We start from the raw sequence: 243,793 nt of genomic DNA, 5'->3' as shown, positions 1-243,793 counted from the left end.
ACAATCTGAGGGAAAAGAGGTCAGTGCCCCGACTGGTCAGGTACTACATGTTTTAAAAATTCTTACAACACACACCGGTTGAAAATCACTGGTGTAGATACTAGTCCTTGGCCACAGCAAACAAACATTTTTTTCTCTCACGTAGGCCTAAACCGCTGCACAAGCTCTGACAAGCAAAACCTGACCTGTGATCCACAGGACCCCGCCCTGAGCCCAGGGGTGGAAGGCCAGCTGGCTGTGCGCAGCCGCAGCACAGCTGTCGTTGGCGTGGCGCATATTGCTTACGCAACACGCCGGCGGCGGCGGCTTCTCTGCCGGGCGACTGTGCGTCACAGGTTTTCAGCCGCTAGGCTCCTGGAGACGGTGACTACTGTGGGCCTCAGGTCTGACCTCTCGCCCTCTGGGAGCCAGGTCGGCTGCGCGATGAGGCGCAGCAAGGCCGACGTGGAGCGGTATATCGCTTCGGTGCAGGGCTTCGCCCCGTCGCCCCGAGAGGTGAGTGCGTCCTGGAGTGTCGGGTGGCTTCCGCCTAGGCCTGGCCCGGATCTCGCGTGGCGCCCGCCTCATGGCTCCCCGCGGCCGCCGCTCCCTGGCGAGTTCTGGTGAAGAGCCGGTCAGCTCAAGCGGCCTGGTGTGCGGACTGGGGTTCAGGGGCTCCAAGGGGACGGGAGGAGGGGGGGAGACCTCTGCGGGAGGCCATTAGTGCGAGCTCTTCCTCTGGTCCCTTCCCGACTGTCCTCACGAGTGGGCCTATCCTGTCCCTGGGTTCCTCCTCCTTGGGCTTGGGCGTCTGCCATATCAGGTGGTGTTCTTTTCGGCGCCCGGACAGTTATCCTTCGCGGCGGAGGTGGCGCCTCCTAGGCTTGGAGGTGGCTGGAACCCAGCGGGGTTTGATACAGTTCCGGGGTGGGCTTTTTTGCTTCTGTGACGGGTCCGTAGTAGGCGTCTTGATGACCTGAAGCAGGGGCAGCCACGTTTGCAACTGTCTTGACTGACCGCGCAAAAGACAGTGGGAGTCCCCACTCTGTTTTGGGGCGGGTTTTACTCTCCTCCCCTCCTAGCACTGTTGGTAAACTAACTTGCTTTTTTACTTTTTAAAAATTGAAACAATCTTGGGTATTCTAAATTTCTTACAGGGCGTTGTTGTTATGCTGTGCCTTAAAAATTTTAACCTTTTGAACCACATGTTCTTAGGGCATTTTTCCCCTATACATTTTGTATTTAACGTGGCTTTGGTGATTGCGTGTGTCTGAGGAAAAAGTAATTAAGAGTGGCTGCAACAGGGTCTTGAGTCGGTTTGCTTGTGGTTGAATCAGCCGTGCTGTTTATAAGCTGTGAGACCTAAGGCAAGTTAAACTTAATAAGATTGAGTTTGGGTATTGGTAGGAACATAAAGGACAATCCATGTTAAAGGTTTAGGGCAACACTTGGCACATAGTAAGCACTAAATAGATGTTGATGTTAAAAAGACAGTGATTCTGACCCGTTGTGGTCAAGGGCCTATGAGAGTAAAGCTAAATGATGAAGTACAAAAAACAAACCCAAAACAAACATCAAAACTCAAGGACGATCAGCAACATAATTGTATCTTTTATCATATACTAGGCATACACTGTCTTCTTTTGTGCTCCCAACAACCCTGGAAAGGTTAAAGATATTTTTGTCCAAGATCAATAGGTGGCTCAGCAGGATTTGGGTAGGGGTTTGATTTATTTTTTTTTTAAGGAATAGTGGAGTAGGCTACAGCCTATTCCTGTTATATGCAGACTGTAATTTCAAATTGCTGGTGTAGTCATGAATACAAATACGGTAACTGGATCTAAAACAGGACCTTAATAAGGTTTTTCTGAATCCCTTCAGTTGATAACAACTTTTTCTTCTTTTAATGCAAGTTTAGAGCCTTCTGTGAAGTTGTTACTGGGGACTCTGGCTTCCAAAAATTAAGAACCACTGGTCTAGACATAAATTAGATTGTTCTTTGAACTAACTACTAGCTTTTCCATAAACTAAAGAAGGTTGGGGGCAAAATTTTAAGGATTGCTTATTGTGGCCATCTCTCTTTTACATTTAAAGAGTGTTATTTTAACCAGGCATTTTTCTTCAAACAAGGATAAATTAGGTTAGAATCTGGGGATTTCAGTGGAATATTGATTAGCAAGTAAGTAACTTTGAAACTTGTGAATGTATTTCGTAAACTTTTGTCTAAGTAAAGTGACAAAAAAAGGGAGGTGGTGGAGGCTGCAATGACAGACGCTGTGAAGAGTAGAAAGAGATTAGTATTGGGTTGGCCAAGAAGTCTGTTTATTTCTTTTCCATAAAATTTTTCATTTTCACCAATAACATTGTTGACTTGGATATTTTAGCTATCTCCTGATACTGGCTTCTAGTGGGTAGAGGCCAGGGATGCTGCTGAACATCTAACAATTCTCTTGTATTTTTTTAATTTTTGTTTTTCTGGATGGCTTCTACTGAGTTTTCCTGTTTCTGCCTGGTTGGCTTCCCAGTCCAGACTCCTGATTTCTACTCGTCAGGCAATTTGACAGCTCTTATTTGTTTGTTCTACTGTTTTCATCTATACTTCATACTTCTGAATAAAACACATGTATACTTTTATTTCTTGATCATCTTTTCTCCATTTTAGATGCTTTCTACTCTGTTCCTCCAGACCTCTGTCCACAGATATTTTTATTTTCTTTCTTGTTCTACCAGTTCTGTTACAGTAATTTTTAGTTAAATGAATATATAGTGCATTTGAGTTACCTTTATGGGGTAGTTTTATTTTTTTCTGGAGTTCATAATTATTTATTGGTTTGTTTAGTTTTCTGTGATGTGTTACTAGTTCTTTACCCAAACTCAATTTAAACTCTCAAGTGTGATCAAACAATTCACATCATTAATTTCAAATTAAAAACTTTTTTTTTTTTTTTAAAGAATCTTCCTTCTGGAGCATTCTTGTTTTACTGTTCTAACCTGGAGTGGTTTCTGTTTCTGTTTGCTACATAGCTGTGATCTTGGGAGTTTCCTTGATCATTTTGAGAAATCCTTTTCACTTTTCTGTGTTAGACTTTCACTTTCTTGTAACTCTTATTCTCTTGACTTACTTCCTCTGTTGCGGTGTAGCACAATCTCCAGTTTGCTTTGAGAAGGAATGTGTGAGTTTTTTTTTTTTAAACATAGTATGCCTGAAAAATGTCTCTGTCTAATTTAATTGATAGTTTGGTTATCAAATTCTAGGATTGAAATAATTGTTTCTTCATTTCTGAGAGCAGCACTTAATTTTTTGATCATTTGTACTGTTGTTAGATGTCTGATGTGATCCTTGTTTTTGATAGCTTATAGGTTTTCTGAAAGATTCTTTTGAATTGGCAAACTTATTTCCTTCAAATCTGGGGCATAGTTGTGAGGCCCTAACCACCCCCCCCAATCTCTCTCTCTTTTTTTTTCTGTCATCATGATGCATGTTTTTAGTTTAAATTTTTTTATTTTTCAATTACAGTTTACATTCAATATTATTCTGTATTAGTTTCAGATGTACAGCATAGTGGTTAGAAAATGAGGTACTTTACAGAGTGTTTCCTCTGATGCTTCAAGTACTCACCTGTCCCCATACATGGTTGTGATATTGATGACATGCTCTATGCTGTAATCTACATCTCTGACTATTCTCTAACTACCAATTTGTACTTAATCCTTCACCTTTTCCACCCAGCTCTCCACTTCTTCCCTCACTCTGACAACTGTCAGTCTCTTATTTATGAGTCTATTTTCTTTAAAGTTCTTTAGATTCCATATATAAATGAAAGCATAAGTTGGTTCTGGTTTAATTCTCTACATTTTTCTCTCTTATTTGTGTCTTCTGTTTGTTCTATCTTATCTTCCAGGGTATAGGGATTGGGGAAGATCACCATTCAGTATCTAGACTTTGCTTATCCTTTGTAAGCCCTGCCCTCACCTTTGTTGGGTCTTCACAAGTTTGAAATTTACCAGTTTATACTGAGAACAAGCTCATTTACTTCAGCTTTTTGCCTGGGGGTGTAGGAAAGGTGGGAGAGTCAGTTGTGGCATCTTTCAAGGTCTGAACATTTCTACAGTGTTTTTATAGCCACACATCAATTCTTGATACTTAGCAGCTTAAATGACTTCACGTATTTGCTCCGGTGTCATAAAGTGTCATGGAAAGGAGCATCACAAATAGTCCACCTATGTATGTATCTTTACACAAGGCGCTTCTTCACTTCCTTTGTGAAATGAGCACATTGAAGACAGAAGATTATCAAATTTACTTCAAATTTTGTGGCTCTATACTTTAGTCTTTAATAACTGTTGTTTATCTTAAGATAATCCTCTTTAATGAGATAGTTGGAAGCAAAATAGGTTAATGGAGTTGATTTTTCTTTTATGTGTTAACATTGTATTGTGAGAATCTATTCATTTTAAAAAGAAGGAAGAAAGCTCTGTTCCTTTTAGTGCCATCTTGACTGTTATGTATTATTGTCATAAACTTCCTCATATCTTTTAAAATTATGAGTTCAGCCCTGGCTGGTGTGGCTCAGTGGATTGAGCACTGTCTGTGAACCAAAGGGTCACTGGTTCAATTCCCAGTCAGGGCACATGCCTGGGTTGTGAGCCAGGTCCTCAGTGAGGGCTATGTGAGAGGCAGTGATACATTGATGTTTCTCTCCCTCCCTTCCCCTCTCTCTAAAAATGAATAAAATCTTTAAAAATATGATGTGAGAAAATTAAAAAAAATAAAACTATGAGTTCATGTGCAGGGTGGGCAGGGGTGGGGAACTCTGTACTCAATTTTGGTATATGCCTTTGCTTTTAAAAAGTATTCCTGATTTTCTTGACCTGTTTTTGCAGGTATTAAGAATACTGAATGAAATTTAAGATTGCTTATAGTTCTTTAGTTTTAGAATATACCTTGTTAAGGAGGATGTAGTGTCAGTACTGGCATACTAAGATCACTTGGAATAATTTTCTGAGTGTATGTCACTATTTTGACATAAAATTAGAATATATTTTTAACAGCTCTGTTGAGGTAGAATTCACCTACTATACAGTTCACCCATGTAAAGTGTACAGTTTAATGAGTTTTGGTGTTACTTTATTGACGTTTTAAATTATGATAAAATATGTATAACACAATTTGCCATTTTAACCACTTTTAAGTATACAATTCAGTTGTATTAATTACAATCATAATGTCCTTTAACCATTACCACTATCTGCATAGCTAAGTTTTGGGGGGAGTCCAAAGTTATGTAAGGATTTTTGCTTGCATGGGAGGTCAGCACTCTACCCCTCAGAGTCAACTGTCTTTATAAAACTTTTATCACCCAAACAGAAACTTTGTTACAATTAACCAATAACTTCCATGTTCCCTTTCCTCCCATAGCCCCTGGTTACCCCTAATCTACTTTCTTTCTCTATAAACTTGCCTATTTTAGATATTTCACATAAGTGGGAACATACAACATTTGTCCTTTTGTTTCTAGCTTATTTCATTTAGCATGTTTTAAAGATCCATCCATATTGTGGCATGTATCAGAAATTCATTCCTTTGTTATGACTGAGTAATAATTCATTGTATGTATATACTACATTTTGTTTATCTATTCAAGGATATTTGGATTGTTTCACCTTTTAGCTGTTACGAATATTGCTGCCGTGAACACAGGTATACAAATACCTGTTTGAGACATTGTTTTCAGTTCCTTTTGGGTGTATATCATAGTGTACAATAATGAGATTACATTCTATGTTTAGCTTTTGAGGAATGACCAAACTTTTTCACAGTGTTTACACCATTTTACTTCCCAGTGATGTAAGAGAGTTCCAGTTTTTCTATATACTTGATGAGACTTTCTTCTTTAAAAAAGTTTTATTGTAGCCCATCTAATAGGTGTGAAGTGGTTCCTCATGGTAGTTTTGATTTACATTTTCTTAATTACTAATGATATTGAGCATCTTTTCCTGGCTTGTTGGCTATATCCATATCTTCCTTAGGGAAATATCCATTCAGGATCTTTACCTCAGTTTTTAATTGAATATTTGTGTTTTTGTTGTTGAGTTGTAGAAATTCTTTTTTTAAAAAAAGATTTATTTACTTTTAGAGAGAAGGGAAGGGAGGGAAAAAGAGAGGGAGAGAAACATCAGTGCAAGAAAGAAACACAGTTGGTTGCCTCTTGCAGGCATCTCAATCTGGGATGAACCCACAACCCAGGCATGTGTCACAACTTTTGGCTTTGCAGGAGGATGCCCAACCCACTGAGCCATACCAGTCACGGAGAGTTGTAGAAATTCTTTATTTATTTTAAGATACGATTTCCTGCCCTGACTGGTGTGGCTCAGTGGATTGGGTGCCATTCCACACACCTGAAAGGCCACAGGTTCTATTTCTGGTTGGGTACATCCCTGGGTTGTGGGCAAGGTCTCCTGTTGATATACATGTGAGAGGTAACTGATTGATGTCTCACACATCAATGTTTCTTTCCCTCTCTTTCTCCCTCCCTTCCCCTCTCTCTAAAAAAATAAAATCTTTTTAAAAGTAGGTAAGATTTTCAGATATTTTTCTCATTTTGTAGGTTGTCTTTTTACTTTATAATGTCATTTGATTCACAGTAGTTTTTAATTTAGACGAATTCTATTTTATCTCTTTTTTTCCTTTGGTTTCTTGCACTTTTGGTGCCATGTCTCAGAATACACTGCCAAATCCAAGGTCATGAAGACTTCCCCTTATGTTTTCTTCTAAAAACTATGATTTTTGGGTTTTATATTTGTTGTTGATTAATTTTCAGTGGTATATGTTGTAAAGAAGGCGTCTGATTTTATTTTTCTGTATTTGCAAAGAGGGTATTGTTTTCCCATTGAATGGATTTGGCACCCTTGTCAGGAATCAGTTGACCATAGATTTAGGAGTTTATTTCTGAACTCTCAGTTCTCTTTCATTGATCTACCTGTCTGTTCTTTAAAAAAAAAATTTATTGATTGATTTTAGAAAGAGAGAAGAGAGAGAGACAGATAGACAGACATTGATTTATTGTTCCACTTACTTATGTGTTCATTGATTGATTCTTGTATGTGCCCTGACTGGGGATCAAACCCACCACCTTAGCATATTGGGATGATGCTATAATCAGTTGAGCTACCTGGCCAAGGCTATATGTCTTTTCTTACCACAGTTTTGATTGCTGTAGCTTAGTAGTAAGTATTGAAATTGGGAAATAGTGAGTCCTCTGATTTTTTTTTTTAAGAGTGCTTGTCTATCTCGGGCCAATTGCAATTCTATATGAATTTGAGGATTGCCTTTTCCATTTCTGCAAAAAAGGCTGTTAGAATTTCCATCGGGAATGCTTTGCTTTGGGTAGTATTGACATGGTGGCAATATTAGGCCATGTTATCCATGAACACATCATTTCTTGTATTTAGAGCTTTACTTTGAGTAATTCCTTGTAATATTCAGCGTACATTTGAACTTGGTTATATTTATTCATAGGTATTTTATTCTCTTAGATGCTATTGTAAATGGAATTGCTTTTTCTTTTTAAGATTTTATTTCTTTACTTTTAGAGAGAAGGGAAGGGAAGAAAAAAGAGAGGGGGAGAAACATCAATGTGTGGTTGTCTCTCATGCGCCCCTTACTGAGGCCATGGCTTGCAACCTAGGCATGTGCCCTGAATGGGAACTGAACTGGTGACCCTTTGGTTCATAGGCCAGTGCTCAATCCACTGAGCCACACCAGCCAGGTCCGGAATTGCTTTTTAAATTGTTTTTTCTGATCATTGCTGGTGCACAGCTGACTTTTGTGGTTTGATCTTGTACTCTGTAATGTTGCTGAATTAGTTTTTAAAGCCTTAGTAGTTTTCTTATGGATTCTCTGAGGTTTGTATATAGTGTCATATAATCTATGAATAGAGATAGTTTTACTTTTTGCTTTCAGATTTTTGTTGCTTTTTCTTTTGTTTTCTTGTCTAATTTCTGTGACTAGTGTTGCCAATACATTGTTGAATAGAAGTGTAAAGCCTTTAGTACTTACCACTGAGGATAATATTAGATGAGTGCTTTTTATTTATGGCCTTTAATATGTTGAAGACATTCTTTGTTTTCTGGAAGACTCCTTGTATTCTTAGTTTCCTAAGTTTTTTTTTTTTTTTTGGTAAATCAGGAATAGATATTGAATTTTGTCTTATGCTTTTTTCTTTTGGTGGTAGTTGAGATGGTCATTAGTGGTCCCCCCCCCATTCTATTATGTTATGTAAATTACTTGATTTATTTTGATCTATTCACTCACCATTGCATTTCTGGGATACATCCCATTTGGTTGTGGTGTATATATACTTTTAATGTGCTGTTTCGTTTTGTTGAGGGGCATTTGTTGAGAGAGTTTAAAATTTTTTGATTACACAATTTTTAAGAGCAGTTTTAAGATCACAGCAAAATTGCATAGAAGGTACAGAGGTTTCTCACATATTCGCTGCTTCCATACATGCATGGCCTCCCCCTTCATTTATATCCCCCCAACCCAGACTGATAAACTTGTTAAAATTGATAAACCTATACTGATACATCCTTATCACCCAAAGTGCATAGTTTACCCTAGGGTTCATGCTTGGTGTTGTGGAATTCATGGGTTTTGACAACTGTGTAATGATTTATATGCTGTTATTGTGCCAAGTGGAGTAGTTTCACTGCCCTAAAAATCCTTTGTGCTCTGTTTATTCATTTTTCCTTTGCTTCAGCTCCTGACAGCCTCTGATCCACTACTGCGTCCATAGTTTTGCCTTTTCCAGAATGACATATAGTTGGAATCAGACTGTATGTAGCCTTTCCAGATTGGCTCCTTTTATTTGGTGATATATATTTTAGTTTCCTTCATGTTTTTTCATAGGGGGTAGCTCATTTGTTTTAAGTGCTGAACAATATTCTGTTGTCGGGATGTACCAGTTTATCCACTGACCTACTGATGGGCATCTTGGTTGCTTCAATGTTTTTGTTACAAGCATCAGTGTGCAGGTTTTTGTGTGAAGTCTGAACCCCTCTGTGTAAATAACAAGGAGCACGATTGATGGGTCATATGTTTACTATTGTTAGAAACTGTCAGACTGTCTTCCAATGTGGCTGAACCATTTTTCTGCATTCCCACCAGCAATGAATGAAAGTTCTTGTAGCACTACATCATCACCAGCATTTGGTATTGTAAGTGTTCTGGATTTTAGCTATTCTGATAGGAATATAATGGTACTTTGTTTTAATTTGCAATTAAGTTACTGTGGAGGGTCTTTTTATATGTTTATTTACCATCTGTATATCTACTTTTGGTGATGCATTTGTTCAAGTTTTTGACCAATTTTTAATTTAATTTTTATTTTTTTAACTGAACAACGTTTTATTATGTTTCGTTGTTATCATTTACCCCTTACGCCCCCCTCATCCCTGCAGTCACCACACTATTGTCCATGTCTATAAGTCTTTTTACCTTTTTGTTCAATCCTTCTACCCTCCCCCACCCCCTTAGCTGTTGTCCTGCTTTCTATCTATGAGTCTTTCTCTATTTTACTTGTTAGTTCAGTTCAGATTCCCATATGAGTGAAGTTACATGGTATTTTTCTTTCTCTGACTGGTTTATTTCACTTAGCAAAATGTTCTCCAGGTCCATCCATGCTGTTATAAAGGGTAACATTTTCTTCTTTTTTTTGGCGGAGCAGTATTCCATTATGTAATTGTACCATGGGCTGCTTCCATATCTTACGGGTTGTAAATAATGCTGCAGTGAACATAGGGATGCTTATATTCTTTCGAATTAGTATTTCAAGCTTCTTTGGATAAATTCCCAGAAGTTGAATCGCTGGGTCATATGGCAGCGCCATTTAAATTTTTTTTGAATTTATTATTTTTAAAAAAGATTGTATTTATTGTTGTTTTAACATATATTTTATTGATTATGGTATTACAGTTGTCCTATTTCCCCCCTCTATTCCCCTCTGCCCTGCACACCCCCTCCTACCCACATTCCCCCACTTTAGTTCATGTCCATGGGTCATACATATAAGTTCTTTGGCTTTCACATTTCCTACACTATTCTTAACCTCCCCCTACCATTTTCTACCTACCATTTATGCTACTTATTCTCTGTACCTTTTCCCCCTCTTCCCCCCTCCCACTCCCCTGTTGCTAACTCTCCATGTAATCTCCATTTCTGTGGTTCTGTTTCTGTTCTAGTTGTTTGCTTAGTTTGCTTTTGTTTTTGTTTTAGGTGTGGTTGTTACTAACTGACTGCTGTCGTTTTACTGTTCATATTTTTTACCTTTTTCTTAGATAAATTCCTTTAACATTTCATATAAGAGCTTGGTGATGATGAACTCCTTGAATTTGACCTTATCTGAGAAGCACTTTATTTGCCCTTCCATTCTAAATGAAAACTTTGCTGGATAGAGTATTCTTGGATGTAGGTCCTTGCTTTTCATGACTTCAAATACTTCTTTCCAGCCCCTTCTTGCCTGCAAGGTTTCTTTTGAGAAATGAGCTGATAGTCTTATGAGAACTCCTTTGTAGGTAACTGTCTCCCTTTCCTCTTGCTTCTTTTAGGATTTCCTCTTTATATTTAATCTTGGGTAATTTAATGGTGGTGTGCCTTGATATGTTCCTCTTTGGTTCCAACTTCTTTGGGACTCTGGGCTTCCTGGACTTCTTGGAAGTCTTATTTCCTTTGCCACATTGGGGAAGTTCTCCTTCATTATTTGTTCAAGTAAGTTTTCAATTTCTTGCTGTTCTTCTCCTTCTGGCACCCCTATAATTCGGATATTTTTGGAATGTTTCAGGCAGTCTCAGAGGTTTGTAAGACTTCTTCACTTTTTTGAAATCTCGTTTCTTCATTCTGTTCCCATTGGTTATTTTTTACCTTTTGTTCCAAATCGTTGCTTTGAGTCCTGGTTTCCTTCCTGTCACTGTTGGTTCCCTGGATATTTTGCTTTATTTCATTTTGGGTATCTTTCATTTGGTTTTTCATTTTTTGGCCAAGCTCAATCAGATCTGTGAGCATTTTGACTACCAGGGCTTTAAATTCTCCATTAGATAGGTTGGCTATATCCTGATGATATAGTTCTCTTTCTGAGGCTTTGTTCTTTCATTTGGGCGGTATTTCTTTGTCTTGGTGCAGCTGATAAGTTGTAAGTGGGTGGGGGCCTTAGGGATTTCCCACCCAGGCCCCACCCTCCCGTAGCTCCTTGCTGTGCTTACAGCACTGCCTGTGGGGGAGGCACCAGAGAGGGAACAATGCAGCTCACCTGCTCGTCCCAAGTGTACTTTCTGAAGGACTCTAGTGTGAGACTGAGTTTCTTCCGCTGTATCAACTGTGAGTCTCAGGTTCTCCTTAAGTCAGCCCAGCCCACTCCGCCATCTCCACACTTCAGCCAGCCCCTCCCACAAGTTCTACCTACTTACCCTGGTTTTTCTCCCCCAGTGGCCCAGCAGCACCTGCTGCCTTACTGGTCTGGTTGTTCTGATTGATATTTTCTTTAATTCCTTGGTTGTCAGAGTTCCATGCAGTTTGATTTTTTGGCGCTTCTGGTTGTTTATTGATTTTAGACTGGTTGTTATCCTTCTTTTGGTTGTGCTAGGAAGGGAAGGGTTTCTAGCTATGCCTCCATCTTGGCTAGAACTTCTGGCATTTTCTTTTAAATGCAGCTTTCTTTTTTTTGGGCTGTCTTAGAGTCTTCTGCTGTTTCATCATTGGGTCTTTGTTCCTTTTCTTTTAAAAAATATTTATTTATTTTTAGAGAAGGGGAAGGAAAGGAGAAAGAGAGGGAGAGTAACAATGTGTGGTTGCCTCTTGTACGTCCCAGCCCCAGACCTGGCTGCAACCCAGGCCTGTTTCTTGACTGGGTTCAAACACGTGACCTTTTGGTTTGCAGGCCCATGTTTAGTTCACTGAGCTACACCAGCCAGGGCTCTTTCCTCATTTTCAAAGAAGCTCTCCAGCAACGTGTGTTTTCACTCATTTTGGCTTGGGGTAGCTTGTGGGCTTACCAAAATTGTGACTGAGACAAGTGTGCAGAGCAGGTATCAGGTACAGATGGATGTGGTAAATAAAATAATGGTTGGGCCACGTGTGGACTAAAATACATGTCAGATTCTGACTTGAAGTGCATCAACTCACTTGCCACTATAAAGCCTGCTACCAGATGCAGGTGAATTGTCATTTGGCACTTACTAATGAGGTTTTGGTATGATTCTGTAAGCAATTGATTTACCTTGGTCTCTGTACACTCAAACCTCTCTGCTAATGATAATCGGTATTTGCATCTACTCCCCAGTGCTAACATTGTCACAGGTGGGCACAGGTAAGCAGGTTCTTAGTGATCGGGACAAAGAATTGAACTGAACACCCAGAGTTCATAGAAGAGAACATGGGAGCAGGCCAACTCCAAGCAGAGATTGACCTCATGGGCTGGAGGGACTTTGTTCTTAATAGGGGGGATCCTTCCTGGCTAGTTTTAGTGGGCTTTTACTGAGTATATACAAGTAGTTGCATTACTTTAAAGCTACTGTGCATGTGGTTTCCCATGATCCTCCCCGATTGGCCACCAGGGAAGAGGGTCCCACAATGCTACCGAATTGACCCCTGTTTCTCCTGGGTTCCCCCTGTACTAGGTTTACCTTTCCCTAAGCCAGAGAATTATAGCTCTCCATGTTAGAGATTGATGAAAAGGAAAGGAATTAATTATTTAAGTTATACAGGCTAAAAGTAATGACTTAATGTCTTTAACAAAATCCCAAAGTCCCTTAAAACACCCACAAACACACACACACAGTCCTTCCTTCCCCCCTTTGCCCAGTCTGGGGTACCGTATCTCAGGGAAAGAAATAGAAGTCCGTGGCTTAGGCAGCTCCTAATACTTCCTAGTAATTTGTGCTCAGTTAGCAGGACTTCCTTAGATCCCAGCACCATTGGTTGTGTTGCCAGGACCTCCAGCTAAAGCCATGTGGTGATTCTTCTCATGGCTGTGGGTGGGGGTGGGGGGGTGGTGATCCCCCTTTCTGGGAGAGCGATGGGGGGCAGCGCAGCAGCACTGAGAGGGCTAGCGTGGAGCTTATCGTGTCCTGGCCCCCAGGTCCAGAGGAGGTGGCTGCGAGGTTGGCCTGAGGCTCCGAGAGCCTGAGCGGTGAGCGTGGGTGCAGTGCGCTGAGGCCTGGCAGTGGCTGCGGTGGCTGGGCGGTGACCCGTTGCTCCCGAGTCACTTACTGGTGGCCCCTTCTTGCAGCAGGGGTTGCAGAGCCGGCTGGGGCTTGGAGCCAGGCAGTAGAGGAGTCACAGGCGGCTGTATCGCGGACGGGTGTCTGAGCGGCTGCAGGAGTCCCCACTCGGCTAAAGCTGTATGGTTTTCTTCTCAGTGGCTGTCAAGTCTGGGTTTTAAATCCCGGAGCCCATCTTCCTCTGCAGCCCCATTTCTGACTCCTCCCACACTGGGCCTCACATGCCAGAACTCTCAAAGTCTTCCATCTTTACTGGACTGCCATTGTGGGTCTGGCCAGGTGCGGCCCCATGTCATGGAACCAATCATCTCCAAGTTCTCACGCAGGTACAGGCGCTGTAACCAGGGGGAGTTGCCTCCCAGGCTCCATAACTAGGGAAAGTTACTTCCATTTCCCTGGCTCAGAGCTTGGCCAGAGCTATTTAACATATCTATGTAACCAGCCAAAGGCCATAGATATGTTAAAAGACCACGCCAGAGGACAGCTGCAAGGCTGTTGCTATGGGAAACAGCTTTCAATGGCCCTGCTCCATTTGTCTCTTCCCCCAACCCACACCTGGGGTGGAGGGTGAGGACATCCTATATGTTTTTCTAATATTTCCTGGACACCTTGAGTTCTGAACTCCATTACATATCCTTCTTTTGGGGACCCTCTGGCTGCACTCTCCTACAACATCACCACCTCAGGTCCACCTCAGATCATCAGGCATTAGATTCTTCTAAGGAGCATGCAGCCTACATCCCTGGCATGTGCAGTTCACAGTAGGGTTCGAGCTCCAGTGAGAACTGCTACTGATCTGACAGGCAGAGCTCAGGCAGTACTTTGAGTAATGGGGAGTTTAAATATAGATGAAGCTTTGCTTGTTCACCTCTTGCTGTGCAGCCCAGTTCCTAAAAGGCCACTCATCTGTGGCTTAGAGGTTGAGGACCTCTGCATTACAATATCAGTTACTATAGTTATCATACTGTAAGTCACAATGCTATGCCATTATTTTATAACTGGAAGTTTGTACCTTTGACTCTGTTCATCTGTTTTTCACCCTTCCCCCCACCAACTCTGGCAGCCACCAGTCTGTTCTTGTCATTTGTGAACTTAAAAATATTATTTTTAAAGATTCTACATATAAGTGAGGTCATACAGTCTCTGATTTATTTCACTTAGCATAAGGCCCTCAGGGTTCATCTATTTTGTCTAAAATGGCAAGATTTCATTATTTTTTTATTTTTGTATTGCATATAAATACCCACCTTTATCCATTTGTGGATGGACACTTGGGTTGTTTTCATACCTTGGTCATTGTAAATAATGCTGCAATGAACATAGGTATGCGTATATCTTTTTCAGTTAATATTTTCATTTTCTCCAAACATTTAATTTGTATGTGTTTTTATATTTAACTTGGGACTTTTTACAGGCAACATATACAGTTGACCTTGAATTGTATGGGTGTACTTATGTACAGTTTTTTTTCAATAAATAATACATTTAGCCCTCTGTATCCCTGGGTTTTCCAATTGCAGATCTGCATTTGGGGATCCACATTTGCAGAGGAGGTGAGGTGGGCAACTTAAACGTGAATTTTCAACTGGGAGGGAGTCATTTCCCTTGATCCACACATCATTTGAGGCTCAACTGTGCTTAGTGTTCCTATGAAATTTTTCACAAGCTGAAATGGCTAAAGTGAAGGATATTCTTGCTATCCAGATGTTTGTGTTAGTCCACTTTGCTTTTAATGAAAGATCTGCATAGTATATGTTTTTGTTAAGTGAAAGAAATGTGAACATGATTTTCACTTTTACCTGTAGTTGGATCATAATTTTTGATCCACTCTGACAATGCCTGTCTTTTAATTGGTGCATTTAGAGTATTTGTTCAAGGTGTTATTGATAAAGTTGGATTAATTACTACTGTGTTTGTTACTGTTTCCTATTTGTTGTCCTTGTTTTTTGTTTTCTCAAAATTTAAAATATTTTGCTCCACTCTTCCCCCCACCTGCCCCTCACCTCACTCCACTCTTTTTAAAAAAATTTTTTTTTTTGCTGATTTGAGAGAGAGAGAGTACTGATTTCTTGTTCCACTTATTTATGCATTCATTGGTTGGTTCTTGTGTGTGCCCTGAGCAGGATCCAACCTGCTATCTTGGTATGTTGGGCTGCTGTTTTAACCAGCTGAACTATCCCGCCAGTGCCACTCCACTTTTTTATTGCTTGCACAGGTTTTGAAGAGAATTTGAATGTAATTCTTTTTTTAAATTTTTAAAAAAATTTTAAGTATATTTTATTGATTATGCTATTACAGTTGTCCCATTTCCCCCCTTCACTCCCCTCCACTCTGTACACCCTCTCCCACCCATATCCCCTTTAGTCATGTCCATGTGTCATACTTATAAGTTCTTTAGCTTCTACATTTCCCATACTATTCTTACCCTCCCCCTAATGTATTTTCAACCTACAAACTATGCTACTTATTCTCTGTACCTTTTTCCCCTCTCTCTTCTTCCCACTCCCCTGTTGCTAACCCTCCATGTGATCTCCATTTCTGTGGTTCTGTTCCTGTTCTAGTTGTTTGCTTAGTTTGTTTTGGTTTTGCTTTAGGTGTTGGTTGTTCATAATTGTGAGTTTGCTGTCCTTTTACTATACATATTTTTTCTTTATCTTCTTTTCTTAGATAAGTCCCTTTAACATTTCATAAAATAAGGGCTTGGTGATGATGAACTCCTTTAACTTGAACTTATCTGAGAAGCACTTTATCTGCCCTTCCATTCATAAATGAAAGCTTTGCTGGATAGAGTAATCTGGGATATAGGTCCTTGTCTTTCATGACTTGGAATACTTCTGTTCAGCCCCTTCTTGCCTGTAAGGTCTCTTTTGAGAAATCAGCTGACAATCTGATGGGAACTCCTTTGTAGGTGACTGTCCCCTTATCTCTTGCTGCTTCTAGGATTCTCTCCTTCATTTTTACCTTGGCTAATGTAATTATGATGTGCCTTGGTGTGTTTCTTCTTAGGTCCAACTTCTTTGGGACTCTCTGAGCTTCCTAGACTTCCTGGAAGTCCATTTCCTTTTGCCAGATTGGGGAAGTTCTCCTTTATAATTTGTTCAAATACATTTTCAATCTGTTGCTCTACCTCTTCCCCTTCTGGTACCCCTATAATTCGGATGTTGGAACGTTTAAAGATGTCCTGGAGGTTCCTAAGCTTCTCCTCGTTTTTTTTTTTGAATTCTTATTTCTCCATTCTTTCCTGTTTGGTTGTTTTTTTCTTCCTTCTGGTCCACTCTATTGTTTTGAGTTCCAGTTTTCTTCCCATCACTATTGATTCTCTGTGCACCTTCCTTCATTTCTCTTATGGTAACCTGCATTTGTTCATGTAATTTGTGCCTAAAATCAATCAATTCTGTGAGCTTCCTGATCACCAGCATTTTGAACTCTGCATCTGATAGATTGGCTATCTCTTTGTCGATCAAAAGGATGAGTCCTGGGGCATTGATCTGTTCTTCTGTTTGAGACATGTCTCTCTTTCTCTCTCTCTCTCTCTTTTTTTTTTTTTTGCCTGGTTGCTCCTGTTACGGTGAGGGGCGGAGCCTTAGGTGTTCACTGGGGCCGGGCACCCCAGTTGCTAGATTGTGACGTATGTGGGGGCGGGGGCGGGAGGGAACAATGTTGGTAGCTTCATTTCCCATGGGACCTCAGTCCCTTCTCTGGGATCCTAGGTTGTGCGCTCTGCCCTGGTCCACAATCGCCGCCTCACTGGGTTTGCCAGCTGCCGCTTGCCTACTCAGGGTCCACCCGCTGCGATCTTGTGCGCCCCAGATGCCTTATGCGCTCCCAGTTGTCTTATGCGCCCAGTTCTCCTTGTTCTCTGCACGCGGCGATCTGCGCCCGGTTGCTTGTCTCCGCCCCTCCTACTGGTCAGGATAAATGGGTCTACTTCAACTTCTTGGCTGTTTGACTTCCATTCAGATAAATTATCTGTCAGTTCTGGGTGTTATTCTGCCTTTAAATTGTTCTAATCTTGGTTGTGTGTGGAGATATGGTGCGTCCACCTATGCCTCTATCTTGCCGGAAGTCCTAATTCTTATCTTTGCCTTCATGCGGGTGACTTATCTTCTCCTCTGGTTTCTGTCTTGGTTTTTTCTGTCTTATTAGCAGAAGTGTGGATATGTTATGCCTATGTGCTTGCTTGCTTTATTTATTTATTTATTGGCATTTTTACTCTGCTTGGTGTCCTCTTAATTTCCTAGATCTGAGCCTCCTAAATTTGTGACATTTATTTGGGGCAAATGGTTTGTAATTGTATCAAATATTTCTCCTTTTCCTTTTTTTCTTTCTAGTAGTCCCCTAACACTGAGTTACTTATTTTGTAATTGTCCCACGGTTTTTGGATATTCTGTTGGGTTTTTTTTATTCTGTCTTTTTTTTGCTTTGCTTTTCATTTCTGTAGATTTCTATTGAGATAGCTTCAAGCTTAGAGATTGTTTCCTAACCTGTGTCCAGTCTGCCAATAAGTCCATTAAAAGCATGCTTCATTTTTATTAAAAATGTTTACAATCTCTAGCATTTCTTTTTGGTTCTTTTGTAGAACTTCCATGTTTCTTCTTACATTGATCATCTGTTCTATTTATCTATTACAGTCTTCACAAAGTTGTTTTAAATTTCTTGTCTCATACTTCCAACATCCCTGCCATATAGTCTGGTTCTAGTGCTTGCTTTGTCTCTTCAAACTGTAGTTTTTTGCTTTTTCTGTGCCTTGTTATTTTTTCTTAATAATCAGGCATTATTGCTGGGTAGAAAGAACCGTTGTAAATAGATCTTTGGTAATATGGTAGAGTTTATATCTCAGTCTTGTCCACCTGAACCTCTCAGCAATTGTCAGTTACAGTTTAAGTTTTTTTACTCTGGTATGGGTTCTTGTGGAGGTTTCTGCTGTAATAAGATTTGATTCTTTATAATTACCCATTGTCTCTCCAATTTAGGGGCAAGTTAATGTCCTAACTTTTATGGATCTAAGAAGACTTGATTTTTTTTTTTTTTTTCAGTTGATTTAGTGTTTTACTTGTAAGGATGGAGTGGCTATTTCTGAGCTCTTTCCATGCTGGACTGGAAACCAGATGTCAGGTCATTTCTAAAGGTCATTTTTAAATGTTTTAAATATTTCAAAATAAATTTTTAAATATTTTTGAAACTAAATTGTGATTTGACAATATAAACAACTTAATCAAGTTCGAAACTCAAAACTCCGTAAGTAGATGCAAGTGATTTAAACAGTCATTCTTTTTACCTAGTGTCTTCCTATTAACTTGTGGGTTATAAAAACTAATAGAGATAGTACTTCTCTGGCTTTTCCTTGCGGGGTGGGGTGATGGTTGTCTTGCCTCATTATTGGTAAAACTGCGGCTTTGGGCAGTGCAACACCAGGCCCAATCATCATGTATTTTTTTCTTTAAGGTAGCTCATGGCACTTGTTTTAGTCCTCATTCCTTTTAGACTTGAGAGCCCTTATTTCCCCCTTTTCTTGCCTTTATCTTCAACTTTTCCCTCTGCTGGTTTTATTTTCTCAGCTGGCTGTTTTTCCTTAGCCTGAAAACATGTCCGTGTTCTTGTTCATTCTGAGTAACTGTCCGCATCCATATCCTGTTATAGCTCTGTTTCTTCTCTCACTTTGTCAGTTAGGCCCCTTTAAAATTATTTAGCAGTATTGGCTCCCTCATACAGGAAATAGTGTGATATACAGGCAGAAAAACAATTTCAACTTCCTTGTTTACTTTATGCCTTTCCGTATTTTTAAGTTAAACTTTTTTAACCATCAGCCTGTATTTTATGATTAAAAAAATAACCCTCTATGTTCTTTTTTATTTTTAAAGATTTTATTTATTTATTTTTAGGGAGGGGGGAAGGGAGGGAGAACGAAAGGGGAGAGTAACATTGATAGGCTGCCCCTTGCAACATTCCAGCTGGGGACCCCCCTCTGTAACTCAGGCATGTGCCCAGACCAGGAATTGTACCAGGACCATCCCTTTTGTGGGACCACGCCAAACCCATTGAGACACACCAGTCAGGGCATTATTTGCATATTCTTTGGTGAGGATTAGAAAGTATGGTAGGGGAAAGGGGTTTTATTAAGTTAAGATGCCATAACCTAAAAATTAGGTGGCATCCTCAGTAGCATTCTACATAAATGGAGAATAGATGGATTATGTAATAGATGCTGCTTGAAGGATTGACACTTGTTTAATAATGTATTTAAAAGATAGGGCTCTAGCCTACATTATTTACCAAAATAAGTTTCAGACTTAACAGTAATTTTGACAAAACTGAGAGAAAATATAAATGTTTCATGTCTTTCAAATGAGAAAGACCTTTTTTATGTAATCTGAAAAAGTAAGCAGTAAAGATTATTTTTGTGTAAAAATCAGTCTTATTCACAGACACATATAACACTGAGACAAATGTCAACCAAGGAAAACTAAAAAAACCCTCAAATATATGTCTGTGTGGTTAAGAACCATTAAAAATAAGGTAGACAATCTTTTCCCTCTTAAAATTGGGAGTGTCTAAAGTACATTAACAGAGAACTTATACTATAAGTATTTCATTTCATTGTGACTATTAAAATAGTCTTGTTAGAGAAATACTAGGTTGACTGAGTGATACCTCTCTCTGCCTATCAAGTTAGCAATGATTAAAGAAATGGAAAAAATCAATTTTGAAGAATATATACTCTGACTTAGACATTCAAATACTGAGTAGGGAAGTAAGTTGATACAAACTTTATGGAGAATTGGTAATATAGCAAAAACTTCAAATTTTTATATTTCTGAACTGAGTATTTAAATTTTAGAAATTTATCATAAGGACATAATCAGTGGGTACAAAATTGATGTGTATCAGTAAATACTGAATATGTATGACTATCAGATAATATTCTTGATTCCATGATAGTGTTCAAACCACAGGGCCCTCTACCTGCGTAGAGCCTGCAGCTTTGAGGGATAGACAAACATTTATGAAAGCAATGTAAATAATTATGACTTGTATAAGTACAATGAAGGAAATAAATATGACTTCATGGTAAATAATGAAGGCATACCTCAGTCAGGGAAGGTAGTGGGGGATTTGCTATCCCAAACCATCTGAAATGCCACTATGCTGCTGTGTTGACTTGTTAAGAGGATTCTTAGAAGCGTTTAGTCAGAACTTTACTGATGTTCCTTTGACTTAGTTTATTCTTAGTCAAGCTCATGCACCAGCTCTTTGAACTTCAGTTCTTCCTGTCCTGAGCAGGACAGTGAGAGAAATGACCTATTATCATTAGAGTAAAACCAACCTCTCTCGAGGTCTAAACCCAGCTCCATTAGTGTGTGAATGATCCAGTGATAGATACATTCTTTTTCATGGTATCTTTTCTGATACCTTCTACTTAGAACTTAAAAGGCTTAAAGGATTGAGACCCCACTTTCAGGGTCTGTATTCCCACTGAAAAATCTAGATAAAGTGAATTTTTTCCTGTCTGCTTCCCTGCAGTTTCTTTCTTTACCTAGCTTGACTTACAGTACCTGCGTTACGCTTGTGGCATGTGTACTAGACCCAACCCTGCCTCCCCAAGGTGTAGAGAGGAGGTAAGAGGGAGGGAGTAGCATTGGGGACCTCCCACTTCACTTTGCCAAACTAGGGTCATGCTCTATGAGGTCATCAGTGTCAGCTGATTCTGTCAAAGTAAGTGCCTCCTTAGTTGTGTGGTTTTACTGGAACAGTAAGAATCTTGTTTATAGTTATTCATGTCTGAATTAGATGATGAGGCATTTGTCTACCTTAAGAGAATCGTAGTTTGTTATTTATGTGTTTTCACCTAATTTCTTCAAGTTGATGTTGAATGCACTGGGCAAAAATCACATCATATCACATCAGTACTCACTGTTTGCTTTTGTGTAAAGTCAGACTCCTCCAAGCCATTTCATCTGGAGAAACACATTTTAAAGTGTAATAAAAGCCATGGAAGCATTTAAAAATTTAAGCAAAGGCACAGTGTGGTTTGTCTTATGTTTTAAAATTATACTCCTTTGGCAAATGAATTAGATGGGAGGCAAAGTATGCAGAGGAAAACAGAAAGGAATTAGCCTTTTTAGTAGTCTCAGGGAGAGATCATAGCAGGCTTGGATTTTGCTAGTGTCAATACAGATGTAGAGAAATGGATGGATTGAGATAACAGAAGATAGGACTGACAGCTCATGTTGCTATTTTGCACATATGTTTAGTGAACAGGAGAGATGAGAGCCAACATGCAGTCAGTAGTCAAAGGTAAGATTCAGTGCATGTTCCAGATGACATATCCTGAGAGAGAAGATTTAGGACCAATTCCCGAGACTAGGACCAATTCCCAGGGAAATCAGTGTGAGAAGAGCCTGCAAAGGAGTTAGAGAAGGAATGGCCACTAAAGGAAGAATTCAAACTAAAGAAAGGGTATCTTTGAAGTCATGAACAGAGTATTTCAAGAAGATGGACGTGATTTTGTGCAGGCTTTATAAGAAGGAAAGTTTGAAACACAGTAAACAGTGGGGATTAATTAAATTATTGTAGTCTATTTGCTGCCTCATCTACCCTAGATAACCATTTTCTTCAGGTTTCTGATCAAATATTCCCTTAATGAGACCTATCCTGACAGACAGCCCTGCCTCTCTCTTTCTCTCATTTTATTTTAAATTGATTTTAGAGAGAAAGAGGCGAATGGAGAAAGGAACATTGATTTGTTATTTCTCTTATTTATGCATTTATTGGTTCATTTTTAAAAACCTTTATTTACTTATTTTTAGAGAGAGGGGAAGGGAGGGAGGGAAACATCTGTGTGAGAGAGAAACATCAATCAGTTGCCTCTCACACACTCCCAGCCAGGGACGGTGTGCAACCCAGGCACATGTCCTGATCAAGATCGAGTCGGTGACCTTTGGTTTGTAGTATGATGCCCATCCCACTGAGTCACACCAGTCAGGACTCACTTAGTATATGATTTCTTTTCTGTGTCTTTGTATAGTTTTCAAAAATAAGATGTTTGATGGCTTGTAGTTTTATCACATGTATGTTGGGAACCGCCCTGCCTGGTATCAGAACCTGTAACCCCCGTCAAGGCTAAGGCTGAGGGAATGACCTTGGACCATAAGCCACCAAGGAGACAAAAGCTTATCTCCCTGGCAGGAGTGCCACTTCAGCTCCTTTTACTTCACCCTGCCTGCCCCCTAGGGCTTGGTTGGTTAGCCAGTGATGGGTAAGATTTCCCAAAGGGGAACGACCTAAGACAGGCATGATCACGTAGGAAACTCCCAAGGAAGGACTTTGGGGGCTACAGCAAAAGGGTGTGATGGATCCCCGCCTCTCAGTTTTGACATAGCCTGAGTCCTCATTGTCTGTGAGAAAATCTCCTAATCTCTTGGCTGCTTTACTTCCCTTGCTCCACCTAAGCCTGAAACAATGACAGAGGGTGGTACAGCCCTGTGTTGGAAAGGGTGGGTTCCCCGGGCAATCAGGCCTAAGAAAGAATATGTAAAATCCTGTGAAACTTGCTTTGTTTAGAAGCTCTCAATGAAATGATAAGGGTCCAAGCAAGAAGTAAGTTTGTTCCTCAAAGTTTTACAGCTCTTTAGCTGTCTGACCCTGACTCAAAATAGGCCTTCAGACTTCTTTGTTATCTGTTGTTTGATCCTTACTTCCTGGCAATGATTTATGAGCTTTACCTGAATTCCTGTGTAAACAAACCCAATAAAAGCCTGCTCGGGCAGGAGAACGGGGCGCTCTCCACTAGAGTGAGTGGCCGTTTTGTCCCTGTTTCTCCACAGGACTCGGTTGTCTGTGTGTATGTTTTTCTTGTGTTTTGACCAGCCATCTCCAGCATTCCGTGGTCACTGCTGGTTGGTGGCTGCGATACATGTATATAACATCTCATTGTGTTCCAGCATTCTGGACTTTGGAGCTTATGGAAATAAAAGAGCCAGGATGTGGACTTGGCTTATTACTAGAATTCAATTTTTATTTCTGCCTTTTTAATTCCTTGAGTATAAACTACTGATCTGTAAAGAGAATAGTGCCTGGATCAGTGCCATAGTAGGTCTGAAGATCCTGCTTATTAAAGGCTTTCAGGTGGCAGAAAAGAGGTTTCTGGTATCCAGCCCCCTTCCCGAAAAGTATCTTGTTTACCTCTGTGTAAAGTGAATGGCACCACATGGTTTTTAAGCTTTTTTGTGGACATAAATTTTTAATTTCTGAGGTCACCTGATATCGCTATACCTAAATTTGTTTTGTTTTATGATGAAAATTATAAAACCACAGAATCATGCCTTTAGAACATGCATACATTTTTACAGGTAATTTCTTTGATTTTCTTTGTTCACTTAAAAGAGGAACAAAGATAAAATATATTAATATTAACCTCATTAGGACAGATATTTAGTTCTTGTGAAACTTTTTCAAAATTCAAAATTTGAGAAATAAATTATTTTTAATGTTTTTTAGAAGTCAATGAAAGGATTCTATTTTGCGAAGCTGTACTATGAAGCTAAAGAATATGATCTTGCTAAAAAGTAAGTATCGAATGTAAACGTGTTTTAGTTTTCTAAAATCAATGCCTTTATCTTATCTCATGTTCTTCACTGAAATGGGTAAACAAATTTGTTTTTTTTGCAGTTATCTCTAAGTATGTCTTGGAAATAAGAATTCATCACTAAGACTGATGTTAAGTTCTAGCCTAGGTTCCGTGGAGGTTAAGCCTAGAATGAGGATTTTCTGCATGCCTGACTAAGGCAAGAAACTGTTTGGCTTAAAACACTTTTTTCTAAAGATTGTCCTGTGCTAGAATAAAAGACAGTCGCACTTATATCTTAATTTCTTCCTGATAAGATACCTGGTATTACACATTCATCAGCTGGAAAATAGTAATGAATACAAAATTAAACTGACTTCTGGGCAAGAGAATAGCTAGTATAAATGATTAATTGACTGATTGGGTGACAGTGAGACTTTATCGACTCACTCTTGGGCCTAGAGGGTTGGTGATCTAATTTCCCGATTTGGAGTGACTTAAAGCAGTAAATGAGGACAGAGGCAGGCTATTAAAGGCATTGATAAGAAGATGGAAATGCTGATAAAGAAAATGAGGACACCTTTATTTAATATGAACCTTGTGGCTGTTAACTGTGCTTCCTTATTAAAGTGACACTTCTTCCTTCAGTGTTGGTCTGTGGTCTAATTTCTCTTACAGATCACTCACTGAGGTGCTTACTTATTTTTAGTTGCTACTTGATTTAACAAAAGAAAATTACCTGCATTTGGTGTTGTGTTTATTTTAGCTGTTAGATACTGTTTTTTTTTTTGTTGTTGTTTAAAAGGTAAATACATTCTCTTAGTTGTTTGGGAAATTTTTGATCTTTAGTACTTTGTATTATGATGGCCTAAAAATATTTACTGCCATTACTTTTTAATTTCTTTGCAAACTCTTTAGTGCTTTACCAAAATGTAATCAGGAAGAAAAAGTAATTTATGTTTTTATTTCTTATATGTGGGTAGCACTGGAAAAGATGTTTATATTTAGTAAATGTTGCATTTAGTGGTAATAGTTTGCTGTCAACTTTGTATGTGTGTTTGTGTGTATTACCCATTTGTTTCTATGGGTACTTTCAGTTATCTTCATATTTTTTGTTTAAATAGTGGTAGACAGTAATTTTGTTGGGGGGACTCCCCCCAAAACCAGAATTATCTTCTGTAGGGCAGGACCCTTGTAGTACAGGCTTCACCCCACTAGGTGAATGTTCTAGGAACCCATCTGTATCAGCGTACTAGCTTGTGGTGTTGTGAGAGACTGTGTTAGATTTCAGTGAACTTTTTTTGAACACTAGTGTGTTTGCCCATTTCATGATGGGTGATTTACCAGTGCACCTGCCCACATCGCACTAAGGGTTCAGCTGTTTTGACCAAAAATGGCATGACCCCCATGCCCCACCCTCATTCACCTTGCTTTGTTTCCCTGGTTGAAAAAAGTCCTCAAATGGAAATGTTTTGCCATGTGGAAGAGGTGAAACAAAAAACAGCAGAAACACTAAAAGGCATAAAAATTGAGGAGTTCAAAAACTGTTTTGAACAGTGGAAAAAAAACATCTCAATAAGTGCATTGCATCAACTGCAGAGTACTTTGAAGGTGACTGAAGTTTAAACATGTAAGAGTAAATGCACAACTTTTTATAAATAAATTCCAGTTTTTGGGGGGTTCACCTTCATTAATGAGTTGAGTGGTTGCTTTGGTTTAAGATATACTTCAGTTATTTAAATATTAATTCTTAATGTGATTATTTAAAGATTACTTATTTTTATTATTTTTAAACAGATACATATCTACATATATTAATGTGCAAGAAAGGGATCCCAAAGCTCACAAGTTTCTTGGTCTTCTTTATGAAGTGGAGGAAAACATAGACAAAGCAGTTGAATGTTATAAGGTAAACTATAAGATTAAAATTTAGGCTTTGCACAACCAAAAACACAATACCCAGAGTAATTTATGTAATAAATAATTCAAATATATATTATGGACATCATGAAAATAAGTGTTGGTATCACCGTACCATTGAGTGACACCATTTGGAACTTACTTTAAATTATTTGGCCCACAATACACAATAATTTACGATTAAGAGATGAGCACTTTTAAAAGAAGAATAACACAAATTTTAAGTCTAACATGGTCATAATGCTATTCTTATGTGTGTGGTTTTCTTTTTCTTTTTTTTCCCTGGCATTTACCTAATAAAAACATAATTTTTATTCAATTAATTTTAAAATTATTTTAAGATACTTTAATTTTAACAACTTTGAAATAGTGTGTTAAATAGGGATCCAGTTTTTCATGTTTATATTATATAAGTATGTGTACTTCAGGCATCCTATTAATTTTTTATTCATTTTCTTATATCAGCGTTCAGTGGAATTAAACCCAACACAAAAAGATCTTGTGTTGAAGATTGCAGAATTGCTTTGTAAAAATGATATTACTGATGGACGAGCAAAATATTGGGTTGAAAGAGCAGCTAAACTTTTCCCAGGAAGTCCTGCAATTTATAAACTAAAGGTAAAATACTGAACAAAACACAATAGAAGCAGTTGGGGAAAACTTAAGGCACAACCATTTCTAATATTTGGAGTTTAAATGACTTTTCAGTAGCAAACTTATTAAACCAGTGTAGGTGGGGAGTTGGTAGGTAATGGGTGAGGTTGGTCAAAAGATACAAACTTCTAGTTATTAGACAATTGCAATACTGTATTGATATTTGAAAGTTGATAATAGAGTAGATCTTAAAAGTTCTCATCACAGGAACAACTAATTTGTAACCGAAGTAGTGTTAACTAACCTTATTGTGGAAATCATTTTGCAGTATATTCATGTATCAAATTATTATGTTTATGCCCTAATACAATGTCGTATGTCAATAATATCTAATTGTTTTATGTATTGATTTGAGAGAGAGAGAAAACATTGACTTTGTTGTTCCACTTATTTATGCATTCATTGGTTGTTCCTATATGTGCTCTGACTTGAGAACAAACCTGCAACCTTCGCATAATGGGACGACGCTCCAGCCAACTAAGCCACCCTCCAGAGCTCTTTTTAAAATTTAATTTTTAAAATTTATCGGTTTGAGAGAGAGTAAAGAAAGAGAGAAAGGAAGAGAGGGAGGACAAGAGGAAGGAAGAAAGGGAGAGAAAGAATATCTATAAAAAAGGACGAAAGAATGGGAAGCCCTGGTCAGGAAGTTAATTGGGTAATGTCATCTGGATGTGCCAAGGTTGCAGGTTCTTATGGCATATACAAGAATCACCACTGAATATATAAATAAGTGAAAAACAAATTGATGCTTTCTCTAAAATTAATTTAAAAATAAATAACAGCAAAGCAAAGTTTTTTCTTTAAAGCTTTTCTGAGCATTTGCTATTATTGTAGCCTATTATGGTTTATAAATGATATCTCATTTACCCTTATGGAATGATTAATATTCTAGGAATTTTATAGCTTTGTAGCAGGATGGTGGAGATAAGGTAGATTTATTTATTCATTTATTTATTTACAGAGATTTTATTTATTTTTAGAGAGGGGGAAGGGAGAAAGAGAGGGAGAGAAACATCAGTGTGTGTGGTTGTCTCTCCAGTGTGCCCTGACTGGAAATGGAACCAGTGACCTTTTGGTTCTCAGGCCAGCACACAGTCTACTGAGCCACACCAGCCAGTACTGGAGCTAAGATTTAAATTGAGCTGTTTGATACATTTGTACTTCGTTGGGTGAAAATTACCTGTAGAATGAAAGTTTAGGGTTATTATGAAGGTTTTAAAGAACTATTATCTAAAAATAGGATTGTGTTACGGGATAGTGAGGTTTTCAAACAAAAAAGTTAAAAGTTTGTCTAGAATGTTACAGGTAATTACTTAAAGTGATAGAAGTTGTTGCTAATATATTAACTCATTTTAATTTTTACTCTTTACTGAGTAAAGTATGCTGATGTACTAAGTTACTCTTTGGACACAGTCTTTCCTAATGTGCTAGGTAAATGAAATTTTTATTTATTCATTTATTTATTTTTTAGTTTTTTAAAGGTTTTTATTTATTTTTAGAGGAATGGGTGGAGAAGGAGGGAGAGAAACATCAATGTGTGGTTGTCTCTCATGTACCCCCAACTGGGAGCCTGGCGTGCAACCCAGGCATGCGTCCCCTGAGTGGGAATCAAACTGGCAATCCTTTTTGTTTCATAGGCTGGAGCTCAATCCACCGAGCCACACCAGCCAGGACAATAAATGGAATTTTAAATGTATATTGATTGTTTTTAACAGACTTCTGCCTCCGCTATACAGGTTTCTGATAGAATTTTAAAGCCTTTTTATTTTGAAAGAATTACAGATTTTTCATAGGAAGTTGCAATGATTGTACAGGGAGGTCCTGTGTATACTTCATCCACCTTTCCCCAGTGGTTACATCATGTGTAACAATAGTACAATATCAGAACCAGGACTGCTGCAATCAAGATACAAACTTATTCCATCACCACAAAGATCTCACTTATGCTACCACCTTGGATAGTAATACCCATGCACTCCCTCCTTCCTATCATCCTTAATCAATGGCAATCCTAATTTGTTCTCCATCCTTTTAAAAAAAATTCTTGCCCAAGAATGTGTTTATTGATTTTAGAAAGACAGAGAAACATTGATTAGTTGGTTGCCTCTTTCATGCACCCTGACTGGGGATCGAACCTGCAACTTAGGTATCTGCCTGACCGGGAATCGAACCCACAACCTTTTGATGCATGGGGCAACACTCCAACCAACTAAGCTACTCTGCCAGGGCTGTTCTCCATATTTATAATTTTGTAATTTCAGCCTCACTTGAGGTTGGCTTTTTCTTACTCGGCATAATGCCCTTTGAGATCCACCTAAGTTGTGTGTACCAATAGTTTGTTTCTTTTATTGCTGAGTAGTATTTTGTGGTATGTATGGGATGTGTTCTGCAGTTTATTTACTTTTGAGGGATATTTTGGTTGTTTCCTGTTTGGGCTATTATAAATCTGTTGTTAACAATTTTGCACAGATTTAAAATATAATAATTTTTTAAAATCCGTATAAATAAGTACTAGTAACACTAAATCTTTTTGGTGAGAAGCAGCTGGGGTTTAAATATTCGTCTAAAATGTTAGATCTAAGGGTGCAAATTTCTTTTTTTTTAATATATTTTATTGATTATGCTATTACAGTTGTCCCATTTCCCCCCCTTCATTCCCCTCCACCCTGCACACCCTCTCCCACCCAAATTTCCCCCCTTTAGTTCATGTGTTATAAATTCTTTAGCTTCTACATTTCCCGTAGTATTCTTGCCCTCCCCCTGTCTATTTTCTACCTACCGTCTATGCTACTTATTCTCTGTACCTTTTCCCCCTGTTTCCTCCTCCCCCTCCCCTGTTGCTAACCCTCCATATGATCTCCATTTCTGTGGTTCTGTTCCTGTTCTACTTGTCTGCTTAGTTTGCTTTTGTTGTTTAAGGTGTGGTTGTTAATAATTGTGTTTGCTGTCATTTTACTGTACATGTTTTTTATCTTCTTTTTCTCAGATAAATCCCTTTAACATTTCATATAATAAGGGCTTAGTGATGATGAACTCCTTTAACTTGACCTTATCTGAGAAGCACTTTATCTGCCCTTCCATGCTAAAGGAAATCTTTGCTGGACAGAGCAATCTTGAATGTAGGTCCTTGCCTTTCATGACTTGGAATACTTCTTTCCAGCCCCTTCTTGCCTGTAAGGTCTCTTTTGAGAAATCAGTTGACAGTCTGATGGGAACTCCTTTGTAGGTTAGTGTCTTCTTGTCTCTTGCTGCTTCTAGGATTCTTTCCTTCATTTTCACCTTGGCTAATGTAATGATGATGTGTCTTGGTGTGTTTCTTATTGGGTCCAGCTTCTTTGGGACTCTCTGAGCTTCCTGGACTTCCTGGAAGTCTGTTTCCTTTGCCAGGTTGGGGAAGTTCTCCTTTATTATTTGTTCAAATAACTTTTGCACTTGTTGCTCTTCTTCTTCTCCTTCTGGTACCCCTATAGTTTGGATGTTGGAATGTTTAAAGATGTCCTGGAGATTCTTGAGCCTCTCCTCATTTTTTTGAATTCTTATTTCTTCATTCTTTTCTGATTGAATGTTTTTTTCTTCCTTCTGGTCCACTCCATTGATGTGAGACCCAGCTTTCATTCCATCACTCTTGGTTCCCTGTGCAGTTTTCTTCATTTCACTTATTGTAGCCTTCATTTTTTCATTTAATTTGTGACCAAAATCAACCAATTCTGTGAGCGTCCTGATCACTATTGGTTTGAACTGTGCATCTGATAGGGTGGCTATCTGTTGGTCGCTTAAAAAAACTGGTTGTGGAGCTTTCAATTTTGTTTGAGCCATCCCCCCCCCCCCCCTTTAGTCTGGTTGTGCCTGTTATGTATGAGGGTTGGAGCCTTAGGTGTTCACCAGGGCGACACACCCCAGGTGCTGGGTTTTGACGTTGTATGTGGGGGCGGGGTTCGAGAGGGAACAATGGCGCTTGCTCCGCTCTCCGTGGGACCTCAGTCCCTTCTGCTGCTTCGCTGGAGCAAACTGGGCCCCTCTGGTGCCAGTTCCCATGTGGGTGGGCTTGTGCACCCCGTGGGACTTTCCAAGGACCTCTCCTGTGAGGCTGGGAGTCTCTTCCTGTACCTCAAATCCCACAAGTGTTTTCAATCAGTATCCCAAGGCTCTATTTCCCTGCGCTGTGATCCTGGATTGTGGGCAGTGCTTTGCTTCACAGTCACCACCTTGCTGGGTCTGCTGGTTGCCACCCCTTGGCTGGGGTTTGCCAGCTGCTGCTTGTGCGCTCAGGGTCCACCTGCTGCAGTCTTGTGTGCCCCAGATGCCTTACGTGCCCCGTCCCAACACTCTTCTGCTCTCCCTGCCACCACCCGTGCCTGGCTGCCTTACATGTTACCCCTCCTGCTGGTCTGGATGAATGTGTCTTTTAACTTCTTGGTTGTCCATCTTCCATTCAAATCAATTTTCTGTCAGTTCTGGTTATTATTCTGCTTCTAAATTGTTGTTTTCTCTATCTTGGTTGTGCAAGGAGGCACAGTGTGTCTGTCTATGCCTCCATCTTGGCTAGAAAGTCCTAAGTGTATAAATTTACCTTATTATGTGTGTGTTATACCTCAAACATAACATCCTTATCAGCCATGACCATTCAGTCCATTTGGTGACAGTGACATTAAGGAACACATCTATGGTTGGCCAAAAAGTTCATTTGTTTTTTTTTTTTTTCTGTAAGTTAGCTCTGTTAGCTGTTAGTTGTCTTAAGCTTCATTTGAAACAGTTTTGTTAAATCATATTGTTATAGCTCTCTTAACAGTGTGCATTTAAAAAAGTAGTTATCAAAATTGATGAATTTTTGTGTAGCCATTTTAATACTGAAGATGGAAGAAAAGAAGCAACACTTTTTTGGCATATTATGCTTTATTATTTCAACAAAGGTAAAAATGCAACTGAAATGTAAAAAAAAAACTGCAGTGTATGGAGAAGGTGCTATGACTGATTGAATGTGTCAAAAGTGATTAGCAAAGTTTCATGCTGGACATTTCTTGCTGGATGATACTCCATGGTCAGGTAGACCAGTTGAAGTTGATAGCGATCAAATTGAGACATTGAGATTAATCAATGTTTTACCACCTGGGAGATAGCTAACATACTCAAAATACCCAAATCAATAACATTATTGGTGAAAGTGAAAAATGTGTCTTTTATTTTATGGGAAAAGACGGATTTTTTGCCAACCTAATATAATCGTAGAGGGTTATTTTTCTGGCATTGTAACAAAGTTAGAGAGGGTGCTTCTGAAGCATTCTGATTTTCTTTTATAACTGTCTAAAGATGTTTAAAGCTCAAACTTTTTTATGTGTAACTGCTTAGCAAAGTAGTTCTGTTTTTTTAAAATTTAAGGCTTTTAAGGGACGTAGTTTTTGTCATTTATTTAATGAATCATAATATTATTGATATGAGATCTTGAGTATGCGAGTAGAATTTTTGAAAAGCATTCTTGATGGTGTTGATCTTTTACTTATTTTTAAACCTACAATCAGAGCCTAGGGCTTTTTGCAAGTGTAGAAGGGTCAAGTTTAAGTTTATAGAAATGATCCAGAAAAAGTAGAACAATGGTAAAGGAGAGAGGGCAATGAAAACAGAGCTCTAATTGGAGAGCTCAGTCTTTGCTAGGTGAAGGGAGCAGGGAGAAGGTAAGTATAAGTGATATGGCAGAGTGGACTTTACATATGACGGTTTTAGTTTTCTCAGTGAAAGATGAATTATAATCATAAGTTGAAGGTGAGGGTTGAAGGAAAGTAGGAAATTTGAGGAAAGAGGAAGAGTATGAAGTGACATTTTCAGAGAATGAAGAAAGTAAGTCTTTTAAAGGTAAAGTAGTATTTTTGTTCTAGGCATTACCAGTTTAGAAGTTTGAGAGTATGAAAATGAATCTTTTAGCTTGCCTGTGATTTCCCAAATTTCCAAATGCCCTTAATTGTACAGCTGTTATTTTATAGATACAGAGAAAACAGATGGTAGGGTTCTTTTAAGAATCATAGATGGAATTAATTGAGGGAATGTGTAAGCAAGTAGTAATTATGGGTGTTAGGGATTATAGCTTAACAGAAAAGGATTATGTGTGTGTGTGTGTGTGTGTGTGTGTGTGTTTTATGGAAAACTAAAACTTGGGTGTGGAGGATATATTGTCCAGCAGTATCCATCTCGGCTGTGGATATTCATCTAAACATGCTAAAAACATACACAGAGGCAACCAGGTCCTGTGGGGGAATAGGGACAGAAGGGCCACTCCTCACATGGGGAGCACCTATGGCCACCCTCTCTCCTGGAGGGTGCCGTGTCCATACCCAAGCAGATTTTTATTGAGAAAAGAGACTTAGTCTGTGGATTCACAGTCTGGCAGAAAAGATCAAAAGATGTAGGCAACTTACAAAGGTGGGGACAGAACTCCTGCTGAGATTCTAGGCAAGGTTTGGGGTTTTAACATATGGCTCAAAGGGCTAGTTTTGGTTTCCTGCCTGTGCTTTTAAATTCCAAGTTAATAACATCCTCCGTCCAGCAAACAGGTCTCACAGGATCTTGCATATTCTGTGTCCCAGGCCTGATTACCCCGGGGGTCCACCGTTTCTGGTCTGGGCTGTTTTCGCCCCTGCAGGCCTGAGAAGACAAAGGTAGCCAGGAGACTTGGATTTCTCACATCCAAGAGCAAAGACTCGGGCAGGGGTTGATGTCCATTACCCCTTCATTTCCACAGCCCCGTGAGTTTCTTCCCAGAAGCCTCCACGTGATCGTGCCTGTCTTAGGCATTTCCCTCTGTGGGAAATCTTACCCGTCATTGGCTAACTGATCAAGCTAGGAGGTTTTGGCACAGAACAGGCAGCGTTCATGCCAGGGAAATAAGTTTTTGTCTCCTTAGTGGCTCCTGGTCCGGAGGTCTTTCACTTAGCCTAAGTCATGGGGGGTTACAGCTTTGTGAGACCAGGCAGGGCGGTCCCCAGCACTTGGGCCCTGACTTGTTTGGCTCAGTTGGTTGGGCATCTCTCCGCAAAGTGAAATGTCGCTGGTTTGATTTCCATTCAAGGCTCACGCTTATGTTATGGGCCTTGTCCCCAGTCGGAGTGTGTGTGAGAGGCAACTGATTGATGTTTCTTTCCCACATCAATGTTTCTCTTCCTCTCTTTCTCCTTCCCTTCCCTTCTCTCTAAAAATAAATAAAATCTTAAAAAAAGAAAATTAAAACTTGGTGATGTCAGTGTATTGAATGGAGCCATTCATGTGGTAGATGGCAAATAAATAGCACATGTGGCATCGAGAGTATGTGAGTCTTCAGCGACGTGGAAAGAGTATAAGAGAGGTTTGGTGGTGTGAGTGGTATGACCAAACACATATTTTGAAGACCTTTGTCAGTGTCAAATTGATGCCTGAGGCCGGAGTTGTAGAACAACGCCCATGGAGATGAAGTAATTAAAGAACTGAGTAGCCAGGGAATTATGTAGTTTGTACTTTTTTCAGTTGGTGATACCAGTGACAGTTGATGATGGAGAAATGTTCTATTCCAGTTGCTAATGAGGAGGAAGGGATGAAGTATCTGGATAGAATGTCCTTTGGAGGGCAGGGTTATAAATAGATGTGGGGAGATATGATTTGAAAATGACATTAGAGGTGAGTAGGTCACAAAGCCCACTCCTCTACTTGTATGTAGATTAGCAGAGAAAAATTTACCATGGCAGAGAAGTGATGGGGGGCTATCTCAAGTTATACTCCATTCAGTAAGTAAGACTTGAGGGTGAAGACATTGAGAAGATAGTGGGAACTCCAATATAAGAGTATAGTGGGTAAGTGATTATGTCAGATTTAGGGAGATCCACAGCAGTTTAAGGATAAGGACCCTGTGGTGCAAGTATTAATGGGAAGTCTAGGCTTCTGGTGGTGACTGGGTAGATACAAGGATGTGGGGGTAGCAGTCCTTGCAGTCTCTAAGATGGTATGGGCTACCACTGCTACTATCTAATCTTAGATGTTTCCACAAATTTTTTGAGGTTTAGCTTCAATTCTCTGAATGGGCTAGTGCAGCATGTAGGATAGTATTTCTGGTGGTAATTTACTATGATGGAATGGTTGGTGCTCATAGGAACCATAATATGTTTAAAATTGCACAGGCATTTTTCTAAATTAATGATTTTTTAAAAAATAGGAACAACTTTTAGACTGTAAAGGTGAAGATGGATGGAATAAACTTTTTGACTTGATTCAGTCAGAACTTTATGCAAGACCTGATGATGTCTATGTGAACATTCGACTAGTAGAGCTGTATCGTTCAAATGAAAGATTGAAGGATGCTGTGGCTCACTGCCATGAGGCAAAGAGAAACATAGCTTTGCGTTCAAGTTTAGAATGGAATTTGTGTGTTGTACAGACCCTCAAGGTAGGTAAACACTGTTGGGTCTCTATACTTCTCTATAGATAATTACTGTATATCCCTTTATATTTAGGCAGTGCCCCCCAATACTTAAATTCTTTTATTTATGTACAGCAACTCTGAAATTAAATTTTTATTAGATTGATTACAATTTATAATTGTAGCTTGGAGGGATACATTGACATATGTATACTTGGTGTTTTTATAGGCTGATATAAAAATATGGTTTTACAAATACAGGAATGGGCAAAGGAGTTTGTAGGCATAAACTGATATATTTTGTAGCAGTTGATAAGTCTATTAACCGATTGTTCTTTCTGAAAAATAGGAATATCTGGAATCTTCACAGTGTTTGGAATCTGATAAAAGTAACTGGCAATCAACCAATAAAGACTTACTTCTGGCCTATGCTAACCTTATGCATCTTACCCTCTCCACTAGAGACATGCAGGAAAGCAGAGAATTATTGGAAAGGTATGTGGACTTCAGGAGAGTGCTTCATTGTAAATTACAGGTTTTCTTTTTGTAGTAATTCAGTTCATTGGTCTAAACATCTTAACTGCATCAGTTTATATTGTACCCATGGGTAATAGCTAATACAATGAATCACTTGGAAGAAACCATCTTGTGTGGTGATATTATAATTGGTTTTGTATGACTTTGATTTTTAGAGAACTATATAATTATTCAGACTCAATTAAATTATTAATAGTTTTGACATGTTTTATAAAGAATCAAGCCTGAAAATGAATGTTCTGTCATTCCATATTTTATTTCTGAAAATGATGTAATCTTGAGAGAAAATCAGAGAATAAACTTCCCTTGTCAGATGTGACTAGTTATTTCATAAAACAGGGTTTTAACTTAGAAACAAGATAACTAAAAATATAATGTGTGACTTTTCTGTTTTCCTAAATCTTGATTTTGAGCACAATTGAAAAGAAACATCACTTGGATTTGTATAAAACAGGTAGTTTAGATTAGAGTTTGAATAGGGCCTGTGGGTCAAATGTGGGTCACTGCCTGATTTTGTAAATAAAGTTTCATTGGAATACATCCATGCCTCGTGTTATGTGTTATCTATGGCTGCTGATATTACAGTGGTGGAATTAAACAGTTGTGACAGAGATTGTATGCCTGTAAAGCCAAATTAGTTTGTGGCCTTTTATAGAAAAAGTTTGCCAGTCCCTGGTTTAGACTATTCATTTTTTTGAAAAGTAATTCTTGTTTCCCATCTGGCATGTAGAAAGAAGTTCTTTCCACTAGGGTGTAGGGAGGTAGGTAGTTTCCTTGAAGTACCTAGCGTTCTAAGATGGTACTGTAAGGGTAGTGTCCAAAAACAATTTGCATTTTTAGATTATTTTAGGGATCATTTAGGAAGTTTTCTTTATTATGGCTTGTATACTCAGAAATTTTTGCTCATGTGAGAAAATGAGGGTAAAAATGTAGTACTACAAAAGTAATTTTAACTTCATGATCTTCTGAAGGGGTCTTGAGAACCTCTAGGGGTCTGTGGAACTGACTTAATGTAAGAAAGATCTGTTGCTCAAATTTCTTATTAAAATCTGCTTTAAAATCATATTTTACATTTTTATTAAACGCATTAGCTTTTCTTACAAAATGAAGATTCTGAGGGCCATCAGGGTTTAGAAACACTAATTAGTACATAGATTACAATAATAGTGGGAAATACAATTTATTTAACTTTAGTTATCTGTATGGTAAAAAGAGCAATTATGGTATTGACAACTGAAATATCTTATCAGTTATTGTAATTTGAATAAGGCATATCTGATTTGAGAAATTCTAACTTTGCATTAAATAATGGAACCATATTATTGAGAAAAAAACTAGAAGATATACTAGTTTCAGTTTTATTGTGGTATATTATGAAACATATACCATAATCAGTAAAAGATTCGTATCTTTTCTATGAATGGAAGAGATGAACTAACTTTTGTAATAAGACATTTTAGAGGTTAAGCTTAAAGTATAGGGCATATGTGGAATAAAAATAAGTACTAGATGATTCATAATTTATAAAATAGAAAAGAATACGAATCATTTAGGAGTTTGAATATGGAAGATGAAGCTTGAAATAAACTTATTTTGAGTTATTACTTACAATGCAACAAATTTGATACCTGTTTAATATTTTAATATTACAGTTTTGATAGTGTTCTTCAGTCTGTGAAATCTTGTGTGGGTGAAATGATGAACTCTCAGCTATTTCTTAGAAATAAAAGGACACTTCTATATGCATGCTGGTTCTCTGCTTTGAAGATGGGTCAGTATAGTGATGTGCAGTGGCGAGCTCTCTCTGAGTTGGCTGCATTGTGCTATCTCATAGCATTTCAGGTAAGCCTTTTTAAGTTTGGGTGCAAATAACATTTCACTGAGACCATTATATTCACATGAAAATACGTCCTGGTATATATGAAACTATAAATGAACCTATAGAATTAAAGTTGAAATGAAATAGTTAATTTGATTGGTGAAAAATAACAAGATTTAAACACTGGTGAGGCTGGTGAAACAGGAGCATTGACGCATTGTTGGTGGCAGTCTACATTGCTGAGACTTATTTGGGAGACCAGTTTAAAGAGTTTAGTCTTTTTACTGTGCCATTTCTGGAATCAGTAATAAGGAAATAGTCTCAAATATGGATAAAACTTGATAACTCAAATATGGATAATCCTAAGTAAGTTTTGGGGTATAGTTATATAAACTACGATAGAAGAATGTGTTTACCTCAAGGATTTTAACATGTTAATTGAAAAACATATATATATATATATATATGTATATTTCAGTGAGAGTATATTATATATAAAATACGCAGTGTATTTATTCATCTTTTGGAAAAACTTTGTCTTGTATGTAGAATATGACATGAAGGAAATATGTCAAAATGTTAACCATTGTTTTCAGGTGATGAGATGCTGGCTGTTACCTTTTTCCCAATCCATCTTTTCAGTTTTAGGGTTTTCCTTAGTGAGTTTGCATTAATTCCAAAATGAAAAGAAGCACTATGCCAAAAAAATGCATTGAGTTCAGCTTATAAAAATTGTTAGCTTTGAAGATTGATCTTTCACTTGATGGAAAGTGGAGGGTTCACTGTAGAGTGACTATTAAAGGAGGCCTCTCCTTGTACTTCATATCATACAGATCTTGAACAGACACTGTTTTTTTTTATAAAGATTTATTTATTTATTTTTAGAGAGGGAAGGGAGATAGAGAGAGAGAGAGAGAGAGAGAGAGAGAGAGAGAAACGTCAATGTGCGGTTGCTGGGGGTTATGGCCTGCAACCCAGGCATATACCCTGGCTAGGAATCGAACCTGGGACACTTTGGTTCCCAGCCTGCACTCAATCCACTGAGCTATTCCAGCCAGGGCTGAACAGACACTGTTGATATTCATCTCACAGTGTTAAGTGCTACTGTTTGCTCTGCAGCAGCATGTAAGTTCATAAGGAATATATATACAGTGAAAGTTAATAAGTTTGCTAATATATATATATAAGCACTAAAAGGCTATTATGGTTAATATTTTTATAGATTCTCAAGTAGTTGACAGTTTTCATATTTTTAAATGAAACTAAAATGTGTTAAAGTTTTTTAATATATATTTTGTAGAGTTAAGACACAGTCCACTGTTTTAAATGTTGACCTTTTTAAATAGTAAAAAGTAAATTTCTCTCTTAACCTATTCACTTAAGTCCCCTTTCCTAGGAGACAACCACTGTTAACAGTTTATTGGGTATTCAGAATTTTTCTGCATATGCAGGCATATAATATACCCTTTCTCCATTTTTAAAAACTGTTTTGCCTCAGTGGAGATGTGCTTCATTTACTGTTGAAAATCTTACTTTTCCCAGTGTTTTTTCATTGCTCTATTTTAGTACATAGATATTTATCTCATTCTCTTTTTATCTAACATGTGTTTCCATTGAATATAATGGGAAGGAAGCCTCTCTGTACTTGGATTTTACATTAGCATTTGTTGTAAAGCTTAATTATCAAGTGACAAGTATATAAGGGAAGGGTGGACTAGCATAGGGGTCCTCGAAGAGTCATATCAGGCTAATTTCCTTAATGGCAGGGTTTTCAGACGCTTGATTAAAGGAGAGCTATGGTTAGTAAGCATATCTGCATTTCAGTTAGGCATCACACAAAATTTCTCTCAAAATCTTTTATTAAGATGAGGAAATTCTCACTTGAGATAGTGTGACTAAGTAAATTTATAATAACTGGTCACAAATGATAGCTATTGAATAATTTTGTAAAAGAGGGTAGGTTTATGAGTTTTGTGCTCTTTAACAGTTGTAGATGACAAAGTTTGGCATCGTGTTGAGAAAACTTGTGGGTGAGAGTACTTTGAAAATTTCTACCTCTGTTAGTCATTTATTTCTTTTCCTTGAACTAACGTTAGTAGTTTGAGTTTTCAGGAAGTTTTTTATACATGGACAAGCGCACACACAACACATATACTCCCACTCCCCTTAAAAAGTATAGATAGAAAACATTCTGCACATTCTGTTTTGCTTTATGAAATATATCTTGATGATGCTCGCATATCAGTATAGAAAGCATAGCATGACTAATGCATCTCAGTTGTTTTGATGGTTGCATATTACTCTATTCTTTGGATATACTGTAATTTTTTGCAGGGGGAGTGTTTAAACCAGGGCCCTAAAACCAAGACATTAAGTTACTTTTGCTTTTTTGCTATGCTACTTCAAATAATTCTATAGTGACTAACCTGTGCCATTCACACGTGAAAATTTAAGGGTAAACTTCTGAAAGAAGCATTGCTGGATCAAAGTATATCTATGCATTTATAATTTATAGAGCTATTGCCAAATTCTGACATCACAGAGGTATGTACCAAATTACACTCTGACAAAAATGAAGAAAGTCATTAGAAATTAACAGTAGTTACCCCAGTTATACTTACATGGTTACTTGTAGGATACCTCCAGTCATTGTAGTGATGGACATTCACTACATTTCAAGGTAGCCCTTTGCGTTTTTGGATAATTTGGTTTTTGGTGCTTACTTATATGGAGTAAAAATGTTTTTTAAGCTGATACCCATTAATGTTTTTCTTTTGATGCTATTTTAAAAATCTAACCCTTGTTTCACAAAGTAATATTTTTTGTTCTTTTTTTCTTTCTTTCTTTTTTAATACATTTTATTGATTATGCTATTACAGTTGTCCCATTTCCCCCCTTCACTCCCCTCCACCCTGCACACTCCCTCCCACCAAATCTCCCCCTTTAGTTCATGTCCATGTGTCATACTTAGAAGTTCTTCAGCTTCTACATTTCTCATACTATTCTTACCCTCCCCCTGTCTATTTTCTACCTACAATCTATGCTACTTATTCTCTGTACCTTTGCCCCGTTTTCTCCTCCCCCCACTCCCTGTTGCTAACCTTCATGTGATCTCCATTTCTGTGGTTCTGTTCCTGTTCTAGTTGTTTGCTTAGTTGTTTTGGTTTGCTTAGGTGTGGTTGTTAATTGTGAGTTTGCTGTCCTTTTACTATACATGTTTTTTTTAATCTTCTTTTCTTAGATAATCCCTTAACATTTCATATAATAAGGGCTTAGTGATGATGAACTCCTTTAACTTGACTTTATCTGAGAAGCACTTTATCTGCCCTTCCATTCTAATGAAAGCTTTGCTGGATAGAGTAATATGGGATGTAGGTCCTTGTCTTTCATGACTTGGAATACTTCTTTCCAGCTCCTTCTTGCCTGTAAGGTCTCTTTGAGAAATCAGCTGACAGTCTGATGGAACTCCTTTGTAGGTTACTGGCATCTATTTTGCTTTATGAATATATCTTGATGATGCTCCCGTATCAGATCGAAAGCTCCCCTTATCTCCCCTTATCTCTTGCTGCTTCTAGGATTCTCTCCCTTCATTTTTACCTTGGCTAATGTAATTATGATGTGCCTTGGTGTGTTTCTTCTTAGGTACCAACTTCTTTGGGACTCTCTGAGCTTCCTAGACTTCCTGGAAGTCTATTCCTTTGCCAGATTGGGAGGAAGTTCTCCTTAAATTTGTTTCAAATACATTTTCAATCTGTTGCTCTACCTCGTCCCCTTCTGTACCCCTATAATTCGGATGTTGGAACGTTTTTAAAGATGTCCTGGAGGTTCTCCTCGTTGTTTTTGAATCTTATTTCTGCATTCTTCCTGTTTGGTTGTTTCTCTTCTTCCTTCTGTTCCACTCTATTGTTTTGAGTCCAGTTTCCTTCCCATCACTATTGGTCCCTATGCATTTTCCTTCATTTCTCTTATGGTAACCTGCATTTGTTCATCTAATTTGCGCCCAAATCAACCAATTCCGTGACCTTCCTGATCACCAGTGTTTTGAACTGTGCATCTGATAGGTTAGCATCTGTTAGTCGTTCAAAAGGATGAGTTCTGGGGCACTGATTTGTTCTTCTGTTTGAGCCATCTCTCTCTCTCTCTTTTTTTTTTTACCCCGTGGTTGCTCCTGTTACAGTGAGGGGCGGAGCCTTAGGTGTTCTCCAGGGCTAGGCACCCCGTCGCTAGATTGTGACATTGTATTTGAGGGCGGGGGTTGAAAGGGAACAATGGCGGTAGCTCCGTTCTTCTGGGATCTCAGTCCCTTCTCTGGGATCCTGGGTTGTGCGCTTCTGCCCTGGTCCACAATTGCCGGCGCACTGGGTCCACAATTGCCGGCGCACTGGGTCTGCCAGCCGCTGCTTGTGTACTCGGGTCTACCCACTGCGATCTTGCGTGCCCCAGATGCCTTACGCACCCCTGGATGCCTTATACACCCTGTTCTCCGCGCCTCGACCCCACGCCCAGCTGCTTGTCTCCGCCCCTGCTACCAGTCTGGATAACAGGTCTATTTCAACTTCTTGGCTGTCCTGACTTCCATTCAGATAAATTCTCTGTCGTTCTTGGTGTTATTCTGCCTCTAAATTGTTGTTGTTCCAATCTTGGTTGTGCGTGGAGATATGGTGCGTCCACCTATGCCTCCATCTTGCCCGGAAGTCTCCGGGCAAGAATATTTTTTATTCTTGTTCTATTACAGTTGTCACATTTATCCTCCTTTGCCCTCCTCCACCCAGCACCCACCTCTCCCCTACTCCCACTCATTCCCCACACTGTTGTCCGTGTCCATGGGTCATTTATACATGTTTTTTGACTAATTTTTTCCCTGTCTTTCCACCATTTCTCATCCTCCCAAGGTAATTTTCTTAAAATCTGAAGGCTGCGTAGTGTGAGTTTTTCACCATTCTGTTTTCATCATTCTTTTAGCTCTTTTCATAGGATATGGCTTAGAGTCCTTTTCACTCTCTTTGTTGTTCCAGCTTATTCCAGTGCAGTCCCAAATTACCCATGCTCTTAGAAGATGTTCAATATGGCATTTCCAAGTATAGTTTTCTGTGCTGAGTGAAATGGGCCTGTCATCTCTGCTGCTGTGGTTCTGTTTCTTCCGGGTAGAAAAGTTCTCTAAATACTTTCATTTCCCCAAATGTCACTGGAATGTGCTTTTAGTAGAAAGTAATTTCACAGACGTGCTCTTTTTGAAGGCATCTTTTTTACAGATTATCTAAATTCCTTGGTACCTAGTTTTTTGCAGTGTTGGTTTCTCAACTCATTTACCATTGGTTATAGACAACAAGATTGGCATCATGTTTAGAAAACTTGTGGGTATAGACTATGAAAATTCATGCACAATCACAAAGCAAAATGTAATCAAAAGGACTATCTAACTATTATGAAGAAGGGTATCGCTATATTAAAAATTTTTATTATAACATTACCAGGTTCCAAGACCAAAGATTAAATTATTAAAAGGAGAAAGTGGACAAATCTGCTGGAAACGATGGCCTATGATCGTCTGAGTCAGTCAGGTAATAGTGATGTTTAACTGGAAAAAAGGAAAATTTCTCTGTTAGAATACATCTTATGATAATATCTTCTGTTTTTTCTAGAAGAGATTTGTCATAATCATATGTTTTTCTTTGCTATATTTGATGAGGGCAAGGGATACAGAAAGAATTAGAAGAAGTGGTATATTCTTTAAAAGGAAAAATATTGATATTGTGTGTTCCCAGATGGAGAAACTCCTTAACCCTTCTTTATCCAGCTGCTAGAGCCTCCATCCTGAATATTTTAAAGCAGTTTTTATGCTAAGAATAATTACTGAATTACACCATTTAACATTAATTGCTTATAAGACACTTATGGAGGATACAAAGATGAGATAAAGGTGTCTCTCTTAAAGAATTGACAACATAGTAAGGGAAATGGAAGATTATATTCAAATTCTGTTAGGCTCTGGAAATTTATAGACTTATTTCCAGTTTTGCCTATTTGGGATAGATCCTAAATGTCTATTCTATATTATTACCTGGTTTTGCTAAAGCAAAAACTTCCAAGTTATTCATGTTGCCAGTGAATCAGGCAGTAAACTTAATGCTTCCTGTAGGAAGAAGGTTATTTATTTAATTATTTTAACCTTCTCCTGCGGACATGCTCACTGATTTTAGAGAGGGAAAGGGAGGGAGACAGAGAGGGAGAGGAAACATCAATGTGTGAGAGAAACATCAATTATTTTGCCTCTCATATGTGCCCTGACTCGGGACTGAACCTGCAACCTAGGCACGTGCCCTGACCTATGATGTTTATGCAAGATGCTCCAACCAACAGAGCCATGATGGCGGGGGCTAGCAAGCAATTGTGACCTAAATTGAATGAACTTTATAAGGATGAAGAGATAGTATTAAATCAAAGTTCCTGTAATCTTTGGTCTAGCTTATATTGCCCTTCTACAATACCTTACAGTCTACTTTTTTTGTGGAAGGTAGATAGACTTTCAGGTCTTAAAGAAGTGACTTTTCCATCTTTTTTTATATATTTCTCTTCAACCCTTGCAGGGCTGTGATAGGTAGGTGCTTTCTCAGAGTGTCATAGTTTATAAAATGAACTGTGTTTTAAATGTCTTTGCTCTGGGCATTTCTGAGCTTGTCTCTGCTAACACTTGGAGAAATAGTAGTCTGGTGGAACCAAACCTGACTGACCAGCAGAATTTCCCCAAGGAGAATTTTTTTTGTTTTTGTTTTAAAAACAGTTTAATTGAGATATATTAACATGCTGTGTAGTTTACCTGTTTACATTTTATTTGTTTTTTGGTATGTTCACAGCCTTGACCACAGTCAATTTAAGAGCATTTTCATTACTTTATAATGAGACCTCACACCCATTAGCAGTCATGCCCCATTTCCCCCCAAACCTCCTAGTCCTAAGTAATCACTAATTTTCTGTCTGTTTATGGACATTTCTATTCTATATGGATATTTCATACAAATTGAATCATATAATATGTGGTCGTTTGTGACTGACCCCCTTTCAGTTAGAATAGTATTTTAAGGTTCTCCATATTGTGGCGTGTACTAAGGCTTTATCCAAGGAGTGTTTTTGAGATAGATTACTCACCCCAAACCTATGGAATCATAATCTCTGGGTGTGGGGACTGGAATAAAGATATAGTTTTTTAAAAAAGATTTTAAAGAAGAATTCTTCCCAGCCAGCAGTAGAAATCAGTGTATCAGATAGGAGAATGTGAGTTTGGCCCTGTTTTCCTATGTTCATTTTTAAATCCCACCCTTTTTCATTTAAAATGTAAATATTTTTTGCTATTTTTACACATTCTTGTCTTCTTTTTCTTTCCTTTTACTCTAGTATTAGACACAGATACTGTTTAAGCCTATAATCTATATTTATTTTTTTTCATAAGCACCCCTTTTGTTATCCAGATGTGGTTGTTGGGTTAGATGGTTATGTCTCAGATAATCTTTTTCCCCCCTTAGGGTATATGAATAAACTACTGACGGATATGAGTACAAACAATTCATATATTTTAATTAACGATGTAAATAATTTGTGTTTCAGGGCACATGCTACTAAACCTAACTTGTGACAAGCAAGATTTTTAAAAGAGGTTGTAGAATCCTTTGCCAATAAAAGTGGGCAGTCTGCATTGTATGAAGCTCTGTTTTCTAGTCCATCATCTAAGGATAGCTCTTTCCTTTGTAACGATGATATTGGAAACATTGATGTACAAGCACCAGAACCTGATGATCTGGCTAGATACGATGTTGGTAAGATTGTATCTTTTAAAAGAAAACATTTTGCATCTTAATTCCTTTTATATTAGAAAAATAAAGCAGAGAGGGAAATAAATTGCCCGTAATCTACCCAGAAGTAATGATTTAAGATTTTCCTGTATTACTTTCAGGGTTTTTTTGTGGGGGAGGAGTGGTGGTGGTATAAGAGGTTGGTAGTGGGTAGTAGTGGTGTGTATTTTTATTCTAAATTGTTGTTTATATTGTACATGTGATTTGTCTTTCAGAAATTCTCTCCCATCATATCTGTCTCTGTAAATACTACTTTCAGTGGCAGTATAATCTGTCTCATAAATTAGCCATAATTTACTTGCCACTTTTTATTGTAGGACATACAAGTTGCTTCCAGTTTTTCACTATTAAAAACAATACTGTGATGAAAATTTCAATATAAAATATCTCCATATCAAATTTTTCAATAGATTCTTTAAAATAATTACTGGGACAAAATCAGTGAACATGTTTAAGTCATTTGCAAATTGCTGTATTACCAGAAAGGCTGTATACCTCTTTAATGCTTCCCAAAGCTTTTATAACTTTTTCAGTACTAAGTATCTTCTAGAAGAGAAGTTCTCTTTACTATCCTAATGTAGTGGTATCCCATTGTTTTAATGTCGCTTTACTGAAAGGAAATGCATTCTTTCAAGATTTCTTCCCCACCCCCCAAGACTTCTTAATGGATGACTATTCTTTATTTAGTCCTTGTCAGATTTTGTCTTACTGAATTCTAGTGAGTCTCTCTCTTTTTCCCCTCTCATGTGGAGTTGGAAAGAACTGTCTCCATCAACTGTTTTTAAAATTCCTCGACATAAAGTGGGAGTACCTGTACTTTTTAATTAGAACATGAGACTGCTTGTCATAGAACTTTTCCCAGCTCTGATATAGAAAATTAAGATGCATTTAATGTGAGTCAGTTGTTGGCAGAACCAATGACATAAAGAAAGTTTTCAAAACCAATTTTTTTTCACCTTTATTTCAGGTGCCATTCGAGCACATAATGGTAGCCTTCAGCACCTTACTTGGCTTGGCTTACAGTGGAATTTGTTGCCTACCCTACCCGCAGTTCGAAGGTGGCTGAAACAGCTTTTTCATCATTTGCCCCAGGAAACCTCAAGACTTGAAACAAATGCACCTGAATCAATATGTATTTTAGATCTTGAAGTAAGCAAAGATTTTAACAAATTAAATATTTCGAGTTTTGTTTAATTTTTTCTAACTTAAATTGATTTTTCTTTGAACAAAACAGGTATTTCTACTTGGAGTAATATATACCAGCCACTTACAACTAAAGGAGAGATGTAGTTCTCACCATAATTTCTATCAGCCACTATGTTTGCCACTTCCTGTGTGTAAACAGCTCTGTACAGAGAGACAAAAATGTTGGTGGGATGCAGTTTGTAATCTAATTCACAGAAGAGCAATGTAAGTAGAGAAATAAAAATATTCTTTTAACTTACTGCATAGATTTCTTAATTTGACAATCTAATTGAAAAACTTATTTCCTAGGTATTTAATTATTGTGTGATGATTAACACACATGTAAATGTTGAAATGCGTGTTTATAAATCAAATTTATTAAATCTTTTTTTTAGCCCTGGAACCTCAGCAAAATTGCGACTCCTAGTTCAGCATGACATAAATACTCTAAGAGGCCAGGAAAAACATGGCCTTCAACCCGCACTACTTGTACACTGGGCAAGATACCTTCAGAAAATGGTGAGTTTATTAAAGTGTAAGCATTTTTAAGAACATTATTTTATAAAAAAAGCCATAAACTTTTTGTCGAAAGTTATTTAGTTCTGTAACAGTTGCAGCCTATTCATATTATGCCAGGTGAAATGTATTTTTTTAAATCTTGCCACATAGGTAATATAGTTAATATATAAACAAATAAAACAGTGTCTGGAATAAAAAATGCTACATAAATATTAACTGTTATTATTATTACTTAATAATTACATTATAATTATTGTTTAGCCTGGAAATTTTTTTGTGCTCAGTAGCAGAAGAGTATGTAGCAGGGGCATTAGAGATCTTTCTGAATATTCTAGGTTTGTTCTGTGGCAGGATTAAGTGTAGATGTTTAGCCCTTTGACCAAATTGTGATGTAGAATGGCAGATTTTGGCTGTCTAAAAGTGTTTAAAAGTTGGGTCTGGACTGATTGCTGGTATTAAGGTGGTTAGTTATTCCAGTATTTGGAGAGTTGAGCATATCACTTGAGATTTTGATTTGCTTTGATTTGGAATTTAACCAGATTAGAGCACTTACAAGTGAATTTTTAGATCTGATAATTTCTGTTCCTTAAGTTATATGCTTTTAACTTTCTATTTTAGGGCAGTGGTCTTAATTCTTTTTATGATCAGCGGGAATACATAGGCAGAAGTGTACATTACTGGAAGAAGGTTTTGCCGTTATTGAAGATGATCAAAAAGAAGAGCAGTATTCCTGAACCTACTGACCCTCTGTTTAAACACTTTCATAGTGCAGACATCCAGGTAATGGAGGATCTGGTTCCTTGTTTAATTAACTAGGAATGTGGACTTCCAGTATATAAATAAAGAAATGGAGCCATAAACTGCTTAAAATAATTGTCAGACTGTTTATTGGTAGTCTTGTTTAAATGCACCAGCTGTTACAAATAAAATATGGCACAAAAGAGTATTGAGATGTTAATATCATTATTAGATCGTTTAAAATCTTTGGGAAGTTGTTTGGGTTTGATATTCTGCCTTGAGGCAGTATCAATCTTTGACTAAAAATTAATGTGTTTAGGCATCTGAAATTAGTGAATATGAAGAAGAAGCACACATAACATTTGCTATATTGGATGCCGTTAATGGAAATATAGAAGATGCTATGACTGCTTTGGAATCTATAAAAAATGTTGTTTCTTACTGGAATCTTGCACTGGTAAGTAAATGTACTTGATTTAAACTTTCATTTTGTTTTAAAAACCTAATTGTTTCATAAAAGCATTCTTTGTATAGATTTTTCACAGAAAAGCAGAAGACATTGAAAATGATGCCCTTTCTCCTGAAGAACAGGAAGAATGCAAAAATTACCTGAGAAAGACCAGGGACTACTTGATAAAGATTTTAGATGAAAGTGATTCAAATCTTTCAGTAGTCAAAAAAGTAAGTTGCAGAGTTTTTGTTCATTCTTATTACTGACAAATGAGTGGTAAGTGTTTTTGCCTAGGTTTTATATTTTGGTAATTTCAAAAAATGCTCAGCAATACCTCAGTTAATGCACAAGAAGGGGTCTGTGGGTTTTTTTTTTAAAATATATTTTATTTTATTGATTATGCTATTACAGTTGTCCCATTTTCCCCTCTTCATTCTCCTCCACCCTACACACCCCCTCCCCCCCACATTCCCCCCCCCTTTAGTTCATGTCCATGGGTCATACATATAAGTTCTTTGGCTTCTACATTTCCCATACTATTCTTACCCTCCCCCTGTCTATTTTCTACCTATTCTCTATGCTACTTACTCTGTACCTTTTCTCCCTCTCTCCCCCTCCCACTCTCCTGTTGCTAACCCTCCATGTGATCTCCATTTTTGTGGTTCTGTTCCTGTTCTAGTTGTCTGCTTAGTTTGCTTTTGTTTTTTGTTTAGGTGTGGTTAATAATTGTGAGTTTTCTGTCTTTTTACTATTCATATTTTTGATCCTCTTCTTTTTCTTAGATAACTCCCTTTCATATAATAAGGGCTTGGTGATGATGAACTCCTTTAACTTGAGCATATCTGGGAAGCTCTTTATCTGCCCTTCCATTCTAAGGAAAGCTTTGCTGGATAGAGCAATCTTGAATGTAGGTCCTTGCCTTTTATGACTTGGAATACTTCTTTCCAACCCCTTCTTGCCTGTAAGGTCTTTTTTGAGAAATCAGCTGACAGCCTGATGGGAATTCCTTTGTAGGTAACTGCCTCCTTTTCTCTTGCTGCTTCCAGGATTCTTTCCTTATCTTTAATCTTGGGTAATATAATTTTGATGTACCCTGGTGTGTTCCTTCTTGGGTCCAACTTATTTGGGACTCTCTGAGCTTCCTAGACTTCCTGGAAGTCTATTTCCTTTGCCAGATTGGGGAAGTTCTCCTTTATTATTTGTTCAAATAACTTTTGCACTTGTTGCTCTTTCTCTTCCCCTTCTGGTACCCCTACAATTTGGATGTTGGAACATTTAAAGATTGTCCTGGACATTCTTAAGCCTCTCCTCATGTTTTGAATACCTGTTTCTTCATTCTTTTCTGATTGAATGTTTTTTTCTTCCTTCTGGTCCACACCATTGATTTGAGTTCCAGTTTCCTTCGCATCGCTATTGGTTCCCTGTATATTTTCCTTTATTTCACTTATTGTAGCCTTCATTTTTTCATCTAATTTGTGACCAAATTCAATCAATTCTGTGAGCATCCTGATCACCAGTGCCTTGAACTATGCCTCTGATAGGTTGGCTATCTCTTCGTCACTTAGTTGTATTTTTTCTGTAACTTTGATCTGTTCTTTGGTTTGGGCCTTTTTTTGGGTGGGGTGGGGGTCTTGATGTGCCTGTTACATAGTAAGGGGCGGAGCCTTTGGTGTTCACCTGGGCGGGTCAACCCAGTTGTAGGGTTGTGACGCTATATGTGGGGGAGGGGTCTGAGAGGGAACCCTGGTGCTTGCTCCACTCTCTGCCGGATTTCAGTCACTTCCGGATTTCAGTCACTTCCCTTGCTTCCCTCAAGCAAATCGGACCCTTCTGATGTTGATCCCTGGGTGGGTGGGTTTGTGTACATTCTAGGACCCTGTGGGGCTCTCCATGGAACTAGTGAGGATGGGAGTTTCTCCTGCTGCTGCCTCAACCCCCAAAGGTGTTTTAAGTCAGTGGTTTGAGGCTTTATTTCCCTGAGTTGGGATCCTGGGTTGTGCGATCTGTCCCGTTCTCCAGTTTCGCCTGGTTTATCTGTGCAGGAATATGGGACTCCCTGGCCCGCCAGCTGCTGCCTTCCTGGCCAGCTGCAGCCTTGTGTGCCCACCCTCTTCCACAGTCCGCCTCTTCGCTGGGTCTGCCAGCCATCACCTGTGCGCCCTAGTCCACCAGCTGTCACTTTGCCTCTAGCTGCTCGACACTGCTTCTCTTATGGTCTGCAAGAATGACTTCTTTAACTCTTTGGTTGTCAGACTTCCATACAGTTTGATTTTCTGTCAGCTCTGGTTGTTTTTTGTTTTTAAATTGTTTTTGTCCTTCTTTTGGTTGAGCAATGGGGTACAGTGTGTCTACCTACGCCTCCATCTTGGCTGGAAGCGTGCTCTGTGTTTTAATATTTAATTAGTATTGCTTTGTCTTAGGTTTTATGTTTCTTTTTAAAAATTGAGAATCTAGGTTTATACTGTTAGAAAAATACTCATTGAGGAATTAGAAAAGTTTTATAAGGCAGGACATTTTGTTGTTGTGGCAGTGCATTGCCACCTAATACTTGTTCTTTTTTTTTTTTTTAAGATTTTATTTATCTACTTTCAGAGAGAGGGAGGGAGAAAGAGGGAGAAAAACATCAATGTGTGGTTGCCTCTCGAGTGTCCCCTACTGGGGATCTGGCCTGCAACCCAGGCATGTGCCCTGACTGGGAATTGAACCCACGATGTTTTGGTTTGCAGGTGGGCACTCAATTCACCGAACCACACCAGCCAAGGCTAATACTAGTTCTTAGTGAATTTACAGTTAAACATGTAACTGAAATCAACAGTAAATGGCCGAAAATTTCATATCATTTCTTCTCATCTTCATCTGCTGTGGACTTTTTTCCAGCCCTTAGAAGTTTGAGACTGTCATGATGGTATTAAGTATTAACTTCAGTTATATTCAACATTACATATATTTTGTTGATTAATTAGTGTTCCTGCTCTTAGATTAGGCTTTATGTTGTCTGGTGCATTCTGGCATCTATGTTTCTCTACACATTCAAAATCGGGAAACATTTTGCTCACATTGGAAAATTTCCTATGTTAACATTCTTCTGACATTATTATGGCTAACAGAAAGAATAGAAACAGTATAGAGTGAGAAGACTTTAGGTTACATAGCAGTTTCGTGTCTGTTTTTAAAATATAAAGTGATTATAATATAAAAGTGAGAAAAGATAAGTATATTAATAAAATAAAAGCTTGCATTTATTTAAGAATTTTTACTTGGATATTTTTGCAAACTAAGGCTCTTGATTCATGCCTTTTGTTTTTAGTTGCCTGTGCCCCTGGAGTCTGTAAAAGAGATGTTTAATTCAGTCATGCAGGAACTTGATGATTATAGTGAAGGAGGTCCTATTTATAAAAATGGTTCCTTACGTAATGCAGATTCAGACGTGAAACATTCTACACCATCTCCCACCAAATATTCTCTCTCGCCAAGTAAAAGTTACAAGGTTAGTGGGAAAGAAGTGATTTATTCCATTGTGGAATATGTTTCTGTTCTAAGTGTTTTAAATACAGTTTTGTTACTTTTTTTTTAGTATTCTCCAAAAGCACCACCTCAGTGGGCAGAAGATCAAAATTCTTTACTGAAAATGATCTGCCAACAAGTAGAGGCTATTAAGGTAAATCAATTAATTTCTCTCTGTTGTGCCTTCCTTATTCTAAGATTCCTTCCTTGTCCACTCCCTCACTTTCTAAAGCTATTCAAAATGTTCCTTTATCATGCTACTATAGAATCCTACATTTTACATGCTGTATAGTAACACTTACCATATTTTTAAAATTACTTATGTCTGCATCTTCCACTAGATATGAATCCTTCAAAGGCACCAACACTTTTACCTAAAACATAGCATTGTTTGTGCAGTACAGTAGGTCACCAAGTGATTGAATTGAACTAGTGAAAATACGAACTGTACCTTGGTATATGAATTTATTTCTCAGAATGACTGATATGTGTCATGTTTATAGCTAGGAATCGACAAATTGTTTAAACTTCAGAAAACCTTTTATATTTTTAATACTTACATATGAATTTGACTTAATTATGTAAGGACATAGTTATATGTACATAATCTTATTTTAACTATATGAAAATGACCTTAACTATAAATAAGGCTTGTAGGAATGTCTTTGGAATTGGAAGTAGAGGTAGGTTGTTTCATGCTCATTGAGCAAGAACTAAATCAGTCCTACTGTTAAAATTACATCAAGGTTAATTGATAATTGTGTGATTTTCCTAGTGCTGTTAGCAATGTGTGAACATTAAAAATGCTGTTGGGAGGGGTACAAACTTTTGAATTTGCACAAAGATTTTTCTGTCAGTTTTGTGTAATTGTGGCCTATTGTGATATTATATATAATCTTAACATTTAGGATTCAGCCACACATACTCTTTTTGTGGAAGGGTAGTGGAACACTATTCACTGTGCCTTGAAAGCTAGGTTCTCGTACTAACGCTGTCACTAATTAACTACTTCAGGCCAGGCAATTGTTGAAACCATTTCTCAATGTATTTTCTAGTTGTTTGAAATCTTAAAATTATGATTATTGCATTAACTGCATCTTCAGGACCATGGTCCAGCTGCTGGTAATGACCAGTAAGTATTACTGGTCATTATTGATGCCAACAGTTTTTTTATTTACACATGTACAGCATATGGACTAGAGACTTTAGGTGAATGGGGAAAATTTTGTTTAGCTTGAAAATTTGAGAGATTTTTTGACCCTAGCAGATGTGGCTTTGGGGAAAGTTGTATTTGAAAATACCCATAAAAGAGGGTAGCAGACATGCTGGATGTGTCTGTTATAACTGCTCAGATACCCAGGCCCATCCAGAGATAGTTGATACTGATTTCAAAAGTGACCTGTTGTCTAATACCATGACAGTTTTTTTTTTTTTAAAGAAGTAATTTCTTGATAAATGCCTGTTTTGTAAGGGTCATTTTATAGGCTCTAGGGTTTGGGAGGGTATTGTCATTTAGTTGTATAAGAAATGACAGAGATCTGATAGCCAGCCACATAGATACCATTAGAAGGCCTTATGTCTGCCCTTTTGTCTAAGCAGCGGAATGGTTCTACAAAAATATTTTTGAAGTAAGATCTGGTTTCAAGTCTGTGCCATTTCCTGCATCTTTTTTCTCATGTTAAGATGTAAGTTACTAATATTATGTAACTGTGTAAGAATTAAAAACTTAGGTGAAGTGCTTGGAATATATTATTACATACATAATAGAGGGTGGGCAAAAGTAGGTTTATAGTTGTTTGAATGGAAAATAATACAATAATTAATAGTAATACAGGAATAGACTGTGTTTTGCATACTCAAAACTGTAAATATACTTTTGCCCCATCCTGTGTATTCAGATCCAGTATTAGTTGTTTTTCATTTTCTAGTGGGGCATTTGAGCATCACCTTGAAGGATAAGTTAGTGTTTTGTTACATCAAATGTAGCTAAGTAGAAAGCTAGTATTGGGAGATAATTTGGAATGTTGAATAGTCCACATGGACTGAAGAGTAAAGCAGTGTGGAAAGGAGATATGCTGGAAGGATGTTTGTGATGATACTGCTAAGGACCATGAATGTCAGAGAAAGAAATGTAATTTGTAGGTACTTTTCTTGGCTAGAGCTGAGCTTTTTTTTTTTTTTTTTTTAAAGATTTTATCTATTTTATTTTTAGAGAGGGAAGGGAGGGAGAAAGAGAAAGAGAGAGAAACATCAATGTGTGTTTGCTGGGGGCCGTGGCCTGCAACCCAGGCATGTGCCCTGACTGGGAATCGAACCTGTGACACTTTGGTTCGCAGCCCGTGCTCAATCCACTGAGCTACGCCAGCCAGGGCTAGAGCTGAGCTTTAAAAAGATTAATTAAGGCAAGTGTAAAATGGAAAAGGCGATGAGGCCGTTTTGGAGGTTACTCAGTTGTTTACATTAGAGGTAACTCTAACCTAGAGCAAATGAACTAGCTAATGATACTAAGGAATGAAAGCATGGGAACCGATGAGCTGTTAACAAATTAAGGATCATGTCCTTAAATCAGCACCTGGTACTCTGATCTTACTGGAATGTAGAATGTATTAAAAGGCACCATCAGGTATTTAAACCTAAAATATATGTTTGCTGTATCATTGTTTTTAGTGTTATATAATAGCTTAAATTTTTTTTTGTCTTCCAATAGAAAGAAATGCAGGAATTGAAACTAAATAGCAGTAACTCAGGGTCCCCTCATCGTTGGTCTACAGAATGTTACGGACCAGATTCAGCGCCTGATGGATATCAGGGATCACAGACTTTTCATGGGGCTCCATTAACAGGTGAGTTGGCAACTGGATTATGTTAGTAAATCACTTTGTGTACCCCTCCTTTAAATACATAACTTGTGAAATCACCTTGTGTATGTATATTTGTTTTGTTTTACGATTTTATTTATTTATTTTTAGAGAGGGGAAGGGAGGGAGAAAGAGAGGGAGAGAAACATCAATTTGTGTGGTTGCCTCTCCAGTGTCCCCTACTAGGGACCTGGCCCACAACCCAGGCATGTGCCCTGACTGGGAATTGAACCATTGACTCTGGTTCATAGGCTGGCACTCAATCCACTGAGCCATACCAGCCAGGGCTGTACATTTGTGTACATATCTGTATATGTCTGCTTATATGTTACTTAAGGTATATTTGATATTACTGTGATTTTTATAACTTCAAGCAGAAACAAAACAAGTTTATTTTGATACTGTGTATATAAAGGCTTAAAGGATAACCCTTTAACGCAGGTGTCAGAGGAGCTGAGACTTAGGTGGAACTATTGCTTGTAATTGAAAAATGTTAACTGATATAAGTATGCTTTAAGAGATGCCTAAATTTAAACTTCTCAGGAATTATTTTGATGAAATATTCAAAGATACGACATTCATAGGAAATCTTGTTTGTTTTGAAATACATGGTCATACATGAAAGAAAGGAGGAGTTTGAAGTTAGAGCATATTAGAATATGAAGTTATGTTGTATTACTGACCTCTCTGATCCACTTTGTTTGAAACATGGAAATATTTGACTCAAATGATAATTGTGAGGGTTTGTGTAAGGGTGGGTATGTATTAGATATTTATTTACAGTATACAGTTAACACTTAATGAACCAAAGGGTACTAATAGTGCCTTCTGTGGGTTGTCTATATGTAGAAGTGCTTTGTGTATATGGTGTTACTTAACACAGTAACTCGGAGTGGTAGGTACTATTATTAGTCTTGATTTTATACATGAGGAAATGGGTTTAGAAAGGTTAGGTAACTTACTCATTGTACAGGGTAATTATTGCTAGATCTAGGGTTCACACTCAAGTGGTCTCACTTTAAAGCCATTTGCCAGTATGATACCTTGCACTCAGGTACCCAGAAATGATGACAAAATCAAGTTTCTTTTATATGAGACTCAATTACTGAAATGGTAGTATTGCATATTTTTTATTAATTAGTGTTAACCCAGGAAAGAGTTAGAATGCTTTGGTCTAGTTTAAATTAGTGCATTAATGTGATAGTTGAGGATTATATTTAAGACTGCCCCACTATCCTTTTGTGACAGTGTCTTCTAAATATAGGTAAAATAAAAGTCTCAATAAAGTCAAACTTATTAAATGTCATGAGTCATAGACAAATGTATGAGCTATCAAGAGTTCAAACATTGCTTACTTAAAAACCTTGTGTACTATGTAGAGCCTTTTCTGGGACTTTTTGAGTGCTGTATGGAATTGATTATTTGACACCATTTGAGTTACAATTTCCATTTCTTCTGTGTATAAGTATAAAAGTCCCTCTGGTTGTTAACATTCAGCTTGTCTCATTTTATTTTTGCAATTACCCTATGAAATGTGTAGAAGCAGCACATCCTCATTTTACAATTGAGAAAACAGGAGACCCCAAATGGCTCATGGACAACAAGGTCACAAAGCAATTTTGTGGCCTGCAAGGAGGAGGGTGCAAGTCTCCTGATTTCCATTCCTGTTATCACAAATTTTGTTTTTTCTAATGAATGTAACAATATATCAACAAGGTTCTTCTCTTTTGAAAATTAAGTGATTAAAAAATAATAAATAAACTTACAGGAAATATTAAGACATACTGAACATTGTAAAGAAAATGAAACAAAATGCTAACAGTATCACATGGAGTTCTATTAACATTTTGGAGCATTTCTTTCTGGTCTTTCCTCTCTGTATATATAAGGAAATTTTAATGAGATTTTTATCAAATATTATGTTGTATGTAGATGAGTAAGCCTGTTTTTTAAAATATTACTTTAAAGTGATATTTAAATATTAAATAATTAATATTAAAGTAAATATTACTTTTAAGCATTTGTTAAGTATTTTTGAAAACACTATTAGTGAACACACAATATTTTATCATGTGGAAGTATTGTAGATTTTAGTTCCCTATTTTTGTTATTTCTAGTTTTTGCTATTGTAAATAATCTGTGGACACGTTCCCAGGATTTTAGGGTATTCAAAAAATTCTTTTGTGTTGGGAAATTGCTGTATAGAAAAGCTATGCCAGTTTATACTCATCACCAGTATCTGATAGTGCCCATCTCTTTGTACTCTTGCCTAGTGTTAACTTATCAGTTTATAAGAATCTTTGTCAATTTTTAAGAACAAATATAGTGTCAGTTTTTAAGTTTTTTATACTAAGACTTGCTGAACGATTTTTGTTAAGATTTTATTTATTTTTAGAGAAGGGAGGGAGGGAGGGAGGGGGGGGAGAGAGAGAGAGAGAGAGAGAGAGAGAGAGAGAGAGAGTGAGAGAGTGAGAGTGAGAGAGAGAGAGAGAGTGAGAGAGAGTGAGTGTGGTTGCTGGGGGCCATGGCCTGCAACCCAGGAATGTGTCCTGACCAGGAATTGAACCTGTGATGCTTTGCTTTGCAGCCCACATTCAATCCACTGAGCTACTCTAGCCAGGGCTTTGCTGAACAGTTTTATTATCTTTTATATTTCCCGAGTTACCTATTCATTTGTTGCTTTTTGTAGTAGGTTTGTAAGAATTTTTTCCACTCCCTGCCCGCTTCCATTCACTGGTGAATATTTAACAGTCACCAGTGAATGATAAAGTCACTAGTCGAATTTCAGGCTTTGATTCTTGGCTTATATCCATTAGCTTGTTCTATGCCTGTTTACTACCAGAATATTGCAAAATAACCATCTTCACCAGGCAGTTCCATTAGTTTTCCAAATTTAGACTCGGGCTTCTTTGGCAATTTTTTAGACTTGGCTGGCTTTTTCTAGGTCTTTTTCAGTGCTTTTCAGGATCAATTGTTTAGCATCTCTTGGGTCACAATTTCTATTTCTTCTTCTGTATGAAGATTAAATAGTCTGTAAGTTGTATTGTTTTCTGGTAAAATTTTCATTAAACAGATCAAGCAAATGACTATTGGCAGTTTTACTGTCAACATGAGTGTCTTCTAGTTGATTTCCTGGTAAAAATTCACACAAAACAGGTGGGGGAAATAGTTTGGACATTAGCATGAGTGTCAGTCATGATGTGTCCCCTGTTCCCTGTGCCAACAATGAACACATTTTTTGTTATTTATGAGATACTTTTTTATGAATTTGTTAGGTGATTTTTGACCTGAACATTCTAAGCTTGAGATTATAAAATGCAGTCTTGCCATTGGGCACATTTTCAAGACTCACTTCAAAAACATGGCCTTGAGGCCATCAGATGCATTTTGATTCCTTAAACTCTTCCCATGACTAGTGTGATCCTAGTATTTCTGATGTCGGAACATGGCTGTGAGTTTACATCATATCCTTTTTCTTGGAAAGTGGACCAGCCATTTTCTTCTTGCTTTTTTGATGCTTGTGAGGTGCTTGTTCTCATTGACTATGGTACTTTTACTCTTCATGTGTCATATTTACCAGTTTTTCCTAATTTGTCATTTGATAATTTTCTTTATGGTGTGTTTTGATACATAGAAATTAAAAAAAATCTTACGTGGTTTTGAATCTTTCTTTGATTTCTGTTGCTTTTGTATTCATAGTTCTTGCCTAGATAGTCTTAACTATAGTACAGATTTTTTTTAACAGTGTCTGTCTTTCCTTCTTTCTTTCTTTTTTAGTTGCAACTACTGGCCCTACAGTATATTATAGTCAGTCACCAGCATATAATTCCCAGTATCTTCTCAGACCAGCTGCTAATGTTACTCCCACAAAGGTAACAAAGGAATAATTTATGCACTTAACGTGTGAATATTTAGACTATTTTTAAATGGGGTGGCGGTGGGTCCCTCATCAGTCAATTTTAGCAGAAATGGGACTAGAATGTTTTTGCTGAACCACTGTGTGGTATGTATTTCCAGGCATGAAATATCTAAGACACAGTATTACAACAGTAGTTGAATGTAAAGTTTAAAGACAGAGGGCTTAGTGCGTTTAGGCCCTGGCTCTTTTGCTCATTGTGACCTTGGGCAAGTATCTTAACCTCTCTCTACATTGGTTGCCTCATATGTGAAATAAGGATAATAATCTTAATTCATAGGGTTTTTGAGGATATTAAAATGAGATAATATGTGTACTTCAGACATTGCTCAGTTGGCACATTAGTAAAAGCTTAATAAATCTTAGTCATCATTATCATTATTGATATCATTTGACATGTTGTTTAGGAATGAAGATATTTATATTATACATTTACTGTAGGAAATATTATTAAATGTTTAAGATGCTATCAGTAGTTAAGGCAATTTTTTCTATATGACAAGAAGATATAATTTTAAGTATCTTTGTAAGTAACTCTGCCTTTTTTTAATGCACTGCATTACCTAATGATATCTTTACCTTATAATACTTAAGTTTGTGGTTTGTGAAAATTTGTTTGTATCTAGTTACCTGTAGTTTTGTAGACAACCTATAAAAATTTTAACTTTTTTTTCTTTTAGGGTCCAGTTTATGGCATGAATAGGCTTCCACCTCAACAGCATATTTATGCCTATTCACAACAGATGCACACACCACCAGTGCAAAGCACATCTGCTTGTATGTTCTCTCAAGAGATGTATGGTCCTCCATTGCGTTTTGAGTCTCCTGCCACAGGAATTTTGTCACCCAGGGGTGATGATTACTTTAATTACAATATTCAACAGACAAGCACAAACCCACCTTTGCCAGAACCAGGCTATTTCACAAAACCTCCAGTTGCAGCTCATGTTTCAAGATCTGCAGAATCTAAGGTTATAGAATTTGGTAAAACTAATTTAGTTCAGCCTGTGCCAGATGAAGGAATAAGGCCATCTTTGACAACACCTGTGCATACAACACAGCCAACTCCTTTTAAATTTAACTCAAACTTCAAATCAAATGATGGTGATTTCACGTTTTCCTCACCACAGGTTGTGACACAGCCCTCTTCTACGGTTTACAATAACAGTGAAAGCCTTTTAGGTCTTCTGACTTCAGAAAAACCTTTACAGGTGCAGGGAGATGGTTACAGTGCAGCAAAAGCTGGTCAAACAATTGGACCTCGAAATACATTCAATTTCGGAAGCAAAAGTATGCCTGGAATTTCATTTACTGAAAACATAGGCCCAAATCAAAAGAATTCTGGTTTTCGTCAAAGTGATGATATGTTTATATTCCATGGTCCAGGGAAATCAGTAGTTGGAACATCTGCTCCAGAACTGGCCAGCAAGAATCATGAAGCAGATGGAGGGAGTGCCCATGGTGATGATGATGATGATGGCCCTCACTTTGAGCCTGTGGTTCCTCTTCCTGATAAGATTGAAGTAAAAACTGGTGAGGAAGATGAAGAAGAATTCTTTTGCAATCGTGCAAAGTTGTTCCGTTTTGATGCAGAATCCAAAGAGTGGAAGGAACGTGGAGTTGGCAATGTAAAAATACTAAGGCATAAAACATCTGGGAAAATTCGCCTTCTAATGAGACGAGAGCAAGTATTGAAAATCTGTGCAAATCATTATATCAGTCCAGATATGAAGCTGACACCAAATGCTGGGTCAGACAGATCTTTTGTATGGCATGCTCTTGATTATGCAGATGAGTTGCCCAAACCAGAACAACTTGCTATTAGATTCAAAACTCCTGAGGAAGCAGCACTTTTTAAATGCAAGTTTGAAGAGGCTCAGAATAATTTAAAGGCCTCAGGAGTAACAGTAGCCACAACAACAAATAAGGCTATGAGAATCTTAAAAGAACCCACAAGTTATGACAACAAAGATATTTGCAAATCTGATGCCAGAAACATGAATTTCGAATTTCAAGTAGCAAAGAAAGAAGGGTCTTGGTGGCATTGTAATAGCTGCTCCTTAAAGAATGCTGCAACTTCTAAGAAATGTGTTTCATGCCAGAACCTAAACCCAAGCAATAAAGAGCTCTTTGGCCCACCGTTAGTTGAAACTGTTTCCACTCTTAAAACTGGCCCAGAAAACCTTCCAGAGAGGTTTGCATTGATGGTTCCAAAGGAAGAAGGTCACTGGGATTGCAGTATTTGCTTAGTGAGAAATGAGCCTACTGTATCTAGATGTAATGCATGCCAGAATACAAAGTCTACTAACAAAAGTGGATCTTCATTTGTTCAGCAACCTTCTTTTAAATTTGGCCAGGGAGATCTTTCTAAGTCTGTTAACAGTGATTTCAGATCAGTTTTTTCTATAAAGGAAGGACAGTGGGATTGCAGTGTATGCTTGGTACGAAATGAAGAAAGCTCTACAAAATGTGTTGCTTGTGAGACTTCAAGAAAACAGAGTTTACCTACTTCTGTTCCAGCATCTGTTTCTTTTAAGTTTGGTGCTTCAGAGATAAGTAAAACTCCAAACAGTGAATTTGAAGACATGTTTGCTAAAAAGGATGGGCAGTGGGATTGCAGTGTATGCTTGGTACGAAATGAAGCAAATACTACACAATGTGCTGCTTGTCAGAATCCTGGTAAACCAAGTCTGTCTACTTCTGTTGGTCCAGTACCTGCCTCTTTTAAGTTTAGTACTTCAGAGGCAAACAGTGTCATAAAGAGTGGATTTGAAGGAATGTTCACCAGGAAGGAAGGACAGTGGGATTGCAGTATATGCTTAGTGCGAAATGAAGCAAGTACTACCAAATGCATTGCTTGTCAGAACCCAAGTAAACAAAATCAGCCTACTTCTGCTATTCCAGCACCCGCCTCTTCAGAGACAAGCAATGCCACAAAGAGTGGATTTGAAGGAATGTTCACCAAGAAGGAAGGACAGTGGGATTGTAGTGTTTGCTTTGTGCAGAATGAGAGTTCTTCCTTAAAATGTGTGGCTTGTGATGCCTCTAAACCAACACATAAACTTATTGCAGATACTCCTTCAGCTTTCACATTGGGCTCAAAAACTAAGTTAAATGACTCTTCTGGAAGTCAGGTGGCAACAGGATTTAAAAGCAACTCTTCAGAAAAAGCTTTTAAATTTGGCATCACAGAACAGGGATTTAAATTTGGGCATGCAGATCAAGAAAATACACCTTCATTTACATTTCAGAGTTCTTCTAATACAGACTCTAAGTCAACAGTAGAAGGATTTAATTTTTCCATTCCTATGTTTGCTGGTGGATTTAAATTTGGCATTCAGGAGCCAGGAAATCAAGAAAAGAAGAGTGAAAAGTCCCTTGAACATGACAGTGGTTTTCAGGCTGAGTGTGTTAGCAGTGAGAAGAATGGTTGTGGTATGATTTTTGGTCAAACTGGAAGCACTTTCACCTTTGCAGATCTTGCAAAATCAACTTCAGGAGAAGGATTTCAATTTGGCAAAAAAGATCCTAATTTCAAGGGATTTTTGGGTGCTGGGGAAAAATTATTCTCATTGCAAAGTGGTAAAGTGGCTGATAAAGCTGATAGTTCTACTGACATTGAGAAAGATGACGATGTTTATAAGACTGAGGACAGTGATGACATCCATTTTGAACCAGTAGTTCAGATGCCTGAAAAAGTAGAGCTTGTAACAGGAGAAGAAGATGAAAAAGTTCTTTATTCACAGCGAGTAAAATTATTTAGATTTGATGCTGAGATAAGTCAGTGGAAAGAAAGGGGTTTGGGGAACTTAAAAATTCTCAAAAATGAAGTCAATGGCAAACTGAGAATGCTGATGCGAAGAGAACAAGTACTAAAAGTGTGTGCTAATCATTGGATAACAACTACAATGAACCTGAAGCCTTTGTCTGGATCTGATAGAGCATGGATGTGGTTAGCTAGTGATTTTTCTGATGGTGATGCCAAACTAGAGCAGCTGGCAGCAAAATTTAAAACACCAGAGCTTGCTGAAGAATTCAAGCAGAAATTTGAGGAATGTCAGCGACTCCTATTAGATATACCACTTCAAACTCCCCATAAACTGGTGGATACTGGCAGAGCTGCCAAGCTGATACAGAGAGCTGAAGAAATGAAAAGTGGACTAAAAGATTTTAAAACATTTTTGACAAATGATCAAATGAAAGTCACTGAGGAAGAAAATAAGAATTTAGATGTAGGTGCTACCAGTGTTTCTGACATAACCACTAAGCCAAATCCTGAAAACACTGGGCTGACATTAGAGTGGGATAACTATGATTTAAGGGAAGATGCTTTGGATGATAGCGTAAGTAGTAGCTCAGTACATGCTTCTCCACTGGCAGGTAGCCCTGTGAGAAAAAATCTCTTTCGCTTTGGTGAGTCAACAACAGGATTTAACTTTAGTTTTAAATCTGCTTTGAGTCCATCTAAGTCTCCTGCCAAGTTGAATCAGAGTGGGACCACAGTTGGCAATGATGAAGAGACTGATGTTACTCAAGAGGAAGAGAGAGATGGACAGTACTTTGAACCCGTTGTACCAATGCCTGATCTAATTGAAGTGTCCAGTGGTGAGGAAAATGAACAAGTTGTTTTTAGCCATAGAGCAAAACTCTATAGGTATGATAAAGATGTTGGTCAGTGGAAAGAAAGAGGTATTGGTGATATAAAGATTTTACAAAATTATGATAATAAGCAAGTTCGCATAGTGATGAGAAGGGACCAGGTATTAAAACTTTGTGCCAATCACAGAATAACTCCAGATATGGCTTTGCAAAGTATGAAAGGGACAGAAAGAGTATGGGTGTGGACTGCATGTGATTTTGCAGATGGAGAAAGAAAAATAGAACATTTAGCTGTCCGTTTTAAACTACAGGATGTTGCAGACTCATTTAAGAAAATATTTGATGAAGCAAAAGTAGCCCTGGAAAAAGATTCTTTGATAACACCTCATGTTTCTCTTTCGACCACTCCCAGAGACTCACCATGTGGCAGAATTGCTGTAGCTGTGTTAGAAGAAACCACAAAAGAGAGGACAGATTTACTTCAGGGTGATGATATAGCAGATGCAACATCAGAAGTTGGAGACGTGTCTGTCTCATCTGAACCAGCAACAAAAGCAGTAGTTTCTCCTCCAAAGTTTGTGTTTGGTTCAGAGTCTGTTAAAAGCATTTTTGGTAGTGAAAAATCAAAACCATTTACATTTGGAAACAGTTCAGCTACTGGGTCTTTGTTTGGATTTAGTTTTAATGCACCATTAAAAAATAATAGTGAAACTAGTTCAGTGGTCCAGAGTGGATCTGAAAGACAAATGGAATCCAGTAATTGTGAAGAGTCAGAAAACTCTGATATTAAGCAGTCTTCAGATGGCAAAGTCAAAAATCTCTTCGCTGCTTTTCCAAAGGAAGAATTCTCAACTAATTACACATTTAAAACACCAGAAAAGGGTAAGCACTTAGTCTCAATAGATTAAGCAGGATTTTTAATTTACATTTTTCTTTTTAATGTTTATCTTGATGCAGGCTCTTTGTAGGATACTAATGTTTTACTAAAAGTAGGGTCATAACACATTTGCACAGAGTTTTTTTCCTCCAGAAAGTATTTTGCCTCCAAGTGTTCAAACAGGAACAGTATTTGTATAAGTTATTTAGGAGATTTTAATAACTGGAAGATACTTATGTCATGTTTAGCGGAGAGCACATGAACCCAATGCAGTATTGAAGTTTAGTCACTCATATACTTGAATCATGAATGTTAATGAGTCTGTTTTTTATTGTTATTTTCTTGTCACTGAAAAGAAAAAAAAACATGACACTGAGATGTTCACATTTTATGTAAGGTAATCTTGCCAGTATTTATTAAATGAGCAAAGAATGAATCTCTTGGAGAAATGCATATAAAATGACCAAATCAGTATAAATTGAGGGACTGTGGCTTCTTGTAAAGTCATATTCACTTTGATTATCAAAATGTTCAAAAACTAAATACTCTTTATTTTCTAGGATTTAATTTTAGTCTTTTTAAATCTAATCCAATGGCTTTTTGGACCAGCACCCCTTCCTCACAGCCTGAGAACAAAGGTATAGAGTGAGCATTCTCAGTATGAGATGACATCAGTTTTGTTAGCAGCTGGTAGTCTTTAGCGAAGTAACTGTGGCTGTATGAGATTCAGTACTTAACACTACAGTGTGCATGTTAAAAAGTACCAGTTGAAAAGCAAATAACTTTTGACTGGTTGTATAATACCTTTTAATGCTTTTTTAAAAATGTACTTGGATGTCATTGTTTTTTTTTCAGTGTTGTATAACATTATTTTGAGATAGGTTTATGTGGTCTTTACCTTTTGCTGCTTTGTACTTCCTGTTATTTTCTGTTCTGCTTAATGAAGAAAGACCTGTGGTCTATCTAACCTTTATCTTTAGTCACTAATGTCAGCTTGTATCCAAATCTATGATGGTAACAGCATGTATACAACATGATACAGAGTATCCCTTTAGAGCTGCTAGTTTAGTCATGTTTTAGAAAAATAATAGTATTTGAAAGCAGACCCCATTTTTAACATTCACCATTATATTTTTGGTATGTTACACATACATAGTACAGATCTTTTGTAAAAGACAGTGGGATAATAGAAGATGGGATCTCTTAAAGACCACAAAGACACATTTAAGGACATTAAAACTCACTCCTAGTGTCTAAAAACATATCTTGAGTAGCCCAACTGTGTTATGGGTTGCCAAACAAGCACACTTGATGTGGAGACAATTCTTGATTTCTGGGACTTCCGTTTAAAGTATATTAATTTCACTACTAGCTGAAGCAACTCCTATGCTTTATTTTAAAGGATGTAGTCTTTGAGAAATTGTGTGAAAAGTGTGGGCTTTTTTTCAGTAAAAGGTATATACTTACACGCAGACTCTGTGGGCCCTAGGTTAAGAATCCCTGGCCTAAGAGAAATTTATCTATACACTGTTTTGGGACAAAGAGCATCACTGTTTCAAGTCTGAGTATGTCACCATCCCAAAGAATCTTAGAGATGAAGACTTTAGACATGAAGAAACTAGGACCCAGCAGGTTGTCTGATAATGCCCACGCTGTCTTTACCAGCTCACAGCAGAACTGAAACCAGAATCTGTTCTTATGGTGTGTTTGTACTATCACTAGCTAGGAATTGACACTCATGTTATTGTAATGAAGGAGAGTGAAAAGCAAGTTTAATGTTGTAAAAGGGCTAGTTCTCCAGATCAGCAACATCCCATATAAATAAATACGACCTGTGTGTGTAATTTAAAACTTGCAGTAGTGATATTAAAAAATAAGAAATAGGTGAAAAGTGAAAGGATGAAATTAATTTTATTACCATATTTTGCTGTGGATAATGTTCACTTTTTACCCAAAGTTTTGAGGGAAAAATAAGGATACATGTTATACATGGGTAGTACTAATTTTGTATTTATATAAATGTTTTAAATTATTTTATTAAAAGAATTATTAAAAGTGTATCTGTTAAAAGTGTAACTCTAGAAAGCAATAATGATATCATATGCAAAATAACACCCTGGAATATGATAGTTTGTTTATAAATATAAATAAGTAAATAATTGAATTAAAAATTAAAATGGAAGATTTTTTTCCCCTGAAAGTTTGGGCAAAAAATGTGGGTGTGCATTATACACAGGGGCACACTATACATGGCAAAATGTGGTATTCAGTTTAACTCATTGTATCCAAAGTACCATTTAAACTTATAGTCAGTGTTAAAAACTGAGATACTTTACATTCTTTTTGGTACCAAGTGTTTAAAATCCGGTGTGTATTTTTGTACTTGTAGCACATCTCTGTTTGGACTGGCCACATTTTAAGTGCTTATTAACCACCTGTGGCTAGGCTACCATATTGGACAGTGCCAGTTGGTACATAACATGCTTCATGAATTGCTTACTTTTTCATTTATCAGTTTTGATAGTCAGAAATCCTTTCTTTTCGACCAAAGCAGATTGCTTGAAAAAATCTTTTTCTCTCCATGTTTTTTCCTTTGTTTTCTTGTTGTCCTTGTTGATTTTTTAGCTATAAAAATTGTCTTAAATTCTTACGGTATTACTGATCTATAGGATAACAGTTTTCATTTGATTTTATCTACCATTGTGCTTTGACACATGCAAAACTGGATGTAACTCAAATCATCTGCCATCCTTGGCAATTGTTAACTTCTCTGTGAGAACTAATCAAAGTAGGCCTTGCATTAGTTTCATATTTACACCACTTTTTACTTATGATTGCCTTAATCTTTTTTAGTTGTTGAAAATATATGCAGATTTTCCCAAACTATTGTTTAGTATGTAAAATATGATAATGGTAGCACTTTTTTAAATACTTGTTTAAATTATAGCCATTAATAGTAATTTTTTTCAATGATCATTAAGTAAAAGCATGATTCTTTTTTTGTTTTTTAGTAGATTCTGTGTTCACTAACAATTTCTGATAGAATATTAAATTCTATAAATTAATGCCTACTACTAATTCTAATTCATTATTATGTAGAGTTGAATCCACATCAGAATATATGTGTTTTTATCAGTATCCTATTTTAACCTAAAGATAAATTCATGGTTTTTATTTCCATTAGAATATTGATGTTAATACTTATTTAACCCCTTGTCTTCATCAATTTTTTTGACTTGTGTTATAGCAAAAGAGAAGAAAAAACCTGAAGACCCTCCCACAGAGGATGATGTTCTCATTGTGTATGAGCTAACCCCAACTCCTGAGCATAAAGCTCTTGCAGGCAGACTTAAACTTCCTCCAACTTTCTTCTGCTATAAGAATAGACCAGATTATGTTAGTGAAGAAGAAGAGGATGGTAAATCTTTTGTTATTTTAAAAGTATTCTGTTCATACTAATGTTAGTAATTAAGAGGTGTGGTTAAATTATACTAAGCCTGCTTTTACAACCGATCACTGCGATCCTTGCAGACAGATGGTTATTCTAAATGTAAGTCTAAACAGTCAGTGGATGTAATGATTGAAAGAATTGTACTTATTTATTAAGTAAGCATATTTTAGATGGCTACCATGAGCAGGGCAGGCATTTTGAAGGATTTGAAAACAATTATAATTTCCTTGGAGTCCTAGAGGGATGGAAGAGGGATAAGATGGACAGGGGCTCCATTAAGGAAAACTTTGTGTGCCATATCAGAGTTTTTTGGCAGAGGAGCTACAGAAAATTTTCAGTAGGACCAATTGGATAGTCATATAAAGGTTTGGGTTGTGGGACATGGAGGTAGGTAGATGAGCTAAAGTGATAGAGCAGCTTCAACAAGAGGAGAGCCTCAATGAAAGTTCTAACAGTAGAAGAGGCATTGTGATGTAGAATTGGCAAAATTGCTGTTTGGATGTGGGGCATAAGGAAAAGTGTAAAGTTGGAGATCATTTCTAGATTTCTGGCTAGGAAAACTTCTGACAGTAGAAATTCTTTTATTTAATAAAAATCAATTATACTTGAAGATGAAGATTTTGAAACAGCTGTCAAGAAACTTAATGGAAAACTCTATCTGGATGACTCAGAAAAATCTAAACCATTAGAAAGAAAACTAACAGGTATGTTAAGTTAAAATTACTATTTTTAAAAGATTTTATTTATTTAATTTTAGAGATAGGAAAGGGAGGGAGAAAGGGAGAAAAACATCGATGCTTGAGGGAAACATTGATTCATTGCCTCCTAACACACACACCAACCAGGGACCAGCTGGCAACCCAGACATATGGTCTGACTGGAAATCGAACCAGTAACCTTCATCTTTGTGGAACAATGTTCAACCAAGAAAGCCACATCAATCAGGGCTTTTTTTTTTTTTTTTTTTAAAGAGGGGAAGAGTTGGGGAGAAACATCCACGTGAGAGAGAAACATTAATTGGTTCTCTCTCATGTAGCTGATGGGGGACCAAACCCACAACCTAGGCATATGCCCTGACCAGGACTTGAACCTGCAACACTTCAGTTTATGGGATGATGATGCTCCAACTGAGCCACACTGGCCAGGGAAAAATTACTATATTAAAAAAAAATAGATTCTAGTTAAAAGGAACCTCCCAATCTGATTATTCTGGTAATTACCATATTTATTTATGTAATATGCATGTGGTGGTTTGTATTATTTTAAAATAATATGAAGTGAAAAATACTGTTTTGGTAGTTCTTGTTCTTTATTAGCACTTGTTACCTGATTCTGTAACGTGTAGATTTTATTGAAGGCCATTGTGGCAGAATAGTTGGACTTTGCCTGCTTTTATCTTAACTTTCTTTTGCTTGTGTTGTTACTGGATTTTCAGAAAATGAAAAAGAATGTATTATTATTTGGGAAAAGAAACCAACAGTTGAAGAGAAGGCAAAAGCAGATATATTAAAACTTCCACCTACATTTTTTTGTGGAGTCTGCAGTGATACTGATGAGGACAATGGAAATGGGGAAGACTTTCAGTCAGAGCTTCAAAAAGTTCAGGAAGCTCAAGTAAGAACACCACCATTGTTTTCCTTCTGGTTCAGTTGACTTTGTTGATGGAATAAAATAGAATGTTCTTTCCAGATGGTATTAATGGGTTGTGGCTAGCAAGTGGATTAGGCAGCCACCAGTCAGCTATGCCCAGAGAAGGAGGAATTTTGTTTCACATGTTACCAAACCCAGCCAGTGCAAGAGGCTGTGGTGGGGAGGGCCAACTGCTCACCACCTACCAGGCAAACTCCAAAGACAGAATTTCCTGGAAAGGATTGGAACCTTTTATTTAACAATAATATAATTTGAAATAATAGCAAATTTCTGCCTCAAATCCTGTTTGCCCTAAGACATCCAAAGAAAATCACCCTGCCACCCTCTGCCAGCTCAGTTCAAGGTTGCACCAGGAACCTCTTTTCTCACCCAATAATATTATAAACATAGGTGGCTTAGCTGGTTTCCAGTTGCTGTCAGCCTTTAGGCATCTTTAGGAGTCTATGCCTTCAGATGTCCTACTTGGCAGTTGCTGTCCTCTTCCTTCTGGCTGCTGCTCCCCAGTGTGTGTGTGTGCCTGGCTGGACAGGACCCACCTAACAGCTCCAGTTGCTGCCACAGCTTTCTGCCCTCCCCCACACATTGGTTACAAGGCCCTGCCCAGGCTGGAGCAGCCAAGAGGGGGCAGGAAACTGCTGCTGACAGACATGTGCTAGAAGTGGGTGGGTGGTGGCCACTGACTGGCCCAAAGGGCTGGAGTCCAGAGCCCCCTCCCCTCCCCTCCCTTCCCCTCCCCTCCCCATCTTACCATCCCCCAGTTCCCAGAGTCCACGAACTCTAGTCCCTAGGAGCTGGAAAAGGAGGGCAGATGGAAAAAGTAGTAGTGTTTCTGCACTGCTTTTTAAATCCTTTCCCCCAAAATCCTTTGTTCAGCAAGTGTGTGTTGCCAGGATCACGCATATGTGCAGCCCCTCCCCCATTTTGGGGGGTGTCCCTGTTACATATATACACAACTATAAAGGTTCATCCTTCTGTATGTAGGGTTTTGGGGGATTGGGGTGTAGCATGGACTATGCAGATAATTCTAAGAATGCCTACCGCAATACCAACCAGGAACTGTATTAAGTGGTTCATTTTTCATACAGGTTAGTTTATTCGAGGGTGGGCAGAGTGGATAGGAAATAGCATTTGAAACGTAGTCCCCTTGGCTTATATTGTTCCTTGCTTTGTCAATAATTTTATTTGATTACTTTTTTAGCTCAAATGTAGTGATAATTTGACTATCATCACCTTGGGTTTTAATTTGTATTGTATAGAAACTGGAAGACAAGGTCCCTATCTAGTAGTTTTTTTACAATGTAATACTGACAGTATTCAGAATAGTTCCTTGCCCCCTCAAGTAATACTATTTTATTGTTGGGAAGGTGGTTAAAATGAAATAGAGTCCTGGAGTTAGTTATGAATGCAGTGATTTAATTAAAGGATGTGTGGCTAGAGAGAGATGTGGTCCAACACATGGTCTGTGTCTGTAAGAAATTTGCTGTCCTTTATAGTCTGTGACTAAGGAGTCTAGCTGGCCTACTTTTTTTCAGCTGTCCATGTAGGATGTGCCAGCTATTCAGAAGATTTAAACTTACTTATCAGTGCATATGTACTAATGGCTATCAGCTAATGTAATGACATCACTTTCTCATTTATAACTGAATAGATTTATTTGTGGAAGTTCTATGGAAGTTTTTTATCAGTGGCCTCTCTGCTAAATCTAAATAGTTTTAAAATCACCAACATCCCTGGACACTCTGGAACTATATAACATGTAATTTCTGTTAATTATCTTCTTAAATTGCTGGGTGCTAGGGGCTTTATCATGCAATTACTCATTCAGCAAATGCAGTATTAATATAAATTTGGATTTTGAATATTGAAACAATGCAATTCACATGTGGTATTGCTCTTATGTGCAAAACATAAAAAATAAACTTATTTATTATAAAACTTAAAAATAAAAATGAAAAAGTGCCAGTGCCAGTGTGCAGACTGAATTGTACATCATTTATTCTTTTCCCATCTTGTGTTGCCACATTAGCTGGTACACAAGGACTTGGGTATTAATTATTTTTCTTACCCAAGGATATGTTTATTAATTTTAGAGAGAGATGAAGGGGGAGAGAAAGAGGAACACTGGGGTGAGAGAGAAACATTAATTGGTTGCCTTCCATATACACCCCAGCTGAGGTTCAAATTTGTAGTCTAGGTATGTTCGCTTACTGGGATACAAACCTGCAACCTTTTGGTGTATGGGATGATGCTGCAACCAACAGAGCCACCCAGCCAGGGCCGTCTTGATATCTTTTGTCAGTATTTTGTGAACCATGCTGCTCATAGGTGTTGCAGTATCTTCTTTGAGGTGATTATTAAATTATTTTAAAACATTTATCATTTTAAAACTTAAAATTTTCTTATAAAATAGTCTGCAACATTATCATAATGGTCATTAAGTAGTAGTACTAGGGGCTGTCCAAAGTATCTTTGGTTCAGAAGTTAAATGTGATAAATCATTGTAAAGGTTGAAAAAATGCCACAGTAAATTATAATTTTGCAGGGAGTACCCACAGATGAAACAGAACTATTAACTATTAAAGCTAAAATGTGCTGTAATGCAAGGAGATTTCCATCCTTTTAGAATATATTAAATACTTTACACTGTGTGTAATTCATATTGGATTATGCAGGGTCTTCAGATATGAAAATCTCTTGCATGAAATGCCTGTCTACAGTATTTATAAGCATTTACTATGAATTACCATTATGCTGAGGATTGGGGATGCAGTTGTATATGGTTTCTTTCACTTGCTTGTTTCCTAGGGGTATATATATTGCTGCATACAAGATTTACTTCATTTCTTTTTATGGATAATACCACATTTCAGTTATTCATTTATCTGTTGTAGGCTATTTGGATTGTTTCAACTTTTTAGTTATGAATAAAACTTGTGATACTCTAAACCATTTGACACAATAGAGTGAATGATTTTTGTGTTTCAGCACATTAAGAAATAATGATCCCTTTGCATTATTTTTATTTACATAAGTAAAATTCACTTTTGAAGTGTCTATTTATGTGTATGTCTGTATGTTTTCTATGGTTCTTCTACATACCTTAATTTTTGTAATTCCCACCACAGATCAGGCTTTAGAGCAGATCCTTCCTCATGCATAACCTGTGGCAACTGCTGATCTCTTTTCTTTTCTTAAAGATTTTATTTATTTTTAGAGAGAGGAGAAAGGAAAGAGAAGGAGAGGCAATCTGTGCTTGCCTCTCATGCACCCCCTACTGGGTATCTGGCCTGCAACCCTGGCATGTGTATGACTGGGAATAGAACCAGTGACCCCTTGGTTTGCAGGTCCATGCTCAGTCCACTGAGCTACACCAGTCAGGGCTAATTTGTTTTTTGTTTCTGTATTTTTGCCTTTTCCAGACTAACAACTAAATGGAATCACATATGTAACCTTTGGTTACATAAGCTTTTTTCACTCAGCATACCAGCCCCCCCCCCTTTTTTTTAACTAAGTACTATTCCATTATGTGGATGTACCACTGTCTGTTCATTAATTATCGAAGATTATTTCCAGTTTATTTTGCTTTCCTCTAGTTTTTTAAAGTGGAAGTTTATTGATTTAAAACCATTTTTCTTTTCAATAAAAATAATGCTGTAAGATTTTTTCTGAAGAACTGTTTAGCTCTTTCCTACAAGTTTTAATTTTTGGTATTTTCACTTTAATTCAGTTCAAAATGCTTTTCCTTGAGGCATTCTTTTTGAGATGAGATGTACATCAGATAGTGGTATGTTGCTTCCAGATTATTTGGTGATTTTTCAGATATCATTCTGTTGCTGATTTCTAATTTAATCCATTATTTACTTCAAAGTATTTTTAATTGGTTTTGAGACTTTGGACACATGTGTTATTTAAAAGTGTGCTGTTTAATCTAAATATTTTGGGATTTTTCTAGCTATATTTGTTAATTTCTAGTTTAATTCTGTTCTGAACTGAGAGTATACTTCGTATGATTTTTGTTCTTTTGATTTTGTTGAGCTGTGCTTTGTGGCCCAGGTTCTGATTTTGCTTGATACATGTTCCATGTGAGCTTTAAGAGGTATATACAGGGGTGAGCAAAATTAGGTTTTCATTCAACCACCTCATGAAGCAGTGGGGCTAACCCAAGTAGGTCACTGAAATTCAGGTTGTTCAGTGATTTTTCAAAGACTACAATGTGTAAATAATGTAAATACATGTGTAAATAATGAAGGCCTGCAATTTGAGCACTTATGAGATTGTATCTAAAGTGTACTGTGCCATTGTCATATTCTTCTGAGTTAATAAAGCTATTCTAATAATCACAATCTGTTTTTTCCATAGCAACAACTCTAAATCTACTTTTGCCCACTCCTATATTTTCTGCTATACATTTTATAATTTCTGTTACTATATTTTCCATTATAAAATTCCCATTTGACTCTATACCTTCTTCTTCTTTGCTGAGAACTTCTGTCTTATTTGCTTTAAGAGTATTTGTCCTCACCTTTTGAAGCTTTGTTATGATAGCTTTTCTAGTCTGTCATTCAACACATGAATAATTTTATGACATCCCTCACTCCTGGGGAGAGAGAGCTGGCTTTTCTTGGGACTCTTTCCATCTTTGCCACGGACAGCTCGCATTTTCTGGGCTATTCTAGCACCCTGCTGGGATATTAGGGGCAGTGCCGAAAACCTCCCATGATGTTCTCACCACCAGATTGTCCCTCAAGGTTTAATCCTCCTGCTTTCATCAGCTTTCACAGGCTTCTTCTAGTTGCTTTATCTGTTTAAGCTAAGGTTGGTTGTAGATATTGGGAGAGATAGGTTGGAGTGTACAATAAGAGAAAGTGAAGTGTGCTACTCCATTTTGTCTAGAACTCCCAAGACCTAGATTTATTTTAAAATAAGTTATGTGTTCCTTTTTGTCAGTCAGTATTTAATGGTAGTTTCTTGTTACTACTACTTTGCAGAAATCCCGGAATGAGGAAATGACCAGCACAGCTGACAGTATGTCCACAGGTGGGGCGAAAGTGACTGTACCATTTTTATGTAAATATGAAGAACCTGATTCTATTACCAAATCTATTGGTTTGCCATCTATTTTATCTGGAACTGTGGACAAACCCGTCGATTTGTCTGCTGGAAAGGAAAATGATGCAGATTCTACAAGCCAAGGTAAAATTTGATAAATGTTTTCAAAAATCTTCTGTGTATACATTGTATAAAGTACATCTGTATGATTGAAAAGATAGACTTTTAAATGTAGATCCTAGACAATCCCTTTCTTAAAACAAATTTTGAAATCTATAAAGGGGTATAAGATACAATTGTGCTTTCATGGAAATTTTCTTTGTGATAGAATTTTCATTTGTAGTGCTACTCTTATTCATAGCAGTATGTTACAAGCACTACAGTGGATGCCTGGAACTGCAGATAATACTGAACACTGTATATAGTTTTTTCACGTGTGTGTGTGTGTGTGTGTGTGTGTGTGTGTAGATAGATAGATAGATAGATAGATATAGATAGTCATCCCTCTGTATCAGTGGGGGAATGGTTCCACGATTCCCTGTGTCCTGCCCCATAAATACCAAAATATGTGGGCTTACTTATATGCAGGTTCTTTTCAGTAAGTGCTGGAAATGTACTTTCTCTCTCCTATGATTTTTTTTATTGTTGTTCAAGTATAATTGTCTCCATTTTTCACCCACCACTCCCCTGCATACCACCTATCCCTTCCTCGCACCCTTGATCCTCCCAAACTTTGACTATATCCATGTGTCCTTTATACATGTTCCCTGATGACCCTTCTGATTATTTCCCCAGTTACCCTCCCTCCACCCTCCCTTCTGGTTGCTGTCAGATTGTTCTTTATTTCAATGTCTCTGGTTATATTTTGCTTGCTTGCTTGTTTTGTTGATTAGGTTTCCACCTATAAGTGAGATCATATGGTATTTGTCTTTCACTGCCTGGCTTATTTCACTTAGCATAGTGCTCTCCAGATCCATCCACGCCGTCACAAAGTGTAGGAGCTCCTTCTTTCTACTGTATAGGATTCCATTGTGTGATGTACTATCCTTTTTTAATTCACTCATTTACTGATGGGCACTGAAGTTGTTTCCAACATTTGGCTATTGTAATTTGTGCTGCTATGAACATTGAAGTGCATAGGTTCTTTTAACTTGGTGTTTCAGGTTTCTTAGGGTATAATCCCAGCAGTGGAATTGCTGGCTCAAAAGGCAGTTTCATTTTTAGTTTTCTGAGGAAATTCCATACTATTTTCCACAGTGGCTTCACAAGTCTGCATTCCCACCAACAGTGCACTAGGGTTCCCTTTTCTCCACAACCTCACCAGAACTTGTGTGTTGATTTGTTTATGATGGCCATTCAGACCATTCTGAGTGGTATCTCATTTTGGTTTTAAATTGCATCTCTCTGATGGCTAGTGATATCCTTTCCTATATATCTGGGCTCTTTCTATGTCCTCTTTGGAGAAGTGTCTATTCAGGTCCTTTGGCCCATTTTTTAATTGGGTTTTTTTGTCTTCCTGGAGTGGAGTTGTGTGAGTTCTTTATCTATTTTGGAGATCAAACCCTTGTCCAAGGTGTCATTTGCAAATATATTTTTCTGTATGGTTGGTTCCCTTTTCATTTTGCTGACGTTTTCTTTAGTTGTGCAGAAGCTTTTTATTTTTTTTTATGAAGTCCCATTTGTTTATTCTTTCTTTTATGTCCCTTGCTCAAGTGGACATGTTGGTAAAAATATTGTTGTGTGGAATATATGAGATTATCCTGCCTATGTTCTCCTCTAGGACTTTTATAGTGTTGCAACTTATGTTTAGGTCTTTTTGACACCTTGGGTTAATTTTTGTGTATGGTATAAGTTGATGGTTGAGTTTCATTTTTTTGCATGTAATTGTCCAGCTTTCCCAACAGCGTTCTTTGAAGAGGGTATTTTTGCTCCATTTGTGCTTCTTCCCCCTTTGTAGAAAATTAATTGACCATAGACATTTGGGTTTATTTCTGGGCTCCTTATTCTATTCAGTTGATCTATATGTCTGTTATTATGCCAGTAGCAGCTGTTTTGATTCTGGTAGCCTTGCAATACAGTTTGATATCAGGTATTGTGATTCCTCTAACTTTGTTGTTCTTTCTCAAAATTGCTGCAGCTATTCGGGGTCATTTATGGTTCCATCTAAATTTCTGAAATGTTTCTTCTATATCTATGAAATATGTCATTGGTATTTTAATAGGGATTGTGTTGACTGTATAAGTTGCTTTGGGTGGTATGGACATTTTGATCATGTTCTGCCAATCCATGAAGATAGTGTATGTTTCCATTGGTTTATGTCTTCCTTAATTTCTTTCTTCAGTGCTGTGTAGTTTTCTGAGTACAGGTCTTTTACCTCCTGGGTTAGGTTTATTTCTAGGTACTTTATTTTTCTCGTTGCTATATAGCAAATGTTTTTTTTTTTTTTCCTGATTTCTGTTTCTGGTATTTTGTTGTTGGTGTACAAACATGCTTTAGATTTCTGAATATTGACTTTGTATCCCACTGTTTTGCTAAATTCACTTAGTAGATGGAGTAGTTTTTTGGTGGAGTCTGTAGGGTTTTCTACTTACACTATCATGTCATCTGCAAACAGTGACAGTATTACCTCCTTCTTTCCAATTTGGATGCCTTTTATTTCTTTTTCTTGTCTCAGTGCTGTGGCTATGACTTTATATACTATGTGAAATAGGATTGGTGAGAACAGACATCCTTATCTTGCTGATCTTAGTGGGAATGCTTGTACTTTTTGCCTGTTATGTATGAAGTTGACTGTAGGTTTCTAGTATGTGGCCTTTATTATGTTGAGGTATGCTCCCTGTACTCCCACTTTGCTGAGTGTTTTTTATCACAAATGGGTGCTGTACTTTATCAAATGCTTTTTCTGCATCTGTTGATTTGATCATGTAATTTTTTCTTTCTTTTTGTTTTTGTGAAATATTTCATGTATTGATTTGTGAATATTGTACCATCCTTGCATCTCTGGGGTGAATCCCACTTTATCATGGTGTATGATCTTTTTAACGTATTGCTGAATGTGGTTTGTCAATATTTTGTTGAAGATTTTAGCACCTATATTCATCAGCAATATAGGCTTGTAGTAGTGTTCTTTGTTGTGTCTTTTTCTGGTTTTGGGATTATGGTAATGCTGGCTTCATACAAAGAGTTTGGGAGTCTTCTACCATTTGGGGTTTTTTGGAATAGTCTTAGAAGGATAGGGGATAGGTCTAAAATGTTTTATAAAATTCTCTTACTACACCGACTGATCCAGGGCTTTAGTGTGCAGGGAATTTTTGATTGCTGCTTCGATTTCACCACTTGTTTTCCCTCTGTTCAGGTTTTCTGCTTCTGCCTTATTCATTTTTGGAAGATTGTATTTTTCTAGAAATTTGTCCATTTCACCCAGGTTTTCAAATTTCTTGGCATATAGTTCTTTGTGTAATTTCTACAATCCATTGTATTATAGATCTGTTGTTTTTCTCTTCTTTCATTTCTGACTTTAGTTATTTGGGTCCTTTCTATTTTTTCTTGATGAGTCTGCTTAAAGGCTTGTCGATTTTGTTTATCTTTTCAAAAAACCAGCTCTTGGATTCATTGATTCTTAGAATTGTGCTTTTACTCTCTATGTCATTTAATTCTGCTCTGAATTTGGTCATTTCCTTCCTTGTACTCGCTCTGGGCTTTGTTTGTTCTTCCTCCATTTCTTGTAGATGTAGGGTTAGGTTGTTTATTTGAAATGTTCTGTCTTTTTTACTTAGGCCTGTATCACTATGACCTTCCGTCTCAGGACTGCCTTTGCTGTGTCTGATAAGTTTTGGACTGTTTTGTGTTTATTTTCATTTGTTTCCAGAATCTCTTTGATTACTTCCTTGTTCTCATTATTCACCCATTCATTGTTTAATAGCATGCTGTCAGATCTTCTCGAATATGAATGTTTTTGGGTTTTTTCCTTGAGATTGGTTTATAGTTTCAGGCTCTTGTGGTTGGAGAAAATGCTTGATATGGTTTCAGTTTTCCTGAATTTGTAGAGACCTGTTTTGTGTGTTACCATGTATCTATCTTGGAAAATGTTCCATGTGTATTTGAAAAGAATGTCTATTCTGCTTATTTGGGATGAAAGGTTCTCTATATATGGGTAGATACATATTTACGTGTGTGTGTGTATGTGTGTGTATGTAATGGTAGCTAGCTCGAGTCTTTAGTTTCCCATTCAGCTAGCCCCGCATTACCTGTGTAGTCTGCTGCCTTGTGCAAGTCCTCTCAGCCATCCCTGTCTCACCCATGCGGTACCACCTTGCTGTGGGTCCTTTCCACCCGCCTGACTGCCTGTCTCCGTCCCTCCTACCAGTCTGCTGAATGTTTCTTTAATTCGTTGGTTGTCGGAGTTCCACCCATTTTGATTTTCTGGCACATCTGGTTGCTTATTGTTTTTAGATTGGTTATTAACCTTCTTTTGGTTGTGTTTCTACCCACGCCTCCATCTTGACCAGAACCACCCTATGTCTTTTGAGTGGAGCATTTAATCTATGTACATTTAAGCTTATTATTGACAGGTACTTATTTTTCCCCCTTTGTACCTGTGTTCCTCTCTCTCTCTCTCTCTCTCTCTCTCTTCCTCTTCCTCTTAAAGCAGTCTCTTTAGCATATCTTGCAGTGCTGCTTTGGTGGAGCTGTTCTTTCAGTCTTCCTTTGTCTGGGCAACTACTTATTTTGCCCTCCATTTTAGTTAAGAGCCTGGCTGGGTGGAATAGTCTTGGTTGCAGGCCTTTGCTTTTCATTACTTGGAATATTTCTTAACATTCCCTTCTGGTTTGTAGTGTTTCTGTTGAGAAATCTGTTGCTAATCTAGCCAAATGGGGTTTTCTGGTGTTACTTCTTGTATCTCCTTTGTTGCTTTTAAGGTTCTCTCTTTGTCCTTTAAACTTGGCATTTTAATTATGGTGTGTCTTAGACTATAGCCCTCTTTGGGCTCATCTTTTAAAAATTATTTTATTATTTTTTTAAATTTTAATTATTGTTCAAGTAGTCTTTGGGTTCATCTTGATTGGGATCCTCTGTGCTTCCTGAGCTTTCTTGCCTTTTCCTCTCTCCAGGTTCGGGAAGTTTCTGTCATTATTTTTTCAAACAGGATTTCTATCCTTTGCTCCTCTCTTCTCCTGGTATTCCTATTATTTGAATGTTGTGTTTCATGTTTTCTTGTAGTTCCCTTAAATTGTCTTCATATTTTTCGAGTATTTGTTGTCGTAGCTGCTCTTCCTGGGTATTTCTTTCATACCTTGTCTTCCAGCTCACTAATTTGGTCTCTGCTTTATCTAACCAGTTTGTAAGTCCCTCTAGTGTATTTTGTTGTTCTTGTTTTTACTTCAGAAATTGTATTCTTCGTGTCTTCCTGGCTCTTTTTATAGTTTCTATTTCCTTTTTCTTACTCTTGTCATTCCTACTCAGTTCCTTTATAGTTGTCATTGAGTTCCTTGAGCATCCTTATAAACATTATTTGGAATTCTATATCTGATCATTTGCTTGCCTCAACTTCATTTAGCTCATTTATCAAGGCATTTTCTGTCCTTTTGATTGCAGGGGGTACGGTTTGTCTTCCCATTTTAGGTGACTCTTTGTTTCTGCGATTCCCATTGCTCTGCTCTTCCTGCTATATTGTGATAGGAGTTCTGTGAGACTCAGTGGCACAGTCTCTTTGATCTCCTTGTCTAGATGCTCTCTAGGTTTGTTGCCCTTTCTTCCATTTGTGTGGGCTCTCTTGTTGTACTTGTCCTTTTCCTATTGTTGGCTCCTTTTTTTCTGGGATTTCCCCTTCAGTGTGTTTACTGGCATTTACAACTCCCACTTTGTCTTGTGTGTGATCAAGGGCAGAGTGAAGGTGAAATGGAGTAAGACAACGGGAGAATATTCTATGGGATTTAAAGTACTATCAAGTAGAGGACAAATAGGATATCCTTTGGAGAAGTACAGCAATAACCGTGATATTTCACCCAACTAGCCACTTTCTATAAAAGGTGAAAAAGAGATAAGACTCTTATCAGAAGGGAAAAAGAATGTGAGCTGACTCCAGAAAGCTGAGTGCTTATGCTAGGTTAGATAGTGAGATATAGTGAGAGTAAGTGCTAGAAACTTGGCATATTGTGTGAGAGGATAGTTTACTAAAACAGTAATAAAGCTCAGGAAGGTAGTGAAATGGGCCAAGACAGACCAGGGTGAGGTACTGTGTGGGAATTGGAACAAGAAAAAAATGACAAGGAATATATGATCTGTGTAAAAAGAATAAAAAGTGAAAGAGCAAGAGCAGTGTGTTATTGGAATACAATGAAGTGAAGGAAAAGAAATTAAAATGAAATACGAAAGGGAGAACAAAGAAAACCAGTCAAACAATGAAATCAAAGAAAACAGAAGGAATAGAAATAAAAAAATAAATAACAAAAACCTTATTTTTGTTATTATTATTACTTATTATTTTTAATTTTAAAAATAATAAGTAATTATTATTACTTATAATTACTTATTAGTAGTTTGTTTTTAATTTACTTATTTTTAATAAGTAAAAATAAAAGATAAAAAGGGGAACAAAAAACCAAATCAAACGATGAAATCAAACAGACAAAACAAACTAAATGGAAAGAAGAGAAATAAAACAATAAAAATAACAAAAAAATGCAACTTCTGAAGGATAGTAATATGAAACTTGTCTCAGCTGCTGTTAGCCTTCTGAATTCTTTCTGTATCTGTCTTTGGTCTTTTCACAGCTCCAGGTCTTCTTGTCTTACAGTTGAAATAAAAAGGCAAAGCCTCCTACTGACTTTAAACCTGCCAAGGGGGTTTTGCTGGTTTTCCTGGATGCTGTAGGCAGGGGGAGGCTGGGCTCTGTTTTTTTTCTTCCCTGTTGTTCAGTGAGGTTGGGGGCTCAATATGGGCTACAATATTCACAGGTGCCCAGTTTCCAGCCCATGCCCTCATAGTACTGCGGCCCATGCTGTCCACTCTGTGCATATTTGCCAGGCAGGCACCTGTAATCCACCTTGTTGGCCAACCCATTGATTAGTCCCTGGGGTGCATTGAGTGGGTGCAAATTGCCCCCTTCATCCTCATCCTCCCTCTTTGTTGGCCTGGGCACTGCTCTTGTGCGATGTCCCTTCAGGGCAGTTGAGTTCTGCTATTGTAATAAGTCTCTCTGGACCTCCTGAGTCCCTGCTGCCCCCCTTTGATCAATTTGTGATATGCCCTGAGTGGCAGCAAATAGCACCATCCCTCTTCCCTCTTTGGTGGCTAGGAAGCTGTGCTTCAGTGGAAGCTCTAGCTCCAGTAAGAAGCTATGCTCCTTGCATGCACAGCTGCTGAGAGCTGTTTTTGAGTGAATTCCCTGTGGCCAGCTGGTCCTGACAAGCTCCCAGTTTTCCACACAAACCAACTCTCTGACCAGTCCAGAGACTATCTGGGTCATGGCCAGTTGTGGCCCATCTCTAGGTGTCACCTGGTTCCCCAATTTCTCTGGTAGTGTCCCAGCCAACAACAGTCCCAGCTGGGATATGCCTCTGGCTGTGTGTCTCTTACTGCATCTGTCCCCTCAGCAAGTGTAAGCACCTAGGTCTCTCCTGGCAGAGGCCTGTGACTTTCCTACTCTGGAAGGGGAGGGAGCTGCTAAGTTACAGTCATTGATCTGGCTCTTCTCCAAAGCTCTTTGGCAGTGGGGATCTCCAGCACACAGCCTAGGAACCTCCTGGTCAGCCTACAAAATCTCCTTACTATCAGTTTTTAAAAGTACTCTGCAACCTTTGACTTCCAGACTTCACACTAGCTATGATCCTGTTGGCTGTTCACTCTGTTCTTCAGAAGATCTGCTAGGTGTCCCAGTTGGGTGTATGAGCAAGTGGGTTCAGCTCCCATCTGCCTTGCTGCCATCTTCCAGCCTTATGGTTTTCTTAACATTATCCTTTCTCAAGCTTACTTTATTTTAAGAATATGATATATAATACATGTAACATACAAAATATGTGTTCATCAATTTCTGGGCAACGGCAGGCTATTAATAGTTAAGTTTTGAGGGAAGTCACATGTTATTTGTGGATTTTAAATTGTGTTTGGGGGGTTGGTTCCCCTAATCCCACATGTTGTTCAGAGGTCAGCTGTTTTTAAATGTCTTTCTTTTTTAAGTTAAATGAAGTATTTGGTTATAATAATCAATATTTAATATGCTTTACCCCCTTTTCATTTCATTTGATATTAGGAGAGGGGAATATTTTAAAATTGTGTTGCTTTATATGTATACATTCTCTGTGTTACCTAATTTTTTTCAAAGTAGTTCCTGAATAAATTACAAATATTACATGTTTAGGCACTTCGGAGTTTTAAAATGCTAGAAGAGTAAGGTACTTTAGACCTAATACCACATTTTCAGATGGGGAAAGTAAAGCAGAGTAATTAATAGATCATGCAGTTGCACTCTGGCGGAATTAAGATGAGACCCCAAAACTCCTGAAGACCAAATATTTTTTAAAAATCCAGGTTTAATGAGCTTATCATTTATAATAGAGAACACAGAAATTCTTTATGAAGATGTTTCCTAAAATCCTGCCTTTGACTTAATGTTTTAGATTTAGAAGATAGTATTAAGACACAACTGCATGCTTCTTTCTATATCTCATGTAGTATAGATCTACATTACGTTTTTTAAAAAAATTGTATTTGGCATGGTTTTGGTGTAGTGTGTATTGAGAATAGTACCTGTAAACTTAGAAATTCTGAAGAAGCTCAGAATTGTCTGAATTTTGTAACTTTTCTTCAGAGAAATAACCTGAAGATAAATGCTCCACATCCACCCCCCAAACCCTGCAGTAGTGGGAAAGATTCTGCCCCCATTGGCTCTGGGTCCTCGAGAAAACTTTGATATTTAATGTATATTAAATGAAATATTAAATTATCTTTTACTTTTGCCAGTGGAAAGCAAAACGATTTCATTTGGATTTGGAAGCAGCACAGGGCTGTCATTTGCAGACTTGGCCTCCAGTAATTCTGGGGATTTTGCTTTTGGTTCCAAAGGTAAGATTAGGCAAAGGGATTTTAATGATTATGGTACAAAATTTAAGCACAACTGCAACTAGTCCTTTGCCACAGTGTTGTAACTAAGTTGGATATCTCTTCCCCTGTTCCCACCCTCTAGTTTGTTTTTAATAAGGAAGGACTTCTATATTTTACTTTTATTTTTGATGTTTATTACTATAATTATAAGAATTTTCTCTTAATTGTATGTACATGATGCTGCTAGTCCTCCTGTTCTTGAAATGCAGAACCTGGAAAGGTTTGGACTAAACTTGTTTTTGATACCTTCATTGTTCTTTTTAGTTGTACTTTTAGATTTGATTGGTAAATATTGCAAGATTTGTGCACCTGTATTTTTTAAGGAGATTATTTTGTACCTTTCTATTTTTGCAACATCCTTGATTTTAATTAAAGGTCCGTGCTAATTTATTGTGCTAAATTTATAATTGGTCAGCTTTCTTGTCTTTTTCAGTGGCTTTTCTTTTTCTTTTCCTTTTCCCCTTTCTCTTCCTCTTCCTCTCTTTTCTTTTTTTGTCCATTTTACTGTTTTCTGTAGAAAACCCATTTCCTTGTTTCAGGTGTTTGGAATGTTATATTTTCTCATTCTTAGTAATTGTTCTTGTATAAAATGTTTGATTTGTGGAATAAATTCATTGAAGATATATACTTACATGACTAAATCTAATTTAGAAATAGTGTTCTTCCCTATCACATACTTACACTTGTTTTACACCTCCTGGCACTTAAGAAAACACATGTTATATAACACTTTTAAGGATTACCTTCAGATACTATGTTATGTTGGCATTTATAACTTCATGGATGTCAGCTTGCTTTATTTTTTTTTTTGTTTTAATTTATTAAGTAACCTGAAATGACAGAATAACAAACCAATAAACACAGTGGTATAGTGGGTACAATTCTCCACAAAAAATACTGCCAAGTAAAAATTGATGTGCTAGGTTGCTTGTTATAGTACCATATCAATACTCTACAAAGTGTGAAATATGCAAGATTCAAATCTCATCACAGAGACGTGCTTTAAGCCTCACCCACTGACATCACTTCTTATCATCACTTGTTATTTTTCAGTGAGATTATTCAACCTCTTTTAAAAACTACATTTCTTAATTTTATTTGTTGTTAGAGCTGACAGAAGTTTGTGCTTTGTATCTCAGAGAAGTAGCTTTTGGTTTTATCAATTCTTTTTTTTATTTGTATTTTTTAATCATCTTCAGATTTTGCTGTTGTTTTTCTTTAAATTCTTGTTACTTTTTTGTATTGAGTGCTTTCTTTATTTAGTAAGATTGTGCCAACAAGTGCAAAATAGTATTTGAAACCGTAAATCCCCTGGAATCAATTTTCTTTGTATCCCATAGGTTTTCAAAGGGAATCTCTAAACTTTTGTAAATTTCTTAATAATTTAGAATTTAATCTTTCCTTTTTCATTAAGAGCTTGTAGGACTTAAATTTTTTAAGAAGTTATATACTTCACTATCATGTGGGTTTCTTTTTTTTTTTTTAGTTGTTCCTAGTATTTATGGACTCTTTTGATCTTAAAATTTTTGTTTCTGTTGTTTATTTTTTAAAATTCTTCTCTTACATATTTCTGTGGTGGTTACTTTTTCTCTCTGTTCATTTTTTGTTATTTTAATTTTGTTTCTTTTTCTATTTTCTTCTGAAAGTCTTCATACAGGCGTATAACCATTTCATGTCTGTTGTATATTAGTTCATATGGAAACTAAGAGAATAATAAGAAACACTTGCTTAGCTATTGCTGCCTTGGTCAGTGATTGCTATTTTATCCTGTTTCCTTCAGATTTAGTAGTATTTTCATTAAACTTGGACATGAAGTAGAAGCCTCCTAGGTACTGTTATCTAGACTGTTATCATGAAATTGATACTGATTACTGAAATGCTTAGTTTTATACTTTGCTTTATGAATTCTTCCTCTAGGTCCCAAGAAGGTGATTAGTGGTTTTCATCTCCTGCCTTTCTATTACAATTTCCTGGAAGCTTTAAAAAATTCCCCAAACTACCTGATAGTTATATTGGGTTCCTGGGAATGGTACCATAGAGATTGGTATTTTACACAAGTTCTTGGTGTGATTCTGTTATATACCCAGCATTAGGAACCATCACATTAGAGGAATTTTGAAATTTTCTGCCATACCCTCTAAAGGTATTTGGGATAATTTTTAAAGTTTCTCTGCCTGGGAGGTCCTAAATCAGTTATTTTTGATCCCTAAACCTGAATATCACCTATATCCTTGGTTACTATTCTCAGGAAATCCCCCCACAAATACTTGCATTTGTTTGCAGTATTGTAAGGATTTTTGTCTCTCTTGTTAGTTTTTTTCCTCCTTATTAAATCTGGCTGAGAAGGAATTACTGGTTTAGTTATTTATTTTGTTCTGTTTTCACTGTGCCAGCTTTTAAAATGATCTGTTACATTTTTTCTGCTTTGCTTTATGTGTTTTTAGCACCAGATGTAGGGTTCTCTAAGTAGGTAATTCTCATCAGCAAGTGATGAAAAATTAAGCGTGGCTTCCTTCCTGAGATAGTGGAGAATGTATTAGCAGGCTGGGTTATCTCTGTTGAGATCACGATGAAGGAACTTTTTAGTTTTCACCTCTCCAAGGTATTAGGGAAAGAGAGTAGTAGTTTTTGTTCTGCATGGGGATGAGGATCCTCTTCACTCCTCACAGTCTAGGATCCCTTGAGGATGTAGTTGGAGTCAGTGAACTTCTCCCAAGGCCTGGCAAAGAAATCTACAGCTCCAACAGTAGTTATTTCAGGAAGTTGAGCTAGAGAAGTATAAACATAATTTTAGTCTGCTTTGACTAATTTAGAAGTAGTATATTTGGACTCTTTGAGGACATTTTTTGGTTCAAAACTATTTTTCTCATGTAATAAAATGTCTTATAAAATAAACTACCTTTGGAGCTGAGCTAAGTTTTGAGAACTTGAAGGTATGTACTTTTAAGAACCTGCTTCATTACTTGAAAGTTCTTATGTGGTTTAGTATCATGAAGTTTACCTAAGGGTCAAATGATATAATCTTGGTATCTCTAAGCATAAACTACTAAATATACTGTGTACTCATTATGTGGGTTACCTTTATATAATAAAATAATTTTAAACTTTATAACCAGAAGTATATGTCACATCATTGTATATTTAATGCATTGATGAAATAATCTAACTGGAGGATTAAAAGTTTATGAAAACTTTTATAAGTTTTTGTAACTGTTTAAATACTCTGATTTATTCACCAGATAAAAATTTCCAGTGGGCCAATACTGGAGCAACTGTGTTTGGAACACAGTCAACCAGTAAAGTTGGTGAAGAAGAAAATGGTAGTGATGAAGAAGTAGTTTATAATGAAGATATCCATTTTGAACCAATAGTCTCATTACCAGAGGTAAAATATAAAGAATGAAACTCTTACTGGTAACTTCATATTTTAGGTTTAAAACTTGAGTTGTAGGGCTAACCTTGTTTGCATTTCTTTTAGAATATTTACAATCTCAAATGAAAACTCTTTATTTTTTAGAAGTTCAGCCTTTAAGTAAAAATTGTCTACTTTTCAAAATTTATATATAAATATTGTTTGGCATATTATATACAAAATCATTGGGAAGAGCTAATTTTTTTTGTTAGAATATCATGTTCATGTTTGTAACATAATTCTGGGTGCAAAAATACCTATGCTCATACTTGCTAAAGTCCTATCTATAAAAATAAACTGCATTTTCAGGACAAGAACATTGTTTTAGACAAGTTCCTTGGTCAGTTTTTAACCTGAAGCAGTAGTTAATATTTCTCTTGAACAACTTTTTGAAAACTCTTCTTAGGATATAATTTTCAAAAGGAAGATTACTATATAAAAGAAAAATATTTAATGACAAATCAGGTCTTTCCTGCCTTACCTAAATCAGATGTATTCTAGCCCTAGGATATTACCATTTATTTTGATATTGTAGTTGAAATTCTGTCAATGTCATTACAAAGAGCATATTTTTAGGAATTTGAATCTTTAGAAATTGTTATGGATGTATGTTATAAGCAGCAGCTTTATTTTTCATCTATCATAGGTAGAAGTAAAATCTGGAGAAGAAGATGAAGAAGTTTTATTTAAAGAGAGAGCCAAACTTTATAGATGGGATCGAGATGTCAGTCAGTGGAAGGAGCGTGGTGTTGGAGATATTAAGATTCTTTGGCATACACTGAAGAATTACTATCGTATCCTAATGAGAAGAGACCAAGTCTTTAAAGTGTGTGCAAACCATGTAATTACCAAAACAATGGAATTGAAGCCCTTAAATGTTTCAAACAATGCTTTAGTTTGGACTGCCTCGGATTATGCTGGTACATTCAAATGCTACTTTTCAGTTTTTGGGCTTTGTTTCTAAAATCTATAACAAATACAAACAGTTATTGCGATACTGAGGTCATTGTACTGTGTTGTTGTTGTTTAATAGATGGAGAAGCCAAAGTGGAACAGCTTGCAGTGAGATTTAAAACTAAAGAAATGGCTGATTGTTTTAAGAAAAAATTTGAAGAATGTCAACAGAACTTATTGAAACTCCAGAAAGAACAGGAATCACTGACAGCAGAAGTATCAAAGGAGACAAATCCTGTGGTGTTCTTTGATGTATGTGCAGATGATGAACCTCTAGGACGTATAACCATGGAATTATTTTCAAACATTGTTCCTCAAACTGCTGAGAACTTTAGAGTGCTATGCACTGGAGAGAAGGGTTTTGGTTTCAAGAACTCCATTTTTCACAGAGTAATTCCAGATTTCATTTGCCAAGTAAGTATTGACTATGTATCACAACTGAAGCCTAGAAAAGTACACCACACTAACTGGGGAATTTGAGTGTTTCTCCTCACTTGTAATTTTCTTAAGATTTCTTTAGCTTTTCCACACATTAGTTGGTATTGCCAACCCAGCATTCTACCCCCGCAAAAACTTTCAACATAAAGTGGTTGAAATTTCTAATACTTTAAACCTGCTATTAAATTGAGGGTGGGAAAAAGACTTGTTGAATTTTCATCTTCTTTAAAAATGGATATTTCCTAGTTTTCAAACTACATTTCTCAAGCAATCTGGCATTTAGGACTTATCCTTTAGTGGTTAAGTTAGTCCTGTGTGTATTTTAATATTTTATTCAGGATGCCTATTAATCAAAAAATTTTTTCAGGGTGGAGATATCACCAAACATGATGGAACAGGAGGACGGTCCATTTATGGAGATAAATTTGAAGATGAAAATTTTCATGTGAAACATACTGGTCCTGGCTTACTATCGATGGCTAATCGAGGCCAAGATACCAATAATTCTCAATTTTTTATAACACTGAATAAAGCAGAACATTTGGACTTTAAGCATGTAGTATTTGGATTTGTTAAAGATGGCATGGATACTGTGAAAAAGATTGAATCATTTGGTTCTCCTAATGGATCTGTTAGCCGAAGAATTATTATCATAGAATGTGGACAGATATAAAATCATTGTTTTTCTTAGTAAATTTTACTTGTATAAACAGTTGAATTGAAGCTTAGCTATTATGACAGTATGGTAATTATGTTCAGCTTTTGAAAATGGAGGTTTCCAAAGTATAAATGTAAAATTGCAGCTTATAGCTGTTGTTACTTTTTAATGTGTTATAATTGACCTTGCATGGTGTGAAATAAAAGTTTAAACACTGGTTTATTTCAGGTGTACTTGTGTTTATGTACTCCTGAGCTATCTGTAGTAAAATGGAATAATACTAATCTTGTTAAAAGCAATAGATCTTCTCATACCATTAAAAGAATATTATATAAACAATAATTCATTTTAAGATACCAGATTAATGCATGGATATACTTACCATTTGAATAAAGGGACCAAAACTTGGATAATTTTTATTTTAGATTTGAAAATAATATTTGGTAATTTTAACTATCAGTGTGGTCAATTATGTATAGAGACTCATTTATGAATGGGGTAGAGCCCATATGGTAGAGACTTAACCAAAGTGCTCTTCTATAATCCTTGCACCTCCTGTATAGTTAACTTCTAAGTAGAGTATCTTTTCTTAAAATGATATGTAGCTTCTTATGCCCTTTCAAAGGTATTAAGTTAACTTTTACATTTTAAACAAGTTGAGTATTTCCTTAGATTTTAAAAAAATTTTCTGTCATCTGTTTCTACTACCTCAAACTGCAGCTTGGTTCTTAATAGAACTTGCATATTTCCTTACAGTTATTGTGATAAAGTATGACTATTTTAAAAAGGTCTATACCATGTTCTTTGGTTAAAGATTTGCTTTATACTAGATTGTTGCAGTACTTTTTTCTGGTGAATTTTGTAGCAAAAATAAAGTGACAATTGTTAACAGCCATGCCATTTTAAAAATTTATTACTTGTGCATCTAATTGTTTGCTCATTCTAGAACCAAAGTGAGGAGAACAATTAAAGGTCTGTAAACAGCTTTGCCACATAATTTCCAGAGCTCCCAAGGAAGTGACTTATTTCAAGTTTGATATACACTGAAAACTTACTTGGAAATGGCTAGTGTCAAAAGTTAGACTGCTAAAAAGGGGGATGTTCTCATCAACCCGCTCAATATAGAACTACAAAGAAGCTAGTTAGAGCACAAAAATCTTAAGTAGTTTCGTCATTCCAGTCACTAAGAGTGGCTGCCTTGACCCTCCTGTGTTCTTTCCAGTGAACTCGTATTTAGTAAAGGATAGTTGGGTTTATTCTGTTGTTTATAGTGATTTGGAAATAGTCTATCCTATAGTAAGTACCTGTTCTGTTCTACCTCCAGTTGAGAAGGGTGGCATGTGTGGCTTGTGTGAGTAATGAAGGATGGAATACCATCACTAAACCCACTTGGCCATAAAGCCAGGTAACTGAAATAAACCTACTCCAGTGTATCAGAGAACTATATGAACTTTAAAGAGAACAATGGACTACATGCATGTACATTTATTTAATAGTAAGAATTGGCTCCTTTGGAAACTTAAGTACTATAAGTTGCTGTAAAGTGTGTTGAATTTTTCAGCTGGGACAGCTAATGCCTTTGTCCTGATTTTAGAACATCCAAGTAAAGGCAAGTGCTTATTTATTTACTTATTTAAAGATTTTCTTTAGTTTTACAGGGGAAAGCAGGGAGAAAGAGGGGAAAAAAGCATCAATGTGAGGTTGCCTCATGTGACCCCGCTACTGGGAACCTTGTGGAAACCTAGGTGTGTGTCCTGACTGGAAATCGAACCTGCCATCCTTTGGTTCGCAGGTTGGTTACTCAGTCCACTGATCCACACCAGCAGGGGCACCTTTTTTTTTTTTTTTTTTTTTAAAGAAATCAGTGCTATCCTAAAGCACTTCAATTTTGAATTAAAGAAATTTAAAAACACACCTTGATCAAAAATTTGATTAAAAATGACTAGCAAACTGCCTTTTCCAGTATTGATATTACAAAAATGCTTAAAAGTGCCTCGAGGCATTTTTAAGAAAGACTGTCATAATTCAGGAAACGGCTTTGTGATTTCTCTTTGTTATTTAACTGCTGATGTGACATAAACGCACATGTTAATGTCTTTTTAGAAAAATGTGTGATTTTTATATTGGCTCAAATTCTGCTTAAAGATAGAATATAAAGAAACTCATTTGTATACTATAATACTTTATAGCAAAATAATATTGGTTTAAATATATTTCAGGAAACTAGTTAAAATACTGATCTTATAAAAAATATTTGGCATTTGAGGAAATTTAAATATAATGCAGACTCTAGTAATTGTTAGTCTGGACATACTGGTGAATACTATTTAGAGTGGTAAAGCATTATACTAGTGTCATTGTTGTATAAATGAGAGAAATTAAGTGGTTATTTACTTGTTCAACTTAGTCTCTGAATTAGGTTGACATACTGTGACAATGACATGCACTGTCCTGGGCATTGAAGAAAGTTATTTTTTAAAAAATCATGCTCAGGAAGCTTACACTTACACTCTAATACTGCTTGTTAACACCCTGTGTCTCCACAGGAAACACCAGCGAATGGCAGGAAGGTGAAGAGATAGTTTTTGAAATCGCTATGCTTTGTAGTAAGATAAATTCTTGATTTTGCCCCTCTTTAATGTTACAGTTAGCAAAAGCCACTCTTATTATGTCTAAAGCACACTAAATATATACATGCTTCAGGCCTTGGCCGGGTAGGTCAGTTGTTGGAGCAACCTTCCTACATCAAAAAGTTTACAGTTCGATTCTGGTCAGGACACATGCCTAGGTTGCATTCAGTGGGGTTGCTAGAGAGGCAACCCATCCATATTTCACATACCAATATTTCATCCTTTCTCCCCTTTCTAGAATTAATGAGCATGTCCTCCCGCGAGAACAGTAATATGGCCCAGGTCAGGGTGGGATCCTACCAGTCAGGTTCAGACTATTCTGGTGTGCCCCAGTGTTGTATGCATTGCCATGTACTCGTGAGACTTGCCGAGATACAGGACCCTGGCCCTGGAGCCCTGAAGCTCGAATTAGGGGCCGCACCAGGTCTCCTGAGTGCAACCTAAGTTAGGGCACGGCAGAGGAAAATGGACTGAAAAGATTAAACACCATTTATCACTCTAAGTAACACATCAATAAAGAAAACAGTAAGTGAACATAACACTAAGACGTTTTCAATATACACAAGATAACACCTCAGACTCCCGTCTCCTAACGCGAGAACCAGGCTGTGTCCTGCTTCGTGACGCACTTCCGCTGTGCGAGCTCTGCGCCTGCGCGTACTGCCTCAGTTTTGAACGGTGTTCCCGGGGAGACAACGGTAGCTTCGCACAATGGAGCCAAGGCTTGTCAAACCACCTGGACAGGATTTCGCTGTAGAGCGTCTCAAAAGCCGCTACGGATTAGGGGGCTGCTGCTCAGCGGAGGTGAGGCCTCGGAAGTCCTCCTCCGCCCAGTTTCCGGGTCGGTGGGCGGGTTCCTGCTAGCGGGAAATAGCCTGGCACCTGCTCGCCTGGGCCTTCAGCATAAAAATGGTCCAATGAAAGACTGAGGGGAGAGTATCGCTCGACTGCAGATATGTTAATGGGTGGCAGGTAATGCCACATACATGGGAAAGCAAGTTTTCTAACAGGTTTCTTCACCAAAGCTTTTGAAGGTTTATGTACTACCAATTGTGCTATGTCACTGTGAAAGTATTTTTGAACTTTTGTCTACAGTGACTTCAATGGAGTTCAAAAAACATTTTAGTACCTTTAAAATACTTATTGTGAAATAATTTCAAACTTTGAAAAAGTTGCCAGAGTAATACTCTTGTACCCTTCACTTGTACTTATCATTGTTAAACATTTCGCCATATTAACTTTACTGTTCTCCCTGTTTTTGACTCCCTTTCCATATATATATTTTTTTCCCAGAACTATTGGAGGGTAATTTGCAGGCATTGTGACTCTTTACTGTCAAATATAAATACGTGTGTTTTCCTGGAAATAAGAACACTGTCTTACATAACCAGAGTAATAAATTCAGAACACTTAAACCATTGCTACAATACTATGTATTTCATATCCAAATGTTACCAATTATCTCAGTAATGTCCTTTGTAAACACTTTTTTTTCTGATGCAGATATAATCTAAAAATGAGCATTGCATTTGGTTTTCTCTTTTACTATTGCCTTTAATTTGGAATGGGTTCTGTGCGTAGGACAATTATTTATTAGAATGTCACGCAGTTTGGATTTGTGTAATGATACCTCATGATTAGATACTGGTTATACATTTTTGGCAGCAATACTGCATGAATAATGAGTGGCTTGCTGTGCTCATCACGACGCACATGTTGCTTTGTCCCATTGTTGGTGATGTTAACTTTGATTACTTGGTTAAGGGGGTGCCTACCAGATTTCTTTACTGGTGAGATTAAAGGCTAACCTTTGTAATACATGCATAATTTGTAGAGAACTGTTTTGTGACAGTAAGTTGATTTTTAGTATACACATTAAATGTTATCTTTTTTCTTTTTTAGTATGCTTTTTCAGATTTTGATCAGGCTAAATGTAAGAAATCTCTAACCTCACCAGGTAAGCCAATAGAGGATTTTGTATATTTGGGGTTTTAACAAATTTAATTTGAGAGAAAGGACTTTTTAAATAAAGTTTAGACATAATAGATATTGCCAGATGTCTTGTGATAATAGGCTCTTTTCAGTTTTGTAATGAGCTAATAGTAATCTTGATTTTGGGGGTGAATGTGTAAGCTGTCTTTAAAAATCATGTTGAAATTTTTTTAAAAAGATTTTTGTTTCTAGAGAGGGGAAGGAAGGGAGAAAGAAAGGGAGAGAAACATCCATGTGAGAGAGAAACATCTATAGGTTGCCTCTCATATGGACCCCAACTGGGGACAGAACTCAAAACCCAGGTATTTGCCCTGACAGGGAATTGAACTGGTGACCTTCTGATTTGCAGGATGATGCCCAACCAACTGAGCCACACCACTCTGGGCTAACCTTTAGAGTTTTGATGTGTGGATATATCTTAGGCAGTGTATTTACTAGTAAGTATAATGATTGAACTTTGAGGTAATTATAGCAGAAATAGTAGTTAATATCTTTAAAAGTTCATCAGATGTTGGATTAAGGAATTTCATTTTTTCAAACTTACTTTATTTTGAAATTTTGTAACATTCTTCAGAAAGTTTTCCAGTATGAAAAAATATTCCAGTTATTATTGAGTCTAGTATCTTCAAAATAAAAGGTTGAATTTTAATTTTGAAAATTGCTCTAAAACTTCCTAGTGAACTGGAAAAGTTGGCATTTGTGCTACCAGTTACTACCTAAACCAGTAAGTAGAGACAAGGATTGAATCTTTATGGGTTCTTTATTCAGATGCCAATGATCTGAGAAGGTGGGTATGTACCCTCAAAAACCATCTAACATCTTACCTAATGCCAATCTTTTTATAGGGAGAAGGAAAAGGTAGGTAAGGGATTTCAGAAAAGGTTAATCAGATAAGAGTTGGAGTCCATCAGGGTTTTCTTAGTATTTCTTTATCTGCTGATCAACAGTTCTTTTTCTGAGTAAATATAACTGAGAAGTATAGGTCATTAGATTTCTGAGGGTATAAAAATAAGTGTTAGAGAAGGCTGTGTACATTTAAAAGTATGTCTAACTTATCAGAGAAGCTCTCTTTTCCTTTTTTTTTCACTGAATTTAGATATAGGCTAACAATTTATTAAATAAATCTTAGTGTTTAAAGTATATAAAGTTAAAAATAAAATGTTTAATATTTGAGGACTGATAAGGTATTATGAGGTAGAAAGAGGGCTTAATTCTGAATTTTATTCCTTCTAATTGCTGGTTGTGTTACTTGGAAAATTTAGACAACTTATTTAGTTCTTAGGTTCCAAACCATTAAAATAAAATGAAAAGCTTTCTTGCTTTGAAGGGTTGCTAGGATAAACTAAGGTAATGGATGAAAGAGCATTTTGTAATCAGGAATGTGCCAAAGTAAAATACAAGATTTGATGCCTGTTTTCTTGAAGTTTGTATCAAGGAAAGAGAGAGGTAAGAAATCCTCAAAGTAATTTTGCTGTTTTATCTTTAGGATCTCATTGAGATCACTAGCATGAGATCATTAATATTTGATCCTACTAAGTTATCTCTGCTATTTTCTTTTTTTTTAACCGTTTTTTCAATTCTCTCTCTTTTAAAAAGATTTTATTTATTTATTTTTAGAGAGGGAAGGGAGGGAGAAAGAGAGAGAGAAACATCAGTGTGCGGTTGCTGGGGGCCATAGCCTGCAACCCAAGCATGTGCCCTGACTGGGAATTGAACCTGCAATGCTTTGGTTCACAGCCCACACTCCATCCACTGAGTTATGCCAGCCAGGGCAGCTATTTTCTTTATTGTTAACGGACGAGTTGGCTGTCTACTCATCTGGAGATAAAATTATTTCCTCATTAAGATGGTATTCTGATAAAAGAAAGCATTCCACGATACCACCTTGTAGTTCATTGAAGCACTTCAATATGAACTAGTAAAGTACCCTAAGTCCTTATTCTTGCTGTCCCTTCAGTATTTCAGAAAACTGAGAAAGGGCAAAGGATGGATAATTTATGTGTTTGCTTTTCCCTGAGAGGAAACATAAGCAGTCTGGAGACTGCTGAATAACGTGTATCTAGTAGTGTGGTAAGCAATTGATTTTAGATAGGTTGAGAAATACAGAGGAAAAAGAGAGACAGAGACAGAGAGAGACAGAGAGACGGAGAGAGGGAGAGAGATGTATTGATTGAAGAAGTCAGTCTGGGGAGATGGTCACTACAAAATATGTATAATATAGTCCTGGGGTATGAGGGGTTTAGCAGTTTCGTGCAGGAGATTTTACCCTGGGTAGAACAGGTATAAAAACTAGAAGCTAAGGTGAAATAAAATTCCAAACTGAGTTTTATTAAATGCCAAAAATGTGTGACAGAAGGAATTGTTATGGGTATCAAGGAGGAGTAAACACTTTGAAATATATATCATAAAGATATGTATATATACAAAATAAAATGTTGAGATAATTCTGGAGAGGAAATAAAAGAGAATTGTACCTAAAATATCATATATTATTAAGGTAATTGATATTTGGCAGCTTGAATTTTTTAATGTAATTGCTTGATTCTCTACTTAAAGCATTTAGAACAGTATTCAGTATATAGAAAGCTATTAAATATGCTACTATCATCATTGTCATTACTATTTGGCACTCAAAGTAAGATAGTTGATATGGATTCAAGATTTGTACATGAGGTAAATTGACTATAGAGTAAGGAAAGTGAAAATTGCCTTAATGTAACTGTGAGTAATTAGAAATTATTTGCTTATATTTAACAGATAGTTTTATAATTTTTTGTTTCCGGGTATAATTTCAAATTACAATTTGAAGCTTTTGGACTATGAAAGTTTTTATAACATGGGACAGTTTTTTCACAACCCCTAGTTATGATCTAGTCTAGAATTATAGTACTGTCCAGCACAGGAGCCATTTGTGGCTGTTGAGTAATTGAAATAGGCTTATCTGAATTGAGGCATTGGGTTAGCCAAAAAGTTCATTTGGTTTTTTTCCATAAGATGGCTCTAGCAGCTTTAGTTGTCTTTAACTCCATTTGAAACAATTTTTTTTAGGTTGTATGGTGACAGCTGTCATGTCAGCATACATTTAAAATAAAGCTTATCAAAATTGGTGAGTTTTTGTGTAACCATTTTAATATTGGAGATGGAAGAAGATAAGCAACATTTTTGGCACATTATGCTTTATTATTTCAAGAAAGGTAAAAACCCAGCTGATGCCAAAAAGGATTTCTATAGTGTATGGAGAAGGTGTTGTGACTGATCAAATGCATCAAAAGTGGTTTGTGACAGTTCATGCTGGAGATTTCTTGCTAGATAATGCTCCATAGTCAGATAGACCAGTTGAAGTTGATAGTGAACAAATCAAGACATGTCCAAATCAATAAAATTATTGGTGAAAATGAAAAATATGTCTTTTATTGTATGGAAAAAACCATATCAACTTTTTGGCCAACCCAGTATGTTGGGAGTCTAAAATACACATCAGATTGAGGAGATGAGTTAAAGAATTTAAAATAACTTAATTTTTAAACATTGATTACATATTAAAATGATAATCTTTTAGATATACTGGGTTAAAAATACCATAGTTAAAATTGCACCTCTTTTTATATTTTTAATGTGATTAATGTGTCTACCAGAAAAATTTAAATTACCTTATGTGACATGCACTATATTCCTTTTGAACAGTATTGCTTGAGAAATTTTAATTTGAGATAATCTTTTTGTTGAGAACACTTTGGAGTCTAGTTCTCCACCTTTTACTAGTTATTTAAATGCTTTAGGGTTTAGTTTTCTCATGTTAAACAATACTTCTTTTAGCTAAAATGATAGATATAACAGATACTATTATATCTGTCACACAGAAGTATTAGGAATTAAAGATTGCCAGTAGTAAAGCATTCTATAGGTAAATGCAGTTTTCAGTTAAGCACATTTATGTATGTAGGAAGATAGTTGAGTTTTCAGTATCAGTGACTTTTTAAAAAATATTTTTCCTTTCTGCATTTAAAAAAATGTTTACTTGTAACATTTGTCTTGATTGTGATGCCATTAATATTTAAAAAGCAGTTTTATCTTCTTAAAATGCTATTGTAAACTTCCAGAATGCTGTGATATATATATTTTTTAAATCCTAGATGAACTGAATTCTTTTCATAATTTGGAGCAAAGGGAAACAAAAGAAGAGTTAATTGAAACTGGTCATAGAGTTAATAGCTTCAAAATAACCAAGCAATGTTTTAAAAAAAATAGAAGGTAAAATAAGTATTCATTTTAGATTAGCCCTTTCAACAGTAACTATGTGAGATAGTGCACATAAAGCTTACACCATAGTAGTAAAACTTGTCCCTGGGGCATTTATATTTCTATGTTCTGAATTTTTGTAAGCTATGAGATAGTTACTGTGCTTATTATTAAACTGAAGTAAAAGAAAAACAAACCCTTCATTATTTTCCAGTAGTATTCCTAAACTCTCAAAACTAATGAAAGTTAATCTATTAAATACTTATTATAATTTACTTCTTTTTCATGCCAGTATTTGTTAGGAAGTGAGTAAAATATTGTGGTGTAGTAATTGATGAATCTTTTAATATTTCAAGAAAATATTCCAGATTACTTAATGTATGCCTTTCTTCACATTGAACTAATAGTTGATATCTATGTGCCTGGCTGGATAGTTCTGTTAGGATTTCAAGGAAAGAGGCAATCAGAAATGGCACCCTCCTCTTTGGCTGCAGTATTTTGAGAGTACTTGATTACTTCTGTGCATCTCTTCTGGGATATAAAAATATAAAATAGAATAAAGCAGTGAAGGTAATTCTGGTATTAATAGAAAAAACATTATTTAAAGGAGAAGCCTATAGAAATTACATGATTTTTATGATTATAAAATTATAGACACTGTATAAAGCTAGAAACAGTTTTAAAAAGCCCATTTATATAGGGAGTAAAAATTAAAAAGAAGTGAAGCAATGATTAGTACTATATTTGCATTAGGAGATAGGAATATATGATCAGTAGGTTCTGAGGTAACTATATTTCTTGGCCTAGGGACTTAACAAAAAGCTGCAAAAAGAGCACAAAGAATCTGGTGTAGCCTTCATCCAAATTTTCTAAATGTTACATTTTATTACCTTTGCTTTATCATTCTTTCTTTCTGCATACATTACTTGAAACTTTAACAATACAATTGTATAATTCAAATTTAAAATAGTTCTTCCTGAAGAGTTACCCGATCTGCAAATATTTAAAACTAAATTAATAAAGTTTATAAATAAAATTATATTTTCTTAGCAGTTGCCTGGCCATCTAATTTGGCCTCAAATTCAAGAAATTGGACTGAATGTTGTAGCGGTGCAAGTTACTCTCCTTTGAAACATGTCAGCTCTCCAACATTTAAAGCACCAAATAAGCAGAGTTTACTTCCACATCAGATCAATCAGATATATGATGAATTATTCCAAATTCATCAGAAACTGCAGGTAAGAACTAAATACTGGCTTGAGAATTCAGGAGTATTTATGTTCCAAACACCAACATTTGCAACATTTAAATACTACAAGGCATTTCATTTTTATTGTTTTTGATATGTCTGTCAAGACAAGGACAGAAGGGAACCAACACAATTTATAAGAACAATTGGAGAGGAAAATGTATGGCTGAGAGAAAAATATAAACAGTGGTGTTTTTATATGTAGGGGTACTTTTTAAATTTCAGACTATCTTATGTTTTGTTTATTCCAGTTTCATCCAGTCCTTGTTTAAGAAATAAAATTTGCTGGTAAAGCATGCTTTTTGAAGTGGTTGTTCTAGATTTGTTGCGTTAAATATGTATATGTAAGCAGTTCTCTTGACAACTCTTACTAATATTCAGTTTAGATAACTGGCCTTTATCTTCAGGGGCTTTTTTTCTAAAGGAGGTAATTAATGAGTTTATCAAGTGTCCACCAGATAGGAGTACAGAATGAATCAAAGTACATGTAATATATAATTTGTCTTGAAATTCTAGTTCAGAATATATTTTTATATACGTGGAGTAAACATTTTTTAACAATGAATATCTCATTTTGTCTAAATTCAGATAATAATTACCATAGCATTTAGAAAAGATTAGTCTAGCCTAAAATCACTGGGGAAAAGTTCAAGGAGATACTTAGCTTGGTATATGACTGAGATATAGAATTTAAAGAGAAGGGAGAGGATTGGGAAGGGCATTCCAGGTCCTTCCTTGGAAGGAAGGTTAGGGGTTTTTCCTTGGAATTGGAAGTTGGGGGTTTTTAGAAAGGAGTAATTTGTCAGATTGTGAATTATTTAGTCTGTCTGGGAAAGAAAATAGTGAATAGTGGTAGTACAGGTTCTTAAACAAAAGAGTGACAAAATAAAAATTTATTGCATTTGGAAGATTCCTTTGCTAATATATTATGGGATAAAAAAAGAATAAGCAGGGCTTTAAAGATATACCAGTGATCTTCAATAAACACAATAAAGGTATATTTAATTTAAAAAATAAAGGTATATTTTATTTATTCATCTATTTATTTGTTTTTATTGTTGTTTAAGTACACTTGTCTCCATTTTCCCCAACCATGCCACCCTGCCTAACCCATCCTTGCCTCCCATCCGCAAAACCTACCCCCTTTAGTGTTGTCTATGTATCCTTTATACATGTTCCTCAATGGCCCTTCCTCTATTTTCCCCTTTGTCCCACTCCCCGCTCCCCTCTGATTACTGTCAGTTCTTTATTTCAATATCTCTGCTTATATTTGGCTTGCTTTTTCATTTTGTTGATTAGGTTCCATTATAGGTGAGATTATATGGTATTTCTCTTTCACCACCTGGCTTATTCCGCTTAGCATAATGCTTTCCAGTTCCATCCATGCTGTCGTGAGAGGTAGGAGCTCCTTCTTTCTTTCTGCTGCATAGAATTCCATTGTGTAAATGTATTATTGTTTTTGGATCCATTCGTTTACTGATGGGCACTTAGGTTGCTTCTAGCACTTGGCTATTGTAAATTGTGCTGCTATGAACATTGTGGTGCATAGGTTCTTTTGAACTGGTGTTTCAGGATCCTTAGGGTATAATCCCAACAGTGGTATTGCTGGGCTAAAAGGCAGTTGCATTTTTAGTTTTCTGAGAAAATGCCATACTGTTTCCCATAGTGGCTGCACCAGTCTGCATTCCCACCAACAGTGAACTAGGGTTCCCTTTTTTTCCACATCCTCTCCAACCCTTGTCTATTGATTTGTTTATCTCACCGATGTGAAGTGGTATCTCATTGTGGTTTTAATTTGCATCTCTCTGATGGCTAGTGATGCTGAGCATCATTTCATATGTCTTGGGGACCTCTGTATGTCCTTGGAGAAGTGTCCATTTAGGTTCTTTGCCCATTTTTAAATTGGGTTGTTTGTGTTCCTTGAGTAGAGTCATGTGAGGTTTTTTGTTTTTGGCAAAAGATTTTATTCATTTACTTTTAGACAGAGGGGAAGGGTGGGAGAAAGAGAGGGAGAGAAACATCAACATGTGATTGCTTCTCGGCATGCCCCCTACTGGGGACCTGGCTCACATGACCTCTGGCCTGCAGTGATTGCGGAATGCTGTGGATGGCTCGTGGAAACACAAGAAAAACATACACAGAGACAACCAGGTCCTGTGGGGAAATAGGGATGAATGGCTACTCTCTCTAGTGGAGAGCGCCTCATTTTTTCATACAAGCAGGTTTTTATTAAGAAAACAGACACAGTTTGTGGATTCACAGTCTGGCAGGAAAGATCAAAAGGAATAGGTAGTTTTCAAAGGGACTGACAGAACTCCCACTGTGATTCTGGGCAAAGTTTGGAGTTTTATCATTTGAAAGGACAACAGGGCTCAAAGGGCTAGTTTTGGTTTCCTGTCTGTGCCTTCAAATTCTCATTTAACAACATCCTCCAGCAAACATCTCACAGGATCTTGCATATTCTGTGTACTAGGCCTGATTACCTCCGGGGTCCGACGACTGTGGTCTGGACTGCACTGCCCCTGCTATTTCCGCAGGCCTGAGTCAGGCAGAGGAGACAAAGGCAGCCAGGAGACTTGGATTTTTCACATCTCAGAACAAGGGCTCAGGCTTTGACAAAGCCGAGGGGGCAGGGGTTGATGTCCATCACCCCTTCATTTTCACAGCCCCGAGTCTCTGCCCTGAGGCCTCCTCGTGATCATGCCTGTCTTAGGTGATTCCCTCTGTGGGAAATCTTACCCGTCATTGGCTAACTGATCAAGCATAGGAGGCCAGGCACAGAATAGGCAGGTTCATGCCAGGGAAGTAAGTTTTGTCTCCTTAGTGGCTCCTGGTCTGGAGGTCTCTCACTCAGCCTAAGTCATGGGGGGTTATAGCTTCCTGACACCAGGCAGGGCGGACCCCAACACCTGGCCTAAAATTCAGGCATGTGCTGTGACTGGGAATCGAACCAGTGACCCTTTGTTTCGCAGGCTGGTGCTCAATCCATTGAGCCACACCAGCCAGCTCTGTGAGGTCTTTATATATTTTGGAGATCAGACCTTTGTCCAAGGTATCATTGGCAAATATATTTACCCATATGATTGGTCCCCTTTTCATTTTACTGTTGTTTTCTTTAGCCGTGCAGCAGCTTTTTATTTTGATGAGATCCCATTTGTTTATTCTTTCCTTTATGTCCCTTGCTTTAGGGGACATATCAGTGATAATGTTGCTGCATGGAATAACAGATTTTCCTATGTTCTTCTCTAGGATGTTTATGGTATTATGACTTAATATTTAAGTCTTTTATCCACCTTGAATTTAATATAGTGTATGGTACAAGTTGGTGATCTAGTTTTTTTTTTTTTAACTTTTTAATAAAAGATTTTATTTATTTTTAGGGAGAGGGAAGGGTGGGATAAAGAGAGGAAGAGAAACATCAGTGTCTAGTTGCCTCTCGCACGCCCCCTAATGGGGACCTGTCCTGCAACCCAGGCATGTGCCCTGACTGGGAATTGAACCAGCTACCCATTGGTTTGCTGCTTGTGCTCAATGCACTGAGCTACACCAATCAGGGCCGAGTTGGGGTTTTTTTTTGTTTTTTTGTGGTTTTTTTTTGGCATGTAGCTGTCCGGACCTACCAATACCATTTGTTGAAGGGGCTATTTTTACTCCATTTTATGCTGCTGCCCCTTTGTTGAATATTAACTGATCATAGAAACTTGGGTTTATTTCTGGGCTTTTTATTCTGTTCCGTTGATCTGTTTGTCTGCTTTTATGCCAGTAGCAGGCTGTTTTTATTACAGTGGCTTTGTAATATAGTTTGATATTAGGTATTGTGGTCCTTCCAACTCTGTTCTTTCTCAAAATTGCTGTGGCTATTCAAGGTCACTTATGGTCCCATATAACTTTTTGAAATGTTTGTTCTATAACTCTGTCATTGATGTTTTAATAGGGATTGCATTGACTCTATAAAATGTTCTGGGTAGTATGGACATGTTGATGATGTTAATTCTTCCAATCCATGAATTGATACATGCTTCCATTTAAATCTGGGTCTTCCTTAATTTCTTCTTCCAAGTTGTGTAGTTTTCTGAGCAGTACAGGTCTTTTGCCTCTTGGTAGGTTCATTTCTAGGTACTTTGTTTTTCTTGTTGCTATAGTACAAGGGATTTTTCCCCTAATTTCTGTTTCTGATATTTCATTGTTGGTGTGCAAAAACACCTGCAATTTCTGAATATTGACTTTGTATCCCACTGTTTTGCCAAATTCCCTTATTAGGTTGAGTAGTTTTTTTGGTGGAGTCTGTAGGATTTTCTGTGTACACTACCATGTCATCTGGAAACAATGACAGTTTTGCTTCCTCATTTCCAATATGGATGCCTTTTTTTATTTTTCTTATCTGATCTCTGTGTCTAGGACTTCCAATACTATGTTGAATACAAGTGGTGAAAGCAGATATCCATGCCTTGTTGCTGATCTTAGTGGGAAAGCTTTTAGATTTTGCCCATTGAGTATGACATTGGCTGTAGGTTTCTGGTGTATGGTTTTTGTTATGTTGATGTATGCTCCCTTTACTCCCACTTTGCTATGTGTTTTTATCATGAATAGGTGCTGTACCAGAAAGATATATTTAATTTAAAAAAGAATGGCTGGTGTGGCTCAGTCGGTTAGAGCACTGCCCCATACACCAAAAGGTTGGGGGTTCAATTCCCAGTCAGGGCATACACCTAGGTTGCAAGTTCCATCCCTGGTTGGGGTGTATATGGAAGGCAGCTGATCGATATTGCCCCCTTCTCTCTCTTTGCCTCTCCCCCTTCTCCCTCCTTCCTCCTTTCTGTGAAATCAATAAACATTTTTAAAAATGAAGTGAAAAGGATTAATCTGATTTAATTAATCTCTAGTTTAATCTGACTCTAAAAATTACTTTGTGGTCTTTTGTGTTGGGTATCATTAAGTATATACATTTTGTCATACTACATGATTTCATTTATTCAACACATATTTGAACACCTCTTAATGTGTGTTTGTATGCTCAGTGCTGAATATATAAAATTAAATAAAATCTGTATGGGCCTTGCCATGCATAGCTTATAGAAATAAATTCTGAGTACCTGTAAATTACAAATTTGTAAGTGAATAATATTACAATAAGAGCCCCTAATAGGGATAGATTGAGAGGTCAGGCAAAAGTTTTTCTGAGAAAGTAACATTTAAGTTAAACCTTGAAGGATGAGCAGGGGTTAGCGCAGTGGTTGTGGGTACATTCTTGATTGAGATATTGTAGTATGAGAAGCTCCAGAGGCATAAAAACATATTCTTCAAGGGAAATGTGGTTAGGTAACTCTCAGGATTTAAAAAAAAACTCTGAGGATTTTTAAAGTAGAGGAATTACAGAAATGAATATGTTCTCAAATAGCACATACGTGCTCAAAAATGAATGTGCTCAAATGAATATGTGCTCAATTAATGGATTGGTGTGGAACAGGTATGAAAGTTGGGAGACCTGATAGGATATTTTACTGTATTAGCACAGGGGAGCAATAATGGTAACTTGGACGAGGGTGATAGCAGAGAAGTGGAAATGAATACATTAGAGGTTTATTTTGAAGGTAAAATTGAGTACAGTTGGTATAATGAATTGGATGTTATATACAAAGAATAAGGTGCCTAAGATGATTCCCTGATTTCTGGTTTGCGCTGCTTGGAGAAAGAATGAGTTTATAGAGAAAGATTGTGATTTTCATTGGAATGGATTTGGTTTGAGTGTTAAATAGAGATATAATGTAAATGTTTAAATATATCATCCTGGCAGTCAGAACATAGTAACTGGATGGGCATCTAAATTTGGAAGTGATTTACATATAGGTATTTAAAGCTGTCATCATAAGTGGAGAGAGGGTAGAATGTGATGGCATGGTAGTAATCTGATGGTATTCTGTATTAGGATGAGGGCCTTATGGACAAAGATAAGGGGATAGACTCTAAATATATTTAAAAGATTGAATCAGTAGATCTTGGTGATTGTTTTGACATGGGAGGTGTGAAGTAGGATTTTAGTCAATAGCAAAATGCATTTTTTTTTTTTGCTGAGATATGGAAACAAAACTCAACAGGAGAGAATTAATCAGTTTTTTAAAAACTCATAACCATTGTTTTTGCAGGAAAGAAGGAATTTATTATAAATATTATCTTTTCATTTTTATTGTTTTACTAGGTAACTTTTAGTTTTTAAAAGTTTAATTTAAAGAATACTTAGGACATGTAAAAACAAAATTACTATAACAGCAACCATGTCCCCATTTTCATATTAATATTTCTGTTGGCTACTTCATTTTTTATTTATTGTTTTTCTTTCTATTTTATAAAAATTTATTTAATTTTTCATTTTTAGGTTCACTCTCTCTTTTGTTGTTGTTCAATTACAGTTCTGCCTTTTGCTCCATTGCTCACCCCGACCACATCCCTCGCTACTGTGAAAAGTCAATCCCCACCTGTTTTCCTTGCCCAGGAGTCCTCTATTCCTGTTCCCTTGCTAGCCCCTTCCACTTCTTCCCCCCGTTATTTCCCTCCACTCTTCCCTCTGGTTACTGTCCATTTATTCTTTATTTCCACTGTCCATTTATTCTTTATTTTGCTCATAAGTTTACTTTGTTAATTAGATTCCACTTACTGTGAGATCATATGGTATGTCTCTTTCACCATTTGTTTTATTTCACTTAACATAAAGGCCTCTAGTTCCATCCATGCTGTCTGGAAGAATAAGAGCTCCTTGCTTCTTTAGGCTGCATAGTATTCCATTGTGTAAATGTACCAGAGTTTTTGATCCACTCATTTACTGATGGGCAACTAGGCTGCTTCCAGCACTTGGCTCTTGTAAATTGTGCTGCTATGAACGTTGTGGTGCATAGGTGCTTTTGAATTCGTGTTTCAGGATCCTTAGGGTATAATCCCAGCAGTGGAATTGCTGGGTCAAAAGGCATTTCCATTTTTAGTTTTCTGAGGAAACTCCATACTGTTTTTTGTAGTGGTTGTACCAGTCTGCATTCCGACCAACAGTGCACTAGGGTTCCCTTTTCTCCACAACCTCTCCAATACTTGTTTGTTGATTTGTTTATGATGGCCATTCTGACTGGTGTGAAGTGGTAACTCATTGAGGGTTTTTTTTCCACTAATTTTATTGTTGTTCAAGGACAGTTGCTCCATTTTCGCCCCACCACACCCTCCACCCCACCCATCCCCACCTTACACCCTCGAACCTACAATATTTGGCTTAGTCCATGTGTCCTTTATATATGTTTCTTGATGGTCCTTCTCTTATTTTTCCCATTATCTCTCTCCCTCCTACTCTCTGCTTATGGTCAGTGTATTCTTCTTCTTTTTTTTTATTGTTGTTCAAGTATATATAGTTTTCTTCATTTACCTCCCATGACTCCCCCCGACCCTAGCCATACCCACCTCCCTCCCCTGATTCCACACCCCTCCTTGGTTTTTTCCATGTGTCCTTTAGAGTTGTTTCTGAAATCCCTTCCACGCTTTGCCCTCATTATCCCCTCCCACCTCCCCTCTGTTACTGTCACATTGTTTTTAATTTCAGTGTCTCTGGCTATATTTTGTTGCTTGTTTATTTATTGATTAGGTTCCATGTAAAGGTGAGATTATATGCTATTTGTCTTTAACCACCTGGCTTATTTCACTTAGAATAATTATCTCTAGATCCATGCATGCTGTCGCAAAGTGTAGGATCTCCTCCTTTCTTTCTACTGAGGAGTATTGCGTAAATGTACCAGTTCCTTGATCCATTCCTTTACTAATGGGCACTTACAGTACCAGGCTACTGTAAATTCTGCAGCTACAAACATCAGGGTGCAGAGGTTCTTTTGGATTGGTGTTTCAGGGTTCTTAGGATGTAATCCCAGCAGTGGAATTTCTGGGCCAAAAGGCAGTTCCATTTTCAGTTTTCTGAGAAAACTCCATACTGTTTAATACAGTGGCTGCACCAGTCTACATTCTCACCAACAGTGCACTAGGGTTTCCTTTTCTCCACATCCTCTCCAACACTTGTTTGTTGCTTTGTTTATGATGGCCATTCTGACTGGTGTGAAGTGGTATCCCACTGTGGTTTTAATTTGCATCTCTCTGATGGCTAGTGATGCTGAGCATCTTTTCATATGTCTCCTCAGAGAGATGTCTGTCCAGGTACTTTGCCCATTTTTTAAATTTCAGTTCTTTGTCTTCCTGGAGTTGAGTCCTGTGAGTTCTCTATATATTTTGGAGATGAAACCCTTGTCTGAGGTATCATTGGCAAATATGTTTTTCCATAAAGTTGGTTCTCTTTTCATTGTAATGCTGTTTTCTTTAGCCATGCAGAAGCTTTTTATTTTGATGAGATCCCATTTGTTTATTCTTTTTTATGTCCATTGCTCTAGGTCACGTATTAATGAAAATATTGCTACGTAGAATATGTGAGATTTTCCTGCCTATGTTCTCCTGAAGGACTTTTAAGATGTCACAAGTTATATTTAACTTATATTTATGTCTTTTATCCACCTTGAGTTTATTTTTGTGTAATGTATAAGTTGGTGATCGAGTTTCATTGTTTTGCATGTAGTTGTCCAGATCTCCTAACACTATTGTTGAAGAGGCTATTTTTACTCAATTTTATACTTCTCCTGCCTTTGTCAAATATTAATTGACTGCAGAGACTTGGGTTTATTTCTCGGCTCTCTAATTCTGTTCCATTGGTCTATGTGTCTGCTCTTATTCCAGTGCCAGGCTGTTTTGATTACAGTGGCCTTGTAATATTGTTTGATAATTGGGTATTGTGATACCTGCAACTTTGTTCTTCTGTCTCAGAATTGCTGCTGGTATCGGGGTCTTTTATGATTCCTTGTAAATTTTTGAAACGTTTGTTCTATATCTGTGAACTATGTCATTGGTACTTTAATAGGTATTGCATTGAATCTATAAATTACTTTGGGTAGTATGTTCATTTTCATGTTAATTTTTCTGACCTGTGAACATGGTATATGCTTCCATTTTTTGTGTCTTCCTGAATTTCTTTCTTCAGTGCTGTGGAGTTTTCTGTGTACAGGTCTTTTACCTCCTTGGTTGGGTTTATTCCTAGGTACTTTATTTTTCTTGTTGCTATATCGAATGGGATTTATTCCCTGATTTATGTTTCTGACATTTCATTGTTGGTGTACAAGAATACCTTTGATTTCTGCATATTGACTTTGTATCTCGCTGTTTTGCCAAATTCACTTACTAGGCCTAGTAGTTTTTTGGTGGACTCTATAGGATTTTCTTTGTACACTATCATGTCATCTTCAAACAATGACAATTTTGCTTCCTCCTTTCCAATTTGGATGCCTTTTATTTCTTTTTCTTGGCTAGGACTTCCAATACTATGTTAAATAGGAGTGGTGAAAGTGGGCATCCATGTCTTGTTGTTGATCTTAGGGGGAAGCTTTTAGTTTTTGGCCGCTGAGTATGATGTTGGGTTAGGTCTCTCATATATGGCCTTTATTGTGTTGAGGAGTGCTCCCTCTATTCCCAATTTGCTGAATGTTTTTTATCATAAATGGGTGCCATACCTTATCAAATGCTTTTTCTGCATTTATTGATATGATCATGCAATTTTTGTCGTTCTTTTATTTGGTGTATTATGTTTATTGATTTGCAAATATTGTACCATCCTTGCATTTCTGTGATGAATCCACTTTATCATTTTGTATGATCTTTTTAATGGATGCAGTTTGCCAATATTTTGTTGACAAACTAGTGTTTGTGTTCATCAGTGATATTGGCCTGTAGTTTTCTTTCTTTGTTGTGTTGTTACCTAGTTTTGGGATTAGGATGATGCTGGCTTCATAAAAAAAGTATGGGAGTCTTCTGTCTTCCTGGATTTCTTGGATAGTCTGTGAAGGATAGGGGTTAGCCCTTCCTTGAATGCTTTCTAGAATTCTCCTGTGAAACATCTGGTTCAGTGCTTTTGTGTACCAGGTTTTTCTTTCTTCTTTTTTTTTTTTTTTTGATTACTGCATCATTTCATCACCTGTTATTGGTCTGTTTAGTCTTTCTGCTTGTTCTTGATTCAGTTTTGGAAGGTTATATTTTTGTAGAAATGTGTCCATTTCACCTAGGTTCTCAAATATCTTGGCATATAGTTCTTTGCAGTAATTTCTTACAATCTTTTATGTTTTTCTGGTATAGTTATAATCTCTCCTTTCATTTCTGATTGTGTTTATTTGGGTCCTCTCTTTTTCTTGATGAGTGTGCTTAAAGGCTTGTCAATTTTGTTTATCTTTTCAAAGAACCATGTCTTGGATTTATTGAACCTTAGAATTGTGCTCTTAATGTCTAATGTTGTTTAATTCTGCTCTGATCTTGGTTATTTTCTTCCTTCTCTTTGCTCTGGGCTGCCTGTGTTGTTGTTCTTCCAGTTCTTGTAGGTGTAGTGTTAAGTTGTTGATTTGAAATGTTTCTATCTTTTTTATATATGCTTATATTGCTCTACACTTCCCTCTCAGAACTACTGTGGATGTGTCCCATTAGTTTTGAATTGTTGGGAGTTCATTTTCATTTGTTTCCAGAAACTTTTTGATTTTTTCCTTGATCTCATTCTTAACTCGTTGTTTGATAGCGTGGTGATCAATCTCTGTGAGTATGAATTTTTTGAGTTTTTTACTTGAGTTTGGTTTCTAGTTTCAGATCCTTGTGGTGGAAGAAAATGCTTGATATGATTTCAGTTTTCTTGAATTTGTTGAGGCTTGTTCTGTGTCCTGTCATGTGGTCTGTCTTTGGAGATATTCCATGTTCATTTGAAAAGGATATGTTTTTTTTTTTTTCTTTGGGGTGAAAGGCTCTTTATATATCAGTTAAGGCTATTGTTCAATGCTGCAGTATGTTTGTTGATATTTTGTTTGTAAGATGTATGTGTTTTTGACAATGGAGTATAAAATCCCCTAGTATAGTTATTTGCTGTCTATGTCTTTCTTGAAGTCCTCCAGGATTTTTCTTATATATTTGGGTACTCCTCTGTTGGGTGCATATATATTTACAATGTTTATGTCTTCTTGATTGATTCTTCTTTTGAGTATCATGAAGTGACCTTCTAGGTCTCTTTTTATGGCCCTTGTTTTGAAGTCTATTTTGTGTGGTATGAGTAATGCTACCCTGGCTCTTTTTTCCTGTCCATTTGCTTGGAATATTTGTTTCCAGCCCTTCACTTTGAGTCTGTGTAGGTCTTTTGTTCAGAGGTGGGTGTCTGGTAGGCAGCATATGTATGGGTCATGTTATCTTGTTGTTGTAAGTACAGTTGTCTGCATTACTCCCCATCACACCCCACCACCGCAGCCATCCCTACCTTCCTCCCCTGGTTTCACGCCCCCTTCGTTTTATTCATGTGTTTTTTTATAATTGTTCCTGAAAACCCTTACCCTCCTTGTACCCGCCTACCTCCCCTCTGGTTACTGTCAGATTGTTCTTAGTTTCCATGTCTCTGGTTATATTTTGCTTCCTTGTTTGTTTTGTTGGTGAGAATCTAGTTACAGGTGAGATCATATGGTATTTATCTTCACCACCTGGCTTATTCCACTTAGTATAATGCTTTCCTGTTACAACTATGCTGTTGCAAAAGATAGGAGCTCGCTCTTTGTTTCTGCTGTGTAGTATTCCATCAAATAAATGTAACATAGCTTTTTGATCCATTCCTTTATTGATGGGCATTTAGTTTGCTTCCAGCACATGGCTATTGTAAAGTGTGCTACTATGAACATTGGGTTGCAAGGTTCTTTTGGATTGGTGTTTCAGTGTTACTAGGATACAATCTCAGTAGTGGAATTGCTGGGTCAAAAGGCAGTTCCATTTTCAGTTTTTTGAGGAAATTTTATACCGTTTTCCACAGTGTCTGCACCAGTCTGCATTCTCACCAACAGTGCACCAGGGTTCCCTTTTCTCCACATGCTCTCTAACACTTATTGTTTGTTTTTTGGTTATGATGGCCATTCTCATGAATGTGAAGTGGTATCTCATTGTGGTTTTAATTTACATCTCTCTGATGTCTAGTGATGCTGAACATCCTTTCTTATGTCTCTGGACCCTCTGTATGTCCTCCTTGGAGAAGTACCTGTTCAAGTCCTTTGCCCATTTTTTAATTGTGTTCTTTGTCTTCCTGGAGTGGAGTTGTGTGAGTTCTTTTTATATTTTGGAGATAAAACCCTCGTCTGAGGTCTCATTTACAAATATGTTTTCTTATACAGTTGGTCCTCTTTGCGTTTTAATGCTGTTTTCTTTAGCTATGCATTTCTTGTGTCCATATTTGATTACAGTTGTTATATGTTCTTTTTTTCTTTCTTTTTTTTTTAATTCTACCACCCTCTTTGTGAAGGTTTAACATGAATCTTCTGGGTGTTTTTTAGTATATTTTATGGATTATGCTATTCCAGTTTTCCCAATTTTCCCCCCTTTATCCCCTCTCCACCCTGCACCCCACAATCCTTCAGCAGTATCCTGCCCACTTGGTTCACGTCATGGATTGTACCTATAAGCTGTTTGAGTTCTCTGTTTCCTAGATAATTTTTGACCCCTCCCAATGTATTTAATGCCTACCAAGTATGCTTCTTCTTCCCTGTACCTTTCTCCCCTATTCCTTTCTTCTCCTTCCCCACTGAAAACCCTCCATGTGACATCCATTTCTCTGATTCTGTTCCTCTTCTGATTGTTTGCTTAGTTTTCATTTTCATTGTTTATCTTCTTTTTAGTTTTTTAGGTTCATCTGTTGATATTTGTGAGTTTGTTTGCATTTTACTGTTCATATTTTTTTTATTTTCCTTTCTTAGGTAAGTCCCTTTAATGTTTCATATAATAATGGCTTAGCGATGATGAACTCCTTTACATTTTCCTTATCTGGGAGGCACTTTATCTGCCTTTCCATTCTAAATGATAGCTTTGCTGGATAGAGGAATTTTGGATGTAGGTCCTTGCCTCTCCTGCTTCACATACTTCTTTCCATCCCCTTCTTACCTGCAAGGTTTCTTTTGAGAAACCAGCTGATAGCCTTATGGGCACTCTTTTGTGGGTAATTCTTTCCTTTCTTTTTGCTGCCTTTAAGATTCTCTCTTTATTTTTAATCTTGGGTAGCTTAATGATGATGTGCCTTAGTGTGTTCCTCTTTGGGTCCAATTTCTTTGGAACTGAGCTTCCTGGACTTTTTGGAAGTCTATATCCTTTGCCAGATTGGGGAAGTTTTCCTTCATTATTTGTTCAAATAAGTTTTCAATTTCCTGCTTTTGTTGTTCTTTTTCTGGCTCCTGTATAATTCAGATATTGGAACGTTTCAAGTTGTCAAAAAGGTTCAGAAGTCTCTCTTCATATTTTTGAATTCTTGTTTCTTCATCCTGTTCTGGTTGGATGTTTATTTCTTCCTTTTGTTCCAGATCGTTGATATGAGTCCTGGTTTCCTTCCTGTCACTGTTGGTTCCCTGAATATTTTGCTTTATTTCATTTTGGGTATCTTTCATTTGTGCTTTCATTTTTCGAACAAACTTAATCTATTCTATGAGCACTTTGATTATAAGGGCTTTAAATTCCCCATCAGATAGGTTGGCTATCTTCTTATCGTTTAGCTCTCTTCCTGAGGCTTTGCTCTGTTCATTTGGGCCATATTTCTTCATATTTCATTGTCTTGGTGCACCTGTTAAGTTGTAAGGGGGTGGGTTCTTAGGTATTCCCCAGGGCACGGCAACCCTTCTTGGTGCACTGTGGATCTGACTGTGGGTAAGGGGCCAGAGAGGGAACAATGCAGCTTGCCTGCTTGTCTCTAGTGCACTTTCTTTTCTTTTTTTTTTTAATATTATGTTAGTTATATATCTATGTTTATTAGAGAGATTGTTCTCTTATTTTCCTGTTTTTTTTTAAAGATTTTATTTATTTATTTTTAGGGAAGGGAGAGAGGGAGGGAGAGAGAGAGAGAGAAAGAGAGAGAGAGAGAAAGAAACATCAATGTGCGGTTGCTGGGGGTCATGGCCTGCAATCCAGGAATGTACCCTGGCTGGGAATTGAACCTGGGACACTTTGGTTCCCAGTCCGCGCTCAATCCACTGAGCTATGCCAGCCAGGGCTTTCTAGTGCACTTTCCTTTGGACTCTTATGTAAGACTGGGAGTTTTTCCCACCATGCCAACTGCCATATTCTACTGTCAACTCTTGAGTCTTAGTTTATCCTTAAGTCAGCCCTGTCCGTGCACCCTGCTCCCTCACCACAGTCAGCCCTGCCCCGCGTGGTCCACTGCCTCACTGAAGTTTCTTAGCCAGACCCGCCCACACAGTCAACTGTCTCACAGCGGCTTCTCTCTGTCCACTGCCTTACTGGTCTGGTTGTTCCATTTGACTGTTTCTTTAGTTACGTGGTTGTTGGAGTTCCTTGCAGTTTGATTTTCTGGCAGTTATGGTTGTTTATTGATTTTAGATTGGTTGTTACCCTTCTTTTGGTTGTGCAAGGAAGTGAAGGGTTTCTACCTATGCCTCCTTCTTGGCGGAACTCCTGTCATGTGTTCTTGATCAATCCTTCTCTTGAGTATCATAAAGTATCCTCTTGTCTTTTTTTATTGCCTTCTTTTTTTTTTTTGAATCTCGTTTTTGTGATATAAGTATTGCTGTCTTGGCTTTTTTATTCTGTCCATTTTCTTGGAATATTTTTTCAGCTCTTTACTTTCAGTCTTGTACATCTTTTGTTGTTAGGTGGGTCTCTTGTAGGTATTATATATGTGTGTCATGTGTTCTTAAGTATTCAACTACCCTCTGTCTTTTGATTGGTGTATTTAAATCATTTACCTGTAAAGTTATTATTGATAAGTACTTCATTTTCCCCTTTTGTACCTGTGTTCCCCAACTCTTACTTGTTTTATTCATCTTCTTAAAGCAGTTCTTGTAGCATATCTTGCAGCAGTTCTATTTTGGTGGAAGTGTATTCTTTTAGCCTTCTTTTTTTATGAGAAACTCCTTATTTCACCTTCTGTTTTAAATTAGAGCCTTGCTGGGTAGAATAGTGTGGGTTACAGGCCTTTGCTTTTTATTACTTGGAATATTTCTTGCCATTCCCTTCTGCCTTGTAGTGTTTCTTTTAAGAAGTCACCTGTTTTCCTATTGGAGTTCCCTTGTATCGTACTTCATGTTTCTCCCATGCTGCATTTGAGATTCTTTCTTTCATTGAATTTTGCCTTTTTATTTATAATGTGTGTTTGAGTGGGCCTTCTTGCATTCATCTTCACTGGCACCCTCTGTGCTTCCTGGATTTGTGTGACTTTTTCTCTCTTCAAATTAGGGAAGTTTTCTATCATTACTATTTCAAACATGTTTTTTATCCCTTCTCTTCTTTTCCTTCTGGTAATTCTATTATACCGATATTATTACATTTCATATTGTCCTGCAGCCCCCTTAACCCCTCTTTCTTGTTGTGTCTTTTTTCCTTTTCTTTTTCTTTCTGAGAATTTTTTTCTACCTTGTCCTCTAGTTGGTGAATCTCTCCTCTACTCCATCTGGCCTGGTTTTAATTCCTTTTACTGTGTTCTTTTGTTTATAAATTGTGTACTTTATTTCCTCTTGGCTTTTACTGATATTTTCTATGTCCCTTTTCATGCTGATTAGTTTGCAGTAAGTTCCATGCAGCTTTCGTATTGTTCTTTGTAGTTTGCACTAAGCTCGTGCTTTGTCGTTCGAGCTTCCTTATAACTATTGTTTTGAACTCATTGTCTGATAGTTTACCTGTCTATATTTCATTTAGCATTTTTTCTGAGACTTAGTTGTTTTCTTCCTTTTGGGTTTGTTTGTCTCCCCATTTTATGAGAGACTTTTGTTTTTTGCTTTTACTTCTTAAGTGATCTGCACTGACTCCCTGTCTTTGTGGTGTGAACTTCTATGGTAGTATACTTGATTCAGTGGTGTAGTCTCCTTGATCTCCTGAAGTGGATGCTGTTGGGATGTCCTTTATGCCATTTATGTAGGCTCTCTGGATGTAATTGGGCATTAATTGTTGTTGGTCTGTTATTTGGTATGTCGTTCCGTCCACGTGTCTGACTGAAGGTAAGTGCACCCAGTGTGTCTTGTATGCTGTTGTGCAGGTGCTGCCAGATCAAAACCACAAATCCCAGGAAAGAAACCCACACCTGTGAATATATCTCCCCTGACTCCTGCAATCCCACTATCAACAGCAAGTGTACCAGTATTAATAAGTATGTAAAGCGATTAAGACTATTGTAAGAAAGGGTAGTCAATATGAGATGACTTACTGAAAGAACAGTGATTTTGAGAGGGGAGAGGGAGGATTAGGGAGTTGGAGTGATGTGAAGAGAGAATGTAAAAACTTACATTGTAAAGAAAGGGAATAACAAAGGTGGAATGGAGTAAGAGAAAGGAGTTCTAAATTATTAGGTTTAAACAGAAAGTTAAAAAAATAACAAAATAAATTGAGAGAGAAACAGAAAATAAAGTGAATAAATAAAAAAATAGGGAACAAATTGGAGAAAAAGGTCCACCACAGCAGTGTCAACAACAAATGAGCTAAAATTAGTATAAGTGGGATGGCAATAAGAGGGGGGAAAAGAAAGAAAGAAACACTTAAGACATGATGTCTAGAGGAAAGCGAAGTGATTTTGAGATAATAGAGTCAGAGGGAATACTAAGAGTGAGAAATGAAAACCAGGGTAAGTTAAGGAAAAAGTAAAATTTGAGATGAAAAAAAGAAAAGGCAGGATGAAAGAAATAAAACTAGGCTAAGACAGAGAAATGTTAAAATTTGAGCCAAAAAAACCCAGAACAGACTGGTGAAGGTGGAATGTTGTAGGCAAGGGGAATGGTAAAATTTGAGATTTGAAATACAAAAATAGTGAAGATCTAGGGATAAAATTGACAAAATGCAACAACAACTACCCTATCCACATCCAACGAACAAAGATTGCTAAAGGTGGAGAGAGAACATGGATATTTTAAGAGAGGGAAAAAGAATGTCAAATGTCCATTGACAAAAAGTTGGTTTTGAGAGGCTGGACAGGGGAGAAATAGTAAGAGTGGAGAATGGAAACGAGTTGTAGTGATAGAGAAAGCAAAATTTAAAATGAAAATAATAAGAGGAAAGAAGTTAAAATGGGGTAAAAGAAGGGAGGAACAAAGTATGAGAATTGAAATAAAATGTAGTGACTTAATATGTACAACCTTGAAGGATAAGAAATGAATTTTAAAAATCCAAACAAGAAAGAAAATATCTCAAATTATGGAGAAGGCATGGTGGATTTTGTCTCAGTAGCATCTAGTATTTACCTCTGTTTTTTCTTTCTGGATCCTTCTCTGGTGATGTCAGATATTGACTTTGTATAGCCTTAGGCAGTCAGTTTGAGACTTCCAGGGATCTACCATCTGTGGCAGACTCCTTCATTTCTTAATCTAGTCACTCTATACTCAGCAGTCAAGTTTAAGCACCATGGGTGGGGCAGAGTCCCTCCTGGGGGCAGGGTTATTGCTTTCCCTCAGGCTAATGTTACTCACAGGTGAGTGGTGTACCTGAGCAAGATGGTCTCTGCAGTTGGGGATGACACAGCCCTGGGATCCTGGTGGCTTTTCTCTCAGCCCTCTCCACAAAGCCACGATCCCCAGTCTTTCCTTAAGCATTTTAGGCCACTCTTTCTGTCCCTGCCCTTTGCTGGAGCCCAGGGTAAATGGCTGCATATGAAAGCTTTAAAGAGCTCTTTGCATCTCAAGCCATCAGTGTCTGGCAGAGGAAAACCCTACTGCTTTTTGCCACTGGATGTTATTTGTGTACTTTTCAGGCTGTGGTGGTTTGCCTGGGGAGCACAGCTTTGGGTTTCCACCCCACTCTTCTCAGAGGAATCCCCTAGATACTTAAATATCCTTCTGGGACTTCAGCTGCCTCTTGTGGGTATTCAGCCTGCCCTCTCTAGTCTCTGCCACACTATCTACCAGTTATGTTGTGCTGAATCTATTTATTTTATCTGTCTGTGGTTATAAGGCTTCTCTCTTGTTATTGTTCATTGTTTATTTCTGATGATTTCTCCATAATTTAATTGTAATTCCACATTGGTCCTGGGAGGAGGTTAGTGTAACTTCCACTTACTCCTCTGCCATCTTGGATCCTCTATTCTTTCTTTCCTATTACTCACTTTGGGCTTTGTTTATTGTTCTTTTTCAGGTTTCTTTAAGAGTAAAGTTAGATTGGTCATTGAACTTTTTCATATTTCTTGAGATAAGCCTGTAATGCTACGAATTTCTGTCTTAGGACTGTATTTTCTGTTTTCCACAGATTTTGGGTTATTGTGTTCTTGTTTACCTTTTTTTTTGAGGTATCCTTTGATTTCTTCCTTGATCTCATTTTTGACCCATTCATTGTGTACTAACATGTTATTTAGCTTCCATGTCTTTGCATGTTTTTTAGTGTTCTTCTTGTGATTGATTTTTAGTTTCATAGCATTGTGGTAAGAGAAGATGCTTCATGTGATTTCAATCTTAAATTTATTGAGACTTCTTATATGTCTTAACATGTGGTCTTCCTAGAAAACGTCTCGTGTGCACTTAAGAATCATGTATATTCTGCTGCTTTGGGATTACATACTCTGTAGATATCAGTTAAATCTGTTTGATCTAGTGTGTCATTTAAACCCGCTGTCTCCTTGTTGATTTTCTGTCTGGAAGATCTATCCATTGAAGTTAATGGGGTGTTAAATCCCTGACTATGACTCTCCCTTTATGTCAAACAATATGTGCTTTATATAATTAGATAATTAAAATTGACTTCAAACAAAGACTGTAAAAAGAGACACAGAAGGATACTTCATAATACTAAGGGAAGAATCCATCAAGAAAACATAAACATTGTACCATATATGCACTCAAATACATAGGGAAAATCTAGGAGGACTTCAGAATGATATGGACAGCAACACGCTTATATTAGGGGATTTTAGCACACCCTACTGTCAACAGTGAATAAATATTCCAAACAAAATATGGTAAGAATATTGTGGCACTGAATAGTGCCACAGATCAAATTGACTTAAGTGATATATATGTGTGTGTGTGTGTGTGTATACATGTGTGTATATACACACACACACTTTTCATCCCAAATTTTTCATCCCAAAAAAGAAAATACACATTCTTTTTCAATGCACATGGAACATTTTCAAAGATAAGTCACATGATAGGACGCAAAACAAGACTCAACAAATTCAGGGAGATTGAAATTATAGCAAGCATTTACTTGGACCACAAGTGCCTGAAACTAGAAACCACTCTCAAGGAAAAAACTCAAAAACATTCATATTCTTGTAGATTGAATAGCATGCTATTAAACAATGAATGGGTGAATAATAAGATCGAGGAAGAAATCATACAGATTCTGGAAACAAATGAAAATGAACACACAACAGTTGAAAACCTATGGGACAAGGCAAAGGCATGCCTGAGAGGGAAGTTCATAGTGATATGGGCCTACCTAAAAAAGATGGAAACATTTCAAATAAACAACCCAATCCTACACCTACAAGAAATGGAGGAAAAACAACAATAACAAAAAAGCCCAGAGCAAGTAGGAGGAAGAAAATAACTAAGATCAGAGCAGAATTAAATGACATAGAGATTACAACAACAATGCAAAGGATCAGTAAATCCAGGAGTTGGTTCTTTGAAAAGATAAACAAAATCTACAAGCATAAAGGAGACTCATGAAGAAAAAAACAGGCCCCAAATAAATAAAATCAGAAATGAAAGAGGAGAAATCACAACTGATAACTCAGAAATACAAAGGAGTGTGAGAAATTATGATGAACAACTATATGCCAGAAATTTAACCTAGGTGAAATGGACAAATTTCTAGAAAAATATAATCTTCTAAATCTGAATCAAGAAGAAGCAGAAAGACTGAACAGATGGATACCAACTGATGAAATCAAAGCAGTAATCACCCCCCCTCCCCAACCCCCACGCCACACATACCAAAGCCCTTGTCTGGATGGTTTCCCAGGAGAATTTTACAAAAGATTTAAGGAAGAGCTAATCCCTGCCCTTCACAGACTACTCCAAAAAATTAAAGTAGAAGGAAGACTCCCAAACTCCTGAATGAGGCCAGCATTACCTACTGTAATCCCAAAGCCAGATAGAGATACAACAAAATAAGGAAATATAGGCCAGTATCACTGATGAACATAGAAGCTAAAATGGAGACCACTGTAGTTGAAAAACAATAAAAAATATAATTAATAAAAAATAATTATAAAAAGTATTCAAGTGCTCCTATGTTGGGTGCATAAATGTTTACTAGGTTTATGTACTTTTATTGTATTGTTTCCTTTATCATTATGTAGTGTCAACCTGTAGCCTTGGATTTGTTGTTTCATTTTTTAATATATATTCTATTGATTCTGCTATTATAGTTGTCCCATTTTATCCTCCCCTCTATTCCCCTCCACCCTGTACCAACCCTCCCACCATCATTCCCCCACTTTAGTTCATGTCCATGGGTCATACATTAAATTTTTTGGATTCTCCATTTCCCATATTATTATTAACCTCTCCCTGTCTATTTTGTACCTACCATTTATGCTTCTTATTCCCTGTATCTTTTCCCCCATTCTTACCTACCCCCTCCTCCCTGATAACCCTCAATGTGATCTCTATATCTTCGAATCTGTTCCTGTTCTAGTCATTTGGTTATTTCGGGTTTTTTGTTTCTGTTGTTTTTGTTGTTTTAGGTTTGTTTGTTTTTAGTTGTGAGTTTTTTGTCATTTTACTGTTCCTGTTTTGGATCTTCTTTTTCTTAGATAAGTCCTTTTAACTTTTCATATGATAAGGGCTTGGTGATGATGAACTCCTTTAACTTGACCTTTTCTGGGAAGCACTTGATCTGCCCTTACATTCTTTTTTTTTTATTTTTTATTTTTTTATTTTAATCATTGTTCATATACAGTTTTCTCCTTTTTACTCCCAATCCAGTTCCCCCTCCCACCCTCCCCACTTCCCTCCCATTACCACCCTCCCCTTAGCTTATGACCCTGTGTCCTTTAAGTTTGTTCCTGCGAACCCTTCCCATTGTCCCCTTAAATTCCCTCTTCTCTCTGGTCACCGTCAGCCTGTCCTCTATTTCAGTGACTTTGGTTATATTTTGCTTGCTTCTTTGTTTTGTTATTTAGGTTCCTGTTAAAGGTGAGATCATATAGTATTTGTCTTTCACTGACTGGCTTGTTTCGCTAAGCATAATGTTTTCCAGCTCCATCCACGCTGTTGCAAAGGGTAGGAGCTCCTTCTTTCTTTTCTGCTGCATAGAATTCCATTGTGTAAATGTACCATAGTTTTTTGATCCATTCATTTACCGATGGGCATCTTGGTTGCTTCCAGCACCTAGCTATTGTAAATTGTGCTGCTCTGAACATTGGGATGCATAGGTTCTTTTGAATTGCTGTTTTAGTATTCTTAGGATAGAGTCCCAGAAGTGGAATTGCTGGGTCAAAAATCTGCCCTTACAATGATAGCTTTGCTACATAGAGTAATCTTGGATGTAGGTCCTTACCTTTTATGACTTTGAATACTTCTTTGCAGCCCCTTCTTGCCTGTAAGGTTTCTTTTGAAAAATCAGCTGATAGTGTTATGAGAACTCCTTTGTAGATGACTACCTTCTTTTCTCTTGGTGGTTTTAAGATTCTCTCCTTATCTTTGATCTTGGGTAATGTATTATGATATGCCTTGGTGTGTGCTTCCTTGAGTCCAACTTTTTTGGGACACAGCTTCCCGGACTTCCTGGAAATCTATTTCCTTTGCCAGATTGGGGAAGTTCTTCATTATTTGTTCAAATAAGTTTTCAGTTTCTTGTTCTTCTTCTCCTGGCATCCCTATGATTTGGATATTGGAATGTTTAAGGTTTTCCCAGAGGTTCCTCAGCTTCTCCTCATTTTTTTCAGTAATTGTTTCTTCATTCTGTTCTGGTTGAATATTTATTTCTTTTTTGTGGTCCAATTCATTGATTTGAGTCCCAGTTTCCTTCCTGTCACCGTTGGTTTCCTCTTCATTTTCCTTTATTTCATTTTTCATAGCCTTTACTTTTTCTTCTATTTTGTGACCATATTCAGCCATTTCTGTGAACATCCTGATTACTAGTATTTTGAACTCTGCACATGATAGCTTGGTTATCTCTTCATCACTTAGTTGTATTTTTTCTGGAGCTTTGATCTGTTCTTTAATTTGGGCTGTATTTTTGTTTCTTGGTGCACCTGTTATGTAGTGAGGGGCAAAGCCTTAAGTATTCGCCAGATTGGGGCAACCCCTGTGCCTGCATTGTAGAGTTGTATGTGGAGGAGGGGTCTGACAGGGAACAATGCCAGTTGCTTGGCTCTTGGCAGGCTTTCTGTCACTTCCCCTGTTTCCCACAAGCAAATTGGGCCCTTCTGGTGCTGATTCCTGGGTGGGTGGTTTTGTGTACATTCTAGGATCCTCTGGGTCTCTCCAATGAATTCTACTCTGAGGCCAAGAGTTTCTTCTGCTTACACAATTCCCACATGTTTTTACAGCCAGAGGTTTTGAGGCTTTATTTCTCTGCACTGGAACCCTGGTTTGCATCGTCTGTTTCACTCCTCAGCTGTTCCTCCCAGTCTATTTGCATGCGAATGTGGGACCACACAGTCCTCCAGCCACTACCCTGCCATGAGTCCTCTCCACATTGCCTGCCCACCTCTGCCCCTCCTCCTGGTCTGGATGAATGTTTCTTGTTTTACTCCTTGGTTGTCAGACTTCCACACAGTTCAATTTTCTGGTAGTTCTGGTTGTTTTTTGTTTTTAAATTTGTTGTTGTCCTTTGGTTGTATGAGGAGGCAAAGCGTATTTGCCTATGCCTCCTTCTTGGCTGGGAGTCCTGTAGCCTTGGTTTTAAAGTCTTATATTTTGTCATATATAATTATTCCTATCCCAGTGTTATTTTCCTTTTCATTTGTAAGAAATATCTTTTTCCATCCCTTTTCTTTGAGCCTGTGTGTTTCTTTTGTTCTGTGGTGGGTCTCTTGTTGTGGTGACCCATCATATATGTGGGTCATGTTTTTTTATATGTTCTGTGACCCTATATTTTTTGATTGGAGCATTTCTGCCATTTTGATTTAAAATGATCATTGGTAGATACATATTTAATGTCATTTTATATTTTTAACTGTGTTCCTTTTAGTTTTTTTTCTTCCTCTTAAAGTTAGCCCATTAACATTTGTTGTAATACTGGTTTGGTGTTAACAAACTTCTTTATCTAGGATGCTCTTTATTTTTATTTCAATTTTAAATGATAGCCTTTCTGTTTTAAGTAGCCTTGTTGTAGGTTCTTAGTTTTCATCACTTTGAATATTTCATGACAGTCCCTTCTGGCCTGAAATGTTTACTGGAGAAATCAGATGGCCTAATGGAAGCTTCCTTGTAGGTAACTAACTGCCTTTTTCTTTCAGCTTTTAAGATTCTTTCCTTGTCTTTAAGCTTGCCTTTTTAATTTTGATGTGTCTTTGTATGGTCCTCTATGGGTGTGTCCTGTTTTGGACTCTCTGTACCTCCTGCACTTGTGTTTTTTTTTCCTTCACCGGGTTAGGGAAGTTTTCAGTCATATTGCCAAATAGGTTCTTGATCCCTTGTTCTCTTCTACTCTTTCTGATATCATTATGATGGGTATGTTGTCATGCTTTATATTGTCCCAATGGTCCCTTAATCTGTCCTTACTCTTTTAAATTCTTTTTTCTTTTTGCTACTCTGATTGGATGGTTGTTTTTTTTACCTTGTTCTCCAAATCACTGATTTGATCCTCCCTTTCATCTCACCTGTTTATTCCTTTCAGTGTGTTATTTATTTCAGATTTTGGATTCTTAAACTCTGACTGGTTCTTTTTTATGGTTTCTATGTCTTTTTACATATTGTTGAGCTTCCTTATAATCATTACTTTGAGCTAGCTGATAAATTGCCTCCATTTCATTTAGTTTTTCTGGAGAATTCTTGTGCTTTCATATGGGGCTTGTTTTTTTGTCTTTCCATTTTTGTTGACTCTATTTGTTTCTATGTATTAGGTAGATCTGCAAAGACTTCGCTGCAGGCCTATGTCTGATGCTGGCCTGTGATTGGCTGTGAGCAATGTGTTTGCAGCTATCAGTGATCTATAGCTTGTGGTTCCCTATGCTGGGCCAGGGTGTGTACAGAAAGGACCAAGCTGTGCATCAAGGTTGGTGTTTACCAACAATGGGCCCCAGGGAGGGTCTGGAAAAGTTTCAAAACACCCTCCAACTGTAAGCTTCCTGTTAGACTGAGTCACTGAAAGAACCTCTTGCTGTACTCCTGAGCAGGGCTTAAGCCCCACAGGGTGGGGCAAGAAAGATTCCTGTAGATGGGGCTATTATTTCCCCCTAGGTCGATGCTGCATGGATGGGAGTCCTCTGCAGAAGGAAGATGGCCTCTGCATTATGACTGAGCACAGGGATAATTGTGGCTGACCCTTCAGCTTTCTTCTCAGAGCCACCACACCAGACTCCCTCATGTGACTCTACTCTACTGTCCCTCCTTTTGCTAGAACTCAGGATAACTGTGAAATTTTGTGTTTTAGCCCTTTAAGGGGGTAACTGCTTCTCTAGTCATTTTTCCATGGTAGACAGAAACCCTGGTGCTTTTCATGGTGGGATGTTATCTGGGTGCCTTCCCCAGTTTTGTGCTCTATGCTGAAGAGACCACCTTGGCGTTTAGACCCCGTACTTATCAGGGGGAAGCTCACCTCATGGCCACCAAAATATCCCTCTGGAACTTCATTAGTTGCCTGTGGGAGCCTAGCCAACCCTGTCATGCCTCCTCACTTCCTACTATTCTTAATATGGTGATGTGGTGGTTTCTTATGTAAATCATTTGTCAGATGGCAGGATTTTGTTCTTTTTTATTACTAATCATGGTGGTATTGATTTGCATTTTTCTGATGGCTAATTGAATTCAGTTTTGCACATGCTTATTTTGTGCTGCTTGAAATATGTAGGTTGAAATGTTAAATAGGTAGTTTGGACTTGAGTTTGGGGCTTGGGAGAAAAAGCTGAGTAGTTGTAGGTTAGGAACAATTAGCCATTGTGTGAATGGAACCAAGCAGAGAGAGAGTGAAAAATGATAAAGTGACTTAAGCTGAAATCTTGAGGAAAGTTAGTAATTAAAGGACAGTGGATTAAGCAAGGAGACTGAGAAGCCATGGTTAGGGAGATGGAAAACCAGGAGAATGTGGTGTCGTGGAAGCCAATCAAAGAGAAACTTTTAAGTTGGAAGAAAGGGGCAATAGTATGAAAGGTTGTTGAGGACTGGGCAGCAATTTTCAGAATTTGTCATAAGTAAGACATTTCAATGGGAGTACATGGACTGAGGCCACATTAGAATAAATTGAGTGATTGTGAGGTAAAGAAGAGGGCTCAGAAAATGTTGACAGAGTTTTAAAGAATTTTATGAAGGGTAGGAGTTAAGGTGGGTGCCCTCAAGAGTTTTAATTTCAGATGAGATGGAAGAGATTGAAAATATTACAGTGATAGTCAGTATAGCACTATCCATTAAAGAAGGTAGAAGGCACTGAGATTGGAGTATTTTTAATGGAGAGGGAAAGAAAAATGTGTATGTACTGAGTGCAGGGGCTTGATGTTCCCTTCTGCTATCTTCTGTTTTCCCTGTGAAGATAGAGATGAAGCTATCCACTCCAAATGGCATAGGAAGGAATGTGTTTAGAATGGAGAAGGTTTGAAATAAACACTGTGGAGAATGGGAGAGACAACCATGAACACAGCAAAGATTTCCGACTGCATTAATAACTCAGTAAAGGTGTGAGACCATGAATTCACAATGCTACTACTTTTTATGGTGTGTAGTTTTTTTCCAGTGGTATTTAGCAGTGTAGCACTGGGTCAGGGAAGATGGCTAGTGCTTTAGTTCAAGACAGGGGTTTTTTAGCTCAAAGTAAAGGAATGGAGAGCATAGGAGGAGAGTATCTTGTTAAGTTGAACTGGAGCATGGAATTTAAGCTGAATAGGTGATTAATTCTGTATAGTACTGATCCATTTTGGACCTCAAATTTCTAGAGTTACTGTAGTATAATCTCACTATGGTATTATCATTAAAACAGTTAAATCAGACATTTTATTGTAGTGTGAAACTTCAGCACAACAGAAATTTGCTGAAGAACTTCAAAAGCGAGAACGTTTTTTAGTTGAAAGAGAACAAATGCTGTTCAGACATGAAACTTCTTTGAGTAAAATGAAAGGAATGGAAGAAGAGGTACTTGCAAAATTTCAGATTATAAAGGAGGTAAGTATATAGCATTTGATTTTAGAGTTTCTCTTTTTTCTCTTAATTTAGATTTACTAGTTATTAGTATTTTGCCTCATATGCTTTATTTCTTTTCCTAACCCACTTCTCTTCTTCTCACTGATACACACACACATTTTTTTTTCATTTGAAAGTAACTTGCAAAAATCATGACACAAAACCCCTAATTCCTTCGTATTTTGAATGCTTATTTTTAGGAGTATTTCCTAGAATAAGTGCATTCTCCAGCTGTTATCATATTAGGAAATTAGTGTTAGTTAAATAATTTAACTGTTTATATTCACTTTTCCAATTGGCTCCCGAAATGTCTTTTAATATTGTTTTTTGTTATTTTTTGATCGAGGAAATAGACATAATTCATGCATTATGTTTGATTTTTATATATTTTTTGGTTTCTTCAAATCTAGAGCAGTCAACTTTACCAATTTTTGGTTTTTGTAAGACTTTTCTTTGAAGGTTCTAGGCCAGTAGTCGTATACGAGCATGTCATATTCTTATTTGCCTTATTGTTTCCTAATGATTATATTCAGATTAAATATTTGTGTATTTGTATCAAGAATGTTATATAGGTGGTATTGTATCCTTTATTTCATATTAAGAGATATGAATAAGTTACATAAAGTAGAATTCTTTGTTTTGAAATATGCATACAATCTTGTAACATCACCATAATCAAGATAATAATTCTAGTTCCCAAAGTTCTCTTATGCTCCTTTGTAGTTATCTTTATCCCTTATTCTCAGCCTCTAAAAATGACTGATCTATTTCTGTCCCTGTAATTCTGCCTTTCTCAGAATATCATGTTAATAGAATCATTACATGATTTTTCTTTATCTTTGGTGTAGGCTGCTAAAACTCTCAAACTCTGCCTTTCACGCCAGGGAAACCAGGAAAAGGGGCCCCTGTAAATGACAGAGTGTGGGGAGAATCTTGGTGATGAGATTAGAAAGAAGATCCTTTCACTGTGGCGTTTATGAATTCATACAAATCTGGGTTACCCTCAGTCTGCATAGCACAAACCAAAAGCTGCAGAATAAAGGTAGAAGGATCAGAGTGCACTTTAAAAATACCACCCAAGTCTCAGGTTAACTCCCTATCACCAATGCTGGAAGTGTGGAAAAGAATGACAGGAGCATAGTAAAGGCTTTGAAAACTGAACTCAGATTTAAGCCATTGTCTGAATCTCAGACTAAGCCGTAAGTGGCATATACAAAAGTCAATGTCAAAGAAACACTACAAAAGCTTTGAAAAGTGCACAGAGATTGGGTCATTGCCCACGAAAGATAACAAAGTTCTAACTGGGCTCACTACTAAAAAAAGTTAATAATAAAACCAATATTCTCCAGAGTGTTATAACAGGATTCAGAGTCAACACAACATACTATCTAAAAGGTCCTGGATACAATGCGCAAGTCCTTGGACATGTAAAGAACCAGACAAATGTGACTAAGCCTCAAGATATAATGCCAATCCTTAGATGGTCCATATATTGGATTTTTAACTATGTTCCATGAGGTAAGTGTAAATAAATGCAAAGGGAAAAACAAATTCTCATGAGAAAAACTAAAAGTTAAGAAAAAATATACTGGAAATTTTAGAACTTTAACATACCAGAAATAAATAATTCACTAAATGAGCTCAATAGCAGCATGGAAGTGGAGGAAGAAACACTGAACTTGATAGATAAATAGCAAATTTGAAGAATACAAAAGAAAAAATGAGGAAAACGAGAAAGACCTCAGAAATATGTGGGGTAAGAGTAAAAAAACCTAACATACAAGTAATTAGAAATCCAAAAGGAGAAGCAATTGGAACAGAAAAAATATTTGAAGAAATATTGGTTAAAAACAACCCAAATTTAGTGAAAGACATAAATTTACAAATTCAAGCTGTTCATTGAACTCCAACAGGATCAATTCAAAGAAGAGCATGCAGAGATACAGCACAATTAAATTGCTGCTGAAAACCAAAGGTAAAGAAAAATCATGTCATGATTATATTATCATGACATTCTGGGAAAGGCAGAATTACAGGGACAGAAATAGATCAGTGATTTTTAGGGATTGAGAATGGGGGACAAAGATAACTGGGTGCTAGACAAAAGGAAAAGAAAAAAAAACCCTAGGAAACTACTTACTTTAAGGTACTTCACCAAGTTATCATTTCTCTTCACAATTCCCTGCTTTGTTTTACTTTTACAGAATATACTTTTAACAATTTTTGTGTTTTGTCTGGGGTTTTTACTTGTAATCACTAAGAGAAATAGGAGGTTATAGTGGGTTTATCTTGCCATACTGCAAATGAAACACATATTGTATGTTTTTAATATCTTTTGAATGTGTAAAACGTTGGAAATGAGAATATTAACCAGGTTTATAAAACAAGTATATTTCTTTTAATTATATTTTTCAATTACAGTTTATATTCAGTATTATTATGTATTAGTTTCAGGTGTACAGCAGCATAGTGGTTAGACAATCATATACAATACTTTACAAAGTGTTTCCCCCAATATTTCCAATACCCAGTTGGCTGCATAGATGGTTTACAGTATTGTTGAGTACATTCCCTATGTTGTACTGTATATCCCCATTACTGTTTTGTAACTACCAATTTGTACTTCGTAATCCCTTTACCTTTTTCAACTAACTCCTTAACCCCCCTCTCCTCTGGCAACCATCAGTTTGTTCTCTGTGTCTATGAATCATAGAAGTTTATTTGTTTATTTTGTTTTCTAAATTCCATATAATAAGTGATATCATATATTTGTTGTTCTCTGACTTATTTGCATAATATCCTCTAGGTCCATCCATGCTGTCACAAATGGTAACATTTTTGTCTATTTTTATGGCTAATAATTCCATTGTAAATATGTACCAAAACTTTTTAATCCATTCATCTGTTGATGGGCACTAGAGTTGTTTCCATTTCATGACTTGTGTAAAAAATACTGCAATGAGCATAGGGGTGCATATATTCTTTCAAATTAGTGTTTTGGGTATCTTCAGAGATACATAGTTGAAGTAGAATCTCTAGATCAGATGAATTTAACGCACCTATGTGATTACTTGGAAGAACTCATGTTTTTTATTTCATATGTAAATTTGCATTTTTTAATACATTGGGAATAGAGAGTTAAAGGGGAAAGAAATAATATATTTTAAGTATATTTTATTGATTATGCTGTTACAGTCTTCCCAATGTCTCCCCCTTTATCTCCTCTCCACTCTACACCCCCCAACCCTCCAGTTTTACCCCCCTTAGTTCATATCTATGGGTTGTACATATAAGTTCTTATGCTTCTCTGTATCCTATACCATTCTTAACCTCTCGCCATCTATTTTATGCCTACCAATTATGCTTCTTATTCCCTGTACCTTTACCCCACACTCTCCCCACTGAAAACCTTCCATATGATATCCAGTTCTCTGATTCTGTTCCTGTTCTAGTTGTTTGTTTAGTTTTTGTTTTTGTTTTAGGTTTAGTTGTTGATAGTTTGTTGATGAGTTTGTTGTCATTTTACTGTTCATAGTTTTTGATCTTCTTCTATTTCTTAGATAAGTAAGTCCCTTTAACATTTCATATAGTAAGGGCTTGGTGATGATGAACTCCTTTAACTTGACCTTTTCTGGGAAGCACTTTATCTGCCCTTTCTTTCTAAATGAGAGCTTTGCTGCATAGAGTGATCTTGGATGTAGGTCCTTACCTTTCATGACTTCATATACTTCTTTCTAGCCCCTTCTTGCGTGCAAGGTTTCTTTTGGGAAATCAGCTGATAGTCTTATGGGCACTTCTTTGTAGGTAACTCTCTCCTTTCTTCTTGCTACTTTTAAGATTCTCTCTTTATCTTTAATCTTGGGTAACTTAATGATGATGTCCCTTGGTGTGTTACTCTTTGGGTCCATTATCTTTGGGACTCTCTGAGCTTCCAGGACTTCCTGGAAGTCTATTTCCTTTGATAGACTGGGGAAATGTTCCATCATTATATGTTCAAATAAGTTTTCAACTTTTTGCTCTTGTTTTCCTTCTAGCACCTGTATGATTTGGATATTGGAAAGTTTATGGTTGTTCCAGAGAGGTTCCTAAGCCTCTCCTCATGTTTTTGAATTCTTGTTTCTTCGTTTTTGGGGGTTGGGTGTTATTTCTTCCTTTTGTTCCAGATCGTTGAGTCCCAGTTTCCTTCCTGTCACGGTTGGTTCCCTGTATATTTTGCTTTATTTCACTTTGGGTAACCTTCATTTGTTCCTTTATTTTGTAACTGAGCTCGATCAGTTCTGTGAGCATTTTGATTACCAGTATTTTAAACTCTGCATCAGTAGTTGGGCTATCTCTTTGTGGCTTAGCTCTTTTTCTGGAGTTTTGATCTGTTCTTTCATATGGGACATATTTCTGTGTCTTGGGGCACCTGTTTTGTTGTGGGTGGGGCTTTGGTATTCACCAGGGCAAGGCAGCCCTATTTGCTGCCTTGTGGCGCTGTCTGTGGGGGAGGGGTCAGAGAGGGAACAATACAGCTTGCTTTGCTCTGCTCTAGCCCCACTTTCCAATGAATTCTGTCCTATGAGACTGGGAGTTTCTGGTGCCATGGCAACCCCCACGTAGTTTGCAGCTAGCTTGAGTCTTTAATCTCCCACTCGACCAGCCCAGCTTCATTGGTGCAGTCCACCACCATGCTGTGGGTCCCCTAAGCCAGCCCTGCCTCTCTTGTGCTGCCCACAGCCTGTCCCCTGTATACTCTTCCTTGCCACAGGGTCCTCTCCATCTACCTGATTGCCCATCTCTCTCTGTTCTACCAGTCTGGTGAATGTTTCTTGAACTCTTTGTTTGTCTGAGTTCCGTGCAGGTTGATTTTCTGGCACTTCTGGTTGTTTATTGTTTTTAGATTGCTTGTTATCTTCCTTTTGGTTGTGCAAGGAAGCGAAGGGTTTCTACCTATACCTCCATCTTGGCCAGAATTGAAAGAAATAATATTCATACTTCAAGTGGAAAACATGCTATCTCATTTAAAAGTAATTAAAGAAGAAACTGATTTGAATCTTTTATAAAACTGATTAAGGAGAGTCAAATAGTTTTGGGTCAGAATAATTTTATTATGTATATTAATTTTTCAAGATTTAAAACAATTTCCACAGCCCTGGCTGGTGTAGCTCAGTGGACTGAGTACAGGTCTGTGAGGCAAAGGGTCGACAGTTGGATTCCCAGTCAGGGCACATGACTGGGTTGTGGGCCAGGTCCCCAGCAGGGGGCATGCAAGAGGCAACCAACCACAAGTTGATGTTTATCTCCCTCCTTTTCTCCTTCCCTTCCCCTCTCTCTAAAAATAAATAAAATCTTTTTAAAAAAACCCAATTTCGACTGCTTTATGAGAACAAGAAATTACTTTGTTCTGTTTGTGGACTAGTTCTACTCCTTAAAGGTAACTTAACCTCCTTTTTAATGTATAAAGCTATAAATAACTCATTATTATTTTGAAAAGGATCCAAAATTCTTTGTTTTATAATTCCATTATGTCAGTAGAAGTTATTTGATTGAATTTATGTGGTGAATTTTTCTGAGCAAAAGCTTTATTGTTGCTTAATTTGTATAATATGTTTTAATTAGGCATTCACAAGTGCTTTTAATGCTTGGTTTGTACTTTGATCGATTATACAGTTTTTATAAGTTATTTGCAATATTAGTTATGTGTGTTTAATATGCAGATTAAATTTCTTTTGATTCAGGGGGTTGTAATTTTTAATTTATGTTCAGTATCATTAGTGACAGGCAAACCGTACCTAATTTTTTGATAATATTTTTTTTCCTCCTAGCAACATGATGCAGAAGTTGTACACTTAACTGAAGCTCTTAAGGAAAAAAACAGAGAATGCAAGAGGCTAAGGTCTTCTTTTGATACTTTGAAAGAATTAAATGAGTACTTAAAAAAACAGGTAAGACCTATTTTAGTATTAGATTATAAGACATTCTTAGAACTATATGGTTTGTATCTAACAAATTATAAGTCAGTCTTAGAACACCTTCTGGCTAGAGAAATTTTTTTCCAATTACTAATTTTTATATATGTCATCATCTAGTTTTATAATGTTTTTATGAAGTATATTTTATTGATTATGCTATTACAGTTGTCTCATTTTTTCTTCCCTTTATTTCTCTCTGCCTTGCACCCTACCTCCCACCAGCATTCCCCCTCCTTAGTTCATGTCCACAGATCGTACATGTAAGTTCTTTGACTTCTCTATATCCTATACTATTCTTAACCTCTGTCTATTTTGTACCTACCATTTGTGCTTCTTATTTCCTCTACCTTTTTCCTCGTTCTTCCCTTTCCATCTCTCCACTAATTTTCTTAGGTAAGTCACTGTAACATTTTGTGTAATGAGGGATTGATGATGATGAACTCCTTTAACTTGATTTTATCTGGGAAGCTCTTTATCTGCCCTTTCATTCTAAATGATAGCTTTGCTAGATAGAGTAATCTTGGTTGTAGGTTCTTGCCTCTCATGACTTTGAATACTTCTTTCCAGCCCCTTCTAGAAGGGTTCTTTTGAGAAATCAGCTGATAGTCTTATGGGCACTACTTTGTAGGTAAGTCTTTCCTTTTCTCTGGATGCTTTTAAGATTCCCTCCTTATCTCTAAACTTGGGTAATGTAATGATGTGAGCTTCCTGGACTTCCTGGAAGTGTATTTTCTTTGGTAGATTGGGGAAGTTCTCCTTCAATATGTTTTCAAATAAGTTTTCAATGTCTTGCTCTTCCTCTTGTTCTTCTGGCACACCCATGATTTTGATGTTGGAACATTTAAAGTTGTCCCAGAGGTTCCTAAGCCTCTCCTCGTGTTTTTTTTTTCAATAATTGTTTCTTTATTCTGTTCTGGTTGAATGTTTATTTCTTCCTAATGCTCCAGATGATTTGAGTCTGGTTTCCTTCCCTTCACTGTTGGTTCCCTGTATATTTTGCTTTATTTCACTTTGCATAACCTTCACTTTTTCCTCTATTTTGCAACCATACTCAACCAGTTCTGTGAGTATACTGATTACCAGTATTTTGAATTCTCCATCTGATAGGTTGTCTATCTCTTCAACACTTCATTCTATTTTTGGAGCTTTGATCAGTTCTTTCATTTGGGCCATATTTTTTTTGTCTTGATTTGAATTTTATGTAGTAAGGGACAGAACCTTAGGTGTCCTCCAGGGCGGATCCAGGTCACTACGTTGTGGGAGAGGGGTCAGACAGGGAATAATGCCACTTGCTCAGCTTTCACCCAGCTTGCAGTCACTTTCTCCTCAATCCACAGGCAAATTGGGCTCTTGTGCTGCTTTTTCCTGGGTGGCTGGGTTTGTATAAGTAGGGCCTTGTGGGTCTCTCCAACAAACACTCCCTTGAGGCTGGGAGTTTCTCCTGCTACTATACCCCAACAGGTGTTTGTAGCCAGAGGTTTTGAGGCTTTATTTTCCTGTTCTGGAACCCTGGGTTGTGTGGTTTGTCTGGCTCCCCAGTTGTTCCTCCTGGTTTATCTGCACACAAATGTGGGACCACCTGGTATTCCTCCTGGCTAGAGAAATTTTTGATAACTTTGGTAGCTGTAGTATTAAACACTGGTAAATACAAAATACTGTTAAGTTTTTGATTTCTCATCATCTATTCTGACAACCATCTGAGTTTGGCAAGTTGAATTTTTTTTTTAAGTAAAAGAAAGTACTAGATTTAAAAACAAGCAAAAGAATAAAACCCTGATAACCTGGAACTGCTGTTACATACTACTGCTTATTTAACAGCATTTATTTTTCTGAATATTATATTCTAGGCACTGTACTAGAAGGAAGTCTATACATTGCTCAATTGTCTCATGAGTATAAATCAGTATCATATTGCACTGTGATTATTTATATGGGTGGTGTTATTTAGGTCAGTACTTGATTACATTGACATTGCATAACATAAATATTTTAGTGACTATTTCCTGAAGTACTTGATTACATTGACATTCCATAACAAAAATATTTAGTGATATTTTTTGCATTATTGCATAACACAATATTTAGTGAAATTGTGTATTTTCTTTTTATTAAAAGTTCCTTTTGCCAGTTTTTGACTGAAAATGTGAAAGTGAAGGTATATGTTGAAGAGAGGGCAATGATTATTTGTATTTGTTGGAAGGAGAAGTGGATGATCTGAAACTGGGGTAAACTCAGCACTGGGCTATCCAACTTTATGGATTCTAAAATGTAAATAAGGACAGAGATAATTTGCCTCCTGGGATTCCTTAGCTGGCTATGTGTTCTCCGTTTTTATTATTTATTTCCTATAGTCACTACTGGCTATAACCTGTCTCCTTTGTAATTATAGGAAGGTTACCCAATTTCTCACTTCATCTAATTCTTTGGCTCCCCTGAGTTCATTTGGTCTCTCACAATTGGTATATGACTTTGACTTACTGTTGTCTAAGGACTTGCTTTACCACTAGGGAGATTACTTTCTCCATCACAATCTCAGTCTAGCACTCAAAAAAGACAGGGGTTTCTTTAATTGCTAGCATAGGTACATCGTTGCCTATTCCCATCTCCAGGTTTATATTTATATAATCTTTAATAATTTTATATCTGCACACATAAATGTGTGGTGATTGGAGGTCCTACATGAATTATTAAGTGGTTGAACCCATGAATAATTGGATTTATGGCCTGTATGTCCAAAGTGAAAGGGGCTGGAAGAAACTCTTTGGTATGAAGTGACAGAATACTTTTTTATGGTTGGTTTAGTGTGTATCAAGTGTCAACACATATTTTTTGTTAAACACCTGATAGTAAATATTTTGAACTCTGTGGACCATATGATCTCTGTCATAATGCCTCAACTGTGCCAACATAGTCCAAAAGCAGCTATAGACCATAAGTAGATGAATGAGCATGGCTCTGTTCTAATAAGACTTTATTCATAAAAACAGGCAGTGTTTAAGAATTGTCCCACATGCCATAGCTTGCCAGCTTCTGGCATGATGAATGATAAATGATTTGAAATTACTAATTATAAAATTAACTTATTTCTGTGATTCACTTATATAGCATTTTATTGTTTTAAATTTGTTTCAAAAGATTTTATTTATTTGTTTTTTGAGAGAGGGGAAGGGAGGGAGAAAGAGAGGGAGAGATATTTGTGTACTTTCTGGGGCTGTGGTGTTCTAGGCTGGGGATTCCATCTTAGGGTTCAGACCCCATTCTTTGCAGGGAGATCCAACCAGCCACTTAATTATCCCTGTGACCCTGCTGCCTGTGGGCCCTCAGCTAGCCCTCTCGAGTCTCATTCGTACTCCTTATCAGACAGGTTTGCTGAAGCTTATTCTTCTGTTTGTCCAAGGTTATAAGGCTTCTCTCTCACTATTGTTCAGTTGTTTGTTCTGGGTGTTTTCTCCACAATTTAGTTATAATTCCAGATTGGTCCTGGGAGGAGGTTAATGTGGTTTCCATTCACTCCTCTGCCATCTTGCCTCTCCAAAGTTCTTAATTCTGATAGAGTATCTAAATATGCAACAAGGAATTTATACTTAATTTCATGTTATTGAAATCTTTTTCCTTTGAGATCATAACAAAATAAATGTGCTCACTGTTACTATTTCTATTGAACATAAAACACTGACAGCCTAGTCAATGAAATAAGGGAAAAAAGCAAGGTTGGAAAGGAAGAAATCAGTATTATGCAAAGATGATATAATTATGTACCTATTGACATAGGTATCCAAACAATTATATAGACAAGTTATTAGAGTTAATCCAATTTTTAATGATTTTATCAATTTACTTTTATAGAGAGGGGAAGGGAGAAAGAGAGGGAGAGACCATGGATGTGTGAGAGACACATAAATTGGTTGCCCCCTGTTCTTCCCCAGTTGGGGACTTGGCTTGCAACTCAGACGCAAGTCCTGACTGGAAATTGATCTGGTGATCTCTCACCTGCTGGTGGTGCTCAATCCACTGAGCCACACCAACCAGGGCAAATTTAAGCAAATGTAGAAAAACTCTTGGGTATAAATTCAATATATAATAATCAAGTGTATTTTTGTGCTAATAATCAGAAAGTAAATATTACTTGTTGAAGGATACCATAGGTAATGGCATCAAAAAACATTAGCTATCTAGAATAAATCTAAAGATGTATGAAATATATTTACTGAAAAGTACAAAACTTTATTAAAAGAAACTGAGGAAGACCTAAATAAATTGAAGGCTCTATTATGTTCACGAATGGAAAGATTCAATATTGTAAAGATACCAGATTTTCCCCCCAATTAATTCCAGTGCAGGGAAATAAAGGCTCAAATCCTCAGACTGAAAAAACCTGTTTGAGTTGAGGCAGCAGCAGGAGAAACTCCCAGCCTCACAGGAGGGTTTGTTGGAGAGACCCACCAGGTCCAAGAATGTACACAAACCCACCCACCTGGGATCTGCACCAGAAGGGCCCAATTTGCTTGTGGGTAGCGGGGGAAGTTACTGAAAGCCTGCTGAGAGCCAAGCAAGTGGCATTGTTCCCTCCCAGGCCCCTCCTCCACATACAGCTATTCACTATAAGGATATGGTTTGGCCTGCCCTGGTGAATATCTAAGGCTCTGCCCTTACTATGTAAAAGGTGCACTGAGACAAAAAAATATGACCCAAATGAAAGTACAGAACAAAGCTGCAGAAAACATACAACTAAGACACAAAGAGATAGCCAACCTATCAGATGCACAGTTCAAAACACTGATAATCAGGATACTCACAGATATGGTTGAATATGGTCACAAAATAGATGAAAAAGTAAAGGCTATGAAAAATGAAATAAAACAAAATGTTTAGGGAACCAGCACTGAAGGGAAGGAAATTGGGACTCAAATAAATGGTTTGAAGCAAAAGGAAGAAGTAAACTTTCAATCAGAACAGAATGAAGAAACAATTATTGAAAAAAATGAGGAGAATCTTAGGAACCTCTGGGAAAACTTTAAACGTTCCAACATCAGAATCATAGGGGTGCCAGAAGAAGAAGAGGAAGAGCAAGAAATTGAAAATTTATTTGTAAACATAATGAAGGAGAACTTCCCCAGCCTAGCAAAGGAAATAGGCTTCTAGGAAGTCCAGGAAGCTCAGAGTCCCAAAGAAGTTGGATCCAAGGAAGCACAAACCTAGGCATATCATAATTATATTACCCAAGATTAAACATAAGGAGAGAATCTTAAAAGCAGCAAGAGAAAAGGACACAGTTACCTACAAAGGAGTTCCCCTATGGCTGTCAGCTGATTTCTCAAAAGAAACCTTACAGGCAAGAAGGGGCTGGAAAGAAGTATTCGAAGTCATAAAATGCAAAGACTTATATCCAAGATTACTCTATGCAGCAAAGCTATCATTTAGAATGGAAGGGCAGATAAAGGGCTTTCCAGATAAGGTCAAGTGAAAGTTGTTCATCACCACCAAACCCTTACTATATGAAATGTAAAGGGACTTATCTTAGAAAAAGAAGAAGATAAAAAATATGAACTGTAAAGTGTCAACAAACAGAACTATCAGCAGCTGAACCTAAAAATAAGAAAAATGAACTGTGCAAACATCTAGAAGTGGAACAGATTCACTGAAATAGAGATCACATGGAGGATATCAGTGGGGAGGTGGAGGGGGAGAAGGGGGGAAATGGTACAGGGATATAAGAAGCATAAATAGTAGGTACAAAAAAGACAGGGAGGTCAAGAATAATATGGGAAATGGAGAAGCCAAAGAACTTACACGTATGACCCATGGACATGAACTAAGGATGGGGGAATGCTGGTGGGAGGGGGTACAGGGAGGATGGGAGAAATTAATGGGACAACTAATAGCATAATTAATAAAATATATTATTAAATAATAATAAATTCTAAAGACAAAAATGTTCAATTAAAAGATATTTCCCATTGAAATGTATACTTGTAAGACCTTGTGATACTTCAAAGTTTTCATAGAATGAAGTAGACTTAGGTACTCTTTTTTTTTAAGATTTTATTTATTTTAAGACATTGTGGGAAGGTGGGAGAAAGAGAGGGAAAGAAGCATCAGCGTGTGTTTGCCTCTCACATGCCCCCTCCTGGGGACCTGGCCCACAACCCAGGTATGTGCCTTGATTGGGAATCGAACTGGCAACCCTTTGGTTCATAGTCCAGTGTTCAGTCCACTGAGCCACACCAGCCAGGGCTGGCTTAGGCAGTCTTAATATTTTGTTGATTTCAGCTGTGATTTATTTATTTATTCATTCTTTCATTCTTTTATTTATTTATTTATTTATATTTTTATTGTTGTTCAAGTACAATTTTCTGCCTTTCGCCCCATCCCAGCCCACTCCCCAGCCCCCCACACCTCCCTCCTGTTTCTACCTCCCTTGTTATTGTCCATGTGTCCTTTATACTTGTTCCTGCAAACCCTTCACTTTTTTCCCCTGAAATTCCCTCCCCTTTCCCCTCTGGTCACTGTCATCCTGTTCTCAATTTCATTGTCTTTGGTTATATTTAGCTTGTTTGTTTTATTGATTAGGTGATCTTTAATCATGAATGTTACTTCTGTTTTGTTATATTGCTTAGTTATGCAGACTAGAGAAGGTAGATTATTTGGGAAACCTTCAGTTTGAAATCAGTTTAAGGGTTATATTGAAATATGTAATAACATTTTCCTACTTTAGTTAAATGAAGTAAATGATGAAAATAGGAAGATGGAGATTCAGGCTAAAAGAGTTCAAGCGCGTTTAGATAATTTACAGGTAAGTTGCTTGTGTTCCTTTTTGACACAAATGAATTTTAAAACGCTTGCTTTTGGACCTTCACACTTTTAATGTAATTGTTCTTTAATTCATGGATTTGTGCTGTTGCAGAGGAAGTATGAGTTTATGACAATACAGAGATTGAAAGGAAATTCCCATGCTGCTCATGAAATAAAAAGTTTAAAACAAGAAAAAGTACCAGTTTCGAAAACATGTAAGGTATGATATTGAAATTTTCTCCAGTGGGAAGTCAGGAAGTTTTGTGTTTGTTTTTTAATCTTTCATTTCATTTAGTAAACACTGTTTTTGGTATGAAGGGCATAACCATAATAATACCTTTACAGAGAAATATCTTTGTAATGTTTCAAATATGCATTTATTTTAAAAAACATAACTATTTCAGCAATGTTTCAGGTACAGTAACACTGACAAGTCACAGGAAGTTGAGCTTAATGACAGCTTTGTTACTCATCGTGTTTTGAGATTCCATAAACCTTCATTGTTACTTTTCTACCAAAACTGCAATCTTATCCCTTGGATGGGCTCCATGCACTAACTTTTTTTCCTAAGAATTTATTTTAATTTGAGTTATACAGTAACATAATGCAAGATCCTTAAATGTACATTTTTATTAGTTTTGACAAATGTCTACACTGATATAAACTACAACTAAGCATAGAGCATTTCCATTATCCTAGAAAGTTCCATCATGTCCCCTTTTAGTTATTCCTTGTGAGAAATAATTGTTGATCTGATTTCTGTTACCATAATTTAATTTTGCTTCTTTTAGAACTTCATTCAATGGAATTGTATAGTATTTACTTGTTTCTGTGAGGCTTATTATGTTCATAATTGAATATATCAGGTACTTTGTTCCTCTGTATGGCTCAGCAATATTATATTGTATAAATATGTTGCAGTTTATTTATCCCTCTTGTTGATAGACACCTGAGCTGTTTCTAGTTTTTATTTATTATAAAGATGCTAACAATATTTGTTTAAAAAGCTCTTCGTAGGTATGTGTTTGCATTTTTCTTGGCAGCATTACCAAGGATGGAATTTGTGTGTCATAAAGTAGATATATATTTAACTTTAATGAAACTGTCAGTTTTCAAAAGTGTTTGTATTATTTTATTCTCCTACTGGCTAGCCACGTATAATTGTTCGGGTTGCTCCACAACCATTCCAATGTTTGGTGATTTTAAGTCTTTTTCATTTTGAACTTTCCAGTGGGTGGGTAGTGATATCACATTGTGGGCTTTAATACTTTTGATAAATTTTCTAGTTCTTTTCACAAAGTAAATTGGGAGTTTAATGATGGGGAAAGGATCCTCAGCAATGGAAGCAGGAGTTGCTATTGGGCAGTCATTCTAAAGGTGTTAATTGGCCAGTAATGAAGTCATCATGGTCTGCAGAACCAAATTCAGCCAAAGACTGCTGTGCAGAACCCTCTGGTTTCAGAGCTGCTGGAGCTATTATTTCCATAATATGGAGTATGCTGAGGATGACCTCCATCAACTGGAGTTCAAGGACCTCTACAAAAAGTACTCCTACATCTTCAAGACTAGGCCTGATGGGAGCTTTTCCTACTGAGCTTTTGGACTCTTCTTTAGTGCAAAGAATTACACTAGTTCAAGGCTGTGTCTGCCAGCATAAAAGAGGATGTGATGTCTCAGGCTTTAGGAGTTCACAGTTGAGGATTTCTATAACACTTTTGTAGACTTGATCTAGCTGGTTAAGAAACAGATCTCAGTAGTCAACCTGTTGACCTCTTTCAGTGAGCCGAGGACCTTGAATAACCTCTCACCTTCTGTTGCCAACATTGTGAGAGCTGTTCCTCAAGCACTTCATCGAAGATGGGCAGCCTGTCAAGGAGTTCGGTCAGCATCAAGTGGTGGTCATGTACAAATGGATTATCCACAGCCATATTGTCACATTGGACCAGACCCTCATTGTCACTGGAATGCAGTGGCAACAGTGAGGGTGGGAATACAAACCTGCACATCTTTCCTAGGTCTCCAAGCTCAAGGTCCTCCTATTCTCCTTGCCTGAATCCTATGATTTCTTGTGCAAATAGTCTTGGCCCCATATGGCAGCCATTACTCTGCCTGCCCTTCCCTTTACCAGGAATGAGGTATGTACAAAGGTTTTATAGTAGATGTAAATGGTCTGTTTTGTGATTAGGATGCCACCCTCAACCCCTTTTCTTGGCATACAACCTTCCATGGATGCTGGTGACAAACAAATTTTTAATTAAAAAAAAGTGGAAAAAGTACCAACATCGTACTCAGTGGGGAAAAAAAACTAAAAGCTTTTCCACCAAGATCAGGAACAAGACAAGGATGTCCTCTTTCACTTCTATTCAACATAGTGTTGAAAGTCCTAGCCACAACAATCAGAGAAGAAAAGGAAATAAAAGGCATTCATATTGGAAAGGAGGAAGCAAAATTGTCATTGTTTGAAGATGACATGATAGTGTACATAGAAAATCCTATAGACTCTACCAAAAAAACTACATGACCTAAGTGAATTTGGCAAAACAGCAGGATACAAAGTCAATATTTAGAAATCAAAGGTATTTTTGTACACCAACAATGAAACATCAGAAGCAGAAATCAGGGAAAAAAATCCCATTTCATACAGCAACAAGAAAAATAAAGTACCTAGGAATAAACCTAACCAAGGAGGTAAAAGACCTGTACTCAGAAAACTATACAAATCTGAAGAAAGAAATTAAGGAAGACACAAAGAAATGGAAGCATGTATGTACCATGTTCTTATATTGAAAGAATTAACATCTTTAAAATGTCTGTACTACCCAAAGCAGTTTATAGATTCAGAAAAATCCCTATTAAAATACAAATGATATTTTTCACAGATATGGAACAAACACTTCAAAAATTTATATGGAGCTGTAAAAGACCCTGAATATCAGCAGCAATTTTGACAAAGAAGAACAGAGGAGGATCACGGTACCTGATATCAAACTGTATTACAAGGTCACAATAATCAAAACAGCCTGGTACTGGCATGAGAATAGACACATAGACCAATGGAACAGAAGAGAGAGTCCAGAAATAAACACAAGTATCTATGGTCAATTAATATTCAACCAAGGAGAAAGAAGAATAAAATGGAGTAAAAATAGCCTCTTCAGGAAATGGTGTGTGGAGATCTGGAAAGCTACATGCAAAAAAATGAAACTTCACCACCAACTTACACCATATACAAAAATAAATAAAGTGGATAAAAGACTTACATAAAAGTCGTGACACCATAAATGTCACGGTGTTTCTTCAAGAGAACATAGGAAGGAAAATCTCAGATATTCCACACAGCAATATTTTCACTGATGTGCCCCCTAGAGGAAGGGACATAGAGGAAGGAATAAATAAATGCAACATCATCAAAATAAAAAGCTTCTGCACAGCTAAAGAAAACTTCAGCAAAATGAGAAGAGAACCAACTGTATGGGAAAATATGTTTGAAAATGATACCTTGGACAAGAGTTTGATCTCCAGTATATATAAAGAACTCATATGACTACACTCCAGGAAAACAAGCAATCCAGTTAAAAAAATTGGCAGAGGACCAGAACATACACTTCTCCAAAGAGGACATACAAAGGGCCCAGAGACATACGAAATGATGCTCAACATCACTAGCCATCAGAGAGATGTAAATTAAAACCACAAAGAGATACCACTTCACAATGGTCAGAATGGTTCATAAACAAATAACAAACAACAAGTGCTGGCAAGATTGCTGAGAAAAGGGAATCCTAGTACACTGTTGGTGGGAATGTAGACTGATGCAGCCACTACAGAAAACCTTATGGAATTTCCTCAAAAAACTAAAAATGGAACTGCCTTTTGAACTGGTAATTCTACTGCTGAGACTGTACCTTTAGAGTCTTGAAATGCCAATTCAAAAGAACCTATGCACCCCAATGTTCATAGCACACTTTACTATAGCCAAGTGCTGGAAGCAACCTAGGTGCCCATTAGTAAATGAGTAGATCAAAAAACTGTGGTAAATTTACACAGTGGAATACTACACAGCAGAAAGAAAGGAGCTCCTACTCTCAGCAGCAGCATGGATGAGTCTGGAGAGCATTATGGTAAGTGAAATTAGCCAGGCAATGAAAGACAAATACCATATGATTTCACCTCTAAGTGGAATCTAATCAACAAATCAAACAAGGAAGCAAAATATAACCAGAGACATTGAAATTAAGAACAAACTGACAGTGACCAGAGGGGAGGTGGGAGGGGATAATGAGAGCAAAAGGGGAAAGGGTTGTCAGGAATATGTATAAATGACTCATGGACAAAGCCTAAGGAGGGGATGGGAGCTGGGGAGGCTGGGGTGTGGGAGAGTGGTGGGGGGAAATTGGAGACAATTGTATTTGAATAACAATAAAAATATAAAATAAAAAAGACAAAATAAATGAACAAACACAACAGAAACAAACTCAGACATACAGAGAATGTTTTGATGGTTGCCAGTTCATTCTTTTTTATGGCTAAGTAGATTGGCATGTATTTATCACAGTTCATTTATTTGCTCATTTTTGATCCACATTTGGATTGTTTCTAGGTCTTCGTTATTATGAATAAAGTCTCTATGAACATGTAATAAAGGGGGAAAAAGTGGAGCTTTTTTCTTTTTAATATATTTTGATTATGCTATTACAGTTATCCCATCTTTCCCCTTTATTGCCCTACACTCTGCACACCTTCTCCCACCTGCGTTTCCCACCTTTAGTTCATGTCCATGGGTTGTACATATAAGTTCTTGGCTTCTACATTTCCTATATTATTCTTAACTTCCCCTTGTCTATTTTCTACCTACTATTTATGTTACTTATTCTCTGTACCTTTCCCTCCTCTCTATCGCTTGTGCTCCCACTGCCCCACTGATAACCCTCCATGTGATCTCCATTTCTTTGTTTCTGTTCCTGTTCTGGTGGTTTGCTTAGTTTCTTTTTCTTTTTTTAGGTTCAGTTTTTAATAGCTGTGAGTTTGTTGACATTTTACTGTTTGTATTTTTAACCTTTTTCTTAGATAAGTCCCTTTAAGATTTCATATAATAAGGGCTGGGTGATGATAAACTCCTGTAACTTGACCTTATCTGGGAAGCACTTTATCTGCCCTTCCATTCTAAATGATAGCTTTGCTGGATAAAGCAATCTTGGCTGTAGGTCCTTTATGACTTTTATGTCATAAGAGACATAATGACTTGGAATACTTCTTTCCAGCCACTTCTTGCCTGAAAGATTTGAGAAATCAACTGATAATCTTATGGGATCTCCTTTGTAGATAACTGTCTCCTTTTCTCTTGGTGCTTTTAAGATTCTCTCCTTATCTTTAACCTTGGTTAATGTAAATGTGATGTGCCTTGGTGTGTACTTCCTTGGGTCCAACTTCTTTAGGACTCTGAGCTTCCTGAACTTCCTGAAAGTGTATTTTACCAGATTGGGGAAGTTCTCTTTCATTATGTTTTCAAGTAAGTTTTCAATTTCTTGCTCTTCCTCTTCTTCTGGCACCCCTATGATTCTGATGTTGGGACATTTAAAGATGTCCTGGAGGTTCCTAAACCCCTCCTCATTTTTCTGAGTTCTTGTTTCTTCATTCTATTCTGGTTGAATGTTTCTTTCTTCTGCTCCAAACTGTTGATATGAGTCCTGGTTTCCTTCCCTTCACTGCTGGCTCCCTGTACATTTTCTTTTATTTCACTTTTCCCTCTATTTTGCCAGCATATTCATCCAATTCTTTGAGCATCCTGATCACCAGTGGTTTGAACTGTGCATCTGATAGGTTGGCCATCTCTTTGTCTCTTTAGTTGTATTTTTTCTGGAGCTTTGATGTGTTCTTTCATTTGGGCCTTTTTTTTTTTTTTTTTTTTTTTGTCTTGGCCTACTTGTTACATTGTAAGGGACAGAGCCTTAGGTGTGCATAGGGTAGGGCAACCCTAGTCACTGCACTGTGACACCGTATGTGTGGGAGGGGTCCAAGAGGGGACAGTGCCACTTGCTCCATTCTCTGCTGGTTTTCAGTCACTTCCCCAGCTACCCACAATCTAATTGGGCCCCTCTGTGTGCATTCCTGGGTGGGTGGGTTTGCGTACATTCTAGGACCCTGTGGGACTCTTCAACAAACTCTCCTGTGTGGCTGGCAGTTTCTCCTGCTGCTGCCTCAACCCCCACAGGTGTTTTTAGTCAGAGGCCTTGAGGCTTTATTTCCCCAGACTGGAATCCTGGGTTCTGTGGTCTATCTTGCTCCCCACTTGTTCCTCCGGGTTTATCTGAACATGAATGTGGGTCCGCCAAGTCCACAAGCCACCACCTCACCCGGTCCTCCAGCCACTGTCTTTACTGTGAGTCCGCTCTACCTGGCTCCCCATCTCCACCCTTCCTGCTGGTGTGGTTGAGTGTTTCTTCTTTAACTCCTTGGTTGTCAGACTTCCATACAATTCAATTTTCTGTCAGTCCTGGTTGTTTTTTGTTTTTAAATTTGTTGTTGTTTTTCTTCTGGTATGGGACGAGTTACAGTGTGTCTACCTATGCCTCTATCTTGGACCCAAGTCAAAAGTGGAGCTTTTAACTCAGATACTGAAGATGATTTTAATTTTTATCTGAAGATTTTATTTGAAAAAGATTTAGAAGATTAAAAGTATTTTATACATATTAATGTAACATTTTTTCACTTGTTTTTATTGTTGTTCAAGTACAGTTGTCTCCATTTTCCCCCCATCACTCTCCCCCTGCACCCCAGCTATCCCCATTTCCCACCCTTGATCCTGCCCCGGTTTGGTTTTGCCCACGTGTCTTTTATACATGTTCCTGAAAACCCTTCCCCCTTTCCCACCCATTATCCCCTCCCCTCTTATTACTGTCAGTTTGTTTTCAGTCATCTGATTATATTTTGATGGATTGCTGTCTGCTTTATATTACCTTTTTATTAGTTGTTTTTATTAATTTCCTTTTGTATTTATGTCTTTTAAGATTTTTAAATATCTAATTAAATTTAGCATGGTTTTGTGCTTAAAGTAGATATGTTATAAATATTGAATTAAATTGAGTAAAATTGATTTTAAGAAATACTAAAACTAGCCTAATTTAACATATAAAATTTTTGTGGTATTATTTTTTCTCATTTTGGTAACATGTCAGCAAACAGCATTTCCAAGAAAAAAATTTGAAAGTGCTGTAATATAAAGAAATAACATTTTGCAGGAGAAGGAAATATAAATTTTTATGATGCTACTCATTCACCTTTTGAATTATTTAATTTGTTAACATCTTTTAGTTATGGTGGTTCGTGCCCTCAAATTGGACCAATTTAAATTTTTTATATTATCAATCTTGGATGAAGAATTTTCATGAAAGTTTTCCATTTTTGTAATGAGATGCAGTACTTTCAATTTCCTTATTATGATGAATTTTCTTCTCTTAGCTAGCATTTAATATGTTTCTAATATTAATTGGAGCTGTTTGATATGGGATTTCTTTCATTTGGAGCTTTTTGAAACATTTTAGTGAAGTGCTTTAGGTATACTCACTTAAAATTTAAAGCTTGCCTTTGAAGTTTTATGAGGTTGTGAACTGAAATGTTTGATTTAATTTTTTACATACAGGTACCACTTAATGCACAAGTTTATGAACTTTTAACTATCTTCATGGACTGGATATCAGATTATTACCTTAGCAAATTGAAAAGTGAAGGATCTGGAATGGGTGGTGAAAGTCCCGTACTCAAATTTGCTTCTCAGAGAAATGATATTCAGGAGAAGTGTGTAAAGGTTCGTTTTTCATTTTTTCATTTGAAATATATGACTCAGTATACATGAAGATTTAGAAAGGAAAGCCTCTGGTATATTTTACAAGAGAAAAAATATTTAAAGTATTTTTGGTATAAAATTGACCATGCCAATAGTCAGTTGTATAAAGATACATTTCACATTTAATTGTAATTAATGCATGTATATTTCTTAACACGATAGGCATTTCTCTTTAAAAATAGAGACCAGAAATTAAAGACCTACCCTCAGAATGGAAAAATAATTGTATAGTAGAGTTAGGCAAATAATCAGTGATGTGAACACACCATTTTAAGGTCATTCCCACTAAAATAACTTATTTTGCCTTTTGTTATAAAGGGATAAAATATCTATTTTCAAGGGTCCTCTCATTAACAAAGAGAAATAATGGTATTGTTAAATTGCAGACATTAACTTGGATATTGATACTTGTGATTTGTAGTTGGTATAAATGGCCATTAGTGATTGACAGTTATATTCCACAAGAAATACCTTAAACATTTGAAGATTATACATCTAAAGTTGTTTGTTTGGTTTAATGTTTTCAGAAACAATTTTATGATTATCCTATAGCTGACCAGGATTTCATATTAGGAAATTATTTTCTGTTTTCATCCTTACGTAAAAAGTTTCTTCTAAATGCCTTTTATGCTACACAGAATAATAGCCCCCAGGATGTTTATATCCTAATCCCTGGAACCTGTTAGTATGGCAGAAGTGAATTAAGGTTGCTAATCAGTTGACCTTCAATTAGCAATTACCCAGTGTTATCTGGGTAGGCTGAGTAATCACAGGAACTCTTTAAACCATGGCAAAAGAAGCATATGGATACATTAGGGACTTAAGTCATCTTTGCTGGCTTTGAAGATACAGTAAGAGGCCCATGAGCTAAGAAATGCTGGTCACTTCTAGAAGCAGAAATAACCTACTGCTCATATTAGCAAGGAAACAGGGATTTCAGTCCTGGAACTACAGGGAATGGAATGATGCTAACACCCTGAAATAAACAAAAAAATGGATCCTCCCCTAGCCTCTAGAAAGGAACACAGCTCTGCTTACATCTTGATTTTAGCTGCTTGAGACTGTAATTAGATTTCTGACCAGCAGAACTGTAAGATAATAAATTTGCATTCTTTTTTTTTTAATTTAAAAAATTTACTGATTTTAGAGAGAGCATGTGCACAAGAAAAAGAAACATCTATTTGTTGTTCCATTTATTTATGCATTCATTGGTTGCTTCTTTTATGTGCCCTGACTGGGGATAGAACCCACAACCTTGGAATATTGAGATGATGCTCTAACCAACTGAGCTACCCAGCCAGCACCTAAATTTGCATTCTTTAAACCAGTAAAATTGTGCTGATTTGTTATGGCAGCAATAGGAAACAAATGTACCTTTGCTTAGAATTTTGTCTTTTACCACCTGTGTGAACTATCCTGTCTATATCTAGCCTTACTTTAAAAGTAGCTGCTGATTAGGAAGGGCTACAGTGTTAAAATTCTGTGGAGAAATTTTGTTCTGCTAGAACTGGGTGTGATAGGATAGCACTAGGATATTAAGGTTAAAAAATGACAATTTTAACTAATGGAATATGGATTGTATAATATTTTGTTTTTATATCAGATTAACGGTGTAAGAGAAGATCGTTAAGCACATTTGTCACAGGATCCCTTTTATCATTCTTAAAATATAGACATTTATTGACTTATTCTGGACTAACAACTTTTGTTAAGCTTAAATCCTTAACTAAAATATTATTTGCAATTATGGCTACTATCACATTAGTAAAAGTAAAATAATTTTAAAGCTTATGAATAGCTTTTATGATAGACTAAGAAGAAAATAAATAGTACCAAATTAGTAAATTAATTAATTAAATATATTAGTGACCATCACAAGCAAGTATTAAGATTTTTTTAGGAATATATACAATTTGTGGTTATATAATAATATAGACCCCTTTTTTGAAACTTTTGTAATAGCATTATTGTATGAAGCATGTTGTTCACTATATTTAAGTATGTTTGCCTGTATGACTCAAACAATTTTGCCAAATAATTTCTCCCAAATTACCTTTAAAAACTGCTCATGTGTATTTTTTTACACCTCTGATCCAGTATCATTTGAGGATTGATTTTTAATACTTTAAAACATACATACAAAATACTATTGGGAATGAATGTGGTAAATTAGGTAGATAATCAAATTGGTATACCTTATAAGACTGATTTTCTTGTGTGTCTCAAATACAGAAAGGTGGAATGTTTTCAGAGAAACTGAGAACAATGTAACTCAGTACAATCTAAGTGGAATCTGCTATGATGTGTTAAAAAATGATGGTTGAGCCCTGGCTGGTATAGTTCAGTGGATTGAGCACAGGCTGCAAACCAGAGTAACCGGTTTCATTCCTAGTCAGGGCACATGCCTGGGTTGTGGGCCAGGTTCCCAGTAGGGGGCATGCAAGAAGCAACCACACATTGATATTTCTCTCCCTCTCTTTCACCTTCCCTTCCCCTCTCTCTAAAAATAAATAAATAAAATCTTTTAAAAAAGTGATGGTTGAAAAATATCTGTGGAAGATTGACACCATCAAGATGGTAGAATGGGGAGCACTAGCCCTTATTCCCTACAGAGAGACACTGCAGTAACAATATACTGACCAAAACACGATTGTATGTACGAATTTTAGAGACAAGTTGAGAAGTTGCAGCACCCAGGCCAACACATAACTAGGAACATACTCTATCAATAGGAATAGGAAAGTTTCTGACATTTTTAATGCCTTTCTTTTGTATGCCATAGCACAGTGTAATCAGGAGAAAATATTCCTATACCATAGCTCCTCCATTGGGATAAAAGTGGACTGTGTGTCCAAGATTTTAACTTTAGTTAGAGACTAGCTGCAGGACTAGTTTGTTTTTCTGACTCAGGGTGCTGACAAGAACATTGGTGTGGTTTGGAAGCCTCAAAAAATAGATATGAGTGCTGTAGTATGTTGAAGAAGCCTAGCGTTATACTTCCAAATGCAGATGGCAGGGGAGAAAGAGATTATGGGTTCCTGAGAGAAATGAGTAGCCACATTAGAAAATAAGACAGTTAAAAGCACACATTCCTAGAAAAGTTTAGAATGACAAGCTGGGCTTGGTGAAGGTATCCTATATAAAGCCAGAGAGTTATAAAGACTGGAAGAGGTGTTTATTTTTTATTTTATTTTGTCATATGCCCAAATGAAAAAAAAAAAGATCACCAGGCATATAAAAAAAAGGGGACACATGGCTTAAAGGAACAAAACAAAGCTCCAGAATTCTACCATAAAGAAACAAAGATCTCTTAACTTTCAGACTTCCAGACAAAGAATTTAAAAACTCTCTTAAAGAAGCTACTAACTGTGTCTGAGATTTTGTTGCTTACATTTTCTTCTAGCATTTTTATGATTGCAGGTCTAACATTTAAGTATTTTATTTCATTTTGAATTTATTCTTGTGAGTGGTGTAAGAAGGTGGTCTAGTTTAATTTCTCTCCATGTATCTGTCCAATTTGCCCAACATCATTTATTGAATAAGGTGTCTTTAGCCCATTGTATATGCTTGATTTCTCTGTTGAATATTAATTGACTATAAAGGTGTGGGTTTATTTCTGAGCTCTCTATTCTGTCCCCCAGGCAAGAGACAACTGAGACTACATCAAACTAAAATGTTTTTGCACAGCAAAGGAAAACACCAACAAAATAAACAACCCACAATATGGGAAACATATTTGCCAACACATTCCATAAGGGGTTAATGTCCAAAATTTACAAAAATTAAGTTTTGGACATTTGGTTAATGTCCAGAACTAGAAAACTCAACACCAAAAAAATAAGTTTTAGATATTAACCAAATGTCCAAAACTACAAAACTCAACACCAAAAAAATAAGCAGGCCAATTAAAAGATGGGTAAAGGGCCTGAGTAGACACTTCTCTAAAGAGGACATACAGATGGCCCAGAGATATGGAAAGATGCTCAATATCACTAATCATCAGAGCAATGCAAACTAAAACCACAATGAAATATGTCATACCTGTCAGAATTGTTATCATCAACAAATCAGCAAAGCACAAGTACTGGCAAGGATGTGGAGAAATGGGAACTCTTTTGTACTGGTACTGTTGGTGGGAATGCAGACTGGTACAGACACTGGAAAGCAGTATGAAGATACCTCAAAAAATTAAAAATGGGTTTGTCTTTTGACCCAGTGATTCCCACTTCTCAGAATACATCCAAAGGAACCCCAAACACTAAATCAAAAAAACACAAGCACCCCCATGTTCACTGCAGCATTATTTATAATCACCATGATATAGAAGCAGCTCAAATATCCATTGGTAGATGAATGGATAAAACAACTATGGGATATTTACACAATGAAATCTTTATTGGCATTTTTCACTTCTGGGAAAAGGGAAAAAAAGAAATTTTACCCTTTGTGACATTATGGATGGATCTGGAGATCATGAGGCTGAATGAAATAAGCCAATCAGAGAAAGACAAACACCATATAATTTCACTTGTGGAATTCAATGAACAAACTGAACTAACACGCAAAGTGGAGATGGACTCAGAATGCTGAATGGATGACAGCTAAGGTGTGGGGAATGGTAGAGGGTGGAGAGATTGAGCAAAAAAAAAAAGTCCTCATGGGCATGGACAGTAGTGTGATTGTGAGAGTAGGGGAGTATAAGGGGACTAAATGGTAATGGAAAAATACAATAAAAACATACCAAGAAAAATAAGTTCAATGACACAAAAGAGAACACAAATTGAAAACTAAGCAAAATCAGGAAAACCAAGTTCTGGAGCTGAGGAATTTAATGATTGAACTGAAAAATTTATTAGAGAGGCTTAACAACAGATTTGATCATGCAGAAGAAAGAATCAGCAAAGGTAAAGACAGATTATTTGTAGTCATCAAGTCAGAGAAGCAAAATGAAAAAAGAATGAAGAAAGGTTAAGAGAGCTTAAGGAGTTTTGTGGACATTGTCAGGTGAATCAGGTGGACTATTTAGTCCCCTATGTGATATGGGAGACCCAAAGGAAAACAGAGAAAGTGGCAGAGAAATTACTTGAATAATTAATGGTTGAAGACTTTCCAAATCTGAGGAAATAAATGAACATATAAATTAAAGAGGTCTAACAACCTCTCACTAGGAGAAACTCAAGAAGACTCTTTCTGAGACACATTGTAATCAAACCACCAGGAGTCAAGAATCTTGAAATCTGAGAGAAAAGCCTCATTTTACATACAAGTGTACTTTTATAAGAACATTCAGTTTTCTCAGCAGAAAATGTAGGCCCAAAGGCAGTAAAATGATATACATAAAATGCTGAAAAAGCCACCAACCACGTATACAATATCTGCAAAACTGTCCTTCAAAAATAGAGATATGTAGGACTTCCTTATGTAAACAAAAATTCGGGGAACTCATTAGACCTGCCATACAAGAAATGCTGAAAGGATTTCTTCAAGTTGAAAAGGAAGGCATATAATCATCAACATGAGGTTATATGAAAATATAGTTTTCCAGGAAAAAAAATAGACAAATCTAGGAACTTGCATTATAATTTTGTAACCTCTATTCTAGTAACCTGTATTACAATTTTGGTGCATAAGTCCATGTTTAATTATTGAATAGAATTTAAAAGACAAAAATATAACAAAACTAAATGTATGTTAATGGGTTACATAGATTATACAATATGTATTGATGTTACTTTGTGACAAAGTGGGTTGGTGGAGTTTTAAAGGAATAGAGCTTTGTCATATGAAACTATTTTAGGGTATTTTAATTTCTTAAAATTATATTTTGTTGATTATGCTATTACAGTTTCTGATCTTTCCCCTTTTACTTCCCTCTGTACAGCACCCTGTACTCCCTCAAGCAGTCCCCCCACCATGTTCATTTCCGGGGTTCACGTTTATAAATTTTTTGGCTATTCTATTTCCTATACTGTACTTCACATACCCATGGCTGTTCTGTAACTACTTATTTGTACTTCTTAATCCCCTCACCTCTTCACCCATTCTTCTCTCCTCTCCCATTTGGCAGCCTTCTGGTAACTACCTTCTTTTATCTTGCTTTAAGAGTCCCTGTTTATCTTTAACTTTTGGCCTTTTAATAATGATATGTCTTAGAATGTGCCTCTTTGCATCCATCATAATTGGGTCTTCGTGATTCCTCGATTTGCACATCTATTTCCTTCAACACATTAGGGACATTTTTTCACTATTTTTTCAAATAGATTTCCAATTTCTCATGCTTTGTCTTCTCCTTCTGGTACCCCTATGAGGCAAATGTTGGCCCTCTTAAAGTTGTTCCAAAGCTTGTTTATAGTTTCCTCATTTTTTGGATTCTTTTTTCTTCTTGTTCTGCATGGTTGTTTTTTGCTTCCTTATGTTCCAAAACATTAATTTGATTCTTGGCTTCATACACTGTACTATTGTTTCCCTGTGAATTGTTCTTTATTTTGATTAAGTGTATCCTTCAATTCTGACTGGGTCTTTTTTATGCTGCTGAGGTCCTCACTAACTTCCTTGAGCATTCTTATAACCAGTGTTTTGAACTCTGCACTTGATAGATTTCTTATCTCCATTTTTCATAGGTCTTTTTCTAGAGTTTTGATCTCTTCTTTCATTTTGACCATGTTTCTTTGTCTCCTTGTTTTACAAGCCCCCCTGTGTTTGATTGTATGTATTAGGTAGAGCTGCTTTGACTGTGTGTCTTCATAGTGTGGCCTAATGTAGTAGGTGTCCTGTAGGGTTCAGTGGCACATCCTCCCCTATCACTCAGGCTGGGTATTTGAGGTGCACCTTTCATGTGGGCTGAGTACACTTTCCTCTTTGTCGTTGTTGGCAGATCACAATGGGAGTGATTTACTTGGGCAAGTCAGCTGGGAACACTGGCTGTGACCACTTACCACCAACTACCACCCCATGTGGAGGATCAGCTGTGCAGGGGCAGGGTGGTAGTGCATTGATGTGGTGTGTAGCTGTCCACTAGGTGTGTTGGCCTTGGGGTTTCCTGGGTGGAGAAGGCCAAGGTCACCCCAAACTGTATTTCCCCGGGATTATCAGGCCTGAGCTATTAACCAGTCTGAAATGGCTGCTACTTTTGCTGGTCGTGGAGGTTCCCAGGTGAAGCGAAGTTCTGACTGTATTTCTCTTTCACCATCTGGCTTATGTCAGTTAGCATAATGCTCTCCAGTTCCCATCCCTGTTGTTCCAAAGCGTAGGAGCTCCTTTCTTTCCTCCTACATAGTATTCCACTGTGTTACATGTACCATAGTTTTTTAACCCAGTCATTTACTGATGGGCACTTAGGTTGCTTCCAGCAGTGGACTATTGTAAAGTGTGCTGCTATGAACATTGGGGTGCACAGGTTCTTTTTAATTGATGTTTCAGGATTCTGAGGGTATAATCCTAGTAGTGGAATTTCTGGGTCAAAAGGCAGTTCCATTTTTAGTTTTCTGAGGAAATTCCATACTGTTTTCCACAAGGGCTGCACCAGTCTGGATTCCCACCAACACTGTATTAGGGTTCACTTTTTTCTACAACTTCACCAGGACTTGTTGCTTGTTGATTTGGTTATGATGGCCATTCTGACCCTTATGAAGTGGTAGCTCATTGTGGTTTTAATTTACATCTCTATGATGGCTAGTGATGTTGAGCATCACTTCATATGTCTCTGGGCCCTGTTATGTCCTCTTTGGAGAAGTGTCTGTTCAGGTCCTGCATCCATTTTTTAATTTTGTTTTTTTGTCTTTCTGAAGTGGAGTTATGTGAGTACTTTATATATTTTGGAGATCAAACCGTTGTCCTGTATATCATTTTCAAATATATTTTCCCACACGGTTGCTTTCCTTCTCATTTTGCTGATGATTTCTTTAGCTGTGCAGAAGCTTTTTGTTTCGAAGAAGCCCCATTTGTTTATTCCTTCCTTAATGTCCCTTGCTCTGGGGGACATACCAGTGAAAACATTGATACATAGAATAATTGACATTTTGCTGCCTATGTTCTCCTTAGGATTTTTATGGTGTCATGACTTATATTGAAATCTTTTATCCACCTTGAATTTATTTTTGCTTATGGTGTAAGTTGGTACTTCAGTTTCATTTTTTTGCATACACTGTCCAGCCCTTCCAACAACAGTTTATTGAAGAGGCTATTTTTACTCCATTGTATGCTGCTGTCCCCTTTGTTGAATATTAATTGACTGTAGAGACTTGGGTTTATTTCTGGGCTCTCTGTTCTGTTCCATTGGTTCATGTGCCTGTTTTTATGCCAGTACCAGGCTGTTTTGATTACAGTGACCATATAATACAGTTTGAGATCAGGTATTGTGATCCCTCCTACTTTGCTCTTCTTTCTCAAAATTGCAGCAGCTGTTTGGGGTTGTTTATCATTCCATATATATTTTGAAGTGTTTGTTCTATATATGTGAAATATGTTATTGGCATTTTAATAGGTATTGCACTGAATGTATAAATTACTTTGGGTAGTATGGACATTTTAATGATGTTAATTCTTTCAATCCATGAAAATGGTGTATGTTTCAATTTGTTTGGGTCTTCCTTAATTTCTTTCTTCATTGTTGTGTAGTTTTCTGAGTACAGGTGTTTTACCTCCTTGGTTAGGTTTATTCCTACGTACTTTATTTTTCTTGTTGCTGTATGAAATGGGATTTTTTTCCTGGTTTCTGTTTCTGATATTTCATTTGTTGGTATACAAAAGTGCATTTGATTTCTGAATATTGACTTTGTATTTCACTGCTTTGCCAAATTCACTTATTAGGTTGAGCAGTTTTTTGGCAGAGTCTATAGGATTTTCTATGTACACTATCATGTCATGTGCAAACAATGACAATTTTGTTTCCTCCTTTCTGATTTGGATGCCTTTTATTTCCTTTTCTTCTCTGATTGCTGTGACTAAATCTTCCAATACTATGTTGAATGGAAGTAGTGAAAGTGGACATTCTTGTCTTGTTTCTGATGTTAGTGGTAAAGTTTTTAGTTTTCACCCACTGAGAATGATGTTGGCTGTAGGTCTCTCATATATGGCCTTTATTATGTTGAGGAATGCTCCCTCTGTTCCCACTTTGCTGAGTGTTTTTATCATAAATGGGTGCTGTACCTTATCAAATGCTTTTTCCACATCTATTGATATGATGACGTGCTTTTTGTCTTTGCTTTTTGGTGTGTGATGTATTACATTTATTGATCAGTGAATGTTGTACCATTCTTGCATCCCTGGGATGAATCCCACTTGGTCATGGTGTATGATCCTTTTAATGTATTGCTGTGTGCAGGTTGCCAACATTTTCTTAAGGATTTTAGTGTCAGTGTTCATTAGCAATATTGGCCTGAAGTTTTCTTTCTTTGTGGTGTATTTATCTGGTTTTGGCATTTGGATCACAGTGGTTTCATAAAAAGAGTTAGGTAAAGGATAGTAAATAGGTGTAGTGTAGGAGAGAATAGAGTTAACCACTACAGTATTAGAGTTCAGGAAACTGTGAAGTGGGCTAAGATCTGGGAAGGGTGTTGTATAGTACTTACAATTGTATGGAACAGTTGTTATTTACAATAATAATGGAGCAACAATCATATGACAGAATCTATGTGATCTGGGTAACAAGAATAGGGAGTATAGGACCTTGAGTAGTGTGGTAATGGAACACAAGTGAAGTGAAGGACAGTAAATTAGCAATACACTATGAAAGAGAGAATAGGGGAAACCTGTCAAACAATACAGTTTAACCTGCCAAGCAAAGAAGACTAAACAGAAAGAAGAAGAATGCCAAAATACTATTTTGCCAAAATACTACTAGTTTTTCTCGAGTGTGTAGGGGGAGGTGGAATCTGCTCTCTGTTACCTTGCTACCATCTTCCCTCTGGCGTATTTATCTCCTTGTTGTATATTTATCTGTTTTTTATTTAGGATGATGTTGGCTTCATAAAAAGGGTTTGGGAGTCTTTCATCATTCTGGATTTTTTGGAATAGTCTCTGAAGGATAGGGTTTAGCTCTTCCTTAAATGCTTTGTAGAATTCTCCTGTGAAACCATCTGGTCCAGGGCTTTTGTGTGTTGGCAGTTTTTTTATTACTGTTTCAATTTCATCATGTGTTAATGGTCTGTTCAGGCTTTCTGCTTCTTTTTTATTGAGTTTTGGAAGATTATATTTTTCTAGAAATTTGTCCATTTCACCTAGGTTTTCAAATTTCTTGGCATACAGTTCTTCATAGTAACTTCTTACAGTCCTCTGTGTTTCTGTGGTATCAGTTGTAATCTCTCTTCTTTCATTTCTGATTGTGTTTATTTGGGTGTTTTCTCTTTTTTTCTTGATGACCCTGCTTCAAGGCTTGTCAGTTTTGTTTATCTCTTCAAAGAACCAGCTCCTGGATTCATTGATCCTTAGAATGGTACTTTAATATCTATGTCATTTAATTCTGCTGTGATCTTGGTTATTTCCTTCCTTATTCTTGCTCTGGGCTGTCTTTGTTGTTGTTCCTTGAGTTCTTGTAGGCGTAGGGTTAGGTTTTTTGTTTGAAATGTTTCTACCTGTTTTTGGTTGGTCTGTATCACTATGAACTTCCCTCTCAGGACTGCCTTTGCTGTGTCCCATAAGTTTTGGGTTGTTGTCCATTCATTTTCATTTGTTTCCAGAAACTTGTTGATTTCTTCCTTGGTCTCATTCTTGGCCCATTCATTGTTTAATAGCATGCTATTCAATCTTCATGAGTTTGAGTTTTTAAAATTTTTTTCCCTTGAGGTTTGTTCCTAGTTTCAGTCCCTTGTGGCATAGAAAATGCTTGATATGATTTCAACTTTGTTGAATTTGTTGAGGCTTGTTTTGTGTCTTATCATGTGGTCTGTCTTTGAAAATGTTTCGTGTACATTTGAAAAGAATGTGTATTTTTCTTCTTTGGGATGAAGGGCTCTGTATATATCAGTTAAGTTAATTTCATTCAGGACATTGTTCAGTGCAATGATATCTTTGTTGATATTTTGTTTGGAAAATCTATTCATTTCTGACAGTGTAAAAATATATAGGTATTTTAACTATATCTCTATGTATTTAATACCCCATTTCTGACAGTGGGGTGTTAAAATAACTATGTCATTTAATTTATAGTTAATGTTTAACTATAAATTATGTATAGTTATATACATAATGTATTTAACATCCCCTACTATAATTGCATTGCTGTCAATATGTTTCTTGAAGTTCTCCAAGATTTTTCTTATGTATTTGTATACTCCTATTTTGGGTGCATTGATGTTTAAAATGTGTATGTCATCTTAATGGTTTCTTCCCTTGAGTAGTATGAAGTGACTTTCTGGGTCTCTCCTTATGGCCCTTTTTTTTGAAGTCTATTTTGTCTGATATGAGTATTGCTCCCCTGACTTTTTTTTCTTCTCCATTTGCTCGGAATATTTGTTTCCAGCCTTTCACTTTCAGTCTGTGTAGGTCTTTTGTCTTGAGGTTGGTCTCTTGTAGCAGCATGTATGTGGGTCATGATTTCTCATCCATTCAGCTATTCTATGTCTTTTGATTGGAGCTTTCAATCCATTCACATTTAAGGTTATTATTGATAGGTACTTATTCATTGCCAGTTTTTTGTACCTGTGTTCCTCTTTCTTTCACTCTTTTCCTTCCTTTTCTTAAAGCAGCCCCTTTAGCATCTCTTGCAGAGCTGGTTTGGTGGAGGTGTAGTCTTTTAGATTTCTTTTGTCTGGGTAGCTCCTTATTTGGCTTTCCATTTTAATTGAGAACCTTGCTGGGTAGAGTAATCTTGTTTGCAGTCCTCTCGTTTTCATTACTTGGAATATTTTTTGGCATTCTCTTCTGCTTTGGACTATTCCCATTGAGAAGTCAGCTGCTAGCCTTATTGGGGCTCTGTTGTATGTTGCTTGCTGTTTCTCCCTTGCTGCCTTTAAGATTCTCTCTTTGTCTTGAAATTTTGCCATTTTAATTATGATGTGTCTTGAGGTGGGTCTCTTTGGGTTCCTCTTGATTGGGACTCTCTGTGTTTCCTGGATTTGTGTGACTTTTTCTCTCATTAAATTAGGGAAGTTTTCCATCATTACTTTTCCAAATAGGTTTTCTATCCTTTGCTCTTCTTCTTCTTCTTCTCGTATTCCTGTTATACGGATACTGTTATGTTTCATGTTGTCTTGGAGCTCCCTTACCACCTCTTTGTTCTTTTTGAGTCTTTTTTCCTTTTCTTGTTTTATCTTGGTATTTTTTCTACCTTGTACTCCAACTTGCTGATTCGACCCTCTGCTGTATCTAGCCTCCTTGTAATGTGTTCTAATGTGTTTTTATTTTTGAGATCTTATTTTTCACTTCTCCCTGTTATCTGTTTATAGTTTCAGTTTCCTTTTTTATGCTGATATAGTTCTCACTCCGTTCTTTTTAGTTGCCTGTGAGTTCCTTGAGCATGTTTATAACCATTATTTTGAGTTCTATATGTGATAGTTTGGTTACCTCTATTTCTTTTCTCTCTTTTAGTGGGGAGTCTTCCATATCTTTTGATTGCATGTTTTGTTTGTCTCCCCATTTTAGATGACTCTTTTTGTTTGTTTCTGTGTTTCTTGATGTTTCACTTTGCTATCTGTCTTTGTAGGGTGAACTTCTATGGTGGGATTTCTGTGGGGTTCAGTGGTGTGGTCTTTTTGATCTCCTTGTCTGGACACTCTAGATTTGCCCTTGTGTTTGTGTGGGCTCTCTTGTTATACTTGGGTTTTTACCTTTTGGTAGTTCCTTTGTTGGTGGTTTTCCTCCTCCTCCAGCAGGTATACTGATGTTCACAGCTCCCACCTCTTCTTGTATGTGATCAGTGGCTGGGGGTAGGCAAAATGTATTAAGGCAGTGGTGGATTTAATGTACCAGGAAGTAGAGAAGAATGGGAAGATTCTTTGGATAAATATAGTGTTAATTGTGATATTTCACTCAACTAGCCACTTTTTATAAAAGGTGAAGAGAGATAAGACTCTTGTTTGAGGGGAGGATGTTTGTGAGCTGAATCCAGAAAACAGAGCACTTGTGCAAGGTTAGATGGTGAGATTAATGGATGGAAAGTAGGCATAGTGTGAGAGAGAATAGAGTTAACCACAACCATAATAATGCTCAAGATTAAAGTACAGTGGGGTAACGAGGGTTGCTATGTGGTATGTACAATTGTATGGAACAACAATTAATTATAGTAGTGGTGGAAGAAAAATAATACAAGAAGAAATATATGATTTCGGTAATCAGAATAGAAAGTATCCGATCAAGAGTTGGGTGTTATTGGAACACAGGCAAAGTGAAAGAAGGAAAATTAAAATAAAGAGAGAATGAGGAAAACCAGTTAAACAATGCAATTAAACAGAGAAATAAAATGAGGAAAACTAAACATAAGGAAGAGAAAAAATAGTAATAAAATAACGATGGTAAAATAATGTAAAAATATTAATCATAATACAGATAAACAATAAAATGCCAGCTCTGTGTGGTAGCCAAGTGACATTTGCTTCAGCTTCTCAGTTTTGGGGGTTAGCTTTGTGCCCCCCCTTTCTATGTGTCCCTGGACCCTTCATAACTCCACGTCTTATTGTCTCACTTGGGGGCAAAAAAAAAAAGATGATCCAAAAAGAAAAAAATAAAACAATAAACCTCCTGCTGACTTTAAACCTGTTCATCGAGTTCTGCTTGTGTTTCTAGATGCCATAGGAAGAGAGGGGCTGGGCTCCACTTTTCTCCTTTAGGATGGGTTTGAGAGTATGGGGACTAGGTCTGGGCTGCAATATTCAGTTTCCTGGCTTCTGGCCCAGTTCCTCTATGACCTGTCAGGCTCAAATAAGCCACTTAACTGCACACAGCATGAGACAAGCTGGGCGGTGCAGTTCCACACTTGGCCACTCAATCTCTGGGTGTGGGCAGCTGAAATCACCTTTGGGGCGAGCCAGCCACTGCTGGAGAGTTCCTTACAAAGCAGATGCCTGCCATTTTTAACAAGCACATGGCTTTTCACACAGCACAACTTTCCACCTGGTTCGGAGACTATCCGAGTCAGGGTGTGACATGGCCCAACCCCTCTCCCTTCTCCAGGTGCTGCCTGGCACCTCCATTTCTCTGGTGCCAGCGTCCATAGTCCCAGTGGATGTGTACTGCCTCTGTGTGTCTCTCACTTAATCTCTATTCCCCCCCAGTGACTTCTAGCATCCAGGTCCCTCCTGGTGCCAGGGTGCTCCCCCCCACCCCATAGGGGAGGGAGCTGGTGATCTAACTCTCCTCTCTGTATCCTGCAGCAGGCTCTGGGCTGGGGGCTGCAGCACCCCTGGTCCTGCATAGATCCCAGGGACTTTACGGTTCCAGGGCAATCTTCTCACCATTTGTTTTTTAATGTCCTCTCCAATTTTTGGCCTCCAAACTTCATGTAAGCTGGGATTCCCTTGGCTGCTCACTCTTTTCCTCAGACAGTTGTCTAGTTGTTCCAACTAGAATCCACTCCTGCCTACCTCGCCACCATCTTCTCTAACATCCCTGCCACTTTTTTTAAAGGTGAAAAAGAGATAAGACTCTTATGAGAGTCTGAAAGAAGAAATATAAGCTGATTCCAGAAAACAGAGCACTTGTGCGAGGTTAGATGGTTAGATATAGAGACAGTAAAAGAAAGAAAGTAGGTGTAGTATATGAGAGAACAGAATTAACCACAACAGTAATAAAGCTCAGGAAGACAGTGTAATGGTCCAAGACCAGGGAGGGGTGATTTGTAGTATTTACAATAATATGAAGCATCAATTTTTTACTGTAATACTGGATCAACTATGACAGGAAAATATGATGTGAATAAAAAGAATAGAAAGGAAAAGACCAAGAGTAGTATGTTGTTGAATTATGAGTGAAGTGAAAGAAGAAAAATTTAAATTCAATATGAAAGAGAGAACAAGGAAAATCAAACAATGCAATTAAATAAAAAAACAATGTGTGGGTGCTTTGGCCTTCACTTCCTCGCACAACCAAAAGGAGGATAATGACCAATCTGAAATCAATAAACAACCAAAAGCATCAGAAAGTCAAACTGCATCGAACTACAACAACAAGGAATTAAAGGAAAAAACCAGAACACCAGGCTGGTAAGGCAGTAGATTGTGTGGGCCAACTCAGAAAAACCTCAATGCAGTGGACCTTGGGGGCAGGGCTGGCTGCTGAGCTCAGTGGGCTGCACAGGAGGGACTGACATAAGGTTACTCAGATGTGGCTGTGGGCAAAGGCAGGGGTTGCCATGGTAGGAGAAGCTCCCAGTCCAAGAGTCTTTTTAAAATTATGCTAGAGGTGAGCAGGTGAGCAGCACTTGACGTCTCTGGCCCCTCCCCCACAGGCAGCCTCGCAGTGCAGCAAATAGGGTTGCGGTGCCCAGGGGAATACCTAAGGGCCAGTGCCCTTACAACTTGTCAGCTGCACCAAGAGACCAAGACAAAGAAATATGGCCCAAATGAAGGAACAGAGTAAAGCCTCAGAAAAAGAGGTAAGCGAGGAGGAGATTGCCAGCCTATCTGATGGGGAATTTAAAGCCCTGATTGAGCGTGGTCGGAAAATGAAGAAAACAAATGAAGGATACCCAAAGTGAAATAAAGCAGAAAGTTCAGGGAACCAACAGTGACAGGAAGGAAACCAGGACTCAAAGCAACGATTTGGAACAAAAGGAAAAAGTAAACATCCATCCAGATCAAAATGAAGAAACAAGAATTCGAAAAAGTGAAGAGACTCTTACAAACCTCTGAGACAACTTGAAATGTTCCAATATCCAAATTAGAGGGTTGCCAGAAGGAGAACAACAGCAAGAAATTGAAAACTTATTTGAACAAGTAATGAATGAAAACTTCCCCAATCTGGTGAAGGAAATAGATTTCAGGGAAGTCCAGGAAGCCCAGGGAGTCCCAAAGAAGTTGGACCCAAGGAGGAACACACCAAGGTGCATCATTAAGTTACCCAAGATTAAAGACGAGAGGATCTTAAAAGCAGCCAGAGCGAAGGAAAGAGTTACCTGTAAAGGAGTCCATTAGACTATCAGCTGATTTCTCAAACCTTGCAGGCAAGAAGGGGCTGGAAAGGAGTATGCAAAGTCATGAAAGGCAAGAACCTACATCCAAGATTACTTTATCCAGCAAAAGTTTCATTTAGAATGGAAGGGCAGATGAACTGCTTCCTAGAGAAGGTCAAGTTAAAGGAATTCATCATCACCAAGCCATCATATGAAACGTTAAAGGGAGTTATCTAAGAAAAAGATAAAAATATGAACAGTAATATGACAACAAACTCACAACAATCAACAAATGAACCTAAAAGAAAGGAAAACAACGGAAACAAAACCTAAGCAAACAACCAGAACAGGAATAGAATCAGAGAAATGGTCATCACATGGAGGGATTTCAGTGGGGAATAGAAAGAAAGGAATGGGGGGAAAAGGTATAGGGATGAAGAAGCATGGTTAGTAGGCATAAGTTAGGGAGAGATAAAAGTGGTATGGGAAACAGAGGACTCAACTTATATGTACAACTCATAGACGTGAACTAATGTGGGGGAATACTGGAAGGTTGGGGGAACAGGGCAGAGGGGGGATAGAGGAGGAAAATTTGGGAAAACCGTAATAGCATAATTAATAAAAATATTTTAAAAATAAGCAAACAAAAGGAAACTAAACAAAAAATAGAAATAAAAAATGAAAAGAAAAATAATGAGAAGAAAATAATAAAAATAGTAAAATGCAAGGTCTATAGGATAGAAAAGTGAAATTTGTCTCAGTTTCTCAGTTGTTGGAGCTAGCCTTGTGATTCCTCTCTGGATCTCTTTTTGGTACTTTCACAGCTCCAGGTATTATTGTCTCACACTTGGGACAAAAAGAAAAAAAAAGCCACCTGCTGACTTTAAGCCTGCTGAGTATGCTGCAGGCAGAGGGGGACTGGGCTTCACTTTTTTCTTTTCCCGTTGTTTTTTGGAGGATGAGGGCTAGGTCTGGGCTGCAATATTCACAGGTGACTGTCTTCCAGCCTAGGTCTTCAGAGCACAGCCAGGTCCCCACTGTCCACCTGCACCAGGCTGGTGCCTTTAATCCACCACATTATGCTGCTCTTGATCAGGCAGGTGCCCGGATTAGGAGCAACTTGCACTCCACCTCCTCCCTCTTTGCTGTCCTGGGTGCTGTGCACTCTCAAAGTCCCTTCAAGGCAATATAGTTCCCCTAGTATATTAAATCTCTCTGAGGACTGCTACCCCCTGTGCCCATACTGTCCTACTTTGATCAGTCCATGAGGTGCCCTGATTTGGAGCTAATCGTGCCCCTCCTCCTCCCTCTTCACTGGCCCAGCTGCTGCAAGAGTTCCTTTAAACAGCCGCCGTGAGCCTGTTTTTTGAGTACATTCCTCTTTTTTGTGCCTGCCATTCTAAACAAGCACCTGGCTTTTCACACAGCCCAACTCTCTGACCAGTCCAGAGGCTATCTGGGTCAGGGTCCATCACAGCCCGACTCTTCTCCCTTTTCTAGGTGTCACCTGGCTCCCCAATTTCTCTGGTAATGTCCTACCTGGCAATCACAGCCCCAGAGGGGCAACACCACCTCTGTGTGTCTCCCACTTCATCTTTATTCCCTCCAGTGGCTTCAAGCATACAGGTTTCTCTGGTGTGGGGCTGCCTTCCCTGCTCTGTAGGGGAGGGAACTGTGGAGTTATAATTGTTGATCTAGCTCTCCTCCGAAGCTCCTGCGGCAGCCATCAACCCTGGCACCAGGCACCAGGCCTGGCACCGCAGCAGCCTTGGTCCCTGCACAGGTCCCAGGGACCTTACCATTCTATTGTAATTTCCTTACCATCTGTTTTTCAATGTCCTCTATGATTTTGTCTTCTTAACTTCATATAAGCTGGGATTCTGTTGGCTGTTCACTCTGCTCTTCAGAAGAATGGCTAGGTGTCCCAGTTGGGTACATGAGCAAGTGGGTTCAGCTCCGACCTCCTCACCGCCATCTTCTGGACCTAAAAATTTTCTATTATTTTCACCAATTGACATTAAGTAAAGTATTTATGCAAGACTGGTACATAAAGAGGAAAGTAAATATCACCCCAGTTACTATAATCTCTGTTAATATTAAAAAAATACTTTCATATTTCTTTTTCAATATAAATTCATAATAGGCTTATTTTATGTAAATGAGTACTTATGCTTTTGTAATCTGCTTTTGTCACCCCAAAATAAGCTATCACAATATTATAGATGCCATTATAATTTTTAATGTTTATGTGTTTAGTATAAATTTATTTAAACATTTGAAGTTCAGAGAGTATGTTTCTATAGTTTAATCTTAAAATCCTAGATGTGATAATACGGGGTCAAAGGAAATACATACAGTCACATGTTGCTTAATACAATATACTTTCTCAGAAATACATTGGTGATTTCGTTGTGTAAATATCACAAGATGTACTTACACAAACCTAGATAGTATAGTCCACTATATACCTAGGCTATATGGTATAACCTGCTACTTCTAGGCTATGACATATTACTGTATTGAATGCTTTAGGCAAGTGTAACACAACAGTAAGTATTTGTGTATCTAACATATCTAAACAAAAATAGGTACAGTAATAATGTGGTATAAAATATTTAAAAATGATATACCTGCACAGGGCACTGACCAAGAATGGAGATTTCAGGTCTGGAAGTTGCTCTGGGTGAGTCACTGAGTGAGTGGTGAGTGGATGTGAAGGCCTAGGACATACTATACATTGTGATAGACTTTGTGAACACTGTAATCTTAGGCTGCACTAAATTTATAAAACATTTCTTCAATAATAAAGTTTAATAAATTAAGCTTTGCTTACTATAACATTTTTACTTTTCATAAACTAAAAAATTTTAAAACTTTTTGACTCTTGTATTAATCTTAGCTTAAACACAAACACATTGTACAGCTGCACAAAATATTTTTTGTTTATATTCTTATTCTACAAGCTTTTTTCTATTTTTTAATTTTTTATTCTATTATTAATTTTTACATTTTAAATTACTCTGTTTAAAACTAATAAACACAAAGTAGCCTAGGCCTACATAGGCTTGGGTAGGCCTAGACATTCCCCTCTTACATGAATATCTGTTGGCGTTGGGGTCCATATTTTCATACTTTTTAAGGCATTCTTTGAGGCCCGGAAAAGCGTCTGCTAAACCCTTCACTGAATTCTCTTGAGGGTTCTTTTTTTCTTCTGCAGTTTCCTTTTCTTTTGCTTCTCCTTCAGCTGTATTTTCCTATTCCAGTTCCAGCAACTCCTCAACAGTCAATTCCTTAGGAACCTGCTCTAGGAGTTCCTCAATGTCATCCTCATCTACATATAGCTTAAAATTTGTCACATTAACCAAAATCTTGTTGATTTTGGAGTCTTTGTACTACAACCTTATGATGGCTATGACACTACTGGGTGATAGGGATTTTTCAGCTCTGTCAATAATCTCATGGGATCTTCATTGTAAATGGAGTCTGTTGTTTGAAAACTCATGTGGCACACGATTATGTTTAAAATTTTAAATACATATTTCCATATTGTATTGCACATAGTTTTAAAGTGATGATTTTTTGGTTAGAGAACTCTTTTTCTTTTAGAAAAATGATTTTTGGAAAATTGTGTTAATTTGTTTCAGATATCTAAAAATACTATGCATTTATGTTTTTCACCATTTTAGCTTTTGCCAGTGATGACAGAGCAGCTACAGTGGATGCCATTTGTGAATTCCAAACTTCATGAGCCATTTTTAAAATTTATATATTGGTCTCTACGGCAACTAGAAGCTGGAACACTGGTAATTTATTAATAGGAGTCTCTTCAACTACTACTTTTTGGTATTATTTCTTGTGATTTTGTTTTTTCACTTTTGTGAGTGTGTGTGTGTGTGTGTGTGTGTGTGTTATATTTATGTATCAGGACTTCTTGCTTCCCTCGCTTCTTTTACTATTTTTTCTTCTTTCTCCTTTCACATATCTTATTTCTCAATGCCATAGATGTGATTCAATATGAAATGTTGTGTTTTCAGTTTCAGAATTGTATGAGTAAGGAGTTGTTAAAACCAACTGTCATACCCCCATTATTTAATTCATAATTTTTTATATTTTACAGAAGGTGATGAAAGTCAATGATTTCTTGTGCTTATGCCAGTAAATACACACTAGCTAAATGGGATGATGAATGTTAGGGTAACCTAATCAAAGAAAAATTGTCCAGCATCTTATAAAATGAATAGTATGTTATCTACTCAGTTAAGGGTCATTTAGTTCATTATTTGAACTAAATGATTATATATAATCATTTGTATGCATACATATATAATCATTTGTATGAATTATTCATTCCCCCCCCCCCAGTTACTATTGATAGATGCTGTTACAACTTTCATTTGGTTAAAAAAGAGATTGAATTTGTGCTCAGGCAGTTTAGTCTTGGTCCTATGGAATTGAAGAAGCACATGGCTGACCACTCATTTCAGTCCTGGTGTTTAAGTAGCACAAACCATCAGTATTGAGTAGTATGATGTTTAAATCATGTGATTATTAAGGTTAAGGAAAAATATCTTTTCTGAGGTGATATGCTAAATATTATTCCTCCATGCTGTGCATGAGTAAATACGTGAGTATTTATGCTAATGTGTGCACACACATGCCCACACAACAGAATATCATTTTTAATTTATTGGTTTTAACTGTGTCTTACCAAAGTTATATAAATGATCAGATCCGTTAATGCTACTGTCTTCTTTCTACAATGTTTTCGATTGTTATTTGAACAAGTTTATGAAAATGCATAGCTGAATGCTTGCTTTCAGCAATAAGAAGATTCGACTTAGTGAAACTTTCTCTTCCTTACAAATCTTTTTTTCATTTTCCTTTGGATAATTTTCAGTTTACTTTTTTTATTATATTTGGAGATAGGGGTTTTCTTTAGATTTTTAATTTAATTTAATTTATTTTTAGAGAGGGAAGGGAGGGAGAAAGAGAGAGAGAGAAACATCAATGTGGGGTTGCTGGGGGTCATGGCCTGCAACCCAGGCATGTACCCTGACTGAGAATTGAACCTGCGACACTTTGGTTTGCAGCCTGTGCTCAATCCACTGAGCTATGCCAGCCAGGGCTTCAGTTTACTTTTATTGTCACACTTATTATATGTTCAACATCCCACTCTGTGTGCTATTATAGACAGTACTGTGAGCCTACATCTACTTTTCTAGTGAAAAGTGGTGTTCTTACCACTCTTACATTTATTTATTCAACATTTATTGATGAGTTTTTAATATTTAATTTTAACAATTGTCTAATTGCATTTACTTTTTAAAAATTTATCTTTATTTGAGATAATTGTAGATTCCACTTGTAGTTATAAGAAATAATAGATCACTTGTAACCTTTACCTCATTTCCCACAATGGTAGAACTAGTACAATATCACAACCATGATATTACCATTGATGCAGTCAAGTTAATACAACAGTTCCATCTCCATAAAGATTCTTCATTTAAAAAATATGTATATACACTTAATTTGTTAGAGCAGGTTTAGGGTCGCAGCAGAATTGAACTCAGATATTTCTCATATATGCCCTGTCCCCAATACATACACAGCTTTGACCACTAAAAACATCCTGCACCAAAGTGGGACATTTGTTACAATCTATGAATCTACCTTGACACATCATTATTGCCCAAACTCCATAGTTTACATTAAGGTTTACTCTTGGTGTTTTATACTCTACAGTTTTTGACAAATATGTAATGGCATGCAAGCACCACTTTTCTGTTATACAGAATAATTTGATACTAAAAATAATTTGCTCTAAAAATTCTCTGTGCTCTGCCTATTCCCTATTCTTGCCTCCCTCACCTCTAACTCTTGGACCCCACTAATCCTTTGACTGTCTTCATAGCTTTTCCTTTTACAGAATGTCATATAGTTGGAATCATACACATACAGCCTTTTCAAATTGGCTTGTTTTATTTAGCAATATGCATTTAGGATTCCTTCATGTCTTTTTATGGCTTGATAGCTCATTTCTTTTCAGATCCGAATATTTCATTTCTCTATGTACCACAGTTTATGCATTCACTAAAGGCCATCTTGATTACTTCCAAGTTTTGGCAAGTGTGAATAAAGATGCTATAAACAACTATATGCAGGTTTTTGTATGGATATATTTTCAATTCCTCTGGGTAAACACCAAGGACACAATTGTTGGGTAGTACATTAACAGTATTAGTTTTTTTTTAAGAAATTGCAAACTGCCTTGTAAAGTGGCTATACCATTTTGCGTTTCTAGCAGGAATGATAGAGATTCTCTTGCTTCACATCCTCATCAGTCTTTGGTGTTGTCATATTTTGGGGTTTTAGCCATTCTATTGACATGTAGTGGTATCTCCTTGTTATTTAAATATACAATATTCTTTTTAAACTTATTTTTAAGAATATTTTATTGATTATATTATTGCAGTTGTCCAAAAATTTTTCTTCCCTTTATCCCCCACTACTCTGCCTTCCTCCCACAAGCAACAGCGCCCCCCCTCCTTAGTTCACACCCATGGGTCATACATATAGGTTCTTTGGCTTCTCTGTTTCCCATACTATTCTTAACCTCACCATGTCTATTTTGTACCTACCATTTATGGTAGTTTATTCCCTGTACTGTTCCCCCATTCTCCCCCTCTCCCTCACGGCTGATAACCTTCCATGTGACCTCCATTTCTGTGATTCTGCTCCTGTTGTAGTTGTTTGCTTAGTTTGTTTTTCTTTTAGTTTTCTCTTGGGTTTAGTCGTTGATAGTTATGAGTTTGTTGTCATTTTACAGTTCATATTTTTGATCCTCTTCTTTTTCTTAGATAAGTCCCTTTAAGATTTCATATAATAAAGGCTTGGTGATGATGAACTCCTTTAACTTGACATTATCTGGGAAGCATTTTATCTGCTTTTCCATTCTAAATGATAGCTTTGGGAGATAGAGTAATCTTGGATGTAGGTCCTTGCCTTTCATGACTTTGAATACTTTTTTCCAGCCCCTTCTTGCCTGCAAAGTTTCTTTTGAGAAATCAGCTGACAGTCATATGGGAACTCCTTTGTAGGTAACTCTTTCCTTTGCTCTTGCGGCTTTTAAGATTCTCTCCTTAGCTTTAATCTTGGGTAATGTAATTATGATGTGCCTTGGTGTGTGCTTCCTTGGATCCAACTTTTTTGGGACTCCCTGAGCTTCCTGGACTTTCTGGAAGTCTATTTCCTTTGCCAGATTGGAGGGTTCTCCTTTATTATTTGTTCAAATAAGTTTTCAATTTCTTGCTCTTGTTCTTCTCCTTCTGGCACCCATATGATTCAGATGTTGTAATGTTTAAAGTTGTCCCAGTAGTTCCTACTCCTCTCCTCATTCTTTTAAATTCTTGTTTTTTCATTCTGTTCTGGTTGAATGTTTATTTCTTCCTTCTGGCCCACATTGATTTGAGTCCCAGTTTCCTTCCCTTCACTGTTGGTTCCCTCAACATTTTGTTTTATTTCATTTTGCATAGCTTTCACTTCTTCCTCTCTTTTGCGACCATACTCAACCATTTCTGTGATGAGCATCCTGATTACTAGTGGTTTGAACTCTGCATCTCATAGGTTGGCTCTCTCTTCATCACCTAGTTGTAGTTTTGGAGCTTTGATCTCTGCTTTCATTTGGGCCATTTTTTTTTTTGTCTTGGTATGCCTGTTATACTCTAAAGGGGCAGATCCTTAGGTGTTTGCCAGGGTAGGGCAACCCACATCCCTGTGTGGTGAAGCTGTGTGTGGGGGAGGGATCTGAAAAGGAACAATGACACTTGTTCAGCTCTTGGCCAGCTTTCAGTCACTTCCCCAACTACCCACAAGCAAATTGGGCCCTTCTGGTCCTGATTTCCAGGTGGGAGGGTTTGTGTATGTTCTAGGACCTGGTAGATCTCTCCGACGAACTCTCCTGTGAGGCTGGGAGTTTCTCCCACATCCACAATTCCCACAGGTTTTTACAGCCAGAGATATTGAGGCTTTTCCTCTCTTACTGGAACCCTGGGTTGTGTAGGCTACCCCTTTCCCCAGTTGTTCCTCCCAGTTTATCTGCATGCAAATGTGGGACCCCTGGCCAATCCACTAGGTGCTACCTTGCCATGCATCCTTTCCTCTCTGGCTGCCAGTCTCCACCCCTCCTACCACTCTGAATGAATGTTTCTTCTTTAACTCCTTGGTTGTCGGACTTCCATACAGTTTGATTTTCTGTCAGTTCTGGTTGTTTTTTGTTTTTAAATTTGTTGTTGTCTTACTTTTGGTTGTGGGAGGAGGCAAAGTATATCTATTTACACCTCCATCTTGGCCAGAAGTCCCACCTCTATGTTCATAGCAGTGCTATTTACAATAGCCAAGTGCTAGAAACAGCCTAAATGTCCATCAGTAAATGGATCAAAAAACTGTGGTACGTTTATGCAATGGAATACTATGCAACAAGAAGAATGAAGGAACTCCTACCATTTGTGATAGCTTGGATGGAACTGGAAAGCATTATGCTAAGTGAAATAAGCCAGGCGGTGAGAGACAAATACCATATGATCCCCCTTATAAGTGGAACCTAGTCTATAAAACAGACATGTGAGCAAAATAGAAACAGACATAGAAATAAAGAAACAAACTGATAGTTTCCAGAGGGGGTGGGGAGGGGGGCAATGGGAGAAAGAGGGAAAGAGTTAAGGAACATGTATAAAGGACAAATGGGCAAAGACAAGGGGTGGGTAGGAGGATTGAATGTGGTAGATGGGGGAGAGTAGGGCGGGGGAGAGTAATGCAGGAAAAAATATGAGGACAACTGTAACTGAACAACAATTAATTTTTTTAAAAAAGCCTCTTTTGGAGACCCTAACCCTAGCTACTGCCCAGCTTTCCACACACTCCAACTCTAGCAAGTCCAGAGTCTATCTCAGTCACAGCCATTTGCAGCCCACCTCTTCTCCCAGTTCTGGGTTCCATCAGGATCTCCCACACTCTCTGGAACTTTCCTGGCCTGAGACCACCTCTCCTGCCCCTCCTCCCCTCAGTTTGTGCACTGCCAGCAGTGTGTGTGTGCCTTTGTGCCTTCTCCCCTTCACCCCTTCCCTCTCCCCCTGACCCTTCCAACCCTCCCCCCGCCCCTGGAAACTTTGTTTGTTGAAGTCTCTATTGGGGTGGGGTTGAGATTTGCCTGCCCTGGGAGGGGAGGCAGCTGCTAGGCTGCAATCACTGACCCAGCTCTCCAATACTTTTCCTGGGGCAGGCTTGCTTTCTGGCACCATGCCAGGGGACTTTCTCCATCTGCCTGTAAAACCTCCTTACCTGTTTTGAAGTGTCCTTTGCACACTGGCTTCCAAACTTTATATCAGTTAAGATTCTGTTGGTTCACTTTGTCTTTCAAAAGATCACCAAGTGTCCCTGTTGGGAGCACGAGCAAGTGGGTGCAGCTCCCATCTACTTCACCACCATCTTCCCTCCTGTACATGCTTTTAAAATCAAGTTTAGTTCATCTTTATTCCTATTATTCTGAGTTTTTATTATGAATGGCTATTGATTTTTTCATTTACTTTTTTTTGCACTTACTGACACGGTTATGATTTTTTTTCTTTAACCTGATAATGTGATACACTACATTTATTGACTTGAAATATTGAAACTTCCATGCATTCCTAAAATAAACCTCTCTTGGCTGTGTTGTATAGTTCTTTTTAAATTTGCTGAATTCTGTTTTGTAATGTTTTGTTAAGGAGTTTTGTGTCTATTCATTATAGATATTGGTCTGTAGTTTTCTCTAGGTAATTCGTATAGGTGATTTGTAGTAGTTCCTGCTTTTCAAGGAATTGAACTATTTTGTCTAAGATGTCAAATATATATATTTGTAGAGTTATTATCCTTTTGATATCTTCAGTATTTGTGGTGATACCCCTGTTTCATTTCCAGTATTGATAATTTGTGTCAATTTTCCTGATCTCTTTTTCTTTTTTTCCAGAAGTTTGTCTGTTTGTGTTGATTTCTTTTTCAAAGGATCATCTGTTTCATTATTTTTCCATTTTCAATTTTATCTTTTAAATTTATTATTTCTTTCCTTCTGCTTGCTTTGTATTTACTTTCATCTCGTTTTTTTTTGGGGGGGGGGCGGGGAATTTAAGCCATTTCATTTTATTTTCTCCCTTTATTTATTTACAATTTTTAAAATGTTTTTCAAATACAATTTTTTGCCTCCCCCACCCACCCCTTCCTACCACCCCAGACCTCCCTACCTCCCTCCCCCATTTCCATTCCCCACCCTTGTTGTTGTCCATATGTCCTTTATAATTGTTCCTGTAAACCCTTCACCCTTTTCTTCTTTATCCCCTCCCCTCTTCCTTCGGATCACAGTCAGCCTTTTCTCAATGTGAGTGTTCTTGGCTATACTTTGCTTGCTTATTCGTTTTGTTGATTAGGTTCCTGTTAATGGTGAGATCATATGGTGTTTGTCTTTTATCACCTGGCTTATTTCACTTGGCATAATGCTCCCCAGTTCCATCCATGCTGTTGCAAAGGATAGGAGCTCCTTTCTTTCTGCTGCATAGAATTCCATTGTGTAGATGTACCATAGTTTTTCGATCCATTTATTTACTGATGGGTACTTGGGTTGCTTCTAGCACTTGGCTATTGTAAATTGTGCTGCTATGAACATTGGGGTGCATAAGTTCTTTTGGATTGGTGTTTCAGGGTCCTTAGGATATTATCCTAGCAGTGGAATTGCCAGGTCAAAATGCAATTCCATTTTTAGTTTTCTAAGGAAATTCCATACGGTTTTCCATAGTGATTGCACAAGTCTGCAATCCCACCAACAGTGCACTAGAGTTTCATTTTCTCCACACCCTCTCCAACACTTGTTCATTGTTTTGTTTATGATGGCCATTCTGACTGGTGTGAAGTGGTATCTCATTGTGGTTTTAACTTGCATCTCTGATAGCTAGCAATACTGAGCATCCTTTTATATGTCTCTGGGTCCCCTATATGTCCTCCTTGGAGAAGTGTCTGTTCAAGTTCTTTACCCATTTTTTAATTAGGTTTCTTATCTTCCTAGAGTGGATTCGTGTGAGTTCTTTACATATTTCGGAGATCATACACTTGTCTGAGGGATGATTGACAAATATGTTTTCCCGTATAGTTGGTTCTCTTTTGATTTTAATGCTGTTTCCTTTAGCTGTGCAGAAGCTTTTTATTTTGATGAGATCCCATTTGTTTATTCTTTCCTTTATGTCCCTTGCTCTAGGTGACATATCAGTGAAAATGTTGCTCCGTCAAATATATCAGATTTTCCTGCCTATGTTCTTCTCTAGGACCTTAATGGTGTCAAGACTTATATTTAAGTATTTTATGAACCTTGAATTTATTTGTGTATATGGTGTAAGTTGGTGGTCAAGTCTTATTTTTAGCGTGTAGCTGTCCAGTTCTCCCAACACCATTTGTTGAAGACGCTATCTTTGCTCCATTTTATGTTACTGGCCCCTTTGTCAAATATTAATTGACTGTAGAGACTTGGGTTTATTTTTGGACTCTCCATTCTGTTCCATTGGTCCCTGTGTCTGTTCTTATGCCAGTACCAGGCTGTTTTGATTGCAGTGGCCTTGTAATACATTTTGATATCCTACTTTGCTCTTCTTTCTCAAAATTGCTGCAGCTATTTGGGGTCATTTATGGTTTCATATAACTTTTTGAAGTGTTTGTTCTAGAACTGTGAAGTATGTAATTGGTGCTTTAATAGGGATTGCATTGAATCTATAAATTGCTTTGGGCAGTATGAACATTTTGATGATGTTAATTCTTCTGTTTCATGAATATGATATATGTTTCAATATGTTTGTGTCTTCCTGAATTTCTTTCTTCAGTGTTGTGTAGTTTTCTGCATACAGGTCTTTTACCTCCTTGGTTAGGTTTATTCTGAGGTATTTTATTTTTCTTTTTGCTATATCAAATTGGATTTTTTCCTCGTTTCTGTTTCTGATATTTCATTGTTGGTATACAAAAATGCCTCTGATTTCTGGATATTGACTTTGTATCCCACTGTTTTACCAAATTCATTTATTACGTTGAGTAAATTTTTTGTGGAGTGTATAGGATTTTCTGTATACACTATCATGTCATCTACAATGACAGTTTTGTTTCCTCCTTTCCAATTTGGATGCCTTTTATTTCTTTTTCTTGTCTGATTGCTTTGGCTAGGACTTCTGACACTATGTTGAATAGAAGAGGTGAAGGTGGACAACCTTGTCTTGTTCTTGATCTTAGTGAGACAGTTTTTCGTTTTTGTCCATTGAGTATGATGTTGGCAGCAGGTCTCTCCTGTATGGCCTTTATTATGTTGAGGAATGCTCCCTCTGTTCCCACTTTGCTGAGTGTTTTTATCATAAATGGGTGCTGTACCTTATCAAATCCTTTTCCCACATCTATTGATATGTTCATGTCTTTTTTTGTCTTTGTTTTTGTTAATGCAATGTATTACATTTATTGATTAGTCAGTGTTGTACCATCCTTGCATCCCTGGGACGAATCCCACCTGGTCATGGTGTATGATCATTTTAAAGTATTGCTGGATGTGATTTGCCAATATTTTATTGAGGAATTTAACGTATATGTTCATCAGTGATATTGGCCTGAAGTTTTCTTTCTTTGTTGTGTCTTTATCTAGTTTTGGAATTAGGATGATGCTGGTCTCATAAAAAGAGTTTGGGAGTCTTACATATTGTTGAATTTTTTGCAATAGTCTATGAAGGATAGGGGTTAGCTCTTCCTTAAATGCTTTGTAGAACTCTTTTGTGAAACCATCTGGTTCAGGAGTTTTTGTGTTGGGAGTTTTTTCACTACTTCTTCCATTTCATCAGCTGTTATTGGTCTGTTCAGGCTTTCTCCTTCTTCATTCAATTTTGGAAGATTATATTTTTCTAGAAATTTGTTCATTTCATCTACATTTTCAAATTTCTTGGCATATAGTTCTCTTTTCTTTTTTAAAAATATAGTTTATTAAAGCAACAAACAAGTGTTGGAAAGGTTGTGGAGAAAAGGGTACCCTAGTGCACTGTTAGTGGGACTGCAGACTGGTACAACCACTATGGAAAACAGTATGCAACTTCCTCAGAAAACTAAAAGTGGATCTGCCTTTCGAGCCAGCAATTCCACTGCTGGGACTATATCCTAAGAACACTAAAACACCAATACAAAAGAACCTTTGCACCCCGATGTTCATAGCAGCACAATTTACAATAGCTAGGTGCTGGAAGCAACCTAGATGCCCATCAGTAAATGAATGGATGAAAAAACTATGGTACATTTACACAATGGAATTCTATGCAGCAGAAAGAAAGAAGGAGCTCCTACCCTTTGCAACAGCTTGGATGGAGCTGGAAAGCATTATGCTAAGCAAAATAAGCCAGGCAGTGAAAGACAAATACCATATGATCTCACCTTTAACAGGAACTTAAACAACAAAACAAAGAAACAAGCAAAACATAACCGAAGACACTAGAATAGAGGACAGGCTGACAGTGACCAGAGGGGAGAGAAGAGGGAATTTTAAGGGAGAATTGGAAGCTTTTACAGGAACAAATTTAAAGGACACATGGGCAAAAACTAGGATGAGGGTGGTAATGGGAGGGAAGTGGGGAGGGTTGGGTGGGTGGGCTGGAATGGGAGTAAAAGGGAGAAAACTGTACTTGAACAATGATTAAAATTTAAAAAATATATAGTTTATTGATTATGCAATTACATTACTGTACAGTTTTTGTCCCATTTGCTCCCCCTTCACTCCCCTGCACCCTGTATGCCATCTCCCACCCACATTCTTCCCTTTAGTTCATGTGCATATGTCATACTTATAAGTTCTTTAGCTTCAACATTTCTCATCTATTCTTTCCCTCCCCCTATTTTCTTCCTATTCTCTATGCTACTTATTCTCTGTACCTTTTACCCTTCTCTGTTACTCCCACTCCCCTATTGTTAACCCTCCATATGATCTCCATTTCTGTAGTTCAGTTCTTTTTCTAGTTGTTTGCTTAGTTTCTTTTTATTTTTGTTTTAGGTGTGGTTGTTACTGATTGAGAGTTTGCTGTCATTTTACTATACATGCTTTTTATCTTCTCTCTCTTAGATAAATCGATCCCTTTAACATTTCATATAATGAGGGCTTGGTGATGATGAACTCCTTTAACTTGACCTTACTTGAGAAGCACTTTATCTCCCCTTCCATTCTAAATGAGAGCTTTGCCGGATAGAGCAATCTTGGATGTAGGTCCTTGCTTTTCATGACTTGGAATACTTCTTTCCAGCCCCTTCTTGCCTATAAGGTCTCTTTTTAGAAATCAGCTGACAGTCTGGTGGGTACTCCTTTGTAGGTAACTGTCTCCTTAGCTCTTGTTGCTTCTAGGATCCTCTCCTTCATTTTAATCTTGGGTAATGTAATTATGATGTGCCTTGGTGTGTGCTTCCTTGGGTCCTACTTCTTTGGGACTCTCTGAGCTTCCTGGATTTTCTGGAAGTATATTTTCTTTGCGAGATTGGAGAAGTTCTCCTTTATTATTTTTTTTTGAAATAACTTTTCCACTTGTTGCTCTTCCTCTTCTTCTTCTGGTACCCCTATAATTTGGATATTGGAATGTTTAAAGATGTCCTGGAGGATCCTAAGCCTCTCGTCATTTTTTTGAATTCTTCTTTCTTCATTCTTTTCTGTTTAGTTGTTTCTTTCTTCCTTCTGGTCCACTCCATCGATTAGAGTTCCAATTTCCTTCCCATCACTCTTGGTTCCCTGTACATTTTCCTTTATTTCACTTAGCGTTGCCTTCATTTTTTCATCTAATTTGTGATCAAATTCAACCAATTCTGTGAGCATCCTGATCACCAGTGCTTTGAATTGTACATCTGATAGGTTCTCTATCTCTTTGTTGCTTAGTTGTATTTTTTCTGGAGCTTCAATCTGTTTTTCTTGTTTGGGCAATTTTTTTGTGTGTATTGACGTGCCAGTTATGTAATGAGGGGTGGAGACTTAGGTGTTCACCAGGGCGGGGCAACGCAGTTGCTGGGTTGTGACACAGTATGTGGGGGAGCGGTCCGAAAGGGAACAATGGCACTTGCTCTGCGCTCTGCTGGATTTCAGTCACTTAGACCGCTTCCCCCAAACAGACTGGGCCCTTCTGGTTCTGATTCCCCGATGGGTGGGTTTGTATATGTTCTATGACCATATGGGTTTCTGCATCAAACTCTCCTGTGAGGCTGGGAGTTCCTCCTGGTTCCTCATCTGCCAGTGGTGTTTTTAATTGTTGTGTTGAGGCTGTATTTCCTCTTGCTGGAACCCTGGGTTGTGCAGTCTTTGTTGCTCTCCAGTTTCACCTAGGTTATCTGTGCTGGAACGTGGGACCTCCTGGTCTGGCAGCCCCCTTGTGTGCTGTGCCCCTCCACATCTGCTGCCTCTCTGGGTCCACCCACAGCTGCATTATGAGTCTGGGTCCGCTAGTTGCTGGTTTGCCAAGAGCCCTCTCTACCTGGCCACCTGACTCTGCCCCTCCTACCAGTCCGGGTGAATGTTTCTTCTTTAACTCCTTGGTTGTCCGACTTCCATACATTTCAGTTTTCTGTCAGTACTGGTTGTTTCTTTTTGTTTTTAATATGTTGTTGTCCTTATTTTGGTTGTTCAAGGAGGCACAGTGTGTCTATGTACACCTCCATCTTGGCCAGAAGTCCACTCTTGGCATATGGTTCTTCATAGTATTTTCTTACAATCTTTTGTATTTCTGTGGTATCAGTTGTAATCTCTCCTCTTTCATTTCTGATTGTGTTTATTTGAGTGTTCTCCTTTTTTTCCTGATGACCCTGCTTAAAGGCTTGTTGATTTTCTTTATTTCTACAAAGAACCAGCTCCTGTATTCATTGTTCCTTATAATTGTGCTTTTAATATCTATGTCATTTAATTCTGCTCTGATTTTGGTTATTTACTTCCTTCTACTTGTTCTGGGCTGTACTTGTTGTTCTTGTAGGCATAAGGTTAGGTTGTTTATTTGAAATGTTTCTATTTGTTTTTAGGTAGTCCTGTATAGTTAGAATTTCCCTCTCAGGATTGCCTTTGTTGTGTCCCGTAAGTTTTGGGTTATTGTTAGTTAATTTGTTTCCAGGACCTTTTTGATTTCCCCCTTGATCTCCTTCTTGACCCATTCATTGTTTAATAGCATGCTATTCAATATCCATGAGTTTGAGTGTTTTTGCGATTTTTCCTTGAGGTTGGTTTCTAGTTTCAGTCCCTTGTGGTTCAAGAAAATGCTTGTTATTTCAATTTTGTTGAATTTGTTGAGGCTTGTTTTGTGTCCTATCGTGTGGTCTATCTTTGAAAATGTTCCATGTGCACTCGAAAAGAATGTGTATTCTGGGATGAAAGGCTCTATATATATCAGTGAAGTCCATTTCATCTATGGCATTGTTCAATGCCACAATATCTTTGTTGATATTTTGTTTGGAAGATCTGTCACTGTTTGACCGCGAGGTTTTAAAATCCCCTACTATAATTGTGTTGCTGCCAATATCTTTCTTGAAGTCCTCCAAGATTTTCTTTATGTATTTCGGTGTTCCTGTGTTGGGTGCATATATATTTACAATGTTGTTGTGTTTTTGATGAATTTGTCCCTTGAGTATTATGAAATGACCTTCTGGGTCTCTTTTTATGGCTATTCTTTTGATGTTTATTTTGTCTGATATGAGTATTGCTACCCTGGCTTTTTTTCCCTGTCCGTTTGCTTGGTATATTTGTTTTCAACCCTTCATACTTTCAGTCTGTGTAGGTCTTTTGTTCTGAGGTGGGTCTCTTGTAGGCAGCATATGTGTGGGTCATGCTTTCTTATCCATTCAGCTATTTTATATCATTGGATTGGAGCATTTAATCCATTTATGTTTAAGGTTATTATTGGTAGGTACTTATTCATTGCCATTTTTTCATAGCTGTGTGCCTTTCTCTCTCACTTTCTTCCTTACTGAAAGCAGTGCCATAACATCTCTGGCAGAGCTGGTTTTTGGGAGCTATATTCTTTTAGACTTCTTTTGTCTGGGAAGCTCCTTCTTTTGCCTTCCATTTGAATTGAGGGCCTTGCTGGATAGAGTAGTCTTGCTTGCAGTCCTGTGGTTTTCAATACTTGGAATATCTGTTTCCATCTCTTCTGTCTTGGAGTGTTTCCATTGAGAAATCAGCCACTAGTCTTACTGCAGCTCCCTTGTATTGTACTTCCCTTTTTCCCTTGCCGTCTTTAAGATTCTCTTTTTTTCTTGAAATTTTGCCATTTTAATTATGATGTGTATTTAAGCAAGCCTCTTTGGGTTCCTCTTGGTTGGGACTCTCTGTGTTTCCTGGATTTGTGTGACTTTTTCTCTTATGAAATTAGGGAAGTTTTCCATTATTACTTTTTCAAATAGGTGTTGTATCCCTTGCTCTTCTTTTCTCCTTCTGGTATCTCTATTACACAGATATTGTTACATTTCATGTTGTCTTGCAGTTCCCTTATCACTTGTTGGTTTGTTCTGAGTCTCTTTTCTTTGTCTTGCTCTATCTAGAAGGTTTTTTTTACCTTGTCCTCCAGCTCACTGGTTCAATCATCTGCTTCATCCAGCCTGCTTGTCATTCCTTCAAATATGTTTTTTATTTCTGAAAGTTTATTGTTCATTTCCTGTTTTTTGTTTATAGTTTCTATTTCCTTTTTCACGCTGATGTTGATCTCACTCAGTTCCTTGTAGTTGTTTATGAGCTCTTTGAGCTACTTTATAACCATTAATTTGAATTCTATATCTGATAGGTTGGTTACCTGCGTTTCATTTATCTCTTTTAGTGGGAAGTCTTCCATTCCTTTTGATTGCATGTTCATTTTATGTGTCACCATTTTAGATGACTCTTTTTGTTTGTTTCTGTGTTTCCTGATGTTTCACTTTTTACCTGACTTTGTAGGGTGAAATTGTATGGTAGGAATTCTATGAAGTTCAGTGGTATCGTCTCTGATCTACTTAGCGGGACACTGTAGGTTTCCCCTTTCTTCTGTTTGTGTGGGCTCTCTTGTTGTAGTTGGGTTTTTACTTTTTGGTGGTTCCTTTGTTGCTATTTTTTTTTCCTCCAGCAGGTATACTGATGTTCTCAGCTCCCTATTCTTATATGTGATCAGTTGCAGGGGTAAGCAAAATGGATTAAGCCACTTTTTATAAAAGGTGAAAGAGAGATAAGATTCTTGTTAGAGGGGAGGAGGATTGCGAGCTGAATCCAGAAAACAGTGCTTGCTGAGTGATGATGAGATATAGTGAGAGTAAAGGATAGAAAGTAGATGGATTGTGTTAGAGAATAGAATTAACCACAACAATACTAATGCTCAGGGTTAAAGTGAATGGGCTAAGATCATGGAGGGTTGCTGTGTAGTATGTACAATTATATGGAACAGCAATTATTTACAGTAGTACTGGAACAACAATAATTTACAGGAAATATATGATTTGGCTAAACAGAATAGAAAGTACCTGATCAAGAGTTGGGTGTTATTGGAACATGAGTGACATGAAAGAAGGAAAATTAAAATACAATACAGAGAGAGAATAAGGAAAAACAGTCAAGCAATGCAATTAAACAGGGAAATAATTTTAGAAAAACTAAATATAAGAGATATAAAAAATACTAGTAAAATAAAAGTGGTAAAAAGTAAGTGCATGCTAATAATAATACACATACACAATAAAATGCCTGTTCTGTGGGGATAGCACAGTGACATTGTGTCAGGTTTTTGGTTTTCAGGATTAGCCTTGTGCTTCCCCTTTTGATTTGTCTCTGGGCCCTTTGTAACTGTCTTATTGTCTCACTTGGAAGAAAAAAAAAGAAGAAAAAGAAGGAAAAAAGCGGGGGTGGGAAGAAAAATGATGAAAAAAGAAAAAAAAGATAACAATAAGCCTCCTGCTGACTTTAAACCTGTTCAGTGAGTTCTGCTGGTCTTCCTAGATGCTACTGAAAAGGGGGCTGGGCTTCCTTTTTCTCCCTTCCTTTGGTTCTGAGAGGATGGGGACCAGGTTTGGGTTGCACTATTCACAGTTTCCTGGCCTCCACAGAGGTCTTCTGTGAGCTGCCAGGCTCAAATCAGCCACTCAGCTGCTCACAGCATGAGTCAATCTCTGGTGCTGAGCTCGAGACAAGTTAGGCACTTGGTGCCAGAGCTGCGGGGTGGGGGGGGGGGGGGGGGCACAGTTCCCCTCCTCCACTCACTCTGGGTGCGTGCAGTGTGAGACAGGCAGGGTGCAAGGTTCCCCACCTCTACTTACTCTGAGTGGGAGCAGTGCCAGACAGGTGGGGCACAGGGTTCAGCTCAGCTACTATGTTTGGGTGCACTGTGCGAGACTAGGGGGACACAGAGAGTTCCCTTCTGCCACTTCCTCTGGGCGAGCGTAGCTAAAATCTCCTTTGGGTTGCGCTAGCCACTGCTAGAGAGTTCCTTACAAAGCAGCTGCCCGCTGTTCTTAACAACTGCCTCGCACAGCCCCACTTTTTCTGCTACTCTGGAGGCTATCCAAGTCTGGGTCTGACACGGCTCAACTCCTTTATCTCCAGATACCGCCTGGCATCTCCATTTCTGTCGTTCCAGCATCCACAGTCCCAGGGGGTGTGTACCGCCTCTGTGTGTCTCCCACTTCATCTCTAATTCCCCCAGCGACTTTCAGCACCTAGGTCCCTCCTAGTGCCAGGCTGCCCTCCCTGCTCTGGTAGGGGAGGGAGCTGGTGCTCTAACTCTCCTCCCCATATTGTGCAGCAGGCGCGGGGCTGGGGGCCAGAGCAGCCTTGGTCCTGGTATAGATCCCAGGAACATTACCATCCCAGTGCACTCTCCTCACTGCCTGTTTTTCAGTATCCTCTGCAATTTTTTTCCTCCAAGCTTCATGTAAACTGGGATTCCATTGGCTGTTCACTCTGTTTCTAGGTGTTCCAGCTGGGCACAAGGAAAAGTGGGCTCCACTCCCACCTACTTCACTGCCATCTTCCCCTCCTCTCATCTCCTTTTTTTAGGTTGCAGAGGTGAAAAATATTATTGATTTGAGACTTTTCTTTTCTAATACATGCATTTAATGACATTTTTCTGCCAGCACTGCTTTAACTGTGGCCCATAAATTTTGATACATTGCATTTTCATTTACTTTCAATTAACTTTATTTTTAAAAAATTTTGCTTGAGACGTCCTCTTTGACCCTCCCATGTATTATTTAGAAGTTCGTTATAAGTCTTTTTGTTATCTTACTGGTTTTCTAGTTTGGTTGTATTACTGATTTTTTCTTTTTTGGCTGAAACTGTGTATTCCGCTATTGTTGTGTAGAGTGTTCTGTAAGTATGGATTAGATCCTGCTGGTTGATGGTGTTGAGTTTCATAGCCTTGCTAAGATTCTGTCTAGTTGTATCAATTGTTCAGAAAGGAATGTTGAAGTCTTCAGCTAAAATTGTGGATTTATATATTTCTGCTGTTGGGTTTTATTAGTTTTAGGCTCACATATTTTGGAACTGTTAGAACACATACATTTAGAATTATGTCTTCTTAATGGATTAACTCTTTTATCATCATATAACATCCCTTTCTGTCCCTGACAGTTTCCTTCATTTTCAGGTCCAGTCTCTGATACTACTAATATAGCCACTTCTGCTTTCATTTAATTCATCATGTCTTCTTTCATTCTTTTAATTGGTCTGCTTACATTATTATATTTGAAATGAGGTTTTTAGTAGATAGCATATAGCTAGTTTATGTTGTTAATCAACTTAATCAACTTTAACTTGTCTGTTTTAATTGGTGTACCTAGGACATTTATGGTAGGGCTTCAGTCTGTTTTTTGTTTGTTTGTTTGTTTACTGTTCTTTTTTGTCTGTTCTTCATTTCTTTGGTTTCTTTTACCTGCTTTCATCTGGGTTACTTAAACATTTTCTTAGAATTCCATTTTGAGTTATCCTTACAGCTTGAGTGTATCTGTTTGTACAGCTTTTTTAGTAATTTTTCAAGGTATTACACCATATATAAGTAACTATTACCATCTAATGGTTTTGTCATTTTAGTTCATAGAAATCTTGCCTTCCTTTAACCTCCCCCCATAATTGTGTTAATACTCTTCTAGGTATATAGAGAACCAGATTAGCAGTGTTACCATTTTTGCTTCATCTGTCAAACATGAAATTTGAGAAGGAAAGTCTGTTATACTTACCTGTATTTTGCTTATTGTTTCCTTTTTTTCTTCCTTTCTTGATTCCTGATGTTCAGTAGTCTTTCTTTTATCATTTCATTTCTGTTTATAGAACTTCCCTTTGGTAGTCTTTCGAAGTAGGTCTGCTGATGACAGATTGTTTTAGTCTTTTCTTCATCCTATAATGTCCTGATTTTCCCTTCATCCCTGAAGGGTATTTTCACTAGATATCACATTCTGGGATGACTTGTCTTTTCTTGTACTTAAAAAATGTGCCAGTTCCTTTTAGATGACTTTCATGGTTTGTGATAAGAAACCCACTGTCATTTGAATTCCTTTCCCGAAATATGTTCATTTCTCTATCACTGCTTTCAATTTTTTTCTTTTTTCTTTGGTTTTCATAATTTTGGCTATGATGTGTATTACTGATTTCTTTGGATTCATCATGTTTCTGTTTTCTTACCTTCTTCAACCTTCGGATGTGATTTTTGGTCAAGTCTGGAAAGTTTACAGTCATTATGTCTTCAAGTATTTTTTTTTTAGCTCCATGTGATTTTTTTTTTAATTCAGGATTCTGATAGACATTATTGTTAGATCTTTTGTTATAGACCTTCAGTTCTTTGGCTCTGTTTATGTTTTTTCTCAGGTTTTTCTTCTGTTGTTCAGATTGGGTAATTTCTATTGTTTTATTTTCCAGTTAACTGGTTCTTTCCTGTCTTCCCTCCATACTGCTGTTAAAGGTATCCACTGAGTTTTTAATTTTGGTTATTGTATTTTCAGTTACAAAATTTTCTTTTGATTCTTCATTATTTTCATTAGTAAGACTATTTCTTTGATAAGTTTTCCAATTTGTACTTAAAAACATAATTTCTCATTTTATCATGGTTGCTTTAAAATGATTGTCAGGTAATTCTAACATCTTTGTCATGTTGGTGTTAGTAACTTTTTTAATTCATTTTGATATCTTCCTAGTTTTTGATGTGATTAGTGAGTTTTTAATTGAAAACTGGACATTTTGATATTATGTTGTAAGATTCTGGGTCTTATTAAACATTTTGTTTTATCTGGCTTTCTTTGACACTGCTGTGGTGGAGGAAAGGGTGGGGAGGTACCTCCTCTTTATTTTCCAGTGAGGTAGAAGTCCAGATTCCCCACTAGCTCTTGATATTATCTAGGGGAGAGGGTCAGTTTTGGCCCCTTACTAGATCTTCCTGATACCTCCCTAACTAGGAGGGCTAGCAGTGCCTCATTACAACTTCCCACATGGCCTTTACTGATACCACATTATGCTTTGCTGGTCTGGATTGGGGTTGGGCCACTTTGCTGATCTTGGTGGGGGTATTTGGCTGGCACATGGTTTTGTCTGAGTTTTTTTTTTATCTTGCTATGCTACCATTTTCCTATTCTTTTGGCTAAAGAGAGCAGCCTTTTGTTGGGGCAGTTTGGCATTGTCAGGTTGCCAGCTTTCTCAGCTCCAAGTCAAGGGAATATGAGGCATCAGATAACTCAAAGAACTAAATCTTTTGGAGTCATCTTATTTGTTTTCTGTATAATGTCTAGGGATTTATGTTGTTTTTAGAGCAGGAAGACTAGGGAAAAGTACTCCTATAGCCAGAAGTGTTTTATTTTTAAAAACTTGTTATATTTTGGGGTCAGTTATTCTTGACATATTTTGCACCCTACAAAATGTGGTTTAATGCCAATGTTTTAATTCAAATTCTGGTAAAGATGAATAACCCAAGTAGAAAAATCACGTACTATACTATGAATGAAAAAGTCAGTACCCATATGATTTCAGCAAAGATTTCAGTGATTGGGTGAAGTTTCAATAACTATCAAAAATGCTATTTTTTGTGTTTTTTCCCTCTTCTGTTTCACTTAAAGGCAAATAGTATCAATATGTTATCAAAAATAAAAAGTGTACTTCCCATTTTAAAGTATAGTATAAAGCATTATAGATACTTTTGAAATAAGCAAATTTCTCCTGATCTTATCATTCTAACACAATTATTCTAAGTAGAATTTTGAAATACTTTCTTCTATCTTTTTACAGAAAGGTTTTAAAACACGTATGTGTTATCTTTTCCTAGTGATATTAAAAACTATTGACAATATATTTAAATTAGATTGCAGTGCTTGTGCCCCTTACCACCCAATTATTTTTGGCCTTTGATCCCCATAAAATCTGAACAGAAATTCTAATTCTTGTTATTCATTTTCTAAGATCAAAACTGATTTGGGTACCAATTGGTCACAAATTTTCATAGAATGGGGAAACTTATCAAACTCAGGGTTTGGAGTACTAAGTAATAATAAAGAAAAATATAAATTATTTGTATGTCTGGCAAAAGCATTCTCTCCTGCAGCAGTTTGGAATGATTTCCCTTTATTTTAGAGGTAGTTATGTGCTATTATTTCTCTTTTGCATATTTTCTTCTTTTAGTTTATTTGCCATGTTAATAATTCTAGATTCTCACCCAGTATTTTATTCTTCTGAAACTTAAACTTATCAAAATCATTGTGACATTTATAGTCATACTGAGCTCTAAGGTAGTGAGGGCATGGTCGATCACTTTATAAGCTAACACTGTAAGATATACCTGATAAGCCACTTAATACTAATGGTAGAGCAATGAACAGCCTGTAGAGTCTGTCTCTGTTACTTTGACCTCTCTGTACCAGAAATATCTCATGATCCTATCCTTTTAAACATTTTGAAATTGAATTTCACTTCTATTCCTCTAATTTTATTCTCAGCAAATTATTCTTTTCAACTTTCTAATTCTAGTAGACTGCCCATTTCTTTTAGAAAAATACATAGTCATAAGTAATTTTAAGTTGATTATAAGTTATTACTTTGCAGGCTTGCATATTTTCAACTGTTTTATATTTTTAATTAGCAAGACATAGACATCTTTAGTTCATATGTTAGACTGTATTTAAAATTATATTTTCTGAACATAAGTATACTAAGATAATACATATTTTTAACAGCATTCAACTATGACATCAACACTGAGGAGACTGGGTGAAGACATATTCAAAGGAGTAGTAACTAAGGCAATTCAGGATAATTCTTCAGAGCATTCTATGGAGAATAAACCAAAGACAGCTGCTTTCTTTAGGAGTTCCAATTTGCCATTAAGATTTTTATCAACTTTAATTGTTCTCAAAACAGTCACTCAAGGTAAGCTTTCAAATGTGCTTATTGTATAATTTTTCATAAACAACCAGGAGAATACTATATAATTGAGCAATGTTTTCATAGTCAAATATGTTTTACATTTCCAGAATGAGATTTTAAATTGTTTTATAATGGACCCTGGCTAGTGTGGCTCAGTGAGTTGAGTGCCAGTCTGTGAACCCAAAGGTCTCTGGTTTGATTCCAAGTCAGGGTACATGCTTAGGTTACAGGCCAGGTCCCCAGTTGTGGGTGTGCAAGATGCAACTGATTAATGTATCTCTTACACATCAGTGTTTCTCTCCCTCTTTTTATCCCTCCCTTCCCCTCTCTCTAAAAGTGAATAAAGTCTTAAAAATTCTTTTATAATGGTAGCACATTATAAAAACTACTTTTAATTTTTGAATTTGAGACAATAGAGGCATCAGTTAAATTGTTGTCCCTCCTAGAACGTAAGTTGATTCTTTTGTACCATGTTCTATAACAACCTTGGCTTACCACTATCACTGTGTTTACCATATAATATTGAGATTGCTCATTAATTATTTTCCACCAGAGCAGATGTAGGCAAGCTATAGCCCATTTGCCAAATCTGGCCCACTAGCTGTAAATAAAGTTTTCTTTGAACACATCCATGCTTATTTGTTGTCTGTTATCTGTGACTGCTTTTGGTGTACAACAGAGCTTAGTAGTTGGCAACGGAAACTTTATTTCCCCCAGAGCTCATAATACTGTTGTGTGGCCCCTTACAGAAAACTTTTCAATTCCTGTACTAGTTTTTAAGTTTCTTGAGGGGAAAAAAAATACCTTTATACTATTATGTCCCCTGGCACCTAGCATAGTACTTCACATATAATAGTGAATGGAAATCAATGAATTAAAAAATGTTTCAGTCAGGAACAGTGCTCCTGAGCTTGACTTGTACTGCATGCCCAGAGACGGAGTGGCTGATTTGAGTCTGGCAGCTCATAGAGGACCTGGGCCAGAAGCTGGACAACTGCAAATATTGTGGCCCAGACCTGGTCCCTCTCCTCTCAAAACCATAAGAAGGTAAAAAAGTGAAGCCCAGCCTTCCTCTTCCTGTGGCATCCAGGAAGACCAGCAGAACTCACTGAACGGGTTTAAAGTCAGCAGGAGACTTATTGTTTTCGTTCCTCTCTCTTTTTTTTCCTTTTCTTTCTTTCTCCAAGTGAGACAATAAGACATGGAGTTATGAAAGGCCTGGACACCGATCCATAGGTGGAGCACAAGGCTAACCCCCAAAACTGAGAAACTGAAACAAATGTCACTTTGCTACCCCGTAGAGCTGGCATTTTATTGTTTGTGTGTATTATTATTATTATTTCATTATTTTTACATTTTATTTTATTAGCATTTTTTAATTTCTCTTATCTTTGGTTTTCCTCATTTTATTTCTCTGTTTCATTGCATCATTTGACTGGTTTTCCTTATTTTCTCTTTATTGTATTTTAATTTTCCTTCTTCACTTTGCCTGTGTTCTAATAACACACAACTGTTGATTGGGTACTTTCTATTGTTTAGCCAAATCATATATTTCCTGTCATATTATTGTTGTTCCAGTACTATTGTAAATAATTGTTCCATACAATTGTACATACTACACAGCAACCCTCCATGATCTTAGCCCACTTCACTTCAATCCTGAGCATTATTATTATTCTGGTGAACTCTATTCTTTTTCATACTATGCTTCGTTTCTATCCTTTACTCTCACTATATCTCATCATCTAACCTTGCACAAGTGTTCTGTTTTCTGGATTCAGCTAACAATTCTCCTCCCCTCTAACAAGAGTCTTACCTCTCTTTCACCTTTTATAAAAAGTGGCTAGTTGGGTGAGATATCACAGTTAACAGCTATACTTATCCAAAGATAAGTATTCCTCTCTCTTCTCTACTTGCTGGTACTTTAAATCCCATAAAATACTCTCCTGATTTCTTAATCCATTTTGTGTACTCCCTGCCCTGATCACATACAAGAATAGGTGGGAGCTGTGAACATCAGTGTACCTGCTGGGGGAGAAAAACCACCAACAAATGAATCACCAAAAGGTAAAAACCCAAGTACAACAAGAGAGCCCACACAAACAGAAGGAAGGGCAAACCTAGAGCGTCTAGACAAGGAGATCAAAGAGACCATACCACTGAACCCTACCATAGGGTAGGAACTATTAATTCCTACCATAGAATTTTATCCTACAAAGACAGCCAACAAAATGAAACATTGGGAAGCACAGAAACAAACAAAAAAAGCGACCTAAAGTGGGGAGAAAAAAAGAATATACAATCAAAAGGAATGGGAGACTCCCCACTAGAACAGCGAAATGAAATGGAGGTAAGCAAACTATCAGATGTAGAATTCAAAGTAATGGTTATGAAGATACTCAAAGAATTCACAGAAAACTGAAAGGAACTGAGTGAGAACTACAACAGTATGAAAAAGGAAATAGAAACTATAAACAGAAAACAGAAAAAATGAAAAATAAGATCTCAGAAATAAAAAATACACTAGAAGGAATTACAAGCAGGCTGAATGTAGCAGAGGATCAAATCAGGGAACTAGAGGAAAAGGTAGAAAAAAAACACCAAGAAAGAGCAAGAAAAGGAAAAGAGACTCAGGAGAATGAAGAGGTGGTAAGGGAACTGCAAGACAACTTGAAGTAATATCCATAAAACAGAGGAAAGAGAAGAGGAGGAGCAAGGAATAGAAAACCTGTTTGAAAGAGTAATGATAGAAAACTTCCCTAATTTGATGAGAGAAAAGGCCAGACAAATCCAGGAAACAGAGAATCCCAATCAAGACAAACCCAAAGAGGCCCACTTCAAGACACATCAAAATTAAAATGACAAAATTCCAAGACAAAGAGAGAATTTAAAGGCAGGAAGTGAGAAACAGGAAGTCACATACAAGGGAGCCCCAGTAAGACTGGCAGCTGACTTCTCAATAGAAACATTCCAAGACAGAGGAAATGGCAAGAAATATTCCCAGTATTGAAAACCAAAGGCCTGCAAGCAAGACTAATCAATCTATCCAGCAAGCCCACAATTAAAATGGAAGGCCAAATAAGGATCTTCCCAGACAAAAGAAGTCTAAAAGACTACACCTTCCACAAACCAGCTATGCAAGAGATGCTAAAGGGACTGCTTTAAGAAAAGGAAGGGTGGGGGAGAGAGAGAGAAAGGAACACAGGTACGAAAAAATGGCAATGAAAAGTACCTATCAATAATAACCTTAAATGTAAATGGATTGAAAGCTCCAATCAAAAGACATAGAGTAGCTGAATGGATGAGAAATCATGACTCACACATATGCTTCTTACAGGAGACCCACCTCAGAACAAAATACCTACACAGACTGAATGTGAAGGCCTGGTAAAATATTCCAAGCAAATGGACAGGGGAAAAAAGCTGGGGTTACAATACTCACATCAGACAAAATAGACTTCAAAAAAAAAAAAAAAAGGCCAGAGAGACCAAGAAGGTCGCTTCATGAGATACTCAAGGGAGGAATCCATCAAGAAGACATCAACATTGCAAAAATATATATGCACCCAACATAGGAGCACCGAAATACATAAAAAAAAACCTTGAAGGACGTTAAGAAAGATATTGACAGCAACACAATTATCGTAGGGGATGTCAACACCCCACTATCAAAAATGGACAGATCTTCCAAACAAAATATCAACAAAGATATTGTGGCATTCAATAATGCCCTAAATCAAATGGACTTAACTGATATATATAGAGCCTTTCTGCCCAATAAGCAAAATACACATTCTTTTCAAGTGAGCATGGAACATTTTCAAAGATAGACCACATAATAGAACACAAAAGAAGCCTCAATAAATTCAAGAAAATTGAAATCATAAGAAGCATTTTTTTGAACCACAAGGGACTGAAGCTAGAAACCAACCTCAAGGAAAAATCACAAAAATACTCAAATTTGTGGAGATTGAATAGCATGCTATTAAACAATGAATGGGTTAAGAATGAAATCAAGGAAGAAATCCAAACATTTCTGGAAATAAATCAAAATGAAGTAACAATAACCCCAAACTCATGGGACACAGTGAAGGCAGTCCTGAGGGAGAAGTTCATACTGATACAGGCTTACCTAAAAAAAAATAGAAACATTTCAATAAAAAGTCTAACCCTACACCTACAAGAACTGGAGGAACAACAACAAAGACAGCCCAGAGCAAGTAGAGGGAAGGAAATAACCAAGATCAGAGCAGAATTAAATGACATAGAGACTAAAAGCACAATTCTAAGGATCAATGAATCCTGGAGCTGGTTCTTTGAAAAGATAAACAAAATTGAGAAGCCTTGAGGTAGACTTAGCAAGAAGAAAGGAGAGAGGACCCAAATAAACAAAATCAGAAATGAAAGAGGAGAGATTACAGCTGCTATCACAGTTGTAAGAAGTCATTGTAAGAAATGGCTACAAAGAACTATATGCCAAGAAATTTGAAAAACTAGGTGAAATGGATACATTTATGGAAAAATATAGTCTTCCAAAACTCAATGAAGAAGAATCAAAAAGCCTGAACAGACCAATAACAGCTGACAAAATTGAGGCCGTAATCAAAACACTCCCAATACACAGAAGCCCTGGACCATTGAGTTTCACAGGAGGATTCTACAAAGCATTTAAGGAAGAGCTAACCCTTGTACTTCACAAACTATTCCCCAAAATTCAAGAAGACGGGAAACTCCCAATATTTTTCTATGAAACCAGCGTAATCCTAATCCCCAAACCAGATAAAGATGCAACAAGGAAAGAAAACTTGAGGTCAATACTGCTGATGAACATAGGCGTTAAAATCCTCAACAAAATTTCGGCAAACTTCATCTAGCAATACATTAAAAAATCATATATCATGATTCAGCTGGATTCATCCCAGGATGCAAGAATGGTACAATATTTGCAAATAAATAAATGTAATACATCACATAAGCAAAAGTAAAGAACAAAATCACATGATCCTATCAATAGATGCAGAAAAAGCATTTGATAAGGTACAACACCCATTATGATAACACTCAGCAAAGTGGGAGTAGAGGGAGCATTCCTCAACATAATAAAGGCCACATAGGAGAGACCTATGGCCAGCATCATACTCAATGGACAAAAACTAAAAAGTTTCCCACAAAGATGAGGAACAAGACAAGTTTGTTCACTTTCACCACCTCTTCAACATAGTATTGGAAGTCATAGCCACAGCAATAAGACAAAAAAAGAAATAAAGTGCATCCAAATTGAAAAAGAGGAAACAAAACTGTCATTGTTTGCAGATGACATGACAGTGTATATAGAAAATCCTATAGACTCCACCAAAAATCTGCTTGACCTGATAAGTAAATTTGGCAAAACAGTGGGATACAAAGTCAATATTCAGAAATCAAAGGCATTTTGTATAACAACAATGGAATATCAGAAAGAGAAATCAGGGAAAAAAATCCCATTTGATATAGAAACAAGATAAAATATCTAGGAATATACCTAACCATGGAAGTAAAAGACCTATACTCAGAAAATTACATAACACTGAGGAAAGAAATTAATGAAGACACAAACAAATGGCAACATATACTTATTCACAGAGTGGAATAATTAACATAATCAAAATGTCCATACTATCCAAAGCAATTTATACATTAAATGCAACACCTATTGAAATACCAGTGGCATATTTTACAGATATGAAACAAACACTTCAAAAATTTATATGGAACAATATATGACCCTGAATAGCTGCTGCAATTTTGAGAAAGAGGATCAGAGTAGGAGGGATCACAATACCTGATCTCAAACTGTATTACAAAGCCACTGCAATCAAAACAGCCTGGTACTGGCATAAAAATGGACACGTGGACCAATGGAACAGAATAGAGAGCCTAGAAGTAAACCCAAGTCTCTATGGTCACTTAATATTTTACAAAGAGGGAAGCAGCATAGAATGGAGCAAAAATATCCTCTTCAATAAATGGTGTTGGGAGATCTGGACAGCTACATGCAAAAAAAAAAAAAAAAAAAGGTGAAACTCAAGCACCAACTTACACCATACACAAAAATAAATTCAATGTGGATAAAAGTCATAAATATAAGTAATGACACCATAAAAGTCCTCCAGGAGAATATAGGCAGGAAAATCTCAGATATTCTACGCAGCAACATTTTCACTGATACATCCTCTAGAGCAAGGAACATAAAGGAAAGAATAAGCAAATGGGGTCTCATCAAAATAAAAAGCTTCTGCACAGCTGAAGAAAACAGAATTAAAATGAAAAGAGAACCTACCATATGGGAAACATATTTTCCAAGGATACCTCAGACAAAGGTTTGATCTCCAAAATATATAAAGATCTCAAATGACTTCATGCTGGAAAGACAAAAAAAAAAAAAAGCCCTACAAAAAACCCCACCACAAACCCAATTAAAAAATGGGCAAAGGACTTGAACAGACACTTCTCCAAGGAGGACATAGAGAGGGTCTAGATTATATGAAAAGATGCTCTTCATCACTAGCCATCAGAGAGATGCAAATTAAAACCACAATGAGATATTACTTCACACCACACAAAACAAAACAAAATCATAAACAAAACAACAAATAGCTAGTGTTGGAAGGGGTTCCTTGTTAAGGAAACGGAACCCTAGTGCACCACTGGTGGGATTGCAGACTGGTGCAACCATTATGGAAAACAGTATGGAATTTCTTCAGAAAACAAACAATTGAATTGCCTTTTGACCCCACAATTCCACTGCTAGGATAATATCCTAAGAACCTTGAAAAACTAATCCAAAATAACCTGTGCTCCCCAGTGTTCATAACAGCACAGTTTACAGTAGGGAAGTTGTAGATGCAACATAAGTGTGCGTCAGTAAATGAGTGAATGAAAAAAGTATGGTACAGTCGTCCCTCACTATATTGTGGTTCACTTATTGTGGCTTCACTGTATCGCGGAGCCGCAATAAGTGAACCTCGATATAGGGAGGGATGACTGTATACTTCACTGGTGAGTACCCATATAGAATTTTATATGTTGTTAAAATTACATAGGTTTAAGCATGTAGAAAGTGTTTAAGAACATATGAAGTGTTTATAAGCATGTGAGAAAGCTTAATAAGAGAGTGGGAAAGGTTTATAGGAGTGTTGGAAGAATTTATAAAGCCTTAAAATATATGTAAATAATAAAATAAATATAATGGTGCTACTTTGAGGATTTTCATCTATCGCGGGGATCTCTAGAACATAACTCCCATGATAGGTGAGGGATCCCTGTACATTTACAAAATGGAGTTCTACGTAACAGAGAATGAAGTACTCCTGCCCTTTGCGACAGCATGGATGGAATTGGAGACCATTATGCTAAGTGAAATAAACCAGGCAGTCAAAGGCAAATACCATATGATCTCATCTTCAACAGGAACCTAATCAACAAAACAAGCAAACAAAATATAACCAAAGATATTGAAATTAAGAACATAGTGACAATAACCTGAGGGGTGGCAGGAAGGGATAATGGGGGAAAAGGGGTAAGGATTTCCAGGAATATGTACAAAGGACACATGAACAAAACCAAAGAAGGATAGGACCAAGGCTGGGGAGTGGGGATGGCTGGAGTGAAGGGGGAAGGGTACGAGTAAAATGAAGACAGCTGTGCTTCAACAACAATTAATTTAAAAAATTAGTTAAAACATTAGCAAAAATCAGAATGATGTAATTATCATATTTTGCCACTTATAATGTGCTCCTTTTTATAATACATGACCACAGTTTTGTGTGTATTATACATAGGATTATTATACCCATTATTATACCCATTATGTAATCATTATATCCATGTATGGTGCACATCCTTATTTTTCTGCAAAAATTTGAGTAAAAATGTGCATTATATATGGAAAAATACAGTAACTGAAAAGGTATTGGATATCTTATTAAAAATCTAAATGATAAATTTGAAAGTATTTAAATGTGTTTAAAAATTTACAGATCGTCTTATGGCATACCAATAACCACCCTCCATGAAAACACCCTCTCCCAATTTTTATAATTGATGATGTTAATAAAGGGACAATTTGGTTATCCAAATTATAAGACCACCCCCATCTGTAGTGAATTTTTGTTGAATTCTTTTTTTTGGTAACTTTTTTCCCAAAAATCTTTGGTAAAATACTAACAGCTGCTAAATATAAATGGAAGTAGTATAACATAAGTGTCTTTTATATCATTTTTTTCTATTTGCTCTGTTTGAAAAATTCAGAATTCGTTACTTGAAATTTAAAAAATTTTTACTAGAAGCTCTGATAGATTTAAAATTGTGCCAACTTCTATGGGAAGTAGGAGCGAGAGTATATGAAAGTTCTAGAGGTTTTTGTTGTTCATCCTAGCAGTCTGTCTCATAGAAAAGCAGCTCTGTGGGCTAAATAATAGATGTGACTCAAGAAGAATAGGGAGCTGTTGTGGTCTGTAGTTAAAAATGTTGGAGAAATCTGGGTATAACTAAAATTTAATATTTCCTTACTTTAATGTCCTAGTGCATATAATGAATCTCTAAAACTTGAATATAGTGTATGCAGCATTTCCCAAACTTACTTAACTTCCCAAACCCTTTTATTCCCTTACAGAACTAATTTTCTGAGTAAGAAAAGTCTTATTCAGAAAAGTCTTTGAGTCTTAGAGTTTATGAAGTGCCATTGTAATACCTTATGAAGATTCACATTACCCCAAGGAATAGTTTTCCTGTCCCTTTACTGCAGGGAGAGAACATGTTGTATCAATAGGATTGCAATTTTCCCCATTTAGAGCAGTGCAACTTTATCCTCCTTTGCATCTTCACTGACAAATGAGAATGGCTCCATTCCTAGCAATCAGGACAGTGGGTTTTGGACCAATCAAACTGTCAGGTTTCAGATCCTCATTTGCATGGGAAAGGGCCATTTGGGGGGCTGGTGTGAGAGCTCCTCTCTTTATAAGTCAGCTTCCCCCCTTTCTCAGGAGAGCACTTCTGTTTTCCCTTCATGACTGTTCCCAAGCTGGAACAGCAACATCAGAGCTGCATTTGTCTCTCAGTAGTGGAGTGGAGCAGAGCTGTAACAGGAAGGCTGCTTATTCACTGTTGAGCTGATCTACAGCCGAGCTGTTTCACAATTGAGCTGTTTGCACTGAATAAACTCTTGCCCCTCCATATGCCAAATTAGGGACTCCTGTTGACCAAGGTGACCTTAGGTTGACAATATATAGATCTGTAAGATAAGACCTGTTTTTAAATGAATGGATAGTGCAAATAGATGGTTCATATAAGAATCAACATAGAAATACTTGGTGTGAATTTGATATTACAATGCTAAATTCTTTATTATCTCTGAAGATTATTAATCCCCCTATTACTGGTGATTAGTTTACAGAGGTTAGATGATTGTGCCACAGCCACACCACCAGTGTTTGACAATGCAGTCCAGTTCAGCTCTCTCCATATGTAAAGCCCACACTCTTGACCCTACTATATGACTTCCTAAGAGCATGTACTTCCTGAGGTAATAATAATAATAACAACAACAACAAATACATCTGGGATGGGAGTAAAAGGCAGAACACTGTACTTGAACAACAATTAAAATAATAAAATTAACAAACACATAGCACGTAATATGTTATAGGCTAAGCACTATATATACTCACTTAATCCTTTACATGTTATGAGACATTAGTATTACTAATATCTCAGTTTTACAAATGAGGAAATGGAGGCATGGAGAGATTAAGCCTATATTCTTAATTACTATACCATGCTGAATCTCTGAAATAAAATTTAACTCTCAGATATAAACTCATTTATGACAATTACAAAAGGAAAATGATCAAATATAATGTAACATTGAGATGAAATGTACAATTTTTATTATATTGTAAATTATAATCACTTTTTGAGGTATTGTATTTTGCCATGTATAATGAGCACTTTTTTGCCTAAATTTTGGAAGGAAAAATAAGGATGCACGTTATGCATAGGTAGTACTTGAAATACTTTGTATTTGTTCTTGTGCTTTTAAGTAATTTGTTACATAAAATTTATTGTACCATAATATGTTAAAAAATAGGAGTTCCAGCCAAGATGGAGGTATAGGCAGAAATGCTTCTCTTCCTCGCACAACCAAAAGAAGGATAACAACCAATTTAAAAACAAAGAACAACCAGAAGTGCCAGGAAATCAAACCACATGGAACTCTGACAACCAAGGAGTTAAAGAAACATTCATCTAGACCAGTAGGAAGGCCAGAGATGGGCAGACAGGTAGTTGAGTGGAGAGGACATGTGGCAAGGTGGCAGACTGCATGGGTGAGGCAGGACTGGCTGAACAGGAAACTAAAGAGTTTCAAAACCTCTAGCTGTAAAATACTGTGGGGGTTGCGACAGTGGGAGAAACTCTCAGTCTCACAGAAGAGTTTTTCTGAAAGTGGGGCTAGAACAGAGCAAGCAAGTGGCATTGTTCCCTTTCTGACCTCCCCCCAGACAGCATGACAATGCAGCAAAGAGGGTAGCCCTGCCCTGACAAATACCTAAGGATCTGCCCTCTTACAACATAACAAGTGTGCCAAGACAGAAATGTGGCCCAAATGAAAGAACAGATTAAAACTCCAGAAAAAGAGCTAAGTGACAAGGAAATAGACAACCTGTCTGATGCAGTGTTCCAAACACTGGTAATTAGGATGCTCATAGAACTGATGAGCTTGGTCACAAAATGAAGGAAGAAATGAAAGCTACCCAAAGTGAAATAAAGGAAAATATACATGGAACCAACAGTGAAGGGAAGGAAACCGAGACTCAAATCAATGATTTGGAACAAATGGGTGTAATAAGCATCCAACAAGAACAGAATGAAGAAGTAAGAACTGAAAAAAAAAATGAGGAGAAGCTTAGGAACCTCTGGGACAACTTTAAGTGCTCCAACATCTGATCATAGGAGTGCCAGAAGGAGAGGAACAAGAGCAAAAAATTGAAAACTTATCTGAACAAATAATGAAGGAAAACTTCCCCAATCTGGTGAAGGAAACAGACTTCCAGGAAGACCAGGGGTCCCAGAAAGTCCCAAAGAAATTGGACCCAAGGAGGAACACACCAAGGGTCATCATAATTAAGTTACCCAAGATGAAAGATAAAGAAAGAACCTTAAAAGCCACATGAGGGAAGGAGAGAGTTACCTATAGAGGAGTACCCATAAGACTATCAGCTCATTTCTCAAAAGAAACCTTGCAGGCAAGAAGAGGCTGGAAAGAGATATTTGAAGTCATGAAAGGCAAGAACCTACATCCAAGATTATCCAGCAAATCTATCATTTTGGGTGGAAAGGCAGATAAAGTGCTTCCCAGATAAAGTCAAGTGAAAGGAGTTCATCATTACCAAACCCTTATTATATGAAACGTTAAAGGAGGACTTTAAGAAATAGAAGAAGGTCAAATACTATGAACAGTAAAATGACAACAAACTCATAACTATCAATAACTGAACCTAAAAAACAAAAACAATAACTAAACAAACAACTAGAACAGGAAGAGAATCAGAGAAATGGAGATTACATGGAGGATTATCAGTGGGGAGGGTGTGGGGAAGAATTGGGGGGAGGTACAGGAAAGTAAAAGCAAATTGGAAGGTACAAAATAGGCAGAGGGAGGTTAAACATAGTAAAGGAAACAGAGAAGCTAAAGAACTTACATGTATGAACCATGGACATGAACTAAGGGTGGGGATAATGCTAGAGGGTCAGTGGGTACAGGTTGGAGGGTCGATAAAGAGGAGGAAAATATTGGAAAAACTCATGGCATAATCAATAAAATATACTTAAAAATAATCACAAAGTAAGTGCTAAAATTCCTTTGTAATATAGAAAATATCAGTGACCAGAGGGGAGAGGGGAGGGAATTTCAGGGGAGAATGGGAAGGGCTTACAGGAACAAATATAAAGGACACATGGACAAAAACTAGTGGGGGTGTAGAAATGGGAGGGATGGGTGGGTGGGCTGGAATGGGAGTAAAGGACAGAAAACTGTACTTGAACAATGATTAAAACAATGTATAAGGTGTTTCCTTAAAAATTATAAATATATTAAAAGTTGAATTAAAAATTTAAAATAATTTTTTCCCTGAAAATTTGGGTCAAAAATGTGGATGTACATGATACATGGTAGCTCATTATACATGCCAGAATACCATATATTCTTACAGGAGGCATCAAAATATAACCTTTAATAAGATTTATTATAAGGAAATAATTCAGGTGGGAAAAAAATTAAAAGCTGTTAATTTGCTGTTTATAATAATGATTAAGACTAAATAACAAATTCACAACTGGAATAGTGAAGGAAATGAAGTGATTTATGGCACTGTTTCTGGCATATTTCCAATCATTCACTTTGCTATTTGAAATATATGCCCCTCAATAACATTACATGGTAGATGGACATATTGTCATTTTTACAGAAGATCAGACTGATGGTCAGAGAAATGTAAGGGATCCATATTTCTTGACCCCAAATAAGCAGACCCTTAACAATATCAGGAGGACAGTACAATGTTATATGTCATTAACAGTCACAAGTATGTAGATTGGGAATCAATGTGAAAACATTTTGTTTAATAAAACTTTCAATGTGTATACATATGATCTGTGTAAAGATGATAAAAGTCAAGAGTTTTACCTCAAAATTTTGGGGGGGATAACTTTGTTTTTAAATTAAAATATACTCTTTTTAATATGTGTATATCTGGGGGAATAGCACTAGTGCTCAGGAAATGAATTAAAGCTTCCCATGAAAAGAAATCTTTAGATTTTCCAAACTGTCACCTGATTTAAGGCATCGAAGCTGGTGCTGATATTGACATACTTCCCAATAGTCTGGCTTTTGTTAGTGTGAATGGATTTTCGACTGATCTTCTGACAAGTGACATGGACGATTAACAGAATCTCAGCTGATATAAATTTTTGAAGCCAAGGACAACAGGTATTTTCCACACCTGTACAAGAGAATATAAGATGTGGTTGAGGGTGAGACTCTCAGTCAGCCAGCTGGAAGGAAGAAACCACCAAAGAATGATATAGCAACAACGCAAACCCATTTATAACAGGAGAGCTTGCATGAATGGCATAAGGGGCATCACAACAACATTCAGCTCAGGAGATGAAGGAGAGTGCACCGCTGAATCCCGCAGTTCTACCACAGAAGGCCACCCCACGAAGACAGGGAATCAAAGTAGATCAATCTAATATGCAGGAAAAAAACAAGAAGAGTCACCTAAAACGGGAGAAAAAGAAACACCAAAATGAAAGCAAACAAGGAATCCCCAGAAAGAATGCTAAATGAAATTGAGGCAAGCAATCTGTCAGGCACAGAGTTGAAAATAATGGTAATAATGATGCTCAAGGAGCTCAGTGAAACCTCCAAGGAATTCCTTATGGAAACTGCAAGGAAGTTATTGAGAACTAGGTCAACATGAAAAGGACATAGAAACCATGAGTGGTTTCTAGAAGCCAGGAGGAAATGAAGAATACAATATCTGAAATGAAGAATACATTAGAAGGAATTAAAAGCACGCTAGATCAAGCAGAGAATCAAATCAGTGATTTGGAAGGCAAGGTAGAAAAAAACACCCAGACAAAGCAATAAAATGAAAAAAGCACTAAAAATGGGCAAATATAGTTTAAGGGAGGTGTAGACAACATGAAACATAACAATATTAGTATCATAGGGATACCAGAATAAGAAGAGGAGCGAGACATAGAAAACCTGTTTGAAAAAGTAATGACAGAAAACTCCCCTACCTTGGTGAGGGAAAAACTCACACAAGTCCAGGAAGCACAGAGGGTCCCAATCAAGATTAACCCAAAGATGCCCAATCCAAGATACATCGAAATTAAACTGACAAAATTTTAAGACAAAGAGGGAATCTTAAAGGTAGAAAGGGAAAAACAGCTAGTAACATACAAGGGAGGTCTAATAAGGCTAACAGCTGACTTCTCAACAGAAACATTACAAGCCAGAAGGAGATGGCAAGAAGTATTTCAAGTAATGAAAAGCAAAGGCCTGCAACCAAGACTACTCTACTCAGCAAGGCTCTCAGTTAAAATGCAAGTTGAAATAAAGAGCTTCTTAGACCCCCCCCAAAAAATGCTAAAAGTGTACATCTCCACTAAACCAACATTGCAAGAGATGCTAAAAGAACTGCTTTAAGAAGATGAAGAAAAAGAGACAGTGAGAGGAACACAGGTAAAAGGGGGAAGCTGGCAATTAGTAAGTACCTATCAATAATAACTTTAATGTAAATGGATTAAATTTCCCAGTCAAAAGACATAGGATAGGTGAATGGGTAAGGAACATGACCCACATATATGCTATTTAGAAGAGACCAACCTCCGAACAAAAGATCAACATAGGTTGAAAGTGAAAGGATGGAAAAAAAAAATATTCCAAGCAAACAGACATGAAAAAAAAGCTGGGGTAGCAACAGTTATATCAGACAAAATAGACTTCAAACCAATTGCCATAGTAACAGATAAATAAGTTTACTACATAATTCTTTAGGGCATAGTCCAACAGGAGTATATAACCCTTTTAAACGTATATTTACCCAACATTGGACACCTAAATACATAAGGAAAATCTTGGAGGACTTCAAGAATAACATGAACAACAACACAGTTATTGTAGGGGATTTTACACTTCACTGTCAACCATGGATGGATCTTCCAAACAAAGAATCAGCTAGGGCATTGTGGCATTGAACAACACTCCAGATCAAATGGAGTTGGTTGATATATAGAAAACCTTTTACCCCAAAGAAGAAAAATACACATTTTTTTTCATATGCACATGGAACATTTTCAAAGGAACATTTTGAACATTTTCAAACCCTAACAGGACACAAAACAAGCCTGCACACATTCAGGAAAATTGTAGTCATAACAAGCACCTTTTTGGATCACAATACTTGAAATTAGAAACTAACCACAAAGAAAAAACTCAGAAACATTCAAATTCATGGATACTGGATTATGTGTTATTAAATAATGAATGGATTAACAATGAGATCAAGGAAGAAATAAAAAAGTGAAAACAAATGTAAGTGAGCACCCAACAACACAAAACCTTTGGGATACAGTAAAGGCAGTCCTGAGGGGGAGGTTCTTAGCAATACTGGCCTACCTAAAGATGATGAAATTCAAATGAGCAACCAGTCCTACATCTACAAGAACTAGAACAACAACAAACAAAGCTCAGAGTAAGTAGAAAGAAGGAAATACTATCACAGTAGAATTAAATGGCATTGAGGGTAAAAAAACAAACGATCAATATTCTAGGAGCTGGTTCTTTGAAAAGATAAACAAAATTGATAAACCTTTCACCAGAGTCATCAAGAAAAAAAAGAGAGTACCCAAATAAATAAACACAGAAACAAAAGAGAAGTTACAACCTATACTACAGAAATACAAAGTATTGGAAGAAATTACTATGAACAACTATATGCCAAAGAAAGTGGACAATCTGGGGAAAAAGATGAATTTTTAGAAATACACAATCTACCCAGACTGAATCAGAAACAAGCAGAAAGCCTGAAGAGAGCACTAACAACTACTGAAGTTCAAGCAGTAACAAAAAAACTCCTGGCACACAAAATCTCTGGACCAGATGACTTCACAGATAAATTTTACCAAACATTTAGGGAAGAGCTATCTCCTATTCTTCTCAAACTATTCCGAAAAATTCAAGAACAGGGAAGACTTCCAAATAATTTTTATGAGGCCAATATTATCCTGATTCCAAAAACAGGTAAAGAAAAGAACAAAAAGTAAAGGGCAATATCTCTGATAAACATAGATGCTAAAATCTTCATCAAATATTGTCAATCCAGATCCAGCAATACATTAAAAAGATTATACACCATGATCAAGTGGCATTCATCCCAGGGATGCAGGGATGGTTCAGTATATGCAAATCAATAAATATAATACATCACTTAAAAAATGGAATACAGAACCTACATGATCATAACAACAGATGCAGAAAAAGCATTTGATAAAATCCAGCACAAATTTATGATAAAAACACTCATCAAAGTGGGAGTAGAGGGAGCATAACTCAACATCATAGCCATATATGAGAAACCTGCAGCTAACATTATACTCAATGGGCAAAAGCTAAAAACTTTCCCACTATGATCAGGAACAAGACAAAGATGCCTGATTTCACCACTTCTATTAACATAGTACTGGAAGTCCTAGCCACATCAATAAAATATATTTAAAAAAATGGTACATCAGATTAAAAAGCTCCTGCAAGGCTAAAGAAACATCATCAAAATGAAAAGGAAACCAATTATGTGGGAGAACATATTTGCCAATAATACATTGGACAAGGTTTTAATCTCCAAAATATATAAAGAACTCACTACTCCACTTCAGGAACACAAACAATCCAATTTAAAAAATGGTCAAAGAACCTAAATAGGCACTTCTCTAAGGAGAACATACACATGACCCATAGACATATGTAAAGATGCTCAACATTGCTAGCCATCAGAGATGCATATTAAAACCACAATGAGATATTGCCTCACATTGGTCAGAATGGCCATCATAAACAAATCAACAAACAAGTGCTGGCAAGGATGCAGGGAAAAGAGAACCCTAGTACACTGCTGGTGGGAATGCAGACTGGTACAGCCATTGTAGAAAACAGTATGGAATTTCCTCAGAAAACTGAAAATGGGACTGCCTTTTGGCACAGTTATTCCACTGCTTGGAATATACCCTAAGAATCCCAAAACACCAATTCTGAAGAACTTATGCACTTCTATGTTCATAGCAGCGCTATTTACAATAGCCAAGTGCTGGAAACAGCATAAATGCCCAGCAGTAAATGACTGAATCAAAAAAGTAGGTGCATTTACACAATGGAATACTATGCAGCAGAAGGAAAGAAGGAACTCTTACCTCTCATGATAGCATGGATGGAAGTGGATAAGTAAAATAAGCCAGTCAGTGAAAGATGTACCATTTAATCTCGCCTATCAGAGAAACCTAATGAACAAAAATAAATTAATGAGCAAAATAGAACCAGAGACATGGAAACGTGGAACAGACTGAAATCATCAGATGGTACAGGAAAGGGGAATAATGGTGGAAAGAAGGGGAAGGGAATAATCAAAGAAGCTGTATAAATGACTCAGGCATGGACAACTGTGTGGGGATTCACTGTGGGAGTGGGGGTTGGGCTGCGTGGAGGAGTGCCAAGGGGAAAATAGGGGACAATAAAAATTTAAAAATAAAATGTGTGCATCTGGGCCAGTTCTGTCCTGCACTACTCAATATTTGGCCTTAAATTTGTGCATATTTATATATTTACAAATTATATACTTATTCTTCAGGGCTAGAGAAATGTAAGGAATTACTGCCATTTTTGAATAACAGGAAAGTTTGACTTGGTAAGATAGCAGTGCAATGTAACTAAGAACTTCCACTTGGGAGTCAGCCAGTTTAGGTTTGAATGCCAGCCCCATCACTAGGTATGCGACATTGGACAAGTCCCTTTCCATTTTTACACAATTTTTTAAAGTATAAATGAGAATGTGAAGATTTAGCCAAGGGTTTGGCATATAGCAAAGTACTAGTATATTGACTGCTATCATAAACATCATCATTAACTTCTTAGACTAGTTTTACTTGAGATTAGAATTGAGGCCTGTTAAATTGCATTAGATTTCTGTGGCTACATAGTAAACCACCAAACACTTAGCTGCTTAAAACAATAACCATAATATTTACTAGCTCACCACTCTTTGTCTAGGTAACTTGGGCTCAGCTCAGCTGGGTGCCTGGGCTTTGTTGGACTCCCCTATTCTTTGTTGGGCTTGCTCATATTTGGGGTCTCCATTTGGTTTCAATCTCAAGTGGGCTTTCTGGAGCTGTTTACATGCCACCCTGCTGGTGACTGGAAGAGGCTTGGCCTCTTCAAGTTCAGGCTCAGTCTTCTAACACCCAAGTGTCATTTCTGCTGTGTTCTAATAGTTAAAATCACAGGGTTAGCCCAAATTCAAAGGATGGGCAGTAGAGTTTACTTTTTGATGAAAGTTGCTGCAAAGTGTTTCTAATTTTTCAGTCTGCAATATAAACTAAGCAATATAAAACACTTTCATGCTGATTAAGATCAGCTGATTGACTTTTGATAAGGAACAAAAAAATTATAGTTAAATGTGAGGACATTTTTTAAGACTTAGTAATATACCATATTCATAAAAAGAAATCAGTTTTGGTACAATAGGTAAATAAAACTTTAAAAAATACTCAGATATTAAATTTGTCTGGTTTTTAGAAAATCTTCACTATTGGGAAATTAAAATAAGGATATATTTTTTATTCTTCCTGATAAAGCCACTTTAAATATAATCAAATACCCATCTGGCCAGGTGGCTCAGTTGGTTGGATCATCATCCCTTATTCCAAAAGGTTGTGGGTTCAATCCCTGGTTGAAACAGGTAGGGGAAGCAGCAGATCAATGTCCTTCTCTCTCTTACTCTGTCACTCATTCAATCACTCCCTCATCAATAAGTAGATCAGTTGGGGATTAAAAAACAAATAAATACCATTTTTCTTCCCCCTCAAATTAATAAAGGACAAATTTTTTTATTGTTGCTCAACTACAGTTGTCTCTATTTTTTACCCCTTACCCCCTCACCACACCCCCCAATCTACCCATCCCTGCCTCCCACCCTTGAACCTGCGCTTTTTGGCTTTGTCCATGTCCTTTATATATGTTCCTTGATGGCCCTTCTGCTGTTATCCCTCTCCCCACTCCTCTCTGGTAAATATCAGTTTGTTCTTCATTTAAATGTTTCTTGTTGTATTTTATTTGCTTGTTTTGGTGATTAGGTTCCACTTATAGGTGAGATCATATGGTATTTCTCTTTCACCACCTGGCTTATTTCACTTAGCATAATGCTTTCCAGTTCCATCAATGTTGTCACAAAAGGTAGGAGCTCCTTCCTTCTTTCTGCTTTTTAGTATTCCATTGTGTAAATGTAGTTTTTTGATCCTCTCTTTTACTGATGGGCACTTAGGTTGCTCCTAGCACTTGGCTATTGTAAATTGTGCTGCTATAAACATTAGGTTGCATTACTTCTTTTTAATTGGAGCTTCAGAATCCTTAGGGTGTAATCCCAACAGTGGTATTGCTGGGTTAAAGGGCAGTTCCATTTTTAGTTTTCTGAGGAAGTTCCACACTGTTTTCCATAGCGGCTGCACCATTCTGCATTCCCACCAACAGTGCACTACGGTCCTCTTTTCCCCACATCCTTACCACCACTTGTTGTTTGTTGATTTGTTTATAATGGCCATTCTCACTGGTGTGAAGTGGTATCTCATTGTGGTTTTAATTTTCACCTCTCTGATGGCTAGTGATGCAGAGCATCTTTTCATATGTCTCTGGGCCCTCTGTGTGTCCTTCTTGGAGAAGTGTCTGTTCAAGTCCTTTGCACATTTTGTAATTTGGTTGTTTGTTTTCCTGGAATGGAGTTGTGTGAGTTCTTTATGTATTTTGTAGATCAAACCCTTGTCTGAGGTATCATTGGCAAATACATTTTCCCATGTGGTTGGTTTTCTTTTCATTTTGCTGATGTTTTCTTTAGCCCTGCAGAAGCTTTTTATTTTGATGAGATTCCATTTTTTATTCTTTCCTTAATAAAGGACAATTTTTTAAGTTTGCAAGCTTGCTGTGTCATATAGTTTTCAGCTTATTTAATCTCAGATGATGTATTAATAAGAAGTGAAGTGAGGGGGGTCTAAGATGGCGGCTTTACTATAGGCAGCCTTTTTCTCGGCTTCTGTGAAGAGGAGAGAAACTCGCGGATTGGTGGAGAAACAGAGCAAGTGGACTTGGTTACCGAATCACTTTTGAAAGCAGGACATCAAAAATTATTGCAATCACTGGAAAACCAGACGGTAAGAAGTCTACTACAGGACGGAGGGGGCCTAGGGATCAGCACGGGGTCTAGGGGTGTGCAGACCCCAGGCCCGCCCGGGGTGCTCCGGGGTCTGCCCCAGGGCGCCTGGGAGAGAGAAGTCGCTGCTCCCTCCCCGGAATACTGGGGGTGAGCAACTCCAGGGGAGAACGTTGCTAAAAGGAACAGATTGGACAGTGGACTGGGAAAAAAGATCCCAGGGACGGTGAACACCCGCCCAGAGGCCTGGGAGGAATGAGGGACACTAGCCGACAGGACCCGGGGCAGCCTGAAAGGGCGCCTGTAACCCTAGCCCGGTGGAAGTGCAAATTAGTGGAGAGCACAGAGCCGGGCCACGCTCCAGGCGCTCTCCGCTCCACTCGCGCCCCATAGGGAGGCCCGATCCCGATCCTGGGAGGGACGTGGCACTTGGTGCGTTTCTACAGTGGTGGCTCAGAGATTTCCAGCCAGCCTGACCGGGGAGCAGGGAAAGGTGCCCACACCGGGACGCAGTGCGGTTCGGCAGGGAATACGGAGATGGAAACAGCTTGGCGCGCCCCCGACAGGATGGCTGACTCGCGCGCGCTTTGATGCCGGAAGGGACGCGGCGAGGCGCTTAGGGCGATCCTAGACCCCAATTTCAAAAGTTTGGGGGAGGGGAGCGCCCTTTTACGATCCCCAGGGAGGGCGCAGTGAATCCAAAAATGTTGCAGGTGCCTCCTGGGATCATAGAGCTGGAAACCTGCAGGACCTCAGAGTCCGGAAGAACGTGGGAGTGAGATCCAGAGAGCCGGTGTGTGCGGCAGCACCCAGGCTTCCTGACAAACCAGCTGAGGTCTGGCTGGGAGAGAGAGAAGGATTTCAAAGGTCCCTCAGCCAGTGGAAGCCAGCAAGATCAGAAAAACTGGTCTGGCCAGTTAGAAACCAACAAGAGGTTTTTTTGTTTTTGTTTTTGTTTTTGTTTTTGTTTGTTTGTCTCTTTTTTTTTTTTTTGGCTTTGTTAGGTTTCTCTGGCTGGTGTTGGTTGATTGATTTTATCTTGTGTTTTAAGTGACATTTTATTTTTCAATTTCTATTATTTTTATCTCGCAGTCCCTTATGTTTCTCTCCCATCCATCCTAATATTATTCTTTCCACTCCAAATTTATCTATCGTGCACTCCATCTCCTGCTTTTCTTTCCTTTTTTTTTTAATCTGGCAAGTTACTGTAAATTTGTATTATCCTTTTCTCACTCTTCCAACATTTTTTATTTTAATAATATTTTGGTATTCTTTTTCTTTCTATATAATTTTCTTTGCTTGGCTGGTTATACTGTCATTTGATAGGTTCCCCCTGGTATCTCAGTCACATGGTGTTGAGAAGTTACTATCCTTCATCTGTGTTCCTTTAATACACCTCTCAAGGTTCTATACTCTTTATTACTGTTATCTAGACCTCATCGATTCTGCCACAAGACTGTCACTTTACTATTACTACTAGTAAGACCTAGTCTATACAATTGTAATTGCTTCTCAATACCCCTACCTGATCTCAGCCCACTTTGCAATTTTTCTGAACTATACTATTGTGGGGGTTGTCTCTATTCTTTTACTCACAACTCATATATACTAATCTTTAGTCCAATCCTACCATAGAATCTGACCTCCCACAGCCTCACAGCTTTCTAGATCCAACTAACAATCCTCTCGTCCTCAGTAAGAGTCTTACCTTCTTTCTATCCTTTCTAAAACATGGATAGTGGGGTGGAGGAACATGGTTAACACTATAAGGAGCCATAGGATAACCCATCTCTTCTCTACTGGCTGCTAAAGTAAATATCATAGTATACTGTCTTGCTGTTTTAAACCATTTTGCCTTACTCCTCCAATTGATCACAAAAAAGAATAGGGGGAAGCTGTGAGCACCAGGATACGTGAAGGAGATTGTACCACTGAATCTCACAAATATTCTACCACAGAAGTTCACACCATAATTAAAGGGAATTAGAACAGATCAAATTAACAAACAAGAAGAAAAAAGAAGAAACCCACGAACAATGAGGAAGCAAAGAAACAACCCCCAATTGAAGGGAAATGAGGAAGCCTCAGGAAAAATGCTAAATGAAATAGAGGCAACTCAACTATCAGATAGTGAGTTCAAAACAATGATTACCAGGAAGTTCAATGAACTCACAATTAGCTTTCAGAAATTAGAGGGAAACTACATCAATCTCACTGAAAACTATATAAACATGAAAAAGGAAATAGAAACTCTCAACAAAGGTCAAGAGGAAATGAAGAATACAATTTCTGAACTGAAGAACACAGTAGAAGGAGTGAAAAGCAGGCTTGATGAAGCAGAAGATCGCATTAGCGAGCTGGAGGACAAAGTAGAAAACAGCATCCAGAAAGGGCAAGAAAAGGAAAAGAGGCTCAGGAAGATTGAAGAGGGATTAAGAGAAATGCAAGACAATATGAAATGTAATAATATCCGTATAATAGGGATACCAGAAGGAGAAGAAGGAAAACAAGGGATCGAAAACCTAGTTGAACAAGTAATGAAAGAGAACTTCCCTAATTTGATGAGAGAAAAAGTCACACAAATCCAGGAAACACAGAGAGTCCCAATCAAGAGGAACCCAAAGAGACCCACCCCAAGGCACATCATAATTAAAATGACAAAATTTCAAGACAAAGAGAGAATCTTAAAGGCAGCAAGGGAGAAAAAGGAAGTAACATACAAGGGAGCCCCAATAAGGCTAACAGCTGACTTCTCAATGGAAACACTTCAAGCCAGAAGAGAATGGCAAGAAATACTCCAGGTAATGAGAACCAGAGGTCTGCAACCAAGGCTCCTATATCCAGCAAGGCTCTCGATCAAGATAGAAGGCCAAATAAGAAGCTTCCCAGACAAAAGAAGTCTAAAAGAATACACCTTGACCAAACCAGCTCTGCAAGAGATTCTAAAAGGACTGCTTTAAGGAAGGGAGGGAAGAGAGAGAGAGAGAGAGAGAGAGAGAGAGAGGAACACACGTACATAAAAGACAATGAATAAGTACCTATCAATAATAACCTTAAATGTAAATGGATTAAATGCACCAATCAGAAGACATAGAATAGCTGATTGGATAAGAAAAAATGACCCACATATCTGCTGTCTACAAGAGACCCACCTCAGGATAAAAGACCTACACAGGCTGAAAGTGAAGGGCTGGAAACAAATCTTCCAAGCAAATGGACAGGAAAAAAAAGCTGGGGTAGCAATACTCATATCAGACAAAATAGATTTCCAAAAAAAGTCCATAAAGAGAGACACAGAAGGTCACTTCATAATACTCAAGGGAAGAATACATCAAGAAGACATAAATATTGTAAATATATATGCACCCAACATAGGAGCACCCAAATACATAAAGAAAATCTTAGAGGACTTCAAGAAAGAAATGGACAGCAACACAATTATAGTGGGAGATTTTAACACCCCACTATAAAAAATGGACAGATCTTCTAAACAAAATATCAACAAAGATATTGTGGCATTGAACAATACCCTTGATGAAATGGACTTTACTGATATATACAGAACCCTCCATCCTAAAGAAGCTAAATATACATTCTTTTCAAATGTACACAGAACATTCTCAAAGATAGACCACATGATAGGTCACAAAACAAGCCTCAACAATTTCAAGAAAATTGAAATCATACCAAGCATTTTCTCAGATCACAAGGGACTGAAGCTAGAAACCAATCCCAAGGAAAAAAACCAAAAACACTCAAAACCATGGAGATTAAATAGCATGCTATTAAACAATGAATGGGTCAAAAATGATATTAGGGAAGAAATCAAAAGGCTTCTGGAAACAAATGAAAACGAACTCACAACAACCCAAAACTTATGGGACACAGCCAAGGCAGTCCTGAGAGGGAAGTTCATAGCGATACAAGCCCACCTAAAAAGGTTGGAAACATTCCAAACAAACAACCTAACCCTGCATCTACAAGAACTCGAGGAACAACAACAAAGGCAGCCCAGAGCAAGGAGAAGGAAGGAAATAACCAAGATCAGAGCAGAATTAAATGACATAGAGACTAAAAGCACAATTCTAAGGATCAATGAATCCAAGAGCTGGTTCTTTGAAAAGATAAAGAAAATTGACAAGCCTTTAAGCAGACTCATCAAGAAAAAAAGAGAGAAGACCCAAATAAACACAGTCAGAAATGAAAGAAGAGAGATTACAACAGATACCACAGAAATACAAAGGATTGTAAGAAATGACTACGAAGAACTGTATGCCAAGAAATTTGAAAACCTAGGTGAAATGGACAACTTTCTAGAAAAATATAATCTTCCAAAACTCAATGAAAAAGAAGCAGAAAGCCTGAACAGACCAATAACAACAAAAGAAATTGAAGAAGTAATAAAAAAACTCCCATCACACAAAAGCCCGGGACCAGATAGTTTCACAGGAGAATTCTACAAAAGCATTTATGGAAGACCTAACCCCTATCCTTCACAGACTATTCCAAAAAATCCAAAAAGATGGGAGTCTCCCAAACTCTTTTTATGAGGCCAACATCATCCTAATTCCAAAACCATTTAAAGACACAACAAAGAAAGAAAACTTCAGGCCAATATCACTGATGAACATTGATGCTAAAATCCTCAACAAAATACTGGCAAACTGCATCCAACAATACATTAAAAAGATCATACACCATGACCAAGTGGGATTCATTCCAGGGATGCAAGGATGGTTCAATATTCGCAAGTCAGTGAATGTAATACATCACATAAACAAAAGCAAAGACAAAAACCACATGATCATATGAATTGATGCAGAAAAAGCATTTGACAAGATACAGCACCCATTCATGATAAAAACACTCAGCAAAGTGGGAATAGAGGAAGCATTCCTCAACATAATAAAGGCCATATATGAGAGACCTACAGCCAACATCATACTCAATGGGCAAAAATTAAAATCTTTTCCACTAAGATCAGGAACAAGGTAAGGCTGTCCACTTTCACCACTTCTGTTCAATATAGTACTGGAAGTTTTAGCCACAGCAATCAGACAAGAAAAAGAAATAAAAGGCATTCAAATCGGAAAGGAGGAAACAAAACTGTCACTGTTTGCAGATGACATGATAGTATACATAGAAAATCCTATAGACTCTACCAAAAAACTGCTTGACCTAATAAATGAATTTGGCAAAACAGTGGGGTACAAAGTCAATATCCAGAAATCAAAGGCATTTCTGTACACCAACAATGAAACAGCAGAAACAGAGATCAAGGAAAAAATCCCATTTGAAATAGCAAAAAGAAAAATAAAATACCTAGGAATAAACCTAACCAAAGAGGTAAAAGACCTGTATTCAGAAAACTACGCAACACTGAAGAAAGAAATCAAGGAAGACACAAACAAATGGAAACGTATACCGTGTTCATGGATTGGAAGAATTAATATCATTAAAATGTCCATACTACCTAAAGCAATTTACACATTCAATGCAATTCCTATTAAAATACCAATGGCATATTTCACAGACATAGAACAAACACTTCAAAAATTTATATGGAATTATAAACGACCCCGAATAGCTGCTGCAATTTTGAGAAAGAAGAGTAAAGTAGAAGGGATCACAATACCTGACACTAAAGTATACTACAAGGCCACTGTAATCAAAACAGCCTGGTACTGTCATAAAAACAGGCACATAGACCAATGGAACAGAACAGAGAGCCCAGAAATAACCCCAAGTCTCTATGATCAATTAATATTTGACAAAGGAGGCAGCAACATTAAATGGGATAAAAATAGCCTCTTCAACAAATGGTGTTGGGAGAACTGGACAGCCACGTGCAAAAACATGAAACTTGAGCACCAACTTACACCATATACAAAAATAAATTCAAGGTGGATAAAAGACTTAAATATAAAACGTGACATCATTAAAGTCCTACAGGAGAACGTAGGTAGGAAAATCTCAGATATTTCACGCAGAAACTTTTTTACTGACGTGTCCCCTAGAGCAAGGGACATAAAGGAATGAATAAACAAATGGGACCTCATCAAAATTAAAAGCTTCTGCACAGCTAAAGAAAACAGTATCAAAATTAAAAGAGGACCAACTGTATGGGAAAACATATTTGCCAATGATACCTCAGACAAGGGTTTAATCTCCAAAATATATAAAGAACTTACACGACTGCACTCTAAGAAGACAAGAAATCCAATTAAAAAGTGGGCAAAGGACTTGAACAGACAGTTCTCCAAGGAGGACATACAGAAAATCCAAAGACACATGAAACGATGTTCAATATCGCTAGCTATCAGAGAGATGCAAATTAAAACCAGAATGACATACCACTTCACACCAGTCAGAATGGCCATCATAAACAAAGCAACAAACAACAAGTGTTGGAGAGGTTGTGGAGAAAAGGGGACCCTAGTGCACTGTTGGTGGGACTGCAGACTGGTACAACCACTATGGAAAGCAGTATGGAACCTCCTCAGAAAACTAAAAATGGATCTGCTTTTTGACCTGGCAATTCCACTGCTGGGACTCTATCCTAAGAATACTAAAACACCAATTCAAAAGAACCTATGCATCCCAATGTTCATAGCAGCACAATTTACAATAGCTAGATGCTGGAAGCAACCAAGATGCCCATCAGTAAATGAATGGATCAGAAAACTGTGGTACATTTACACAATGGAATTCTATGCAGCAGAAAGAAAGGAGCTCCTACCCTTTGCAACAGCGTGGATGGAGCTGGAAAACATGCTTAGCGAAACAAGCTATGCAGTGAAAGACAAATACCATATGATCTCACCTTTAACAGGAACCTAAATAACAAAAGAAAGAAGCAAGCAAAATATAACCAAAGACACTGAAATAGAGGACAGGCTCACGGTGACGGGAGGGGAGAGAAGAGGGAATTTAAGGGGTCAGTGGGAAGGGCTCACAGGAACAAACTTAAAGGGCACATGGTCATAATCTAAGGGGAGGGTGGTAATGGGAGGGAAGTGGGGAGGGTGGGAGGGGGGAAAGGATTGGGATTAAAAAGGAGAAAACTGTATTTGAACAATGATTAAAATATAATAAAACAAAACAAAACAAAAAAAAGTGAAGTAATTTGTGTCAAATAATTTGTGATAAAAACGTTTGTTTCTGTGAAGAATTGAATTCGGGTTTCATCTATATTCCTCTACCTGAGTTGTTGCTGAATAAAGATGGGCTTTTAAATAAGTTAAGTCTAAATGGAATCTAGAAAATTTGCTGAACCTAAATATTCACTTACTTGCAGTGTTGTATTTTATTGAATTACAAAAGTTAAGTACAATGTTATTGTTCCTTGAACTAAGTTCTATCAAAAGCAAAAATGTAGTGTTCCACAGGCATAGATCTTAATTTCTCAAAATCCATTTTTTAAAAAAAGATTTTATTTTATTTTTTAGAGAGAGGGGAGGGAGGGCAAAAGAGAGGGAGAGAAACAATGTGTGGTTGCCTCTTATGTGCCCCCTGCTGGGGATCTGACCTGCAACCCAAGAATGTGCCTTGACTGGGAATCAAACCAGTGACCCTTTGGTTTGCAGTTCGGCCCTCAATCCACTGAGCCACACCATCCAGACTTTAATTTCACATAGGTTACTCTCAAATAATCATTCTTAATAATTGGGTTTCTTAATTATTACTTTATGTAAGCTGAAACAGCAAAGGATAAATGCAACATGAGATCAGAAGACAGTAAATTTTAATGGGGTGATATATCATATTTTCAAGGGCACTTTTGAGTCTCCTTTAAACAGAAATCTCAGTAAAAAATAAATTCGCCAGTATTTTAATAGCATGAACAATTTTGTATTCCTTTGAATAGTATGCTGAAATGAGTTTTAGAAAACTAAAATATTCTGTACAGTTAAAAGCACAATGTAAAATCATTGTGAAAGTAGTGACTTAGGTTGTTTGGTGTGAGATAAATATCTTAATATCTCATTCTCATTGATTCTGGTTAAATCACTGCTTCTTAACCCTGGCTTTATAAGCTTCCCAAACATATGTTGAACATTTTTAAGAAAGTTCCAGGGATTCTGATATGGCATGTGCCATTATAGCATTGGCCTTGGTAAAATCCTGGTGCCATTTGTAATGGCAAATGTATCACAAAAAGTTAACACACCAGTGCACATCCAATCTTCTGAAGATGGTTTTTAAATGCTAGTGTTTTATTAGGAGACAGAAATCCTAGTTTAAGACTTATTCAAGCAATTTTTAATAAAGTTACATTTTGAAATAGGTAAACACTTAGAAAGCAGCAACCGCCAAAATTATAATCTCAGAAGCTGTTGTGAAAGAAATACTAATGCTGTTTAAATTTTTGGAATCATGTGATAGTTATAATCAAATGTGGAAAATAAATATTACTTGGTATTTACTATTAAACATCAATTGTTTTCATAATATAAATAGAAATGGGGTATATTATTATTTCAATGTTAAAATACAAAAATTTTGAATAAAATTTACCATATCATAATGTGATTCTTCTTTTCCCATCTGAGTTCTAAGTAAATTAGTTAGGCTCTAAATTGTTTATAATCTCTGGTCATTTAAATTTGTTGCACTTTTGAATATGTTAAAATTATGATATTCCCTTTATACCTTCTGTTTCTGGTTGATTTTATATATTCTTTTTCAGCTGACTACCTGGCTCAGGCGTTTGATTCTCTTTGTTTGGACTTAAAGACAGATGAAGGAAAAGTCTTATTTTTAGAGTATCAAGCTGTTCCAGTAATATTAAACCACCTACGGATATCCAGTAAAGGCCTCTTATCCAATGTCATTGATAGTTTGCTTCAGATGACGGTGGAATCTAGTAAGTTTTAAAGTTTTATGTACATGAAGAAATTCTGGTGGGATGACTTTTCTCATCTATTCTAAATATATAAGACAGCATGTAAGACAGCATATATATGCTTAAAAATACTTTTGACAGGACTGTAATAGAGTCATTAATAATATCAGTAAGTTATAAAACCTAACCCTTTGTCTGAGCTTTCTCTAACTTAGCACAGTTTCCAGTAGTCATCTCAGTTATGCTACTTGTATATTCAAGCTACTTTCTTGCTTCTCTTTTATATCATCAGTCTGACAGTTCTATTCTTATGTTCCCTGTTTGCTCAGAGGGAATGAGATCATCAAATGTTTCTCCACCAGAAGTGAGAACAATGACACAACCATATTCCCTATTGTTGCCTGTCCACCCATACTGTTTTTTTGGAGGCTATTCTTTTATATTCATATTTATTATGTTTTGTAGCCTGTTTTTTTCTATTTTATGTTTTTATATTGACATACAAGTTCCTTTGTTATTGGTGGTTCCTAACTTAGTAGAGGGATGCTGAACATGAATATTTTTATTAGCTTTGGTTGCCTTTGCTCTTTCAATTCCGAGTAACCCCTTGACTTATAACAGGCAGCCATTTTACTTCAATAATTCTTTTTCACTTGTAGTCAGTCCTGTTTCCTATACTTCTTCCCTCTGTGGCACTTCTGAAATTAAAATGTTTATGCCTTCCAGAAAGTGTAAGCTAAACATGGAAAGCCATTGCTCATTGTGGTAGTTAGCAATCTATTATACTTGGTGTTGCTTGTCTGGGTGCACAACATGGTTATGTTTCTAACTAGGTATCTTTGGCATATAGCTTCACATTTCCAATTCACTTTTATATACAATCTCATTTTTCCTACAACATCCCTCTGAAGGAGGCCAGATAGAAAAACTGAGGCCTAGAAAAATTAGGTAACTTGTTCATGGACTCCACAGCTCTGCAGCGATAGAACTAGACTCCAAACTGGGTCTCTGATTCTAAATGTAAAGTGCATTTTACCATATAGCACTGTAATGAGGTTTTCCAGGTTTGTTTTTTTCCCCTCTGGCCCCCAAATGTCATATTTTCACTGACCTGTTTTGTTATAATTTTTAGCCATTTGTAACCATAAGATATTGGATTTATAGTTGGGGAACTAGCTACCTTGATAAGTAATCTTGGGTTTTTAAATCTCAATGTACCAACTTAAGGTGTAGAGCAAAAAGTGAAAAATTATAAACTGAGGCACAGAGACCCAAGATTACTTGTTTTAAGTGGGTAGATTTCCAGCTTCACAGAAAATATTTTATTTAATGAGGAAAACAAAAATCCTACAGATTCAAGTATCTATTCATCAAATACAGATCTGTATATTTCTTGACAGAGATAAAGTTTTTTGTAGCCAAAGGACAACTAAGTAAAATTTTATGAAATAGTGGTCCTACTTTGTTGAAATGATTTTGTGGTATCGTAATGTTCACATTTGGAGAAATTCGTATTAGTTTAGGTAGTCAATAGATGTTCAGTTCATTTACTTTGTTTACCTTTGTTAAAGTTATGAAATCCAAGGCTATCATTTCATGCTCACATTGAATAAACAAAGCAAATTCTAATGCTGATTGCTAGAAAGTCATGTTGTTTTCAGTGATGGGAAACTTTTGGAAGACCCATAATGGGAAGATCTTTGATGATATTTATATTCATTTTCTTGATATAGTTTCCATTTTTAATATAAATCCAGTAACTGGTGTTAGTGAGCCAACAAAATTTGTTGAAAGGATAAATTAGTGATAGATTAATACAGCAAATACTTATCTAGCTATTGGTTTTATGTTTTGTTTTTTCTAGATTTGAAATGGCAAACTTATTTCACTATATACATAATTTCCACATGCCATTTATTTTTAACTTATAGTAAAAACTTGTTGGAAAAGTAATCTTGATAGAATTGATTTGCAGATGGCTTATCTCACCCATCAAAAGTGCATTTGTGGCCAGCTGTGTGCGGGATGCCATGTTTCAAGCATTGTATTTGCAGTGCTCTGCTGAACATTGGGGCTTCATTTGAAGTCCCTTCTAGAGCTTCAGTGCAAGGAGCTGGAGGGAGGTGTCAGTGGGCTGATCTCTAGCCCTGGACTACCCAGGGTGCCTAGTAGTGGTTAACTAGGAGGTCAGTATAGACACAGTGTTTAGAAACATATATAGTAACTTAACAGTAATTTCATCTCTGTTAAATCCAATAATAATTTAAAACATTTGGACTTGTATTTTGTGTATTTGTTTTATTTCATTTTCTAATGTTTTTCATGGTAATGTAAACAGATGAACAGAGACACATTAAATTTTGAAAAGTTTATTTGAGCAAATGATTTAAATGGGGCAGCACCAAAACTGAAAATGGTTAGGGGTGCTCTGCAGGTGGGGTTAGGACAGAGGTTTTCCTAGAGAAGACATGGATATAAAGCAAAAATTTATTTGGCTATAACTTAAATATTTACCTTACTTAGGAATTTGGCTATTATGATAGTCATTCTTGAGTTTCATTTTCTCTGGTTCAAGAAAATCTGGTTGACTGTTTATGATTAATTGTTTTTGAGTTTTGTTTTTTGAGATTCAAGTGCATTGACTCTGGCTTAGGTTTTGTTTGTTGAGGTAGGCTATGTAATGGAAGGCACTAGAGCCACCCTGGCCTAACATCCTCCTTGTTTAACTACTTTAATAGTATTTGGTGAAAGTGTGATGGGTTCTTTGTGAAGGATTGGAAGTTTTGAAAGACTAGTCCTCCACGGCAGTAGTTTGAGAAGCAGTGGGGTACTCCATCTGTATGTGTGCTTTATGCTAAGTTATGTTATAGTTAGTGCTGCTGCAAGGGATTTTTCTTCTTCTTCCCTTCTACCCTTTCCCCAAATTCATCTTTTCAGATATGAGAAATTTTATTAGCTGTGTAGGTATTATTTTTGCAAAAGCTGCTAAAACATTAAGTATAAGATCTGCATATTGATTTACCTCAACATATTTATTATGAGAACAATATTTCTTTTTAGATTGAGGGCTTCTGATTATATCTGTTTGGGGCATTAGTGTATATTATATAGTAACTTAGTAATGTAACTCTCAGAAAATTACTTAGTAATTTTTTTTCTGCCAGTAGTTGAAACTTATTACTCACTTATTTAGATTTAGCTGTGTGAAAATTTGAGTGTAATTTTATTTCAGAGAAACCTTGTTTGATCAGACTGAGTTATTTTTAAACTATATTTTATTGATTATATTGATACAATTGTCCCAGTTTTTCTCCCTTTGTCCCCCCACACCAAGCCCCACCCACTCTCTCAGGAAATCCCCACACCGTAGTCCATGTGCATGGGTCATGCATATATGTTCTTTGGCTACTCTTATTTCCTATGCTCAACTTTACATCCTCATGACTATTCTGTAACTACCAATTTGTATTTAATCCCTTCAACCTGCCCCCCCTCTATTTGGCAGCCATCAAAGTGTTCCCTGTATCTATTATTCTGTTTCTGTTCTACTTGTTTGACTGTTTATGATTAATTGTTGAACTACTTTAATAGTATTTGGTGAAAGTGTGATGGGTTCTTTGTGCAGGATTGGAAGTTTTGAAAGACCAGTCCTCCACCACAGTAGTTTGAGAAGCAGTGGGGTACTCACTTAGTGTTTATTTTTTTAGATTAAATTTTTCCATTTTTAACAAATGTACTGTTAATTCAAGTACAGTTTTCTGCCTTTTCCCCTGCTTCAATACCCCCACCCAGCCATCTCCACCTCCCATCCCTGCTTCTACCTCCCCTTGGTTTTCTCCATGCATCCTTTACAGTTGTCCCTAAAAACCCTTTAACATTTCCCCCCATTATCCCCTCCCATCTCCCCTCTGGTTACTGTCCACTGGTTCTTAGTTTCAGTGTCTCTGGTCATATTTTGATTGCTTGTTTGTTTTGTTGATTAGGTTGCACTTATAGGTGAGATCATATGGTATTTGTCTTTTACTGCCTGGCTTATTTCACTTGCTTTAATGCTGTCCAGTTCCATCCATGCTGGTGCAAAGGGTAGAAGCTCCTTCTTTCTTTCTGCTGTGTAGTGTTTCATTGTGTAAATGTACCATGGTTTTTTGATCTATTCATTTACTGATAGGCACCTAGGCTGCTTCCAGCACTTGGCTATTGTGCTGCTATGAATATTGGGGCATATTGTTCTTTTGGATTGGTGTTTCAGGGTTCTTAGGATATAATCCTAGCAATGGAGTTGCTGGGTCAAAATGCAGTTCAATTTTTAGTTTTCTGATGAAATTGAATTCTGCTTTTCTTAGTGGTTGCACCTGTCTGCAATCCCAACAGTGCACTAGGGTTCCCTTTTCTCCACATCCTCTTCAACACTTCTTGTTTATTGCTTTGTTTTATGATGGCCATTCTCACTTGTGTGAAGAGATATCTCATTGTGATTGTAATTTGCATCTCTCTGATGGCTAGAGATGCTGAACATCTTTTCATAAGTCTCTGGGGACCCTTTGTATGTCCTCCTTGCAGATGTCCCTGTTCAAGTCCTTTGCCCATTTTTTAATTTTTTTTTTTTTTGGTCTTCCTGGAGAGGAGCTGTGTGAGTTCTTTATATAATTTGGAGATCAAACCCTTGTCTGAGGTATCATTGGCAAATATGTTTTTCCATAAAGTTGGTACTCTTTTCATTTTAATACTGTTTTCTTTAGTCATGTAGAAGATTTTAATTTTGATGAGGTCCCATTTATTTATTCTTTTCTTTATGCCCCTTGTTCTATGGGATATATTAGTGACAATATTGATACATGGTATATCTGAGATTTTTCTGCCTATCTTCTCCTAAAGGACTTTAATGGTGTGATGACTTATACTTACTTTTATTAATCAAGATTTAATAAATTCAAATCTTGAATTTATTTTTTTGTATGGTGTAATTTGTGAATCAAGTTTCATTTTTTTTTTTGCATGTAGCTCTTCAGATCTGCCTACATCATTTGTTGAAGAGGCTACTTTTGCTCCATTTTATGCTACTGCCCCCTTTGTCAAATATTAATCAACCATAGAGACTTGGGTCTATTTCTGGGATCTCTATTCTGTGCCATTGGTCTATGTGCCTGTTCTTATGCCAGTACCAGGCTGTTTTGATTACAGTGGCCTTGTTATACACTTTGATATCAGGTATTATGATCACTCCTACTTTGTTCCTCTTACTCAAAATTGCTGCAGCTATTTGGGGCCATTTATGGTTCCTTTTACATTTCTGAAATGTTTGTTCTATATCTGTGAAATATGTCATGGGTACTTTAAGAGGGATTGCATTGAATCTATAAATTGCTTTGGGTAGTATGGGCATTTTGATGATGTTAATTCTTCCAATCCATGAGCATGGTACATGCTTCCATTTGTTTGTGTCTTCCTGAATTTCTTTCTTCAGGAGTTTTCTGAGTACAGGTCTTTTAACTCCTTGATTAGGTTTATTCCTAGGTACTTTATTTTTCTTGTTACTATATGAAGTGGGATTTTTTCCTGATTTCTGTTTCTGATATTTAACTGTTTGTATATAAAAATACCTTTGATTTCTGAATATTGACTTCGTATCCCACTGTTTTGCCAAATTCATTTATTAGGTCAACCTGTTTTTTGGTGGAGTCTGTAGGATTTTCTATGTACACTATTCATGTAATCTACACACAATGATAATGTTGTTTTCTCTTTTCAAATTTGGATGCCATTTATTTCTTTTCTTGCCTGATTGCTGTGGCTAGGACTTCCATTAGTATGTTAAATAGAAGTGGTAAAAGTGGACAACCTTGTCTTGTTCCTGATATTAGTGGGAAAGTTTTTAGTTTTTGCCCATTGAGTTGTAGGTCTCATATATGGGCTCTATTACATTGAGGAATGCTCCCTCTATTCCCACTTTGCTGAGTGTTTTTTTTTTTATTATGAATGGGTACTGTACATTAGTGAATGCTTTTTCCCCATCTACTGATATGATCGTTTGCTTTTTGTCTTTGCTTTTGTTTTTGTGATGTATTACATTTATTGATTTGTGCATATTGTACCGTCTTTGCATCCCTGAGATGAATCCCACTTGATCATGGTATATGATCTTTTTAATGTATTGCTAGATGTGGTTTGCCAACATTTTGTTGAGGATATTGGTGTGTATGTTCATCAGTGATATTGTCCTGAAGTTTTCTTTCTCTGTTGTGTCTTTCTCTGGTTTTGGGATTTGGATCACAGTGGCTTCATGAAAAGAGTCTGGGAGTCTTCCATGTTGTTGGATTCTTTGGAATAGTCTATGAAGGACAGGGCTTAGCCCTTCCTTAAATGCTTTGTAGAATTCTCCTGTGATACCATCTGGTCCAGGGCTTTTGTGTGTCAGAAGTTTTTTTGATTACTGCTTCAATTTTGTCAGCTGTTATTGGTCTGTTCAGGTTTTCTGTTTCTTCTTCATTCAGTTTTGGAAGGTTATTTTTTTCTAGAAATTTGTCCATTTTATCTAGGTTTTGAAATTTCTTAACATATAGTTCTTTGTAGTAATTTCTTACAGTCCTTTGTACTTCTGTGGGATCAGTTGTAATCTTTTCCCTTTCATTTCTGATTGTGTTTATTTGTGTCATCTCTCTTTTTTTCTTGATGTATCTCCTTAAAGGCTGTCAATTTTGTTTATTTTTTCAAAGAGCCAGCCCTGGGATTTATTGATCCTTAGAATTGTGCTTTTAGTCTCTTATGTCATTTAATTCTTCTGTGATCCTGGTTATTTCCTTCCTTCTCCTTGCTCTGGGCTGTGTTTGTTGTTGTTTCTCCAGTTCTTGTAGGTGTAGGATTAGGTTGTTTATTTGAAATATTTCTGTCATTTTTAGGCAGGCCTATAGCTGTGAACTTCCCTCTCAAGGCTGCGTTCACTGTGTCTCATAAGTTTTGGGTTGTTTTGGGCTCATTTTCATTTGTTTCCAGAAACTTTTTTATTTCTTTCTTATCTAATTCTTGACCCATTCATTGTTTAAGACCATGCTATTGAATATCCATGAGTTTGAATGTTTCTGAGTTTTTTCCTTGAGGTTGGATTCTAGTTTCCTTCTTTTGTGGTCTGAGAAAATGCTTGATATGATTTCAATTTTCTTGAATTTCTTGAGGCTTGTTTTGTGTCCTATCATGTGGTGTATCTTTGAAAATGTTCCATGTGCATTTGAAAAGAATGTGTATTTTGCTTCTTTGGAATGAAAGGCTCTATATATTATTGGGTAAGTTCATTTTATCTAAGACATTGTTGAATGCCACAATATTTTTTGTTGATATTTTGTTTGGAGGATCTATCCATTTTTGACAGTGGTGTGTTGAAATCCCTTACTATAACTGTGTTGCCTTCAACATCTTTCTTGACGTCCTTCAAGATTTTCTTTATGTATTTGTGTGCTCCTATGTTTGGTATATATATATTTACAACATTGATGTCTTCTTGGTGGATTCTTCCTTTGAGTATCATGATATTACCTTCTGGGTCTCTCTTTATGGCCCTTTTTTTTTTTAAGATTTTATTCATCCATTTTTAGGGAGGGAAGGGAGCGGGGAAGAGAGAGAGAGGGAGAGAGAGAGAGAGAGAGAGAGAGAGAGAGAGAGGGAAAGAGGGAGAGAGAGAGAGAGAAACATCAATGTGCGGTTGCTGGGGGCTATGGCCTGCAACCCAGGAATGTACCCTGGCTGGGAATCGAACCTAGGACACTTTAGTTCTGAGCCCGCGCTCAATCCACTGAGCTACTCCAGTCAGGGCTATGGCCCTTTTTTTGAAGTCTATTTTGTCTGATATGAGTATTGCTACCCTGGCTTTTCTTCCCTGTCCATTTGCTTGGAATATTTGTTTCCAGCCCTTCACACTTTCAATCTGTGTAGGTCTTTTGTTCTGAGGTGGGTCTCTTGGAGGCAGCATATGTGTGCGTCATTGATATCTTTTCCATTAGCTACCCTATGGTCTTTTAAATGGAGCAGTTAATCCATTTAAGTCAAGGTTATTATTGATAGGTACTTATTCATTATCATTTTCCATACCTGTTAGATTCAGTTTTTGATAGATTTGTAGTTGTTGCCTCTTTGTTATTGATAAATATGCATTTGTTACCACTTTATTTTTCATATTTTTATCTTTTTTGTACTTTTAAAAAAAGTATGTTATTGATTATGGTATTATAGTTGTCCCATTTCCCTTCCTCCCATTTATTCCTCCCCACCCTGCACACCCTCTCCACCATCATTCCCATCTTTAGTTCATGTCCATGGGTTATACGTGTAAATTCTTTAGGTTCTACATTTCTTACACTGTTCTTAACATGCTCCTCTCTTTTCTACCTACCATTGATGCTACTTATTCTCTTTATTTTCTCCCTGTCTCTCCCTTTCTCACTTCCCTGCTAATAACCCTCTGTGTGATCTCCATTTCTGTGATTCTTTCCTGTTCTAGTTGTTTGCTTAGTTTGTTTTTGTTTTTAGGTTCAGTTGTAAATAGCTAAGAGTTTGTTGTCATTTTACTGTTCATATTTTTTATCTCTTTTTCTTAGATAAGTCCCTTTAACATATCATATAATAGGGCTTGAGGATGACAAACTCCTTTAACTTGACCTTATCTGGGAAGCACTTTATCTGTCCTTTGTTGGGAACCTCCCTGTCTGGTATCAGAAGCTGTAACCCCCACCAAGGCTAAGGCTGAGGGAACGACCTTCGACCATAAGCCTCCAAGGAGACAAAAGCTTATCTCCCTGGCAGGAGCGTCGCTTCTGCTCCTTTTACTTCATCCATAACTGGCCCCCAATGCTTGGTTTGTTAGCCAATGATGGGTAAGGTTCCCCAAGGGGGGAACGATCTAAGACAGGCACGATCACGTGGGAGGCCCTCAAGGAAGGATTTTGGGGGCTACAGCAAAAGGGGGTGATGGACCCTCGCCCCTCGGCTTTAATAAAGCCTGAGTCCTCATTGTCTGTGACAAAATCTCCTAATCTCTTGGTTGCCTTAGTTCCCTGTTCCACCTAAGCCTGAAACAATGACAGGGTGTTGCCGCCCTGTGTTGGAAAGGGCGGGTTTCCCGGGTGATCAGGCCTAAGAAAGAATATGTAAAATCCTGTGAAACCTGCTTTGTTTAGAATGCTCTCAATTGAATGATAAGGGTCCAAGGAAGAAGTAAGTTTGTTCCTTAAAGTTTTTTACAGCTCTTTAACCCTGACTCAAAATAGGCCTTCACACTTCTTTGTTACCTATTGTTTGATCCTTACTTCCCACCAATGAGTAATGGCTTTACCTGAATTCTTATGCAAATGAACCCAATAAAAAGCCTACTCGGGCAGGAGAATGAGGTGCTCTCCCTTAGGGGTGCTTTTCCCTAGGGAGGGTGGCCATGGCACTCCCCATTAGAGAGAGTGGCCGTTCAGTCCCTATTTCCCCACAGGACCTGGTTGTCTCTGTGTATGTTTTTCTTGTGTTTCGACGAGCCATCCGCAGCATTCTGTGGCCACTGCCTGTTGGTTTTTAGGTTCGGTTGTGAATAGCTATGAGTTTGTTGACGTTTTACTGTTCATATTTTTTATCTTCTTTTTCTTAGATAAGTCTCTTTAACATATCATATAATAAGGGCTTGGTGATGACAAACTCCTTTAACTTGACCTTATCTGGGAAGCACTTTATCTGTCCTTCCATTCTAAATGATTGCTTTGTTGGATAGAGTAATCTTGGTTGTAAGTCCTTGCCTTTCATGACTTCGAATGCTTCTCTCCAGCCCCTTCTTGCCTGAAAGGTTTCTTTTGAGAAATCAGCTCATCGTCTTACGGAACTGCTTTGTAGGTAACTCTCCCCTTTTTCTTTTGCTGCTTTAAGATTCTCTCCTTCTCTTTAATGTTAGGTAATTTAATTATGATGTGCCTTGGTGTGTTCCTCTTTGGGTCCAACTTATTTGGGACTCCTCTGAGATTCTTGCCTTCCTGAAAGTCTATTTCCTTTGCCAGATTGGGGAAGTTCTCCTTTATTTTTTCAAATAACTTTTCAACTTCTTGCTCTTGTTCATCTCCTTCTGGCACCCCTGTTATTTGGATGTTGGAACATTTAAAGATGTTCCAGAGGTTGCTAAGCCTCTCCTCAGTTTTTTGAATTCTTGTTTTTCATTCTGTTCTGGTGGAATATTACTTTCTTCCTTTTGCTCCAAACCATTGATCTGAGTCCTCGTTTCCTTCCCTTCACTGTTGGTTCCCTTTTATTTTCCTTTATTTCACTTTCATAGTCTTTACTTTTTCCTCTCTTTTCCAACCATATTCAACCAATTCTGTGAGCATCCTGATTACAAGTGTTTTGAACTGTGCATCTGATAGGTTGGGTATCTCTTCATCACTTAGTTGTATTTTCTCTGGAGCTTTGATGTGTTCTTTCATTTGGGCCATTTTGTTTTGTCTTGTCTGCCTTGTAAGGGCAGAATCTTAGGTGTTCACCAGTGTGGGGCAACTCACATTGCTGCATTGTGATGATATATGTGGGGTAGGGGTCCGAGAGGGAACAGTGCCACTTGCTCTGCTGGTTTTCAGTCACTTTCGCCGCTACCCATTATCAAATTGGGTCCTTCTGGAGCTGATTCTCACTGGGTGGGTGTGTGTATATTCTAGGACACTGTGGGTCTCTCCAATGAACTCTCCTGTGAGGTTGGAAATTTCTTCTGCTGCCGCCCCCCCCCCTCCAATGTTTTCAATCAGAGACTTTGAGCCTTTATTTCCCTGAACTGGACCCTGAGTGTGTGGTCTATCTTGTTCCTCAGTTGTTCCTCCCTGTTTATGTGCATGTGAATGTGGGGCTATAAGCCCCACTACCTTGCACATACCTGAATGTGGGGCTATTCAGTCCATAAGCCACTACCTTGTCTGGTCCTCCAGCCACTGCCTTGCCCATCCCAGTCCTCCACCTGGCTGCCCATCTCCACCCCTCTTACCAGTCTGCATGAATGTTTCTTCTCTAATTCCTTAGTTATCAGACTTCCATACAGTTTGATTTTCTGTCAGTTCTGGTGGGTTTTGTTTTTATTTTGCTGTTGTCCTTCTTTTGGCTGTGTGAGAAGCCAGGGTGTGTCTACCTGCACCTCTATCTTGGCCAGAAGTTTTCTTTTCAGCACATTTTAAAGTTTTTTTCAAAAATAGTCTGCATCTTAAAGCAAAGTGTGTGTGCTCCCCAGCCCTTGAGTTACAATATGGTTTTGGTTTTCTCAATCATAATACAATGTTTTTGGATGTGCTATTGCTACCCTCCCTGGATCCACACATGCAAGTATGTAACCTGACTTTCCTGAGCTCATAGCAGGAACTCTCTCCTGAACCTCTTTGCTGTTTTCTTATGAGAGGAGGTTCAGAGTGAGCATTATCACATGAGAAGAGATTCTCTCTTTTAGTCCTCTTATTTTTCAGTCAAGGCAACTGAGCCTAAAGAAGAAATGAAGCCCAGTTTTTTGGGAAGTTTTGTTTGTGTCTTGTTTTTACTGTACCCAGTACTCAACTACTCCTCAAAGTTAAGAAACCTGTTTCTCCCCCCATCTTCCTGTTTGGATTGCTTCCTAACTGTGTCATATGTCTGTGTGCACACATGGGTGTGTCTTAACTTAGGTACTTAAATATCACACATCTTTTTAATGATTTAGAAATTGTGACTAATTGCCTTTTAATGATAATCTTTCACTTAGCACCTAAATCGCTGGAGGAAGTGACTAATAGGTGATAGGACCTAGGGTGTTACAGTACTATTGTGGTCACTTTGCACCTGTGTTTGAATGGAATTCAAGGTCAGTGAATGTATTCACATATCTCTTGACTGCTTGCTTTACTCCCACTCCAGTCCTGTCTCCTGGGTCTTACTGTCACCTATACATTACTATCAGCTTGACTTGGCTGCTGGAGTTTATTGTTTGAAGAACACTTTAAATGCTTACTCCACTGTAATATGCCCTGACAAGGACTGGACAAAAGCTTGAAGTTTCACCTAGTTCTGACTTTTTTTAGATGTGTGCCTCCTTCTCATTGGTTACTGTGCCTGCGGTCTGTCCTTTGATCAACCCTCACTGCCATCTTGCTTCATCTTTATTATACACAAAACCAGTCTTACCAGACACCTGTTGAAAACCCTGCAGCCTCCCTTTGCCTAGAGTAGGGATGGCAAATGGTTCTTTTCAGGTGCCAATTCCAGATTTTTGGTGATGGCTGCTGAAGTGTGGGCTGTCTGAAGTTTAATAAAGTGCTATGATTTGTGATTTCTGACATGTGCAGGGAGAGGCAGTGAGAGCAGATGTGCCACTTCATCCCTAACCAAGAGGATAAGGTGTGAACTTTTAAACATGGCACGCAAGACCCTCTCTGTTTCTGCCTACCTGTCCAGAATCGTTTATCACTTCCCAGCCTGCATCCTTCCTTAGTACCCTGCTTCCTCTTAGTACCTTCCTTACTACCCTGCTTAGTACCTTGTCATCACACCAATGTGACTTTGCATCTGTTGAACTTCTACCTGAAATCCCTTGCCTCTTGTTTCTCCATTGTTACTTCATCCTTCAACACTGGATTCAACACCTTTGAAGCCTCCTCAAATTTTTGCCCCTTAGCCAGACCTCACAAAATCATTTTCTTCTTTCTCTAGTTTTGCAGTGCATTCTGTATATATAAGTAATATTGACACATTATATTATAATCATTTAATTAATGCTGCTCTCCTACTAGATTACTTGATAGAAAAGTCAATATTGACTGAGATCCTTCAACATTTTAGACACACTGGGAGGTTCTGCCAATCCAGGAAGCCTAGTGGAGTAGAAAGAGGGTGGGGTTTTGAAGCTGACTTTCTGATAATTACCAATGGAGAACATATATCATTTCTCTGAGTCTCAGGCTATTCATATTGTAAATTGGGACTCATAATGCTATGCCAGACTGTTTAGAAATAGTATTTCTAAAATGTTAGCATATTCTTCAATAAATGGAAACTATTATTGCTCATCTGGTTTATCTTTAGACTAATTCTGTGATGTGAGGGAAGATTTAATTTAATTTATTTATTTAAAAAAATTTTGTCTTCTTTTTTTGTTATTCAAGTAGAGTTGTCTCCATTTTTCACCAAACCACTTCCCCCACCCCAGCCATCCCTATATCCCACCCTCAGTCCTACCCACCTTTGTTTCATCCATGTGTCCTGTATACATGTTCCATGACGACCCTTCCCCTTTTCCCGCCATTATCCCCACCCCTCTCCATTGTGGTTATTGAAGTTTGTTCTTTATTTCAGTGTCTCTGGTTATATTTTGCTTGTTTGTTTGTGTTGTTGATTAGGCTCCACTTATAGGTGAGATCATACAGGTGTCTTTCACTGCCTGGCTTACTTCACTTAGGATAAGGCTCTCCAGATCCCTTGCTCTAGGAGCCATATCCATGAAAATATTGCTGCATGGAATACCTGAGGTTTTGCTGCCTATGTTCTCTCCTAGGGCTTTCATGGAGTTGCGACTTATATTTAAGTCTTTTATCCATCTTGAGTTTATCTTTGTGTATGGTGTACATTGGTGGTCGAGTTTCTTTTTCTCTTTTTTTGCATGTAGCTGTCCAGATCCGCCTACACTATTTGTTGAAGAGGCTTTTTTTGCTTCATTTTATGTTCTGACCTCTTTGTTGAATATTAATTAACCATAGAAACTTAGGTTTATTTCTAGGCTCTCAATTCTGTTCCATTGATCCATGTACCTGTTCTTATGCCAGTAACAGACTGTTCTGAATACTGTGGCCTTGTAATATAGTTTGATCTCAAGTATTGTGATCCCTCCTACTTTGATCTTCTTTCTAAAATTGCTGTGGCTATTCAGAGTCATTTATAGTTCCATATACATTTTTGAAATGTTTATTGTATATCTGTGAAATGTGTCATTGGTATTTTAATTGGGATTGCATTGAATCTATAAATTGCTTTGGGTAATATGGACATTTTGATGATGGTAATTCTTCCAAGCCATGAACACAATACATTCTGCCATTTCTTTGTGTCTTCCTTAATATTTTTATTCAGGGTTGTGTGGTTTTCTGAGTATAGTTCTTTTACCTCCTTGGTTAGGTTTATTCCTAGGTACTTTATTTTCCTTGTTGCTATATCAAATGGGATTTTTTCCCTATCTGTTTCTGATATTTTATTATTGGTGTACAAAAGTGCCTTCAATTTCTAAATGTTGACTTTGTACACCACTGCTTTGACAAATTCACTTATTAGGTTGAGTAGTTTTTTGGTGGAGTCTATAGGATTTTCTCTGTGCACTATCATGCCTTCACAAACAATGACAGTGTGGCTTCCTCCTTTCCAATTTGGATGCCTTTTATTTCTTTTTCTTGTCTCATCACTGTGGCTAGGACTTCCAATACTATGTTGAATAGAAATAGTGAAAGCAAACATCCTTGTCTTGTTTCTCATCTTAGTGGGAAAGCTTTTAGTTTTTGCCCAGTGAGGATGATGGTGGCTGTAGGTTTCTAATATGTGGCCTTTATTATATTGAAGTACGATCCCTGTATTCCCACTTTGTTGAGTGTTTTTCTCAGAAGTAGGTGCTGTACCTTTGTTTATGTGATGTCTTACATTTATTGATTTGAGAATATGTACCATCTTTGCATCCCTGGGATGAATCCCACTTGATCATTGTATATGATCTTTTTAATGTATTGTTGGATGCAGTTTGTCAATACTTTGTTGAGGATATTAGCATATGTGTTCATCAGTGATGAACTGATAGTATTGGTATTGGCATGTAGTGTTCTGTTTTTGTTGTTATCTGGTTTTGGAGTCAGGATGATGCTGTCCTCATATAAAGATTTTGGGAGTCTTCCCTCTTCTTGGATTTTTGGGAATAATTTGAGAAGGATAGGGGTTAGTTCTTCCTTAAATGTTTTGTGAAATTCTCTGGTGAAGCTGTCTGATTCAGGGCTTTTGTGTACCAGTAGTGTTTGATTACTGCTTCAATTTCAGTAGCTGTTATTGGTCTGTTCAGGCTTTGCTTCTTTGACGCAGACACTGGCCCACAGTGTCCGAGGCATTATGGATAAGATGAAATAAATTCACATGGACTACCGAGTCCTGTGGAGGAAAAGGGACAGCTTGACTTCTCTCTCTCAAGGGGAGAGCAGCCTTGGAGCACCTCAGCTACCCTCTCAAGACGAGAGCGCCTGCCCCGACCCTTGCCTTGAATGGCTTTTATTGGATTCAATTTGCATAGGAATACAGGGTGTATATGTAAAGCTCATTAATCATTATCAGGCAGTAAGGATCAAACAATAGATAACATACAAAGAACTCTGAGGGGCCTATTTTGAGTCAGGTTCAGATAGCTAAATGTCCATAAAACTTTGGGGAACAAACTCACTTCCTGCTTGGATCCTTATCATTTAATTGAGACTATTCTAAACAAAGCAGGTTTCACAGGATTTTACATATTCTTTCTTAGGCCTGATTGTCCTAGGGAATCCACCCTTTCCAGCACAAGGCTGCACCCACCAGTGGCATTGTTTCAGTCTTAAGGCATTGTTTCAGGCTTAGGTCAGGCAGGGGAAATCAGGCAGCCAAGAGATTAGGAGACTTCTTGCAGACAGAATGAGGACTCAAGCTATGTCAAAGCCAAGGGGCGAGGGTCCATCACCCCTTTTCTGTAGCCCCAAGTCCTTCCCTGGGGGCCCCATGATCATGCCTGTCTTGGATCATCCCTCCCTTGAGGAATCTTACCTATCATTAGCTAACCAATCAAGCACTGGGGGCCAGGCAGGGTGAAGTAAAATGAACAGAGGCAGTGCCCCTGCCAGGGAGATAAGCTTTGTCTTCTTAGTGGCTTATGGTACACTCACTCAGCCTTAGCCATGGGGGTGGGGGGCGGCGGTTACAGCTCCTGAAACCAGGCAGGGCAGTTCCCAAACACTACTTCTTCATTCAGTTTTGGAAGATTATGTTTCTAGAAATTTGTTCCATTTCACCAGGTTTTCAAATTTCTTGGCATATAGATGTCTGTAGTAATTTCTTATAGTCCTTTGTGTTTCTTTGGTATCAGTTGTAGCCTCTCCTGTTTCACTTCTGATTTATTTATTTGGGCCTTCTCTCTCTTCTTGATGAGCATGCTTAGAGGCTTGTTAATTCTGTTTATCTTTTCAAAGAACAGCTCCTGTATTTTTAATCTTTTGAATTTTTCTTTTATTCTCTATGTCATTTAATTATGTGCTGATCTTGATTGTTTCCTTTCTTGTACTCACTCAGGGGCTTTTTTGGTGGTGGGTTCTTTCAGTTCTTATAGATGTAGGGTAAGGTTGTTTTTTTGAAATGTTTGTAACTTTTTAGGTAGGCCTGTATTGCTGTGAACTTCCATCTCAGGACTGCCTTTGCTGGGTCCTGTAAGTTTTGTATTGTTGTGTGTTCATTTTCTTTTGTTTCCAGAAACTTTTTTTATTTCTTACTTGATTTCATTGTTCACCCATCCATTGTTTAACATGCTATCAGTCTCCATGAATTTGAATGCTTTTGAGTTTTTCCAATGAGTTTGGTTTCTAGTTTCAAGCCCTTGTAAATATGAGAAAATGCTTGATATACTTCAGTTTTCTTGAATTTTTTGAGGCTTGTTTTGTGTTCCTATCATATGGACTATCTTGAAAATGTTCCATGTACATTTTAATAGAAGAGTTTCCATATGCATTTCAAAAGAAGTATTTTTCTTCTTAGAGATTAAAGGTTTTGTATGTATGAATTAAGTTCATTTGATCTAGAGCTTCATTCAATGCTGTCATGTCCTTGTTGATTTTTTGTTTGGAAGATCTACCCATTGGTGACAGTGGAGTGTTAAAATCCCCTACTATAAGTATGCTTCTGTCTATATCTTTCTTGAAGTCCTTCAAGATTTTCCTTATATATTTGGGTGACTCTATGTTGGGGGTATATGTGTTTACAATATTTGTCTTCTTGATGGATTCTTCCCTTTAATATTATGAAGACTCCTTCTGTGTCTTTTCATGGCCTTTGTTTTGAAGTCTATTTTGTCTGATACAAGTATTGATACCCTAGCCTTTTTCCCTGTCCATTAGCTGAAATATTTTCCCCAACCCTTCACTTTCAGTCTGTGTAGGTCTTTTTTTCTGAGGTGGGTCTCTTGCAGGCAGCATATGTGAGGGTCATGATATCTATCCATTCAGCTAGCCAGTGTCTCTTTTTTAAGGTGTTGGCTATATCCAACTAGTTTTAAAGATTTTATTTATTATTTTTAGAGAGGGAAGGGAGGGAGAAAGAGATGAGAGAGAGAAACATCAATGTGCGGTGCTGGGGGCCATGGCCTGCAACCCCAGGCATGTGCCCTGACTGGGGAATCAAAACCTGCGATGCTTTGGTTCGCAGCCCACACTCAATCCACTGAGCTATGCCAGCCCGGGTGCCATGTGTCTTTTAATTGAAGCATTTAATCAATTTACACTTAAGCTTATTTTTTATAGATAGTACTTGTATTTCCACATTGTACCTGTGTTCCCCTCTTCTTTTTTTCCTCTTTTTAAAGCATCCCTGTAGCATCTCTTGCAGTGCTGGTTGCTGGAGTTGTAATCTTTTAGTGTACTTTTGGGTGGGGAAACTCCTTATTCCACTTCCATTTTATGGGAACCTTGCTGGGGTAGAGTAGTCTTTGTTGCAGGCATTTGCTTTTCATTACTTGGAGTATTTAGTTGCCATTTTTTCTGGGTTGTTGTGTTTCTGTTGAGACATCAGCTTCTAGCTTAATCAGAGCTCCTTATATGTCCTTGCTATTTCTCCCGTGTTGCCTTAGATTCTCTCTTTGTCTTGAAATTTGGTGTTTTAATTCTGATGTGTCTTGGAGGGGGCCTCTTTGGGTTTATTTGATTGGGACCTCTCTGTGCTTCCTGAACATTTGTGCCTTTCCCTCTCTGCAGGTTTGGGAAGTTTTCTGTCATATTTTCAAACAAGCATTCTATTCCTTTCTCCTTTACTTCTGGTATTTCTATGATTTGAATGTTGTGCTTCATGTTGTCCTGAAGTTCTCTTAAGCCATCCTCATATTTTTTGAGTCCTTTTTGTGCTGCTGCTCTACTTGGGCATTTCTTCCTGCCTTGTCTACCGGTTCACTAATTTGATCCACTGCTTCATCTAGCCTACTTGTGATTCCTTCTAGTGTATTTTATATTTTAGAAATTGTATTCTTCATTTCTTCCTGGTTCTTGTTTCTATTTCCTTTTTCATGCTGTTGTAGTTCCCACTCAGTTCCTGGTAGTTGTTGCTGAGTTCCTTGAGCATACTTATACCCATTTTTTTGAATTCTATGTCTGATAGACGGCTTGCCTCCATTTCATTTACCTCTTTTTCTGGAGATTCTTATATTCTTTTCAGTTGGGGGTTCTTTCTATGTCTCCCCATTTTAAGTGAATACTTTTCTTTGTTTCTGGGTTTCTGGGAACTCTGCTTTGCCAACTTCCTTCATGGAGTGATCTTCTGTGGTAGGGGTTCTGTGGGACTCTGGTGTGGTCTCTTTGATCTCCTTGTCTGGATGGTCTATGGTTGCCCTTTTTTTTGTTTGTGTGGGTTCTCTTATACTTGGGCTTTACCTGTTGGTAGCTTCTTTGTTGCAGGGTTCTCCCCTCCACTGTATTTACTGTTAATCATAACTCCCACCTTGTCTTGTATGGTGTTGCACAGGTGTTGGTTAACAAAGCAGTATTACCAGACAACCATACACCAGCAAAAGAATCCCCCTACCACATCAGCAATTGAACCAAGGTTTATAAAGGTGAAGAGAGATTGCAGATATTATAAGATATGACAAAAGGAATATAAGCTGACTAAAAGAGGGGGAAATGTTAGTGAGTGGTAAGAGGGAGGAGAATTGGTAGGAGCTGGGATAGAACCAAGGTAAAGAAAGGGAAAGAATAAAGTTTAAAATGTAAGTGAAACACAAAAGAGTAATGGGAATTATGGAGCACAAAAAGGGATGAGTATACTATGAGGTCTGAAGTAAAATTGAAAAGGTACTGGACCAACGGTAACAAAATTGCAGAAGAGCTACAGTGAGGTCTATAGTTACGACAGCTGAATGAGGATTAATAAAGGTGGAACAGGAATGAGAATATTACACAAAAGCAAAAAGTGAATATGATATGTCTACAGTAAAGAAAAATGATTTTTGAGAGGGTGGGGGAAGTTAACTAATAAGGGTAAGGAGAAGCCCTGGCTGGTGTGGCTCAGTGGATTGAGCGCTGACCTGCAAACCAAAGGTCGCTTGTTTGATTCCCAGTCAGGGCACATGCCTGGGGTGCAGTCCAGGTCCCCAATAGGGGGTGTACCAGAGGCAACCACACATTGATGTTTCTGTCCCTCTCTTTTTCCTGTCCTTTCCCTCTGTCTAAAAATAAGTAAATAAAATCTTAAAAAAAAAAAAGTAAGGAGTAAAGCCCAGGTTGAGAGAGGGGAAAACAGAGAGAGAGGCAACATTGAACTAAAATTCCTTACTCAATTGATCAGGGGCAGGGGGAAGAAGAAATGAAGTAAGGCGGCAGGAAGGTATTCTATGGGATTTGAAGTACAAACAGTGAGCAAATAGGAGTTCTTTTGGAGAAGAGCAAAAACCGTGTTATTTCACCCAGGTAGCCGCAGTTTATAAAAAGTGGAAAAGAAAGAAGATTCTTATTAGAAGGGAAAAAGAATGTGAGCTGACATACGAAAGAACACATATAAGCAGAAAACCAAAATAGAACAACAAAAACAGCTAAATAAACGGAAGAAGAAAGTATTTTTAAAAAAAAAATCATGCAAATTCTGATGAAGAACAGAGTGGAAATTGTCTCAGCTGCTGGTTTCTCAGCTTCTGGCTTCTTCTGGATTTGTCTCTGTGTCTGGTTTTCTTTTAGTTGCAGGACTTTTTTCTTACTCTTGAAAAAAAGAGAGAAAAAATCAGCCTCCTGCTGATTGTTAAGCCTTCCCAGTTGGTTTTGCAGATCTTCCCGGTTCCTGCAGGCAATTGGTGGCTGAGTTCTGTTTTTCCCTTCCTGTGGTTTACAAGGATAGGGGCTCTGTCTGGGCTACAATAATCGCAGGTGCCCAGTTTCCATCCCACACCCTCAGAGCACGTGCAGTCTGCCCTCTCCATCCTGAGCAGTTGTGCCAGGCTGGCACTGATAAGCTACCTCATTTGAACTCTTTTGATCAATCTGTGAGGTGCACTGTGTGGGAGCAAATTGTGCCACACTCCTCCCTCTTTGTTGGCTGGACGGCTGTGCAGGAGAGGTCCCTATATGAGACCTCAGTTCCCCTTTTGAAAAAAGTCTCTTTGGGGCCGCTGCGGCTCCAAGCCACTGCCTGGCTTTTTACACACTCCAACTCTTTGGCAAGTCTAGAGTTTATCTGAGTCATGCCAGTTGCAGCCCACCTTCTTTCCCGGCTCCAGGTGCCATCAGATCTCCCAAATTCTCTGGCGCTGCCCCAGCCAGTTGATGGGCCTCCCTAGCCTGGGTACCTCGCTGGCCTATGTCCTTGTTGCCTTTTCACCCCCAGCGACTTTATTTGTTCAGATCTCCCTGGTGTGAGTCTCGGACTTCCCCACCCTGAGAGGGGAGGGAGCCCCTAGGTGCTATCCCTGACCAGCTCTCCTCCAGTGCCTCTGTGGCAGTTGCAGTCTCTGTGCCGGCCCAGGGACCTTCTCCTTGTCCCATTCCCCTGCCCCCTTACATCCTGTTTTGAAGCATCCACTGCACACTTTGGCTTCCAAATTTCTATCAGGTAGATTTCTGTTGGCTGTTCACTTTGTTTTTTCAGAAGATTGACTAAGTGTCCTAGTTTGGGTGCATGAGCAAGTGGGCTCAGCTCCCACCCAATTGCTGCCATCTTTCTCCATGCCCCCAACAACAATTTTTTATTGCTAATTATTTAAATTCCTCTTACTGTTATGAGCTTATTTAAGATATGACTTGCCCCTATTGGTCAAGCACAGTATTTCTTCCCAATTCTGTTTTAATAAAAGTTTGATATTATGGAAAATAATATTGTCTTTGGCTGGCAGTGTTCAACAGGAGTTGGTAGATATTTTAATTCTTCAAATGATGATACTTTTGCCCCAAGTTTATGCATGAAAGAATGAAAATTAAATCAATATTTATAAATATCCTGTACAATTCTGGTTTTATTTTGTTTCTAATGTCTTTTTTAGGCTACTCTCTAACAGTAAAGCACCAATAATTTGTTTGCAGAATCTTGCAGCCCTTCCTGGAAGCCTGGTAGCAACAATTATTTTTTCGTACTTGCTCTGTGCTGCTTCGGACCCCTAAGCTTGATCTCCAAATACTAGAAAAGCTCAGTATTATTCTACAGAAACTTTCAAAAATCAAGTAAGAATTTTAATTTCTAACATTTTTATTCACAGATATCTTATTGTGATCATTTAGACCTTTCTGCATTCTATACTAGTCTAACTTTGATTATTAAATCAAAATTTCCAATAAACATATAGAAAATTAAGATTCATAAATATTAATATTTATCTAAGACCATATACTTATTGAAACAATAGAATTAGAATTTTGGTCTTAGAATATCTTAGTCTTTTTACTAAATGAACTTTAAATGCCACAAACAGAATATGTAAAACAAAGAGCAATTTTTAGGAACCAAATGATAGTGTCAGAACAAATTATTGCACGTTGGTATTTTGTACTACCGCGGGTGAAAATAAAAAAAGATAATAAAAGTATATTTTTCAGGTTCTTTTTTTTTTTTTTTTTTTTTAAGATTTTATTTATTTATTTTTAGAGAGGGAAGGGAGGGAGGGGGAAAGAGGGAGAGAGAGAGAGGGATAGAGAAACATCAATGTGTGGTTGCTAGGGGTTATGGCCTGCAACCCAGGAATGTACCCTGGCTGGGAATCGAACCTGGGACACTTTGGTTCCCAGCCCGCGCTCAATCCACTGAGCTACGCCAGCCAGGGCATTTTTCAGGTTCTTATTGATGTACTATGCTTAGGGAATGAGAAAGAAGCAGGCAGAAAAGATTTAAAATATGTTAGTAGAGATTTAAAAATTAGTTCATGTTAGGAAATTATTATGGACTCACTACTGCCACTAATTTGTATTTCATTGTAAGAATTGTGAACTTTTTATATTTCCTCTTCTTTTCTCTTGTGCCAACAGTGGTATAATCATTTTTAAAATTATAAATAAAGTACATAGATTCTAAGCTATATTTTGTTAGAATCTTTGTATAATCCAATGTTTCTTTTGAGGCAAATTAGAACACTTACTTTGTTAGTAACAGTAAAATTGTGGTTTTGGTTCAGCTGTTCTACACCCTCCCTTTCTCATCATCCATGATTTCCATGGTAGTGAACTTAGGTATTTTACCAGTCCTTACTGTGCTTGAGTAGTAAATATAATGCATGTTAAAATTATTTGCAGATATATGATAATGGGCCCATATGTTCTGTTCGGTACCTAGCACACCACACCACACCTCAGTAAATTATTAGTTATCAAATTATAACCTCATACTCAATTCATCAAATTACTGGTTTTCATCTGGTATCAATTACACTTTCCAAATCATTGTCTTTCTTTTCTTGAAGACTGAGTGTAACATGAGTGCATTGATTTATAATCAGTACATTCTCAGTAAGACCTGCTATAGTTTAACTGTAGTGTCAGAAGCTGCAATTTCATTACTTAGGTTTAATTCTTTCTTAGCTATTAAATCATGTTTTTTTTCCAAGTAGTAGTTACAAAGTACAAGTATATACTTCTGCCAAAGTGTTTTACTATCTGTGATATCTTTTATAGTTTTTGTTTATTTCAGACTTAAAGTTAATCAGAATAGAACTTGAATGAGAGAGTTGAGAATAGTTGATGCTCAAGCAATTTTGCTTGAAGTACCTATTTAAAACCACAAAGATGAAATTATTTTGTATCAAGTGGATGGTTACTATATTCAATAACTTCTCACAAGATATAAGTATATGTAGATAGGAAATATTAAATATATAATCAGATATAATTTTAACTAATTGATAACAAAGTTACTGACTCATTAGTAGAAAGAGAATGGTTGAACATGTTATTTTGGAGGAAAGGCAAAAGGTAAACCACTATTCTACTACTTTAAAAAGGCCCATCTTACTTAAATAAGGTAATCAAGTATTTGACTTTTTGAGTGGTTAGAAAAAAGTAATTCTCAAGTGTAGTGATAGTTGAATAGGGTGCATTTATTTTTTCTTTGAATGCATTTTCACTTAATTCATTAACCCATTTTGTTTGTCTTGGCATGGTAATTCTTTAATTCTGTATTTTTCTTCACTGTTATCTTAAACACGCCATTTTTTCACATTTATACATTATCTCTCAATGGTCATTACAGATGAATTCTGTAAGTGGGTTTGTAATTAAATTAATATATTCATTCTCTTACAGGAGTAATAAAAAGTTCTTTGAACTCTTTACAATTCATCTGATGCTTCAGGAAATACAAAGAACCACACATCCAGAGCATGCCTTTCTCTGTATTAATTTAAATTCAACTCTGTTTAATTTGGGTTTAACGAAATACAATTCCCTGGCCTCCAATGGAAGCCCATTAGACAGGCTTTATTATTATTTCATATATATTACATATGTGTTGCTTATTTGTAAGATTGCAAAAATCATCAAACTAAAAGTGTACCAAGTGAAGTTTTCAGTAGCATCATTTATCATGAAAAATAAAGTAAAAATTTTTTTAACTTTAAAAATAAAATCTATAGAAGCTCTGAAATTCATGGAATGTTATAGTTCAACTAAGGCAGTACTAATGTGCAAAATAGAATTTCCAGCATTAATAACACTGGGGTTATTTTTTGTAACTGCTTTAGAAAAGTTCTTAAAAATTATGTGATTATTTGGAATAAAACTGGTGTTTATGTTGAACAGAGTTACATCATGTTGCCATTCTGTTTTCTTAATCTATTAGAAATCACCCTGAACAGTGTGGATCAGTTGGCTGGGCATTGTCCTGAAAAGCAAAAGGTCACTAGTTCAATTCCCTGTCAGGCACATGCCTAGGTTATGGGTTTGGTCCTCAGCCAGGGCTCATATGAGAGGCAACTGATTGATATTTCTTGCTCACATTGATTTTACATTCCCTCTTTCTCCCTTCCTTCCCCTCTCTCTAAAAAATAAATAAAATCTTTAAAAATAAACATTAGAAATTTCTCCTTTTGGAAACAAAGGTGCATAATTTTTAACTACTATCTTCATATTAAAACTTTTCTATACTATATTCTATATTATATAATTGTATTATATAATTGTATATAATTGTATTATATTACATAATTGTAATACAATATATTATATATATTGTAGATTCCAAAATACTGATATTTTATTGTGCTGTGCATGGAGCATATTGGCAAAGATTCTTTTTGATTTTTTTTTCTAGTTATTTTTCCAGAGTAATTTTTTATCAAAAATGTACCACACAAAATAAAAAATTTTAACTGAAAATAAAAATTTCATAATTCCAACACCAACATCAGAGATATCTCCTGCTATAGCCAAAGATGAATGGAGTAGCCAGAAACAAAACTATTCTATCACTGATACCTCAGAAAATAGAATAAGTGTTAACAGAAGAAAAGACTAGTTTTCTCAGAACACAGAATACCTAGAGGTGGTATCAGTAAGAGAGTGGATGACAGGTTTAAAGACAGCAGGAAGCTTTTTTTTCTTTCTTTTTAAATTAGTGTAAGATGATAAGACTGGAGCTGTGAGAAGACCAAAGACAGATCCAGAAGAGAGTCAAAAGGCTAACACCAACAGCTGAGACAAATTTCACTTTACTGTCCTTAAGAAGTTGCATTTTATTGTTTTTTTGTTATTTTTATTTTGTTTTCTGTTTTTTATTTTTCTTCTTTCCATTCATTTAGTTCTTTTTCTTTTGTTTCTTTGACTCCATTGTTTGATTGGTTTTCTTTATTTTCCCTTTCATATTGCATTTTAATTTTTCTTCTTTCATTTCACTCATATTCAAGTAACACACTACTCTTGGTCTTTTGCTATTTATTCTTTTTATTCAGATTATATATACCTTATCATATTGTTGTTATTTTAACAAGAGCACCCTTCCCTGGTCTTCATCCATTTCACCATCTTCCTGAACTTTATTACTGTTTTTGATAACTTTATTCTCTCACACACTATGCCAAGTTTCTACCCCTTACTCTCACTGAATCTCACCATCTAACCTCACATCAGTGCTCTGCTTTCTAAAGTCAGCTCACATTCTTTTTCCTTCTGATAAGAGTCTTACCTTTTTCACCTTTTATAAAAAGTGGCTAGTTGGTGAAATGTCACAGTTATTGCCGTACTTCTCCACAGGATCTCCAATCTGTTGTCAACTTGTTAGTAGTTTAAATTCCATAGAATACTTTCCCATTGTCTTGCTCCATTTTGCCTTTGCACTGCCCCTTAACACATACAAGGTAGGAGTTGTGAATGTCAGTAAACCTGCTTGAGGGGAGAAGCCGCCAACAAGTAAAGCTCAAGTACAACAAGAGATCCCACACAAATGGAAGAAAGAGCAACCCTAGAACATCCAGATGGGAGATCAAAGAGACAGCACCACTTACTCCCACAGAAATCCTACCATAGGAGTTTATCCTACAAAGATAGCTGGCAAAGCAGAGCATTGGGAATTACAGAAACAAAAAGAAACACCTAAAATGGGGAGACAAAGACACAACCCGCAATAAAAAAGGAATGCAAGACTCTCCAGTAAAAGAGCTAAATGAAATGTAGGCAAACTAACTATAAGATATAGAATTCAAAAGAATGGTTATAAGGATGCTGAAGGGACTCATAGATTACTACAAGGAACTGAGTGAGAAGTTCAACAGTATGAAAAAGGAAATAGAAACTATAAAAAGAACCAGGAAGATATGAAGAATACGATGTTGAAACAAAAAATATTTCAACTAGAAGGAATTACAAGCAAACTGGATGAAGCAGAGACTGAATTAGTGAGCTGGAAGACAAAGTAGAAAGAAATACCCAGGTAGAGCAGAAACACAAAAAAAGACTCAAAGACTATGAAAATAATTTAAGTGAACTGCAAGACAACATGAAATGCAACAACATTTGAATAATAAGAAAACCAGAAGGAGAAGAAAAGGAGCAAGGGCTAGAAACCCATTGAAAAAACTGTGACAGAAACTTCCCAAACCTGGAGTGGGGAAAAACCAAGGAAGTTCAGGAAGCACAGAGGGTCCAAATCAAAATGAACCCAGAGGCCTACTCCAAGACATACCACAATTAAAATGCCAAGTTTTAACCACAAAGAGAGATGCTTAAAAGCAGCAAAGGAGAAACCAGAATAAAGGAATAATACAAGGAAGCTCCAATAAAGCACATGATTTCTCAACAGAAACACTACAGTCCAAAAGGGAATGGCAAGAAATAATGAAATAATGAAAAGCAAAGGCCTGCAACCAAACTACTCTACCCAGTGAGGCTCTCAATTAAAATGGAAGTTTTAACTTTTGAAAACAGGAGTTTCCCAGACAAAAATTGACTGAAAGAATACACCACCAAACCAGTACTGCAAGACATGCTAAAGGGATTGCTTTAGGAAGAGGAAGAAAAGGAGTCAGAGAGAGAGGAACACAAGTACAAGTGAGGAAAATGAATAAGTACATATCAGTAGTAAGTTTAAATGTTAATGGGTTAAATGTTCCAATCAAAAGACACAGGGTAGATGAATGGATAAGAAAACATGACCCACATATATGCTGACAACAAGAGACCCAGACCAGAACAAAAGACCTACACAGACTGAAAGTGAAGGGTTAGAAAAAATATTCCAAGCAAATGGACAGGGAAAAAAGCTGATATAACAATATTCATATCAGACAAAATAGACTTCAAAACAAAGGTCATAAAAAGAGACACAGAAGGACACTGCATAATACTCAAACGAAGAATACATCAAGTAGACCTAAACATTATAAACATATATATACCTAACATAGAAACACCCAAACATATAAGAAAAGTGTTGAAGGACTTCAGAAAGATATAGACAGCAACACACTTATATAGGGGATTTTAACCCAACTATCAAAAATGGATAGATCTTTTTATCACAAAATGTCAACAAGGATATTGTAGCATTGAACAATACCCTAGATCAAATTGACTTAACTTATATATATATATATATATATATAGAGAGAGAGAGAGAGAGAAACTTCCATCCCAAACAAGCAAACTACACATTTAAAATGCACATGAAACAGTTTCAGATAAATCACATAACAGGACACAAAACAAGCCTCAACAAATTCAAGAAAATTGAAATCGTATCAAACACTTTCTTGGACAATAAGGGCCTGAAACCAGAAATGAAACTCAAGAAAAAAGAAATGCAAAATATTCAAACACATGGTGACTGAAAGCATGCTATTAAACAATGAATGGGTGAATATTTAGATCAAGGAAGAACTCAGAATTTTCTGGAAACACATGAAAATGAACACCCAATAGCCAAAAACATATGGGACACAGCAAAGGCAGTACTGAGAGGAAAGTTCATAGCGATATAGGCCTACCTAAAAAAGATAGAAAGATTTCAAATAAACAACCTAACCCTACATCTACAAGAACTGGAGGAACAACAAACAAAGCCCAGAGCAAGTAGAAGGAAGAAAATGACCAAGATCAGAGAAGAATCAAATGGCATAGGGACTAAAATATCAATTCAAAGAAAAAATCCAGTAAATTCAGGAGCTCATTCTTTGAAAAGATAAACAAAAATGGTAAACCTTTAAGCAGACATGTAAAAAAAAAGGACCAAAATAAAAAAAATCAGGAATGAAAGAGGAGAGATTACAATTGATACCACAGAAATACAAAGGACTGTAAGAAATTTCTACAATTATATACCAAGAAATTTGAAAACCAGGGTGAAATGGAAAAATTTGTAGAAAAATACTATCATCAAAAACTGAATGAAGATGAACGAGAAAGCCTGAACAGACCAATAACAGCTGACAAAATTGAAGCAGTAATAAAAAAACTCCTGACACACAGATGCCCTGGACCAGATGGACTCACAGGAGAATTCTACAAAGCATTTAAGGAAGGGCCAACCCCTGTCCTTCACAGACTATTCCAAAAAATCCAAGAACATAGAAGACTCCCAAACTTTTTATGAATCCAGCATCATCCTAATCCAAAAACCAGATGAAGACATAACAGAGAAAGAAAACTACAGGCCAATATTGCTGATGAACAGAGATGCTAAAATCCTGAACAAAATACTGGCAAAACACATCTGGCAGTACATTAAAAAGATACACCATAATTAAGTGGGATTCATCCCAAGGATGTAAGGATAGTGCTATATTTGCACATCAAGAAACAACATCACATAAACAAAAGGAAAGACAAAGATTACATGATCATATTGATAGATGTGGAAAAAGCATATGATAAAGTACAGCTCCCATCTATGATAAAAATAACAAAGTGGGAGTAAAGGGAACATTCCTCAAAATAATAAAGGCTATATATGAGAAACCTACAGGTAACACTAACCATACTTAATGGGCAAAAACCGAAAGCTTTCCCACTAAGATCAGGAACAAGACAAGGATGTCTGCTTTCACCACTTCTATTCAACATAGTATTGGAAGTCCTAGCCACAGATATCAGATAAGAAGAATAAATAAGAGGCATCTAAAGTGGAAAAGAGGAAACAAAAATGTCATTGTTCACAGATGACATGATAGTGTGTATAGAAATCCTATAGACTGCACTAATAACTACTTGACCTAATAAGTGAATTTTGCAAAAAGCGGGATACAAAGTCAATATTCAGAAACCAAAGGCATTTTTGTACACCAACAATTAAATATCAGAAACAGAAATCAGGAAAAACATCCCATTTGATATAGCAACAAGAAAAATAAAGGAGCTAGGAATAAAGCTAACCAATGAGATAAAACACCTGTACTCATAAAACTATAAAACTTGAAAGAAACAAAATAAAGAAGGCACAAAGAAATGGAAGCATACACCTAGTGCATG

The 243,793-nt window shown here is 37.2% G+C and overlaps 2 protein-coding genes across 10 annotated transcripts; both read left to right on the top strand.

Moving 5' to 3' along the window:
* The first annotated feature begins 340 nt into the window (after positions 1-340).
* On the top strand, positions 341-89,225 carry RANBP2 (RAN binding protein 2). The gene is given in 35 exon segments (XM_036026627.1): positions 341-495; positions 23,752-23,819; positions 25,616-25,727; positions 26,204-26,356; positions 34,563-34,793; positions 35,116-35,261; positions 36,956-36,995; positions 36,998-37,013; positions 37,016-37,060; positions 37,063-37,145; positions 42,597-42,636; positions 42,639-42,683; positions 44,725-44,763; positions 44,766-44,933; positions 45,937-46,118; positions 46,204-46,379; positions 46,550-46,673; positions 47,292-47,453; positions 47,731-47,868; positions 47,946-48,092; positions 51,170-51,349; positions 51,437-51,520; positions 54,074-54,209; positions 58,002-58,096; positions 58,821-63,621; positions 64,177-64,254; positions 66,864-67,034; positions 67,679-67,771; positions 68,503-68,681; positions 73,706-73,910; positions 82,728-82,829; positions 86,108-86,253; positions 86,927-87,200; positions 87,314-87,648; positions 88,040-89,225. Coding segments are annotated over 35 exon segments (9,372 nt in total). The 5' UTR covers positions 341-423; the 3' UTR covers positions 88,346-89,225.
* A 2,336-nt stretch (positions 89,226-91,561) lies between these two features.
* Positions 91,562-238,641, top strand: CCDC138 (coiled-coil domain containing 138). 9 transcript variants are annotated; one of them, XM_036026617.1, is made up of 13 exons: positions 91,565-91,764; positions 92,863-92,917; positions 98,242-98,429; positions 124,594-124,752; positions 130,578-130,697; positions 137,440-137,517; positions 137,629-137,736; positions 145,156-145,320; positions 165,088-165,204; positions 185,615-185,807; positions 214,506-214,682; positions 235,937-236,074; positions 238,142-238,641. In XM_036026617.1, the coding sequence occupies exons 1-12, from the start codon at positions 91,672-91,674 to the stop codon at positions 236,032-236,034; spliced, it is 1,551 nt and encodes a 516-aa protein (XP_035882510.1). In that variant the 5' UTR covers positions 91,565-91,671; the 3' UTR covers positions 236,035-236,074; positions 238,142-238,641. The 9 variants fall into 9 exon arrangements, with proteins under 9 accessions (XP_035882516.1, XP_035882513.1, XP_035882514.1 ...); XM_036026618.1 differs by having other exon boundaries at positions 91,566-91,764; positions 98,245-98,429; XM_036026623.1 differs by lacking the exon at positions 124,594-124,752 and having other exon boundaries at positions 91,562-91,764.
* The last annotated feature ends 5,152 nt before the right edge of the window (positions 238,642-243,793 follow it).

The sequence above is a fragment of the Phyllostomus discolor genome, chromosome 5, assembly GCF_004126475.2.
Source record: "Phyllostomus discolor isolate MPI-MPIP mPhyDis1 chromosome 5, mPhyDis1.pri.v3, whole genome shotgun sequence".
Classification (NCBI taxonomy): domain Eukaryota; kingdom Metazoa; phylum Chordata; class Mammalia; order Chiroptera; family Phyllostomidae; genus Phyllostomus; species Phyllostomus discolor.
The sequence above is the reverse complement of the archived record's forward strand: the minus strand, read 5'-3'. Positions and strand labels throughout refer to the sequence as shown.

Bases quoted from the DNA above. Each gene is read 5' to 3' on its own strand.
- CCDC138 (XM_036026617.1), top strand. From the start codon at position 91,672: ATGGAGCCAAGGCTTGTCAAACCACCTGGACAGGATTTCGCTGTAGAG. The intron at 92,918-98,241 runs GTAAGCCAATAG...ATATTTTCTTAG, and splicing joins GAAATCTCTAACCTCACCAG to CAGTTGCCTGGCCATCTAAT. The intron at 145,321-165,087 runs GTTCGTTTTTCA...TCACCATTTTAG, and splicing joins TTCAGGAGAAGTGTGTAAAG to CTTTTGCCAGTGATGACAGA.